This window comes from Trichosurus vulpecula, chromosome 8 (genome assembly GCF_011100635.1).
Source record: "Trichosurus vulpecula isolate mTriVul1 chromosome 8, mTriVul1.pri, whole genome shotgun sequence".
NCBI lineage: Eukaryota > Metazoa > Chordata > Mammalia > Diprotodontia > Phalangeridae > Trichosurus > Trichosurus vulpecula.
This window is the reverse complement of record NC_050580.1, coordinates 171,801,181-172,004,941: the sequence shown is the minus strand read 5'-3', so window position 1 is coordinate 172,004,941 and position 203,761 is coordinate 171,801,181. Positions and strand designations below refer to the sequence as shown.

General features: G+C 38.3%; 2 protein-coding genes across 4 annotated transcripts; both read left to right on the top strand.

The window, feature by feature from the left end:
- Nucleotides 1-41,756: 41,756 nt before the first annotated feature.
- CTXN2 (cortexin 2) lies at nt 41,757-42,015 on the top strand. The gene has a single exon (XM_036769541.1). It carries the CDS (start codon nt 41,757-41,759, stop codon nt 42,003-42,005), a length of 249 nt encoding a protein of 82 aa, XP_036625436.1. The 3' UTR covers nt 42,006-42,015.
- Nucleotides 42,016-54,684: 12,669 nt separating this feature from the next.
- SLC12A1 (solute carrier family 12 member 1) lies at nt 54,685-185,154 on the top strand. Of its 3 annotated transcripts, none has more exons than XM_036735330.1 (26): nt 54,685-55,104; nt 71,422-71,556; nt 71,718-71,793; nt 76,536-76,631; nt 80,745-80,884; nt 82,994-83,104; nt 86,017-86,128; nt 89,737-89,864; nt 94,764-94,848; nt 98,777-98,928; nt 103,911-104,018; nt 104,330-104,453; nt 109,192-109,293; nt 111,848-112,003; nt 113,486-113,585; nt 115,006-115,117; nt 132,054-132,194; nt 143,695-143,801; nt 147,153-147,235; nt 159,996-160,139; nt 167,901-168,032; nt 168,269-168,380; nt 169,686-169,772; nt 178,917-179,052; nt 183,609-183,676; nt 185,019-185,154. In XM_036735330.1, exons 1-26 carry the CDS (start codon nt 54,685-54,687, stop codon nt 185,152-185,154), a joined length of 3,303 nt encoding a protein of 1,100 aa, XP_036591225.1. The 3 variants fall into 3 exon arrangements, with proteins under 3 accessions (XP_036591225.1, XP_036591223.1, XP_036591226.1); XM_036735328.1 differs by lacking the exon at nt 76,536-76,631 and adding an exon at nt 75,951-76,046; XM_036735331.1 differs by lacking the exon at nt 76,536-76,631 and adding an exon at nt 75,373-75,468.
- Nucleotides 185,155-203,761: the final 18,607 nt, after the last annotated feature.

The window sequence follows — 203,761 nt, the reverse complement described above, 5'->3', positions numbered from 1 at the left end:
GACAGTGGCAGAGCTGAGGAGTCCAAATTCGGAGTCCAAATCCAGTCCCCTCTCCATTGTACCACCCAGAGGCTGAGACTCTAGTTCCTTGTCCTCCCCTCTGATCTCTGGAAAGGGATCTAAAGCCTAGTCAACACCAACAAAGCAAATTCAGATAGCTCACAGGGCTAAAGATTTAGAACTGAAAGGGGCCTCAGAGGTCCTCTGCTCCTAGAAATGTCAAACTCCAGGTCCCAAACCCAAGTGTAACTGAGAAATGTTTAACAAAGTAAATAGAAATACAGTACAGCCACAACAAAAAAAGTTAATTTGTGGTTTCCTAAGTCACTATGTTGCTGCAGGGATCTGTTTATGTTTGAGTTTGATACTCTCTAACCCCTTTATTTTACAGATGAGGGAACCGAGTCTGGATGAAGTAAGCCCAAGGTCATGCATGGAGCAAGGCGGGCAAGACATGAACCCAGGTCCTCTGACTCCAGAAACAGTGGTTTTTCCTCTATATCATGTTACCTCCCATTAGTTCTCTCATTCCCCTTTCCCCTCCCTACCCATATTTTGTAATATTTGATCAGTTCCCATACTCAGGACATGAGTATGGATAGAGAGCTGGCCTCAGAGTCAGGGATTCCTGGTGGGTTCACATCCTGCCTCTGACACACACTGACTTTGTGATCCTAGGAGAACCACTTCACATCTCAATGCCCCCCCCAATTAACTGTTTTAGGATCATTCATTTCAGAGAAGGTACTGATCTGCAGAGGTAGAGAACGTTCTTCAAACTAGCAAACTAGCAAAATCACATATTCAGGAAATTAAATAAATGATATACTATCCAAACCTGTTCCCAAAGCACATCATATTTATTGGGAAATGAGTGAAGGGACTTCACGTAACATCATAGAATCAAATCCACTTCTAATCATACACTTTTATTTATGCTACCTCAGCATACATTCTTCTTGCCCACTCTGCGCTTCCCAAGACAGAACAGAAAGCCAGATGTGGAGCCAGGAGAACCTGGGTTCAGATTCTTGCTCAGAGACTTACTAGATGTATGATCCTAGGCAAGTCACTTAACATCTCTCTACCTCGGTTTCCTCATCTGTAAAATGGGGATAATAAAAGATCTTATCTCTGAGAAAATACATAAATACATGCATACACACTATGCTGCGAATGTATACGTAAACATATATGTATGTACATAAATACACATCTACGTGTATTTATGTGGTTTTACCAACTTTAGAGTGCTACATAAATGTTAACTACACTTAGTGATTGCTCTGAGACAAACCAAGCAGGGAGCGTTCAGCCTGTCTCCCAAGTCACCTCTCCATCCTTCAACACACATTTCACGCTTGGGTGGATTTTATGGATATAGGTACTTCTTTTACCCCTCCAAACCTTCTCATCTTATCAGATTCTAATCTGCTTTTTTTCCCCTACATTTTACCCATAAAACTTTGATAGGTGACCTATAATATAATGAAGGCCTTTCTTTTTCTTCTTTTAGGATCTCTGCGGGCACCAATGTGCCGCTCATGGTGACCATCTTTCTGTTATTTTTCGTTCTCCATTTGTAATTAGACTGCCTACTGTACTGGCCATAGATGTCCTTATTATTGTCATTCAGACCATCTCTCCCTCACAAGTTGTGATTACTGGTAACAGGCTGAGGTCACACTCACCATTCTTCTTTCTTCCTTTAAGTTTTTTTTTTTTTTTGAGAAGTCCAGATCTTTTATTTCATAGGTGTAGGGAATTCCCAGGATGGAAACTCCCTCCACAGATACAAACTGGCAACTCATCTGTAAATCAGAGGAACTCAAGTCTTCCTGACTCCAAGCCCAGTCCCCTATCCATTACATTAAGGTACCCTTATGCTAACTTGCTATTTTAATCTTTTTGACCATGATTTTCAGTCATATTGTGCCTCCAGGAGATAATTAGTTTGTTTTTTTTTTAAAAAAAGAAGGCTTTTGCAGGGCACACAGTAGGTGCTTTAAAAAACAAACTAGTTGACAACTCAGCCCAGCAGTTGGCCCATTTGCAGTTTTACGCCAGACCCTCATTGCATCATAATTTGATTTTCTGAAGCTGTCTCCCACGCTTAATATTAAATTTAGTTTCAGCTATCCTGACAAATGACTACCTAAGGTCCCCCTGACACTTTTTTGCTTCTCTCCCATCTACTATCTCTAAGCCTAGTAATCTTCCCTTGCATGTCAAACTGCTTAGGCATTTGCAAAAATGTTCTAGCTGCTTACTACCCAATTTTCTTTCTTACTTGCTAAAATCTGTGAATATGACTAATACACCTAGAAGTTAAGAGCATAACCTACATCAGATCTTGAGATTTAAAGCTGAAAGAGATTTTATATAGTCCAGTCTCCCCATTTCAATCGATAATTGATTAATGGTAACAATATCCATCCTTTAAGAGAAAGAGTAGCTAAAAGGATGAAAATGACAAAAAAGAAATGTTGTGAAAGGGAGTACATACCATGATTATTATTTCAGAATTTATTGAAAACTTTGTTTATATTAAAGATTTTGTCTATATTAGGAGCCACTGAATTTTTTTTTTTACTTTTAAGAGTTTGTTAGAAGACTCAAAAGGAGTTGAATCATTTTCAGCAAGTTGTAAGTGGCCTTCATTTGATACCTGTAAACACTGAAAGTTGCTCTTTGTGCTATTTGAAGCTTTAATTTCTTATTGAGAAGCTGACTCTTTGAGGAAGAGCTAAAAGGACTGTGTTAGTCTGTGTGCTTAACTTTTCACTAGAAGCAAATGGTTAGTTTATGCTGATATCATCTTACTGCCTTTGGCATATTGGGCAGAAACAAATTTCGTCCAGTCTTCTTCTTGGTCATATGTCTGTCTGTCTGTCTGTCTGTCTATCTCTCTCTCTCTCTCTCTCTCCCTCTCTCTCTCTCTCTCTCTCTCTCTCTCTCTCTCTCTCTCTCCCCCCTCCTCCTTCTCTCACCTTCTCTTGCTCTTATTCTTTCTTTTTCTGTCTGTCTGAACTGCTGTGCCTTCTCTGCTGATTATTCCCTATTTTTCTCTTACAAATAAATCTTTGTTTTTGCACGTCATCTGATTTTCATCTGACAAGATAATTTTTAGGGATCCCTTTTTGCCAGAGAATATTTTCCAAAAATACATTCAGAGGAACAATCTCCACTTATAGCAGAGTGAATCATAGATTCAAGGCAATTATTATATGAATAATTCAAGCATAAATTCCACTTTTGCTTCAATCATCCAAATAATTTCAGTGGGAAAAATCTGAGTATTTTGCCTGAATTAGCTAGAGAAGTGCTTCATCTTGCTATTGCTCTGTATTGCTAGGCTCACTACCATTGCTTTTATTTTTTTACTTATTTAATTTTAATTTTAAATTTAATTTGAAATTTTAATTTGAAAATTTTTAAATTTAATTTTTATTTTTTTACTCATTTAATTTTAATTTTTGAGAATTCATTTCATTCAAGCCTGAACACTTTTGTAAAATTTTGAGATATTTCTTATTTTCTTCTCTTATTTCTAGATATTTGACCTGGCACCCTAAGGCTACTCATCAAAATGACTAGATTGTCAACTCCATGAAAGCAGGAGCCTAAACTTTGTATGGGGCAGCTAGGTGGCACAAAGTTCTGGGCCTGAAGTCAGGAAGATGAGCTTTCCTGAGTTCAAACCTGATCTTACACACTTACTGTGTGACCCTCAGCAATTCACCTAATCTGGTTTGCCTTAATTTCCTAATCTGTAAGATGAGCTGGAGGAAGAAATGGCAAACGACTCCAATATCTTGGCTGAGAAAACCCCACATGAGGTCATGAGAAGTTAGATGATTAAACAACAACAATTTGTTTATCTCCTCCAACAACTACCAGTTTCTTGCCTATGAAAACCTTAATAAATGTTTGTTGAACTTAGCTGAATCGTATCCCCACACCGACACCCAAAACTTCAATAGGAATTTTGAATAGGAGAACCACATTCCAAGAGCTCTACCCTAATTGTACTGCATCATCTTTCTCAATCCCAAACATCATTTGTTCCTTAATGCTTCCTCCCCTTAGTACTTTTGAAATTCTAAGTATCCATAGCAAGTACCGTCATAATGTCCTTGACTCAATTAGACAGCCATGACAAAGAATGACAACAACTGATATTTATATAGCACTTTTGGAGACATCATGCTATCATGGAAAGAGTATTGGATTTGGAATAGAGAGACATAGGTTCAAATACTAGCCCTGTCATTTATAATCTGTGTGATCTTGGGCAAGTCACTTAATTTTTGTGGGCTTCAGTTCCATTTTACAAAAAAAGGGTTTGGGTTAGTTGAGCTCTAATGTCCATTTAAACTCCCCTTCTATAACCCTACAATCCATCCATTTTAAGGCATTTTGGTTTTTGTGCATATGTGGTTTTTAAAAATAAATCATTAAATTATCTTTAACTTTTTTGTTTCAGATAAGTTATCTCTGGATAGATAACTTGTAGGTGTGAGTCTATAAAAATATTGAATATAAAACAATATCTAAGCTCCATACTAACTGCTTTCATTTGATCTTTCCCTTGGTCTTTGAACAGTATTTTCCTTGACTTTCTTATGCAGTTGTAATGTTCTATTTCATATTACACTTATTTAATACATGGGTTGTACCTAGTGCCCTCTTATTTATTTTCACATCTCCCATAAACTTACACAATAGTCTTCACCTAGAAGGCACTTAATAAATATTTGTTTAAGTGGAATGGGTCAATATCTTCGGGAAAACATACTATTAATGGAAATTTTTTAATTCAAACGAACTTTTTCTTTGAGGGAAACATCCTCCAATTCCAATCATACCATGCTAAAGAGAGAGGGAACCTGATACTCCGGTGATTATAGTCAAGTGTACACAGATTCATGTGTTAAAACAAACAGATGAATTAAAAAAAAAACAGCCTCTCTATGTTTCTTTTGTATTTTTTGACATCTCAGTATAGACATTATTTGTAAAACTGCTCCTCTGCTCATGGTCTGTTCAAAATCTTTGTGCAATAAGAATCACTCTATTCCTGATTTCTGCTCACCAGGCTGGTTTGTCCACAGCTGTAGCTTCCAAATAGTCTGTGGTTAGAACATGCTGTTTCACATCATACTTCCGTACATCTCTGAATGGTTTCTTTTGACCAATTGAAAAGAAATGATTTGGTATACTGCAGTTTTCTATTTTCTGTTTGACTCATTCAATAGGGAAAAGTTACCAAAATGCAGTAATGAAACCTTCATTCCTAATTCATCCTACAAACATACATGAAAAAAATAGTAAATGAATAGACAGAAAAATATTTACTAAGAGCCTAATGCCAGGCATTGTGTTAAATACTAGAGACACAAATACAAAAAAGAGACATTCCCTGCCATAAAGAGCCTTACATCCTAATGGGGGAGAGACAGCACATATAGGGGATGGTAGCCAAGAAAGGGAGGTATGGTCTGGGGAGACATTAGGATGCTGAGTGTAGCCATAGGGCAGCCTATTGACATGTCTTTTCCAGAAGGAATGGTAGTATTGATTTGATTACTGTGCCCAAAGCAATGGAAATTGGGATGCGGGGAGAAGGGGAGAAGAGCAGATGGAGATAAGTGGGATATGTGGGGGGACGGAAGGCAGGATGGCCAGGATGGATACCTGTATCGAATGTGAGGAGGCATGGTCTGGTTAGATGGAGTGGGCTGAGTGAATTTTCATTTACTCATTAACTGACCAATTCAACAGTTAACAGAGTTTAGCCTGAAGGCATAAGTTCCAAAGCTGAGTAATTGACCCCAGGTCCTGGAGATTTGAGGTCTAGTCTATAGCCTGCAGCTCTTGGTGGGGAGGAGTAGGAGCTGCAGTAAGGATGGCAAGAGGATTCTGTTGGACTTCCAGCTGGGATCCTCCCTAAATGCTGAGATTCTCAAGCAAGAAAGGGAGGATCTCCCTAAGTATTTATGGAAACTTTTTTTTCAACAGGATCACTTAAGGAAATTCCAGAAAATTTCAAGAGTGGCACACATCAGAAATTAATAAATTTAAATGGGACATCACACTTTGCTATCATCTTGCTGGCAAGATGATAGCCAGAAACTTTCTGAATTCTGGGTTATCATCTGTGTTCCCCTATCACAGCATGACTTTGGTCAATACTTCATTATAACAAACATGGTAAACACAAGAGAAGTTAGGGAACAGTACAAGAGCCTCTATATTACAAAAACATTTAACTGATTAAAAAAAATCAATTGAGCCAGTCCCATGATGAGATAATGAATAGGTAGCTCCCATGCTCCATTGGTTTCCTCTCAGTGTCAAGAAATCCCACAGCACATTGGCTGGACACCCTGGGGTGAAGTTGTGGGAGGATGTGGACAAGAGTCACACAGGGTAGATAAGCATGGATAGGTGGTGATCTGTAACATCTGCATCATTGGAAGGAATACCCACATAGATGAAGTCATAGTTCCATTGGAGAAGATTCATTGACAGAATTCAGATCTGATCTTGGCATCTCACCAAGATAACTGATAGTATGGTTGGTTGAACATTAAAGTTGATGTTCGATCCACTGGCCCTTATCACTAAATTTGGATTATAAAACACCATTTGAACCTATTATATGCATCTGTGCTTAGTGTGCTTGGAAACTAGTATCGGCCACCCAGAAACACAAACTATTTTCAACTGAATAAGCTACAAGAATCATTTAAAGTCCTGGAATCCTCTGGAAGCAATTGTGAAACATCAAAAATAAAATTAGTTATTTGGGATTTGTTGTGAAGATGTATGTTCAACAAAAATGACCCACAACAAATCAATTTTAAATTTATTCCTTAACATCTTCAGATTTTCAAATAACTGTTCAGAAAATAGCAACCAGCAAGTCTAGGTTTCATAATTTTAAGAGACTTCATAGTTGGAGAGTAAGAAAATTACCTTCCTCGAACTGTTCCCATTCCTCTGGTTAATTCTCCCAAAAGACTTAAGTATTAATTATTAAACTTTAGTTTAGCTTTTGATTTTGTGTTAATATGGAAGAGGTTCAAATTTCAATTGACTAGCTTACTTTTTAGAAATCTGTAATCTAGTGTATTTACTCCTATGTTAACTTGTTTCCAATAGAAGCATTTAACCACAAGTGCCATATCTTATAGCATGGCCATTGTTCATACATATTGTTCAGATAGAGCCCAAGGAATCTTACCAGATTCATTAGACAGAATTGTAAATACAATAATGTACTCAGTTTGCACTATAAAACAGAAAAAAAATTAGCTTTATGAGCTGTAATAATTGGTATGAGGTGGTCCAATTAAAGCCAGTTAAATGGATCTTCCTTTAAATGGTTCACTCTACACATTAAACAGTCTTTGTACTTTGCTTTTTAAAAACAGTTTATCACAGGACATGAAGTTTTATTTTCAGTTTTACCATACCAGTAATCGTCCCTCAAGGGACCATCACTGCCCAAAACTGTCACTATTTCCAGTTTATCTTTGGGCCCACCCATTTTGATATTTTCTTCACCAAATCTAATCACCCTATTACTCTCCTCTCTAATCCTATTTCAGCACATTTAGCACTGACTCATCCCAGGTTCTTAAGAGAGAGGAGAAAGGAAGATAACTTGGGAAAAGAGCACCTAGGGCAGAAAATGAAAAACTGGTGATAAAGGATTAGAGGATTTTGAGTAAATCAAAATCTGCTAGCAGCTGAACAGGACTATTGACCATCAAATGAAGGAAACAGGCCTAACCTGTCAAAAAATGAGGACATTAAAAATAGATGGGCAATGTTTTTATTTATAGAGTTGGGCACAATTACTTTAATATACAAAGGCCTTTTGAAGACATTATACTACCATGTATCTAGAATTGGACTGGACTCCATCTGCTCCAACCTCTTCATTTAGCCAATGAGGAAACTGAGTCACAGAAATGGATAGTGATTTGTCCAAAGTCACATAATTATTAAGGATCAGAGATGGAATTGGAATCTAAGTCCTTTGACTTCCAAACCAATGCTTCTTTCTATGCTTGCCTCTCTAAGCTAAGCAAAACAAATCATGGATTATACCCAAAGGAAATAATCCAAAAATCAGTTGTGTCTTATTTTGGATTGCATTTTTGTTCTTATGTATTTAAAAAACCAGCAGAATATCTGCTCTCCTAAGGATTCACATTTTTTTAAATGTAGTTATAATGAAAAGACCAAGCTCAGAAAAATATGCAAAGCTAACCAGCTTCTCTTAGAGCAGAGGTGTCAAACATGTGGCTTCTGGGCCACATGAGGATCATTCCTGAGTGGGACCCAAAGAAGATTATAATTGGGAAATATTTAACAAAATAAACAAAAACACAATAAAACATAGATAACATTACTGTATGGTTTTCTAAGTCAATATTCAGGCCAGAGGGATTCCCATGTATGGTTTGGTGGCCACTAGTTTCTATTTGAATTTGACACTGCTGTCCTAGAGGAGGCAATGATATTCCAGAGAAGATTTTTTCAAAATGATATTCCAAAGGAAAGCTTTTGTCCTGACATGTAAGTCCAAGAGGTGAATCTAACACCTGAAAGTTAAAAGCAAGACAATTGGAATAGGAGTATTAGCAGGAAATTTAAAGCAAAATATGTCCCTAGGACAAATACTGGGATTAGTTTTAAGGAATAGATCTGATTTTCTGCTTCTTAATGACACCCTAACTTAAGGTCCTGCTCATTGTTCTATAGTTACTAAAATATTGCTCCTATGCTCCCCAAATGTCTTTGAAGTTAGCATTCCACTTATCCAGTGCATTAACTTGACAAATTTGCTTTTTATGTTAGAAAAAGTCCTGGTCAAATGAAGGTAAAAAAAACTGAAAAGGAAGGAAAAAATGGCATGTTCAAGATAAACAAATGCATAATTTTAAAATTAAAGCTTCTTTCCTGCTAACAACATTTTATCATTTAGGAATAATAAGTCACAGCATTTTATGCTCCATCTAATTGGATGGTAAATTACTTTCTCCATTTTTTGCATCAAGTATAAAGTCATATTCTAATTCTATAATATTTCCTCACATAATAGCCACCAGGTTTTTTTTCCTCCCAGCACAGAGAATAGTAGGAGGTAGCTCAGGAGCAGAAAATCTCAAGGCACTATGAATAATCCAAGTTGGCTAGATGAAACATTAAGAGCAGTATGAGGCAAAGTTGAGAAGGTAGGATGGTCCTAGAGTGTGGTAGGCCTTGAATGTTAGGTTACTGGCTAAGCAATAGGGAGCCAATGAAGGCTGATGAAAAGAGGTGACACGATCAGATCTATACATAAGAAGGATTAATCTGTGAATAAAAGAAAAGATAAAGCAAATTCCTGCTACTGATAGAATGGAAAGGGAGAGAGTAAAAGTAGGATCATAGATTTAGAGTTGGAAGGGAAATTTATTTGCAGATGAAGAAACTGAGACCCGCGGAAGAGCAATGACTTAAGACTTTTGAGGTTATCGTAGTAGTTCAAGTGGCTATTAATGAGGGGATGTGGTAGAAGTGGAAATCAAGAAGGGAGACTGCTTTGGGGGTCTCTAAAATTGGGGACTATTTCTCTTTGTCTTATCTTCATAGGGGAGGGGGGGAAGAATGATGAATGAGTCAGGGATAATAGGTCATGGAAAGTGAGACAGGGACTAAGGAAAGGAAGCAGGAATGAAGGACTCAGGGGAGCACTGGGGAATTAGGATGATCTGCAGTGGGTTTTCTATTGTTGCATCTTTGGTAGTTATTTTTAGCCCAAAATACAGATATAAAGATTGTATTGAGATTACTTAGTTGAGGGGGCAGAGCCAAGATGGTGGCAGGAAAGCTTAAGCTGTCCCCCAAATCCCTCCAAACACTTGTAAAAAATGGCTCTGAACAAATTCTAGAGCTGTGGAACCCATTAAATAGCAGAGGGAAGCAGGTCTCCAGCCCAGGACAGTCAGGATGGTCACTGAGAAGGGTCTATTGCATGGTGCTAGTAGCGGAGTGCAGCCCAGTGTGGGCTGAGCCAGGACAGACCAGACTGGGAGTTGAGTGGAGCAGGCCTGAGGGCCATGAATCATTGAACTGTGGCAGTTACCAGACTTCTCAACCCACAAATGCCAAAGACCATGGAGCAGGTTAGTGGAAAAACTGCTGCTTAGGGGTGAGATCTGTCTGGCCCCAGCCCTGGGGGTGGCGGAGGTGGTGAGATGTCAGCAGCAGGAAGCTCCTGTGGCTGCATCCAGAGCTCCAGCATCAGCTGCCTCCAGAGTCCCTGGCTCACAAGGTGGGAGGAATCAAGCAGCAGATCAGAGCAGGGGTGCAAGGAGTGCTTTGCTGGTGCAGAGGCAGGTTCTTTTGCTGTGACCTGCTTTGGATCTGGGTCTCGGTCCTGGTTGGCTGTTCTTGGGGGAGGAAGAGCACTGCTGTGGCAGAGCTTGTGGTGACAGTGGAGTAGAAGTAGCTCTGAAAACAGCAGTGCAACCCCTAAAGCTTGGGACAAAGCACTCTCTACTCTACAAGCAGTCCTACCCTGACAAAAAAACTCAAAGGTCAGGTAGTTGGCTGGGAACATGGCCAGGCAGCGAAAAAGGATGCAGACTCAGACTCTAAAATCTTTTTTTGGTGACAAAGAAGATCAAAATATACAGCCAGAAGAAGTTAACAAAGTCAAAGAGCCTACATCAAAAGCTTCCAAGAAAAATATGAATTGGTCTCAGGCCATGGAAGAGCTCAAAAAGGATTTGGAAAAGCAAGTAAGAGAAGTAGAGGAGAAATTGGGAAGAGAAATGAGAGTGATGCAAGAAAACCACGAAAAACAAAGTCAACAACTTGCCAAAGGAGACCCAAAAAAATACTAAAGAAAACAACACCTTAAAAAATAGACTAACTCAACTGTCAAAGAGCTCCAAAAAGCCAATGAGGAGAAGAATGCCTTGAAAGGCAGAATTAGCCAAACGGAAAAGGAGGTCCAAAAGACCACTGAAGAAAATACCACCTTAAAAACTAGATTGGAGTAAGTAGAAGTTAGTGACTTTATGAGAAATCAAGATATTATAAAACAGAACCAAAGGAATGAAAAAATGGAAGATGATATGAAATAATTTGAAAAACCACTGACCTGGAGAATAGATCCAGGAGAGATAATTTAAAAATTATTGGAGTACCTGAAAGCCATGGTCAAAAAGAACGAGCCTAGACATCATCTTTCAAGAAATTGTCAAGGAAAACTGCCCTGATATCCTATAATCAGAGGGTAAAACAGAATTGAAAGAATCCACTGATTGTCTCCTCAAAAAGATTCCCAAAAGAAAACTCCTAGGAATATCAAAGCCAAATTCCAGAGTACCCAGGTCAAGGAGAAAATACTGCAAGCAGCCAGAAAGAAACAATTTGAGTATTGTGGAAACACAATCAGGATAATACAAGATCTAGCAGCTTCTACATTAAGGGATCAAAAGGCTTGGAATATGATACTCTGAAGGTCAAAGGAGCCAGGATTAAAACCAAGAATCACCTACCCAGCAAAACTGAGTATCATGTTGCAAGGCAAAATATGGATTTTCAATAAAATAGAGGGAAGCAGGGCTCCAGCCCTGGATGGTCTCTGGGTGAGGTCTATCCCACACGGAGCTGGGAGCTGGGAGCTGGGAGCTGGGAACGGAGTGGAGCAGAGCCCAGCCTGAGCGGCGTGGAACAACCAAACTTGGAGTCGGGTGGATGGGGCCCCTTGCACCCTGACTATGTGAGCTGCAGCAGTTACCAGACTCCTCAACCCACAAACACCAAACACTGCGGAGAAGGTTAGTGGGAAAAGCTGCAGGAGTGCAACTGGGAAATATAGGGAAAGAGGCATAGAAATCTATCCTACCCTACAAGAAAGTAAGGGAGAAGGGGATGGGGGAGCAGTGGGATGACAGAAGGGAGGGCTGACTGGGGAATGGGGCAATCAGAATATATGCCATCTTGGATTGGGTGGGAGGGTAGAAATGGCGAGAAAATTTGTAACTCAAAATCTTGTGGAAATCAATGTTGAAAACTAAAATATTAAATAATAAAATTAAAAAATAAAAATAAAACCTCATATCCAATTAATATCCATAAAAGATGATTTAGTTAATAAATCATATGATCATAATTCTATTCCTCACATATAACTATTATTATTTTGAAAGTCTTTACATGTAACTACGTGATTAATCACCTCTAAGAGGCAGATGGCATAGTAGATAGAATGTTGGCCCTGCAGTCAGGAAGATCTGAATTCAAATTTTGGCCCTGCACAAGACACTTAACCTTTTGTTGCCTCAGTTTCTTCATCTATAAATTAGGAATATTAATAGCATCTACTACTACTCAGGGTTTTATTAAGGATAAAGCAAGATATTTGTAAAGCATTTTGCAAATTTTAAAGTACCATATAAATGCTAGCTGTTATTATTATTATTATTATCATTATTATTATTAATAAATTATGGGTCTGGAAACCTACTATATGTTTTTTCTGAAGACTAGCCTAACTAAATCCAGAACATTTCATTACCAATTACATTGGTTGCAAGGTGACAATTTATTTTGGCCACTGCAATTGTTAAAGATATCTATTAAGTCACAAAAGGGTTGCAATTCATCTTGTAGAGAGAGCACTCACACTAACAAACATATTCTTTAGCACGTGAAATGAAAAGAGTACTGGATCTGTAATCTGAGGACTTAGTTTAAAATCATAGCACAGATACTACCTTAACCTTGAAAGGGGTTGTTAAAATGCAAAGTCATTTTAACCTCTTCAGGCCTCAGTTTTCTCACCTGTAAAATAAGGGAGTTGGATTGATTAACCACTAAGATCACTTTCAGAGCAAAAATTTATGCTTTTAAGTACATAGTACTTAAAGTACTTGAAAGACATAAATAGTGTCTAAAGTACTTAAAGAATAAGTACTCTCATAAGTACTTAAAATACTTAAAGGACATAAGTACTATCATAAGTACTTAAAGTACTTAAAAGATATAAGCACTGTCTAAGTACATAGAGTTCCTAATGGTAATTATAGATGGTAGAGATAGTAGCAACATTGCTATAGTCCTGGTCAGTGATTAAAAAAGACTGGTCCAATGATGCCCGTATTGAATCAGGGGTTAAACCCAGTTGCTGGCATTCGTGAAGCTCCTATATTTCTTGTGGCTTTTGGTAACATTGGCTCTTATAAACATAATCGTTAATATGGCTCTTGGAAACAGTTTATAAGCCAAATAAGGCCACTCACATATCATTTATCAATGTGCCATGCACTAGAATTTCTTTCCACTGCTGCAAATGGCCGTTTCCATGGTGTTTATATGCTACACACATCATTTACACTCCCATTAGAGACTAGCAGAGTATCAGGCACATCATGGGCATTCAGTAAGTACTGATCTAAAAGTAAATTTTCAGATAATACTATGATCTTAAGACTATATGATGATTTCTACAATTTGAAGCATTTCCATATCCACGAGCCCATTTAATGTCAACTTTACAAAGTTTTGAAAATCAATTTTGTTTATAAAAGATAATAATAAGATTAGGTGATTATATGTGCCAAATACAAAATTTGGGTTCAGAATTTTCTAATTTTTCAATTGTTATTTGATATTAGCTTAACAATGTAAATTGTCTGGTCTAGTGATATTCTTTAATTAGAGTTATCATATTTGAGCTAGCTCTCACTACCTGACCTGGTTATTGGCAAAACAAACTTGAAGGGACTATGCTAAATTGTTTTGAGATCTATTTTGTCAGAGATTTTTTTTTTAATTTTTATTTTTAGTTTACAACACACAGTTCTACATAATTTTGAGTTTCAGATTTTCTCCCCTCCCCAAGATGGCATGGAGTCTCATAAAACTACCATGAATAACTTCGCATTGAATTAATTTATACACTAGTTAAGTTGTGGAAAAGAATTATGATCAATGGAATGAATCATGAGAAAGAAGAAACAGAACCAAAAAAAACAAAAACAAAACAACAACCCAAAAACAAAAACAAAAGAGAAGAAAAAAAGGGGAGGAGAAAAAGGTGAGCATGAAGTGTGCCTCAATCTGCATTCATACTTCATAGTTCTTTCTCTGGATGTAGACAGTATTCTCCATCGTGAGTCCTTTGGAGTTGTCTTTGTACCTTGTGTTGCTAAGATGAGAAAAGTCTGTCAGGCTTGGTCCTCACAGAATCCATATATCTGTGGTTGTGTATAATGTTCTCCTGGCTCTGCTCCACTCACTCAGCATTATGTCGTGTAGGTTTTTCCAGTTTGTTATGAAGTCCGTATCATCCCCATTTCTTATGGCACAATAGTATTCCATCACCTTCATATACCACAGCTTGTTCAGCCATTCCCCAATTGATGGACATCCCTTTGATTTCCAATTCTTAGCTACCACAAAAAGAGCCCATATAAATGTTTTTGTACATATGGGTCCTTTTCCTGCTTGTGTGATTTCTTTGGGATACAACCCTAGAAGTGATATTGCTGGGTCAAAGGGTATGAACATTTTTATTGCCCTTTGGGCGTAGTTCCAAATTGCTCTCCAAAATGGCTGGATCAGCTCACAACTCCACCAGCAATGTAACAATGTTCCAATTTTCCCACATCCTCTCCAGCATTTATCATTTTCCTGTTTTGTTATTTTAGCCAATCTGACAGGAGAGATGTGGTTTCTAAGAGTTGTTTTGATTTGCATTTCTCTAATCAGTAGTGATTTAGAGCATTTTTTCATATGCCTATAGATACCTTTAATTTCTTCCTCTGAAAACTGCCTGTTCATATCCTTTGACCATTTCTCAATTGGGGAATGGCTTGTATTCCTATATATTTGGCTCAGTTCCCTGTATATTTTAGAAATGAGGCCTTTATCAGAGATAACTAGTTGCAAAGATTTTCTCCCAATTTTCTGCTTCCCTCCTAATTTTTGTTGCATTGGCTTTTTTTGTACAAAAACATTTCAATTTAACGTAATCAAAATTATCCATTTTGCATTTTGTAATGCTCTCTATCTCTTGTTGGGTCATGAATTCTTTTCTTTTGCATAAATCTGATAAGTAAACTATTCCTTGCTCTCCCAAATTACTTACAGTATCAACCTTTACTCCTAAATCATGAACCCATTTTGACTTTATTTTGGTATATGGTGTAAGATATTGGTCTATGCCCAGTTTCTGCCCTACCATTTTCCAATTTTCCCAACAGCTTTTGTGAAATAGTGAATTATTAGCCCAGAAGCTGGCCTCTTTGGGTTTATCAAAGAGTAGATTGCTATAGTTGTTGACTTCTCCATCTTGTGTTCCTATCCTATTCCACTGATCCACACCTCTGTTTCTTAGCCAGTACCAGGTAGTTTTGATGACTGCTGCTCTATAGTACAGTTTAATATCTGGTATGGCTAGGCCACCTTCTCTAGCATTTCTTTTCATTAATACCCTAGATATTCTAGACCTCTTGTTTTTCCAGATGAATTTTGTGATTATTTTGTCCAGCTCAGTAAAATAATTTTTTGGTAGTTCAATTGGTATGGCACTGAATAGATAGATTAATTTAGGTAAAATTGTCATTTTTATTATATTAGCTTGGTCTAACCATGAGCAACTGATATTTTTCCATTTATTTAGATCTGACTTTATTCGCGTGAAAAGTGTTTCATAGTTATGTTCATATAGGCCCTGGGTTTGTCTTGGCAGATAGACTCCCAAATATTTTATAGTGTCTACAGTAACTTTGAATGGAATTTCTCTTTCTATCTCTTGCTGTTAGGCTTTGTTAGTAATGTATAGGAATGCTGAGTATTTATGTGGGTTTATTTTATATCCTGCAACTTTGCTAAAGTTTTTTATTATTTCAAGTAGTTTTTTACTTGATTCTCTAGGATTCTCTAGGTAAATCATCATATCATCTGCAAAAAGTGATAATTTAGTTTCTTGTTTTCCTATTCTAATTCCTTAAATTTCTTTTTCTTCTCTTATTGCTACAGCTAACGTTTCTAGTACCAAATTGAATAGTAGGGGTGATGATGGACATCCTTGTTTCACCCCTGATCTTATTGGGAATGCATCTAGCTTATCCCCATTATAAATAATGCTTGTTGATGGTTTTAGGTAGATGCTATTTATAATTTTAAGGAAAGTTCCATTTATTCCTATGCTTTCTAGGGTTTTTTTAATAGGAATGGGTGTTGTATTTTGTCAAAGGCTTTTTATGCGTTACTGAGATGATCATATGGTTTCTGCTAGTTTGTTGTTGATATGGTCAATTATGCTAATAGTTTTCCTAATATTGAACCAGCCTTGCATTCCTGGAATAAATCCTACTTGGTCATAGTGTATTATTCTGGTGATAAGTTGCTGCAATCTTTTTGCTAATATTTTATTTAAAAATTTTGCATCAATATTCATTAGAGAAATTGGTCTATAATTTTCTTTCTCTGTTTTGACTCTACCTGGTTTGGGTATTAGTACCATATCTGTGTCATAAAAAGAATTTGGTAGGACTCCTTCTTCACCTATTTTCCCAAATAGTCTACAAAGTATAGGAATTAGTTGTTCTTTAAATGTTTGATAGAATTCACATGTGAAACCATCTGGCCCTAGAGATTTTTTCCTAGGGAGTTCATTGATGGCATGCTCAATTTCTTTTTCTGAGATGGGGTTATTTAGAAATTTTACTTCCTTTTCTATTAGCCTGGGCAATTTATGTTTTTGTAGATATTCATCCATATCTCTAAGGTTGTCAAATTTATGGGCATAAAATTGGGCAAAATAATTCCTAATTATTGTTTTGATTTCCTCTTCATTAGAGGTGACCTCACCCTTTTCATTTTTTATACTGGTAATTTGATTTTCTTCTTTCTTTTTTTTAATCAAATTGACCAAAGGTTTATCAATTTTATTGGTTTTTTAATAAAACCAGCTCTTTTATTTATTAAGTCAATAGTTTTCTTGGTTTCAATTTTATTAATCTCTCCTTTGATTTTCAGTATTTCTAATTTGGTATTTAATTGGGGATTTTCAATTTGCTCTTTTTCTAGCTTTTTCAGCTGTATGTCCAGATCATTGATCTCCTTTTTCCCTATTTTATTCATGTAAGCATTTAGGGATATAAAACTTCCCCTAAGAACTGCTTTTGCTGCATCCCATAAGTTTTGGTATGTTGTTTCATTATTGTCATTCTCTTGAATGAAGTTATTGTTTCTCTCATTTGTTCTTTGGCCCACTCATTCTTTAGAATTAGATTATTTAGTTTCCAATTAATTTTTAGCTTATTTTTCCATGGTTCTTTGTTACAAATAATTCTTATTGCATCATGATCTGAAAAGTGTGCTTTGACTACTTCTGCCTTTCTGCACTGGATTGGGAGGTTTTTATGCCCTAGTACATGGTCAATTTTTGAGTATGTGCCATGTACCGCTGAGAAGAAAGTATATTCCTTTTTATCTCCATTCAGTTTTCTCCAGAGGTCTATCATATCATATCTGCCTTTTCTAAAATTCTGTTCACCTCCTTAACTTCTTTCTTATTTATTTTGAGGTTAGATTTGTCAAGTTCAGAAAGGAGGAGGTTGAGGTCTCCCAATATTATAGTTTTGCTGTCTATTTCTTCCTGTAACTCCCTTAACCTCTCCTCTAAGAATTTGTATGCCTTACCACTTGGTGCATATATGTTAAACAATGATATTGCTTCATTGTTTATGGTTCCTTTTAGCAGGATATAATGTCCTTCCTTATCTCTTTGAATTAAATCTATCTTTACTTTTGCTTTGTCTGAGATTAGGATTGCTACACCTGCTTTTTTTACTTTAGCTGAGGCACAATATATTTTACTCCAGTCTTTTACCTTTACCCTGTGTGTATCCCCCTGTTTCAAATGTGTTTCTTGTAAACAGCATATTGTAGGATTGTGGTTTTTAATCCATCCTGCTATCTGCTTCCATTTTATGGGAGAGTTCATCCCATTCACGTTCACAGTTATGATTTCTATCTGTGTCTTTTTCTCCATCCTATTTCCCTCTGTTTATGCTTTTATTTCTCCCTTTCCCCTTTTCCTCCTCAACAAAGTTTTGCTTTTAACCACCACCTTCCTCAGTTTACCCTCCCTCTTTATTCCCCTCCCTTATCTTATTGTTTCCCACTTGTTACTTCTCCTCTCCCTTCTGATCACCCCCCTCCCTTTTTCCCCCCTTCCCCTCCTACTTCCTGTAGGACAAGGTAGGTTTCAATACTTATCGGAGTATGTTATTCCCTTCTTGAACCAGATCAGATGACAGTGAGGCTCAAATACTGCTCTTCTCCCTCCCTTCTTTCCCTCTACTATAATATGTTTTTGTGCTTCTTCATTTGGTGTAATTTACCCTTTTCTACTGTCTCTTTACCTCTTCTCTCATAGCCCTCCCTTTACATCTCTTACTTATGTTTTTTATCCTTATATCACTTATTTTATACAGGCATTCACAATCTATGTGTATCCCTTTCAATAGTCATAATAGCTGTACCATTCTCAAGACTGACATATATATATGTCTATATATAAAACATACATAAGATGATATAATCCTATACAAAGATGCAAATAATTTGCCCTTATTGATTAATAATATTTGTGGGAGTTTTCCCCCTTGTTACCTTTTTATGTCTCTCTTGAGTTTTGTATTTGGAGATCAAATTTTCCACTGAATTCTGGCCTTTTCATCAGGAAGGTCTGGAATTCTCTTATTTCGTTGAACATCCATCTCCTTGCCTGAAAAATTATGCTTAGTTTTGCTGGGTAGTTGATCCTTGGTTGCAGTCCCAGCTCCTTTGCCCTTCGGAATATCATATTCCAATTTCTCCTCTCTTTTAATGTGGAAGCTGAGAGATCCTGCGTGATCCTGACTGTAGTTCCACAATATTTGAATTGTTTCTTTTTGGCTGCTTGAAGTATTTTCTCCTTGACTTTGTAGTTCTGAAATTTGGCTGTGATATTTCTTAGTGTTTTCAGTTTGGGATCTCTTTCAGGGGGTGTTCGGTGAATTCTTTCAATGACTGTTTTGCCCTCTGGTTCTAGGACCTCTGGGCAGTTGTCTTTGATAATTTCTTCGAAGATACTGTCAAGGCTCTTTTTTTCATTGTGGATTTCCGGTAGACCAATAACTCTTAAATTGTCTCTCCTGGATCTATTTTCCAGGTCAGTTGTTTTCCCAATCAGATATTTCACATTTTTTTCTATTTTTTCATTCTTTACATTTTGTTTTACTACTTCTTGGTGCCTCATAGATTCATTAGCTTCCACTTGCTCAACCCTAATTTTTAATGAGTTAGTGTTTTCATTTTGCTTTTGAGTCTCCTTTTACAATTGGTTGATTTTGCCTCTCAGGGTATCATTTTCTCTCTCTAGATTCTGAATCTCCGTCCCCATTTCTCCAATCTTTTTTTCCATATTTTCTTTTAACTCCCTAATTTGGTTTTTAAAATCCTCCTTTAGCTCTTCCAGCAATGCTTTTTGGGCTGGAGACCAGTTCACATTACCTTTTGAGGTATCAGATGTATCTATAGTGTCATTGCTGTTCTCTTCCATATTGGTATTTTGATCCTGTCTGTCTCCATAAAAAGAATTGATGGTCCTCAGTTTTTTTTGTGTTCTTCTTCATGTTGGTTTGCCTTTTCCTGGCTTTACAACAAATTTCTCCCTTTGGGGCTCAGGGCTGTCTGTCCCAGCTGTCTTATTCTGGAGATTGTGAGTCTAGAATTATAGCGTTCAGTTTCCTGAGGCATGGGGGAGGGGTCTGGCTCCCTGATGTCTCTTTCCCTTGGGGTGCTCTCCAGCACTGTTGCTCTTCAGCAGTGGTTTCAGCTGTTTGTTGTTTGAGCTGATTTCTGTCCCTTCCCCTGCGGGAGCAAGATTATGTCTGGGCTCCTGGTGTTGACCCCTGCCAGCTCTGCCCCTCTGGGACTAATGAACTTATGCTATTTGACCACTGAAGCCCCACTTCTTTCTCCTCTGTTCCAGGGTTCTTTTTTTTCCCCCAGAGGAATTCTCTGGGTGGGGAGGGGAGGGATTAGAGCAGTTTACCTGGTCATTATGTCTCCCAGAACTTCAAGAAGCCGAGTTTCTGGGCTGCAAGCATCAGGAGTTGGTATTTCATGGCTAGTGGCATTGCGCTGCCTCTCGTCGCTTCAACAGACTGCCGTCCTGTGTTGGGAGGACTGGGGATCTCCATCGGTTTTGGGCACCCAGCTTTCTCCCAGCCTGTCTTCCACGTGGTTTTCCTGGCCAGCCGCTTCCACTTTGGTCTGGAGCAGCTCCCCACACCGAGCACTCTCCAAGCCTACAGATCCGTGCCCTCGGCCTTTCAGACTCTCCTGGCTCGGAAATTTGCCCTACTCAGATTGCTCGTGGTTTCTAACTCTCTCAAATCTGCTCAGATTCACTTCTTTATGGGAATCTGACTGACCTTGTGAGAGAGCTCCAGTAAGATGCTGTTTTCATGTGGCCATCTTGGCTCCGCCCCCCAATGGCACTTATAATGAAACCAAATTAAATTAATTACTGTAATTTGGTTTAATTTTAACCAAAAAGAGATCTCTGCAAGTGATCTGAAACAGAGAAGCAAATCTATCAGAAGTTGCTCCGAAGTCCCCCTCATTCCAGTATGTCTAACAGGAGAGGTTTCCAGGGGAGCAGAGGACTGTATCAGCTTCAGAAACCAGACGACTGTATGAGATGAGATGATTGAACCTTAAGATGTGATGAACTAATGAAATGGAGAATGGGAATGGGTTGTTAAAAAAAAACAAATAGATTATGCCATTATCCTCTCTCTGTAAGGCCTATTTGCCAAAGGGGACTGACCTAGTGTCTTTTGTCAATGCATCAGTCAATCTCTCTCCCTTTTCCCCCTCATACTGTTAACTACCTCCTCTGATTTTTGTGCTCATAGAGGACTATTCTCTGTGCATCTAGATTATGACAATCCATAGAAAGACTGGGGTCTTTCTTTGGACTGAAGGGGATAATGACAAATACGATTTAATTAGACCCCTGTTTTGCTCCAATCATTATTAATCAGTTCAGTGTGATTCCATAGGGGTAATGATTGTTAGCAATTATTAGTCATATACTCATCTAGTAGTATACATTTAGTTAGTCTAGTCAATTAACATGAGTATAGGAATTACATATGTTGATACATGTTTTACATATGTTAGATATGGGAATAATTAGATAAAGTTAGATAGATTCTTTCTTATATTAGGTCCCAAACTTTAAAACAGTAGTAATAAAGTTCACTTGCTTAACCACAAGAGTGCTGATGACCAAAACCAGTGTGGATGGGATGTCTTGATATGGTATGGAAAGTCCCCCAATTTGTTTTTGTATATCTAGACCAACATGAGGAAAGGACTATCTTATAACCCTTTAGTCAACAGAGATGACCTTTGCCTTGCCCATCCTGTGCCCACCCATGCTGATGCAACTCTATATTTTTACTTTGCCTCTTCAGGGTGTCAAGCCATATAAAAGTAAGGCTCTGGGGAAAGAGGGAAACTCAGATTGTGAGGAAGATCCAAGGTCCCATTCATTGAAGGGGGCCAATCCCGTTAATAAATAGTTAATGGCTCAGAGCTCTGCTTCAGTGGTTTTTCTTACAGACTGCATGATTTTGGACCCCACCTAAGTGTCTGCACTTAGGTCATTTGTGCCAGATGTATATATTATGGCTCAACATCCCATGTGACATGTCTGAATTTACTTTTTGACTTTATCATTGAAAACAATACTCAAATGTGGGAGCTACCCTTCCTTATTAGGGCACCTACATACCAAAACAATTCTAGTTTCCACCCTTGGGAAAAATAGTGTGGTTTTCTGTCAAGAGTAGGAAGACTCAAACTGACTATTAATAATACTTTACACTATATGACACAGAGAAGATGTCTGAAATTTTCAGATGCCATCAATAAGATTATTATATTTAATAGCCAAATTCAAAAGCCTGGCTAAAAGAACTATCACAGTATTTCAGAACTCTCCATCACTGGCATGATGTTGGGTAGATTTATGCAATAATATCTGTTTAACCCTGTGCTTCCCAAACCCCAAATAATTGGAACATAGAAATGTGTCAACAGAACCATCATAGAAATTGGAACATAGAAATGTGTCAACAGAACCATCATAGAAATGTTCTAGTTCTGAATTTCAGATAAATCAGCCATGATTTATTTATATTATAATATGGGCAGTGGAGAGTTTCTACAAATCACATTTCCAATAGAGAGTGGCCTGACCAAAAGCTAGAGTCATAGCAATTTTGGAACAGTTCTGCCATTATGTACACAGAAATACCCTTTTACTTGCAGTATGTCAGGTTTTTTAAATTGAGAAGCTAATATTGGGATTTCTATAATATGTTCCTGTACTTCATTTAAAAACTTACTGCTCTGGATTCTATCGGACATTATGAAACTATGGTTCTCCAAAGAATTTGACTGGGATCACCAAACTTTTGTGTGATGATATTAAATGATAAAATAGTTGTGTTAAGAATAGTATTTATTTTCTATTCTCCACTCCAGTGGAGTGAGTCAGAGTTGTTGTGCAATAGATCCATATTTTTATCAACTCATTTTACAGAGCCATGTTTGAGAAATCTATCAAGGAAACTAGGTTTCTATATCTGGTTAGACATGTTATATTGTTGTGTTTGTTCTTCATTTTTGAAGAGGACCATGGCATCAGGGAAATGATGACAGGACTTGCAGTTGACTTTGATTTGAGTGAGGGAAGGCTGTGCAAGGTCACCAGCCTCACTTTCTCCTCCAGAGCCATCTGGGTCTAGTGGTCAGATATCCATCAGGATGACTGGAGAGGGCCCAGGATGCATTGGGAGACCCTGGCCCTTTTAGGCTAAGGCCTAATAGGCCTCTTTAAGGAGTGAGTCAAAGGATGGCCCCTTCAATTAGAAAAAAAAAATCAAGCTGGAAGGGGAAGACCCTCAGGGTTGCTGTTCCAAAGAGAAACAATTACCATTGACATTCACTCTCGGATATGTTATGTAATGCTTTCACAGTAGTCCTATGGCAGTTTTTATATTGCTTGTGGATAATTATAAGTGCCATTGTTCAGTGGTTTTCAGTCATGTCTGACTCTTTATGACCCCATTTGGGGTTTTCTTAGCAAAGATACTGCAGCGGCTTGCCATTTTCTTCTCTGGCTTACAGATGAAGAAATCAAAGCAATCAGGGTTAAGTGACTTGCCCAGAGTCACAATTGGCTGAGGCCAGATTTGAACTCAGAAAGATAGTCTTCCTGATTCCAAGTCCAGTGCTCTATTCACTGTGCTACCTAGCTGCCAAGCTATAAGTACTATATATTTATAATAGTGATGATGATGTACCTATGTGGTGCTGAACATTTCAGAGCCTCCTAAATGAGATCCATAACTTCTCAAAATAATTCAGCCTAACACCACACATGAAAAACCAAATGGATGAAGAATGCCAATTGCTCGGATTACAATATACAGTTGAATAAGCAACGTAGAGAACTTTTCCCTACCATATTCATAAATATATTTATATCTATCTATAGCTATATTCATAATTAAACCTACATAACTAGTGAATATCATATACATAGTTTGCCTAGATTTTAGCAAAGCATCGGATAAAGTATTTTAATGGTTATTTATAATAACTTAATTATAATAACAAAATAACTTAATGGTTATTTTTTGGGCCCTCTTGGCTCAGAGTGAATGTAAATAGCAACGGTTTCTCTTTTGGCTAGCAACCCTGAGGGTTTTCCCTTCCCAGTTTGATTTTTTATTAAAGGAGCCATCCCTTGACTCATTTCTTAAAGAGGCCTATTCAAGGGCAACTAGGTGGTGCAGTGAGTAGAACACCGGCCCTGGAGTCAGGAGGACCTGAGTTCAAATCCGGCCTCAGACATTTGACACATGTACTAGCTGTGTGACCTTGGGCAAGTCACTTAACCTCAATTGCACTGACAAAAACAACCAAAAAAGAGGCCTGTTCACTGAATTGGCATTGCCTTGCTCAAAATGAGAACCTGAAAAGACCTCAGCTTAAAAGGGCCGAGGTCTCCCATTGCACCCTGGGCCACTTCCAGTCATCCTGATGGATATCTAGCCCCTAGACCCAGATGACTCTGGAGGAGAAAGTGAGGCTGGTGACTTTGCACAACCCTTCCTCACTCAAATCAATGTCAGTTACAAGTCATGTCATCATCTCCCTGATGTCATGGTCCTCTTTGAGGATGAAGGACAAACCACAACCTGTGAGTAGTCTGAGCTGCCTGAATGGGGACCCAGCTGGCCAGTCCCAGTTGGGCAACTCAGGATAAAGTATCTCAACTATTTTTATGGAAAAGATAGAAATATGTGGGACTAGGCAATAATATAGTTAGATGAATTTGGAACTGGCTGAATGATCTGACTGAATGAATTATTAATAGGGCAATGTCAAACTCTCAAGAAGTCTCCAGTAGCATGCCCCAGAGATCTGTGTTCAGCCCTGTGCTATTTAACATTTTTATCAAAGATCCGGCCAAAGGCAAAGATAGCACACTTACTCTCCTTGCAGCTGACACAAGCCTTGGAAGGACAATGAACACATTTGATGATAGAGCCAGGATCACAGACTACAACAATGAGTTGAATCTAATAAGATGAAAAAAATGGGGATAAATGTAAACTTATATATGGGCTCAAAAATCAATTTTGCAATTACAAGATGAAGGAGATATGTTTAGACAACAGTATGTTTGGAAAAGGTCAAGCTGCTTTAGTGGAATACAAGCTCATTGTAAGACCATAGTATTATATAGCAGCTCAAAAGGCTAATACAATCTTCAATTATATTAAGAAGCACTGAATTTGACAGATGGAAGGGACCTCAGAGGTCATCTAGTCTAATTCATACACAAAAAGAATCCCCCAGTCACATATTTGAAAACAGGCTACCTACTCTCTGTTTAAAGACCTTCAAGGGAAACATAACTTCTAACATACGGATGCAATAGTCGCTCTATTGTACTAGGTCTTAGTCGAACTACAGCCAAAATAGTGGGTTTAGTTCTGAGCACCACAGTTGAAGAAGGACATTGTTAAACTTAAGAGTATACAGAAGAAGTCAATGAAGATGGTGAGGCCTTGGGTTCATGTCATATGAGGATAGACTAAAAGAATTACAGGAGTTTAGACTGAAGAAGACTCAGGGATATGATAACTGTCTCCTAATGACAATAACTCTATACAAACATATTTAAAGCCCTGAGCACTCTGATCAATGCAATGACCCACCAAGATTCCAGAGGATTAGTGATGGGTTAAGCATGCCACTCACCTCCTGATGAAAAGGTGATGAAATAAGGGTACAGAATTAGACATCAGATGGTCTATGCTAGAATTTTTTTTTGTTTGCCTATATATATTTGCTAACAAATGTTTGTTTTTGTTTATCAATGGTGGCTGGGGTGGGAGGGGATGGGAGGAAGAGAAAATAAACTTTTGTTCATTGAAAATGATACAACTTAATTTTTGAAAATACAGTATCCCTAACAAGTAGGGTTAAAAGAGTGGCTTGGAGTCAGGAGAGAACTGGGTTTGGATCCCAGTTTTAATACGTGGCCCTGGACAAGCCATTTAAAATCTCTGGGCTTCCTCATATATAAAACAGAAATAATTATCTGCCTCATAGGGTGGTGAAGGAAGTGTTTTGTAAGCCTTAAAATGCTGAATAAATGTGGGTTGTTATTAGCATAGTGCTTTTTCCATTATGAGCCACTTTACAGATTTGGCAAAACAACAGCAACAGACAATAGGCCTGAAAAAAGGCCAAGGTCATGAACCTTACCCTAAGAAAAGCTATATTCAGTTAGAGCTTTCTTTTGGCATAGAGTCAAAAGCTATCAATGGGAGTGCTTTTTCAAATGAAGCAAGTATGGACCAAAAAAAGAAAAAAGAAAAAAAATCCTGTGCCACTTTTAAGAAGCAAGCTTCTAGTATATGGCACCTGATATATAATCAGTATGTAGGTAAATACTCTCTAGGTGTAGAATGGCAATATTATCCAACCTTCTGAATGCTGTGAAATTTGTACCATCCATTAACATAACAAAAAGATTCCTAAGTAGCTTCATTATATTAAGCTGAAGCAATACATCAGTACCTGAAGGATCTGTGATCTCATCAAAGTGGCTATTCTCTCCAATGGTACAGATTACTCCATCTATGACTACCCATCCTGCCCATTCTGTCACTCCCACCCTTGCCTGACCATAAATTCTCCACAGAGGCGTTCGCCCAATATCTCTAAATTGTCTTGACATTGGATGATACCAGGGAGCACATAGGCTGTCCATCAGGTGCTCCACACTCACTACATGACCAGCCTGCCTTTAGATTGCAGCATACTCACATCTACTATGCATTTTCTATTGCCTTTTGAGTATTTCTTAACTTCAGTTTTCCAGAGATTGTAGTATTCTATGACTTACAGCCATAAAATAAGAACAGAATACTCATATTAAAAAGATAAGCTTTTGTTTCAAGGGCAAGTTTGAGATCATTAAAAGTACAGTGAAATTTTACAAAGGCAATAGGCTCCACTCTTCTCTTCCCATTCAATTCTGTCCCAGATATATGTATATAGAGTCATAACTAAGATCAAAAGGCAAGACAAGGCCACCAACCATTTAGTAGACAAACACCAACTGACAATTAGCTTGTAAGAGGTCATAGAATCAGTACATACTTATTGAAGCAATATAACTCAGTTTATGGGCTAGGTTTGGCTTTTTTTTAAAGAATGATGGACAACAGGTTAGTCAGAATACCTTCTGTGTGTAGTACAGTCAAACTAAGACAGTACAGATAAGGTGAAAATTTACATAATGAGCAAACATGGCACTTAGCATTCAATATGGACATACATAAGCACCTAGTATTACCTTACCTTACTTTTTGTCTTCAAGTCTTAAAAGCCCATCTCAATTACTCAATTCTTGAAGTAATAGTGGGAGGTTTTTTTCAATTAAACTATAAACAGATTATTATGTGTCCCTTTTATGCATAATTATTAGACTTTGAAACATGAAAATATTGTGAAGCTATATCAACATATATTCCTAGCTATTAAACATCAATAACAGGTCAGAAAAAGAAAGCCAACACTTTGGGAAAATCTACAGATGTTTATAACTTACAGACTTACGTGATCAAAATAGATAGGAAGCCTTGAAGCTGAGTTTGAAGAAACCACCAGAACCCTAAGTATATTGAAGCATATTGGAGGGAGGGATGGAGGTATCAGTATTTTTTAAATATGCAAAGTATTTTAGGTAGCATGATATAGTGGATACAGTCAATTTTGAGTTGGGAAGACCTGGGTTCAAGTGCTTTTTCTGGGACTTCCTAGCTGTATTACTATAGACATGTCACATAACTTCTCATTGCCCTAGGCAACTTTCTAAGATTACAAATTAAAGAGAAGGGACTACATCATTATTAGTAGAGAGAGATTCCTTAGTAAGAATTCTCTATAAAAGTGAAATAGGTCTAGCCTGTGTATTTCAAAATAGAATCTGTATCTTTTCTTAAGAAAAACTTTCCCCACATTGTATGCTGAAAAACAATTTCATAGAAGTTCAATCTTCGAAATCCTCTCTAATGACTGTGTGGTTAATGAGAAAAACATTGGGGAATATTAAAATTAAATTTGTAAGGTAATAAATTCTGAAATGTCAGAAATGAGGATTTGGAAGTCAACATAAACCATTCCATGGAAATAATATCATAGCTATAACAGCAACAGTGTAAAGACCATTAGATTTGTAATTAAAAGACCTGGAATTGAATTCTAGCTTTGCTGCTTAGTGACATTAGGCAACCACTTTAACCTATTTGGGCCTCAGTTTCCTCATCTGTAAAAAAAAAAGAAAAAGGGAGATTGGACTAGATGATCACTGAATTCCCTTTTAGCTTTAAGCCTGTGATTCTATGCATGTCCTTTAGCTAAGTCCTTCAGCTTAATACTGTCCTTAGCTACAAAACTGTCTTCTACTTAGACACCATATAAATAGCTTCAGCACCACCAACAGCGCCCAGTCATATGCAGCTGGAAACGATTTTTTTTTTTTTGGTGAATGTGCATTTTTTTGTTGTTATTTATCCTTTCCTTCCTTCCTTCTTTTCCTCCTTTCTGTCATTCCTTTCCTTTCCTTCCTTCTTTCCTTCCTTCCTTCATTCCTTCCTTCCCATCATCCTTCCTTTTTTGTCCTTAGAGAGGACTGAGAGGAGGTCAAAATGACGCATCCTGTTCTCAGCTAACCTCTTCTTTGGCTGATAGGCTCAGGAGACACTAGCACAACTTGGACTGGAAGATACTGCCACGGCATACAGAATGATACCGGGGATATAGCTGGAAACCGAGAGAGGATTTTTAGCAATAAATTAATTAGACTCCTGCTGCTTCAGGAAGTCAATGTGGCGTTGAACCCTAATTGCTAACCTGAGGTGTTTGATATAAATGGAAATGAGCTCTTTTTTTTCAGAACTGAAGAATTGTTAAAAGACACATAAGCCTGTTGCTAATGTAGCCCAGACTTCCTTTCCCTTTTTAGTTCCCACCCCTTTCTTCCCTCCCATACACAGCCAGACAGAGACCCAGACATACGCATACCCACACACAAATACGTACACACATCCACACAGAGAAAAATACGCACACGTACACATTTCCACACAAATAGAGACGAGAACTCTCATCCACTCACTCCCACACACATATACACATACACAGATAAGTACATACACACGTAGGCCAGGGAAGATTCCACGCAGGTACGTAGGATAAGCCTTTTGCATTGCTCCTGAACAGATCATCTAATACAGAGAAACCTGCAAACACTTTAGTCAACTCGCTGGATTTCATCTCCATGGCAACAAGCATGGAAGGTGAGACATTGCTGCCTGTGAAGTAACTTTCTCCCCACCCCCTGCATGAACAAACAGGAAGGGCATGGGTCTAGCTCCACATCCTTAGGATCTTACGTTTCTGAAGCAAACAGGTCTGCAAGCCCAGGGAATCCAGGTTTTAAGGGAAAGAGTCCTAATGCTGGTGCTGCTGCTGCTGTTGCTGCTGGGTGTGTGCATGGTGTATGTTGTGTGTGCAGTCAGCTTGCTGATGCTTCTCACGTAATGTTTTGTAGGAAGTTTCCATGCTTCTTCAGAGGGACGAGAGAGGGAGAGAGACGGGAGAGAGAGGGGGAGAGAGGAGGAGGAGAGAGAAGAGTCGGGGGGAGAGAGAGGAGAGAGAGGAGAGAGGGAGAGGAGAGAGAGAGAGAGAGGGAGAGGAGAGAGAGAGAGCGGGAGGGGAGAGAGAGAGAGAGAGAGAGAGAGAGAGAGAGAGAGAGAGTGAGAGAGAGAGGGAGGGAGGGAGGGAGGGAGAGAGAGAGAGAGAGAGAGGGAGAGAGAGAGAGAGAGAGAGAGAGAGAGAGAGGGAGAGAGTGAGCGAGTGAGAGAGGGAGGGAGAGAGAGAGAGAAGAGAGAGAGAGAGAGAGAGAGAGAGAGAGAGAGCACTAAGGACAAGCAAGGCAGAATGATAATGAAGGTCTGGGTTTCTGTCCATAAGATACCTTGAGAATTTCCAAGTTTTCCACTGCCTTGAAAAGAATGAGGGTGAGAGCTCTCTAGGGACCACCTCAGACTCTCTCAAGAGGGAACTCTGGGGATCTAGTTTGGGGACTGTTATTGAGTGGATCCTACCAGATCTTGAGGTTTTAGGTCTCTGGGAAGCCCTGAAACTTTTACACTACATCAAGATGAAGACATCTGGGTTTGTACTTTCAGGTTTTCTTTTGATTCTAACGTACTCATACCCCATAATTGATAAATGAGCTCTGTGTAAAGATGGCTTGAATATAGCTTTGCCTCTGTACCTTCATAGAATTTAATAATCTTCACATTTGGTGTGGTGGTGGTGTTTATTTGCGTCTGAGTTGATGTATATGTCTCTTTATATGAAATGATTGCAGTGTCTGGTCTCTCATTTGCATGGTAAGAGTGTATCTCTCATTCAAAATATTAAATTACTCTACAAACACAAAAATCAGATTCTATCCTAATTTCCTTAGTTTCAGGAATAATATTTGAAAGCCACTTACAGATAACTAGGGAGGAAAAACCTGTTGATTAAAGTAATTTCTTATTTTAAAAAAACTAGGTATATGATTTTCAGTACTAATCCAGATGCCTTGCATTGTTGGTGATGCAGATGAAACAGTGAGTTGTATCAATTTATGAATATCAAATTAAAAATACAACCTAGTTAATAAGTTCTTCTCCATCAGAAAACTACTATCCACAAAATACCTGTGCATAAAAAATGCTATGTATAAAGGTGATTCTATCTTTGTTTGGAAGCTTTTTTCTGTAACTACGCTTGAAAGATGCATTGAAAACAGCAGGCTTAATAAATACTTACTGAATGACTATGATACATGTTACTTATCAGGAAAATACAATTTGCTTTTTTATTTGGTGCCTTAATTTTTTATATAATAGTTACTATTTAGCAACTGAATGAAATTATGGGACCCTGACAACCATTGGGCCACTGGGGCCCAATCCAGTGACTCATCAAAACTCTCAAGTTCCACGGAATGACAATTATGTTTGTTGCCAGTGGGGAACAATTGTTTTTGCTCTGATCACCAATCTAATCAATTAATGCTAGAATGTATATATATATATATACATATTTACATATAATATATACACACACATATATGTATACACATATAGGCATGTATTCCTGAGAATATGGCTTGACATGGGACTTTACTCTTCACTGGTATGTCAAAACACCATAATTAAAGCAAATTTTTAAAAGAAGTTTTTCAATTTTAATTTTAAAGATAATGAATGAAAGCTCCTGCTAATAAATACTGCAAAAATTATCATTTAATCTATTTGGGTAACAGCATAGCCTACAAATGTTTTAGAATATTTTTCCCTTCCCCCAGCTTATATTGTATTTGATTCTCTTTAAATCTAAGCTTTTGTTTCATTTTAGTCATTAAATATATCTCCAATTTCAGAGGCCCTTAGTAATTTTTTTTTGTATCATGGACTCCTTTGACCCCATAAATTTCTAGTGAAATCTATGCACCACTTCTAAGAATAATGTTTTTAAATGCATAAAATAAAATAGATGATATTACAAAGGAAACTAATTATATTGAAATATAATTTTATATGTATATATATTTAGAACCCTCAACTTAGATGGATTGATTTTTATTGTTTTATGTACTCATGAGTTATCTTGAAGACCACTGCCCTCAGAATATTCACGTTCTATTCCTCGGTTTCTAAGAGTTCAGGGTGTTTGCCATTTCTCAAGTATAAGTAAAATTTAAAAGCCTTTTGATTTAGGCCATATGTGCAGAACTTTCCCACTTCTACCACAGATTTAATAACTAGAAATGTCTTTCTTTCTTTTTTCTTTTTTTCTTTTTTGGAGGGGAGGAAGGCAGGGCAATTGGGGTTAAGTGACTTACCCAAGGTCACACAGCTAGTAAGTGTGTTTCAGGTCCTCCTGACTCCAGGGCCATTGCTCTACTCACTGCACCACCTAGCTGCCCCTAGAAATGTCTTTCATTAAAAGCTGACAGGTAATTTTTAGGCTTTCTACTGGCTTTCAGGAACTCTTGTCTGTTGTGATTCATATCAACTTGTCTTAATGTGAATGAGTTCATCATAAATTGCTTTTCAGTAGTCTTGAAGGATCGATCTGACAACATTCATCAGGAAATTCTCAAAAAAAAGTCAAATTGAATGTTGCCCTCTCTGGCTTCCCTTCTCATAGATCAAGTGAAATGGAAAACTGAGGCTGTTAGTGAGATATTCCAGGCCTGAAATAACCCCTAAAAAGGAATTGAATGTGTTGGCTATATTTTCTTTGCTGATATAAATAAGGCCTACAATAACAATCAGATTTTTTACAAACTTTTTATGCCATGGAGTTGTTATCTGTTGTCTTTTTTGTGTCACCTTTTTAATTTTTTTTAACATGACAAGAATATAGTTTCATTTTTTATCTCTAAGGAAATTTCTTATTAAAGAAAAATACTCCCCCCCAAAAAATTCTTTTTTTGTTGTTTGAAAATGTGATTTTGCACGGCCCTCCCTCACTTAAATTCAGTTCACTTGCAAGTCATGACATCACCTTCCTGATGTCAAGGTCCTATTCAAGAATGAAAGACAAACAACAACCTGTGAGTAGTCCAAGCTACCCCACTGGGGATCCAACTGGCAAGTTCCAGTTAGGCAGCACAGTTGCTGATAAGGGGCTGATTTGAACTGGATGAAGAAGTTTACCCAGTGGGAATGAAATCGTAAGTCTGGTCCCTCCCCTCCAAAAAATAAAATAAAATAAAATAACAACCACTAACCTTCTGAAATCTGTGATCCATTTGTTGACAATCCATCTACTCCTTAACGTCCTGAAATCTTGCTACTCTTTTTTCTATTTCTAATCATCTCTTAATTGCCAAATCTGGTGACTTTTCTCCCTCCCATTCTACTTGATGTACCATGATATTTGACCACCCCTTCTATCTGAAATTTTCTCTTTCCCTTGCCTCTGTGATATGAAACTATGCTGGGTCTCCTCCAGCCTCCTTATCTGAATGTACACAGGTACGGTGCAAAAAGAAGAACTCCTGTCCTTTTCTCTATGTTTTTTCCTCTAGAGAATTCACTCATAAGGCTCCAACTGTGACTTTTATCTAGATGCGTGATGTGACTCTAAAAATCTATATTCTTGTTATTTATTTCACATCTAGTCCTCTATAATTAACTGCCTAGTAAACTTCCTCATTTTGCTGCATTAAAGCTGCTAAATAATGAGCACATCTAAAACTGAGCTCATCCTTCTCACTTGCCAGTAATTGGGCCCTTGATTCTAATTTCTGTGTTTCTGTGAGTGGCACTGTTACCACTTGGTTGCTGAAGCTTGAAACCCTGGAGTCATCATTACCTTTTTCTTCCTTTTCCTCCATGTTGTGGTTGTTGTTGTTGTTGTGTCATTTCAGTCATGTCCAACCCTTTGTGACCCCATTTGGGGTTTTCTTGGCAAAGATATTAGAATGGTTTGCTATTTCTCCCTCCAGCTCATTCTGCAGGTGGGGAAACTGAAGCAAATAGGCTTAAGTAACTTGCCCAGGGTCACACAGCTAATAAGTGTCTGAGGCCAGATTTGAACTAAGGGTCTCCTGACTCCAGGGCCAGTGCTCTATCTACTGTGCCACCTAGCTGTTTCTGCCATCTAGATATCCCTTGTCTACATACCTAATCAGATCCTAGCAATATTTCTTTATATTATATTTTGCACCTTACTCCTTCATTTTATTCCTAGGAAAAATTCCTTTGTTCAGGCCATTATCATATCATGGATAAATTACCCTCAAAAAATAGTATCTTGTCTCTAGCTTCTCACACATCCAATCTGTTCTTCACATAATCACTATGGTAATTTTCCTAATACTTTATATTGTCCCTTTCCTACTCAAAGTCCTTCACTTGGTATGCAAGGCACTCCATGATTTTGGTAAATGTTTAACAACCAATTCTCTAAAAAACATGCACAACATACTTTTAAATTTAATCTGTATTGTTACTATTTTACTCATCACTGTCTTACTTCTGTGCAATCAACAAAACAATAAATCAAGCTCTGATGTGTAGCATTTGCCAATTTCCAAAGTATAAATGCTCATACTAAAAATTTAACAATCACAGACTGATTCAAACCTACCTTTTCAATTATATCTCTATTCTCCTACACAAACACTCTACTCCAGTCAAGCGAGTCAACTCACTATCCATGAACTTATGAATGCAATAACTTTTCTACCACTGCAAATCACAATATCTTCTCGACTTGTATGACTTTGTTTTATTCCTCTCATAAATCCTCATAGGAAGTTCATCCAGTATAGTAGGATCATTCCTTTAAATTTGAATCTTATTGCAGGACCTTACACTGTTTCTACTCTTACCCAACTCAATACATGACTCTCCTGCTCTTTTCTAATAAAATCTTCTGGACATTATCTTTTATGCCACTTCTTGTATTCACTATTGGTAATATGCAACATCCTTTTATTCCAACCCTTTTGGCAGAGACTGTGGTATTTCATAATTTTCTGTCATCTAGTATCAACTAAAAGAATATTGGTATTCAAAAGACGGTGTTTTGTTTCAAGCAGTAGCTTGGGATTATTGAGAGCATTATGGAGTTTTTCAATCCAATCCACTTTCTTCCACCCCCCCCCCCATTTAATTTTGGGACTAGCTCACTGACCACCTGCAACACCCATAAAATGAGGACTGTGTCATAATAAAATGAGAACAGGAGACTGTCCATAGAACCATATGTCATCATACTGACAAAAGTTCTTCAATTACCCAGACACACAGATATTATATTCTTCCCTAATTTTTCTTCTAGACTAAACATCTCCTCTCCCCTCCAACTGGTTACATTTGATCAGATCTAGAGGCTCTTCACTATCCTGGTCACCCTCCTCTGGATGCTTTCCAGGTTATAAATATCCCTCCAAATATAGACTACCTAGAACTAAACACAATATTCTAGATGTGATCTAAGTAGGTCAGAGTACAGAAGATTTTCCCTCGTCTTGAGTGCTATCCTTCTCCTAATGCAGCTATGATGCTATATAATAGTGTCACATATGACATCATTGAAGTCATAAAAAGTCTTAAAACCCTTAGATCTTTAAGATAAATGGCTGTCTGTTGTTGTTGTTCAGTCGTGTCCAATTCTTTGTGGCACAGTGGACCATAACACACCAATACTGTCCATGGGGTTTTCTTTTGGAGTGGTTTGCCATTTCTTTCTCCAGCTCATTTTGCAGATGAGGAAACTGAGGCAAACAGGGTTAAGTGACTTGCCCAGGGTTATACATCTAGTAAGTATCTTAGGCTAGATTTTAACTCAGGAAGATGAGTCTTCCTGACTCTAGACCCAGCAATCTATCCACTGAGCCATCTAGCTCCCCTGCCTGGCACACTGTAAGCCTTTAATAAATGCTCATTCCCTTCTCTTCCCCCAACCCCCTTATACTTTGCTGAACTACTCTCCAGCATTCCTATGATCAATCCACTCATGGATGACATAAGCATGTCAGAAAATACAATGAGATTAGCCTGGCATGACCTATCCTTGGATGAAGCTACTCTGGCTCATTGCAATCGCTGCTTCTTTTTTAGGTGTTCACTATCTCTTTAAGAGTCAACTCTAGAATTTTGACAGGAATTGAAGTCGAGTTCACTAATCTATAGTTGCAGACTTCACCCTTTTCCCTTTTTTTGGTAGATCAGGACAAGATCAACCCTTTTCCAGGACTTCAGAGACTCTTCATGGTCTTTCAAAGATCATTGAAAATGGCTTAGCAATCAAGTATGTCAAATTTTTTAATACCCTAATACTTAAAGTGCTTTGCAAACATTAAAGTACTAGGCAAATGTTAATTAGCAGCTTTATTACCCCAGAATATAGTTCATCTGGTCTGGCTTGGTAACTTAACCTCATCAAGGGTAGCTAAATGCTGTCTTAGTATCTCCCTACTTATCTTCATAAGACATTTCTTATTAGAATTCTTTTCAGTCCTTTCCATTCTAAAGATCATTCTTCCTGGCATAGAAAATGTAAGTAAAGTAAGATTTCAGTAGTTCTGACATTTCTCTTATTGTCTATTATCATTTTATCTACCTGAGCAATAGTCCCGTTCCTCTTTTGATTCTTCTCTTTTGTGGAATATAATTTTAAAAACTCTTATTATCTTTATCTTCAATCACCAATCTCAACTCATTCTTAGTTTTAGTACTCTTGACACTGTTCCTACATGTCCATTTTTCTGTTCATCCTCTTACTTCTTTTGCTTTATGCCATCTTCTGAACATTTAAAAAAAATCCAAGATGATTGATGAGTTTCAATGTAATCTGCATTAGTCTTTTTAGACAACTCCCCTTTTCTTTCTCATGGGGATTATTTCCCTTTATGTCTTCAGACATTCATTCTTGAAAGTTTCCCATCCTTCCTGGGCTAGCTTTCCCCTTAGAGTATCGGTCCACGGGTTCATACCTATTGGTTTTTTTGAAGCCTTTGAAATCTATTCTTCCAAAATCTAAGGTAGATGTCAGAACATACCCAAGTTTCCTTTCCTCTTTTACAGATGCTAAGATAATATAGTTCCCATTTTTTACCACCAAAACCAGTTACTACTTGTTATTGAGAGGTAAGAATAAAAGTTCCTCTCAATTATTCCACCTTTTGAAGGATGAAGCTATCATTAAGGCATATTAAGAAATTATTGCCTATTATGTAGGGCACCTAAGTGGTGCAGTGGATAGGGTGTTGGGTCTGAAATCACTCTGAATTCATATCTGGCCCCACATACTTACTATCTGTGTCCTGGGCAAGTCACTTACCCCTGTTTGCCTTAGTTCTTCATCTGTAAAATGAGCTGGAGGAGGAAATGGCAAATTACTCTAATATTTTTGCCCTACAAAAAACCCAAATGGGATCACAAGGAGCCAGACATAACTGAAATGACTGACCAGAAAAGATCAGATATTTAGATAATTGAAATCCACCATAATTACCATATCATGCCTCCGTTGCTAGGCTTAGGAACTCTTTCTTACATTTCTCATCTATTTTTCTCTCTATATCTAGTTACGATACTTCTTCCATTTCTTTCTCTGTTCATCTTCATCCAAATGCTCTTCTATTGTCCTTTCTTCACTTAGTTCCTGATTTCTTCATATAAGTAAATTTCTTGCTGCCTAAAGTTACACAGGATAAATTTATTTCCACTTCCACAACACAGACTTCCATATATTTGAAGACAATTCTCATGTCTTTTCTTATTCTTTCTAGGTCAAACATCCCAAGTTCTGTCATTTCCCCCCCTAAATCATGTGGTTTCCAAAACCCTCACCATTCTGGTTGCCCACTTCTGCATGCACTCAAGTCTGTCAATCTCACTCTTAAAATGTGGTACCCAGAAATGAGCATTATACTCTAGATATTGTCTAAGACATGAAACAGTGAAAATATTACTTCCTAAGAGTTAGATACTATATTTACATTAAAGCAAGCTAAGATTTTGTTAACTTTTAAAAAAGCCTATTGCAAGCTTAAACTGTCTTTTTTTTTCTCCAAATGAACTAAGGCTCATATTTAAGGTTTCATATTTCTTTCTGTTAAATTTTGTGTTCTTAGTTTGGGCTTATTATTCTAAGCTTATCAAGATAGCTTTGAATCTTGATTATGCTATTGTTGGTGTTAGCTTATCTTTGAAAATAATTTCCTTATGTCTTCATTAAATGATTAATAAAAATGCTGAGTAGCTCAGAACCAAAGATAGAGCCTTGTGGCACTCTACCGGAGATAGACAGTTGATGAGTAGTCATTAACATTCTTTTCTCAAAAATGTTCAATCAACCCATGTAATAGTGCTGCTATCTAGTTCATACTTCACCACCATGGACATTACAAAAGACTTTGTTAAATATTTTTGCTCAAATCAATATATGTCATATGATATTTAACTGATTTATCAAACTGTCAAAAAAGAAAACTTTGTTTTGTTAGAAGACTAGATAGGTTAGCTTGGTGTAATGTGGTCTGAGAGTCCTGGCACTTAGACTCATGGCACTTAGAGCCATGTTGGCTATTGGTACTCAGTGTACTCTTTTCTAAACTCTAGCAAACTATCCTTTCAAGAATATGTCATAGAATTTAGCCAGAGATCAATGTTAAGGTTATAAGATAACAATTTCTAAGATTTACCTTTTTCTTGCTCTTTGAATATTGGGATATCATTCATCTATTGCTATTTTTGGCCATTATCTAATTCTCCATTACTTTAAAATGAATAATAATGGTTCTGATGTTCTTTTGCAAGTATGACTGCACTTTGAGATGTATTTCCTTTGGAGGTGGAGAGCAGAGGGACGGTCCATGGTGATCCAGGGTAAGCTGCTAGATGGGTGATTCAGAGAAGGGAGGTATGACTTCAAGATGAGATAGCAGGAATTTTAGGAACTAAGAGAGGAGGGCCTAGGCACATGCAAGTTCAGGAAGGACATCATCAGAAGAGGTGATCGAATACCTGAACACCGAGGCCATTGCAAGCCAAGGAGATGGTCAGTCAATTGGTCAACAAAGTGTTAAGCACCTTTACATGCTAGGCATTGTGCTAAGGGCTTGGGATATAAAGAAAAGCAAAACCAAACCAAACCAGTCTTGCTCTCAAGGAGCTCACAATCTAGTGGAGGACAACAGGAAAACAGCTGCTTACAAAGGAGATAAAGCCAAGACAAAACAGAGATAAGCACAGAGGGAGGGTACTAGAGTTAAAGAGGATCAGAAAAGGCTCTTGTAGAAGATGAGATTTTAGCTGGGATTAGAAGGAGGATAGGAAGGCAAGGGCATGGAGATGAGGAGCAAGAGAATTCCAGGCAAGAGAGGAGTAGCCAGTGGAGATGTCCAGAGTTGGGTGATGGAGTCTCTCATTATGGAATAACTTTAAAAGCCATCTTTGTTGTCTTTGGGATTTTTTTCCTAGACTCAGCTCACTTAAACTTTAAGCAGTGAGGCCACTAATAATCTATGAAATTTATATAACATGTTACATAAATTATCTTATTTGAGCTTCCTAAAAATGTTATGGGATAGATACTGTCCATGATCCCCAATTTACAGATGAGAAAACTTGGTCTACAAGGATTAAGTGACTTGCCTGTAGCCACATCGTGTGTCAGGGATGGGATCTAAACTTGTGTTTTTCCTGACTGCACACCTCAAACTCTAGCTTCTATGCTATGCTGGCTCACCATTCTTAAGGATTCATATTACTCTTTTGTACTTGACCTTGTTTGTATGCCCCTCTTCTCATCCTTTGTACATTTGTTTAGAAGTAAAACTGTCAGTTTAAATGGTCATAAACAGTAATGAAATAGCCATTTGCCTGCTCACCCAAGGTGAGTAAAAATATACTCCAAGTTAGTGGAAAAGAATACTGCTTTACTTTCTTTACTAACAGCATATCTCTACAAAAACTAACAAGCTCATTAAAAATCTGGGTGGACTGGTATGCTTTTTGATACTTGATGCTTTTTTAAGGTTGGTTCTTAGTCTAAGATACAAATAAGTTTTCATGTTACTCATATTTGAACTGATTTTATTTTCCCTGTTTGCTAATTATTAAAAAAATGGCATTTTTAAAACCAAAACTTCCTTCATCACAAATTACATACTTGTAAGTTCAGTGTACTTTTCTTCCAAGGTACTGAGTAACTACTGTAATTTGTAGCTTCCTGAGGAGCTAAAGAAAAAACCACTCTACTTGGTTATATCATAGGCAAATTTGGAGCTTGCATTCTGATTCAGGGGAGAAATTGTTTCATTTTAACAAATGCCCTGTGGTTCACATCCTGCTGTCAATAAACAACTTGACTATTTCAGTGGTGTTGATTTTGTCTAAGGGAACACTGCAATCTAGTGGATTGGAACAATATTGAAACAACAGCAAGCAGACTTCAGTATCCCCCATGACAAACTGTAATCTAGGTAATTCACTTAACTTTCTGTGGTTCTGTCAGCATGAGGCCAAAACAACTGTTGTATTTAGTCAATTTAACCAAACAAGTCCAGTTAGGCTGTTCATCAGGACAGCGACACAGCTTATACAAAGTATAGAACATAGTTTTCTTTCTCTTTCTCTCTCCCTCTCTCTCTCCCTCTCTCTGTCCCTGTCTGTCCCTCTCTCTCTCTGTCTCTCTCTCTCTCTCTCTCTTCCTCTCTCTCTCTCTCTCTCTCCGTCTCTCTCTCCCTCTCCCTCTCTCTCCTCTCTCTCTCTCTCTCTCCCCTCCCTCCCTCCCTTCCCCCACCCTCCTTTCTAATCTCAATAGCTCCCATGGGCTCATGATATCTCTAAAGATGACTCCCAGATCTATAGAGCTATCCCTAGTCTCTCTCCTGAACCCCATTCCTGTATCACCAACTGTCTGTTGGACATTTAAAATCGGATGTCCCATAAGCATCTCAAAATCAATTCGGGGCGCCGCTATCCTTTCAGTCACCTCAAGGTCGCAGTCTCAGTGTCATCCTTGAGTTCCTCTCTCTTCCTCACCTCGCATAGCAATCAGTCCCCAAATTAATTCTACTTCCACATCTTTCATCTTTCCCCTTCTCTTCACACCCCCAGCCACCACTCCAGTTCAGGCTAATTGTTCTCTCAGCCTCAAATCTCTACCCTCTCCAATCCACCCTTCAGTCAATCAGTCAGCAAGTATTTATTAAGTACATGCTAAGTGTTAGGAAGTGTGCTAAATGATGGAATAAAAAGAAAGTCATATACAAAGCCTGTGCTGTCAGGAAGGTCACATTCAGATGAAGGAGCCCACACACAGCTGTCAAAGGGATATTTCTGACCATTGTCATTCCTATGCTCTGATAAATATACTCAGCTCTGCTGAATCCATAAGATAAAAAACAAACCCTACTGTTTGACATTTAAAACCCTTTACCACCTGGCTCCAATATACTTCTCTAGGCTTAATATACATTATTTCCTCACATACTCTACAATCCAATCAAATTGGCCTCCCTTCTCTTCTTCACATGGCTTTCTCTCTTCTGTCTCCATGTCTTGTGTTGGCTCTCCCCCTTATGCCTAGAACACATTCCTTCTTCACCTCTGACACTTAGAATTTCTAGTTGCCTTCTAAACTCAGCTCTTAAGCCACCTCCTCCATGAAGCCTTCCCAGATTCCCCAATGGCTTATACCTCTTCTCCCAAATCAATTTGCATTCTGTATATACCTAATTTATACATAATTATGCACGTAGATGAAATCTCACCCATTAGAATGTAATCTCCTCGAGGACAGACTTTCATTTTTTAAGTTTTTAGGACAGCACCTAGTATAGAATAGACATTTAATAAATGCTTGTTGATTAAGGCAAAAAAATTCATTTTAACACATGGGTATTTTAGTTTACCTAATGTCAAATAACTAGTTTAACAAGTTTAACCAGTTTCATAATTTTTCCACCTAGTTAATTAGTTGTTTTAGCTTCATATAGTTGTAGCTCCAGGGGCAATAAGCAAATGAATAAATGAATGAATGTATAAAAAAGCAAATAAACCAAGTAAACCTTGATTAAATTGACCACTTCAACAAAATTCAACCAAAATGACTGATCAGTCACTATATGTTACATTACATCATATTATAGTATTGGGTAGATAGTAATATCATACATTTTTTACATCACATCATATTGTATTATAGTGTGTTATAGTCTATTATGTCATTGGACAAAATAATCTCATTCTAACATGAAAATTTATTTGGTAAGATTTCTGATCATTATCGGTCTTTGTGTATAATGGCTTTTTATGTTTTATGCCAGAAGAGTTTAAAGATGGGAAGCTTTCTTCTTTTTTTTTCCTAACATTTTCCTATTTTGACACTGTTGAGTATATGATTGCAACTAAACTGCCTGTATTTTTTGCGTGTAGCCCAAGATATGACACAAGCAGAAATCCTGAAGAATTCCAACGATGTGGTAGCAAATGATGAGTAGCATCCACCATAGCAACGGACCAGCCAGCATGAGTGTCAACAAAGTTTCAGCTTTCTCATTGACAATGGAACAAAAAACAGGCTTTGCATTTGTGGGAATCCTGTGCATTTTCTTGGGCCTTCTTATTATCAGATGCTTCAAAATCCTGCTGGATCCCTACAGTAGTATGCCATCCTCCACTTGGGAAGATGAAGTGGAAGAGTTTGACAAAGGAACCTTTGAATATGCGCTTGCATGAAGACCCTGCTTTCATTTACATGTTTATTTAAGTTCAATGGAAAAAAATTAAAAAACAAAACAAAACCAATAACCTGTGGCTCATACATCTGTAACCATCACTGATGCAATGAAGGGAAGGTTGCAGCATCCATTTGATTAAATAAATGTCTAAAGTCAACTCAGTGTTGTATTCTCTGGCACATTAATTTAAGATTTTTGTGTTGGAAATTCATGTGCTCCTAGGTGGGGAATGAAGGGAGAGCTCTAAAATGGTGGAATCATAAAATCTCCAAGTAAGAAGGGTATTTACTTTGGACAAGGCTCTTACTCTCTCTGGGCTTCAGTTTTTTTCATTTGTAAAATAAAGTTTGCCTAGACCATCTCTAAAGTCCCACTTGGTGCTATAATCCATCTGGTTCTAGCTCAATACCTACCCAAAACATAAATTCCATCAACAACATATCGAACAAGTAGTTATTCATCACCTACTTGAAGACCTCTAGTGCCAGAGGACTCATTACTCCTCCTAGCCGACCATTCCACTTAATGAACATAATAGCTAAAAAATTTTTTCTTGTGTTGATCTAAAATATGTCTCCTTGTAACTTTCCACTCATAGGATCATAGCTAGATCTGGAAAAGATCTCAGAGCCTATCTAATCCAGCCCTCTCATTTTACAGATGAGGAAATTAAGACTCAGAGAATTTAAGTGATTGTCAAAGGCCAAACAGAACAAATCTGATCCCTCTTTTGTATGACAACCCTTCAAACATTTGAAAATATTGACCCTAGACTCCCCAAATCCTCTCTTCTCCAAGCTAAATGTCCTCAGTTAAATTCAACTAATGGGTAGCTAGGTGGCACAGTGGATAGAGCACTGGACCTGGAGTCAGGAATATCTGAGTTCAAATCCAGCCTCAGACACTTACTAGCTGTGGGACCCTGGGCAAGTCACTTAACCCTGTTTGCCTTGGTTTCCTCACCTGTAAAATGAGCTGGAGAAGGAAATGGCAAACCACTCCAGTATCTTTGCCAAGAAAATCCCAAAAGTGGTCACAAAGAGTTGGACATGGCTGAGATAATACAACAACAGCACAACAAAATCAATTAATTCTCAGTGGCATTTTACCATCAAAGGTCTATCTTAAAGGTACTGTCAGATCCTGAGCTACACAAAGAAATTAAAAAACAAACATTGAATCACAGTCCTATAAAGTACTTTAGAGATCATTGAGGCAAACCTCATTTTACAATTAAAAAATCTGAGGCCCAAAAAGAATAAGAGATTTTCCATAACACAGCTAATCAGTGGTAAAATCAGGGCTGGAACCCAGATATTCTGACACCCAGTATAATGAATTTTCTATGGAACTTGGTTGCCTCCCTCACTATAACTTGAAATTACAGCAGATTTATGCATTAAAACTATGAAAAATTGAGACCTCTGAGCAAAATTCAATAACCTTGCTTAATTTTTAAAGGAAATGTAAATATAAAATACTGTGTTAGAATGAACATCCTTATTAAAACCTTTATTTACAAAATACACAAATTACAAATTAATGGGTCCTTGGATATACAACAAATTATTCATTCAATGCACAAACATCTGGCCCCGTTGCATTATATTTTTGCTCCTTCTGAGGGGTGTTGGCAATCTCCAAAGATGTGGAATGAAGTTTGAAAAAGGAAATAATCATTGGATCATAGAATCATAAAAGCATAGATTTAGAACTGGAAAGTAATTTAGAGTCCATTTTTTCCAACCCTCCTCATTTTACACATGAGAAAACCGAGGTCCAGAGAAATTAAATAATTTGGCCAAAGTTCCCAGGTATAAAAAGATGTGTGCTAAAGATTCCTGGATCCAAATAACTCAGGAAAGTCTAGGCTACCAGCTCTCCCTGGGCATCCAGAATGTACTAAGTGTCCTAAAATATAGCAGATGCATGTTGGGGAGAGGGACAGGGCGGACAAAATCAAAGGGATTCTAAGACCTAAGAGAAGAACACAGAGAGGCAATTCAGTGCCAAAAATAAACTTTACCTATCTTGAAATTTCACTTCTTACCTGCTCTCCCAACAACATGGTGTAGCAGAAAGCATACTGTACTTAAATTCATGAGATTCCAGGGTTGAAATTGTGTCTCTGACGTTTACTAGTTTTGTGGCCATGGAAGTCACTTAACCTTTCTGAGCCCTAGCATCTTAATCTGTAAAAAGGGGATAATAATAATATTTTCTACCTCACAGCATTGTACCATCTTGTTATAATAATTATTTCATTTTAAGACTGGGGTACTCTAATGGCCTCTAAAGTCCATATGGTTTCCTCCTCTGCAGCTCTAGGGAGTTTATTTTAGATAAGAAGTTGTGAGTATAATCACAATCGGTCTGAGCACCCAGTTTGGAAAATTCCTAACATTTATACAGAAGTTTGACTCTCTGCTTTAATTTACATTTATATCTTTCCCTAATTATATCTAACCCCTGACCTCTTTGAGGCAAGATTTAAGTTGCCTAATATATTTGGATAATAAAGAAGTAGATTATCCATAGGCCCTGGGAGGGAATGCAGGGAAAAGAGCAGACCATTTTCTTAGAATTTCTCTTAGTTTTTTAGCAGGTGGGTACAATTGGTGATGTCAGCCTGCATCTTCTAAACCAATATGCCTGAAGGGCAAATGACCCTCCTCAATATCTCACCTCTGCCAAAGTTCGATTCTATTTTCTTTTTCTCCTTTTGTGGGTTGCTCCTGGGCTGCTAGTTCTTTCTGTTTCATTTCTGCATGACTCCACTCCTCCCTCTCCATTTCCAGACCATCAGACTCTCCTACACCTACAGGGTTGTTGTAAAGACCAAAGAAGTTAAAAAGGTAAAGGCCTTTGCAACCCTGAGGTACTTTATAAACATCAGCTATTATTATTCTTTCCAGAGATCAGAAAGGAATCAGGTCTTTCATTCAAAAAAGGGACCTAAGAAAGAAAGGAACACATGCCACCTTGCTCTACCACTCCAGCCTGAAAATGATGCAGTAGATGGTTCAAACAAACTCATTTCTGTAGTCTCAGTACGTGGATCTTCCACCCATTAAAGGATCCTATGTCTCCCTTCTTTCAGACAGAATGCCTAACTCTATTTTTAAAACTCCTCGTACCCTTCTCCTGCCATAGGGAACAGTCTCATAGGGAGGCTTTTTAAGAGATATGTGTGTGTATAATATTACATATCGTTTAGATCATCTACATTTCCCCCAATTCCATCCTACTTCCTCTGTGATTCAACCCCAGTTCTGCTGATCTTAAGTCCAATGCTGTTTACACCATGTTACCCAAGACCATAGACATTCCTTCAGTTAATCAGGAACTAAGTTGAAATCTGATCATTTCATTTATCATTATTATTATTGTTATTAAACCACTAACTCTCCAGTTACATCCAGACTATTGCCATCAATGCCAAGATGTCAGACCAGGCCAGTACGAAATGTTTGGATGGCACAAAAATTCTCTCATTCTTTTCCTTCTTGCCTTTGGTATTTATTTGGATCTGAGAAAGATTAGCAAGTGGGGAGATGATTAAGGCAAACTTTCATTAAGTGCCTACTATATGCCAGGTACTGTGCTAAAGCTGGGGATACGAATACAAATAAAAACAAAGACAGTTCCTGATGTCAAGGAACTTAAAATCTAGTGGGGTAAGACAGTAACCAAAAGGAAGCTGAAAAGAGGAGTGGGTTAGGGGACAGAAGAAGGTACCTGACACAGGAGCATGATGGAGAGTACCAGAAAGGTCCAGAAGCAGTGAAGCTGGTGGAAAATGTGGGGAGTGGCAGAGGCCAGGAATGTGCTGAATCTTCTCTTTAAAAAGAGACTCTAGATCCCATAGCCCCGCCCTCCAGTCAAAGGGTCCAATCAGAGGGGCAGAGATGTAGGTACCTTCAATCAGTTTGTCTGTTGATTTGGAGGAATATTTGAGGATAGCATACTTTTCCAATAGGAGCCCTGAGATTTTCATTTAGAACTTCATATTTACTATGGTGATTACTAGCAGTTACAACATTTTCCCCCTTTTTTTTCTCATTAAAGTAACTGCTTTGTAATGCCTCACTACCATTTATTGTGTGGGTGTAGGCCTAGTTGAATGAGTTTTAAAGATCTGGTTGATAAATTTATTAGAAACAGTAGCAGTGGTGGCAGTTATGTCTAGCTGGGGATAGAAAACAAAGAAAAGAATTTGTGGTTGGTTGGGAAAGAAGGAACTAATAGATCAAAGTGATTCAAGTAAATTATTTTATTTTCCCTCCAGTAGAATGTGAGTTCCCCCCGGGGCAGGGACAGTTTCATTTTTTTTCTTAGCATCCCTAAGACCTAATTCATTGAATGTAATTAACATATGTTAATCACCATTGTTATTTCAGTCTCACAAGCTGCCCAGACCCTGATGAAATTAGTAATCAATTAATAAGAATTTATTGAATGCCTCCTATAGATCAGGCACTGTGCTAAGCACTAGAAATACAAAGACAAAATCAAAATAGTCCTTACCTTCAAGGAGCTTACATTTTAATAAAAGAGACAACATGTACGTGTGTGTATATGTACATACAAGACATACAAATCAAATTTTGATTTGGGTAACCCAAGGAGACTAAGGATTTGGGCAGTTTATGGGTGAGATTGATTATTCATTGGGTCCTAGCACTTTCTCATGCAGTGATTCCAGTATTTTGAGGACAGTAACTAAAAAGTCCCTCATATATAATATATTTGAATGACAGACTTCTGAACCCCAAATTGATTTGTGGAAAAAAGAGGGTACTAAATGGGATTAGTGGGGATACAAATGGACCAAGCGTGAGCACAGGGCATGAGCAAAATTACAAGTTAAGAGCAAAGTAGGATCTAATTCTAGATTCTAGATGCAAGTTTGGCACTAAGTAACTTTGTGACCTGGGGGCAGGCATTTAACATCTCTAGACTTTAGTTGTCTCAAGCATAAAATTAGTGTGTTGGAGCATGAGATCTTTAAGATCCCTCCTAGCTCCAAAATTCTGTTTGTATTTATTTCAGCATATAGGAAAAATAGAATATATTTATATAAAAATATATGCATATATTAAAAATGTTATATGTGCATGTATATATTTGTTTCCTGTTCAGTTGTATCTGCCAGACCAAACAAACACTGGCACAAGTGGAAACCTCCTCCCTCATCCTCCACCATATAAGGAAGGCTCCCTGGGAATTCATCATTTCATTTCTCACACTACTGCTCTCCTAGAATTCGTGATATCCAGAAATTCACCATTCTACAAGATGAAATCAGTCCTGGAACTCACTCCTTCTTCTCACCTCTTGCTCCTGCTGCCACTTCCCTCCCTCTGATTGGAGAGGGTAGTGGGTAGACACTGAAGACTTCCTCCTTGATCCTCCCATAGATAAGGAGGGTTCTATAGGAATTCACCTTGTTTCTTACTCTGTTGAGAATCTCATCTCCTCAGATCAGCTCCTTCCCTCCCACCCCACCCCCAGGTTGCATAACTTCACAATTCCACTCTTCCGTCCCACCAGGTAGCCTTCCTTTTCAGCTTCTTTCTATATATTATCACCCCTAATAGCTAACATTTATAAAGCACCTACTATGCACTGCGCTAAGTGCTTCACAATGATTATCTCATTTGATCCTCATAATAACCCTGACAGGTAAAGGTTATCATTAGCCTCATTTTACAAATGAGAAAACTGAGGCATAAGTGACATACCCAGAGTCATACAGCTAGTAAGTGTCTGAGGCTGGATTTGAACTCAGGACTTCCTGACTCTAGGCCCAAAACTATTTAGTGTGCCACCTAGGTCAGCCTTTAGATTATATGACCTCCTCAAGGACAGAGACTGTTTTATGCTTTTGTTTGTATCCCTAAAGCACAGTTCTGGCACATAGTAGGTCTTAATAAATGTCTATTAACTCTGACTCTGTTTTAGAAATGATGGGTATCACTATTGGTAGAGCTGAGAATTGGATCCTCTGGAAAACAATTTGGAATTAAAAGAAAAGTTACTAAATTCTTCATACCTGCTGACCATTGTCCTAGTTCTGAAAATGTACTCCAAAGAAATCAAAGTAGAAAGAATGGCTCTGTATGTGCCAAAATATTCGTAGCAATATTTTTTATGGCAGTAAGAAAACTCTAGAAATATAAAGTCCATCAAGGGGAATGGCTACACAAATTGTGGTCTATGAGTGTAATGGAATATTATTGTGCCATAACAAACAATGAATATGAGGGATTCAGAAAAAAAATGGGAAGGCTTCTCTGACCTGATGCAAAGCAAAAGAGAAAGCAGAGCCAGAAGAACAACATACACAATCTGTAAACACAATGGTGTCTATGAAAACAGTTCTGAAAGAAAGCCAAACTAGCTAGGGACCAGTCTTGGACCCGGACAACCCTGGAGTTGATGAAAACATACCAGCTTCATTTCAGGAGAGAGAGAAGAGTACAAGCGTGGAAATGTTATGTACATCATCAGACCCAGTCATTGTATGGGTTGGTTTTATTTGTTTTTCTTTGCTGTAAGAGAGGACTCCTAAGATAGAGTTGGGAGGAGGTGTAGGGAATAGCATGGTCAGGATGGAGAAAGCAATATCTATTTAGAAAGCACTTTAATTTAAAAAATAAACAGTATTAATAAAACATTTTAAGAATTTTTAAAACAAGAAATAATTGGTTTTAAAAAAAATAAATTATAAATCAACAAGTAGTCAACTCTCACAGGATGTCTACTTTTCCCCCTTGGAATATATGGAAAAGAAGAGTATAAGAAAACTTTCATTAAAAACATCATGGAAATCGGAAGGGTAGTCACTGGTACTGTTCATAGCTTATACTAGAAACTTCCATGACATTCTTTCCTAGGAGAGAACAACTAAGATGAGGTGTGGGGTGATTGCATTAGTATTTTGTGGGTGGGGACTGGGGAATGCTTCAGTTAGCCAGGAGTTTTGGAGAAAGCAGAAGGAACACTGCTGTTTCACTGGTCAAACGCTCTCATAACTCCTAGAAAATAGAGAGGAGAGAGGGACAGGCATAGAAGTCAGAGGAGATGGTAGTAGCCACCCCTATTGTGAGTCTTTGGACTCTTCTGATTAGATTAATCTTGGAGACAGTCTCTGGCAAATTGTGGCATTTTTGCTCCCTGAAGTTCTGTATTTGTTTTCCTTTTTGAGAGCCAGTATATCTGCATTGAACATGTTGACTCCTTCAGAAAACTTTCTCTGAATTTTCTTCCTAAGGCCATGTTTATGCCAGAGCAAGACCTGTACCATTCAGGAGTTGGGCGCTGTGCCACAATCTATTGGGTACTCCATCCCAGTATGGTACCTATGCCTGTGAGAGCTCCAGTGGCAGAAACTCTGTCTCCTACTAAGCCTAAAATTAAAACACGTTGAGCTCTGTCTACATAGTAAGTTCAGATGGGGGGAAAGATATAAGGGATGTCTACTACTAACTAGAATTTACCTTTAATTTGAGTGACCTCAGGAAAGTTGGGAGAGATTCCAAAGCCCTGTAAGAGTTAGACCTGGAATGTTAGAGCATTACTAAAGGACCAACTTGCCCTAGTCAATTATCAAAAGAACTTGAGCTCTGGGGTCAGAGGATCTAGGTTCCAATTCTTCTTATGCTTACTACCTGTAAGCAGCTTGCTACCTTGGGCAAGTTGTTTAATTTCTCCAGGATTAAGTTTTCTTCTATATCTAATGAGAGAGTTGGAATGACCATGGACTCTGAAGTTGAGGACCTGTGTTCAGATCTCACTTCTGAAGGATGCCTATCTACCTGTGTGACCCTGGACAAGTTATTTAGCCTCCTGGGACCTCAGACAAAGATCTTGGGTTAAGTGGCTTTGAAGTGCCTTTCAGCTCTAGATCTGTGATCCTCTGCCTGCTCTGTTTCTCCCCCAATCCTCCTCCACATTTTTTTATCAGCCTAAAAGGACCCTAAAAGGACTAAACTATGTTTACCTTTCAAGGTCAGCATAGTATAATTTCCAGCCCTACCCCCAAGCCTTCTTACCTGTTTCTGTTTATTGATGCCTGACATTCTTTTAACTGGAGACAAAGTTTCTATTTCCATAATTATAGATGAAAAATTTATAATTGAAATGCCTTGATTTTAGCATACTGACCAAAAATCATCCACTCTAAAATATAAAAGAGTAGTATAGAACATTGGAAAAATCACTGAACTAGGGAGTCAGTAGACCTGGGTTCCATTCCTGGCTTTGTCACTGACTAATTTTTATGAAAGTGGCTTTCCCTTTCATTTTCTTCATCTGTGAAATGAGAGAGATCAAATGATCTTGCTGTTTCTTTCCAACTATAACAACACTGTTATAGTGGAAAAAAACACTGAACTTGGAACCAAAGAACCATGGATTCAACTTCAGGCTTTGTTATTTACTAACCATGTAGCCGGGGTGGGTCATTGAAACTTTATGAGCCTTAGTTTTCCCGCCTGCAAAATGGGGGTAACACATATTACCACCTTACAGGACTAGTATAAGGAAAATGCTTTGTCAGTCTCAAAGTGCTATAGAAATGTGAGCAATGTTCATTAATCAAGTAACAAACAAGTTTGAGTCTTTTCTATTTTGATGGTATAGCAAGGTGTGGGGTTTGAATTGGTTAATTTGATAGTAAAACTGTCTACGCTGTCTTAGTTGGCCTGACCTTTATATAATGGAGCTCTTCCACAACTCTTCCCTTCAGCCATACCAGGGGTATAGTTTACCCTTGGTCAATGTCTTTGCTTTGTTTCTTACTCAAGATCAGATGGCTGGTAACTCTACCAGGAAAGAACAATACAGGGCATAAATTTACTTGCAATGTATGCCACTGAGATAAGCACCTGCTTTCATTATTCATCAAATCTCCTTCCACCTTTTAAATCTACTTACTCATAATTCAGACTTCTGTCAAGAGAAGCCCCCTGACTCAGTTTTTGCTCTTTCTTGGAAAATTTATAAAATATGCTAATCCATAAAATTCTCATTCATTTAGCTTAGGGGCCCCCATTCACAGAGGGCGAAAAAGAATTTCTTCTGCTCTGACAAGGAGTGGTTCCACACAGGGAAGGTCTGTCTTCTCTGTTTCCTTCTCTCACCCTCTGCTAATTACTGACCCTCTTCTCTATAACTTCCTCTCACAAAAGCTAAAGCACTTAAGCCAGATCAGTTATGATACAGCATTTTAGTTAGCTAACATAAATGTTAATTAAACAGAAAACAAACAGTTTTAAAGAATAGAGCTAAATTTTTATATTTGCTTTTTCTTCTCCCTGTGGAATAAGCATGAGAGTTCAGTACAACCAGATCTATCTCTTGACTTAGCCCCAGACATATTCCATCTATTATAAGAGGAGACCTCAGCCACTTTTACAGCCTGTTCACACAGCATCCTGCTTTATCACTATCTCCACTCACCCACAGATTGACAAACAAAAATCCAAACCTTCTTTGAACTCCAAATGGCCACACTGCCACGCTGATACTCAGTTTAAAAAATTTCTGGTACATCATCTGTGACTCAAAACATCATCTGTCTGGTGATAATTATTCCTCTAGGTGAGGGGAAACAAGCATCTCCCAGAAACTTACACAGCTAGGTGCCTAAGACTTCTTTCTTCCTGCACAGAATTGCTGTATCCCCCAAAACCCCTGCTGCAATGGGGAGAAGAGGCTAAAGAGGACACAAAATACTTTAATCAAGGGAAGGGGAATATATGAAAGATGGAAAAGTCCTGAATCTTTGTAGCCATGGATGTTATTCCACTTAGTCTGACTGATACTTATGAGATCAAACATTTATTTACTTACTCATATTAAATTTTCAGGTCCATTTCATAAATGCTCATACTTTATAATGCAGCATGTCAACATCTGGAAATAATACAGATTATTCCTTCCCTGCTAAAACTATGCCATTTGGACTCTATACTAATACAGCAGAGAGAGCAAGGCAGATGAGTCATGGGAGTGGGAAAGAAACAGGTATCCTTGGGAGGCTGGGAGACTACACACAGACATACGTACGTACTACATGCAGCCAGTTACAGGCATGTATATAAAGTGCCAGGACACTTGGCTCTCCCTTTATGCTTGTGTGTGGAGCCAGTATATTTAAGTCAGAGAGGTAATGCAATCATGACATGTATTTGAGATTAGCCCTTGAACTGTTGTAGTTAAAAAGCAAGCAACTGAGAGGGGACAGAAAAAGGCTCAGACAGAGGAGGTAACATGGCCCTAGTTACCCACCAACTGTCTCTGTGACTACTCTGAACCTCAGTTTCCTCATCTGTAAAATGAGGGGAATGGTTGAATGATCTCTAAGTTTTCTTCCAACTCTGACATTCCATTAGTTCTATTATTCATATGGACAGTCTAAAGTATTTTGAATAAGCCTTAATCAGCTGGTGTGGGTGAAGGCTTCCTTCTGACAGAACAGGATGCATTAACTTTGGTGACACAAATTTGACAAAATGTTTTGTTGAATGAAGACAATTTGATCTTTTAGAAACGCCACTGGGAAATTATGCCCTGTTATACTCTTGCATGAAAAACTTTTCGCCCTTGGGCAGAGATGTTCTCTGTAAATCCCAGCTTCCATCCCCTACCTGCCCACTTCACATGCAGAAAGGAGCCAATAGCCACTGTGATCAAAGCAAAAAGCCTTGAAAACATGATTCTCTAAGTTACAAAGTATAGACATCATCTCTGGAAGCCTATATTTTAGTGCACATGCTGAACAAAGTGGGGTCACTGTATGTAATCACTCATCTGAAATAACCTCACTCAGGAAGATGGAACGCCATTCATCTACCTCCAAACAACTGAAGCGTCCCTGGTTGTTTTGTTGGAGAGTTATGGTTACACAACCCACTTCCTGTAATGAATTAAAGGCATTTTCATTTACTACTTTTCAGTAGGAATTAATGGTTTACTACTAGTCACTGGTTGACAGTATCTAAGGTCCTTTGGAGCTAATGAGTAGGAGGGGCTTATGATCTTATTCGCAGCCAATCCCGATATGGTCCTCCCACAAAAGTAAGACTCTAAACAATAAAAAGCAGTCTAGGATGAAGAGTGAAAACAAAGTGTTCTTCTTTGCCCCAGGGATGTAGAGGCAGTTTATTCTTCCCTTGAAGATTGGCCCTGTGTGGTAAGTTCACTTCTCTCGTACAGTAATGTACAGTTATGAATTAGCATTAGACCATTGGGTTGGACTTATTCCACTAAAGCTGGGAAGGAATTTCAGAAGCTACCTACCCAGAGTTCCCTCTAGGACAATGTGGAAATACCCTAGTGTTGTATGAAGAGCTGCTAAAGGTAGGCAACTGCTTTGTAAACCTTAAGCACTAGACATGTTTGCTATTATATACTCATTTATTTCTCTGGGAATGAATTATTCGAGAGTCAAAGTTGAGATTTTAAAATAAATTCACACAGAGAAAAGGTGATTTTTATCAGTTTGAATATGGTGATCTTCCTAGAAGTTTCTTTGAAAACCAAAATTTGAGCCATTATAAAATAACATTGTCCTAAAGAAAGAATCTAATGAGATATTGTTCTCATTATTTGGAACTATGAAAATTATTATGTACTCCTTTCATCTCCAAGTCAAATCTCTGCCTCATAATGGAGATTGATAATATTCCATTAAAAACAATCTGTAGAGTATGGCTATTATACATAGATATAACATAACCATTTTATTAATTTCTGGTGATTTATTTCCTCCCTAAACACCCATATCTTTAATAAAGCCTCCACACAGAATTTGCAAAACGAATAAACAGAAAAAAAGATCTTTCAAGACTGGCACAAGATCTAGGGATTTGTAATAACTCGTGACATACTGAGAATGTTTTAAAATCTTAATTTATATTTTTAAAGCATTTTTAAAAGCATAATCAATTTCTAATTGAATGCATTACCAAAACATAACTGGAACAACTTTAATTACTTGGAAACATCCATTTTAAACTATAATCTTCTAAGAAGACAAATCTTTAAGAAGATTTTGATTTTAATGTTTTTCTCATTTACTGGCATCATTTTTCTTCCAACTGTACTTTTAGAATAATTATTTTTGAAGTTTCGGTGATTTATTATTATCAAAGTTTTTTAAAGTACTGTAATGAACTATTAATATACCCAGCTAGTCAGGTTAAATGTTTTCTAGCCTCAACCTAATGCTCCCAGCACAAGTCAAACTTCTAATGAATCCAGTGGAAATTCTGTCTGCCAAAGCAGGTCTCCAGTTGTTTATTACATGATTTAATTACCCAGGTGATTAGATTCCATAGAAAGGTAGTTTTGAATAAAGAGAATGAATTTTAAATCCCGAATCCTAGGGTTCCTGGGATATTGTACTTAGAAAGAAAACTAAATTAACTAAATTAACCCCTACTCATTTCTGAAACTTGAAACAAACCTATTTTATGTTTTTGGTGTTAGAACTGAGAAGAAAGACATTCTGAAGGCTGTTTAGAAGAGAATACTTGTAGGAACCAGGCTTCTTCTAGACTGAAAGCCAAGCGTTACTTCATTAGTCGTTTACCTTGACAAGGTAAAGGAACAGATTTTTTGACAACTATAAAGGGGCACGGCTTAGTCAGACGAATCCATTTCAGAAGATGTCAATGAACAACTCTTCCAATGTATTCCTGGATGCAGCCCCCAATCATCCAAATCGTTTTCAAGTTAATGTAATTAATGAGAGCCATGAAAGTAGCGCAGCTGCTGATGACAATCATGACCCTCCGCATTATGAAGAAACATCCTTTGTTGATGGAGCCCAGAACAGACTGAGAATCAGCTTTAGGCCTGGGAATCAGGAGCTATATGACAATTTCCTCCAAAATGGAGAAACTGCTAAGACAGATGCAAGTTATCATGTCTACGATTCTCATACCAACACGTACTACCTACAAACCTTTGGTCACAACACCATGGATGCGGTTCCCAAGATTGATTACTACCGTAACACTGGGAGCATCAGTGGTGCCAAAATGAACAGACCTACTTTATATGAGATACATGAACGACTTGCCAAGGTAAGTTTCAGGAAAGGTATGTAAACATTCCCAGTCACTCTTCCATGGCCTTAAAATTGTACTTGCTTCAATTTCTAGAATGTCTGAACGACCGGGGTTTCAATTTTGTCTCTGAGGCTTACTATCCATTTGACCTTAGGTAAATCTGATCTTCAGTCCTTTAGTTTATAAAATGAAGAGGCTGGACTAGCTAATCTATGATTCTTTCCAACTCAAAAATGGATTCTACCATCCTATGGTGCTTATGAAAATGTCTAGCTAAAAATGTCCTCTCTGTTTCCTGATTTGAAAGACAATTGCTGCAGAAAAACTCCAAACTAGAGAATTCATTCATTTGTATTTATAATGTCATAGAAATTTGGCTCTTAGGGATCAGCCAGGCCAAACCCATTATTTTATGGATGAGAAAACAAGAGGTCTTAGAAAGTTTAAGTGACTTGCCTAAGGTCACCCAGAAAATTAATGGCAGGTCAGGGACTAGAACCAAAGTCTTCTCACCCTCAGTCTATTTTTCTTTCTCTTACCCAAGGTACAATTGAATAAGAGAACTTTAAAAACTACAAGGGGCCTCAGAGATCATTTAGTCTAATCTCCTCATTTCACAGATAAGGAAATGTACTCAGATGACAAAATACCATTTTCAAAGTCACATTGCTATGATCAATCGTGGCCTTAAAGCTGGAAGGGATCTTTGAAACCAACCCTTCCTTTTACAGAGAAGGAAGCAAATCCATAGAAGTTAGGAAGTGGTAAACATCCAAGGCAAGCTTTGAACTCAGAGCTTGTGACTTCAAGGGCAGGGCTCTATCAACAGGAACTAGCATCAAGATCTCCTGACTCCAGATCCAAGAATCTATACTGATTATCTTTCTCCAAAGTTGATGCCCCAAGGTGCCTTATCCTATTGACAATTATGGCAGATTCAATTTCTGTTTTCCTTGATGCATGGATTAACTGGATGGGTAAACAGGATGAGACAACAGTACCTTTGTTTCAGGGCACACAGATTTGGAGCAAGCTGACAGTACATGTAGTCTCTCAGTCATTTAGAAACAACTGAGCTTACTACCTAAATATCAAGAATAATTAGTTAAAATAGGAAGCTATCGATGGCATTCTCTTTTTCCCCTGTCATCAGATGAGATTCTACCAGGTCTGATCCTGGTCCAGTGTCTAGGATTTCTGACAACCCCCAAACTAGATCTCCTTGCCCCTGGCCTCCAATTAAAATAAAGTTTATATGAAGACACATTTACTAACCTGTGCCTGGCCACTTTTTGTCACTTGCCCTAGGTACAAGAATTTCTAGCATATGGCTATAGGGTTAACTCATGGGCAAATTAGCTTCTCCTCTCTCTCTCTCTCTCTCTCTCTCTCTCTCTCTCTCTCTCTCTCTCTCTCTCCACACCCTCACATTTATATACACCCATGCATATATAGTTATATATACTTTTATATGTAAAACAAACACTGTAAAACATATTTTTCATGTTGGTATATAGTTTTATATACATACACATACACACATACATATACATACATACATACACACACATATATAGTTTTATATGTTTTATAGTGTTTGTTGCAACTAGTACTGGTCTCCTTAAGGATTTAATCCATATGAATACTTTGGTTAGATTTAAGGAGAAAAGGGAGATTTGGGATTTTATTGTTTTTCTCTTTAAAGTACTGCCTGAGGTTTCTGAGTGTGCATACAGACTTAAATGTAGTCCACTGAAATTTCAACACAGAAGCAGCAGATGTGGCTCGACATTCTATTATTTTCCCCAATACAGCTAATATGCCAAAATCTATTAGAATTCTAAGGCAGAGATTTTTCTAATCCAGTAATAAATTATCTACAGGTCAAATAAATTTCTTCTTCTGTATCTTATACTCAAACATCCTGGTGAACTTTTAAACTTCCTGCAGTTCTTGAATATTACCTCGATTTGAATGAATGGAATTATTTATCAAAATGTTCTTTTGATAAAGTCTTATTTCAGCATGTTGTCCTCCATTTAGATACTCTCTGGCTGGTACCCAGAGCCCTCACGCTACCCTGATTCTCCTAATTTCAATTTTCACTAGAAATTAATTTCCTGAGTAAGCTCATTTTGATCCAGATCTTTCTTAATCAGAGCCCACCAGTCCTAACCAGCCCCTTAGGTACCTGATAGGTGACTGACTAGCTTGTTGGTTTTTTTTTAATTAACCATGGGTTAATGCATTATCACTTCAAATAATACTTAGATTTTAACCAAAACCTTCAATTTTGTAACCCAAAGAAATAAGAGAAATCCAGGCACAGGGCAGTAGGGAAAGGATTATTTCAAAAAGGAATGCCTTGGGGAGCATTTCAAATCTACCATGCAGCTAGCTGCTACCTGCAGTAGTGGTAGCCTCTACTTCCAGGAAGACAAGAGAGGAGTCAGGATAGAAAGGAAGGCAGAAAGAGCTGTGAAAGGCATTGTGGAGAAATTTGCAGCCACTCAGAAGTAGAGTAAGACTGCCACCCTCTTTTTAAAAAGAACCTGGAACTATATCCCACTTTACTCCAGCCTACCTTAAAGCCTGCTTTCCAACCCCCCACCCCCGGCCTTTTAAATTGCCTCTGCCACTGAAATTGTCATCAAAATGTCCCATTCATTTTGACCAAAAAAGAAAATCAATAAAGTTGCAATGCTCTAAAAATGAAAATGGCCAGGAAAAAATCTTACATGGTTGATCATTGTGCTGTCCCTGGGACTGCACGTGGCAGTGGCAGGTTTATAGGGAGCATAACTATTGTTAAATAAATCCTTCCCCCCCCAAAAAAATCAATTCTGAAGGAACAATTGTTTAGATTTCCATCTGAATGATAGGAGAAGAAGAGGGAAGCATCTGTGTTTGACAGGTCTGGGGCCCACATTGTTATTTCCTTTTAATACATTTCCAATTTTTAAAAAAATGAGTGGCACTTAGTATTTAGCTTTGACTTATAGTGAATAACTGAATTTTCCTCCTGCATAAAGGAATAGCAAATGTAAATGATTAGCAACTGGACTGGAGCCCAGTGTTCTGAATGTTAATGCTACATTTGGTAAGGTTCTCCAGGTAAGAAGCTGTTGATAGAAAATTCGTTCTCAGTCATCTTGATAGCTCACCATGATTAGATCTACAACTATCTATTTTTCATACCCATGTTGGAAGCAGGGAGGGATGGAATCCAAATGAAGCACATTGTTTAAAATGGCCACAGTTGCCATTGAGCTCACTTTAGGTATTGCTGGGAATCCTATGTCTCCATTATTCATTTCATTCTGCTTGTGAATCACTGCATACCACAACAATTCTTGATTCTTTTTTCAATTCAGTCTTTGGTGGAAAGATTAATTTGGCCTTTTTTTTTGGTCAGAGATGAAGACATACTAGCACAAATTTCATCCTAAGAGAGTACTTAGAGACTTTCTAATTCAACTCATTTGTTTTACGAATGAGGAAACAGAGGTCCCAAGACATTAAGTTACTTTTCTTCTCTGAGCTAGGGGAGAGAAACAAAGTTTCTTTTAAAAATATTTTACTCATATTCTTCTATTTTTTGTATCACTATTATTTCCTACTGACTTACCCTCTTCCTTCCCATGTAATAAGTAAGAATGAAGGGAAACAAAACAAAATTAACATTGGTCATGTCCGAAAAAAACATGCCTCATTATATATTTTCAGTTCACCACATTTCTGTCAAGAGATGAGAGGCACGGTCAAGTGATTTTCCTAAGGTTGCATGAGGAATAAGTAGCAGAATTTGAACCCAAGACCTTTGACTCTTTCTACTGAACTAAGCTACCTCAAGCTAGTTAGATATCTTCTCCCTCACAGATTTTGGCACTTAAATTCCAGAGTCACTTGCTAGATACCCTCTGTAAAATACGTATAACAATTCGTTGAAATTACAAAAGCTTTATACACAAATGATAATTCATGGTCAAAGGCTTTGAAAGGAGAAAGCCATAGGAATGACAAGAGCTAAATGAAACTTTTCTCTCAGTTATTCTTATTGTCATTAGTCTAGAGATTGGACCTGGAATTGTGACTTCATTTATATGAGGAGCTCCCAGATAAGGAAATTTACTCTACTAATACAGTTTGGCACCTTCTTCATGACTTATAGTCTTCAACAGTTGCTTGGAGCTGCTGTTCAGTCACTTTTCAGTCATGTCTGACACTTTGTGATCCCATTTGGGGTTTTGTTGGCAAAGATACTGGAGTGGTTTGCCATTTCCTTCTCCAACTCATTTTATGGATGGGGAAACTGAGGCAAACAGGGTTAAGTGACTTGCCCACAGTCATGCAGCTAGTAAGTGTCTGAAGTTGTATTTGAACTCCAGAAGATGAATCTACCTGACTCCAGGCCCAGCATTATATCCACTGCACCATCTAGCTGCCCATTGCCTGGATCATTGAAAAGTTAAATGAATGACTTGTCCAAGATCACATCTATTATATGTGAGAGGCGGGACTTGAACCCAAGTCTGTCTTGACTTGAAGGTTAGCACTCTATGTAGCACACCATGTTGCCTCTCATCACTAGAATGCTCTGCTAAATTCACAACTAAATAGTGCCCTTTACAACCTAAATGACAGAGAGGACTTAGGCTACTGGAATTTTGGAAAAACTGATCATTATAACTGCTGTATCTGAAGTTTTTACAAGATTAGGACATAAATTAGATTATCCTAAGTGTCTCAGTCACTAAAACCCTACTCCAATACCACAGGGTAGTGTAGAGATGACTTTGATTCTTGAAGGCTAGGCCAGAAGATAACCAAATGGAAAGGATCTTGTTAGGGCCCTGGTGTTTACCAGGTATGACCTGACTTAGTTTAGAACGTGTGCCAGAGTGATAGATTTTTTTTCTTTCATACAGTAACTTTCAAAGACTAAATCATAGAGAAGTTAGCTCTCTACTAGTGAGGGGAGTCCTCATACTGAGAAAAATCACAAATCCTTGAAGTGCAGATGAAATTTTAAGTCTCTAGCTTCAATGATCTCCTGTGGCTAAGTGGCCAGTCTGTGGTCCTAGGATTTTAATTTCATTAAAATTATCTTCTCTTTCAAAGTAGTGATTCATCAAAGGTCCATGCAGAGATGGAAATGAGAGTTCTGAAACCTCCCATGGGTAAAAGCAAAAATCAAGCAATTCAGATCCTAATTGCCCATTTAGGGGCTTAAACTGGAGGGACTGTCCTCAGTGAGCCTTTTCTCCACCTACCTTTTGAATTTCTTTTTTTTCCCTCCTTCATTCTCTTTTTTATTTGAAATAACATTTTGTAAATAATACTGAGTAGCAACAAAAAATTTGCTTTACAACTATTTATACTTGAGTAAATTATTTTCAATGGATGCAGTGTTCATAATTAGAGTCAATCATTCTTTTTGTCAAATTACAAGCATTTTTTGTTTTTTAATTTAAATTTATTTATTTAACATATTTAGTTTTCAGCATTGATTTTCACAAGAGTTTGAATTACAAATTTTCTCCCCATTTCTCCCCTCCCCCCCAACTCCTAGATGGCATATATTCTGGTTGCCCTGTTCCCCAGTCAGCCCTCCCTTCTATCACCCCACTCCCCTCCCATCCCCTTTTCCCTTCCTTTCTTGTAGGGCAAGATAAATTTCTATGCCCCATTGCCTGTGTATCTTATTTTCTAGTTGCATGCAAAACCTTTTGAATTTCTAATGAAAACAGAACTTCTAATACCTATCTGCTAAATTTTCTTCTCATTGTTCATTCATTTATTCATTTGGCAAACATTCTCTGGGCATACATACATATATACATACACATACATTCCATATAAGGCACTAAGTTATGATACCAGCGATAATGGTCATCTTTTGTTGTTGTTCAGTCATTTTTACTTGTATCTGACTTTTTATGACCCCATTTGGGGTTTTCCTGGTAAAAATTTGCCGTTCTTTCTCCAGCTCATTTCACAGATGAGGAAACTGAGGCAAATAGGGGTAAGTTACTTGCCAGGATAACATAGTGAGTACATATCTGAGGCTGGATTTAAACTCAGGAAGAGGAGTCTGGCATTCTAGCCACTATGCCATTTAACTGCCCTAAGGGTCATCTATTAAAACACAATTCCCTACTGCTAGGGCTCACCATGAAACATTAGCAGTAAAATGATCACCATTCCAGTTACCCTTTCGAAGTAAAATTATATTAAAAAGAAGCATTTGTTGTAGTAATTTCTTGAATACAGCTTATTTTTTTTATATAACATACGACTTTAGCACGAGGTGACAAGGAGTGATATAACATATGTGTTCAACAACTGCTAACTGGGGCCTGAATCAGATTAAAATAAAATTAGGAGATAATTGACGAAACAAAAATATAATAAAACAATAAAATACAATAAAATAATCCAATAAATAAAAATGCAATAGGATATAGATGACGTTAATATGTGGTTTTCTAAGTCAATATGCTGCCCTAAGGATCCTTATGTAACATTTAGTGACCTCATTTCTAAGTTTGACACCATTGGCTGTAGTGAATAGAGGGGCAGATGTGAAGCCAAGAAGGCCTGAGCTAGAATTCTTCCTCAGATTCACTTTAGATGTGTGATAATGAACAAGATGTTTATCCTCAGCTTCAGTTTTCTCATTTATAAAATGGGGATAATCATACTTCATGAAGTTGTTGTGAGGATCAAATGAAACAGTATTTGTGAAGGGCTTTGTAAACACTAAAGTGATATACAAATGGCAGCTATTATTATTTTCATCCCGATTCCATCAGCGTAGGGAGCTCCTACGGGGACACTTTTTTTTAATGTTTACAGATTGACAATTATTCTGTAACAGATATTTCTAGGGATTTCCCTGAGGCCACTGAGGGGTTAAATGATTTGTCCTGAGTCATATGACCAGGATGAATCAGAGATGGGACTTGAACCCTGGTCTTCTTGATTCTGAAGATAGATAGGTTTTCGTTACATCATGTTGTCTTTTACATTAACTCAATATACTACATTATAAAATGTAAATCATATTCAGAAAAATAAAATGTCATTCTGGTGAATATTTTGAAAAAATGAACATGAGTACTTCAAAAGTTATGAGATATATTCAAATTAAAGCATTAGTATTATTAAGATAATCAACAGGACCCAGAATGACATAAAAGGGACTGCTATGTGGTTTCATGGATTGGTTACATCTTTAGGTTCTTAGTTGTTGCAGAATGAAAATTATTTGCCACTAATAACTTCAAGAGTGATTTCCAGTGGCCCTGTGTCTTTCTCTTTTTTTTTGGAAGGGGGAAGGCAAGGCAATTGGGGTTAAGTGACTTGCCCAAGGTCACATAGCTAGTAACTGTGTCAAGTGCCTGAGGCCGGATTTGAATTCAGGTCCTCTTTACTCCCTGGCTGGTGCTCTACTTACTGCACCACCTAGCTGCCCCTAGTGGCCCTGTTTCTAAGCAGTACAATTATATATACTGGGGAGTCCAGATGCCAGGTTAGGGGATTCAATAATATCTGACTAAATAGGAGGCCTCACTTCCTTTCTCATCCTTTGGCCTACACAAGATTGTCATCCATCTTGTTAAATTAATTGTGGGTTTCAATCATTGCCACCAATCAGCATTTATTAAGCACTTACTGGTATATGATATAAGTGAGTTGAGTTCACGTAATCTACCCTGTAATATTTTACAATCTAAGGCAAATGAGATTGATCCGGACAAACGAAAAGTATATACCAAGCTGACACACACTGAACACATAACTCAGGGCATTTAAATATTTAAATTCTGTAGGAACAAAGGGTTATGTAATCCCACTTTGGGAAATATACTTTCCTCAAGTGCCCTAGAATTCAAATCTAGAAACTTTTTACTTGGATTGGGGATGGTTGGGAAAAAAGGCATAATCTGGAATCCAATAAAACATAAATTTACATCAATATTATAAATACCCTCCAAAGCCAGGGAAGATTAGAAAGCACAACTAAACTATACAATATAGCCAGGATTTGAATTTAAGTGGGCTCCACTTATAGAGAGCTGTACTAGTGCCAGCTAGAGTTTCCAAGTAATTTTCCAAGGTAGTCCCTTAAAGAACACATTGCAATTATAGAGCCTTTAGAAAGAGATGACTGTAATATGGACCTCCTATTAGTAATCGGTCAGTGCACAGCAAAGTGGAAAGAGCAGGGAGCTTCCACAAAGATGAATTAGAGCGTCATCAAATGATAGACTTGGAGGAAACCCTAGGACTCATTAAGTTTAACCTTATTCTCATTTTACAAATGAGGACTCTAAAGCTCAGAGGGATTAAGCTCCCATGGTCATATTGGTAATTAGTGGAAGAGCTGGTTCTAGAAGCCAAGTCTTTAGTCTATTATAATCTCAAATCAATTCTTATCACTCTGAACAAAACAATATTAACTTTGAGTCTAGAGAGCTGAAGACGAAGCATGCTGCCTCCTCCTACTGGAGAAGTGATGGCTTAAAATACAGAATGAGACATACATTTTTGGACACGGCTAATGTGGGAATTTGTCTGCATGTTTGTTTCAAGAGTTTTTCTTTCTTTTTTTATTATTCAATTCAATAAACATTTATTAAGTACCTACTAGAGGAAAAGATAAGTGCTTGTAAAAATAAATAAAAATTTTTAAAAAGAAAAAACCTAGTAGACCCTAATAAAAAATAATAAATTCTTATCAATTCAATACAAATTCACTACATATCTATTGAGCTCAAGGTACTGCAAGAGGCCTTTCTAACTTTAAAAGAGAGTAAAACCCATCTTCCTCAACCCTTTTTATCCTTCCCTATTGGACTGTACAAATGTTTTAATTATACTAAAGTCATTCTGAACATAGAAATTTGGTAATTAAACTATTCATTGACAGAATTGGATATCAGCAAATCAAACAATTTTCTTATCAGTCACTCAACAAACATTTATTAATCATTTATTATGTGTTGAGCACTATGTCAGGCTGTGGGGTCACCAATACAAGTAATAAAACAAGACTTACACTGAGCTTATATTCAAATGGTGGAGACAAGTATGTATGTGTGTCTGTGTATATATATATATATATATATATATATATATATATATATATATATATAGGCATAGATATAGATATATATGTGTGTATACAGTATAAATATGAAGTTAATATGTATATATAAGATAATTGAACACAAAGTAGTGTGGAAGGGAGGGAGGGCACTAGCAGTTGGGAGGCTCAGGAAATATTCTATGCAAAAGATGGTGCTTAAGCTGCATCTTAAAGGAAGAGAATCTTCAAGTCGGAGGTAAAAAAGAGAATGCATTCTAGGAATGCAGAAAGTCCAGAACAAAGACCCAGAAGTATCATTTGTAAGTGACAGAGAAAAGACCATTTGGCTACATCATAGAATGCTGGAGGGGGAGTGACATCCACTGATGCTGGAAAAAATAGATCTGGGCCAAGATGTTAAGGACTTAAAAAGCTAAACAGAGGAGCTTACATTTTATCTAAAGGCAAAAGGAAGCCACTAGTTGATTGAATAGGATAGCCACATGGGCATATCTACCCTTAAGGAAAATTACTCTGACAGCTATGTGTAGGACAAACTGCAGTAGTGAGAAACTCAGATTCAATCACTGTCTTTTATTAGATCAGGAAAATCTGTTTAATTTTTCTGCCTCAGTATCCCCATTTCTAGGTTTTAGATCATGCCAGAACTCTCCCTCTTTCTCATATGTGTTATAAAAATTTCATAGAAGCAAATGCCAAATCTCCAAAACTATTTTATTTTATTTTTGGACTGGACCTATGATTTCAAGACAAAAATTGTATTTGATAAATGTAAAATATCTTCTTTCAGAACTTAGGTATTTACCTTTGCCCTAATGAGATCTAGCAAGATAGAAAGTTATTTCCTTTGGATCTAGCAATCACAGCATGCACTAAATAAAATCAAATGATTATTTTACCTTTCTTCTTTTATTGATTCTTCACTATGATTACTCTCTCTTGGGGAAATCATTATGAACTGTGTGAAGTACATGCTTAACTATTCAGAAAACGTATAGAAAACCTTTTACCCCATACGATTTGGATTTTTACCCCCTGAGTGTCTTTAATGCACAGGTAAAACTCTTGGTAAATAAATAATAGTTCCCTAAAGCTAAACAATTTAAAATGCATTTATGGAAGGTTCCGAGCCATCATTTATGGTAATAGAGTGTGAACAAACAAATTAATTCAAAGTATTAGGAAATAACTGGTTTTAAGTGGCAGTGACAAAACTTTCTGAGTTCTTTCCTTTGAGACTTGAGTCATCTAAACCTACACTGGCCCAGAATCTTTAGGTGTACCGAGCATCTTCCTGGCTATGGCTCCCCTTATCCTATTTTGAAGGAAAATGGTCACAGTTTCTCTTTCGATTCTCAAGAAAAGTGAGAGAAACTTGATGTTGCTGTGTTCTCTGAGAAATATAGGTAGAGAATGATGAAATTACAAAAGAACAAGCCTCTACTTTTTATCACTCTGACACAGAACCAGTACAGTCCGGTAATACAAACCAACTCCATGGCCGGCCTTTCCTCCATTAAAACAATGATGTCCCTTTTGTTGCTTCACTACTTTAGGCTTTCCAAAGGTTATTTAAAAAAAAAATATATATATATATATATACATATATACATATATATATATATATATATATATGTATGTATGTATGATTTCATTCAATTCCCTCAACGACCCTGGCAGGTAGGTAGGGTAGTATTGTTTCCCCATTTGACAGATGAGAAAATTAGAACCTAGGAAGGTTAAGTGTCTGAAGAAAGACATACCTTGAGTTAGTAGCAAAGTCAAAACTATAGCACAAGTCTCCTAGTCCAGTGATCTTTTTGCTGAACCAAAAGTATGAGAAAATTCTGAATAGATCCTTATTCTATTTTGTAAAGTTTGCTGATATACTGGTATATTGAGTAAAATATATGTATTAAAGAAATTACAGTTCCTTTTTTTTAAACTGCAGAGTTAGTTAGGAGTTGAACATACTCATCCAATGGAGAAATGAACCAATGTTTACACTCTTGGGAATAATTGAGAAAGCCGATTATTTTATTAAGCTTTTTTGGCCATGTTTACAATATGCCATTCATATGATGTGCTAGTAATAAATTGAAGAATTTGTTAACTGTGACAAGGAAAAATATTCACTGGGACAAAATGCTCATTTTTAGGAAAATTTTGTTTAAGTTATACATTCCTTTTACTTGAATTTACTGTGGAGGGGAAAAATAGTTCACAATTGTTGGGATTCTTATTTATCAATATCTTGACACTGATCACCAGCTGAGTTCATTTCAGGGCAGATCACTTTCGTAGACTGAAGCCCCAAGTATAGATTTTCCATCTTGAAAACTTGGATTCCATTCATAATTCTGCCACAAATAGGTAAATGACCTAAGTTCTGGGCCCCCATATCCATCCAGGGGCAGAAAATGCCCTGTTCCTGAATGAACACAGCTGGTGAATACCTGGCAGGGTCTTGATCAATGGAAGCATCAAAAACACAACACTCTTTTCCTTCTCCAAATAAGTTGAAAGAATGGCAATGTCAGTTAAAAGTTCCCACGAATCAACACTTCAACACCATGGAGATTTTTCACAGTTACTGTTTAACAAATTCCTCAATTTCTTTCCTTTGTGGAATTCAAAGTTAAATCTGTAACCTGCAAGTTCCAATTACAGGATCATAGATTTAGAGCATTTTACAGGTGAGGAAACAACCCCCAAAAGGACCTAATCTCTGGAATCTGCTAAGACCCCTTTAAAAGAATATCAATGGTTCATAAATGATTCCAAACAATATTTATGCTTTAAACTACAAACTCAAAAGGCACACAGCCAGGCAGCTCTCATTTCTCAAGTTTTGTATCTACATATCTCAAACCTGAAGTTTGAGATGTAAATCTTGGAGTCAGAAAGTCCTGAGTTCAAATCCAGTTTCAAATACTTATTAGCTGTGTCATTCTGGACAAGGCATTTAAACTCTTTTTGTCTCAGTTTCCTCAGCTGTAAAAGAAAAAAAATAGCACCTTTCTCTCACAGTAATTTTGAGGATGAATGAGACAATATTTGTACACACACACACACACGCACGCACGCACACGTTCGCATAGTACTTGACACATAACAGGCACTATATGAAAGCTTATCCCCTCTTTCCCTCCCTCAAACTGCGACCCCATGAAGCCAAACAGCCAATGTGGCAAGATGGATAGAGGGATTGTCTTAGAGTCAAGAAGACCTGAGCTCAAGCTCTGCGTTTGACATACTGGCTATGTGACCTCAACTCCCAGGCAGCTCTCTAAGCCACCAAGCTACACAAGAAGTGATGATCTGTATGGGTCCACAGAGCTCCAGAATCATTCTCCCTCAAAAAATTATCAAGACAACTTTCAATAATCTGTGCTAGTAGGGAACAGAAAGTGTAGGCACAAGAGATATCCTAGGTAATCAATAAACTTAATTTCTTTTTTTTGGTGGGGAGAAGAGGAAAAGGCAAATCTGTTATTTTATTGGTGTAGGCAGCTCTCTCTACCAGTGCAGGTCCAAATGCATAATTATAACTATTTATTTCAGCACTACCCCCCTACCCACCCAAACCTTTTCATCAGTGTTGCCAAGTTGCAGAATGAATTATTTTGAATTTCACTTTCTCTCCCTTTTCCTATCTGCTCTTTAACAGAAGGGCCAATAAAGAATAGAGTGATACAAAAAGAACAGGAAAGGAAACAAGAGGCTAGAAAGAAGACTAAATCAGCCCTTAAATGCTAGACAATCATGTAGACTTGGAGTCCTTTAAATAATCATTAAAATATTCAATACCAAATATTTACTCAACTATTTGGTAAAAGACAAGGGGAAGAGGATGAGAGGAACAAAATAACAGGCATGCATAAAAAAAAGGAAAGAAAGTTTGGGAAAAGCGCTGGAATAAGAGGCAGGAAACTTGGTTTCAAGTCTCAATTGTGCCATTAACTCATTAACCACTTAATGTAGAGGTAGTATAAAGTAGAGAAGTGGTATAAAACTCAAATGAAATGGGGGTCATTATATCATACACATGGATCCTTGTGGACTGCATATTGACCTAGAAAACATTATATTTTATTGTGTTTTTATTTATTTTGTCAAATATTTGCCAATACACTTTTGTCTGGTTCATGCTGCAGTATGAGTATTGTGGGCCATGTTTTGAGACACCTTCACTCTAGACTATAGAGTAGAAACCATTCATCTGTAAAATGAAAGAGTTGAATTAGATGGTCTCTAAGAAACCAAATCTGTATCACTTGGAACAATCTCCACCTTTAAAGTTAGCCAGGATTAAATACGGTTAAGGGCTGTCTATTCCACATCAGAATGGCCAAAGATAGAATGTTACAATGGATATGACTGTAACAGCAGTAGCATACCTAAGCTTTCTCAGAATAAAGATTCACTAGAAACACTAACTTGCTATTTTGTAGCCTTATTCAGTGTGAATTGAGACAAACTAAGTTTGAAAATAATAAGATTAAGAAAAGGGACTGATGAGAAATTATCGAGAATGGAGAATTGTTTGGTCTGAAGACCAAAGACGGTGCCACTCGAAGCAAATATATATAACTTGTCCATAGAGCTTGTCTTATCTTTTTGAAACATGGAGTGATTACTTTTTAGGGAGGCGGTCCACTCTGTAGGGCTTATTCAAGCATTTGAAGTGCCTACATTCTTCAGGGGCCACTTAGGCCACTTATTTAATTCAAGGGCATTTATAATCACAAAATTTTGGAACTAAAAGAGACCAAAAAGAATAATGCTCAACATGAGGATAATTGAGATATTCTTTCTCACCAGATAAAGAAGGCAGATATTCACTACATCAATGACTAACTTGTTATTTTCTGCTACTTGGACAAATAAGAGCTCCAAACTATGAGAAAATCCCCTTTCCTGCTCAGCTAGTTTGCCCAGGAATCATGAGACTCTAAACAAACTTGTGTAGTATTATTTGCATATCCAACTACTCTCAGGCAAAAGTCTCAAGGTCAGATCTGAGAGGTGTTTCCCATGAAATAATATTAGCATTGGCATTTGCATGGTTTTGCAGGGCACTTTTACATGTTATTTCATTTTCACCTTAGAGACGCCATGAATTAAGTAGGGTAGGTGTTACCTTCATTTTGTAGCTGAAGAAAGCAAGCCCTAGAGAGGTTAAATAAATTGCCTAAGGCAAGGAGACCAGGTGTCCTACATTTGAGTGTACACTTTTGGATTTCAAATGCCTGTCACTCCTGATGTGCCCCCCAAAATGTCCCTTAATGACCCTCACTTGGTCATTCTCCTTCCTTCTCTTTTTCTTCTTTTGTCTCTCTTTTCCTTTCTTTCTCTCTAGACCGCCTTGCCCCATTCTCTTAAAAACAGAAGTCATGTTTATTTAATAAAGTATAGCTCAGTTTATACTTTCCGGAAAATCCACGGTAGCACTTGTTAATAGATTCTCCCTTCTCTGTTCTCATCCATTTTTACTCAGCAAGTCAGGAAACTAAGACACATAAGACTGTATAACCCCAAAGGGTAACTTTTCTCCCTTCAGTCTTCAAAGATGACAGATCTACCAGGGTTAATCCCCTGGGTCCTATATTGGTATATTTGAAATCATGTCACTTTAGAATAATACACATTTTTATAACAATATACATTTAATAAGGAAAAACAGAGTGGTATAAGAGAAAGTTCATTGGGTGAGCAGTCAGATAATCTTGGTTCTAATAATAATAATAATAGCTAATATTTATATAATAATTTAAGGTCTGCAAAATAGCTTGCATATATAAAATCCTCTGTTTAGCATTTAAAGTCCTTCGCAGACTGACCTCTACCTACCTTTCCAGTCTTCTTTTGCTTTCCTCCCCTCCATGCACTCTATGATCCTGCTACAGTGGCCTACAATAAGAATTTTGATTTCCTTCATTCTGTGCCTTTTTCTTGGCTGTTTTCGTTCTTGTAATGCTCTCCCTCCTCATCTTCCATGCTAAGCTATCCTGGATTCCTTCAAGACTCCATATAAATTCTACCATCTGCAGAAACCATTTTCTGGTCCTGTTCTACCCCCTACCCGCACTCCCACCCCACACTCAGTCCTTTCTAAGAAGAAAAATTTTTCATTTATACAGTCTGTTCCCAAAGTCTTAGTATAGTTTTAAGCTAATAGCTGCAGTAGCTTATTTTTTTTAAACCTAATAGCTTAAAACTACACTAAGACTTTTGGGACACCCTGTACAGGCAGGTAACTTCCATTTATACTAAACATCTCTTGTTTTCTCTCCCATTAGAAGGTGAGCAACTTGAGAACAGGGACTGTGCTTTTGCCTTTCTTTGTATCCTTGGAGTTTAGCACAGTACCTGGTAAATAATGAGTGCTTAATCCAATTGGTTGAATGACTGAATGACGTACAGCACCTCGTTTGATCCTTACAACCTATTATCATTTATCTACTATCATTTCCATTTAAGAGATGAGGAAAATGAGGCCGAGAAGTTATATCACTTGCAAAGTATCACACAGCTAGTGACTAACAGAGGCAGGGTTTGAACTCAGGTCTTTCGCACTGGACTTACTCACTATATGACCTTCCACCAATCACTTAACCTCTTGAGGCCTCAGTTTTCTTACCTTTAAAATGGGGTGGATAACACTAGTCCTACTTAAATTTGTAGAGTTGTGGAAAAAATGAAAAGAGATGACACACGTGAAAGCACTTCGAAAATTATAAAGAACTGTGTAAATAAATGTTGGTTATCATTATTTTTGTTTGTTTTTGGCAGGGCAATTGGGGTTAAGTGACTTGCCCAAGGTCACACAGCTAGTACGTGTCAAGTGTCTAAGGCCGCATTTGAACTCAGGTCCTCCTGACTCCAGGGCTGGTACACTGTGCCACCTAGCTGCCCCCCGTTGGTTATCATTATTACTTTTTTTGAGCGGCAGAGTTGGGAGTAGGGGTTAGAGTTCTGTCACTGCCAAGTCCAAGATAAATCACATGGCCTCTGTTCTATTCACTGAGAAGTCTAAAATCAAGCACTTAGCTTCTATGGGTAACAGACAATACATTATAAAAGTGGCAAGAACAAGAATTATTTTCCTTTCTTCTGAAAGGTATGTGTCATTGGTGTCATATGACTTTGATCTTCTTGTGGAGGCAGTTGTTCCTTGACTAAACAACATATTTTTGTCATGTGTAAAAATGTAGAACGTGGCTGTCACCCCGGGCTCTGTTGACAGAGTTGCCAATGGAGATGGGATGCCTGGTGAGGAACAATCCGAAAACAAAGAGGAAGACCCTAATGCAGGCACTGTGAAGTTTGGATGGGTGAAAGGTGTGCTGGTGAGAAAACTCTGTGTTCTATGAAAAGTCAGCGGGCTATGTTTAATATACTAAGTGTTAATACAGCTTGGAAAAGAAAGTCTTCCATTTTACCATAGTCACTTTGGACCTATCTCCTTTTAACACTATTGATGAGAGATCTTTATCCCTCTAATCCACAGGTGAGATGCATGCTGAACATCTGGGGAGTGATGCTTTTCATTCGCCTCTCCTGGATTGTAGGGGAAGCTGGAATTGGTAGGCATTTCCCTCCCCCCCCCCAGCATAATTTTCATCAGTGTCATTGATATACCCAATTTGCAATATTTTTTCACCATTAATGCTGAATGTGAAATGAGAGTTAGGGGAAATCATTTACACCTGGGACCCTTTTGTAAATGTCTTTGACAGTGTTTGTCAGAAGGGGGAAAAGGTGAAAAATTAACCCCTGTCAAACTGGAATTTTCCAGACTGCTAACCCAGTCAATGCTCAGGTAAACATATATTCATTGAGAGTTTTAAACCAGAATGAATGCATACATGTGCACACATGTATGCATATACAGACATATGGATACATTTATGGCTCTAAATTCATATATGCATATACTTATGGACACAAATATCACATTTCGGCTAAACATATGCCTATTCTCAAATAAATAAATGCCTATATTACTAATAGTTAACATTTATATATTGTTCTAAAGTTTGCAAAACACTACTAAAAATCTCTTGATCTTCACAACAACCCCAAGAAATAGGCACTATTCTTATCCTTACTTTACAGATGGGGAAACTGAGAGAGACAAAGGTTAAGTGATTTGCCCAGGGTCACACATATAGCATCTAAGGCTGGATATGAACTCAGGTCTTCCTAACTCCAACTCCAGCACTCTATCTACTGCACCATACTTGACTTTCCTTCATCATAGAACAAGCATACAAGACTATGCAGCAACATTTCATAAAATCAAAAAAATTGAAGGCTGAAGTTTGGGAAAAGAAGAGGAAGTCAGTGAAAAGTTGATCTGATTTTAGTGATAAGGTTGAATTATAGAATATTTTTAGAGAAATGTAACTTCACTCCTTTCAGGTACAGACAGCCACAGTAATCAAGGTTAACGAAGTACTGCCAGATAAAGGTTCTGGCTGAGTAACTTTAATGACCGGATCATAAGCATTTATAACTAGAGCATTGTTTGGACACTTCCAATGACACCAAAGAGATTTTAAGAGGGCTTGAAAAGTTTAGTTTGCTTTATTCAATTGACTATCTTGTGTACATTATTATATCACTCAACACACTCCCTTCCTATGAAGAGCAGATAGGCAACTTTAGTCAGGGAGCAGCTGGGTGGCAGTGGATAGAAGGGGCCTGGAGTTGGGAAGACCTGAGTTAAAATCTGATCTTAGACACTAGCTGTGTGACCCTGGGCAAGTCACTCAACCTCATTTGCCTTAGTTTCCTCATCTGTAAAATGAGCTGGAGAAGGAAATGGCAAACCACTCCAGTACTTTTGTCAAGAAAACCCTAAATGGGCTCGAGAAGAGTTGGACACAACTGAAAAGACTGAACAACAAAAACTTTAGTCCACAAACTCAGAATCTGTGGAATCCAAGGTGGTGGTTTTGTTGTACTTATATCTGTAAAATACAGGATGTATTCATCTTGTTAGAGGAGTTGGCAATTAGTGTTCAATGGTCTTCTAGGGGCTCCAGCTTAGAGCCTTCTCTCTCAGCATACCATTATCTAACCACTTTCCAATTCGGGATATAGTTGGTCATTACCTATTACCACCATTCCTCAACATACACACACATTCAGAACCACCCAAAGACTTACCCAAAAGAGCAAGAGGCAAGTTGTTGTCCAGAAATGGAGCCAAATCACATAGTTTTCCATGTTCCATGTTTGGCAATAGCCCAGTTCCTGACAAAGGGCTGCTTGCCGGTTTTATGATGCATATCAAATGAATGCTTACTGCCAGAGGGCCTAAGATAAGTAGATGCCGTTCCATGGAAAATCTGCATCTTAATATTGCCAAGTTTTTTGCTCTAGGGTTTCATGCAAAATTAGTTTTTTAAGGGCAGTTTAGTAACTTACTGAGATCATCAAGAAACATTACTTTGTTTGGAGGTGTGAGAGTAGCCAAGGGCAAGAGTAATTCTTTTTAATGTAACTTATTTAACATCCATATGTTTGGGTAATCATCTGAACTTTAATCAGATCTTACATTACTCTTCGAAGTCATTTCCCTTTACATGTCTAGCGTGAAACTGTGATTCTTTAAGAATCACTGCTTAACTGTTTATTACACAACTAGGTTTTTGTGTTATTTTACTATGAACCTTTTACTTAAGTAATTAAAGCAGACTTTGGGAGAGGGATAAAATTCTACTTGAATAGGTGTCCAGTGGGCTTTTCCTTTGAACATCCTTAGTCTGGACAGAAAGAAATTCTCAAAGAGAGCACTTTAGTGAGCAGTTAAAACTTATTATGGCATAAGCTACTGTGACTTTTTAGTAGGTATTTTCATGAACTGAAAGTTAAGTGAGTTGATTAAGTCATCCCCTGGGTCCCATTTGTATTCTTTTTATTGGGATAGACAAAAGGAAAGACAATTACTTTGATTCAGGGTCAGTCTTGGGCAGACCTGAATAAAATGCCCAGATACCTAGAAGAAGTAGAAATGGACCTGACCAACAGTAATGCTAGAAGCAGCATCTCTTTGGAAACCATGTGCAAGTAGCCAAGGGCAACTCTCTTGGCTCCTAAGAAAAATGATGGAATATTTCTGTTGGAAATTCTAGCTGTTGCTTGTCCCCTTTTCTGTCCTAGAGGCCTTAGATCATTGCATGACAGGGCAGTAAACAAGTTTGGCTCTGATGTCAGGAAATATCATCCTATTTTGCTTTTCCCAAAGGTCTAACTGAAGCTAGAATTGACAAGAGTTAACCTCTGACTTTGAAAGTCCATCCTGTTTCCATCTTTATGTCCCCTCTGTATACTCTTCAGAAAGGCCATGGCCAGAGATTCCACCATTGCCCTTCATTGCCTATCAGTTAAATAATCTCTCAACAATTAGGTCTGGCAACCATCTCTATTGAGACTTCCTTTGATGTAGGACAAGTGGGTTTGGCCTGGAACATGCTGGGAGACAGGTGAAATGGCTTTACCACCTAGTCACCATGTCCTTCCTCTGCTCAGTTCAGTTGGGCAAAGTCTTTCTCCTCTCTGCAAAACACCCTGCACAGGTGTCCTCTGATAGAGAGGTATTCATTTTTTATCACTTTTCACCCAGAAATAATTCTACTAAAAGGGAGAATTCTAAGGAAATGGGCTGGTACATATTCCTACAATAAGAATTATCTGTAATATTAAATATATTTCTCCTTATGTGACAAAATGGATATAGAGCCTTGCACATAGTAAATACTAAATAAATATTTATTACACAGAATCTGAAATGTGTGTATATCAGATAGGCAAACAAATCATATCTATGGCACACAAAATTAATCAGTCCATAACTTTCCAGTACTTTGTCGATTACAAGAATCACATTCCCATTTTGATCAGCCAGAGTTGCTGGCTTATCACGGGCATAGTGACATCATAGCACTGTATTTCCTGGTCTTCATCCCCATCCCTACTAGGAGTAGGAGAGTAAAGAGGGGAAAATATTTTGAGAACATTTCCCATCCAGTTTTTTAGACTTCAGTCTTAAAAAGTTCAGATCTCCCATGATCACTATAGACCTGTTGAAGTTTATACAAACGATCTATGGTTTGTTCCACCATTTAACTACCTTTATTTTTCCTTTTTCAACTGAGGTCTTGGTGTGATTATCATCGGTTTAGCCGTGACAGTGACTGCTATCACTGGCTTATCCACCTCTGCTATTGCCACAAATGGATTTGTCAGAGGAGGTAATCAAAATTGTAACATATATGCCCACTTGCAAAATAAAGGTAACATAAGCTCAACTAGACCTCCACTGACCTTTCTGGAGTGTTTTCAAAGGTAATCCCAGCTGATCATTTCTTTTCAGCCAAGATGGACACAGATAAAATGGGAACAACCATAATCATCATCAACCCTACAACCTTCTTATTCAGGTTCGCATTCAGGCAAGAAGGTCAAACATCATGTCTGGATATTTTCTCTCCCAGGACGTTTGCTTTAGTCAATTTTTCTTTTCAGGGCTGTACCATGAATTGTGTTCCCTTTTAAAAACTGTCCATCAGAATGAGTGGTTTCATGTCAGCCCCATCTGTTTCTTCCAAGCACAGAGAACCCGCCCCCCCCACCCAATATAGCCCTCAGGTTCTGGCTTGGGTATGAAAGCTTAAATCAAAGGTTATGGGAATACAAGTTAACTATAACATCTTCTATCTTTCATTGCTGACAGGTCTTGGAGTTCTCATAATTCTTCTTTCCACCATGGTAACCTCTATTACTGGGTTGTCAACTTCTGCGATAGCAACTAACGGGTTTGTACGTGGAGGTAAAATCTTTAAGGTTTCTAATGCCCTCAGTACTCACCATGGGTAGGCAAAAACTTTTCATTCACTATTTTCTGGGGGGTGAGAACAAGAAAGTGGCTCAGTGTCCTTGAGGAAGACTTCACCAGTCAGCTGGTTGAGACGACCAGTCACAAAAGGAACCATGAGGTAATATGTGTAAAGATCAAGCCAGTTATGCTTTTTATGCTTCAGTGCGTTTCAGGTGACATCTCCCCAATCCTTGACATCTACATGTTAACATTTCATTTTTCAGGTTAATACCCAAATGTCTTCTTGGAGAACAAATCTTGAAACTCAGTTCATTTCTAAAGTTTAGTGCATTTCAGGTACTACAAGGGCCCAGCATGGTAAGAGCATTCAGAACATTTCAGGTTCTCCAAACAGCAGGACTCTGCGGACGTCTTCCTTTGTTAAGTGCTGATCCCATCACTAGGTATTGGAGCCAAATGCCTTTTCTGGGAATTTTTCAGGTCTTGCAGTCATCGTCATTGGCCTAAGCGTGGTAGTGACAACGTTAACAGGTATCTCTATGTCTGCTATTTGCACAAATGGAGTAGTGAGAGGAGGTAAGCTAATTCATTTAAATCATGGGGTATATGTTTTAGTAATGTAGAAATATCTAAACCTGGTTTCTTTTGAAAGTTGAAAGTGATATTAGTAGCTCTATGGCAAATTACCAGTACTTTAAAAACTTCAAAAACATTTAAATTCTCAGTCAACTTTCTCCTCAACTAAGATGAACTATTCTCTTAGAATCAGTCTCTGATCCATTTCCTGTGATTAAACCTGATTGGGAAAATGGACACTGGCCAAGGTGTCTTAATAATAAAAATAACTGGCATTTATACGTATGGCTACATGAATTCATCTTATGAATTATTTCACGAACATCTCTCAACAACTGCGTAAGACTGGTACTGCAGGTATTACTATTGCCAGTTCATAGATAAGAAAACTGTGTCTCAGGGAGGTAATGATCGTCAAAAGGAGGAGTCAAATTCAGGCCTGCTTGACTTCCAGTCCAAAAGTCATTATGTCAAGGCTACCTTTCTTGGTAGAAAGGTCTAAAGTTGTGCAATGGAGAAAAGCAGGAGATTCCCCAGAGCCCGAGACAAACACACCTGGTTGTCTTCATTTTATACTTCCAGTCCTGAGAACCTCTCCCCAAATTTCTACAGGCTGTCTCCAGTATTCACCTACCGCTCCATACTACCAGTGGCAAAGAGGCATGGGAAATTAAATTCTAAAGCTTCAATACAAGGCTTTATGAATAGGCATGATTCTGAAATGAGTAAAGTTTGTCAAAACACTCTTTCATCCTCCTTTCCATGACCCTTTTCTCATTCAATACCCTCAATCTGTCCTCTAGCTGACTGAAGCTTGTGTCACTGTTTTTTTTCCTTTCTTTTCCAAGCACTTAGCACAGTGCCTGGCACGTAGTAGGTGTACCACCTGACTTCCTTTATTAAGCTTATGTTTTATGCATTTGCAACAGCTAAGTGGCATAGCAGCTACAATTCTGGACCTGGAGTTAGGGAGATTTGAGTTCAACTCCAACCTCAGGATGTTACAAGTTGTATGACCCTAGGGAAGTTACTTCTTAAAAAAACTGCCTCAGTTTCTTCATCTGAAAAACATGGGGATAACAAATAGCACCTACCTCCCTAAGTTGTTGTAAGGATAAAATGAGATAATATTTGTAAAGTACTTTACAAACCTCAAAGAGGTATATAAATGATACTTATTTTTCTTGTGATTTCCTCAGTGCCAAGGTGACTAGCTATTTAGGTACACTAATCAATACCAAGGTGTTAACGTGAGACAGTGGCTTAATGAATAACCCTGTAACTCAGTGCCTGCCCATGGTAAGGGCTTAATAAACGCTTGTTGATAGCACACTTGCCTTTTAATTGAGACTTTTAAAACATGTTGATTCCTTTTCCTTTGATATCACTTCATTTTCCAGTATATACCACTGTTCTCCCCAACACAGAGCTATCTATCCTTCCCTTATAGCAAAGGACAAGAAAGAGGGAAAAAAGCATTTCAGCAAAACTAACCAGCATAGTGGTCAGATCCAACAGATCGGCAGAGTGTTCCGTGTCTACAGCCATCCACCTCTTCAAAGAAGGGAGGGAGATTCGTTCTCATTTCTTCTTTGAGAGCTAGAGTTAACCACTCTAATTACCCAGCGTTCATTAACTTGCACTTTTGATTCCTTAACCTAAAAAATTCTTCCGACAATGGGAATTTCAAACCAGTAAAGGAAATATTTTGAAGAGGGAGGGACCTTTCAAAGGCCTTACTTAATTCATTCTGTACCTTCCCTCCCCCCACATTTAGTAATAATTGGCCTTTATATAGCACTTTATGATTTGTAAAATATAAATACACTCATACGCATATGCATATGGGGGCAGCTAGGTGGCGCAGAAGATAGAGGGCCAGGCTTGCAGTCAGGAAGACTCATCTTCCGGAGTTCAAATCTGGCCTCAGAATTGTTCCTAGCTGTGTGACTGTGGGCAAGTCACTTAACCCTGTTTGCCTCAGTTTCCTCAACTGTAAAATGGTGATCATAATAATACCTGAAGTCAGGAAGATGAGTCTTCCTGAGTTCAAATCCAGACTCAGACACTTTCTAGCTGTGTTACCCTGGGCAACTCACTTAGCCCTGTTTGCCTCCATTTCGTCATCTATAATATGAGCTAAAGAAGGAAATGGCAAACAACTCTAGTATCTTTGACAAAAAAAAACCCAAAACTCAAATGGGGTCATGAAGAGTCAGACATGACTGAAATGGCTGAACAACAAACATATGCATACATAAACACATATTATTTCATTTGATCCACACAAAAATCTTGTGTAGGAGGGGCTATTATTCACCCCATTTTGTAGATGAGCAAATGAAGGTTTATAAGAGACTTGGAAGACAACATAGGACAACAGTCTATTGAGTCAAGGGATCTAGAAGACCTGGGCTCAGATCCTACCTCAAATACCCTACCTATCTATTCTGGGGAAGCTCTTAAATCTCCTTGAGCCTCAGTTTCCATATCTGTAAAATGAAGGGTTTGGACTAAATGGTCTCTGAAGTCCTTTCCAGCTCTAGATCCCATGGCCCTATAATCAATGAACCTATTTCTTTCCCAGAGTTACACAACTAGTGTCCCATGTGGAAACTGAACCCAGGTCCCCCATCCCCCCATTCGAGCCATTATTCCGCGTCGCCCCTCCAAGTGTGGTCCTGGAGTAGAAGGCATTTCTTTATTATAGCTTGTAGTATTCAAACCTTTTTTTTTAAAAAAAAAAGAATTTTCATTGATTGATACTTCATAGTTACCTAATCAGTCCTTTTCTGAGCTCTTTATGCACCAAGAGGCATCATTACTATATGGAATTACTAGTCCTATGCCTGTAAGGGCACTAATAGCCATTAATTGCTTTCTATGCCTCAGGGGGCAGCTATTAATAAAATCATAGAATCATACAATCTCAGAGTTGAAAATGATCTTAGAGTTCAGAGGATGTCTAATTCAACTTCCTGCTAAGGCAAGGATCTGCTATAGAGAATTCCCAACTAGTAGCCCCCTCCCTTAAAGAGGTTACTCTGCTTATTTACTTCCGGTAATGGAAAACTCTCTACCTCTGAGCTTCTTTACCATTCCCCAATGCCAGCCTCCCCTACCATCCACATTTGGACACATACGTGTGCTATCTAAGTCCACAGCTTCCTGGACTAAAAAAAGGAAATTCAAACCAATGTTAAAGAGTGTGCACAGCATTGTGCTGGAATAGTTTGCTTTATATAATAGATATTTCTGAGATGATAAAAATTACATTGATTAAATTATATTTTGGGGAGCTCCTACACAAAGGAATTCTATAGTAAATTATTTTGTAAATCAAAGAATTATTTCATAGAATGACTAATGATTTCATAATTCACCTTTGTGTGAATCTAGATTTTCAGATATTGATTGAGTTTAAAAGAAGGTATGCCTGTGCTAGGGGTAGTTAAATGGCGCAGTGCATAGAGTGCCAGCCCCAGAGTCAGGAGGACCTGAGTTCAAATCCAGCCTCAACACTTACTAACTGTGTGACTCTGGGCAAGTCACTTAACCTTTGTTTGCCTCAGTTTCCTCATCTGTAAAATGAGCTAGAAAAGGAAATGGCAAACCACTCCAGTATTTTTCAAATGGGGTTACAAAGAGCCAAACATGATTAATCGACTAAATAAAAACATCGATGCTAGACTCCTTACAAAACACAGAGACAGATCGGGTCCTTCCTCAAATTCCCATCTAGGGATGGGGAATAGACCTGTGATTTTATCTGCATATAGGCCTCCCAGATGAAGAAACTCCCTTCACTAATGCAGGTTGGTAATTTCTTTGCATTTTATAGACTTCAAGAGTTACCCAGAGGACTCAGGGATTAAGTGACTCCCCCAGGGTCACACAAATCAACATATTTTAGAAGCAGTACTCAAACTCAGAGCTTCCTAGCTCCAAGGCCAATTCTCTATCCATTGTACTACACTGCCTCTAAGTCCCAGTGATTATTAGGAAGTTGCTACATTTTCACTGGAATATTTACAATTCCAAGTTCAATACAATTAGTCACCAAATAGACTCTTGGAGAAATCTCATATAAATAATGTTCTTTTTCTGTTACAGGTGGAGCCTACTATCTAATTTCTAGAAGCTTAGGGCCAGAATTTGGTGGCTCCATAGGCCTCATCTTTGCTTTTGCCAATGCAGTGGCTGTCGCTATGTATGTAGTAGGATTTGCTGAGACCGTGGTTGACCTTCTTGCGGTAAATTACAATTTGGGGTGTTCTTTCCTTTGGGCTAGAGAATTAGGTCTTTTAGTTTCTCTAGGGTACTAGATAGTACCTTGCACTGAGTAAGCATTTAACAAATACTTGTTGGATTGAACGGAATTTAGAATAAATTCTGCCCATGCAAAAACAAGGCAAAATGGGCTTAAACTGTAGCGTGAGAATTTCCAAACAGTAAGGTGTGTCAAATAAGGCAGAGATTCCTAATTTGCAGAATTTCCAGAAATTCCAGGAAATATTGGAAAAATAACTATATTATCCTATAGATATATTCCAAAGATCAAATCAGGTCAACAAGCATTTATTAAGCACCTACTATGTGCCAGGTACAATGCTAAGTGCACAGGATACAAAAAAGACCAACCCCCCTGCCAAAACCCCACATCTCCTACTTTCAAGTTCACAGTCTAATTGGGGGAGGGGGAAGAAGAAGACAACATGCAAACAGCTATGCACAACCAAGATATATACAGGATAAATTTGAGACAATCACACAGGAGAGGGATTAGCATTAAGGAGAAATGGAAAAGTCTTCTTGAAGAAGGTGGGACTTGAAGGAAATCAGGGTTAAAAAGTAATAGCGTTAGTGAAAAAAATTTGTGGACTGGGGACAGAACAATTTTATGATTCTTTAAAAATGTTGCTATGCAACTAACAAAGTTTTCTTTACAAAAAAAATCATATTTTATTTCTTATATGCAAATACATGATAAATTCTAGAATTTATTTCCTTTCATAGTGAATAGGGGACATGGGAAGGTTTACTGAAAGCTAAGGGAGATGGGGACTGACATAGGTTGGGAACCCCTCCCTGAATCATGAGTCGCTCCTTCAGAAGTTTGTAGAGTCCTCCAGATTAGATTCTCACCAGTCTGGCATGGTGAAAAAATAGGTTTCCTTTGAGTCCTGGGGACATATTAGTTGATGTCCAAGTCTCCCAATGAACACAGGATCCTTATGGGTACAGGTTGCTTTATTTTTGTCCTCACATCTCCAGTACCTAGCATAGTGCCTAACACATAGCAGGTAAGCACATAATAAATACTTGTTGAATTAAATTGAATAGGATCCCTAGGCCTTCACCCCTGTGTAAGGGCTGGAGAGCATTGTTCCACTCTCCACCTACAAAAACTATTCATTTTTCTCCTGGAATAGAATCCCTCATCCATCAGTGGTTGGTTTTTCATATTTAAATGTTTTCCTTGGGTTTCTATTGCCCCTCCCTGCTCCAAAGGATTCTTATTTGTCCAAAGCATGGATTATTAGATTTATTGGACCAAAGGATCATAAATCTAGAGAGGGGAGGGATGTCAGAGACAATCTGTTCTACTTCCTCATTTTACAGATGAGGAAACTGAGGACCAGGTAGGTTAAGTGACTCTAACTCATTTGTACAAAAGTACCTTTCTTTGAGAATCAAATGAATAGACAAGTGAAATATATGTATGTGTATATATATATATATATATGTGTGTGTGTGTGTGTGTGTGTGTGTGTGTGTGTGTGTGTATACACACATGCATATGCACACATATGTATATATATGTTTTTAATGTATATATGTATACACATGTATGTACGAATATGTATATGTATAGATAAATAAATAGATATATATCACAAGGTAGCATCTTTAATATATACAATTTCAGGAATATGACTTAATAAGTCTTTAAGCAAGTATTTATTTTTTTACTCCTTACATTTTAATTTAGCCATTTTCTCCCACTCGGGAGTTCAAAAAACCTCCAACAAAGTGGCATTCTTCCCAAACTGAGCAGGATGCCCCCTTTATGATGAATTCCCCTTGTCTGGTGTTATGATAGCTTCCCCCCAAAAGCAAAGAGGACAGACTCCTAAGATTCCAGCTCCTAACCTTATGTCCCAAGGGCACATATAATCACAGAAAACAAGACCTAATAAGATTTTCTTAAAATTCCCTGAAATTGATCAATCCATCACTTTCTTTAATTTCACATAGTCTGCAGACAGTGATTCATAGTATCTCTGCTTCCCTTTAATTGTATTAATAACCCCTATCTGCAAGAAATTGTGTTCACAATAATACCTATTATTCTCTTCTAGGAGAGCAACTCAATGATGGTGGATAAAACCAACGACATCAGAATAATAGGCACCATTACGGTGGTGATTCTTTTAGGTATTTCGCTGGCTGGAATGGAATGGGAAGCCAAGGTGAATTTTTCAAAATGATGTATCAATAGCTGCCAGTCCACTTCTGAACAAATTACAGCAGGCCAGGAGAGAAGCAAAGAGAACCATATGCTCAAAGAGAATTGCTCGGCTATTACTTGTCATGGCAACAAGAGCAGTTTAAAGCTGCGTGGAACATAAGATCGTCCAAAGTGCTGGGCTCAGGCCGAGTCAGAACACGATGTCCACGCGCTACATGCTCTTTCTGTTTCCCGGGGGGCACTTCCAGCAACATGTCACACACAGGGTCCACTTCCCCCTTCCCACCCTCCAGACCCCTAGAACCTGCGATCAGTCTAGCTACTTGTGCCTCTCACCATTCTCTTCCCCATCCCCTCCCCCACTCTGGCTATTTTGGTTCTGGCTCTCATTTTTTACTTTCACACTCTATCTTGTAATAAATAATTATTTCTGGACATGTCATCTCCCCTATTAAGCTGTTAGCTCTGTGAAGGTTGAGACTAGGTCATATTCTTCATTGAGACCCCCAAGTTCCCTTAACACAGTGCCTTGCACATAGTCAGTGCTTAATACGTGTTTGTTGAATGAATGAGTTATAATTGGTGGAGCCCACAAGAATTGTCAAGGGAGGTGAAAGGCTGTGGGGATGACAGCATATAACCACCTCCTTCCCTCACACAGCCCTATGGCACAGCATGGTTGATAACCATGGCAGAGGAGCCATATGCTTTTCAGAAGTATAACTTGAGGATGCCACAGGTTCTGGGCTAAATAGGAGCAATTCAGAATTCCTCCACCTCCACCCTGCCCTATAATTTCCAGTATGGAACCTCTCTCCGTGAATACATGTTGGCAATTCCTCTATAATTATAGTTTTAGAAAATTCTCAACCCCAAGTTACAGAATTTCAGAGCAGGAAGGGACCTCAGGGGCCAACTAGGCCAACCCATGTACAAAAGGAATTTCTTTTATAACATACCAGCCAAGTGATTGTCTAACCTCTGCTTGCAGAGCTCCATGGAGAGGGAACCTAAAACCTCTCAAGGCAGGAAATTCCACTTTGGGACAGTTTTTGTGGTTGGGAAGTTTTTTCCTGACATCCAACTTCAATTTGCTTCTTTGAGACTTCCACCCATTGTTCCTGGTTCTGTCCTCTGGGGCCAAATAGAACTCCTCTAATCCCTCGTCCTTTTGCCTGTGATAGTGCATCACATACTGAAGATGGTGCTTACTTTTCCCCTTGAGTGTTCTTTTCTCTACGCTAAAATGTTCAGTTCCTTCAAGTGATCCTCAAATGTCATGGACTTCACCATCTTCTTTGCTTTCCTAGAAACACTCTCTGGCATATCAACGTCCTTCTTAAACCTTGGCACCAAGAATCGAACACAATTTTCTAGATGAGGTCTGAAGAATGCATAGTACAATGGGACTATTGCCTTCCTATTTCTGGAAGCTCTGCCCCTCTTTCAAAATTCATTTAGCCTTTTTGGCTGCCATATCACACCACTGACTCACACTGAGCTTGTAATCGACTAAAGTCCCTACGTTCTTTCCAGAATAACTGCTATCTAACTATGCCTCCCTCCTCCTATTTCTGTAAAGTTGATCTTCGTGTACCCAGCTGCAAAATTTTACATTGATCCCTAATGAATTCCATTTTTAAAAAATTAAGCCCAATGCTTTAATCTGTCAAGATCTTTTTGTCTTCTAGTGTCTCCACATTTTGTTCATTTATAAATTTGATGAGTATACCATCTATGCCTTTGTTCAAGTCATTGTTAAAAATTTAAACTGCATAGGGCCAAGCAAAGATCTCTGGATGCTCCGCTGGTAACCTTCTGCCAAGTCGACGTTGAATAATTAACAACCTCTCCCCAAATCTGGTCATCCAGCAATTTCTGTATCTATCAGATTATATTATCATCTAACTACTATCTCTCTCTACCTTGTCCATGATAATATTATGAGATACTTTATCAAAAACTTTGCTAAAATCTAGGTAAATTATGTCCAAAGCATTCTTTTCATCTACTAATTTAGTAATCCTGTCAAAAACATAACAAGGTTATTCTGGCACAACCTACACTCGATGTCATGGTGGCTCTTTGTAATCACTGCATTTCTGACGATTAATAGTGACAATAAGAATGGTTATGGCTGTTATTTAGATAGTACTTTAAAGTTTGAAATTTTGATCACAAATGTCCTGCTAAAAAAACAAAAAACAAAAACAAACTCCAGTATTTCTCGATTGCCTCCAAAATCAAGTATAAACTCACTTTCCTTACATGCAAGTTCCACCGTAAACTGACCACCCTATCTTTCTAGTCTTATATTAGTTCATTTCCATAAATTCCAGTGAAATTGCTCTACTCTCTGTCCTTTACATGTACGATATACTCTTCTATCTCTGCTTTTGCTCACATGATTCCATATACCTGAAACACTATCCCTCACCCCCTTTGCCTATTACATTCCTAAAATTCCTTGAAGCCCAATTCAAATGTCACATCCTTCTTGAAGTCTCCCTTGAATTCCCCTTAAAGGTAATAACTTTTCCCTTTAATCTTCATAGAACATTTGATTACCTCTCTGATGCACCCATCACTCGGTTTTGTCTATTATCGTTTTCTATGTTTCCTTCTTATCATCCTGCTAGATGGTAAGCTTCATGAGGGAAAGGGATTTTGTCTTATCTGAACCTTATATCACACCTTGTATAATGCTCTGCACACACTTTTTTGTTTGTTGAATGAATGAATGAGTTCTGGTGTGTATATATTTTAAAAGTTGACCCAATACTTTGTAGTCCTACAGCATAGTCTTTGCATAAGAGGATAAGTACAAATCTTAGTTACTTAAGACCTGTCCTTCTCCTGATCATCCAAAGACCTGCTTAAATGCAATGGTCTAATTTGAATTTCTTTTTCCAGGCTCAAGTGATACTTCTTATCATCCTTCTCATTGCAATTGCAAATTTCTTCATTGGAACTGTCATTCCATCCAACCATGAGAAGAAATCGAGGGGCTTTTTTAATTACCAAGGTGAGTGCTGCTAAGACTTTCTGATTTTTCAGGAGCCTTCATCATACTGTTTTGGGAACTGAGAACAAACATGAGTGAAGGTCAAGTGCAAGTAAGTAGACTGCAACTACCATGAAACGGCAATACAATGCAAGCTTCTATGCGTCTTTCTTCCTGGAAAAAAACACCCAAACATTTCACTCAAAATAGCTATGATAGCAAGCATTTGGATATTGGTTTAAGGTTTGCAAAGCACTTTACAAATATATATTTTTTAATTTGACCCTCACAACAACTCCGAGAGGCAGGTACTATTATTATATACATTTTACAGATGAGGAAACTGAGGCATAGAGAAGTTAAGGGACCTGCTCAGGGTCACACAGCTAGCTAGTAAGTGTTTGAAGCTGGATTTGGATTACTGATTCCATCATTCCATCCACTGTGCCACCCTGCTATCATAACTTATTCCACTGTCCTCTAGGATCTTGAAACTATATTAAGGCACTAACTAGGTTTCCAAGCATAAAGGAATCACAAAATCTCTAAGTTGGATGAACCATCTAGAAGTCATCTTAGTTCAACTTCCCATTGCATGTAGGAATCTTTTTAACAACCTCTCTGACAGGTTATCTTCTGGGTTTTTCCTGAAAAGCTTCCTGTGACAGGGAACCTATAAAGCTGCAATCACAGGAGCCTGCTATGGTATAATCGCTGGTCATAAAGTTCATCCTTTCTCTTTATTAACTTCCAAATCTCTTTCACCAACTCCCAATTCACACATATCCATCCAATCTGTCCCACCTGCTCATTCTTGCTTACTCAGGAATCTCTCTGCTTGCTGTGTATGAACTGTGGGCTGGGGGAAGACACATCAGATTTGGAGTCAGAGAACTTAGATCATAATCCTGGTTCTTCTACTTCCTACCCAGGGAACCCTGGGCAAGTCTTCCTGTATCTGTATGAATTTCTTCAACTGTAATAAGGGTGTTGGACTAGACGATCTTTAAGACTCCTTCCAATCTAAAATCTCTGTTCCTATAATGCTGGGACTTCTGTTTTCTCACTTTCTTATAATTTTCTTCCCTTCTTTCCCTACTACATTTCCCCTTCTCCCTCCATCCATTTACAGTGTGTATGTGCATAGGTACATGTGTGTACATACGTATGCCTATGGGTACACGTGTGTGTGTGTGTGTGTGTGTGTGTGTGTGTGCATGTCGAGAGACAAGAGTACTGGACCTGGAGTCAGGAGACCTGATACTTGCCCTACGTATCTCAAAGGACTGTTGTTAGGATCAAATGAAAGGAAAAATCCACTATATAAATGAGTTGTTATTTTCTGTTTTAATGCTTCCTCCAACCCCCTTTTTTGTTTCTTGCACATAAGTTTTCCTTTCCTTATGTACTGTTATTCTTTCTGCCTTCAGGAATCTTCTGATTTCTTTTCCTTTTTATTTCTGCTTCTCCAGTTTCTTTTTTCTTTTTCTTTTTCAACCTCTTGTTCCTTTCCTCCCTTTTCTCCTCTACCATGCTCTATTTCCTTTCTTTTTTTTTTGGAGGGGGGAAGGCAGGGCAATTGGAGGTAAGTGACTTGCCCAAGGTCACACAGCTAATAAGTGTGTCAAGTATATGCGGTCAAATTTGAACTCAGGTCCTCCAGACTCTACTCACTGCACTTCTCCAGTGCTCTACTCACTGCGCCACCTAGCTACCCCTTTTCATTTTAATAATGAACTAAACTCCATCCATATTTAGGACAATTTGTGTAGGTACATATGCTAGTGATCATAATAAGATCATTTCTATAGTTCTTGGAAACTTTCAAATAATTTTCCTTGCAAAAATTCTGGGAGGTTCCAGTATTATTGTCCCTGTTTTATGGATGAGGAAACCAAAGTGCAGAAAGGATAACTGACTTGCCCAGGGTGACAAAATTAGCTGAGACTTAAGCTCCGCTGTTCTGACGCTAAAATGATTGCTGTTTTCCACCACACAATGGCAGGTTTTTATAATCTTACTCACTTTAGGGCAGAATACAATGTCAGGAAGCTTAAAGATTTGGGATTCTTCCCAAGGGGAGATTAGTCACTGAAGTAACAAGAAGATCTCATTAGAAGATAGTCTTCAGCTATAAGATCATCTGGAGTCATAGACCTCGAGGATATCATTCGAGTGAGGTTTCAGCACATTTACAAATGTGTGTGGTAGGTATATCTGTGCATATGTAAATGTACACATGAATAGGACCACTGTAGTTTAGTGGCTAGAGAATGGGGTCTTCTTAGGAAGAGTCCAGTTCAAGGCCTGCCTTTGCCAAATGTGGGATTTGACAATGGGCAAGTGATTTAAACTCTAAGTACCTCAGGCAACTCTCAGATAGTATAAATGGCAGTACAGGTGCCATTCATTTAATTTACTTTTAATTATTTAATTTATTAAATTATTTTAATTATATTTAAATAATTGTAGAAATATAAATTGTTCATGGATAAGCGGGGCCAACATAATAAAAATGACAATTTTACCTAAGCTAATTTATGTATTCAACACCATCCCAATTAAATTACCAAAAATTATTTTACTGAATTAGAAAAAAACAATAACAAAATTCATTTGGAAGAGCAGAAAGTCATGAATATCAAAGGAACTAATGAAAAAAATGTAAAGGAAGGAGCTTTAGTATTACCAGATTTTAAACTATACTATAAGATAGTGATTATCAGAACTATATGGCACTGGCTAAGAAATAGAAAGGTAGATACAATTTTCAGCAACAAACAAATATAGTAATCTTGTATTTGACAAGTATAAGGATTTAAGTTTAGGGGATAAGAGTTCATTATTTGGTAAAAATTGTTAGGGAAACTGGAAAACAAATCTGCATCAGAATGATTTTTCTCCTCAGGAGTTCCCTATACCTATAGTATGAATAGGTGAAGTATTAAAAACACATACACACACACGCGCGCGTGCGCACACACACACACACACACATACACACACACACATGCACACACACCCAGATATAAATGCACAGAGTATATATTAAACATTTACTATGGCCCAGGAAAGGTATAGGTGCTCTATCCCTTCCTAAGAGGCAGTATCATATGGCAGAAAGAGCCACAAATTTAGTCAGGTGTCCTGGATCCAAATCCTGGCTCTCTTAGTTACTATCTGTCTGACCTTAGGAAAGTCATGGCATCTCTGTGGGCCACATTCTCCTTATATGAAAAAGAGGGGCTTGGACTGTATCATTTCTAGGGACTCTTTCAGTTCTAAATTGCCTGATCTTTCTATTGCGTGGGGACAAAAAAGTTAGGAAGCTTTATGCATGGGGACAAAAAAGTTAGGAAGCTTTAACCCTGGTGAGACCCGGCATTGCTGAGGTATCGGAGGGGGAAGGGGTATTTTCTGAGGACATAAACTGAGCAGGGTCATAAACTAAGTTATGGTCTCATGGCAAATATGATGTTTAATAGGAAACTGACCAAGTCCACCAAGCTTATCTTATTTTGGAGCTAGGAAGTATATTAATTCAGGTTTATAGAAACAAAAGGCTTTTAAATTTTCCTAACGTATGAAGAGTATCCAAGTAATAAATTTGCCTGTCATCTGTGTTGCAGCATCTATCTTTGCTGAAAACTTTGGACCAAGCTTCACAGAAGGAGAAGGTTTCTTCTCTGTCTTTGCCATATTTTTCCCAGCTGCTACTGGCATTCTTGCTGGAGCTAACATCTCTGGAGATTTGGAGGTAGGTTACCTTCTCTGATTTGTAGTTCTAGGGTTGTGGGAGTAAGATAACAGATATTTAGTAACGAGAACACTATATTCCATTTCAAGATAGAAATGATTGTGCAAAGTCATCTGGTTATTTTTAAATGATCTGGAATTTAATTGTTAATTTTCTATGCTAGTTCTAACTCCCAGAATGACAAACCCTTTAGTCCTCTAGTGGGAAAACTAAGGCATACTGAAATTTTGAGGAATCTACATTAATACATTTTTAAAGTAAAAAAAATTATTAAATTCTGTTTCAATGCAGTTTTAAAAACTTATGCACTAATCATCAGCAAAGAAAAGAAAAAAAAGTCTTTTATTTAGAGATATCATTTTGGTATACTTAGAAAACCCCAGAGAATCAGCAATAAATCTAATTGAAAAACTAATAGTTTCAAGAAATGAATCCATTAAAATTTTCATCATTTCTATACAGTGCTAACAAAAACCAGGAAGAAACAATTAGAAAATAAATTCCAAAAAGAAGCTAGGTGGCACAGTAAGTAGAGTACTGGTCCAGGAGTCAAGAGGACCTGTGTTCAAATCCGGCCTTAGACACTTGACACACTTACTAGTTGTGTGACCTTGGGCAAGTCACTTAACCCCAACTGCCCTGCCTTCCCCCCTCTGAAAAAAAAGAAATGGAAAAGAAATTCCATTCGAAATAACCAAGAAATGTGCAAAATATCTGAAAGCTATCCTACCAACACACATAATATAAATAAAATTATAAAAGTTCCTTTCTCTGTAAAGATAATGGTCAACTCGAATAACTGGAGAAAGATTTGCCATTCATGGCAAGGCAAACGTCAATTTAAAATGACAATACTACATAAATTAATGTGGAAAAATACAAGTGAAGTGGCATAGCATGGCCAGCTTTCAAATTATATCTGATGCTGATTAAAACACAGTGGAACAGACTAGATAAGGAAGAAACAAAAACAATCAAAAATAGCATCCTAACATTTGGTAAATGCAAGAACATAAATTACTGGGAGAATGACTCCCTTTTTGACAAGAACCACTAGAACAACTGGAAAACACTTTGGCAAAAATTCAGTTTAGACCAACAGTTTACATCCTATACCAAAATGAACTCAAAATGAATATGTAACCTGAATATAAAAAGTAATACCATAAAATATTAGAAAGGAATGAGAATATTTACCTTACACATCTATGGTCAAGGGGAGAATTCTTAACTAAGTAAAGGATGGGAGAGATCATAATAATAAATACATAATTTTACCACCCAAATTTGAAAACTTTTGCACAAATATAATCAGTGGAGGTAGAACTAGAGGGGAAAAAGAATGAAAAAATATTTGCTTCAGGTATTACTGATAAAAGCCTGATACCCAAAATATACAGGGATTTTAAGGAAATACACAACACCAAGAGACATTTCCCAGTGTTTAAGTGGCCAAAGGGAATAAGAATTGCAGATTTAAAATGACTACATGAAACCATACCCCAGATTACTACTAGAAAGAGAAATTCAAACCAAGACAACTTCAAGGTTTCACTTCACGCCATGCAAATTGGCAAACATGGCAAAGGAAATGGAAACAATAAATATTGGAGAAATGTGGGAAGATGGGCATAGCGGTACACTATTGATGAGGATGTGAAAGGGTCCAACGATTCTGGATGTCAATTTATAATTATGCAATGAAAATGGTTAAACTGTCTATGTTCTTTGACCTAGTGATCCTACACCAAGGAAATAAAAAAACAAAATAGAAACCCAGAAGGTACCAGAATATTCATAGTAGTACTCTTTGAGGTGGCAAAGAACTCTAAACAAAATAGAAGACCATCGGTTGTGGAATTGCTGAAAAAATGATATATGAATATAGTGGAATATTAATATGCAGTAAAAAATAACAAGCATAAGGAATGAGAAAAACATGGGAAGAGATAAGTGAAGTGATTGAGAGTGAAATAAGCAGAACAAAGAGGATAATATACATAATATAAGTAAAAATATCATTGAACATTGAGTACTTAAAGGACCAATTATAATTGAAAGACCTATAATGAAGTATTCCTCCCTATTCATGGCATTGCATACAGGTGGTGTACTACTAGAGCAGAATATTATATACATTGTCTGATATGTTTATTTGTATCAGGTGGTTTTGCTTAACTGTTTTTGTTCTAAAGGAGTGTGAAGTTGGGAATGGTTGAAATGATAGTGATGTAGAGGCAGAAAGGACTAATAAAACATATCTTTAAAAAAGTAATACTCCAGCATAAGCTTATATTTACCTTCCCATCAACATTCTTTCTTGCAGTGATTCCTTAAAGCAGTCCTAGATTTAAATTTTGAGGAAATGAATTTTTTTTTTCAGTGCAGGCCTTCAACACTGTCACACTATGCCTTCAGGATGTAGAATAAGGGTCCTTCACCTTCTTTTGTGTCATGGATCCCTTTGGTCTGAAGCCTATGGGTTCCTTACGATAATGTTTTTAAATGCATAAAATAAAATTTGGTGTTACAAAGTAATAATTAAAAAAATACAAGATTTGTGTCTGTTTGTTTAAAAACCCCTGATCTTGAGGCTGCCATAGGCCAATGATCCTTTGTCTGAATATATTCCCCATGCCTGGTACAGTGCCCAGCGGATGGCAAACAGTGCCTAAATAGTGCTTGTTGATTGAATGCAGTGGCAGAATTATCCCATAAGACAAATTTGAATTCAATAAAGAGCAAATATTAATGATAGTAATGGTAGCAATAATTATATTTGCATAGCTCTTTATAGTTTTCAAAGGCCTGTCATTTACACTAATTCAATTGGTCCCCTAAAAGAATACTGTGGAGTAGCCCTTATTATCTTCAGGACCAAGAGGCATGCCATGAAGACATAGGCAGAAATAATAAGCTAAACTGTGGTTTTATGGCAAGTGTGACCTTCACTAGGAAATCAGACAAATTCAAATTAATAAAGATGAGGAAAATGGGGGTCTAAGAATTTAAGTGGTCTTGCTGAAGGTCATCCAGCTAAGAAGAAACTGAGCTAGAATCGAAATTTAGGTCATCCGATGCCAAGTCCAGTGTGCTTTCCATCGTCAAGTTACTGTTAATGACTGTGGTTTTACACAATAAAAGTAATATAAATAATAGGGGTGTCAATTATGAAAAGGACAGATAAGTAGGCTCCAGTTTATAGCCATTATACCTGTAAAACTCCCTTGAAGCAGGTAACTGATGGCAGAGTGGGAATATTCTGTGCCATACAAAATCAAAGACTATACATTCCCTTTACTCCAATTCAATTCAAGGAATATTTATAAGATGCTTATTATAGGCAAGGCACTATACTGGGCACTCAAATCAAAGCCCCTCCTCCCATAAAAAACAGTCCTTGACATCAAGGAACTTATACTCTTCCAGAGAATACAAGATATAAGGAAAAAAGGAAAATAACGAATAATTCGAAGAGAAAGAGAACACTAATGAGAGGAATGAAGAAAGGCATCCTGGGTAGGAGGTGGCACCAAAGATGAGCTGTGAAGGAAGCTGAGAATTATAAAAGGAGTTTCAGTCATGTCAGAAAGCCTGTATAAATGCACTGATCCAGGAGATGGAGGTTGGATTTAGGGTATGCCAGGTAGGACCATTTGGCTAAAATACTGTTTTTCAGTCATGTCTAACTCTTCATGACCCCACTTGGGGTTTTATTGCCAAGATACTAGAGTGATTTGCTATTTCCTTCTTCAGCTCATTTTACAGATGAGGAAACCGAGGCAAACAGAGTTGTGTGACTTGTTCAGGGTCATACAGCTAGTAAGTGCCTGAGGCTGGATTTAAACTCAGGAAAAGTATTCCTGATTTCAGGCCTGTCACTCTATCCACTGTGCCACCTAGCTGTCCTTGGCTAGGATATAGAGTAGATTCAATAAGTCAGGAAAAGCAACTGGAGTCAGATCGTAAAGGGCTTTAAATGGCAGGATGAAGAGCAAACCACCGGAAATTTTTGAGCAAGAGAGTGACATAGTCAGAAAATTGTTTTGGCATTCAATCAGGGGAGACAACACGTACCTATATAAGTACATTAAAAATGCAAAAAAAATAAGTAAAATATAATTTTTAAGGGGCAGGCATAGGCAGCTGGCTAGAAGAGGGAGAAGGAAATCAGGAAAGGCTTTATAAAGGAATGTACATAGACTTTAGTGCTTGGAAACTCTGACGAACAAAGCAGGACTCTTACTGCACAGTTATTGTAAGCCATCTTTAAAATTAAAGACAATTCATAGGGATCCAAGGTGGCATGTGGCTACTAAGGACTAGCTGAATGCCAGACACAAATGAGAGTTCAGTCTCATGTTCCAGGCAAAAGTAGGGTCAGCCAAAGATTACAATGACCCTGGCTCTGTAAAAAGTACATGCTGTTATATTCAGGCCCATCAAAATTTTCCAGGGATGTGCCCAGTGTCTTGGAGTAATGCCAACATGATTTTTATACCAGCTTAGTTTTGCCCCTTTATAGGCCTCTTTGCCACATGTATTGTGTAAGACACAGCTTCTTGTTCCAGCGTGGTGAGACTTCTGTCTTTTCCCACACAAACTGAACCAGCCTAGCTTATATTTTTTCAAAGCCTCACCACTGTTTTGTGTCTTAGGACTATGGGGTTTAATAAAAATCTTTGACATATGAAAAAAAAAATTTGTCATCTGAGTAGTGAATGAAAACGTCCCCCATCCTCACAGCTTGCTACTTTTGTCAGTTGGTAGATTTTTCTAGAATCAAGATACAGGGTTCTTTTTCTGCAGATTTACAAAGACAGAATAAACTCCAGATGATCTCATTTCCCCACTTTATGCCACTCTTCTTTCATCCTCCTACCTTTTTCCCCCTTCAAGGACCCACAAGACGCTATCCCCAGAGGAACGATGCTAGCCATTCTGATCACCACCATTGCCTACATAGCGGTTGCTATTTGTGTAGGTAAGTAACAGCAATAATAGCTGAAATTCATCTGGTGCTTTGAGATTTACAAAGAGTTTTACACACATTATCTCGATTGCTCTTCACAACAGCCTAGTAAAGTGTGTCATTATTAGCTCAATTTTTATAATTGAGGAAAATAAGGCTTATAGAGATTAAGTGAACTTAAGTCCCTCCCTGGTGACACAGTATCAGAGGTCAGATTCAAGACTTCCTGCCCCCAAGCCCAATGTTGTTTCCTTTATACCATTATGCACCAACCTTCAGATTATTCTCAGTGTTTATTGGAGTCTCCTACACTTTCTGTCATGCTTGGGCTACAGAGGATAAAGCTCTCAAAATCTGCAAATTATTGAAAGCTACTGAGTTTGTAAATTGTGAAATGTCTTCCTCCCATTATTATCATCCTGGCAGCTTAGTGTTTTGATTATAATTGTCATAGTTGGAGAGAAACAGACAGACAGATAGCTAGATAGCTAGTAAACAAGCAGGCATGCGGAAAGATGGATAGCTATAGATACTTATTAGTGCTAGTTCATATTATTATATATGTATTAAGTGCATGTATATATTTATATGTCTATATATAGATACATGTATCCATATTTTCCTATACAAATAGATGTGGATAGAGGTGTGTGTATCTATTTATCTATCTTATCAATATATACTAGAGAGCTTAGTTTTGCTACTTCAGATATTGACCCCACTACCACTAGGAGAGGCATAAAGGGATTTAGGTTGCTTCCACCACCGTCATCCACTCCTGCCTGTCAGGTGGGAATAGAGTTTATGTGAGGATATCTGGGAAAGGCCAGAGTAACTGGGGGTTGAGGGAACAGTGGGATTGTAGGGAGGGCATGGAATTGGAGCTAATGACTCTGCTTTCTTTAAAGGGAAAATTTCACTATTGCCAATTGTCTGAGCATTCTAAATTGACCCAGCCCCCCATCAGTGCAGGAGACCTGCTCACATGGCTCACAGGATTTTGTGACTTTTTCTGCTATGGTAGCACCTGTTGTTTTAATTCCATCATTCCCTGGCAGCACTTAATGTGAGGGAGACAGAAATCATATTTCCAAAGCTATAATCAAGAAAATCCATTCCTTCTCAGGAACAAATTAATGAGGAGGGATGGTTGTTGAGGGCCAAAAAAAAAATTCACCAAAAGCTAAGGATGCTATAGAACCTGACTGAGCAGCTCTCAAAAGCGGCCTGAATTTTATTCATTCCCTGCTTGCTTCAAGAGTGTTTATCCCCCTTAGTTTGACCTCAACATACAAAAGAGATGAAACAGGTCGACTTGCATACAGAGTCACAAATAGAAACTTTTGCACCACCAAACACATCCAGAGTAAGCTGAATGAATTTTGAATTCTGCCCTCGTGTAGGTGGGTGGCTAGGTGGGGATGGAATGGGGTAGAAACAGACCTTCAGATACTAGAGAAAAGTCATTGCTGGGCAAGCTGCCTTGTGATAGGTAGGGGAAGAGGGTGATAATGGGAGAAATAGAGATAAGAGACCTCCCAGCTGCCCATTTGGTAGCTTTCTATTTGAATCGTTCTTACCAACCGAGGTACAAAGCCCTATGGCTTCTGAGCTACTAAATGACTACAAGTACTGTCAGAGCTTTTCAAATTCAATAACCCAGGGCAAAGAGCCCATCATCCCACCCTAGTGGTGTCTGCTTGAAACTTTTCCTAAATAACTGTTTTAGGGATGGGGAGATTTCCTGAATATTCAGATATCTTCAAGCAGCTAATGGTGCAGTGGATGAGGCCTGGGGTCTGAAGTTAGGAGCCCCTGAGTTCAAATTCACTAGCTGGGTGACCCTGGGCAAGTCACTTAACCTCAGTTTGTTTCAGTTTCCTTGACTGTAAAATGAAGATAATAATAGCCCCTAGTTCACATCATAGTAGATACTGATTAAATGCTTTTTCCTGTTCCCTTCCCCATCTAGAAAAGACATTGTTTTGGTGATTTGGGGGCTTCTATGATTTTTTCTTCTTTTTAAAAAATAACATTGAAGCAAAAATATGTTTGAATTAGATTTTTCAGAAATGGGTTTCCTTTTTAACTTAGAAAAGTCAAGGCTGAGGTCCTACATCAAAGACACGGACCATGTCATAGATGTCTCAGGATCTCTGAATTAGAAAGAACTTCATAGGTCATTTAACCCAACCTATACTTGAACAAGAATCCTCTTACAACAAGAACTACAAGTCATCATTTGGCTTTTAATTGAAGGCATTTGGGGGAGTTGTGTGGGGCCCCTGAGGCAGACCGTCCCACTTTGGTAGAACTCCAAATACTCTTCACATCAAGACTAAATCTACTTCTCTCAAATTTCCATCTCTTGCTCCTAGTCCTACTCTTTGGAGTCAAAACTCGTATGTCCAATCCCTCTTCTACATGGCAGCCTTTAAATATTTGAAGAAAGGCATCATGTCCCCCACTAACTCTTCACCAGGCTAAGCATCTCCAGTTCCTTCAATGGATCCTTCAGTGGTCTAGCTTTAAAATCCTCCACCATCTGGATGTTTTCCAGTTTATCCCATGCCACTAGGAATGGCTCCAGCACCAGCCAGACTACCCTAAATGCCATATTTTCCCATGGGCCTCTGGGGTAATGTGTATTCCTTGCAATTTTTCTCATGGAGAAGAAAGAACAGTGTAGAGCAGTGGTGGACTACTCCTGGAAAATGCTTAATGATATAGAGCCATGGGAACTTTTCTGGACTGCTTTGCTAAAATTTCCTGCTTTCAGAGCACCGAAGAATCTTAGACACATATCCTAATCTTCCCATTTTGCAGGAAACCAATGCTCAGAGAGGTTAAGTGAATATTTCAGGTGACATGAGCTGCAGGTGAAAGAGGAAGAATTTGAACTCAGCACTGCTGACTCTGAATCCAATGTTCTTTTCTAGTGTGCCCACACTGCAAGGGGTGATTTTCAGCTGAAGTGGTTCCTAACAATTAGAAGGAAGGGTTCAACAATGGAATGAATACCACTTTAGCTGTGTTGCTGGTTAGGAACAGTGACATTACTGCATTTTTATCATTCATAACCAAATAACTTCAAACCAGTTAGAATAAAATCCTCCATATGGTTGACTTCTCTTCTCCAAATTCTCCCAACCCGGAGGACATGGCATTCTTTATCTAAGAATTGAGAGATCCCTACTGGGTCAAACAACTGAGTGAGTATCTGGCTGCTGGCCATTTCTCAGAAATGAGAAATCAAGGATGCTCAGTGAATAAGGGGTGGAACTTCTTTTTTGATGTTTATTTTCAAGAGCTCCTTTCTTTTAAAAGAGTTCGAAGAATTTTATAGCTATTATTTATTATGGAGGAGGAGAGGCAAAAAAAGAAGCAGCATAAGATATGGTCTCAGCCTTCCAGGAACACAAAATCTAGTTCAAGAAACAAGAAATAGACACATTAAAATTAAACTAATGATGCAATATGGTAAAGGATATAAATATGGATCAAATGAGTAGCACAGACTGAATGAATGAATGAACAAATGAATGAAAAGAATTTATGAATTGCTTACTCTGCAAAGAATACTGTATTAAGAATACAAATACAAACGTGAACTAGTCCTTGCCCTCAAACAGTTTACAATACATATAGTGGAGTGGAGGCCAGGGAAGGGATTTGGGGTCTGGAAAGCCCCATAGATGGTAAGTGGGACAATAGGGCAGTCAATTGGCACACTCTTTCCAGAGTTGATGGTGATGTGTTCTAGGGATTTAGAGGAAGGGGAAGTGAGAGCTGAGCGGGAATCTTCAGGAAGGTTTCATAGAAGATAAAGATCCGAACAGGCCTGGTCATAGCCTAGAAATAGAAAAGAATGCCTCTTCAGGGAACCCCAACTGGACAGGATGTTTATTTTTTAATTAATTATTCCCTTTCCTTTCCACAGGAGCCTGTGTTGTCCGGGATGCCACTGGAAATGTGAATGACACAATCATCTCTGGTATAAGCTGCAATGGCTCAGCAGCCTGTGGTCTGGGCTATGATTTTTCCAGATGTTTAGACCAAAAATGTCCATATGGGCTGATGAACAATTTCCAGGTTTGGATTTTTATTTTAAAACTTTTGTTGTCCTTGGCTGATTGGACTTGAGTTGCCTTAGTTCAATGTACTTGTTAAGAATTGTATTCAGAAACAGCTTATCTGTGATCAATTTTGTCTAAAAGACCTGTTCTTATCAACTCTGGGTTCTTGCCAGTCCTAGAGTTATAAAGAATCTCTGGGTAGGCAAATCATTTTAGATAACAGGAATTCAAACTGGAGGAAATCTGAGAGATCATCTAATCTAAGGCTTTTATATTTTGGATGAGGAATGTCACAGAACAAGTAGAAGTGTCAGGATTTTTACTCAATTCTTCTGACTCCAAACTTAATATTTGGAGCAACCCTCCAGCTTTAGTTCCAATTTGCGGGTGGTGGGAAACTCCCCAGGGAATCTGGGCTCCACTGGAGAAGACTGGGACCTTGGGACCAATATAACTTACCCAAAGCTTCTCTAGATTCAAAGCAGATCTCCCAGGGAAGGTCAAGAGTTGAGAGTGTGCCCTCCAACCCACCAATGGCCATATACTCACTCCTTGGCTTGCCTTAGAAGTTCTAAGGTAGGGTAGGGAGGAGCAGACCTAGAATCTGGGGAAATGCGGACTACGTAGGCACCACACAATAGTGACACTGAGTGGCATTTACTAAGAGAAGTGGAACTTGATGAATTCTTTCTATTGTTCTTTGTAATAAACTACAAGGTAAGGGAGAGGGGGAGGGAATGAGGGCAGTGTATGTATCCTTGCTTTTTAAAAAAATTATTTTTTATTTTAGACTTAAATACGCAATAGAGAAAAGAAAAATAAATAGTATTAACTTAAATATTGAAATTTAAATGCAAAATAAGAAAAGAAAAAATCATGTCATATACACAGCAGAATGTAAGAGAGGATTCAAAATATATAGCCATAAATTTCCATTTCAAGAAAGCCTATGTAATAAATACTACAGGTTGTGTCGAAAGCTATCCACCTTTGCTTCCTTGTAAGTTTTCTTTTGTTCTCTGCTGTGCACTTTTTACTTTGTTTCTCCCACCCCACCCCCACCCAGAAGGCTACAATTATGTGTATCCTTTCTAATAGACTTGATACAGCACGAACATAGATCACATAGTAGGTTGGCTATTTCCCCATGTTATTGTCTTAAGCAGAAAAGAGAAGATAGTAGTATACAACATAGAGAGACTTAGAGCACACCAAAGCAAAAATCGGGCTCAATCATAACATTTTTTATCTAAACACCTTAATGCAAATTCACAGACATTATTTACTTGCCTTCATATTTTAAAAAGTGCTTCAGCCAATGTCACCAAATATTTAAGAGTTGAAATTATTTACCAAATACCTATTTATAAAGTGTACTTACTATATGCAATACAAAGCACAAAGCAAGAAATAATGAAGTCAGTCCCTTGAGGAGTTTATAGTCTAAGACATCCCATAATGACAGTGAAAGTAAGGATGCACAAAGATTAATTGAATATATAAATTAAGTTGTTTGCATCTAAGCAAAATAATTTAAATTCATTTAATGTAGTGGTAAGAGAATTAGAAATAAGAGGAATTGGATAATGGGACAGATCACTCCATCCCCGCTACTTTCTTTTTAGTGGAGAGAACAGCCAAGTTCTATGATTTATTTCATTGATATGGGAAAGTCTCAGCATTGGAAAGTCCCTCCACCAATGCCACAAATCTTCAATTTAGAATCATAGATTTCAAGCTACAAGGGTCCTCAGAGTTCGTCCAATTCAGTGCACTAATTGAAACATAAGGACAATGATGCTCAGAGAAATTAAGTGACGTTGTTATACAGTTACTGAGTCAGGCGAAGGACTTGCACCAAATTCTGTGAAATTCTAAATTCAACCCTCCATCCAATGTGCCAGCTAACTTTTGATCTCAGAGAGTTCCTGGAGGCAGGGAGAGTGACTTTCCCAGTGGTCACAAAGCTAGTAGGTCTCAGCGGTGGGCCTTGAACCCAGATCTTCCTTATTCCCAATCTACTTCTCTACTATCTGCTAAGCCACTACTGCCTGTCTTCTAACTAATCAAAGAAGGCTTTGGGGATTGAGGGGGAAAGGCATGGTGTTTTACAGAGTGGAAGACATTCTGAGGATCAACTATAGCTTTGGAAAAACCTGTGAGATGACCGAGGAATTGACTAGAATAAGAAGGAATGTCTGAGAGTCGTCATGTTTACAGGCAAAAAGGCTTAGAAACATAAATAATTGTCCCAAGTGGCTGGCTTAAGGAGAATTTCTTATTAGTCAACTCTTAATGAATCTATTATCTATTAGAACTGTCCAACAAGGAAAAGTAAATTAGCTCAAAGTTATTTGCTATAAAACTGGACTTAACTGGGCAGATCTCATTTTGTGTCAGACTGTTCAGTAAACACAGAGAAAATAATGAGATATTGAGTAATTGAATAATGAAATAGAAAATATTCTTCCATGGGCACGAAGAAGAGAAACTGAAATATAAACATTATAACATTATAACTCTATTCCCAAAGCCTTATTCATATGTCATATTTTGTTAGAATGAACTTCCTATCATCTAAGAAAACTCAATTATACCAAACAGAGGAAAGAACTAGTAAAAAAATCCTGGAAGCTTTTGAAAGGAAAAGAGAAAAACTATTTAGAAGCCATTTGCTGAGAAAATGGAGCTCTAGGAAGTGGAAAGAGAAACATTTGTCTTAGGAGCTGATTTTTTTTTAATCAAGGATCTGAGTCCTGTTCTTTACATTTATTTGGTAAGCTTCCCTAGACACCCTTCTCTTACTGTTAATGGGAACTGAACACATGCAAATATATGTGTGTGTGTGTGTGTGTGTATATATATATATATATATATGTATATATATATATGTATGTATGTATATATAATGTTCTAAAAGTCTTAGTGTAGTTTTAAACTAAAATTTACACATTTATGCACAGTGTTGTAAAGGAAAACCTACCAGCATGATTCAAATTAGTTGTTATAATCATCACTATATGCTTAATATATCTGTAAAATAAAGCAGCTGAATGGAAAGTCAATAAGAAAAACTACTGGGAGTTGTGAGGAATGAAGGGGCAAACATAGAACTCTTATACCAAACTAACTATAATTTAGCCAAACATTGACCGTCCCAACTTCCAGAGGGATACCTTGCCCCACATCCATTTCTAATCTTGGTCTAGGGTCTCCATCTACCTTCTTTCTCCTACCTTTGAGTCATTTCTCTGTCAGTAGACTGAAAATTTACTACTCATTGGGTAAATTTTGGATTCACTTCTGGTTCTAATTAGGTCTATAATAGGGTCCTGTCCACATGACCATTAATGACTTCATCAAAAAGCCCTAAAGCCTCCCCTTCTTTCCCTGTTTCCAACCTTGTGTCTCCTGTCCTATCTCAAGCCAAACTGGTTTTCCCAGTGGAGGGCATCTTCCATCATCCAAGATAACAGATGTACTTTTCTGATATGGCGTTGTACGGCTTTTTTTATTCTTTTTAATTGATCTTACATTATTTATTCTAAGTGTTGCTGTTTTTAGCCTGGTGTCCCTCTCTCAACTAGGCTGGAAGTGCAGTGGCCACCTATAGGTCCAATTCCAATATTCGTTGGCATGAGAGTTTTAACTTGCTCCATTTTTTTAACCTGAGTCAGGTCAGAGGGACTCAACCATGATGCCAGACTTAGTACAGATATCCCAATCAGGTCTTCCCTTACTGCACCTCAGAACTCTTGAACACAAGTAATCCACCATTCTCAGCCTCTCCCAGCAGCAGGGATTACGGATGTCGATCACCATGCCTGTTCTATTTATTCCTCTTTGGGTTAGAGACCCCTTTCTTTCTCTCAGGTTGACATTGTTTCTCACTTGGTTCCTGAGATATTCAGATTTCTCTAGAATCTGCTGATGTAGATGTAGACATTTTTCTTTTCTTAAATTCATCCAAGACAGTAGTTAGTTTTTTCCTAACTCTAGGTCAAGAAAGGGTCAAATGTTTATTGAAGAATAATAGATAGGGTAGATTTGTTATCTTGAATGGCTGAAAGTACCTTCAACTGGGAAAACTAATATGACTGGAGATTGGGTAAGGGACACAAGGTTGAAAACAAGGAAATAAAGGGAAGTTTAAGGGCTTTTTTTGTTAGCATCATTAATGGTCAAGTGGATGGGCCCCTAGTATAAAACTATGAAGAACCAGAAATGAGGAAGCCAGGCTTCACCCACTGATTAGTGAATATACTCGGGCTACTAGTATAGACAAACAAATGAGTCAAAGACAAGAAAAGAACCTCTCAGATAGAAGAGAAGATAGAGGGAGACCCTAGGTCAAAATAAAAAACAGATATGGAACAAGGCATCCTATGCAAGTTGTACCAGCCACATCCAGTCTGTCTGGATTATGGTGATTTTCATGCAAGATTTTTCAGTAACTCGTTTCTTTGCTATTTTGTACTTTTACCTCCAATTATTTAATAAAGTCATTTTGGGGGGTGAGAATCCAGCCATCATCTTGGTCAAATTTAAGAGATAAAGAAGTTTTGTCCCCTCTAGGTCAGGAAATTCCAGAGAAAAATTAATATCCCAGAGACTAAGTGAGGGCTAGTGGTAGTAAAAAAGAGAAGGGACCCCTAACCCAATTAGATCAGGAGAGGGACCTTAGAAACAATCTAGTCTAACCCTCTCATTTTATATATGTGGAAATGAGGCTTAGAGAGATTAGGAAACTTGCCCAAGGCCACATGGATGGAAAAGAGTGGCATTGGAACCCAGGTCCTTTGAGCCCCCAATCCAGCATTCTTTCCACTATGCTAGGCTGCCTGCATCTGATGATCTGAACCACCCTACCCATAGTGCCCAAGACAGTGATGAAAGTATAATGAGGACAGTTTGGTGATCAACATCCATCTGCAAGTTCTGTACCCTTCTTCCAGGAGTATTAACCTTATCCTTACCTGAGCGTTTGTTCTCTCAAAGGTAATGAGCATGGTCTCAGGATTTGGACCCTTAATCACTGCTGGGATCTTCTCTGCCACCCTCTCCTCTGCTCTGGCCTCTCTTGTCAGTGCACCAAAAGTTTTCCAGGTACTGTATCCCCAGAAACATGATTTTCTTCTCATCGTTTTCTCTCTGCATGGATCTAGCTAAAATACTTATTCTCACTAGCAATCATTTTCAGAAACATTTTAATGTTTGCATCTGGCCCAAGTGCTCTATCTGCCACATATTCAAGATGGATGCAAATAATATAAAGAATGATAAACTACAGATGCTAACCAGTGCTACAGTATTGTATGTCACTTAATCTTTGAGAAAATCTCCTTGTTTAAGAGTCACTTCTGGGTAATGACTGTGTGCAGATATAAATGACTGATTTCTCTCCTTTTTTCCATCAGGCTCTTTGCAAGGACAACATCTACAAAGCTCTTCAATTTTTTGCAAAAGGATATGGGAAAAACAATGAGCCTCTAAGAGGATATATGCTCACATTCATTATTGCGATGGCCTTCATTTTGATTGGTTAGTAGGTTTCTTGGTAACACTAAAAGTCAAGAAACATTTTTGAGTATGAATTTGGCTTTATTTTCAGATTTGGAAAGTTAGTTTGTGGTAAAGTTGCATGGTTGAGTGGAAAGAACATTGACTTTGTAGCCAGAGAATCTGGGTTTATATCCTGCCTCTGAGGTCTATTACCTCTGTGACCTTGTGCAAGTCACTCAACCTGGGCCTTAGTATTCTTATCTATAAAATAAGAAGGTGGACTTGAAAGTTTTAAATCCATGCTTGTTTTCTACCCTACTTTGGGATATTAAGCTTGCTTAGGAAGGAAATGAGAAAGTATTGAATTTATACAGGACCAAGGAGACATCTGGCAACCCTTTGAGCCCAAGAGTATAATGACATTGGTCCTCTGACTCTATATAACTCCTAATTTTAAACTCATGCTCTGAATCAGAGTCTCAGAGTTGGAAGGATCTCGGAGAACATCTTATACAAACCATGCCTGAATAAGAATCCTCTATACCAGGGCTGGAGAACCTGTGGCCTCAAGGCCACATGTGGCCCTCTAGGTCCTCAAGTGTGGTCCTTTGACTGAAGTTTGGATTCAGTCAAAGGGCCACAGTCAAGGACCTAGAAGGCCACATGTGGCCTTGAGGCTGCAGGTTTCCCACCCCTGCTCTATACCATACTCAGAATGTGGTCATCCACATTTATGGTTTGAAGACTTCCAGAGAAGAGAAACCCACTCTAGCTTGAGATAGTCCATTCCACATTTGGATAGCTCATTGGGAAGGTTTTCCTCTCAATTTTGATTGGTTCTGTTGTCTTTTTTTTAATCCCAAAGAAAGGCCCAGATTATACCTACATTTGACAAAAAAAAGTAAGCTCATTGAAGGTAGGGACAGTGTTTTTTATACACTGGGTTACATGTAGGGATACGTATTAGGATATCCATTTATCTCAAATATAGCACATTTTCCACTTAATAAATGCTTAGTAGATGTTTGATGAATTAAATTTAATTGAATCTATGTAACCATGTCTTGGAAATGGGCAAATGAGTGTCAAAATCTAGGCTTGATTATCTCTCCTTCCTAAGCAAAAGATATCTGTAAAATCACCTTTGGGTCAAACCCACCAGCTTCAGCCTGCATTTTCCTTGCTCCACCATAAGCCATGTCCTCATTAGGGTCCCTGTGTCTGGGACAAAGCATTAACAGTATAGGCTGTAAAAAGCCCTGCCACCTGTACATGTGTACAACATGCAGAACAAACAATTCCTACCTATGACTGAATTTAATTAACAGACCCAGTCCCATCACTCTCCCACTGAAGAGAAATTTGACCATAATTCCTGAATCTTTACAAATTACCAAAGATAAAGCAAATATTGCTCTTTCAGATTTCTATATCAAAGAATAACCCCAAAGAAGAAAGTCTAACAATGTCTCACTTATCTGGCATCCTTGGGGATATTTTCCATGTGATTAATTTTTCCATATACTCGATTTAATTTTCATCATTTGATAGAAATCTTTCTAGAATGCATGACATACTCCTCTACCTTCTTAAGCAGCACCCACTGAACATCTTTGAACTTTTTTGATGACTAAGAGCCATCCTCATTACCATCGACTATTCTAATATGCTACAATACAGTACTTTGCCAGTTGTTCCTTTGGTTGTCAATGTATTCATCAGTGGACTGCTTTGTAAAGCACTGCCCTTTCTAATTTCCTCCTATTTTTCTATGGTCCTAGAAATGATAAGGCCAACATTATTGGAATTGTGCGTACATTGGGCTAATAAGCTCTAATGAAGCCCTTAGATCTTCCTGATTCCTACAAAGTATACCAACTTTGGTGCATGGACTTTGTGACAGTTATTACAGAGTCTTGGCAACATTTAAAATTCCATAACCTTCTGCTTCTTGCCTGTGTTCCAGATGGTAGCAGTTGCTGGAAGTCTTACTTCTAGATAAATGAGGAGTTACTGAATGACATTACCTATATCATATATACCACGAGCAGGGCTGAGATTAAGATCTATATATCCTCTCATTTCAAACTGGCTGAACTTTTTGGCCCTAAATATACAAGTAACCCAGAGGAATATATGCCACACAGGGCTCTATAGTGATATAGAATAAGATATGATCTGCATCTAAGTTTCCTTAAAGCCAGGACCAATAGAATTGAAGCTATGTTCAGGAGTACTGTAAATATTTAATAACTCTATTGGTGGAGGGGGAAATCTGACAAGACATTTTTGAGTTTAAGCTGCATTATTAACATTTTCTCCATCTCTTTCTTAAGTCTAGACAACAAAACAATCGATCAAGCCCCAATCTATAATATTTGCTGATTTCTGAGGTGTAAATGTTCACACTGAAAATTTAATAGTCTGTTCTGATGAGCTAGTTAGAGCTAGTTCCAGCACAGCCACGGATATGTGCAGAGATCTCTAGGACTGGGAGAGCCTGGTTCTCTAGTGTTTAAATCATTTATCAAAAAGTCTGCATGAAGGTTTTTAAGACCCATGCTTTACCTAGTGCATTATCAAATTGAACTGAAGAAAAGGTGGGCTTTTCTTAGTGTACTCACCTTTGAGATACACTGTGAAATAGGCAGTTTATCTGCAACTCCAGTCTTCTCCTTCTCTACTGTTTTCATCCCTTCACAATCCTGCCTCACCCACCTTTTCGTGCTTCTAATGACCTCTCCCTTTGTCAAAAATTAAACTTTTAAAATTAAAGCTTTAAAAACTTGAAGCTTTAAAAATTAAACTTTAAAAACTTGGATTAATTGGGATTGTTCTTATAGTAATCAGTTATACTTTAGTGCAAATTGAAAGCAATGAGTTGTATTTCCCAAGAGTATTTTTGTTTTAAGAGTTCTTCCTACCCCAACCCCAACTGTGAAACAAAAGGCTTTGTCGTTTGTTCAATTCAGTTCAACAAGAATTATTAGTCAAGTGCCTACTGTGTGTCAGGCACTGTAAGGATGGGGTACATAGATTAAAATGAAAATAGTCCTTGACCTGAAGGACCTTGTACTAAAAAAATAATCCTAAAGAATTCAATTAAAATTCTAAAATATTAGAAACGTTAGTGAGCAAGTAGTGAAAATATTCGAGGGAGGCAGTGAGACTTCCCAGGCTTCTGAAATCACACTCTGATTAATGTCAGCCCTGTGTTTATAGAAAGCCATAACCAAATCCATTAGATGGATTCATTAGATCAGGGATTCTTAACTTGAGGTCTATGAACTTTTCTACTAAAATTGATAACTATAATTCAATATAATTGGTTCCCTTTGTATTCTTATGTATTTTATTTTGTGCATTTAAAAACATCATTCTGAGAAGGTATCCATAGACTCTACCAGACTGTCACAGGTAGCCATGACACCCAAAAGGTGAAGACCCCCTGCATGAGACAGCTAATATATTATCAAAGGTCCTCTCTCACCAGTACTTGGGGCTTCATGATGAGCACTTTGGTATAGAAGAACAAACATTAGGCTGGGAATTAAGAGAACTGGGTTCTAGTACTTTGTATATGTGGATCCCAGTGGACTAATCCCTTCCACTCCTGGGATCTTACCTTTGTATGGCCAGCATTAAGCATAGTACCTGGAACATAGCAAGCATTTAATAATTTCTTTTTCATTGATTGATTAGAATAATAATAATAGCTAGCATTTATATGGGACTTTAAGGTTGCAAAGTGCTTTGCATGTGTTATCCCATTTGATCACTGGAAAGTTTAGATAGCTAGAATTTATATAGATATCTAAATAATAACAAACACGTATATAGCACTTTAAGATTTGCAAAGCACTTTATAAATCACATCTCATTTTTTTCTGCATGACAACCCTGGGAGGGAGGTGCTATTGGTAGCCTCATTTTCTAGATGGGGAAACAGAAGCAGAAAACATTTAAATGACTTGCCCAGAATCACACAGCTATTAAGGGTTTGAGGCCAGATTCGAACTCTGGTCTTCCTAACTCTAGGCCCAGCATTCTATGCACTGTGCCACCCATCTGACTCATAATTTAGACTAAGTAACATTTAAGGCCCCTTCTATATTTGATTTAACAAAGCATCTACTGTACGCAAGATACCATTCTTGACCCGAGGGATATAAAGATAAAAATCAATAATTTATTAAGCATTTACTTGGCCCCAAGGGACTTATATCTAATATTCTATGAACATTTAATTGACAGGAAAAGTGTACAAATTACTTGGGCCATTTTGGTAGTCTCTTTTATGCAATAGACATATAGAATCTACATGGTTTGAGTAGGAGCTTGCTCCAAGTAGTCTAGGAGAGAAAGGAGACAGGGGTGAGATGACACTTAAGTTTCCTTCAGAAACTTAAGGATTTAGGGAAATAGCAGGTGGTGAACCAGTACCATTACTGTATTTCAGGGCAAGGTTTTGGCTGTTTTCCCCTTCAGTCCTCTTCTCAATCTCACCCATGTTTGCATTGGGATAAAATGATCAACTGCCCCACCTGCCTGCTGGCTGCATTTTTTCTTGCCAGCTACTCTATAAAAGATCCAATTGATTATAGACTTCGAGTAAATAATGCAGCCCTGAAGAAAAATCTCCAACTCCTTAAATTTTGACAGAGGCCAGCTACGCCATTAGTAGCTAAATAAGGTCATGTTTCAAGGTTATAATAGTTGTTCACCCCTAGATTTCATCCTTCATATGTCAGCACCTGATTGTGTTTTTCTTCCACAGCGGAACTGAACACCATTGCTCCCATCATCTCCAACTTCTTCTTGGCTTCATATGCACTTATTAACTTCTCCTGTTTTCATGCATCTTATGCAAAATCTCCAGGTAAGCTGAGTTTGACGTTTCAGAATGAACCAAAGAACCAGTAAACTCTTTGTCTCCCACCTCTCTTTTTCCTGCCTCCTCACTCCTCCCTTCCAAAAAATCAGAAGGATAACCTGCTTGCACAACTGAATTTATAAGCATCTCTATACTTATATCTTGGTGGTGGGCAGTGTAATCCACTCTATTTTGGTGAGTTGGGGGATAGCTTCTGAAATTGAAGGGGAAATCATATGAGCAATGGCCTTCTTGACCAACCGTAAAGTCAATTTTCTCCTGCTGCAATAAATTATTCATTGCTAGAGAAACCACATTTATTTCAGCAGTAGAAAAACACCACTATTTATTTCCAGGGTGAAAGTGACCAAAGAAGTGGAATAAATGTATATATTTGAAACTTCCATACTATCAATTTGCTTCTTGCCAGTGGTACAGAGGAGAAGGATGAGTAGCTTCCATAATCACCTACTGAGGAGAGTAAAGGCAGATCCATGGTGGACAACCATCATTCAAATACAGATGACCTCTATATATTTCTTTACCTGGATTAATAGTGGCTCAAAATTGTAAACCAAAGAGTAATTCCTCACCATGCCACATTCTCCCCCCACTGTCAGTACTTCTACCACTTTCTTCCTTCCATTACCCAAATCTCTACAACATTAATGGGACAGGAGTCAAAAGACTTGAATTGGAATCCTATCTCTGCTACTTGCTTCTTCTTTAGTTTCACCTGTGTTTATGTGTTGGGGGTAACGGGACAGGTAGAAAGGGGAAAAGAAAGAAGCATTTATGAAGTGCCTACTACAAACCAGTCACTTGGCTAAGTGTTTTACAAATATTATCTCATTTTTATGTGAAATATTATCTCACGACAACCCTGGGAAGGAGGGGCTAAAATTACCCCCATTTTAGTTGAGGAAACTGAGGCAGACAGCTATTAAGTGACTTTACCAGAGTCATAGAGCTAGTCAGTATCTGAGGCCAGGTTGGACTTCAGGTCTTCCTGACTCCAGGCTTGGCATTCTATCTGCTTCACCTCCTGCTACGTCTAAGTGATTTTGGACAAGTTTTCACGTCTGTGAAATTAGAACGTTGGATTATAATGGATTTCTAAGGTTCTTTCCAACTTAGATGACCTCATGGTCCTAATTTTGACTTTCAGGATTGCAATTTCTTCAAAGCAGTGCTTTTTGACTATCAGGCAATTATCACTGAGAACCATTTGTGTGATGTTGAAGCTTCTCCCCCTTCTTTCTTGCCATCTCCTTTACTAGAAATCTGATTTGAAAGATGTCTAACCAAGACATATAGACCCTAGGGAAGGGCTGGGGAAACCCTTCTTACAAAAAAGTTACTGATCCATAAAATCAGTTTAGGATGATGTATATAAAAATAAAATTACATTTAAAAACATTATATTTAATGGGTAAGATATCTATAGTTCTGGTTTTTTTAATTCAACAGTAAATATGCATTAAATACCAACTATATAATAGCCAAGGCATTGTGTTAAGTGTTAGGGATGCAAAATTAAATAGGCTTCCCTGAAGTAATTTACAACCTACTAAGTAGTAGAAGACATGTACAAATAATCATAATGTAAGTCATAAGGTGATAATGAATAACAAAGCATTTATTAAGCACATAAAATGTACCAAGCACTGATAAAAGTATAAGCAATGTACTGCCAAAACATTGCCCTCCATTTATGGAGAGGGGGATGATCAAAGAAGGCTTCGTGGAGAAAGTGACACTTGACTTGGACCTTGAAGTAAGGGAGAGAAATGAGTGAATCTTATGCTAAGCTTGGTAGTTGTCATGAGCAATGCCATGGAGACCAGAGAAGCCAATATGAGGGAGTGTGGTGCAGGGGAAAGGGGCAGAGTATTTCCAGTATAAAATAAAATTGTAGAGACAGGTTGGAACCTGATTACATAAAGCCCTGAATGCCAGTATCAGGAATGCATGCTTCATGAGCAGCATGATCAAAGTGGCATATTAGGAAACGGAGATCCGAGAAGGCTACATGACTTCCCTTATTATCAACAAGGTAGTAAGTATAAGAAGCGAGATCTGAATGCAGGTGCTCTAACTCCAGAGACAGTGCTTGGAGATTATAACTGGCATCATAATGATGTACTTATCCCTCCTACCAGATGATGAGGCACCGTGGAGCAATGGGAAGAACATGAAATTTGGAGTCAGAGGACCTGGGTTTGAGTCCTTACTGTTGCTTACTAATAAGATAACTTTGAACAAGTCATGTAGCTTCTCTGAGCCTCAATTTCATCTGTAAAATGGGGATAACAATTCTTTCATGATCTACTATTCAGAGTTTGGTTATTAAGAAGATAAAGTTAGTTGATCCACGTAAAACTTTACATGAAATACGAACTATGCACTATTGTTTTAGGCTCCTTGAGGATGGGGATTATGTCTTATGTGTCTTTCCCAAAAGCAAGCACAGTCCTTCACATATAGTGGATACAATAAATACTGAACTGAATTGAGGTTGAACAGAATTGAATTAAATAAAATTACTCTGGATTTTCAGGCTGGAGACCTGCCTATGCAGTTTACAACATGTGGGTATCTCTTTTTGGAGCCATATTGTGCTGTGCAGTCATGTTTGTTATAAATTGGTGGGCAGCTGTCATCACCTACGTTATTGAGTTCTTCCTGTATATCTATGTGACATACAAAAAGCCAGGTAAGCTCAGAAAGTCCCTTTCATTATACAGCTGTCAAATCATATTTGATGAACCAACCACGGTTGTCAAGACCACTTTTCATTTAACCATAGAAAATAACCAATGGACAAGTTTGCATACTGGTTGCTTGACAATATTCTAGGGAAAGAGGAAGAGGGCTTGTTTGCTGTTCCAAGTATTGAAATATCTTGAAAATGGTCACTTAGCATCCACTGACTTTCCCCGACACTTACCAGCCACGATTTTCCCAATTTATCCAGAATAAGACTGACGGGAAAAAGTGTCGCCTTCATCCCAGAGATGACCTATAGAAGGCTGGGGGCTCCCCTTCCTCTCTCTGGGACTCTCTGGACTCATTAAAGTTGGAACATCTTTTTTTACCTTTAAGTTTCAGAAAACAGAAAAAGGAAGCAGACACATCTCCCCTGCGACCTAAAGTAGTCCTTGGAGGGCCAGACCTAGCAGAAATACTGAAAATCAGTAAAGCTCTTTAGGGACATCCATTTTGCATGAATTCTTGCCCACTTTGTTAGCTTACTTATTCAGAAAAACATTTGCTGAGCTCCATGTGCTTGCACATCCATCCCTTCTGTCTCTTTCTCTCATGCCCTTGAAAATGGCCCCTTAAACTCTCTGTGTTTGGCATACAGGTCTTATTCATGGGCTGACTCACTTCCTGAGTCTGCTTGCCCAGAATGTGATCTTCACACAACCCCCTCCCCAAAATGAGAACCCGGTAAAAAGGCTACATGACTTACAATTCCCTATACAAAATGATGTTTCCCACCCTTGGGTATTGTTTATGAAGACACAAGACATTCTTTCTCTCAGACATTTGAAAAACACAGTGTAGTATAATGGAAGGCACTCTGACCCTGGAATTAGAGGATGAAGGTTCAAATCCTGCCAAGGAAATTTATTATTACCTGTGGTACCATGGGCAAATCATTAACTCTCCTAGGGCCTTTAATTCCTAATCTGGAAAGAGAAGGGGTTGGACTAGATGCCCATTAAAGGTACCTTCTAACTCTAACCCTATGATCCTATAAATCCTACATTGTGATTCCTTCAGTTTTGACACTTTTTTTCTATTGATGAAGCTGAAGGAGGGACAAAGGAAGGAAGGAAGGAAGGAAGGAAGGAAGGAAGGAAGGAAGGAAGGAAGGAAGGAAGGATGGATGGAAGGAAGGAAACATTTGCTCATTAAGAAGGACTACATTCCAGTGCTAAGTGTTTTATAAATATTATCTCACTTAATCCTCACAACAACCAGGGAAGGTAGGTGACATTATCATTCCTATTTTATGGAGGAGGAAACTGAGACAGACAGGGGTGAAGTGACTTGCCCAGGGTCACACATCTAAGAATTGTTTGCGGCTGGATTTGAACTCAAATCTTCTTGACTTCGGGTTCAGTGCTCTCTCCTAATTCAGAGAAAAAAAATTAAACCTAGTTCTGTTATTATCTCTCTTCATCCGTAGATGTGAACTGGGGATCCTCTACTCAAGCTCTTTCCTATGTGAGTGCTTTAGACAATGCTCTGGAATTAACCGCTGTAGAAGATCATGTGAAAAATTTCAGGTAAAGTTAACCACAAAGCACCATAATGCTTTGGATTAGAGACAGGTACTCTTTAAGAACATTTTCTTGCCAAATCAGACAAAGAGCTGAGCGCAGACTCTAAAAAAATCAGATCTCTACCTACAAAAATACTACGTCTGGTACCACTTCCCTTCTTAGTCATGCCCATCCTCTCCTGTTGCTTCCTATATCACCAAGCATGATTAGCCTTACACACAGGTGAAGCAGGTAAAGACTGAAGACCATACTGTCTGTTGAGAGAACTTGAGTAGCATGACATGGGCCTTCAAGTATCTGAAGGGATAGTGTGTGGAAGAAGGTTTGATTTTCATTCTTCTTGTCCCCAGAAGGCAAAACTAAGGATACGAAAGGGACAGAAGATGTAGAAAGGCAGATTTAGGCTTGAGGTTGAGGAAAACTTTGCCCTGCTTCATTGTTTTCTTCCAGTTTCTTCACTATAAACCAAAAGTGTCTGGACAGAAGGCAGCTCAAAGAACTCCAAGAAGTGTTCCCCAAATACAACTCCCCATGAAAAATTTTAACAAAAAATATAATTAAGTACATTTTCAATCTTCGCCATAAGTTTTACAGTTGTCACCTTGGCTTCTTTGTGGTCCTGGTTATATGTTTACATGAATAAATGTAAAGTATTATACTTGAGTTCAAAAAATCAAGTACAGCATGGGGGAAAGCATGGTTAGAGTGCAGCTCATCTAAAAAAAAAGGTCTGGGGATTTTAGTGGGCCACAAGCTAACTATGAATCACTAAGGTGATGTGACAGCCAAAAAAGCCAATGTAAATTCAGGCTGTATTAAGAGAGGCTTTGTTTCTAGGAATAATGAGGTGATAGCCTCTCTGTACTCTGCTCTAATCAGACCATATCCATAGCATTCTGTTCAGTTCAAGGTGAACCCAGTTTAAGAAGAATATTGACAATCTGAAGAAAGTGTAGAGGAGGGGTAGAATGATGAAGGCCTTCAGTCCATGAGAATAGATTAGAGGAACTGGGAATGTTTAGCCTAGAAAAGACTCAGGGCAAGAGGAGACAAGATAACTAACTGTCTTCATATATTTGAAGGACCGACCTGTGGAGTAGGAAGGAGTTCATCTTGTTCTATCTGGCCCCAAAACAAACAGGAATAGGTGGACCTTGTGATGAGGCAAATTTAAACGATGTCAGAAAAAGAAAAAAAGTCTTACCAGCGATGAAGGTTCAAATGTGGAATCACCTGTCTTGGGAGGTGGTAGGTTCCTTCTCATTAGAGGTTTTCCATTGGAGTATGTATTAGTGAGGATTCTTTTTTAATATGGTTTGAACTGAATGACTGTTGAGGACCTCCCCAACTCCAAAATGCTGTGATTCTATGCATGTGATTCCATTCCCATGGCTAGTTCTTATCATTTATTTTCCATTTCTAGGCCCCAGTGTATTGTTTTAACTGGTGGACCCATGACAAGACCAGCTCTACTGGACATAACACATGCATTTACCAAGAACAGCGGTCTCTGCATCTGCTGTGAAGTCTATGTGGTAAGCACCTTGAGGGTAGAACTGCAGAGTTCAAGGAATGGATGCCAGGACCAATGGAAGGTCATGTTCATAGAAGACTCTTGTTGCCTCCTGCCCTTCCCTTTGTTGTTGTCAGGGAAGGGGAAGGATTGTTAGCAAGAGAGCTAGGAGCAGCCAGGACAGTTCTCTCCTCTGATTCATAGAGCAATGACCAGCAAGTACCTGTGATCCTGAATTTAAATGGGCAGATGAAATGTGTTTCAGATTTCATGGGAGACCAACTAAAAGTGATAAATATTTGCAAATTAAGGCCTCAGAATAAAAAGTAAGAGAACTGACTGTGTACAACTCAAAGAAAAAATTGGGGGTTTAGGGGGATAACTGTGAGTGGAAGCACAAAGGGATGTAATAGAGAGAATAGGGATCAATTTTTCTGAGTAATTGATGAGGACAGAAGCAAGCATAATGAGCTTCCATGACAGCACGTCACATTTAGGTTAAATATTTGGAAAAATCAGTTACATTAAGGTTACCCAGGGAATGAAGCAAATTTATCCAGGCCCCATAGAAACATTAAAGGCCGAAATTGGTCCGTGTGTGTTCTTCAGGAAGCCTGTTAATAGTTACTGATGCCATAATTTATTAGTATCTTTCCTCTGAAGGAAAGTGGATTACAAAATTTAACCACCACCACCATCATCACCAATCTGTGAAATAGGAAGGAACGACAATAAAGCAATCCACTCATCTTGCCCAAAACATACTCGATCCTTTCCGATGTTTTTGCATTAGTTTCCCCACCTGTAAAATGGAGATAATCATAGCACCTATCTCAGGGTTGTTGTGAGGATCAATTGAGATAATGTATGTAAAATGCTTTGCAAACCTTAAAGTATTATATAAATGCCAGCTATTATTATTATCATAATCCATATGTGCGCAGACATCTCTATCAAAGGCCCCAACTATTAATTTGTACAGGAAATTAGCAAAGTGCTTTATAAACCATAGCAGGGTATGTTTTATGAGAGCTATAATGATGAGCTATTATATCATGTTTTTCATTTTTTCGAATCATTTTCATATCAATTACCCAACTGGATTCTCTTAACTATCTCTCAAGGTAAGTAGAGCAGGTATTATCATTCTACTTTATAGATGAGGACATTGAGATCCAAAGAGGTTAAGGGCTAGAGACCCACACCTAGTCCATAAAAAAGCCTGAATTCAAACTCTTATCTCTCGTACTCCAAATCCAATGATCCTTCTGACACTATCCTAGGAATCATAACAGTCATTGATACCCACGTCCTTAGACCTATTGGGAAACAGCATGTCACAGTGGAAAGAACAGTTGTTCTGGTATCAGAGGACTTGGGTTCAAATTCTACCTCTGATGTTTACTATCTGTGTGACCTTGGGCAAGTCACTTAACTTTCACCAGCCTCAGTTTCCTCACCTGTAAAATGAGGAAGTTGGGGCTTAGATGACCTCTGAGGTCCCTTCTGGATTTAGGCACATGGTCCTAGGATCTAACATGAATGGCATTGCTCCCTCCAGAGACCTTTTATACCTTCTAGCAAACAAGCTCTTGAGAAGTGATATGGCCCTGAGGCCAGTCAGTCAGCAAGGCATAATTCAAGCTTACTTTTGCAGTTAGCAATATTCCAGGTGCTATGCAAAGCAAATTAGGCATATTCCTGACCTCTTGGAGTTTACACTCTGACATCAGAGAAGACACAACCTCAATCAATCCCCTAAAAGAAAAGATGGCGGCCTAGAAAGCACTGATGGGCTAAGTAATTGACAAACTATGACTTCAACCATTTTTAATCTTTTTAAGCACCTTTCTTTAATGTTATCAGCTTTGGCATCCTGGGTTAATAGATTTTCATTTTTTTGCCAATATGCGACAACGGCCTGTTTTGATGAAATAAGCAGTTTGGTGTGTTTTCCTTATCTAGCAATTTAGGCAAAATTGAGTTTAGTGGGCAATGAAAATAAGATTGAGTTTGAAACTCCCTGCTTTCTTTAGAAATGGAGAAATAAATTGGGGAAGGGGGGGTAAAACAGTTGTAGATTGGGAAGAATAAAAAGGGGCCCATAAGGTCGTAGGTTTTAACCCCTTCATTACCACAGCTAGGAAAAAAGATGCAATTGTTTCCAAAACTCAGTTTTATCACAAGAAATCTGACTGGCAGCTATACCACCACCTTTGGGAGAGTTCCTTGTCTGCATAACATGTGTCTTGGACCATATCATGTTTCCATGTTGATTGCCCAAGAGTTCTGATCCCAGGTGCTTTTGTTCTCTTGGGGGGCTCAAAGCACTTTCTGCAATTGTTATGATTTGTCATTTGCTTTCTGGGAGCCCTTGGGACTGGAGATGTTGTCAACATTATTATGCTCCAGGCTTAACTGTTCATCATCTTTTTGCAAAAGAACATAGGGAGGCAGGGAGAGAAGCTTTACCACAAGAAAATGATTTCTTAAAGCACTGGCCTAGGCTGGCCTTGGGTGCAAGCAGTGGGTGGGGAGATAAATGTTAATTGTAATAATGATGTAAGAAGGAGAAAAACAATTTTGGTTTTCACCCCAGGGAGCTGGTGTTACACTGTAGTTATCGTTTTCAGCCTTAGGAGTATTTCTACTTCACATATAAACCAACAACTTCCACCTTTGGAAATAACAAAATTTAGGTTCTTTTAGGGTCCTCAATAGTTAACCTAATGAGCAACCTGTCACCTGGGAGGTCATGGAGGTTGTAACCTTTGTCTACACATGCCTGACTACAAATGACTGACGGGCATGTGAGTCACTGGGAAGAAGGTAAGGCCCATGGCTCACTGGCCTTCCAAATACCTTGAGGCTGGAGGGAAGGATCACTGTCAGACACACCACAGGCTGCTGGCGCATCCCCTTCCTTGACACCTGGCCATGGCGGTGGAGGGCTAGGGCTGGAAGCCTCTAAGGTTGAAATGCTGGCAGCTTGCAACAGTAACATTAGTGTTTCCCCACCACCTAACGCTTGTGAGTCTTGAAATAAGGTGTAATAGGAATAACAGCTTTCTTTTAGATAGCATTTTATCCTTCACAAAGCACTTTAATCATAAATAGTCAAAGTATTTTTATTTCCATTATGGGATGAGGAAACAGAGTTAGAAAGAATGAATAATGTAATAATGATAGCTGCATTTACAATACATTATATATGTGTGCGTGTATATATATAAATATATATATAAATACATATATATGTATTATTGTATTTGATCCTCACAGCAATCCAGGAGTCAGGTGTTTTCATTATCCCCATTTTACAGATGAGAAAACTAAGGCTGAGTGACTTGCCCAAGGTCACACAGCTAGTAAGTGTCTGAAGGAGGATTTTGATTTAGGTCTTCCTGACTCTAGGTCTAGTACTCCATGCTCTGGAACCACTAGAAATCTACATATAAGTGACCCATGACCACACAGCTAGTGAGTATCAAAGCTGGGACAAGAACTCGGGTCTTGAGGCTCCAGATCCAAGGTTCTTTTCATGCTTGAGTTGAAGCCAGTTATTTCCATAATAATAAGGTAGTTTAATTTCTAATACAGATAGACATAATCTACATCAACAAAAGCTCTTGGGGAAGGGGTTCTTAATAATTTTTGAGAGTACAAAGGGGTCCTGAGGTCAAAAAGTTTGAGCATTTCTGTACAACACTATGCAACCTCATATATGTATATATACATATATAAATATAAATATATACATATTCGTGTATGTATGTGTATATGTATATGTACATACTACATAACGAGACAGGTCGACCAATGATTTTTGGGATCCAAAAGGCACATATAACAAAATCATCTTTTCCATTCTCGTTTTCTGAATTTTCCTTTACATATATATTTTTTCTAATTTTAAAGCTCATTTAGGATACTAAATACATAATTCTATTCAACTTGCCTGGTTTCTGAAAAAGGAACATTTATTTTTCTTACCTTTTAACTATCTTAAGCCTTGAACCTCCTCAAGAGGGTCTGAAAACGAGCTCTTTTCCCATTGTGTGACGATAGAGGGACAGCCACTTGAGATTTCTCTGCAATAGCACATTAGTCACCCTAAGTCCATTTCTGTAGCTACAGACTAGAAGTCTAACCTATGAACCTCTGGAATGTCTTCGTTTATTGTTTTGCCAAATAACATAATGCAATGTCTTTTTCGTACCTCCTGCTGGCCTCAAATTATGAAGCTATTTCTTGGTCCTGAGCTACTTGGCCCAGAAGCACTTTCTTTCACCTGTGGGACTCCAGACCTCCCTTTGTATCATAATCCTTTCTTTTACCTCTGTTCCTTCTGTTACATATAAAAAGGAACCCATGACCCCAACTTCTCCATCTTCTACCACTGCTGCCCCTCTGATACGCACACAACCTTTCCATAGGCTTTCTAACCATTGGAAAACAGATTTACAAACATCTAACAGAAGGCAAAAGTTATAAAGCTACAAGGAGTCTTAAAAGGGGATTTTGGTCTTTAAGGAAAGTCAAAATGGAGCTTGGGATTGTCTTTCTTAGCTCTCTCCTTTTCTGATGACTCATTCTTTTAGTATTTATCCCAAAAGCAAGCCCCACTCCGGCTTTTCTAGGCTGGGTAGTAGACCAAGCCCTTATACTCCTAACCTGGGATAAATCTGGGTTGTCAGCTGTCTAGTTCATTCAGTTGCTTCCAGAATCTACTTCCTAGTCTTATCTTCATAGTCCCTCCTTAGCCATGCTTCCTAGACTTATCTTCAAAGACACTGAGGTTAAATTACTTGCTCAGGGACACATGGAAAACACATATCAGATACATCAACAGGTATCCCCATGAGATGGGGAACTTGAACTCTACTCTTACTGACTCCAAAGCTAGCTGTCTGCCCACTACGCCTCACTGTGTCTCATAGGAAATTCATAGATGTTAGAGCCTGGTGACCCTTCCCTCTCATTGTATTTGAACTCCAGCAGCTCTGCCTGTATCTAGATACTTAGGCAGAATCAGTGCTGCAAAACAGCATCGATGTACAGATGTCCTACCAGTCAAGCCTTGGTGACGTTTAACAAGCATCACACAGTAAACTTGAAGTGAATGGCCAAGTAAGGATCTAGGGAGTGACACACCATCTTGATTGCTGTGATGTATTGTTCACTTATATTCCCCTCAATGTTTTCTGTTTTGGGACCATTTCCCCTCATGTATCCTTGGCTTCTAATTCTCTGAGGAAAGAGTCAGGAATTCAATATGTAGTCTTTGTTTACCAGGTGACTGTACATGTGTTTGCAGTCAGGTCCTGTACTGCTTCAAAGAGCTAAGACACAGAGCAGATCAAAAAAGGGATATGACTGATGACATGTGTCATGGATTCATCTTACATTTAATTTATAATGCTTTTTTATTCATTCATTCATTCATTCACTTGTCCCATGTATCCAGTCAGTTGCCAAATCTTGTGGAATCTATTTCTACAACATCTCTCCTATATGAGAAGGGGAAGGGAATAAGCATTTATTAAGCATTTACTATATTCCAGGCACTGTGCTGAACACTTTACAAACATGATCTCATTTGATCTCATATGGTCACTTCTCTCTACTCACACAGCCACCACCTAAATTCAGGCCCTCATCCCCTTTCTCCTGGACTATTGTAACAGCCTTCTAATTGGTCTCCCCATCTGAAGTCCTTCCCCAATCCAATCTGTCCTTCACCAAACTGTCAAAGTAATTTTTCTAAAGTACTCAACAGAATCAACTTTCAACAAACATTCCTTAACTACCTACACTGTCCTCTATAAAGATGAAACAAAACATAATACTTTCCCTCAAGATACTTAGATTCTAGTACAGAGGTAAAAAAGCTGCAAATAAATATAATGCAACGTGCTAAGTATGATAATTTTGAGAATGACAAGTCCCAGACTTGGTCTATCTTTCCCCTATTTTGGACCTTGGAAGTTTATTTGTTTTTTAATGTAAGTGAAGGATTTTATTTTTATCTCTATTAAATTTCATCTTATTTGATTTGGCTCATTTTTCTAGCCTATCCTTTTTCTGGATCTTTGGCAGCTTAGCCCTTTATTCCTCATTAGAACTGTTTCTATATGTTTTCAGAAGTTCATTCTTAAGACCTTCCCAATTGTCTTGGGGCAACTTCCCCTGCTCTTTCCTGCTCAAAAAACCTTCACTTAACCCCACGGCCAAAAGAATCAAGTCCAAACTCCTTAATCACATATATTGATCTGTCAAATACCCAAATGTTCCAGTTCTTCAGTCTGCTCAATTCCCATGACCTATGCCACCTCGACTGCAGAGATGGTCATACCCTTGATCTTGCCATCTTGCTATGGCTTTAGCCTATGGGTTCCTACCTATCCTTTCTCTGAGAAGAAATCTACTCTTCCCAAATCAAGGAAGCATGTCAGACTACATTATTTTCTTCTGAATCTCTGCCACAAATTCTATGATGGTAACTTTCCATTCATTTTTCTACCCAGGTTCTACCCAGGTCCTTTCTGCTTTAGCAACCAGTTCATCTTTATTGATCAGAATGAGATCTGGAACAAAACTTTCCTTCACTGCCCCCTCTACCTTTTAAAAAAAATGAAATTATTAAGACAAAGCAAGAACTTATTGTCTGTTTTGGTTTTGACAAGAAAGAGTTCCCGATGATATCCAGAAAACTGAATCTCCTCATTGCTACAGTGTCATACTGCAATATAGACTTGTGATCTGTTTTTACAGTCTCATGTCTATTTCCTTCTATCCAGGTGGTCAATAGTATACAATAGCACAACTATTTTTCCTTCCATTGATCCTCACCCAAAAACTCTCCACCATGTTTCCTTACTGAAGTTCCTGTGTCTCTTCACTAGAACATTTTCTTAATGCATAATATTTCATGATCCCTTTTATCTATTCTGTTCTTTCTGAATGGGATATGCACTATGGCTCAGGAGAATGAGAGCGGGCCTCAGAGCTGGTAAGACTTCTGACAAAAACTGGCTGCGTGACCCTGGGTAAACTCAGATAACCTCTCAGTGCTCTACAAAATTCTCTAAGCCTATAAGTTGTAGGGAAAGTGCTGACTTGCATTGTTAGAGGGAGCTTTTTTCATTCAATAGTTCCCTAAATCGGTGGTGTCAAACTCAAATAGAAATGAGAGGCCATGAAGCTGTACGGAAGGATCTCTGCACGTCATATATTGACTTGGCTTTAAAATGTAATATTATCTATGTTTTATTACATTTTACTTTAAGTTATTAAACATTTCCCATTTACATTTTAATCTGGTTCCCTTGGCACTTGGGAGTGTGACTGGTCAGGGTTTGGGGAGGGACATACTTTGACATCTCAGCCCTAAATCGTTGAAACCACAGGAGCAGCCTCTTTCCTTGTACCCTTCCATATACATCCTCCAGTCCTAAGTCCTATCCCACTACAACTCAGTCATTCCTAAATGAATTTGTCCCCCTCCTTTAGAATGTCTAATTACTTTGTTATACATACTTTGTATAATTGACTAGAGACATATAAGGTCTTGGCTTTTGCTGCTAGCTATTTCCTTGCATATTATTACCTACTTTCTTCTCTGCTGGTTTTCCTTCACATATTATACCTGTAAGGCCATGGAACCTGCCTTGACAAATATATCCAGTTTTCCTGGTTTCCCTTACTTTTCAGCTTAACCTGCCCCTATAAGATTTTCAAGTCTTTAGACAAATACATTTTTTACCAGCCCTCATCAGATATACTCCAATTCAATTCAATAAATATTTATTAAATATCTTTTTAATGCAAAGCAGTACATAAATTAGTGAGGATTCAAAAGGGAAAAAATATGTCTCTCCTTTGAAGATTAGATTGTGAGAAGGAATCAGGGTAGATAGAATAAGGAAGAGAGCGGCAAAAGCCAGAGGTATCATGAAAAGCTTCACATAGGGATTGGTGCTGGATCTAAGTCTTAAAGAAACCAGAGGGTTTTAAGAGGTAGAGGGAACACATTCCAGTCATGTAGGAAAACCTGTTTGAAGGGAAAGAGATGGGCAATGAAATGTCAAGTTTGGGGTCCACCTACGATATCAATTTGGCAGGAACATTGAGTGCATGTGATATGAAATAAGTCTGTAAAGACAGGTTGGAGTCAGATTGTGGAGAGCTTTAAATTCCAGGCATCAATAGTATTTTTTCCTAAAGGTTAAGTGAGAACCAGTGAAGGTTGTTGAGCCAGGGCATGACATGATCAAAATTATGCCACAGGGAGATTATTTTGGTAACCAAATAGAGGATGGACTGGAGAAGGCAATATTAGAAGCAGGCAAGTCGATTAGAAGGTTCTGAAATAGCACGGTTGAGAAAGGATTGGTGCTTGAACCAGTGGCAGCATGCATAGAGAAACAGGGATGGATGTGAGAGATATTGGGAGGTAGACTAACCACCATGAATGGATGTGAGGGTCATAGGAAGTTTCAGCCTGTATGACTAAGGGAATGGTGATACTTTTAAGAGAAATGGAGTAGTCAGGAAGGTCAGACTTTGAGGGGAAAGATTCCATTAAGCAATTATCTGTTTCAGTTTGAGTTATGCTGGTGGGACGGCATGCACATCCAGGTGGAGATATACAACAGAAAGCTGGAAATGCAAGGGTTGTATATGTAGATTTGGGAATCATTTGCACATAGGTGGTAATTGAAATCATTAGAGTGAATATTGTCACCATTGCAATGGTCTTCTATTTGGTCTCTCTGCCTCAAGTCTTTCCGGAATACAATCCATCCTCCATGCAGCTGCCAAAGTGATTTTCCTTAAGCACGGCTCTGACCATGTCACTACCCTACTCAACAAACTCACTATTGCTTTTAGGATAAGATATAAACTCTCCTGTTGAACTTTTAAAGCCCTTCACCACCTGGCCCCAACCTATCTTTCTAGCTTTTATCATTCATTCCTCCTATTTCTGAAAGCAATAATGTCTTCAAGACTTTGCAGGGGCTAGCCCCCATGACTAGAATGCACTCCTTCCCCAGCCACACCTCATAATCTTTCACTGCTTTCAAGATGCAGATCAAGAACCATCTTCTACACAAAGCCTGTCCTTATACTCCAGTTGCTCCCAACACCCTCACTAAGGACCTTGCATTTATTTTGTATGTATTCTTTATATATATATACTTATGATCCTGGTGAGTAGCTCTGTGGAAGGCATTTGATCCTTTCTGTTCCCTCTTCTCTTCCAGAAGGGGCAAAGCTAATTTCCCCCCAGATTTCACCTGTTTCCACCCTGACTTTCTTTCTTTCCCACATTAGAGAGCAGGGATTTAATTAGCTGTACACTGTTAGACCAGTGAGCTCGTATTTAGCATAGAGACAATATAATGGCCCTTTGGTCTGTGTGGTTCTTTTACGTGATGTAGTATATATCAGACAAAAAGCTTATTAATACAATAACAATAATTCAGATCTCCCAGTTAAAGAAAATCCCTAAAACTGAGAGAAAAGTTTGGCTCTCTGTCCTAATTTAAAATTTGCATATTTCTAGCTAACCTCTGGCTTATTCATATTTGAGGCAAAATCAGAATACAGGAAATGTTTAATTAAAAGAAGTGAGCAGAGTATGTTACAGTGACTGCTACTGGTCAGGCAAAGGGAGGAGAAACTGAGAAAGAGCTGACCTTTTGGAACTTCCCTCAGTCCTCAAAGAGGCCATCATAACTAGCAACTTCAATCTCACTTCTCTGTTCCAAGATGCCTGCCGGGCTCAAAGGACCACCTCCGTCTCTTCCTTCTCTGGCAAGTTCAGCTCTCCTTACCCTGCTGCCCCTATGGTGCCAACTCTCTCATCTTGGTGTAGGTCCTGGAGATACCAGGGATGTCATCTATTGCCATTGCTTGATTCATCCTCATACTCCTCAGGACTGCTTCCTCGAAGTCTCCTCTCTCACAGACTGAGTGTGTCTCCCAGGCCTCTAAGTCTGCCTCCTGGCATAAAGACAACAATCCAAAATCTTTCTCAGAACTAAGAGGAAATTCAGGACCTTCTAAGGATTCCAGGATTCTAGTGAGTCCTCAAACCTCTATCCACTGATTTATGTCCATGGTGCCTATGATTAGAGAAAGTAAGCTCTGTGAGAGCAGGGATTATTTCATTTTTTGTATCTTTTTATCCCTGGTGTCTAGCACAGTTCCTGGCATTTGCTATGTGCCTGATAAATACTTAATTGATTGGTCAAAATTGAAAAGAGGGCTATGGTCAGAGCTTTAGGGAATGTTCACCTTTGGGGTCAATAGAAGGAGTTGTAAAAGGGACATAAAAGGAGCAATCAGAGAGGTAGCAGGAAAACCAGGAAAACTATAATCAGTTTGGAAAGAAAAATTTCGGTAAAGTGTCAAAGTCAGACTGAAAAGAAAGAGAATATAATAAATGGAGACAATCTTTCTAGAAGGTTGGCAGTTAAGAGGAGGAGAAAGAAGAGACAATTTCTCAAGTGGGGCTATCTGCAGCAAAGGGAAGTGGGTTGTTTTGTGTTGTTTTTAAGACACACAAAACCTGAATATGTCTGTCTGCAAGCAAAAGGGAAGGAGCCAGTGGGGGCAGAGAGCGACCAAACAGAGGGCATAGGGGTGATTTAAAAATCAAGGTCCTGGAGGAAACAAGAGAGGATGAGATCGAGGATACCAGGTTAGAGCTAGCAAGGAAAAGGACTCTGTCATCCTCTTAGACAAAAAGGAAGAAGGAAAAGATGAGTAAGAGATAAGAGCTCTTTAAGTGTGGAGGAAGAGAATTGAATGAACTGAAGTCGAAAGGTCCTAATCTTTTCAGTAGAGTTGAAAAATCTGCAGAAAGTGAGACAAGTAACAGAATTAAGGAGCTTAAAGAAAGGAGAGAAAGTTTGGTATAGCTATTATGTGAGAAGGTTATTGGAATTCAATAAGAGAAGGAAAAGGGAGTTTCCATAAAGCATTAAAGGTCCACTTGAAGTTAGAAAACATAATTTTGAAGTAGATCCAAGAGCACTGATTTGTGGCTGCCCCCAGCAGTTCAGAAGTGATAGAGCAAGTGATACCACCCCCTTCTACATCTGCAATATGTTACCCCCTCACTACTACCCTCCTTGGCCCTGCCCCTGGCTCTCTGGCTCTTTCTGTCCATCTCTCTCTAACTCCCATACATATATCTTCAATCTTTCTTTATTTACTCATCCTCACCCATGTAGCCAAGTCCCCTTCATCTTTAAAGCCACGCTCAGTTGATGTTACCATTTCTGTTAGGTATCATCCTCTATGTCTCCTCCCCTCCTCAGCTAAACTTGAAGAAGATGTCTTCACTCAATCATTTCGCTCTCTTTTCTCTCTTTCTTCTAAATTGTTTCCCATCTGGCCTCCAACCTCCTCATTCAACTAAAGCTGCTCCCTCTAAAGTTACCAATGACCTCTTAATTGCCAGATTTAAGGTCTTTTTTCACAATTCTCATCCTCCTTGGTCTGTCTGTAGTTTTAGATATTGTTGAGCACATTCTTCTTAAGTGATCTCTCCTCTCTGGGTTTTCATGACATTATTCTTTCTTGGCTCTCTTCTTACCTATGTGACTGCTTCTCCTTGGTCTCCTGAGAGACTGAATGCACACACACACACACACACACACAGATACACATACACACATATACATGAGTGTATATGTATATGGACCCATGTATGTATGTATGTATATGCATATATACACATATGTTTCTGTATGGTGTTTATACATACGGATATGAAATATATATAGAATGAATAGACTGTGGGTGTATTATGTATACAAATACATATATAATACATATATTACACAGAACAAATTTCTTTATAAGCCAAATCCCCCTACTAAACTTCATGGATGATAGAAACTTATCATTTAAATATTTTATCTCCCTTTCTATGTTTTGTATACTTACATATACATGTATATATGTGTATATAAACATATAGGAATATGCTGTATATATATGTATGCATGTATATATGCGTATACGCACATATGAGTTCAAATCCCACCTCTGATACTTACTACCTTTGTGACTATGGGCAAGTCACTTATGCTCCCTGGGCCTCTGTTTCCTCATCTGTAAAATTAAGGGATTGGACTAGATAACCTCAGAGGTCCCTTCTAGTTCTAGACTTATGATTCTATGATCTTATATGGATACATACACAAATATAAATATACATATATATATGCTAGATGTATTTTACATACATATATACACATTCAACAACTTTAGCACTCAGTTTACAATCTTCCACTCCATCCAGACCCTATTTTTATTCTCAGCAACATCAATATTCACTTGTTCACACTTGTACTTTAGCAAAATCTTTGGCAGCTATGTAAAATGGGGAGATATTTGAGACAGAGAAATCAATTAGGAGACTATATACTTACACATATATGTGTGTGTATTGGGAGACTATTTATATATGTATATATATACTGTGCCTATGTAGAGATATAAATATATATATATGTGTGTGTGTGTGTGTATATACATATATATTAGATACAGAATGAATTTCTGTATATTTCAAATCCCTCTACTAGGCGTCATGGGGTAGGGAATCTGTCTTATCTAAATTTTGTATCTCCCCCAATGCTTGTCACAATGTTCTACACACTCTAGTCACTTAAAGATTTTTTTAATTGGATTGGATTAGATTAATATGACAAGTCTTTCTGTTTTTCGTTTTCCTCTTCCGATTCCAAAAGAAAAGAAAAGAAGAAGATTTGTTTTAATCTTCTGATTAAGAGCTATAATAAACATATCTATTTTGTAGATTTGTTCCTATGTATGTATGTATATGTATATGTATATGTATATGTGTATATATATATATATATATATGCGTGCGCGCACGCGCACACACACACACACACATATATAATTTGCTGTTGGAGGAACTTGAACAGAACACAGTATTTTCCACCATAGCATTGTATTTAGCCTTAACTCTTCCTGCTATAACGTAGGCCCATTTCTTTTCTTTTATCTTCAGTAGAAACAGAGAACATAACCTTTCCTCTATCCAAAGACAGTGATCCAGTCACCTCGTCACCACCTGTCTGTATTTAGTCTGTAGACTAAATAATTGCCAACTCTTCACACTTTGCTCAGACCTATGTTGTCGCATTTGATGTTTCTTTTAAAAAGAAAGGGAAAAAATCTGCCCAACAACCCATAGTTTTGTCTACTGGAATGCTGAGTTCATTTTAAAACTCATTTTTAGATGAAGTCAGCTATAGAAGTATTTTAATTGGACGATAAAATCCACTTCTGTGATTCCGACTCGTGGTGAGAAGTTAGAGGACACTGTCCCTGCATGTCTTTCTCTCTCTCTCTCTCTTTTTTTTATTATTTGCTTTTTTCCCATGGCAGCTGTATGGCAGCTTTGCTTCCACATTAATATGTGTACAACAATGATAGTGTAATAACTTTCAGCAAAGAGAGATTCTGCATGAAATATTTTTATGACTTCACAATATGGAAAACTCGGGCACTAAAGTAAATCTCATTGTCACAGTTAATGTTTAATTTGGATTTTTGTAATACTAATAGATATATGCTAGACTGTATTTATTTAAATAAGTGCCAGTTTCCCCAGGGGTTCACAGTCATGGTAGTTCAACTCGTAGGCTGATGCTAAGGCACATCCTTCCTAGACCTGGCAGCAATTTCTCTGTCCCATGCCTACTCTCTCTGTGGGGCACCCCTCATCAAATTTTCCTTCTTTGCTTTGTGCTACACAGTAGGGCAGAGAGACCCAAGATTGACCCAACTCATATCCCATATTAAATAGAATTTTGGAACTGAGAGGGAACTTAGAGATCATTTTAGTACAGAGGTTCTTAACCTGGGGTCTGTGAACTTGTTTTCTAAAAAGATAGTTTGATAACAATATTTTAATGCAACTGATTTCCTTTATAATCCTATGTATTTTATATTATGCATTTAAAAACATTATTCTGAGAAGAGGTCCACAGATTTCCATAAAAAGCAATACCACAAAAAAGATGAAGAACCCCTAGGTTAGTAGTCCATCTCCTTCCTTTTACAGCTGCTCAGAGAGACCAAGATACTTGCCCAAGGTCATGTGGCTAGCTAAGATTAGAACCAGGGCTATAATCCCAACCTCTTGATATTTACCACAGCTCTCTTTACTCTCAACCACACTGCCTTCTTAGTGGCTTCTAAAGTCTCCGATTCTATCATTTCTCAGAATGACTGAAAAATAAAATCCCTCCAAAGAAAGCTTCTTACCAAGTTTATAAGTAGGTCTAGTCTTCCAACTTCATTGAAGACTCTCTAAGAATAAGGGCCAACTCTCATACTTCTCTTACACCATACCAGCCACCATGACGTCATGGAAAGTGCATCAGAGGGCCCGAGTTTAAGTCTTCTTTCTCCCATTTGCTATCTGAGTGACTTGGTCAAGTTACTGAGCCTTCAAAGACCTCACTTTCCCATAATTACAAACAACAGGGTTGGACTAGATGACCACTAAGATTCCTTCCAAAAATGCTTGTTGAATTAAGCTGAAATGGAAGGAGAAAGGAGCTAACATATTGTCTAAGGAAGTGATAATAAGATGCCACATGTCAAACTGCACCAGAACCAAATTAAAATATAATTGGGAAATGTTTAAGATAATGTTAATGTTGTCATTTTTTAAATCAATATGTCTATGTAGGGATCCATTTCTATTTGAGTTAGACACCTCTGATATAATGAACAGAGAGGTGTCACTCGAGCAGCAAGCATTCATTAACTATTTGGAAAGAAAGAAATGGCAAACCACTCCAGTATCTTTGCCAAGAAAACCCCAAATGGGGTTGTGAAGAGTAAGACATGACTGGAACAACTGAGCAACCACAAAAACTATGTTCTAGGGTGGCACTGAATTTAACACTAAGGATACTAAGAAAGGCAAAAAAGTGCCTGCAGGAAGCTGATATTCTAATGAGACAAGATAGCATGTAAATAACTAGGTATATGCAAGACAAAGATAGACAGAAGTAATGGTAGAGGAGAAGACTAGGGCAACTGGAAAAGGCCTCCAGAAGAAGGTGAGATTTTTACTGAGTCCAGAAGGAAGGCAAGGAAATTAAGAGATGAAGCTGAAGAGGGAGATCATTCTTGTAATGGGGGACAAAGGTGTGGAGCGGGGGGATGGAGTGTCATGTGCCAGGAATAGCAGGTTGGCCAATGTACCTGGATTGTAGACTGTGTGGAGAGGACGAAAGAAAGGATTGGAAAGGTAGGAAGAGGCCAGGGTGTGACTAGCTCTAAATACCTAACAGAGGACTTTATATTTGATCCTGAAGGCTAAATGAGAGCCACTGGAGTTTACTGAATAGGAGGAGATAACGTGAGGAGACCTACTCTTTAGGAAAATTAATACAGGCAATTGAGTTTGAGGATGGGTTGGAATAAGAAGAGAATTGAGATAGGGAAATTAATGAGAAGGCTATTGCCTCAGTCCAGGTGAAAGGTGATGAGGGCCTGAACTAAAGTGATGGCTACATGAATAGAGAGATGTTATGCAAATAGGGAGAAGGGACCAATACCAGGGATATTGTGAAGGTGGTTTGGCCATGGATTAGAAATGTGGGGTGACTGAGATTTAGGAACTGAGATTGCAAGCCTGGGAATACAACAGCAGGAAAATGATGGTGCCATTGACCGAATAGAGAAGTTTGGATAAAGAGGAGGGTTTGTGGGAAAAAATAATGAGTTCTGTTTTGGACATGTAGAGTTCGAGTTGCCTATGGAACTCAACTATGGCTGCCTATGGAGTATGCCTCTGGAATGTCCTGTTCAAGATGCCCCAAAGGCAGGAAGACCCAGGCACAGAGCTTGCCTTTGACACTCTAGCTGTGAGGATATAAACAACCTAGTTAACCATTCAGTGTTCTAGAAAGCTCACTAAAACTATGCTCTGGGTGGCTAGTGGCCTATCTGCATTGGTGATGGGAGTTTCCACATTAGGAAACTGATGAAATCAAAGGTCTAGACCGCCTTTTTCAATGCTCCCCTCCCCCAGTTATCTGACTAGGGCAGATACATGTAAATGAAAGTATGGCATGCTGGAGAAAAGGACTGGTCTCAGACTTTAGAAGACCTGAGTTCAAGTCCTGACTCAGATATATTCTGGCTGTGTGACCCTAGGTAAGTCACTTAACTTCCCAGCACCGAGACAGCTCTCTAAGACTAGAAATTACAAAGGAGGTTCTGATCTGTACTAATAGAGAACTCCCTATACTAATAAAAATCTTAGGTATAGTTTTTTTTAAAGAAACCTAACAGTGGTAACCTAGTGCGGTACAGAGAAGTTAGAAGCTCCATTTCTGGCATTTACTTTGTGACCTTGGGCAAGTTACCTAACTTTCCTTGCCTCAGTTTGCCCATTTGCAAAATGAGAGAGTCACCTCGTCCAACCTCCTGAGGTCCCTTTCAATTCTTATGGTGTATGAACTATGCAGGGCTACAGTCCGCCACCAACTCTGCCCAATAAGTTCCATGTTTCTTTAAATTTCTGCCATGGCTATGATTGACTCACCATCCCTAAAAGTGACCCTAAAGGCTGAGCCAAGGGCTGTTGGCATCTTCCTCTGCCACGAGTCCAGGCTCATCACCACCTGCCCCTTCCCACTTCACTTAGAATCATTGCAGTTAATTAATCACATGCTAATAACCCCAGACTCCTTGGCTAGAATGTGAATATAAACAGTGGCAGCTTTGGGGAGGGAAGGCAGAATTAGTGTGGACTTTGGGGAGGTGTTCTCCCATCCCTTAGCCTAACAGGGCTCAGCTGCCTATTTTTGTCCTTTAAAAACAACCATGGCTTGATGTAGAATGCCACGGCTTTTGACCGACCAATATTTCATTATGTCATCCAGGGGCCGCGCAAGGAGTGTGTGAAGGAGATGAACAGCGGCATGGCGAAGAAGCAGGCCTGGCTTCTCAAGAACAAAATTAAGGCTTTCTATGCCGCAGTAGCAGCAGACTGCTTTAGGGACGGTGTCAGAAGTCTCCTTCAGGTAAGGCCAATGAGTGGAAAAGTGAAAGACAATTAACACCGAATGTTAATGAAGCTCTAAAGTGAAATGGTCCAGCCAGCCAACTGCCGAGATCAATACAGATGATTCGGGATTTGGAAGGAGTCTAGTCCTAGGCACCAGCCGTGATGAAAGGATGCCCAGGGTTTCGGTGTCTTTGAGTTGCGAATGAGAACAATGGAAAATGGGAAATGAGGTTGCCTTTGGCCACCATAACACAATCTGCGCCCACACATATTGAAATGCAAATTTTTTCCGATAGTTGGCAACATTCAATATCCTATTAAAACTTCAAATTATTTTTGCATTTCATACTATATACAGCATTAAGAGTTAGGCATTTTATTCCTTTTTTGTGCAAATGATGTGAAGGCAGCTGCTAGACTCGACTAAATAAATGAATGATGATCTGCTGTGTTAAATCTCACAGTCCGCCTAAATTATTTCCAGAATATTTAATGAAATTTAATATTCAGAGCTGCTCAAGACTGAAGCACGCTTATTTTAGTTCTCTGGATTCTCCCTAGAGCCTTGACCTTTTTTTGCCCTTAGTACAGAGTAAATTAGTAAGTCTTTGCCCCACACCTGTTATCATGAACTACAATTCAATCCATTTAATACAAAAAGCATTTATTATGCACCTACTGCATGTAAAGCAAAGTGATGGGTGCTAGGGATATAGGATGACTTAGGACAGAAGTCCTCCCTTCAAGAAATTTAGAGTTTAGAAAGAAGAAAAAGGCACACATTTAAGCACCTACAACATAAGTTAGAAGCTACAAAAAGATAAATTTAAGATTACTTCCTTAACGAGTACCTAAAAGTATCTGGGAGGTAGTAGATTCCTCATCCCTGGGGGCTTTCAAGGAAAAGCTAGATGACTACTTGTTAGATATGTTTTAGAGGGGATTCTTTTGCAAGTTTGGGTTGGGCTAGATGGCCACTGAAGTTCTTTCCAGTTCTGTGTATCTGTGACAATATACTAATTGTAAAGGAGAGATTCAAAGTGTGAAAAATTTAGAGAGGAACAGATCACTTCCACCTGTTGGGATCAAGTAAGACATAATCATGGAAGTAACATGTAAGTGATTCTTGAAGGAAGAAAAGGATTTTAATTGGCAGAGATGGGAACAGAATTGTTAGGAATTGGCAATGATATAAGCAAAGGCATGGGGATGGGAGAGAACAGGATGAGAATGGGAGGGGACTGCAAACGGTCTGGAATTAACTGGAATATGGAGTATGTGAAGGATATAACTGAGAAATTAGGATGGAAAGGTAGGTTAGTCAAGGAGGGTCATGAATGCTTATATAGGAAATTTATACTTTAAGATGTAGGCAATAGAGAGCTTGTTTTTTATGTGATCAGAGGAATGTGGGTAAACTTAAAGAGAGGGGAGCTAGGGACAGAAAGACCAGTTAGGAACTAGAAGTGGTTGCATTGTGGAAGTGGAAAGAGTAGAAAGCAGTGAAGAGAGTAGATCAATCAATAAAAGTCTTGATTAAGTACTTACTATGTGCCAGGAAGTATGCCAGGCACTGGGGATGCCAATACAAAGAATGAAACCATCCCAGTGTGTAAGGAGGTAATATTCCAATCAGGATAGAATTGATGTTGTAAAGAACTATTCAACAGAGCTTGGGAACTAACTGGATTGGGGAGGTGGGGGTAGGGCAAGCAAAGTAAATAGAGATGACTTGGACGTTTCAACTGGAAAACTAGGATGATAGTATGCCGTCAAACAGAAATAGAGAAAGCAAGAGGAGGGATAGATGTTGACAGAAAGATTATATGTTCATTTTTGGATCACAGAATTAGAGCCAGAAGGTAACTTAGATGTCACCTAGATCAACACCTTCATTTTACAGATTAAAAAAAACTGAGGCACCTAGAGGTTAACTGACTTGCCCTTGCTCAAACAGTTTATATTTAACAAAACCAAGATTCAAACCCTGATCCTTTGACTCTAGATCCAGCCCTTTGCCCTCTGTTCATACAGAGGTGCTGATGGAGCCTTCACGTGGAGATAGCCATCAGGCAGTTGGAAATATGAGACTGGAGCCCTATAGAGAGTTTGGGGATAGTGGCACAGATTTAAGAGTAATCTGCCTAAAGTTGATGACTAAAGCCCTAAGAGTGGATAAGGTTAAAAAAAGAGAGTGTAGAAGGAAAAGAGAAGATTGCAAAAGGGAACAATGTGGGGAAGACCCACATTGAAAGGACAGGAAAAGAAAGAGTAATCAATGAAAGAGACAATATAGAAATACTTAGGGAAATAGAAGGCAAATCATGGTATCACTATGTCATAAAAACTGGGGAAGGAGAGAATATCAAGAAGGTGGTCAGAGGGAAAGGGAAAAAAACATTTATTAAGCACTTAAGTGCTTTACAGGTATCATTTCATTAGATGATTCGACGAACCCTGTGAGGCAGGTGCTATTATTCCCATTTTACAATTGAGGAAACTGAGGCAGATAAAAGTTAAGTGACTTGTTCAAGGTCATAGCTAGTATCTGAGGTCAAATTCAAACTCAAATCTTCCTGACTCTGCTCCCTCTAGTAGCTTAATCAAGCTTCTCAAATGCTGAAAGTACTGGGGAAAAAAGCCATTAGATTTTGTGATAGTCATTGATAATCTCAGGAGGAAAAGTTTTAGTATAATTGGGATGGAAATACCATATGCTTGGCACTCTACCTCTTTTTCTCCATGTCTTTGCATTGGCTATCCCTCACATCTAGAATGCATTCCCTTCTCACTTCTGCCTCATAAAATGCTTAGTTCCTTAACTAGAACCGTTTCATTGAGAGGGGAAAAAAAGAAGGAAAGAAGCATAAGGGAACAAAAAGAATGAGACAGAGAGAGAGAGAGAGAGAGAGAGAGAGAGAGAGAGAGAAAGAGAATGAATTTAAATAAAATCTCCAAACTAGGGAAAGGGAAGGGAAATAGGCATCAGGGTTGGGGAAAGAGCCTATGAGAACAGAACTGCATCAAAGTCATTCAGGAAAATCTAATTGTGGGAACAAAGTACTAACCTAAAAGAAGAAAGGATTTTTTTTAAATCTTAGAAAAAAGAAAGTCTACACCTAACACACACTCCAAAAGAACTACCTAATAATGAGACATGACAAAAGCAGTGCAGATATAACATGATTTTTCAAAAGATTGAGCATACTTAGAATGGAATTATAAGTCCTTTTTGAGTTTGACAATATAAATACAATTAGCAGACAAATTCTACCAAAACAGGGGCATTCAAACTAGCCATCATGAAGCAATGCATTCTCCCACAATATTTCAGGTCTTGGAAACAACAGTATAGACTGTAGGTATTACAATGCCAAGGACCTTAGAAGGAAAGGTAGAACTATCTAGGAATGTTCCTAAGGACAATGTCTGGAAGCAGTTTAATAAAACTGTTGAAGACATATTAAAGATTATATAAATGTCCAGCTGGTACATGCAGCTGAAAAGTCATTAAACTAAATTACCCAATTAAAGGTAATGACAAAGAAATACACAGAATGGAATTTGGAAAACAAAAGGATATCAGAAATTCTTGATACTCTAAATCAACAATTGAAAGAGAAAGTCCAAAACCTGGGGCAATAGAAGGATTCAAAGCAATTCGAAGGTCAAAATAAAAATGGAACATCAATTTTAAAAATCAGTCACTAGAAGTTGGAAAAGCAAAAAAAAACTTAGAGGAGAGAGAGAAACCCAAAAGAGAATGTAAAAAATTAAATTTCTCGCCACTTTAATAACAACAGTAACAACAACTGCAGCTAGGATTTATATAGCACTTTAAGGTTTGCAAAGCACTTTACATGTTTATTCTTTTAACCCCCACTACAACTCCTCCATGTTTTTTGTTCAGTCGTTTTTCAGTCATGTCCAACTCTTTGTAACCCCACTTGGGGTTTTCTTGGCAAAGATGCCAGAGTGGCTGAGTGGTTTGCCATTTCCTTCTCTGGCTCATTTTACAGATGAGGAAATGGGATTAAGTGACTTGGCCAGAGCCACACAGCTAATAAGTATCCGAGGCTAGATTTGAACTCATGAAGACAAATCTTCCTAACCCTAGGCCCAGCACTCTATCCACTGGACCACTTAGCTGCTCCCAAATCCCTTGATGTAGGTGCTATTATTAGATGAAGAAATAAAGTACAGAGGGGTTAGTGACTTGCCAAGGGTCACAAAGCTGTTAGGGATCTGAGGCAAGATTTGAACACAGGTCTTCCTGGCCCCAAGTCCTGTGCTCTATTCGCTGCTTGTCCATCTATATAGTCAAAAGAAGTCCTACCCAAGAAAAAAAGCACAACTTGGATCAGATTTGAAACAATGAGTTTGTGTATCCAAGGGAAGAATGGTTATATCAAGGAAGTGATTAAAACACTTATTTCCCTTAAAAAAAAACTTGAAAGCAGACGATCTGAATAAGATGTATAACTATTGAATCAGATACTTCAGAGAGGTGCACAAAAAAACAGCAATGTACTTTACCAGTTTCTCTTCTGATGCAAGTCTGTACCAATCGTTCTTCACAGAAGATATCACATATTTATTACCAAAACATGAGAACACCAGTGGGCTATTCAAATACAGGCCAATTACATGGAAGGATGCTTTCTACACAGGGTGCACAGCTCGTTTCACTAAAATCTCTAAACATTTATAAGAAAATGATATACTGACTGATGAGAAAAGGAGTGTTTCAAAACATCCCTGGGGTATAAAGGGAAGCTCATTATCAATCCAATGATTAATGAATAAGATCCCCCACTTTTGCTGCCTTTCCTTGATTATCACAAAACCTTTTACTCAGTTCAACATGGCTCAACCATGGACAGCAAATACATAAACTAGGTTCTAGCATAATGAGAGTATGAGAATATTTAATATTTAATATCCAGATGGAAAATACTTCCCTTTTTCAAACATACCACCAATACAACATGTTCTATATTTAATAATTATATTATACATAACAATTATATAATACATAACTATATCTTTAATAATAATTTATATTATATATATTATATACATGTAATTTATATAATGCTTTATTATAAAGCATAGCATCTTCTGGGTAGAAAGAGATTAACCTGTCCATACCCTTGGATCCAGTAATTCCACTAGTGGTCACACACCCCAAGGAAGTCAAAGAAAGGAACAGAGATCCAACATATGTCAAACTATTGATCGACTAGCACTCTCTGCGGAAAGCAAAGAATCAGAAACAAAGTGGGCGCCTATCGATTGGAGGATGGCTAAGAATGTTATGATATGTAAATATAATATGTTATTCAGTAGGAAATGTTAAAAATAAGGAATTCAGAGATACATGGGAAGAGTTATATGGTCATATTCAGAGCAGAACAATGAAAAGGATCAAAAGAAAAATATACATAATGACTACAACAGTGTAAATGGAAAGATCACTAAAAGGAAGCCAAACTCTGAGTAAATGAAAAGTCAATGAAGCTCCTGGATGGTAGATAATGAAACACACCATCTTCTCCCACTCTGTAGCAGAGAAGTGGACAGAATGTTATATACATTGTCAGATGTAGTCACTCTATCACATATTGCTGTTTAAATAGCTTTCATTCGCATTAGGAAGCATTCGACCTGGAGGGGAGCTAGAAAATAATTGTGATATAAAGACAAAAGGCATCCAATAAACTATTTTTTAAAAAAAGGAAGGAAAGCTCTAGCTGAAAATATTCCTGGCACATCCCTATTCTTGACTTTCTGAATTTTTGTATTCAAGGGAGTCGGAAGTCAGGACCACATCCAGATACTGTAAATGTTAGTGCAGGCAGGATAGGAAGCATACAGGAGAATGCAGACTCAAATGACAGTCTTAGAGATGAGGAATAAAGTGTCCTTAAAAACTCCCTTTTTATTGCACCTAAAGAGAATGCACCAAGTCACTCACCCAAGGGGAATAATTTCTAAGGACCAGAAAAACTATTATCTCCTAGTGATCCTCTCATCTCTTTTTAATTTTCCTAACCATGGCAAAAATGTATCATTGCAATGGGTTACTTTTTAAGCAGCTCCTCTGTGCTGAGAAAGCCAACATCCAGCCTAAAGCTGTTCATAAAGGGAGTTTGATATAGAAAGTCAGCATTTCTGTCCCATTCATCATCATTGCTTACATATAGCATGCATATATTTTATTCAAACTTTGCTTTTTCAACAAGTAATCCTAACCCATAGAAGGAGCCTGCTACAGTGGCTAGAGGGCCAGCCTTCCTGGCAGAAAGATCTGGATTCAAATCCTACTTCAAACACCTATTAATTGTGGAACTGTGGATAATATCTCAGTGCTCTAGTCTAGAGGTGTCAAACCTGAGTGTGGCCCAAACCAGATTAAAATGTAAGTGGGAAATACTTAACAAAATAAATACATAAAAGAACATGGATTATCTTTGATCTATCTAGGATGGCTTTTATGAAGGTATTTCAGGAGCCACTTTACCTAAGACTAGAGGATGTTTATGGGGCAGCCATGTGGTGCAGTGGAGAGAATCCTGGGTCTGGAGTCAGGAAGACTCCTCTTCATGAGTTCAAATCTGGACTCAGACACTTATTAGTTGTGTGATCTTGGGCAAATCACTTAATGCTATTAGCCTTAGTTTCCTTATCTGTAAAATGAACTGGAGAAGGAAATGACAAACCACTCCAGTATCTTTGCCAAGAAAACCCCAAATGGGGTTATGAAGAGTCAGACATGACTGAAAAATGACTGGACCACAAAAAGGGGGAGCTTATCAAAGTAAGTGGAGATGGAAGATACTTAGTTATATGACAGTGCTGTGAGAAAGTTTATAAACAAGAATGGGACAATGAATTAAGAGGACTCTGAGTCAATGAACCAAGACAAGGTTAGGGGATATCCTGAGCATATGAGAACATCACCCATGTGAGATAATCCATGGAGTGAAGATCTGGTGCTCATGGATAGAAGCAATTTAAAGGCCCTGGTGAAAGGGATGCCAGGGTCAAATAATGTATATCGAAGAAGACAACTTCTGCAGCAGAAATAAAAATCAACCAGTGCTGAAAATTGGTAAGGAGGAGGTTGCAATTATTCAGATAAGAACCGCTATCACTGTCGACAAGGCTATGGGAAATAGGTATGGTTAGGACACTGAAGGATATTTATTTCAATGTTTCAGTAGATTTGGGATCTCACTGATATGGGGACAGATTGCAACCAATGCATGCCTTCTCATTCTATGGGATTCTTCTTCATGTCCTTTCATAAATCTAGAGAGGAACTCCTCAGTGCACAGGAGGCCTTCTTCTAGGCCTTTGTACTGTGAATTCCATTACATCATCTGGACCATCCATCTGTTATTCTTTGTTCTTCCTATGAGACCAATCGACCTCGCTTTCTGATCAGGCATGTAACAGGTATGCAGCCTAGTCCTTTCCTCTTATTCATGGGGATGTGTATGCACAAGAGGGAATATGCTTCTGGAGGAAATGTACAAGCTACAAGGACAGGAGACAGAGATGGAGAGCTATACATGGACCTGGCGAGAGGCTTGTATGGCTACATGACCCATGCAGGAAATTGTGTGTATCAAACACCTTACACGAGACAGATGCTGGGATTATAATTGAGTCATATCAAAGAAAAACTACCCCACAGACCACGTCCTTGGACTTGGAGACGTCAGCATAACAGGGAACAAAATGTACCAAGAGGCAACTTGGACCTATCTCAGGAGGCACCATAGCACAATGGAAAGACCACTGGCTCTGGAGTCAGTGGATTCAAATTCTGACTACCTTAGTTTCCTCATGTATAAAATGAGGACATTGGACTAGATGGCCTCTGAGGTCCTTCCCAGCTCCAGACTGATAATCCTTTATTGGTGATGTGATTCAAGTGGCCCAGTAGGTACTAGGGCCAGAGGGGTGGGCTGCTTGACAACCTCCAGAAAATTGTCTTGACAGTAAATGGACTCTAGAGCCTACTTAGCGAGTTTGGGGGAGTTAAACAAAACCTGCCCCATTGTCGATTTTTGTTACCCTCAATACATGTAGAAAATGGAGGGCCTTTCGGAAAAAGTAAAACAAGCAGATGCTGATGTTCCCACGTTTTCCATGAGTGGGGGCATTAGCCAGAGAGATTTTGTGATGGACTCTATCTACACATGGGTCTGTTGTGTCAATACTCATTCCTCTTTACTGAATGACTTTGTGAATGCTCTTCAGATGATAGGAAGATAGTGATGCTTTTCCGAATCCTTAATTCCCAGTCTCCAAGACTATCCATTTGGGTCTGCATTGCCCTTTTCATTTCCTGTCCTACGCAGACACACATTTCTATCATCTGTATACAGTCCCAACTTGTGACTTTCTTGAATATGGAAATTCAGACATCTAAGGATGAGGTACACCCTTAGGAGTAAATATTAGCAACTTTGCCTTTTTTCTTTTCAAAAATACATTTTATTTACATAGTTTGTCTTTAAATCACTGTTATGTCCCAGCCTTACTCCAGATTGAAATCTTTCTTTTGATAAAGAAAACCAATTAAACAAAATCAATTGCAGTGACTGAATCTAACAATGTATACAGCATTCTGTCCCAAGAGCCTCTTACTTCTCTGCTATAAGGGGGTAGGTGTGCTTCACTGTCTCTTCTATGGAAATCTCATAGACAAATAAGTTACACGCTGCATGAAGAAGAGGAAGTGGTGCTAAAGATGCAATCAAGAAGAAAAGTTGGAACAGATGCAGGAAAAAAAAATAAAGAGAATCATGCTGGATGTGACAGTCAATCAACAAGTACTTACTATGTGCCAGGCACTGTGCCAAGTTCTGGAGATAGAAAGAAAGCAGTGTCCTTGCCCTTTAGGGGATCACATTCTAATGGGGAAGACAATATGCAAACAAAATTACCTATGAGCATACACGATATATCCAAAGTGGAATGGGGTAATGAGGGCTGAGGGCAGTGAGATGGTCAGATTTGTGCTTCAGAAAAATCACTTTGGCAGTTCAGTGGAGAATGGATTGGAGTAGGGGGAGACAAGGCAGGGTGACCAACTACAAGGCTCTTGCAACAGTCCAGGCACAAGGGCTTGTACCAGGATGATGGCTGTGTAACAATTTTGTCATCACTGAAGGATCTATTCTCAAGATATTTGAAAGTAGAGAGCACACCAAATGATTCTGAAAATGAAATCATAAATAATATTATTACTGAGAACATGAGTAACTAAAAATTCATATGTGTACATGCTCATCTCTATAAAATTTGCATGAAAATGATCTGCCTCTATGTCAAGGGTACTCCAGATGAAAACAGGAAAAATAAACAGGTATACTTCTGCAAACGATTTACTTTTTTGAGGAAGGCTTCATCTTCAGAGTTCCACAACTAGCTGAAAAGGGTAGAGAATACAAGTGCTGGATTTATTATTGATTGCTGAGATCATATAAGGTTCTTTTATATAAGGAGATCATATAAGATATATATGAGACCATATAAGGTTCTACAGAAATGACTTTGTTCAATAGTCCTGATTATCATCATTAAGCATGGTATAAAACAGATATACACTTGCCAAAGGTATCCATCATTGTCATGGAGAATGTCCTGCACAGAGTCAAAACAATAGAGAGATTTCCTATAGATGGAGGGGTCCTCCAGATGTTCCTGTTTGCAGCCAAAGTTGTACCAGTTGCTTTATCTTCCAAAACATCTGTGCTCTCCTTCTTCATTTCACCTCAGTCATACACAGAAATGGTCATACCTCTGATCTGACCGTTATACCCTATAACTATACCAATGATCTAGAACTCTTAAGTTTACCTCTATGACCTTCACAGCCATCTATTGTCCAATCTCTTCTTTTATCTCACCACTCCCAGTCTCCATAGTGACTATAACCCCTAGTTCTCTATCCCTCCTTGTTTTCCAAGGTTCATTACCCTTATTATAGCTGCGCTTCCCATCTTTCACGGTCTTGACCATATTGTTGACCAATTCAACCATATGTCTCCAGTTTTCTTTGAATATTTTGTTCCTTTGTCCTGTCATCAGACACACCTTGGCAAACTTGATCCTGGGTCATGGCCATCATCTGCCTTCTCTATTCCTACTCATATGCTATTGAACACTCCTAGATAAAGTCACTCAACTCCACCAGATGGGTTTCCTACAAATTTGTGCTATCTAATCTCAGTTGAGCCTTTACTGATGTATAGCAATACTTTTATTTGCCCCCTTGTTAGCATTCTATCACACTCTCCTCTGTGACTATTCCAAACATTCTCTTCTCTTCTAAGATCTTCTTTGCTCCTCCTCCCAGAAGATATCTCCTACTTTACTGATGAAATAGAAGCTATGCTTTTCTGTCCCACTCTGTACCTCCAAACTCCTCTTAATTCTGTTATCTCCTCATTTTCTCTAGTCTTTGATGAAGAGGTAAACCTCTACTTGCCTAGGCTAACCCCTCCACTCATAGCTGTCAATTTCATAAATATTATATTGTTAATGGATGGTAATAATGAATTGAGTTTGGGACATGCTGTGTTGAAAATGTTAACAGGATATCCTGTTTGAGATGTCTAACAGGCAGATGTAGATGCAAGACTGAAAGTCGGGAAAGAGATTAGGGATGGTCAAGTAGATATGAGAGTCATATGCAAAGAAATTATAACTGAATCCATGGAAGATTGATTCCAAGTGAAACAGTAGAGAGGGAGAAGACAAGAGAGCCCAGATCAGGGTAGAGATGAACAAAGTTACTTCAAGTAGATCTACATTTAGACTAGAGAGATTCTAATTACTCTGATTAAGCTGGTGACAAATATATTTCCACATATTTCTATCACTCAAATCAACTTCAAAGTATTAACTGATGGAACTGGTATTCAGATTATGTAACCAAAAGGGAATTAAGTGTATGTATAGATACCAATTGGAAGATTTGGAATTGGTGTATATAGTGTACTCAGCAGAGTAGATTTGGTTCTGGAAACATGCCTCTGTTCCATTTCAACTGCTGCCACAGATTCATCCTTTAGTGGCCTTTGCATGTCAGAAATCTAAAGATGAACCTCATTACTAGCGACATTACAGATGTTACAATTGGAAACGAGCTTGGTACCACTCTGTTACAATAAGCATGCCAGCCACTAAACCAACCCTCTCTTGATTTTAAATTATTGAACCATTTTAATGAGTGTGTGTCAGAAGAAATGCAAATGAATGCTAATTTAGAAAAGCTACATTTCTGTCATCTAAAAACCATTTATGGCTGAGATGATTTAGAACTAATCTTTCTATTTTATGCTTGGGTACGGGCATGAAGGACACACACTAAAATGTAATCTAATCTTCGAAATCTCTAGAACATTACTTCAGTGATCTTTGGACCATTATTTCTCATTTGCTGCAGTGTTTTATATGTATGGTAAGGAGTGTCCATGTTTTTATGTACTGTTTAGGCCTCAGGCTTGGGCAGAATGAAACCAAACACTATGGTGATTGGATTTAAAAGAAACTGGAGGAAAGCTCCCCCTGCAGAGATCGAGAACTATGTGGGAATTATACAGTAAGTGATGACTTTTAAATATATTCCTCTAAAAAAAATAAAATCCAAATTAGAACAGTGATTAAGACATGCATGTGCCATGTTAAATTGCTTTTACCTCAAGGAAAACATAATCTGAAACTACTCTGGATTCTCAAAAAAAAAACAACCTAATGATAACATCATATGTTCCTAGGTCCTAGAGGAGGTGAAGGCTCTTCCATTCATGCCACCTTCACCTTTAGCTTCAAAACAGAAAAAGTTGGGGGTTTTACCCAATAAAACTTCTCTATAGAATTATTAAAGAGATAGCCGGGTCAAATGTCAGTCCTAGCTCAGCCTCCTGACTTCTTCTGGATCTTGAATGACTCACTTAATATTCCTTTGCCTCAAGATCCCCTATGTAATAAGAAAACACCTAAATGCTGTCTCCTTCTGAAGGGTGCAAGTATTAGTGGGATGTGAACTGATTTAGGCATAGGATTTTTTATGTGATTATTATAGTATTGGTGGAATATGTCTAATGTAGCTATTGCTTCTCCCTATTGACAAAGGAAGTATAGTAATCAGGGTAAGAGCTTCACAGGATCAAATCTTATCATCACAAGATGCTACGTGATAGTAATTTCCTACAACTTCTCACCTAAGTCAATACCACAACCCAAGAACAGACCAAATCGGCAGAGCTATCCAGAGACCCATTTCTCTACAAGGCAAACATATATAAAACAGTTCTCACTGCACTCCCATAGGCAGAACTTGACAGGAAGTCACATAACTCATAAAGGGCATAAACCCTGTCACCCACCACCACCATGAGCTGCAGCGCCAAATCCGAGTCTTAGATGAAGCCCCAAGTCACCACTCCTCCACAGGGTTAGAATTATGCTCTCCACATCCTGTGTCAGCAGAACTTCCATAGTCAGTTTACAATCACCAGTGTGAGTAAAATGTTCACGTTGTACTTTGTAGACTTCCTCTGACTCTTCTCTCAGATGCTGTCAGTTGCTGGTGGCCCCAACAGGCCACCAACAGGCACTTCCCCACACCTATAAATTTCTTCCTGATAGTGACAGTCCCTGCTCTTATTCAAGGGTTGCAGCAATCATAGTCCCCAAATTTCCCTGTAATTGCTGATACCTCAGTACTGACAGCCAATGGAGTGAAAGGCCCCCTTTAAAAACAAGAAACGCAAAGACCCTTTGGTTCAGTTGTCTGATTCACACCAAAGAGCACATACTCCAGAAGTTCAAAAGAGGGAAATTTTTTTTTCTTTTCTTCCCTCTCCCAAAAGTTTATGGGAAATTAACTGACTACTTCTTATAGCTACTGGCCTAATTTGTAATAGTCATAGTTCTGGGAGGGTGGGATTTGAGTTTTTTCCCCCTGGCTTGTATATCTAAGGAGGACTTTACCATAGGGTAACGGGAAGCTATAGTGCAGAGTACACTCCAGCATCCTTCCTGGTCTAAGCCACCAAGCTGAAAGGGTTCCTACCATTTTGTGTACTGTGTGTCAGTGGCTAGGCAAGTCCTGTCCTTCTACTCTGTGCTAGGGACTATGATAGAACCAGGCCATTTGTGTAAAGAAGAGAGCCTTCTGTACATACTGAATACTTCTTAAACTAGTCCAATTCCTCACCCCCTCTGCTGGATTAGAAATCAAGATGACAATTATATTTGTAGCCATACATCAGCACTCTGCACATGAAGTGACTTTAATAACATGCCTATGAATTTTTTAACTGAGAATTTTGTCCCTTGGTGAACTGAAAAATATAAGGTTAAGTTCTTCACCTTCTGAAATTAAATGTACCATTTACTTTGTCTGGACCTCATCCATTTTGGATACTAACTGTTATGAGACAGATCAGTGACTTCTCTATTAGCTGAAGTACCTGAGAACTGCCTAAGAGTCACAAGAGCATAAGTAATTTGCCCATGGTCACACAACTAATATGTATCAGAAGCAAGACTTGAACCCAGCTCTTTTTGACACCAAGACTGGACCACACTATCCTGCCTCTCAATCTCACCCAACAAATATTTATTCAACAGAATAAACTAAAATAGCTCATTAATCATTTCCTTGACTGAACCACACTCCCCAAACTTCAAATCTGGGTACCCCCTTCTGCTATTGTGTCCCTGCTGCTGCTTCTATTACCTGAGTACCTGGCTTGTCATAATATACTAAGATCCTTTGCTTTTTTTTTCCTACTGCCCAAAGGGAACAGACAGTGTGGGACGATTCTCTGAGCCATGTACTTGCCAGCAGAACCAGGGGTTGAATTTTCTCAGAGGTCAATTCCTACCCTGATTTTTCCTATCTGAATGCTACTTCCTCCTGCAAACTTGGGTAGGTGCACAGACAAGTAGAGATTCCCCAGAATTTTTCACTCCTCCCAGGGAGTAGTCGAATGTTCCCCCTTACGTAAGATTCCTGAAAGAGAAAACAGCACAGAATCTCACAAAACAGGGTCCCAATAACCTAGAGAAACTGTCCTGCAGTTTCATCAGTAGGCACATCTAACCTTACAATCAACACAGTTCTGTTTATTGGTGCTCACTGCCATCTGGCCGTCAGCTAATGTATGACAAGGCTGGGCTCAACAAACATCATTTTGTCATGTTTAGGGGCATCAACCCCCAGCTGACAATCTGAGACAGGGCAGAGCTTTGAAGTGTCTACTGAAGCCCTGCACAGTGGCAACTAGTAGGACGCAGGGACAGGTGGCCAGATAGATCGTTACACAATAGAGTCACAGAAACACAGAATCACAAAATGGCAGAGCTGGAAAGGATATTAAAGATCCTCAGAATGATGCTGTCCTTTTAGAAATGAGAAGACTGAGGTTCAGAAAAGATGCAAGATGATTTGCTCACTGTCACACAGAGGCTAAATGGTACAGCTGGTATCTGAATCTAGATCTCACAATTCCCCATGCATTCTCTTCCCACCATGCATTATCTCGAAAGTACTTTCCAGCCTGAACATTCTCTGATCTTAAATATGGGAATGCGTCCCCTTTTTTGGCTACCTTTTGAAGACCCAAGTTCCCATTTTTCCAAGATAGGAAAATGGACCTAATAATCCTATGATCAATCCAGTTTCTCATTGATTTTTATTGATTGACTAAACTGGCTCCTAACTGATCCATTTGTCTCTCATGCTTGACGTAAGTCAGGAAAATAAGGGATAAGGAGAAATTTGGAAAATGAATCATTCTTTCTTGCCCATCCTCTGTAGGGCTTTTACCATATCATTTTTAATCACTTGACAGTATTAGCATTTGTGAAGCCTATTCAATGATATCAGCTTAAAATGTCTCTTCTGGGATAAAACAATGATTTGATTTGATTTGATTTTCAGTGACGCCTTCGACTTTGAGATCGGCGTCGTTATTGTCAGAATTAGCCAAGGGTTTGACATCTCTCAGGTTCTACAGGTACAAGGTAGGTACTAACACATACTTGCTTCTTAGATGGAAAGTATATATTCAGACCTCCCCCAAATAGCAGTTTTTCTCTATTGACTTATAACTGTAGCCCTGGTCCAGCTAAATGCTAGAAATATAAGCAAAAGTTAAAAAGTTATCAATTAAGAGAAAATGCACCTCCGTTGGTGGTCTTACCCTGATTTCCTTATTCTTAAATGAGATCACTTATGTTAAATAGCCCACGTCATGGCTAGTTATTGTTATCAGTCATATACAAAAGCCGGGGTTCTTGACTTGGGGTCCAGAGGCATCCAAAGGATCCTAAGATAGATTTCAGCGACTCCATGAACTTAGACATGACAAATGTATAGATAACTGTATCTCAATATGATGTTTCCTTTGTAATCCTATATATTTTATTTTATGCATTTAAATACATTATTCTGAGGAGGGGTTCATAGGCTTCACCAGATTGCCAAAGGAGTCCATGACATAAGGTAGTGTTAGAGGCATCGTAGCACAGTGAATAAAAAGAGCCAGTCTCAGAATCAGGTTCTTGGTTCGAGTCTTAATTCTGACATGGACAGTTCTGTACTCTGGACAAGTTGCTAACTAACTTCTCAACTCTTCAAACAACTCTAAAAGACTATATGTTGCTTTGTAGTTGCTCATCTGCATTGGCAGAAGGGATTTCTTCACTGGGAGTTCTCCACTCCAGCAAAATTACTGGACCAGACCCCCCCCAAATAAATGCATAAATAAAGAATAACAAAGCTTCAATACTGCAAATCTATGATTTCAGCATGTGTGCTCCTCCTATTGGGGCGGCTAGATGGTGCTTCCTGAGTTCGAATCTGACCTCGACACTTACTAGCTATGTGACCCTAGACAAGTCACTTAACCCTGTTTGCCTCAGTTTCCTCATTTGTAAAATGAGCTGGAGAAGGAAATGGCAAATCACTCTAAAATCTTTGCCAAGAAAACTTCAAATGTGGTCAAAACATCTGAACAACAGCAATACTCCTTCCACTGATATAAGTGAAAACCCTTCTGTGCCTTAATTGATGTAATGTTCAAGAAGTTATTGCAAGTAAAAAAATCCGTTGCCCTGCAGCCATTGGGATGATAGCCTCTCTAAACTTAGGGGGGCTACTTGTCTAACAAGAGATATCTAACCTATCATCCACCCACACTCAGAGCCTTTCTAGGATAGTAGGACCTGACAGATCTTAAGCTCTATTGACATGGCTTTTGATAAGCTAGGATCTTCTTCGTATCATAACCAAGTACCAGAGGGGAATTTTAGCAGTAGAATTAAAATAATAACAATACTAGCAATAACCAAATTTTAAAGCAAGAATTATTAAAAAATAAACATCATCAGTTAAATAATCAACTAAAGTAATTTCTGAAGACTGTTTCATAAAATAGAGATTAATCCATCTCTTGCAAGAAAAAAAAAACAATTTTGTTTTATGAGTCCACAATTTGGTTTGCAGCTAATATGGAAATAGGCCAAGATTGATCACATAGTCAAACAGTAATCTAAAGGAGTAGACAGAAACACTAATTCTGATTTGTGACTTCTGCTTTCCACTGAAAATACACTTTCTTTTTTTATTCTTGAAGTACAAGCAAACCTTTAATGCACAATACAAAGGCTCTGACCTCTGTGACCTAATCATATGATCCAGGACTGCATGTCTTTTCTATTCAGCTGGGGAGGTGGGGAAAAATACATGCCATTTTGGGGTGCATGTCCAATTTGCCTGTGGCAAATTTGATCTGGACAAATTATTCCCATTATAATGGAAGGGATCATAGGATCACAGATTTAGACCTGAAAGGGGCCTTGAAAGCCATAAGATCCAACTTTCTTCTTTTATAGATGAAGACACTGAAGCTAAGAGAAGGTTAAGTAACTTGTCAAGGGACACACAGCTAATAAGCACCTGATGTAGGACCTGAACACAGATTTTCCTAATTCCAAATATAGCATTCTGCCCACTATACCACCTATTATTAAAAGAACTTGTAAATCTTCTGAATGAACCCTTGGGGAAAAATATTAGGAATTGGGTATTGAGAAGATAAGTTTGAAGTATATTGACTACATTATTTGCAACAATGGATCAAGGGCTTTACATACCAAACCTGGACTGAACAGTTAATTAGACATAATTTGTATGTGAGAGGAAGGGAATGGAATAAGCATTTCTGCAGTATTTACTATTTGCCAAGCACATTTTACAAATATTGTCTCATTTAATCCACACAATCCTAATAGGTAGGTGCTGTTACTATGCCATTTTACAGTTGAGGATACTGAGGCAAATAGAAATTAAGTGACTTGCTCAGAATCACACAGTATCTGCAGCTGGACTTGAACTCAGGTCTTCCTCACTCTAGGGTTAGTGCTCAATCCACTGTACCACCTGCTGTCTGTGGTGTCAGCCTCTATGTTTTCTTTTTCCCTTTCAGTACCTTGGACACAAGGACCTAAGGTGCATGCTCTCTCTCTCTCTCTCCCTTTTCCTCTCTCTCTCTCTCTCTCTCTCTCTCTCTCTCTCTCTCTCTCTCTCTTCTCTTCTCTTCTCTTTGTATTTCTCTGACTTCGTCTCTTTCTCTCTGTGTGTTTTTCTGACTGTCTCTGTATTTCCCTCCTCTGTATCTCTTTATGCTTTTGTGTCTCTGTCTGCCTTTCTGTCTCTATCTCTCTGTTTCTGTCTCTCCTCACTCTCCATCTTTCTCTGTCTCTCCTGTCACCAAAGGTAAGATATTCGATAAATTCATTAATTCATCCACATCAAGGTCTTGTAGGGTTAGTCCCCTGGAACATTTTCAAAGAGATCCTGGAGAGGATGATAATTAACACAAATAAAAAATAACTAATCACATAATTTCAGCTGTCAATGAGGGAAATGTTCCCTGCTGCCCCTCAAAGAAATAGAAGATTTGGAGTCAGAAGGCATGCCAGATTATCTAGCCCAAGCCTATCTTTTTATAGATAATAAAACTAAAGCCCCGGCAAGTAAAGGGACTTACCCGAGGCACAACGGTGCCACAACTGATGGCACAATGGATAAATTTCTAGGGCTCAAGTCAGGAAGACCTGATTTCGAATCCAGCCTCAGACACTAGAGTCTATTATTTGCCAAGCGTGTTTTACAACATAAAGAGTAGAAATGAGATCTGAACCCAGGTCCTTTGACTTCAAGTCTGAAGCCTTTTCATCATGACCAAAACAAAACAAAATAGAATAAAACAAAACCACATTGATGGTCACCTAGTATGCCTACAAAAGAAGCCAGTCTTGGCTCTGAAGATTAATGTTCATTAATTAAAGTAAAAAAAAAGTAGGCCAGTGAGAATGCACAGTCCTGACTCAACCAACTTAATTCAAATATTTATTATGGGCCTACAATGTACAGGGTACTGGGAAGTGATTTTTATTTTTGCTTTATTTTTAAAGTCCAGACTTCTGCTGATTTCTTTGGTATACGGACCTCCCAAGGAGGAAATTCCCTCTACCAGTGCAGATGAACATTTTCTCTGCAATTCAAAGTTTTTGAGAGATGTTCCAGGCACTGAGAGGTTAAGAGAACTCTTCAGAGACATGACCCCAGGCCTTTTTGATTCCCAGGCCAGTTTTCTATTAAGGATATATGCTGCCTCTCAAATGGGGACAAAAAGACAAAAATAAAAATAGCCTCTACTCTCAAAGAACTTACATTCTATTAGGAGATATAGCATGTAAAGTGACAAGTAAATTTAAGGTAATTTGAGGAAAGCTGAGGATTCCTAGAGGTATAAGTAAGGAGGAAGTGAATTCCAAGCATGGGAGACAGTCTCCAATGGCAAGGAGATGTACAATTCAATGGTGAGTTCAAGGAACAGCTAACAAGGAAGTTTGGCTTTGACATAAAGCATGTAAAGGAGCGTATCATGAAATAAACCAGGAAACGTTGGGTGCAATCAGATTATGGAGGGCTTTAAATGCTAGGCTGGGGAATTCATATTTTATCTGAAAGGCAATAGGGAGTCACTGGAGATTTTTAAGTAAGAGAGTGACATGGTTGAGCTTATGTTTTAGGAAGATTATTCTTGCAGTTGAGAGGAGGGTGGATTAGAAAGGGGACATACTAGAAGCAGTGAGATGAATTCTGAGACAACTGTAATAGGCCAGGTGAAAGGTGAGGAGGGTCTGCCATGTGAATGCAAAGGGGGGATGGGGAAGTAGAATTGTTAAGACTTGGCAGATGATTGGATATAGGACACAAGTAATAGGGAAAAGCCAATCAAGAATGGACTCAAGGTAGGAAATAAGTCCCCTTGCTCTTGTATCTGACCTAGCTTCTTCGGTACATCTGTGCTTGTATCTACCAATTAACTTCTATCTTAAAAATTAGACTGCCACTTCGATTCTATTTAAGAAATATTTAGTGAGTGGCTGCTATGTGCAGGGCACCATCCTAGGACTTGGAGATACAAAGATGAGTAAGGCACAGCTTCTGAATTCAGGGAGCTCATAAACAAATAGGGGCACAAGAAAAGGACGTCAGTAATTCAAACGAGAAGTAAAGACAAAGTGCTATGAGAGATACGAGAAAGGGACTGAATATTAAATTAAAATCTTAAAGTCTTCATGATAATAGTTTGCATTTCATAGCACTTTACAATTCAGAAAGCACTTGGTAAGCATTTGCTTTGTACACTTCAAGCTAAAAGAGAGAGAGGAATGAGAAAGCATGAACCCCCCTCTTCCCCCATGTCCCTGATTGCCACAGCATGAACCATCAGTTTAGTTTCTGTAAAGCAATACAGCGAAAAAATATCACAGCATTTTTTAAAAGAATTCCAGCACTGAACTACATCCCCTCTTAATTTCCCAAGGGATGTATATCCTATTTAAATCAACTTTGATATTTGAAATATTTCTGCTTCTTAGTTGAGAAAAAGAAAGTAGAGTCTGTTTCTAATGAAATAATTATAAGCGCCAACTATCTAGGGTAAACAAAGAACAATGAAATACAAATATACATGACGCACATGAACAACAGAAATGTAATGACAGAAATTAACTCTGAGTCACATTTCCGTGCATCGTTTTGAAGTTTATGTAACTTATGATGCAAATCTCATATTAGGTTCTGAATTGGGGAAAATAATCTTGGGTTCCACTAGGTTATACTCTAATATAGGATTTAATAAGAGCCAGATAAATCTTCAGTATTACATTACAGTATGTTAATGATCATCATAATATCTTATCCAATCCAGGCCACGTAGAGTCATCAGAGATTCTAATTTAAAGAAAATATTAGCCATTTCAGAATGCCCGTATACTGTAGTTAATAAAGTGGAGTCTCTGAATACAAATCTGCTTTATAGGTAATTTACCAGTTAATGAAGATTACTTCTATACCATGTCACAATCTAATATAATGGAAGCAACTCTTTTTTTTTCAAAGAAACAGATCGGTGTTCATAACCAGTCTCTTATCAGGGTTCATTCACCACTAATGGAGGCCACTTTCTCTTAATAAATTAATCCATTTTCCTAAAAGAAAAAAAAAGTATCTCTTTTTTGTTTTGTTTTCCATTTCCCCTGTGTGTTGGCAAAAATGTTCTACCTATGCAAACAGCCCAGATTGGACCAACAGTAAATAAATTGCTGAACTGTGATTCACCATCTATTTTGGTCAAGAATTGAGCAGAAGCATGGCAAGATTTATGAGCATGGCGGCAGCTCATTGATGCTGCTGTATGTGATCAAAGAGCTTAGCAAAATAAAGACAGATGGTGATGTAGTAAATAATTACTCGATTGTAAGGCAAGTACTGAAGGATGGCCAAGTGCACTTATCTTAACTAGACTTTATTCATATTAACATTTGCAGCTCAGGGTTGATTGACCACAGAAAGAATCCGAGTTTATGATTAATAAAGAAAAGAGATATCATTGAATAAGGATATGATTTCCCAAACAGGCTTTCCTGTCTGTCGTTCCTTCTGTAATCAGCCCAAGTAGTGATTGTTCCATGTTTTCAGGGTTTAACACATACAGGAATTCATGGAATAAACCTAAGAGATTTTAAAAACAAGAGTTGACCATACTAACGAGCAGGTGACGTGGCAGAGGGAGCAAAAATTAGCCACCATATTGAGCTACCACTTGGTCAGTCCTATTCATTGCAGCCTAATCCGGTTCTCGAAGTATTGAAATCAACTCTACCCATAGCTGCTTTGGCATTGCACTTCATCTACAACCTCAGATCCAGGGTCCTTTTGCATCCATTAAATCCTTTCAAGGAACTAACCTCTAAGACTATTTTGGGGGATATGTAAAAAAAAAAACAAGATGGGATGGGAGGAACCAAATCAGAGAAGGTTTCATGGAGAAGGTAGCGTATAAGATGGGCCTTTAAAAGGAAAAACAAGTAGGGAGGAGGGGAAAGGATTCAGTAAGCAGGGTCAATTCCAGGCATAAGAGATAGCCTCTGCAAATGTAAGAGGCAAAAAGAAGGTAAATAGCAAACAAAAGACAATTAATAGTCCATTTTAGCTGCATTGGATTTAGTCAGAGGTAATGGGTTTGAATCCTTATCTGCTTCTGTAAAATGAAGGGGTTGTACAAGATGTCCTTTGAGGTCCCTTCTAACTCCAAATTTTCTGCTCCTATGAAGATAGAGGGTTCGTGTCAAAGAAGGCTAGAAAGGTAAGTTGGAGTCAGTTCTGTCTCTTTGGCCTGGCATTTTGCAATCTGCTCTGTCCTGTGTGGCTGTTCCTACAAAGCACTCAGTCAAAGAGTTGGAACAGTGCCCAGTTCTTCAGTCAGCCTGCCGACTCCATCACAAAGGAGGATCTTTTCTCCCTTGCCCAGACTGCAGGAGAAAGTGTAAGACATTTAGTGGCTGAATCACAGGGTGCATTGGGGCTGGGCCAACAGAGAAACTCTCAGGGCAACCCCCCTCCCACTCCATTATTCAGAAGAAGCTGGCTCTATTCAAATCCCTGTAGCATCCTTGTTAACCCACAAGTGACCTGTCTAAAAAATCCAGTAAAGTAAGACAGCCAAAGAATGCTCTCTAGTTTCATTGTATGGACAGTGTGCCATTAGCCAGGACACTGCTGAAAATGTCTGTGCACAGCCCATTTGTATCCACATCTATCTGTGTGGTCTTAAAAATATAAAAGTCAGAGGCTGTGGCTTTGGAGGAATTAATTGTGTTATATCAGGTGCCCAAGGATATTTCTGCTTATTTAATAATGAAGAAATGGAAATCAATTGACCAAAATTAAAATAATCCCAGTGAGGACCTCATGGGACCACACTGTTCTGAAAATACTCCAATTTTTATTGTATAATAAAAACCAGTTCTAGAATTTGCATTAGTTTGCTGCTGATGGCCTGTATTAGAATGTCTTTCTTCAAGTTTCACTTTTCAGGATTGAAGGCACTCTAATTCTTCCTACAGTCCAGTATATTGGGTTACCACATGGTCAAGAAACCCTGTGGCATCTACCAAATGAGAGGGCATTGTTGTTGTTTTCAGCTGTGTTAGTTGTGTCTGACACCTTGTGACCCCAATTGGAGTTTTCAATTGGAGCAAGGATACTGGGGTGGTTTGACCTTTCCTTCTCCAGCTCTTTTTACAGAGGAGGAAACTGTGGCAAACAAGGTTAAATGGCTTGCTTAGGGTCACAAAGCTAGTAAGTGTCTAAGACCAGACTTGAATTCAGATCTTACTGACTCCAGACCCAATGCTCAATCCACCACACCACCTAGCTGCTCCAAAGAGAGGGCATGGACAAGTGCTAAAAGGATAGATTGTGATAGGCATTGATAGAGGAAGATAGAGGGAAGCAAGTATTATTTTACACAGAGCCAAAACTAGGCAGGGCAACTACTTAGGGGGTTTTCCCCAAGGTGCTGAATTTAGATTAGAGACTAGACACTTGATTTAACTAATATATTGATAGGATAGCCAAGATAAGAAAATGCCCTTCACCAAAAAAAAAGGGACCACTTTGCAACTTACAGTCTTAATGGATTGCCTAGAGCCCTGAGAGTTTAAGTGTCTTGACCAGAGTCACACAAGCCATCACATTTCAGAAGCAGAACTTGAACTCAGGCCTTCCTGACTCCAAGGCCAACTCTCTAGCCACCATGCCATCCTGCCTCTGAATTTAGAGTACTGGCTGCTCTTGAAGGCCATTAGAAGCATAGAAACAACAGAACTTACTTAGCACCTAGCTCCCAAATGGTACACTGTGGTAAGCTTGTTCTCTGGCCCCTGTCCCTCACTCCAAACCCCCACCGCTCAACTGAGAATACCTTTCATGTCATTTGCCATGAGTACAAAACTTACTAGGTCCAGCTCTGATTGTACAGAAATGGTGAAACTTGCCTATAGTTACATAGTCATCATTGAAGTTTAAGAATCATGACCCCTAATGTAATGCTATCTAGGTCTAGGACTGGTCCCTTACTAGGGAGTACTGAGAAGCTCACATCTGATCTTTGATGCCAACAATCTTGTTTCCCTGATTTTCTGTGGCTACTGATCTCAAGGACTTTCTGGGCATTGGGTAAATCATATGAATTATTTGACCTTAAATCTAACGCCATTGACAAAAGATTAATTGTTAAGTACTGGAAAAATGCCAGGAAATTCAGTGGAACTGTAGAATATACTCATCTGGGAGATCTGACCATTCTGAAAGTTAATTAGTACATAATTGATAAATCAAGAGAACATACAGCCTTGCTCTCTGGGAAAAAGGGTAACCACATCGGTGGAATTTTTGTCCATTCCCCCAAAACATTTCTGACTATGTTTATTGGTTATAGTCTTTCTATTTCTTTGAAACCTCTATGAAAGTTCCACAATAATATCTTGTCAGAGATGATGAACTATGTATCAACTTAAATTGAGTATCAGTGTCACTAAATTTGGAAAGGCTTATCATAAGACTGTTGGCCATGAGGTAATGATTTTTGGCCCCAGCAACTCATGAGGCATGAAGGAATTGTGTTCTACGTATGTGTAGGGAGGACCATATTGATGAAATCATGGTTCTCTGGTACTTTTGAAATAAGACATATTGAAGTACACATCTTTTCTTGGAAGAGAGTAAGAAACCAAAATCTGAAGAAAATAACCATATCTTTATACCTGACTATCAAGCAATAAGCATTTAGTAAATACCCTCTGTGTACCAGGTATCAGGCTAGGTGCTAAGGTTACAAAAAAAGAAAATGAAACAGTATCTGCCTTCAAGAATCTTACATGTTATCAGGGAGACAGTATGCATAAGTACATATAAAGATAAGTACTTACAAAAATATACAAGAGGCATACAAAGTACTTTTAGTTGGGAGGCTGTGTTGCAGTGGAGAGAATCCTGGGTCTGGAGTCAGGAAGACTCCTCTTCATGAGTTCAAATCTGGCCTCAGATACTTACTAGCTGTGTGACCCTAGACAAGTCACTTAACCCTGTTTGCCTCAGTTTCCCTGTTTGCAAAATGAGCTGGAGAAGGAAATGGCAAACCACTCTGGTATCTTTACCAAGAAAACCCCAAATAGGGTCTTAAAAAGTCGGATATGACTGAAATGATTGAACAATAACAGGGAGATAGGAATCTGGAGAGACACTTCTTACAGAAGGTGGCATTTGAGCCAAGATTCTAGGGATTCTCAGGGTCAGAAGTGATGAGTGACTGCCTCCTAGGTATAGAGCCTAAAGGCATTGAGATGGGAAATGGAATGTTGTGAGTGTGGAACATCTGGAGCGCCAGTTTAGCTATACCAGTGTGTTAAGAGAAGTAATGTATTCCATGCCTGGAAAGGTAGATTGGAGCCAAGTTGAAAGGGGTTCTAAATGACAAAAAGGGGAGTTTGTATTTGGTTCTAGGAAGTCTCTGAAGTTTATTGAGCTAAAGAGTGATATGCTCAGACCTGTCCTTTAGGAATGTCACATTGATAGTGAGATTGAAGAGGAGAGAGACTTGTGGCAAGGAGACCAATTATGATGATCCTAACTAGAGTGGGGGATGTGTGACTAAAGAGAAAGGGACAGAAACGTGGTTGAGACTAGATCTTACAACCAGTTGATTATGTGGGGTGAGGGAAAGTAAGGTCAAGAATGATTCTGAGTGAGTGAGTAGAAGAATGGTAGTACCCTAAACAAAAAGAGAGAATGAATTGTGTGGCTATATTGAGTTCGAGAGGCCTGCAGGGCATCTAGTTGGAAATATCCAATAGATGTTTGGTGATGCAAGACCAGAAGTCAGGAGGGAGGAAAGGGGAGAGAGGGAGAGGGAGAGAGAGAGGGAGAGCGAGAGAGAGAGAGAGAGAGAGAGAGAGAGAGAGAGAGAGAGAGAGAGAGAGAGAGAGAGAGGAAAAGAGAGAGAGAGAGGGAGAGAGAGGAAAAGAGGGAAAGGGACAGAGAGGGAGACAGGAGAGAAAGAAGAGAAAAGGTTATTGAATACGGCAATTAAGAGATCGTTGATAACTAGAGCAGGGGGTTTCAGTTGAGTGATGAGATAAAAGAACTTGCTGTTTCCCTTTCCCTTTTATTTCCAAAGAAAAAGGAGAATATGAGAATGTACTAGTTACCATCACAGAGTATTTGACTCTCACAAGGAGCAATTGATGGATGGTTTCCCCTAAGTGGTAAATTTTTGCCCAGGGCAGCTATAATTTATTATTTAGCTTGATGATCTTTAATTGCTGCATTTGGATTTCCATTTAATCCAGCAGTTAATGAGTATCTACTATATGCCTAGCACACTCCTGTAAGTTTATTGCTTTGTACCCTGTATTTTTGTCCAGATACCTTCATCAGGTACTTTAGTCACTCATAGGGAAAAAGATACCACATACCTCAGATTTGGAATGGGTTTTTTTCTGTGCAGATTAAAAAGAAGACTCAATATGTACTTCCACTCACCCCTCCAAAAAAAAATCTGTATTGTTCCTTACAATATGAACAACTATTACTCTAATCTCAATAAGACTTCCTTAATATAAGACTTAAATGATCAGCCTGATGTATTTTCACTGCATTATGTATGCACACACATACACACATTCAGAGAGATATTCTCTGTTTCTAGCCTACTCAGTACCAGTGATTGGCAAATTTAAATTCAAGACCCCCTAAACACCGGCCAAAATGTCCCCTTAGCCTCCCTTTCATTCTTTTGACATGCGTGATTACCAGTGTTGACTGTCCAATAGTAATCCCTCACCTTCGCTATGTTACTAACACATACATATATATATATATATATATATATATATATGTGTGTGTGTGTGTGTGTGTGTGTGTGTGTGTGTGTGTAATTGCATGTATGTATCTGTACATATATGTTTATATGAGACTTACATTATGTATAGATGTATATCTATGTAATTAGGCAGATATACTTCCTGGCAAGTGTGATACTACCCCTTCCTGGATGGCACTCACCCTTGGAATGAGGATATACCCACTCTTTCCCAGCCTTTGCCTTCAGCCAGCCCTATATACTTGATCTTCCCTCTAACTACTCTACCCTCCACTCAGGAGCTGAGAGATACTTAGAAAATGCTTAGGAAGGGATGATTCCCCTTAGGCCTTCTTAAGCCACCTAAGTCTACTTACTCATGACTCACAGCCTTGCCAAGGCTAATGGTCCTGAGTCATCTCAATTTTGGTTTTCTCTGTTATTGAGGAGCTGATAAGAGTTACCGATAAAGTCAGAACCCACAAGAACCTCTCTCATTTGACTCAAGCCAGGGGGTGGGAGAATCCTCTCCCTATTATTGCCTCCTCTCCTTACTGCCTCAACAACACAGACATAGAAAATCTACAATTAAGGGAATACATGAATCAAAAGTGGTTAAGGTCATCTAATTTTTATCTAGAGAAATCCAATTTTAAAACAGCATACATTTTACTTGAGTGTATAAATAACTTAAAAAAGCAAATGAACTATGGATTTAAGAAACATTCTTCTGATGGGAGAAAGTAGAGGAAGGGCAAGCAAATGGTACTGATGCCTGCTACCCACTTGAATTCCCTTTGTATCTCTTCATTTACTCCAGCTGTGTAATCCACTCTCTCTCTCACACATACATACATGTATGCAAATATATACAGATATACACACATATGTAAATATGCACACATATGTATGTGCATATGTATATATAGACATCATGTAGACATATGTACATGCACACATATATGAAAGTGTGAGCCAGTGAGCAGAGGCCTATAAGTCAGGAAGACTTGGATTCAATTTATGCCTCTGACATATAGTAGTTGTTTTGTTGGGTATTTTCAGTAATTTTTCAGTCATGTCCAATTCTTTTTCTTGGCAGAGATACTGGCGTGGTTTGCCATTTCCTTCTCTAGCTCATTTTATAGATGAGGAAACTGAGGCAAACAAGGTTAAGTGATTTGCCCAGGGTCACCCAACTAGAAGTATTTGAGGCCAGATTTGAACTAGGAAGATGAGTCTTCCTGATGCCAGGACTGGCACTCTAACCACTGTGCTACCTAGCTGATCACAGGTGTATATATATATAGACATATACACACACATACAACACACACACACATATATATACATGCATGCATACATACACGCATATATACAGAGAGTGAGAGAGAAACATAAATCTACCTCATTTGCATGGATTTGATAAAAGTATCATGGCAAACTCTTTCATTCTGAGCTAAACAAGTGAATAATTTGTTACTGGCTTTGTTTTCTTTTAACAGAAGAATTAGAAAAATTAGAACAAGAGAGATTGGCATTAGAAGCCACGATTAAAGATAATGAGAGTGAAGAAGGAAGTAAAGGTATCCGGGGACTGTTCAAAAAGGCTGGAAAGTTGAATATCACCAAGCAAATTCCCAAAAAAGGTAAGCTTTAAAATCCCCCCCTTCCCCTTACCCAAAAAAGGATAACATTTTCACTGTTAAACTATTCCATTCTTTTAGCTGAATTTCAAAAATCAGGCCATCTGCAATTTTTCACTGACCTCTATGTGCAGGGGGGATGACTGGAAGATGAGACAGGATCAGAAGGATCAGGGGCCAGCAGGAGGATCAAGGGTATAAAGAAGAAAATAGGTCTAAGTCTGGAGACTGATGGTCTCCACAGAGAATCTGGTGAGGATTTAGAGGTAAGTCCCTTGAGGGACTTTACATAATAAAGAGATGATTTGGTTTGAGAAGCAGACACCTGAGTTCACAGTGATTCATAGACTATTAGAACCGGACAGGGCTTGAGAGAGGTAACTGGAAGGTATGAAGGCCAAACCACCAGAGAGGTAAAGTGATTTGCCCAAGGTTAACATGGCTAGTTCTTAGCTGAGGTGGGATTAAAACGAGGTCTCCTGACTCCCAATCAAGACTCTTTCTCCCACACTGCACCACTGCCTGAATAGGCTTAGGGATGGGAAATGAAGGAGTATTGATTGTCAGAGAAAGACGAAGGTGGAAGGGGAAGAGAAATCTAAGAACATAAGAGAGAAGGGACACAGCATGTTGTGGTCCAAAAAGCACTGGGATTTTGAGTCAGAGAATCTGACCCATCTGCTTCCCATCTCTGAACAATTATGAGGGACTAGGAAGATGAAGACCCAACAATCCATAAAGCCCTGTCCTCCTCATTTTCAAAGAACTCCTTGGACACTAACCATGACTTCATAGGTATTTATTATTAAAGATATTAAATCACTTTTATGTATAATAAGGTTTTTACTAGACCTATGATTTTTATTGGTATATGGAACTCTCAGTGTAGAAACTCCCTTTCCCAGTGCTAAACTGGAACCAACCCTGAAACTTACTGTGTTAGAGCACTGACTTGTTCAATGACTTGTCCAATGACTTGTCCACAGTCATGCAGCTGGTATGTGTCACACTTGAACCCAGTTCTTCCTGACTAAGGGGCTATCTCTCTAGCTACTATACCACATTACCTCTCGTATGATAATAGAGCAATGAAATCACAGCTACAGAACCCTGGAAAAATTACATTGACATATACTTTTAAATTATTAAATACATTAAAATTAATCTTGGTAGTCTTGGATTAACAGCACATGACTCAATAAACCAGGGGTCATCTTATAAAAAAAAAGATTTGCATGGTTCATGCTTTGTACTCGTTCTCCATAAACAGACTTGAGAAGTTTAGAAAGGTTTGTAGTGGCCTCTGCTGGTACAAAAATACGAAAGCTTTAACATGTATTTCTAAGAAAATTAAGGAAACTTTTTGGATATACTTGGGGGTGAGGGTGGTGCTAAAGGTATACCTTAACCATTTACTGGTATTAATTAAATCAGGAAAAGATAATGTCTTTCGATATCTCCAGAATCAGACCAGAATTTTAAAATTGGGATTGCATCAGTATGTTATTTATTTCTACCTGAAATACTCAAAAGTTTAGAGTTGTAGGGTAATCATCTAATTGAACAGGATTTTAAAAGACACAGACAGACAGATATAGATAGATAGATAGATAGATAGATGGATTGATGGATAGATAGGTCTATATATGTAGATACAGATATATTTTACTACAGTTATGGTGCAAAGTCTCTGAACTTGGCATATGACTTTCTTACCCAATTACAGAAGATGCTAGGAGTTGCCAAACTAGCTCTTTTAACTACGAGAAACAGAAAGGATCCTTCAAGTGGTGGGTCTCTGAAAAACCAGCTAAGTTGTGTAGATACCCAACTATCTGCTGGTTTCTGTTCCTCCCCTACACCTAACATTTGGCTATCCAGAAAGACCTGTTCATTATTTTTAAGTTAGGTATTTATAAAGGTACCATAATTTGTTTCAAATGGTGAGATTATTATATGAAATTATCTTATATTATCTGATATATCAACTTATTGGGGTTTTTTTGGAGGGGGGAGGGCAGGGCAATTGGGGAAGGTCACATAACTAGCATGTCAAGTCTCTGAGGCCGCATTTGAACTCAGGTCTTCCTGACTCCAGGGCCAGTGCTCTACTCACTGTGCCACCTAGCTGCCCTTGATATATCAATTTCAATTCAATTCAACCAACATTTACTTAGCATTTACCATGTTGAAGACGCTGGTCTAGCCAACAGGGACACAAAGAAGAAAAAGCACAGTGTCTACCTTCAATGGTGGGGTTGGAGAGAAGGGTGGGAAATAAGACTTACATTTCCTGAAACTAAAGAAGAGATTTCCTTCATCTAGAAGGATAAGAGAAGGCTTTATTGAAAAAAGTGGCACCAAAAGATGGTAGATTAAAGGCACCAATGCAGCCAAACTCTCCCAACATTTCCCTCCAAACAACTTTAAAATAATACCCTTTCTGTCTTGGTCTTCCTTGTCACTATAGGAGGTTTTTATGGACAAGTTCTTTTTTCAATTGTTTGATCATTTTCCCAGCCCATTTATTAACTTTGAACTTTATGTTAAAGTTGGGCTCTGTTCACCTAGGGGTGGGGAGGCATTCTCCTAAGCTTCAGACCAAAACACAAACTCAGAAGAAGACAATGTGAAAGTAGCTACAACCAAAGCCTCAAAGAAAAATCCTAATTGGACACAAGCACAACAAGAATTCCTAGAAGAGTTAAAGAAAGACATAAGAATGCTAAAGGAAAAACTGGGAAAAGAAACTAGTGTGAGGGAACAGAAAAAGGGATGCACTGGGAAAAGGGGAAAGAAAGAGCTAGAACGGGGGAAATTATATAAAAGAGTCATGCAAGGAAGAGCTTTTACAATGGAGGAGAAAACGGGAGGGTTGGCAATACTTGAACCTCAGTCTCATCAGAATTGGTTCAAAGAGAGAAGAATGTGTGTGTGTGTGTGTGTGTGTGTGTGTGTGTGTGTATGTATAGATAGATAGATATAGTTCATGTAATATATATACATACATATGCACATATATGTGTATATATGCAAATATGTACACACATGCATAGATATAGAGATAGATACACACACACACACACACACACACACACACACACACACACCCTCAGTTGGCAGTTGGGTGTGGAAATCTGTCTTATCCAATAGGTTAATAGGAGGGGAAGGGGATAAAAGAAATGGGGAGGGAGAGTGATAAATGGGAAGGCAGATTAAGGGAAGCAGTGGTCAGAAGCAAAACAGACTTTTGAGGAAGAATAGCTTAAAAAGAAAGAGAGAAAATGGGATGAAGAGAAATACAGTTAATAACCATAACTGTGAATATGAATGGGATGAGCTCACCCATAAAACAGAAATAGATAGCAGAGAGAGTTAGAAACCAGAATCCAACAACATGTTGTTTAAAAGAGATACATGTGAAACAGAAAGACATATGCAAAGACTCCAAATAAGGAGATGGAGCAAAATCTATTATGCTTCCACCGACGTTAAAAAAGGCAGGGGTAGCCATCATGATATCAGACAGAGTAAAAGCAAAAATAGATTTAATTAAAAGAGATAGTCAGAGAGAGCACATTTTGATAAAAGGTGCCACAGATAACAAAAAAGAATATACAGCAAGTTTCTCTAATAAAGGCCTCTTTTCTTAAATATATAGGTAATTGAGTCAAATTTATAAAAAAAAATGGGAGCCATTCCCCAACTGATAAATTGTCAAGGCATACGAGCAAGCAGTTTTCAGAAGAAGATATTAAAGCTCTCTATAGTTGTATAAAAATGCTCTAAATCACTATCAATTGGAAAAATGCTAATTAAAAGAACTCTGAGGGACCACTCATACTTGTCAGAAATGACAGATTCTAGAAGGGATGAGAGAAAAAAATACACTAATGAACTGCTGGTGGAATTGTGAACTGATACAACCATTCTAGAGAACAATTTGGAATGATGCCTAAAGGGCTACGTATAACCTTTGACCCAGCAATGCCAATATTCCAGAACTGTGAAGTTCGGATTTAGTCAAAGGGCTGCAATTGAGGACCTAGAGGGCCACATGTGGCCTCAAGGCCCCTGACTAGAATCAAGAAGACCTGAGTTCAAATTTGAACTCAGACACTTACTAGCTATGCAACTCTGGGTAAGTCACTTAATCTTAATCCCTGTCTGATTCAGTTTCCTCATGAGAATCCTATGAGGATAATAATAGCACCTACCTCCTGGGTTGTTGGTAGGATAAAGTAAGACAATATTTATAAAGAATTTTTCAAACCTTAAAGTACTATATCAGTGCTTATTATTATTATTATATCTATGATCCTATCAGACTATTTGACTGGGTGGCTAGTATAAAGAAGGAAGGAAAGAAACGAGCACTTATTAAGTCCCTACCATGTGGATAATAACAGCAATTCACATTTGTCTAACATTGTCTGAAGCTTAGCTACCTCACAACCCTAGGTCAAGGAGCTGAGGTGCCAATAGAAAAAGAAACAGAGGTTCAGAGAATTGCCCAAAGTCACACTGGTAGCAAGAGGCAGACAGGAATGGAACCAAGTGTCCTTTCTACTACATCACACCGATTCTTCAAATACGAAATGGCTTCCTCTTTCTTTTACAAAGACTTCAGTTTCATCCAGAGAAATCCATTAATCAATCAATTAACAAGCTTTTATTAAGTACCCACTATGTGCCAGGTACTATGGTAGGCACTGGGGATATCAACAGTCCTTGCCCTCAGAGAGCTTCCATTGTAGTTAGTGAGGGGAATGCATTTATTCACAAAGCAAATCTGACCTTATGCATCCCTGTCTCCAAATGTGAAATTTAGAAAACTTGGCATTAGAATGATAGAGCTTTTAAAACTGGGCTCCCTATCTTTTAATGACCTCATTTTACAGATGAGGAAATTGAGATCCAAAGAGGCTTAACTTGGCTGAAGTCATACTAGTTAGTGGCCAGGTTAGACTAAGAATCCAGGGTTTGTGACTTTCAAATCGGACGTCCTTTCCGTTGTACCTCACTGATTTTTCCTGGGTACATTTCTCTCCTAGTAGGTAAATTATCTAATTCCCTTTCTTATCAATGAAAAGAAGCCATATTATCATGGGAGATTTTTTTCCTCTATGTACTGCTTTAGCAAATATGTATCCTTCTCTAAAACTCAGGCTGTCACATGACCCAGAAAAGCAAAAAAAAATTAAAATTAAAAAAGGGGCATGTGATGCAAATCATACTTAGCATCTCAAACACATTCTATTGTTTGTTTTAGTTGTTTGGTAGCTTTTCTGGACCATAACATCAGAACTAATTCTTCCCTCAGTTATTCATATGCACATTCCCTGTACTGCAACAGATCTGCATGTAAGTCAGGCCAGAGATTCACAAAATCATAGAATTTCAGAGTTAGAAGAGACTTTGACAACCATTTGATCCAGCGGTTCTTAATCTGGGGTCAGTGGATAGATTTCAAGGGATCTGTGAACTTGAGTGGGAAAAAAAGTTACATCTTTATTCTCACTAACCTCTAACTAAAATTTAGTATTTCCTTCTATTATTTAAAAACATTATCCTAAGAAGAAGTCTGCCCAAGGAGGCTGTGACACCAAAAAATGTTTATAAGCTCCTGAGCTAGCCAAACCCGGGATTCTGTAAGAGCAGTCTGAATACAAATCACTGTACAAGTGGCTGTCCAATCATTGTGTGAAAAATTCTCTATATAAACTGTATGTGTATGTATTTCATTTAGTAATTTAAACATTCAGTATTTTTCCTTGATTCTGGAGGCAACCCTCAGACCATTTTGTTTATAAATGTTCTTTCTCTCTCATGGGTCCAATCAAGACTAGGGAAGTTGAAACTGGATAGTAGTAGATAATTGCTTTAGAATTCTCAATCCCAAAATATGGCAATACTGAAAGATAGTACAAAGAATCCATGAAGCCTGTTAGATCAGAGAGAAACCGCAAAGAAGGTTGTCAGCTCTACTTTAAATATTGCCCTAACACTCTTTAAAAATATAATAATAAAGCTACAACATTCAAAGAAAACTAGAATCTGAAGTTATATATACATTAAGGCCCATTGTGGCCTATTTGCACATTGGCTGAAGAGTCCTAACCATATGCTACTGTCTCCCTGTTAGTAATTTTACTGTCAAAGTTAAGGTATAATTAGTTCTTAAAAATAACAAAGTTTGCCTACTTTTGTTAGGTTTTTTGAAAGATTTTTAAATTTAGCGAAAATTTGGCACTTTTATTTAAAAAAAAATATTTTACTGAGAAGTCAGTGGGAGGAAAGTCGTTAGAACATGAGAATAATTGCTTCAATAAACTGGTTTCAGTATCTATTTTTCTTTTATGTTCTTTGAGAGATATGAAAGAGTCATAATGATGAAGAAGGAAGGTGTGATGCAAAGCTAAAGAAACCTATTTAACAGGTGCCCCTAAAAGCTTAGGTGTTATAGCTTTAGAAATCAAAGGTTTCTAGTTTGGGGAAAGATTTAATTTTTTCAGATGCTTACAAATTGTAAACTAGAGTTCAATCAATCAGCAAATACTTATTAAAAGCATTTTCTATGTGTGAAAGGCTAGGAATACAAAGACAAAAATGAATTTGTCCTTGCCCTCAAGGACCTTACATTCTATTGAAGAAAGTAACTTGCATAAGGGAAAGGCCAATGGGAATGCTCTTCCAGAGTTTGTTTGCTGGCACATGCTCAATGCATGCCTAAGAAGTACTTCTATAAATACACACAAAATAAATACACGGTAATTTTTGAGGAAAGGAAGTCAATAGTAGCTGGGCAGGGGTCAGTCAAGGGTTTGTTGCAGAAGGTGAAGCTTGAGCTGAACTTCAAAGAAACCAGAGATCCTAAAAAGTAGATATAAAGAGAGAAATAACAATTTTAAAACACCCTCAAACATCCCACCCATAACTAATATTGGTCCAAATGGCTCTCGCTGTCCTCAATAGGGAGTTCTTTATATATACAAAAGTTGCTCTTATTTTGAAATTTTATATTGTGAATTCTGTTATATCCTTAAAACCTATGCAATTCTAATTTCTATATTTATTACTAGATTCCTTAAGGAAAGGGTGGGGAGGTGGAAACTACTCTTAGGGAATAGAGATAACAGAACCTTCAAAACCAGGGGAGGAGGCCTAGAGCCAAGATGGTAGACGAGCCCCGGAGAATTTTGTAAATCCAGATTTTCATGTGATATAGAAAACATTCACACATCCTGTAACTATAAAATTCTAAATATGTTGTCATATATTACATATTTAAGGACCTCTGTAACAATATTTTTATTTTTATGTAAATCAGAAATATTAGAATTATCAAGTAGATTTGCATCTGGAATTTGGAAATTGTCTTGGGGGTTTTGTGGTTGTTTGGGATTTCTAAACTACTAAATATAAACTGGTCATATTATTAGAATTGACACATGACTAAACAGCAATTCCCCTTTGAGGCAGAGGACCAAGGACTGAAAAACACACACAGATCTCCAATAATAAAATTTGTGATTCTTAGGCCAGTCCTAAATCTTTATTCAAAAGTAAAAAGTGATATTAATTATTATGCAAATAGAGAAAAAGAGAGAAAATGGAATCCATTATTTATCTACCCAATTTTTCAGAATTTAACCCTTCCTACCACAAGGGAAAAAATATCATTTGATGCCTTCTGTTTTAGTCAGCTGATTTATTGGAAAGTTACTTTATTACCATTTTCAAATTTTTCTTTTTTCATTTCAGATAGTGGCATTAATACAATCCAATCAATGCATGTGGGGGAGTTCAATCAGAGACTAGTGGAAGCCAGCACTCAGTTTAAAAAGAAGCAAGGCAAAGGCACCATTGATGTTTGGTGGTTGTTTGATGATGGAGGTAAGTGATGCTGAAAAGTACAGCAGGGAGCAGAATCTCTCTATTGACAAATTTAGTGTAAGGTATGGGAAACATATGATAAAGTTAGCTGATGAGGTACGAAATTTCCATATTTTCCAAAGAGTTTAAAAAAAAATAGGTGCTACAAATGTAAGGCTAAAGAAATTGAGATGTTCTCTTTCACTGACACACATTCATTCATCTTACAGAGTCATAATAAACTTTTTCCCCTCCAGGGTTAACACTCCTAATCCCCTATATCCTGACTCTCAGGAAAAAATGGAAAGACTGCAAATTAAGGATTTATGTTGGAGGCAAGATAAACCGTATTGAAGAAGAAAAAATAGCGTATGTATTGGCAATTTCTGTCATTTAAAATATGTGTGTGGCTTATAGTTAATACTATTTAACAGCTCCTATTAAAATCTCGAAGAATCTTTCAGGTACAATTGAAATAAAAAGAAAGCCATTCTGATAGAGTTGAGATTTTCTTTCTTTCCCATAATTCACTATTCTAGGCAACTGGTGAATACTTTAGCTTTGTTTTTTTGTTTGTTTGTTTGTTTTTTATCACCACATTTCCCCCACTGGAAGAGTTAAATGCTTTTAAAACATTACTCTCTCCAGTGTTGGCACAGAATCTTCATTTTCAGGCTTGAATGGGAATATCATTACTTTCTTTAATGTTTATTTGGCTTTATCTAATTAATTATTCAAAAGATAGAGACTCCTAAAGTTATGCCTACGTTTGCTTGATAGAAGAGAAAATACAAGTGATGATTTCAGTTTTATAGATGCAACTGACTAACCCAATAACTAACCTTCAGGTCTTGGCATTGCAACTGAGTAATTATATCCTTAAAAAGGTGGAGGTGTACACATTTATGATTATCACTATTATTCTCCAGTGGTGCTACATACCTGGTGATCATGAAGCACCATAATCTTAGAAGAACTGAGATTTTAGGTGACCCAAAGGACAACGGATAAAGGAATATTAGGCATAAGTACACTACAATACAATGCCAAAGTTGACTTGCATGCAAAAAATGACATAAAAGGCAGTATCAAGTCTAGAAAATGGAGTAATCCCCATTATATAGCAAAAGTGGTGAATAATAGATAGATAATCACAGCATTCCACTGGTATTCACTGGCTACCAAAAGCATCAAAGAAAGGCTTTAGTGTGTTGAGTAGATTTTCTCTAGGAGATTCGTGCAGATGTGGACGATAATTATTTTGCACAGAATGAAAAGTTATGGAGGGACGGCACTAGGTAGAAATGGAAGGAGTATGCACACTGATGAAATCAAAGATCTGTCAAAAAGTCCAAGAGGAAAAAAATGTGAACAAATTATCACTGTTCTTCCTTAAATGTACATTTCTAGTCTGGTTTCCTAGATCTGGTTTTTGTACCTATACAACTTTTTCTTGGGTCTTCAGTGTAGCGACTTTAGTCCAAACTTAATATATCCATCAAGTGTTGTAATGAAAATCAAATACTAACTAAAATCTTTTAGATAAATTAGCTTGCCTGAGAAGCGAAGTTGAAATGAAACATGATTGCTTTGATATCTTAACTCAAATACAAATATTGTTTGATTGAGAGTAGTTAAATATGTAGTGATGAAATGTTCTTTCTTATGTTTCAGGATGGCTTCACTTTTGAGCAAATTTAGGATAAAATTTGCAGACATCCATATCATTGGTGACATAAATATTAAACCGAACAAAGAAAGGTATGAAGCATTTATTGAAATCCATTATTTACCTCCACAGTAATCTCTTATTCTCTTTTATGCTCATTATCAAAGGATGAGAACGTTAGGCTTTTACTGCAGTCAGTTTCTGGTATCATGGAACTAAGAGGGACCTAAAAAATAATGAAACTATCCAATAAATTGTTGTGTGGGCTACTTTTAAATGGCCAATGAGATTTGCACAGTGAAGAAAATGCTTGAAAATTTCAAGGGAAATTCTGCCAACATTTCAGAGTTGTCTTTCATATTTCTTTCTGAGCTGTCTCTTCATGGGGAATGGCCATAGAGTCAGACAAATTCTCTGAATAGATGATGGTGATGATGATGATGATGATGATGATGATGGTGATGACAGTGGATAGAAATTTTTGTGCCCAGCCATGTACGATGTTCTGTAACTGGGGGGAGGGGCACTGATGAACAACTTGGGGAAACAGATCGTTGCATTGTACGGGGCATAAATGTACTTTGGAGTAGGTCGTTCAGGTGTAGCCCAGCACATTTACATTCCCGAGGGTTACTGCCATTCTATTTTCTGATCTCTATTTTCTTTCTACTTCTACTTTTCTTTGCTCTCTAAATCTCTGACTGTCCCTCTTCCCATCTATGACCTTTCTGCTTATAAATTCCCATTGTATATGTGACCAATAATAAATGCCACTTTATTCGAATGTCAAAATTCTATCTTATTACCAAAGCAACAACCACTAAATTCTTGGTGACTTGTGAGTCTGGTACAACTGGTTGGTTTGTTTGTTTTAAGAGGGATAGTAATGAACTAGACCTGTGGGTTCATCAGAATGGGGAATTCCCAGGGAGGAATTTCCCTCTGCCTGTGCATATAAGCACCTTCTCTGGCACTCATAGTCTCTGAGAGTTGCCTGAGGCACTGGGCATTAGCGACTTAGGATCACAGAGCCAGTATGTGTAGGAAGTAAGACTTGAAGCCCAGTCATCCTAACTCTGAGGCCAATTCTATCCAATATACCATGCTAGCTTTCTGTGACTGTACTATCAGCCAATTCAAATGGCTTTGTAACAGAACTTATGCCTTCATTTTATAAGAAAGCTACTTGAGATACAATTGTCTAAGTCACTCCGCTGTCATATTTGCATTTTATGCCAGGCAGATCTATAATGCTTTGCTTTAATAAATTCTACAATTACTACACATTCTTAATCAAAATGAGCCTTTTTGCAATTCTCTTCGGAAAATAGAATTAACATGCCTACATGAACTGGACTCTAGTATAATACTCTCTGGTGGCCTTCAGAATTTTCATTTAATTGAAGAATAGATGAATTTCAATTCACCTTAAGCCCTTTCTTCTTAGTATGTTTCTTTTATATAATCAAATAATCTTGAAGCTGCTGGGATAGGTGGGTCAGTTTCAAAGCTACCTTGAGGTGCCCATTCACTTAGAGGATCTGTATAATGGTGCAGGAGGCTAGACAGGAGTGAATTGTGGGAATATAACTCAATCCTAGCCTCCAAAATCCTTTTCCATGTGATTGGAATTCCTAAAAGAGATTTGGAACTAATCTACCACACAGGAGTTCTCTAGGATTTCAAAGACAAACTAGGCAAAAAAAATATCATTTATCAAGCATTCATTTCCCCAGGGTGAGTCCTCTGAAACTGTCTTATTGTGGAAACACACTTCCAAGGCTCACCAGAGGACCCAGAATAGCTACAGGATACGAAGGGTACAGAGAGATGTCAACAAGGCAGGCTAGGCCGCTTTCCACAGATCATTACTGCTCCTCCTTAAAAGCTGCAGAATCATAGACTCTCTGGATTAAAAGGGTTCATTTAGTCTAATACATGCCTGAAGCAGGAATTCTTGCCACAATGGCCCTTACAGGAGGCGTCCACTGAAAGGAACAAACTCTCTTGATACAGGCTGCATGTTTTACTGTTGTTGTCGTTCAGGCATTTCAGTCATGTCCAACTCTTCACGACCCCTTTGAGGTTTTCTTGGCAAAGACACCAGAGTTGTTTGCCATTTCCTTCTCTGACTCATTTTATATATGAGGAAACTGAGGCAAACAGGGTGAAGTGACTTACCCAGGGTCACACAGCTAGTAAATGTCTGAGGACGAATTTGAACTCAGGAAGATGGGTCTTCCTGACTCCAGGCCCGGCACTCCATCCACTGTGCCTCCTAGCGGCCCCACATGTTTTACTTTTAGACAACTCTAAATTTTAGGAATATGTTCCTTACTTCAAGCAACACCATTCAAAGATGAAACCAGCAAAAGGTCAATAAACAAACGAACAACGAAAAATATTTATTAGGATTTTTGTAACAAACTTTTATCGTCAAGGACAGCAGAGCCACCACATTTGGTCACAGATATGCTGTTGCGTGAGAAAGAAGACATGGCCCTGCAGAAATTATGTATGGCAAAAAGCCGGGTGAAAATAAAACCATGCATGAGGAGGTTAGATCAGAGGCAACACAATTTTAGGAGCACTAAAGGATTAATTCTCAAGGTCTCTGAAGGAGAAGATGCCAAAAGCATGATGGAGGAGGGGAAACAACTTGGACCTTGTGGAAAATATCAGTAATTACTGACCCGTCTGCCTGTTCCCATCTACACAAAGTTTTATATGAGAGTAAGGTACATACGTACATCGAGGGTATCCTTGAGAGTATGAGAATGTGTTATGGGCCAGCACACTGGTGGACTTGGAGAGGAATAAGATTTAACAAATGTGTGTATGTATGTATATATATATATATATATGCATATATATGTATAACTTATACTCTCATAACACTGGCTTAGACTATTTTGAGCAAGGAGGTTGTGGTGCATAACTGGGGAGATTTGGGTTAATTTTGCCCAAGATGGATTGATCTGAGACCTAGTTATAAGCCCTGTAGACATAAAAGCAGTTTTTTAGGACTTTGGAAAAGAGCTTCTGAAACCCCAGGGAACCTCTTTGCTGACTACTTTTAACCTTCTTGCTGGTAGCTTTTATCTGCTTTTATCCTCTGGACTTCTTTTAGTCACCTAGAGAACTGCTTTTTCCCAGAAATATTTGAATATATTGCGCCAGTTGCAGAGTAGTGACCCAGATAGAAGGCAATAGGCAGATTTTCTCAAATGGCATTCTACATCGGGTCATGTCTTTAATCACACAACTAAATGAAAGGTATAGAGAATATAAGGTTCCATTGCTTTTGTTCTTATGAAAAAAGCATTTTTTTCAATAGAACAAAATATTACCTTAAAGGCCCTCTTCCAACTAAGATGTTTCCCATGCATATGTAAATGTCATTCAAGATTGCTTGAATAAGGTAACAACAGAAATAACTTTGTTCATTGACCCTCTGGTTATGATTATCAGGCAAGACATATGCTTGCCAAAGGTATTTACCACTGTCACTGAGGATATGCACAACAGAGTTCGAATGGAGAGGGATTTTTCCTCCAGATGCTCTTGTTTGTGAATAGCATTGTGCTGATTACATCAAGCCTCTAATACTGCAGAGCCTCCTAAATGAGATCCAAGATTACTCAAAAGATAGCAGCCTAACTATTCACTCAGGAAAAATAAATATGTGAATAAAGAATGACTATTGTCCAAATTATGATATACAGTTGGACCAATTAGCCATAGAACTCACCCGTCAGTAAATATATCATGGACAGACGCTGCAAATGGATAATGCACCAACTACCAAATTGAACAGAAGAAAGGCAACAGGCCGAATTGCTTTTGGGAAATTGCATGGTTCTTTCAATGACTTCCAACTTCTCTCTGAAACAATGGCCCATGTCCTGAACACCAATATTTGGATAATATTACATGGCAACAAGCCATGGATACTACTGTCTCCAAAAAAGCAACACTGAGTATCACTCAAAGGGCAATGACGAGGTATATGTTGGACCTCTGCAGGCACAAACACCATACTTACAAGGACAAATGCAGGACTATGCAGGACAAATAGAATAAAGGAAGCCATCACAGAAATGCATGGCTGGAAAAAATGGCTAATCACACAGTGAGAATGAGGAAAAAGCAAGCAATAGGCAGCTCATGTGCTCCACTAGAATCTACATTATGTCAAAAGAACAAGAAAAAAAGCTCCAAGTACATCAGGTGGAATCCCTTTGGCAAATTGATGGAAGGATCCTGACAAGAGTCACAGAAGGGCAGGCATGGATGGGCTGCAATATGCATCATTGGAGGGAGTACTCACTTCCAAGAGATCCTTTGGTCCACACCATCTATATCCATATGTGTGTGTCTAGCTGAAATCTGTCTCTCCAGCCTCCATCCATTGGGCTTACTTTTCTCATCTGAGGATCAAGCAAAATAAATCTACTTTCTTTTCAATGAGACAATCCTTTAAACATTATAAGATAGTAATCATGTTTTCCCTAAGTCTGCTATCCTCCATGCAAAACAGCCACAGTTCCTTCAGCCAGTCTTTATATGTTCTCACCTTCCTGGCTTCATTGGCACTTGGCTTTGTCAATGTGCTTTCTAAAATATAAGGGAACACAACACACTAGCTACGGTCTCAGGATTGTCACTTCTCACATTGACAGACAAATGACCCTCACAACCAGAACTTTTGGGTTCATGATTATGAATCACAAGTTGTTTCCTCTACTATGGTGATTCCCAACTGTCTCTCAACTGTAACATCCTGTTATTGCTAATCTTTCTTGGCAACACTTCCCCAGAGACACACAAACATATTCTACCTATTTTTTTCATATTAAAGTGAATTTAAGTTAATTTTGTTTTGAGAACTTTCTGAGAATTCTACATCATCTCTGGATATAATAGAGATGCTCAGGGATCTCGCAGCAAAACACACACACACACACACACACACACACACACACTCAAACACAAAACAGACACTATTCTGCCTAGCATACTCCAGGGATTTTGATACCATTCAGTATATCTAAATGAAGAAGTATCTTTAAGTGAGAGAAACTGTCCTCTCTCTCTCTCTCTCTCTCTCTCTCTCTCTCTCTCTCTCTCTCTCTCTCTCTCTCTCTCTCTCTCCCCCTCCTCCAAGCACTACATTTTATTCATAGGTACAACGACATTGTGACAGATGACATCTATAGATGGCCTATGATGCTATAGAGATGAATGGGGCAAATCTGCTGCTAGCATTCCAATAAAGTCAGGCTTTGTGTCAGAGGTTAGCCACAGCTACCACCAGTTGCTATAATCCTGTACCATCATTCCTAGTCTTTAATAGTTTTAAGTTGACCATTTTTAATCTGAATCGTCCCCTCAGACCATTTTTCTTTGGGAAATACCAGCAGGCATACAAGATCCCCAACAATGTAATCTAAGGGTCACACTGAGCAAGACTTTCCTCCATACACAAGGTCACAAACCATCTGAAGAAACTGCAAAGTTTACAGGTCTTCAAGATCAGTAAAAACATGACTATCTGGGTGGCTTGATTTCAGAATCAGCACTTAGCACAGCTCTTCCAGTGCATAACACAGTGCCTGGCACATAGTAGGTGCTTCATGAATGGTTACTGACTGACAAGAGTGCCTGTCACAGAATATTCTCAAATACTTCTTCTAGAATACACATCAGGACCTTACTTCAAAAGCATCATTAATAATGGAAAATTTGCCCTGACACAAAATAAACTTTTCTTCATATCTACACAGGATGCCTTAACAATGATGGTCTCTGGCCCTCCCCCGTGAAATATGAGACCCCACTGAATCTTGTAGGTTCCAAAAGAGAATGTCTAAGCCACTTGGTAATCACCATCATAAAAAAATACATCTTTTATTCCTAAATATCACTTGATGTCCTTTTCATAAGCATGTGTTTAAAAAAGCACCAGAAGATGCACCATGTCATTTTGGCATAGAAAATTCTTACCTCTAGTTAGCATCTTCCAAGAATCAGGACTGTTTGGCAGCTACTGCCTTGGGAATGTGCCCCTTCTCCCTTACCTCCTTTATGCTTCCTTCCAACGGGCAAGTCAGTTATCTGTAACACAGTCTCACTCCAGTCTTTATGAGTGAAATTAAAAGTAAGTTACTATACATGATGAGGCTTTCTATAATGGCCAAACTATATACTCATAGCCAGTTATAGGAACAGACTCAGAGTACAATTTTGACTAGTTTAGGAAATTAAACCCTAATGAGTTTACTTGCTCTGTCGTTTAGACTAAAGTAGACAGTGTGCACAGTTCTGGCATTGGAGGGAACTGTATTTATGCTTGTCCTAGCAATGAGAATGATGGACGGACGGATGGATGGATGGATGGATGGATGGATGGACGGATGGATGGATGAGAAAATAATTGAGCCAGGAGAAACTGAGATATTCAAGTAGTTGAATTTCATTCTTTAACAATATGGAATGAATTAGGGGTCATAGGCCAGGAAGAAGACAAGAATCTTCAGATGAGAATCAGAGAAAATTAGACGCAATTAAGCAGAGAAATTTAGTTTAACAGTGATGACAGGGTAGTTAACAGCAGAATCTTGTGCATTACCTAAGAAGAAAAGAAATCTTGATGTGGGAACCTGAGAAGGAAAATTATGCAATTACAGTAAAAGTTTTGTTACTTGGCATAGTAGATGAATTACTTGAGCCAGGGGAGGGGAGAAAAGGAGTGGTTGTCGGATAATTCACCACCACCACCATCAAAAAAAAAACTGGGTTAAATAAGAATTATACTTAACGACGGAATATCACACTATACATAGATTACCATAAAGAGCTATTAGAAAGTTCTTTAATTAGGGTAATCAGGCTTAGAAAGGAACCCAGGGGAGCTGGGCTGAATAGAAAAATACAAGGATTGTTAAAGCTTTTACCTGTCATTTTCCAAAGAACATGGGAATTGTTCTGCTTTGTAGCTCTGAGAAAAAAACTTACCCTGTTCAATCTAAACTTATGTCAAGTTTTAGCAGAAAGCAATTCACCTGTTAACCAGTAGACACTATTAACTAATTAACAAGTTCCTATATAACAAAAAACAACAACGAAAACTAATTTAATTTAAAGAACACTTTGTATTTTCGAAGAACCATAGATTTATATCTGGATGTATCCTTACAGGCCCTCATTTTGCAGATGAGGAAACTGAGGCCCATAGAGGTTAAATGACTTGTCCAAGGTTTCGATGGTAGTAAAATTTCAGCACACATCCCACTTTACCATGTTGCCTCCATCATTCAACATAGTCTCGGTAAGATAGATAACAAATGAGAAAACTGAAGGCAAGATCCATTAAATGACTTACCCCCATAAGTCAATGGTAGGATGAGAACTAAAATATAGGTCTGTTGACTCCAGACCCACTTACGTGGAGGCAGCCAGGTGGTATCAGGAAGACCTGAGTTCAAATTCAGCCTCAGACACTTCCTAGTTGTGTGATCTTGAGCAAGTCACTTAACGTTAGTTTCCTCAGCTATAAGACGGGGATCGTTGCCTCCCAGAGTTGCTGTGAGGATTAAATAACACAATATTTGTGAAGAACTTGGGAAAGTAATTAACACAGAGTAGGTACATGCTTAGTTCCTTCCTTCCTTCCTAGTCTAATATTCTTTTCATTATACCAGGCTGTCTCTAAGAAGTCTTTTTAGGAAATGGTTGCAGGCAGGCATATAAAAGCCCCTACTAAGTGGCGTATAAAAGCCCCTACTAGGCGGCACTTGCTACTAGTTTCATAGCTGCCATGCTATCTGCTTACCTCTAAACGGCACTGTGTAAAAGAAATTGTGATGATGTATCATATCGGTCCTTAGCATTTCTAACAAAAGCTCACACGGGTGGGTTCATTTTTCTCTCTTTGCATGTTTTCCTATAATCTGTATCTTTCTCTGACCCACAGACTAAAGAATCGGACTTATTTTAGGTTTTTCGTTTATTGATTCATCAACCCAATGTTAATTATCATTTTCCTAGTTTATAAGTTTTACTGTTTCCTAAGGGTTTTGTCCAGCCCTCTGATATTACTTATAAACTTTAGAAAGTTGCTCAGGCCCTGAGGAGTTCAGTGCCTTGACTGTGCTCACACAGCGTCCCAGGTAGAACTTGAATCTGGGTCTTCCTGACTCCAATGATAGTCCTCCAGCTATTGTATCACACTGACTTTCATTTCCAAAAGTTACTAAATTTCATTACTGAAGTTATTAATTAAAATTAAATTATGTTATATATAAGACCAAAAAAAGGATTTTGTTTAAAGTTGAGAGTTGAGAGCAACGTGTTGAAAGTATTTAATGTTCTATATTACACATTTTAAAGTTTTGTTTTGCTATGATTGGGTGAATAAATTCATATTAATATTTTATGAAAGACAAGAATAAGATACGCAATACTTTAAAACATTATGAAGCTCCTATTAAGTAGGTATCTCTCCCGCTAATATGCTTTCCTTTTAATCATACATAAGTATCCCTAGATTTTCAGGTATTAAAATCTATCCCAACCACCCTACCACCCCCCAAAGTATACTCATGTACCAGTCAACTGAAAAGTTTTCTCTTACTACCAGAACACACAAAAATAAACAAGCAGCAGCATCTACAACTGTTACCAAAAAACACCCAAAGTGTTGTTATAGTCATGGAATTCACAAGATTATATACTTTCCTCATACAATATGCCCATACCATAGTAACATGATTAATAATTGCACAGTTGGTCTGAAAGCTAAAACAGGCCTTTTTCGACTCTTACTAAAGCCCAATTCATGCCCTACATTAGTTCATAGGATGTTTCCCAATTAGCATGTGCAGCAACCAAATGGAAAATTACTTTATGTTCTAATGTGTCTATATTAAAGTCATTTGCTTGAATGGAAATTCTATTACCAGAAGACCTGGTATTCCTGTATTTTTGTGTTTAAACTCAACATGAATACTTCATGGGCTGGCAACATACTAAACCAACTCTGGCCATCTTCTAAATAGCCAAAAGGATAGATACATCTTTGTTCACAGAACGTTGCCTGCATAAATAATTCTTAAAAGATTTGCATGACATTCAGCACTGATTCCAGAGTCAGCAGGACGAGTAATACCTAGAGTATCTGTGAAATGATGAGTTAGTTTCCTACTGTGAGGCATCCTTTATAATTCCAATTTCAGCTGGAAATTCTTTGAAGAGATGATTGAACCGTATCGTCTCCATGAAAGCTGCAAAGATTTAACAACTGCTGAGAAATTAAAAAGAGAAACTCCATGGAAAATTACAGATTCAGAACTGGAAGCGTTCAAGGAAAAGGTAAAGCCTTGTCTTCCCTTAATTCTTACATTGCTGTGTGAATAGCTGAAAAGAAAACAGTGGCTGGTTGAAAGAGCAACAATGGAAGCTCTATTATTTGCTTTCATCGTTTGGGCATTTAGAGGCTCTGCATTTTTAGGTGTTTTTCAATCATCTTATTAGGTATAACTACTTTAAAAATTGCTTGTTTCCACTTCTTTTGGTTTGACTTATAAAATCAATGTTGTTTGAAAAAAGAAGAAAAGTAGATTGGCCACAGGAATTGTGAAATTTTCTGTTATCTCAAAGAATAGTAGATATCCATGTATAGTCATTTAGGTGCAGACCTTTTAAAATGTAGGAATATAGGCTGAATGGCTGATGAGCATTACCAGGTAAGTCAAGCTTTAGGTACCATTTACATCTGTAAAAAATGTAGAGTCCATGGAAGTCTCAGCAAAGATTTAAGTTGAACAAATTCAATGAAGGGTTTAGGCAAAAGTCATTGCATTAAAAAATCATTTTAAAGATAGTTTCATAGTAGGGAGAAGATAGGTGGCCCAGTGGACAGTGTCAAGACTGGAGTCAGGAAGACTCATCTTCCTGAGTTCAAATCTGGCCTCAGACACTACTATCTGTCACTTAATCCTGTTTGCCTCAGTTTCCTCATCTATGAAAGGAGCTAGAGAAGGAGATGGCAAACACTCCAGTATCTTTGTCAAGAAAATCCCAAATGTGGTCATGAAAAGTTAGACATGACTGAAAAATGGCTGAACAACAATAGTAGTGACGCTCTTATTATAGGACTGTTATAAGTAGGAAATGGGGGTGGTGATAAATTTGGATATCAGATGCGGAGTATTGATTTTCTCCAGAAAATAGTCAGAATTAAATTTGACACTTAAGTACCCAATACATATAATGTAAGAGGTACTAGGTATAAAAGATGAAATATTATATCATCCTTGTCCTTCAGGAGTTTGCAAACTAAAATGTTATAGTACACAAATAAAGTATCCACAACATAGACTGTGATAGGGCAAGGGAGAAATCAAGACATAATGTTCCAGGAAAATCTAAAGAAGAATCAATGATCAAAAAACTACTTGGACTTTATAATAGGGTATGCATAACTAATTACACTTATCTGTATTTAGATCAAAGGGAATTGGTCACTGTTCTATCACAGGATTTCCAACAGTTGGTTCCTTTTCCAACTGAAGTGAATAGCAAAACCCAGGGAAACAACTGGAAATTATACCACGAAACAGAATTTGTGGTTGCTTTAATGTATAAATGAACTGTAATAATACAACAAACCACAATTTATTTATTTCATGTACAAATGAGCTTTTTTTCAAGGTTACCAAATGCTTGAGGCTTTTCTCTTCTCTTAGAGATTGTTATTTTATAAGGACAGATGGGTTGGTATTTGATTTGGTGTTTCTAATTAATTGACTACCCAATTTGAGATCAATCAAAGATGAGTTCTACTAGTTCCCTTACCACTGGAGCAGTATTCTCTTAAGGTCCATTTCTTTCTTTCTTATCAATTTACTTTTTATTCAGTTAATGCAGTTTTTGATATTATTCTTTGGCGTAAAAGCAAAGAACTTGAAAAAGTTATTATCCCTATCCCAAATAGATTTCAAAATCAAAGAAAATATTCAAATGGATGCAAGGCTATGCATTTATGTGTGTATACATATATATAATGTACATATGTATGTATACACATGTATATGCCATGAGGATATGATTTGGATCAAATATGAACCCATTATATCTTCCTTGTAAGTTTAGGAAGGATTTTTAGATGTGTTGAATTCTGGTTTTTGCATTAAAGGAAGGGATGTAATGTTGTTCTAGGTATGAGACTAAAAAAGTGAAAAAATCCAAGGCAAAATCAAGGAGGGGTAAATATAGATCATGGTGAAGAGGTTAGCTTACTAAAAACAGCAATGATCAAGCAATAAAAGGAAAAAAGTAGATGAAATGGATTGACTGAGAGTTTTAAAATGATACTCCATGATAAGGAGTTTAAGTCAGATTCGATATTAATGTAAGCATATCAATGAAAATTTGTTGAAGGGATCTGAGGTGGGTCACATGGTTCATTCATTCGTGTGGCTCAAAAATGGTTTTGGTAAATAGACTAATGCACAGAACAATTTGGAAAAGAACAGGTCTTATTCAGAAATTTCAGTAAACCAAGTATCATACCACCAAATATGAATGGAGGAGGTGGTAAGTAGAGACTGAGGGGGAAAAATCCATGAATGCAAGCATTTTATGATATGAAACTTAATACCTAATTTGAATGTTTACAATAGAAGACAGGGAGAGCATCCAAACATAGTACCAAAGTGAACTTGATTGGAAGCAGAGAATGGTATTCAATGACCAAAAAATACTAGTACTGTATTGGAAAACTAGTATAGGACATTTTGCTTTATAAACATTATTGTCTATTCTATTCAATTCAATTAAATAAACATTTAAGTGCCTACTATGTACCAGGTACTGTGCTGCTAGGGAATAAAAAGAGAGAGAGAACAAGAGACAGTGTGAGAGCAAGAGCAAGAGAGAGCGAGAGAGCGAGAGCGAGAGAGCGAGAGCGAGAGACATAGCGAGAGAGAGAGCGAGAGAGAGAGAGAGAGAGGGGCAAAATACAGCCCTGCCTTCAAGGAGCTTACAATCTAAGGAGGAAAAATGTCTTCTAGAGAACCTTGCTCTTCCATAGGTAGGAACCTGAGATTCAATTTTTTAAAAATGTTAACATAGGCAGCATTTTCCCTCTAAACTATGATATCTGAAAATATGTATGAAAATGTCTATCACTTATATACTTTTAAAATACAAATATAGCTTTATTTCCTCTGCTTTGGTCCAATTCTTCCAGCCCTCTGAACAAGCATTTATAATTCTATCAATGTATTTCAAGCCTAGCCATGTTCCACAGCCAAATTAGCTTGGGAATCACCGATCTAGCAAACAGAGAACCAAACCAAGCCAAGAAAGTTGTAGCTATGTCAGGTCTATCATTCTGTGACTGAGTAGTTCATTTTTTTTCTCCTGAACCAGTGAAATGATGATAATTGCCATCCCTTGCTTCTGTCACTGGATAAATTAGATTTGGCTTTTCATTCTTATGTAGCAAATGACTCACTTAGAGACATGCATTAACTGTTTTATCTCACTAAGTTGCCGATTCTTACTAGAAAACAGCACAGACCCTCCAACCTTTAAGTGGTTAGTGCAACTATTAAAAATGGGCCAGTTATTTGTTTTTCACTGATAGAAGTGAGTGCCTTATGACTGAAAAGTGCTCTGTGCTTCCTGGGAAGATGGAATGCAATTCAACTTCTGTTCTTGGAATATCCTATTGAAATTAAGAATAGGCATACTCACCCCACCTTATCAGTTTCCTAACTCCCTAAATATAGTCCTTTCTACCTTCTTTCACTCTGTTACCCACTTTTGAGGTTATTTTTAATGCATTTTTATTTATTTTAGAACACATTCTTTACAATAATACCTAGAGGGCACAGTGGATAAAGCTCTGGGCCTGGAGTCAGGAAGACCTGAGTTGAAATGCAACCTCAGACACTTATTAGCTATGTGATTCTGGGCAAGTCACTGAGCCTCTGTCTGCCTCAGTTTCCTTATCTGTATAATGGGTATAAGAATAGCACCTACCTCCCAGGTTCAAATGAGATAATATCTATAAAGCATTGAGCACAGTTCCTGGCACATAGTAAGCATTATATAAATGTTAGCTTATTATTATCATCATTATTCTAAAAGTTATGCAAAGGTTTCTTATAAGTTTTATATAAAATTTTTTGTAACTTGAACAGAAGAATTGCACTTATTAACAATTAAGGTTTTAACAATTAAAGGGGAAATTTTACTGTGAGATTGAGAGATTGGATGGAATAGGGAACTACAAATAAGAAGAGGTATTAACTAGGTGGGGAGGCAGGGCTTTGTCCCAGAGCTTCAAATTTAGAAGGTCCTTCAAGCAGTGTGGCAACAAAACAGAGTCAGCAAGAATTATTAAATAAAACAGGAAGCTACAATATAAAATAAAATAAAATGGAAAGCCACAGAAGTGGTGGGGTAGAATGAGCCACTCACCCACCCTACCGCAGTCCACATTTTTTCATCTCAGGATTCCTGACAGTAGCTTCATACCAGTATCCCAGGGTTTCTATCTGCTGTAGAGGGATGTTACTCTCTCTCAACTAAGGGCGCCTACCATTCCACTTACGTTAGGTTTTGGTGACTGCCCCCAGCACAAAAATTCCTAGTTATCACTCTGAAGTGAAAGGAACATTGTCTCTAGAGGCAAGAAACCTGAGTTCAAATCTTGCCTATGACACTTGATATCTGCCTAACCTGGGAAAGTCACTTAACATTTCTGAGCCTCAGTTTCCTCATCTATAAAATAAGGCATTGAACTAGATGAACTCTAAGGTCCCTTTCATGTCTAGATTTATTATGCCATGATGCTATGTACAGGTAACAGCCCAGGCCAAAGTGGTTTGCTGCAAAATGTGATTTATTTTCCACAGAGTTACCGTCAAGTTCGGTTGAATGAACTCTTACAGGAACACTCAAGAGCTGCTAATCTCATTGTTCTGTAAGTACCATTCTATATTTTTGTATATGTATATGTGTGTTCACATATATGTGTATGTAGGCATACCCATGTGTGCATACGTTTGCATGTACATGATGTGCATGTGATATATACATGTAATATTATTTATATGTCATATGCACTGTGTCATATATTGTACATGGTGTGTACACATGTGTTATGCACATACATGTGTGTGTTATCTGCATACATTGCCATGTTATAAGCATGTGTTATATATACATGTATTATACAACACATGTAAAATAGTGCATCTATATATTATGTTACAAAATATGAAATTTTATATGTATGTTTACACATGTGTGCATATGTGCACATATAACATGAACATACAATATCTAAATAGATACTTTACTTATTAATGTCACATAAGGAAAATGTGATAACAGCAAGTAACCATGCTGATCTAAGGTTTAAAAAAAAGCAAGTTGAACTGAACTAAAATTTTTTTTTAATGATACGTGATTTTATAGAGCAAGTAGAAATATAAATTGGCAAACTTTGATAGCTGAGCATGAAAGGTTTATCATCTGTATTGTTTTTACCTTCTTCGAGAACAAAGGACAAACAACAAGTTTCTACCCTCTAAGAGCTGACTCCTATGGAAATATAAGTATTCAAGCTAATGCTGGATTTTGTTGAAAGGATTTCAGCTTTGGTAGGAGCCTAAACTAGATGACCCTCTAAGGTCCCTAACAACTGAAAAGTGTTTTACCTAAAACTCTTATGATAACATAAACTTGAGAAAAAGCAAACCTTGGCTTTTCCAAAGATCAGTAAGGCAGTAGACTGGAATAATGAGAACAGAAAACTGGTCATCAGAACATTCCAATTCTAGTTATCTACCTACCACTCCCTCAATGTGTAATCTTCAGTAAACCAGTAAACCAATGTGTAATCTTGAATAAACCTCTAGGTCTATGAAAAGAGGAAGTTGAATTAAGATGATCATTAAGCTACCTTCTAACTCTGAAATGATATAATTCATTCATTTTTATTATTTACTTTTCTCTCCTTCCTGTAATACAGCACCCAGACCTGATTTGTCTGGTTTAAAAAACATTTGTGTTTTGTAAGAATGAACATTAGTTTAAGGTTTACTTTCAGACTCATTTAAGTGTTTTGGTTTTCCTTGATATAACAAGTCAGGATACTAGTTAACACATAGCTCAGAAATGCTATTGGTGTTAGCCTCTATCGTAATTTTTTTTAACTTTTTCTCTTTGTGTGTGTGTGTGTGTGTGTGTGTGCGCGCGCGCCTGTGTGTCTGCATGTATGTGTGTGTTTCTTTCTTTCTTCCCCAACCCAATTCCAACAGGAGTCTTCCAGTGGCTAGAAAAGCCACTATCTCAGATATCTTGTACATGGCCTGGCTAGAAATCCTCACAAAGAACCTCCCTCCTGTCCTGCTGGTTAGAGGAAATCACAAAAATGTCCTAACTTTCTATTCATAATATACAAAGCACAATTCATTTTAATGTGTGAAAGGCAAAATGTCTATCAGGTGTTTCATGTTCCAGATCTGATTTCAAGTAACTTCCAAGAACTATTCTATTGGTTCACAACCAACTCTGTCATCAATTAAAAAAAACCCTTACTCATAAAACCTGTCTGCTAAAAGTGGTACCAGCATCAGAAGAAGCAGAACCTGCTTCCCAACAAATGTCATCATTGCTGTCAACATAAGAATATGGACATGAAATAAAGCCATGTTTGCTTGTACTTATTTTTTAAAAAACCTCAATGAATGTAAACTCCTCTGGAGTAGGAATCAAATCTTCTCTTTTCATGGTATTTGCTTATGAAGTCTAAATACACTATTGCGAAAACACATGTTGACTAACTGATCTAGTAACCCAAGCTTATTAAATGGAAAAGGACAAATTTGGCAGAAAACATGATGATTTGTAGCCTCTTGAGAGATTTATTTAGCCAAGGAGGATTAAAAATCAGTAACTGAAAACTATTGAAAAATTCCTTGTCACTAAATGTTCAAAGCATTTGGTTAAAATCAGCAATTTAATGTAATTACAGATATACTAATAATATCCAGCTCGAATTTACTGCCTACTTGAAAATATCTATAGTAACTAGATTACATAAAACCATATATTTTAATTAAACAAATAATATATATGCTATCCTTTGAATATACATTTTAATTGACCTCTATTATATAGATTGAAATTGCCATTATACTGCTAATTGTGTGGGATTTTTTTCTGATTACATAGTTGGTACTAGGAAACCTTTAAAGCCTTTTAATTTGAAAAATAAATACCACAGATTTTCATATTATCATATATTTCAATGCAGATGCATATATATATAGAAAGAGAATCACACATTTAATTTTTTATATGGTGATGACATGTGTTTAAAAGAATAATTAATGAAGAGTCAAATTAAGAAACATTCAAGATCTGGAATATTCATAAATATTCATTTTTTCCTTTCATCTTGGAGGTTTATTTACCAGTAGAAACCAAGCACAAAATTAGAAATAAATTTTCTAGTTGTTTTTTCCCCAAATGAATGATTTGATCTTTGAGATGAATTTTGACTGTTCTTAATTACTATAATATATGAAGAAATGAACTTGAAATAAATAGATAAAATTTGACTGCCTTTGTTGTCATTTTTTTTTTACCTTTTCATATATGAAGGCTGAGTCAAAAGTAAGGCTTCTGAAACCTGGATCAATAACTATGACACATGAACCTAGAGGAAAGGAGGGGGAAAGGAAGGAAAGAAAGGAAGGAGAGAAGGATGAACAAGAAAACAAAATAACAGAAAAAAATACAAATTATGCTTGTAGGAGTATGCAATTGGGGGCAGGCTTGAGGGGTCCGGGAGAGAAGAGGAGAGAGAAATTTTGTAGACAAGTGTTAAGTGTACTCAGAAAGCCCAATTCGGGCATCAACAGTGATATCAATACTAATAACTATAATAGATATTACAATCATCTCATTTGATCTTCATAACCTTGGAAGGTAGGTGCTATTATTATCCCCATCTTACAGATGAGGACACCAAGGCAAGCAGAAGTTAAGTGACTTGCCCAGGTCATGAACGGATTTATAATAACCGAGGAGAGAAAGCCGAAGCAATGCAGTTTATTAGCAAAGCATGCAGTTGCATAACAGAGTCCAGGGATCCTCAGTAGGCACAAAGACCCTTAATATGGATTTTGTAGTCGAAGGGAGTCAGAAACAAGATGTAAGGCTTGGATAACCTGATTTTTTATCAGAGGAAAACTTTGGAACTTTTTGAGGTTCTTCAAAATCAGGTGATTTACAGGAAAATAAAACCCAAGTCTCAAAATGGAGGCTGTTCACAAAAGGGAGTCAGTTTGGTTGTCACAATTTCACAATTCCCCTCCTTTGATCCTTTGGAGACTTGCCCCTCACACTATTGTTTGCTATCTAAAAGCCAAATCAATAAAGTTTTTATGTGCCCATTATTGGCATTATGTATCAAGAAAAGACCACTAGGAAGTACCCTTTCACATAGTTTAGTACAACAGCTGATACAAAGAGAAGAACAATACTGAAGCCTAAAACAAGGAGAGCCATTTGCCTATGGCGGCTAAGAAGCCACTTCCCTGCAACCAAGTGAACCCGGAGGGATTCCGCCAGGGGGTCTGTTGGTTTAGGCAGCTGTGTGTCTGTTATAACTTGTTGGATTTTCTGAAGGCTCATTAGAACCTCTCCTGATTGATTAGTGTAGGAACAACAAGACATATTGATTATAGTCCAGGCCCCTGCTTGACAAGCTTTAAGGTCTAAGACCATGTGCTACAAAAAAACAAACAAAAAAAAAACCTACCTTGATTTGGAGGGAAACTTGTGGCCTGGGCAAGTTTCTCAATTTCAAGTGAGAGATTCCTAATAGCCTACTCTAATGCAGAGATCTAAATAAACAGAAATAAGAACCAGAGGAATGTCATCCCCTTTTCATGTTGTTTTATGGGATTTGGATTATAACTATGTCTCTTTTTTGTTCTTTGAACCACCATGCTCTCAGGCTTCTGGTAGATTTTTCCCCCTACGAGTGCTACAATGTGATTACAAACTGATATTGGTAGGGCCAAATGGGCAACCCCACATGTCTCCAACCAATTCAAGGGAAGAGAAGGATAAACTTTATTCTCATCCATAGATAAAGGACTTATCTTATCCAAAGAACTGTCCAGGAGTCACTAGTCCCCAAGGGCTTCAGATGGAGCAGATAGAGATTTTGCAAATGGTTTAAGTGGGCCTGACCAGCGTGGCAGGGTCTTAGCAGCATGATAGCCAGCACCCCAAGTGCCTTCACAAAAGGGTGCCAGCTATGAAGCTATTAAAGGTCAAGTTGCCAAAAAAAATCCCCACTATAATTAGGAATGGTGCTGTACATTGATACAGTGGCACACAGAAAAGGATTTGCTTTAGTGACATTGAGAAACTAGACTAGTTTCAAATGCAATTCACTATATCACCTAATGGATAGAGTTGCCAGGCCTGGAGTCAGGAAAACTTATCTTCTGAGTTCAAATGTGACCTTAAGACACTTACTAGCTGTGTAGCTGTGTGACCTTAGGTAAGTCACTTAACCCTCTATGCCTCAGTTCCTCACCTATAAAAATGAGCTGGAGAAGGAAATGGCAAACTACTCCAGTATCTTTGCCAAGAAAATTCCAAATGGGTTCATGAAGAGTTGGATACGACTGTAAAACAACTGATGAACAGTATCACCTGAGTCCAAAATGGCATTAATTTCTTCCTTTCACTTAACACATATTAGGGATCAATACAGGTAGAACAATATTCTGACTCTTATAAGCTGTTGTGGAATCATCAAGCTATAGAAGGAATCTACTCTTTTCTAATTTAGCAAAGGCACTAGCTTAGGGAGCTGTCCAGTTGAGTTTTTTCTCTGGGTGATGGAGAAGAAAAGGCCATATATGGAACAGCACAAATCAAACACAGCAAAAACATTAGGAAACAATATTTGGCGGGGGTAGGTTTCATGTAAGAATAATGCATCCAAGAGTCCCTTTCTTTGATACTGATCATGGTAGGGGTGGTCAGCAGCACTTGGAACAGACCCTCCCAAGCAGGTAGAGTTCACTGGTCCACTGGAAATTCTTGATGTAGACTTCATCTCCAGGGCGACAGTCATGTAGTGAAAAGTCCAAAGATCCAGTCTCTACTGCAGCACCTTCGTCATGAAGTCTCCTTAGCCTATTTTGTAGTTCCTGTATATAAGAAGCAAGATAAGTATCTCTTCCCAGTAATGATATATATATACTGGGGAGAAAGGTCTCAATCTTATAGAAGGGTGACCAAAAAGCCTTCCAAAGGAGAGATATAATTCCCTCCTTGGTCTCTACACGGATAGAACAAGGCTAGAAGGAGTACACCAGGCCACCTAAGGTGTGTTTCAATACAAAGTTGGCCAAACATGGACTTAAGTGCTTTGTTCATACATTCAACCGGACAAGAACTCTGAGGGTGATAAGGGGTGTGAATTGAGGAGTCACCCTGAAATAAGATTAAATCTGGGACAGTATTGTATCAGTGAAGTAAGACCCTCTGTCAGAATTACTACAAGACAGTGGGCCAAAACAGGATACAATCTCTTTCAGAATAATCTTAGCAAAGTACCCAGCAGTAGCTTTCACACTAGGGAAGGCTGCTACCCAGTGATTCAGTTGATCAATGATTACAAGGAAAACTTTGCAGTGACCAGACTTAGGCATGTTAATGAAATCAATTTGCAACTGCTCGAAAGGAGTGTAAGCTAGGGGGTGACTGGTGGAAGTGACAGCATGAAATACATATTGATCAAACGCCTACAAAGTAGGACAGGAAGCACAAATATGCATGGCAGAAAGGGTAATATTGGGAAAGATCCACATCCTTCTAATCGTATCTACAATCCCTTGTGTACCAAAATGCTCCTCCTTATGGACAGACATACCTAGTGGTAGAAACTCTAAGGGAGAAGTGTCTTGCCTTCTGAAATTACCTAGACATAAAAACGTTGTTTTTACTTTGTAATTTCAATCACTTCCAGAGAAGTGAACATTAGAAGCAGAAAGATGAAACACATACACAAGGCCTTCAGGCAGCAAGTTTTACGATAGCATCAACACTATCATAATTTTTTGAAATAGGATCAGTACCAATAGTGTAGGCAGGACAACAGACAATAGCCAGAGAACTAGGAAGCCATATTGCAGAAAAAAGTTCACCCATGCATTGTGTGTTCATAATGACCTTACCAGAAGAAGTCAAGAAACTTCTTTGCAACCATAGCATCCTGACAGCGTGGCAAATCCAAAGGCATAACAGGAATCAGTATAGATGGTTGTGCTTTGTCCAGCAGCTAACAGAGAGGCTGCCCAGTGTCATGGTCTGAAATCCTAGCAGCACCTGTGTACCAGACACCATCACTCATAAAAGAGAACCCACCAATGTATAGCATGTGGAAAGGGTTCTGCAAAGAGGTGTAAGAAAGGTCACCGAAAGGCTTCTTGGCCATGTCAACAACAGAGGAATTGTCATGGAGAGTCTTCCCTGAGGTAAGCATATCAGGGAGTAATATGGCTGGGTTGAGAGTCAAACAACACTTTAGAGTCATCCTTTCTTTGCCCAATAGTCACTTCATATCTAGCAAGTCTTTGATCAGAGAAAGCTTGAGTACAGTGTCTCAAAAAGAGGGCCTCAACTTCATGGGGGCACTGTACTACAAATGGGGCACCTAAAACAAAATTATAAACATACTAAATCATAGAGGAGACTTTGAAAGTAATGGAAGCCAAGTGTTGTATTAAGATTTGAGAGAACTGGGTGGAGCTTCCCTGAGGAAGACAAATCCACATCCATTATATGTTCTTCCAGGTGAAGGCAAACAGGCATTTAGTGTCTTGGTGAATGGGGATGCTGGGAAAAAAAATGCTGAGCAAAGATCTGTCACAGTGAAAACAAGTATCCCCATAGGAAACTGAGGAGTTGATGGTTGCTGGACTGGGAACAATTGGGTGTCTGGGTGTGACATAAGCATTAATAGCACATAAGTCTTGCACAAAGGAACAAACAGGTTTACCATCAGGGCCTGGCCTGGGGTTCTTAAAAGGGAGGAGCAGAGCATTACAAGGTAATTTACATAGAACAACAGTACCTGGATTCCTCAGAGAGTCAATAATGGGTGTGATGCCTTCAGTGGCCTCCCTGGACAAAGAATATTGAGGAATGGGTGGTGGGAGGTCCCCCTTAGCCTTGATGGTGACAGGGACAGCAGAATTTAACAATTCTACATCTACAGATGAAGTTGCCCATAGAGAATCAGGGATGTCGGATGGAATCCCCAGATTATCATCAAGGGTCTTTTGGGCATTCTGAACCAATACAAAGAACAAAGAGAACGAGTCCTCAGGGGGTTGCAAGGACAGAGATATATTGGAGAAGCAGGAAATAGTGGTCCTAGGTTTACAAAGGAAATCACAGCCCAAGAGGTTAACAGAAAGAGGGGAATAAGGAGAAAAGAATGCTCTCCTGAGAGAGGATGAACAGTTGGCATATGGGAAGACAATTTGGGGACACTTTGAGGCTTCCCCAAAATCTCAATAATATTTAGATATTCAGTAGAAATAGTCAGAATCTGGTTTGCTCATCAAAGCTGAATTAGAGGTGGAGTTGTATTTGGAACTATGCCCAAAGAGCTATAAAAATGTGCATACCCTTTGACCCAGCAATACCACTTCTAGGGCTATATCCCAAAGAGATCACAGGAGTGGGAAAAGGACCCATATGTACAAAAATATTTATAGCAGCTCTTTTTGTGGTGGCAAAGAATTGGAAATTCTTTGGATGCCCATCAATTGGGGAATGGCTAAACAAGTTGTGGTATATGAATGTAATGGAATACTATTGTGCTATAAGAAATGAGGAGCAGATAGACTTTATAATAACCTGGAAAGGCGGGGTGGAGCCAAGATAGCAGCTGGAAAGCAAGGACTTGCGTGAGCTCCCCACCAGGCCCCTCCAAAAACCTATAAAAATGGCTCTGAACAAATTCTAGAGCTGCAGAATCCACTGAATAGCAGAGGGAAGCAGGGCTCCAGCTCAGGACAGCCTGGATGGTTCCTGGGTAAGGTCTATTCCACGGAGCTGGGAGCAGAGGGGAGAAGAGCCCAGTGTGGGCTGCGCCAGGACCAACCAGACTGGGAGCCAGGTGGAACAGGCCCTAGCGCCCTGAATCAGTGAGCTGTGGCAGTTACCAGACTTCTCAACCCACAAACACAACCCACAAACAGAGAAGGTTACTGGGAAAAGCTGCAGGGAGTGAAAGGAGTTTGCAGTTCGGCCACCGCCCGAGGGCAGTGGAGGTGGTACAGCTCTGAGGACAGAACTGCAGCTGCAGTTGCTTCTGGCCCCAGGCCCACCTGGTAGGAGGAATTAAGTGGCAGATCAGAGCAGGAATGCACAGCCTACTTAGATCTGAGTCTTGTCCAGCGCTGGTGTGGCGGAGCTTGCTGTGTAGAAATAGCTCTGAAAGCAACAGTGCAACCCCTCAAGCTTGGGACAAAGTACTCTCCACTCTACAAGCAGTCATTCCCTATCAAAAAGCTCAAGGGTCAAGTAGGCGGCTGGGAACATGGCCAGGCAGTGAAAATGGACTCAGATTCAGACTCAGACTTTGGAATCTTTCTTTGGTGACAAAGAAGACCAAAACATATAGCCAGAAGAAGTCAACAAAGTCAAAGAGCCTACATCAAAAGCCTCCAAGAAAAACATGAACTGGTCTCAGGCCATGGAAGAGCTCAAAAAGGATTTGGAAAAGCAAGTTAGAAAAGTAGAGGAAAAATTGGGAAGAGAAATGAGAGTGATGCAAGAAAACCATGAAAAACAAGTCAAGGACTTGCTAAAGGAGACACAAAAAAATACTGAAGAAAGTAACACCTTAAAAAACAGATTAACTCAAATGGCAAAAGAACTCCAAAAAGCCAATGAGGAGAAGAATGCCTTGAAAGGCAGAATTAACCAAATGGAAAAGGAGGTCCAAAAGAACACTGAAGAAAATACTACCTTAAAAATTAGATTGGAGCAAGTGGAAGCTAGTGACTTTATGAGAAATCAAGATATTATAAAACAGAACCAAAGGAATGAAAAATGGAAGACAATGTCAAATATTAGAAAAACCACTGACCTAGAAAATAGATCCAGGAGAGATAATTTAAAAATTACTGGACTACCTGAAAGCCATGATCAAAAAAAGAGCCTAGATATCCTCTTTCAAGAAATTATCAAGGAGAACTGCCCTGATATTCCAGAGCCAGAGGGTAAAATAGAAATTGAAAGAATCCACTGATCACCTCCTCAAAAAGATCCTAAAAAGAAAGCTCCTACAAATATTGTCATCTAATTCCAGAGCTCCCAGGTCAAGGAGAAAATATTGCACGCAGCCAGAAAGAAACAATTTGAGTATTGTGGAAACACAATCAGAATAATACAAGATCTAGCAGCTTCCACATTAAGGGACTGAAGGGCTTGGAATATGATATTCCAGAGGTCAGTGGAGCTAGGATTAAAACCAAGAGTCACCTACCCAGAAAAACTGAGTATCATGCATTAAGGCAAAATAGGGATTTTCAATAAAATAGAGGACTTTCAAGCTTTCTCAGTGAAAAGACCAGAGCTGAATAGAAAATTTGACTTTCAAACACAAGAATCAAGAGAAGCATGAAAAGGTAATTAAGAAAGAGAAATCATAAGCGACTTACTAAAGTTGAACTGTTTTGTTTACATTCCTACATGGAAAGATGATGTGTATTATTCATGAGATCTCAGGATTAGGGTAGCTGAAGGGAATATATATATGTATGTATGTGTGTGTATATGTATATATACATACATATATATATTATATATGTATTTATATAGACAGAGGGCACAGGGTGAGTTGAATATAAAGGGATGATATCTAAAAAAATAAAATCAAATTAAGGGATGAGAGAGGAATATATTTATAGAAGGAGAAAGGGAGAGATAGAATGGGATAAATTATCTCACATGAAAGTGGCAAGGAAAAGCAATTCTGTTGGGAGGGAAGAGGGGGCAGTTGAGGGGGAATGAGTGAATCTTGCTCTCATCAGATTTGACCTGAGGAGGGAATAACATACACACTCAGCTGGGTATCTTACCCCATGGGAAAAAAGGAGGAAGGTGTTTAAAAGGGGAGGATGATAGAAGGGAGGGCAGATAAGGGGAGGAGATAATCAAAAGCAAACACTTTTGAAAAAGGACAGGGTCAAGGGAGAAAATTTGGTAAAGGGGGATAGACTAGGAAGGAGCAAAATATAATTAGTCTTTCACAACATGAGTATTGTGGAACGGTGGAACATGTGGCCTATGTTGAACTGCTTGCCTTGTTAGGGAGGGTGGGTGGGGAGGGAAGAGGGGAGAGAATTTGGAACTCAAAAGTTTTAAAAGCAGATGTTCAAAAAAAAAAGTTTTTGCATGCAACTAGGAAGTAAGATACACAGGCAATGGGGCATAGAAATCTATCTTGCCCTTCAAGAAAGTAAGGGAAAAGGGGATGGGGGGAGTGGGATGACAGAAGGGAGGGTTGACTGGGGAATGGGGCAATCAGAATATATGCCATCTTGGAGTGGGGGAGGGTAGAACTGGGGAGAAAATTTGTAATTCAAACTATTGTGAAAATTAATGCTGAAAACTAAAAATATTAAATAAATAAATAACGAAAAAAAATAACCTGGAAAGACTTAACATGATCTGATGCTGAGTGAGGAGAGCAGAACCAGGAGAATATTCTACATGATTACAGACACATGGTATCTGTGATGACTATCTTTGATAGACTTGGCTCTTCTCAGCCATACAAGGTTCTAAGACAGCTGCATAACACTCACAAGGGAAAAAGCTATCCACATCCAGAGAAAGAATTACGGAGCCTGAATGCAGATTGAAGCAAACTATTAGGCCTCTTTTTTTTCTTCTTTTTTGGTTTTGTTCCTTCTTTCTCATGGTCCATTCCATTGGTTATAACTCTTCTTTACAACTCGACTATTGTGTAAATAAATTTAACGTAAAGGTATATGTAGAACCGATATTGGATTATATGCCTTCTTTGGGGGGAGGAAGGAGAATAGGGAGAGGAAATAAATTTGGAACTCACAAACTTGTGGAACTGAGTGTTGTAAACTAAAAATAAATTTTTAAAAAACTGAATTAGAAGCTCCAGTATCTAATAAGCCATTATAAATTATGTTACCAACTTTAAGGGAGACATGAGTTTCACTGGTGTGGGGAGAGGTAGAGACTGGAATAGTTGGGGTAAAGATATCAAGATTGGAAAAAATTAAAAAGTCTCCATCAGAATCTACAATCCCTGCCCCTCTCCCACCTCCCTCATGCCAACCTCCTCCCCCATCCCTGGTTCTTCTATGGTACCCTTTATTCTTTCTACATTCTCTGATAAGATGGACTCACATAGTCTATGGTTTCCTGGTATAGTCTGAAAGGAAGATGAAGCTGCTTGGGCAGAGATCAAAATTCTCCGAGTTTTTTGCTCAGGGTTCTCTTCCACTTTATCTCTCCCTTCATAAACATATTAGGCAACGCTTTTAAACACACAAATGCCCCTATCATGCCAACCAGGGCAAATTTTATGAAAATATTTTCATATTTCTGGCATGGATTGGCTAACAAAGGTCAAATGAACAATTCTTGCATCTCTCAGATTGAATGGATCTAACCCTGTGCACTGCTTAGCAACCTTACATAGCCTGTCATAAAAATGGCTAGGGGTTTCATTTTATTCTTCAACAGTTTCTTGGAACTTACTCCAATTTTCTAAGTAAACAGCACACACCTCCATGCCCCTGATTAAGGACTTACTGACCTATTGTAATTTGGTAGAATTGGCCAGGACGTTGGGGTTCCAGTGTAGACATTGAAGAAGCCAATTAAGAAGACATGTAAAACCAGCAGGTACCCCTCCCCCACTCAGTGGGGCTTGTCTGTTTGTAGTCTATAATAATAGTTCTTCCCCTTGGGGATAGTAAAGTTTCCATTAAATCAATAATGTCTCCCTATGTAGAGTTATAATTCCTAAAATTGGCCTGAAATTGGGTTATTACAGCCCCAGAATCCTCACCAAATTTAAGAGTATCTCTCCTCCATATGGAGAGAGCAGAGGGAATAAAAGGTCGATGATTTCTTATGAGTAGTATAATTCCCCAGGTTAGTTGAAATGGGCACAAACCCTTCTTGGACAGGAAAGACACTGGTAGCAGGTCCCTCATGTTCAGAAGATATCAAATCTCTTGTTACAGTAGGAGGGGAGTAAGATGGAGAAGGAAGGAGGAGGGTGGGCCTGCATAGGAGGGTGCTTAGAGGCATGAAATAGAAAGCCAGAGTGGCAGAAAGGGTGGTGCTAGACAGAAGAAGCTGAAGGGGAACAGACAGGATATAAAGAAGAAAGCTGTTTAGCGGGTGTCGAGCACAGTCTACCAGATAAAGTGGCCCATCAAAGCAAGTATTATGTCTGATGTGAATGAGGATTTTCAATGGTTAGCCTTAATTTCTTTAATTTGTAAAAATGAAAAGTGCCATATTAGAGCCAAAACAGATTACCAGTTGAATCTCTTCTAGTTTTAACCCAGACTTCACATAATTCAATAACACACTTTTTAGTCATTCCTGGTTGAACCAGGAGCTTCCCCTGGTCCTAGAATATAAGAAATTTTTTTTTTCCAGGAGGATTTCTTTTGGCATGCTACTAGCAGATCTTATCATTCTCTTAAGGGTGCTCCCCCAACAATGTGGGGTTTACCTTAGCCTGGAAGAATTTGAGATTGATGGGAAGTCTGACCTCCAGGTCAGTCTTCCATGAAGAAGTGCCTCAGTAAAAAGGTCAACCATTTTGCTCTTGATGGTTCCTCTGAAAGGCTATCTCAGGGGCCAGGGTCCCCTTCTCGACCTCTTGACTGGCTCACCAGAAACTGTTGCAAGTGGATTTATTTTTTTTCTTTTTTCTTTTTTTCTTTTTTTTAATTTTTTTTTAAATTTAAATTTATTTATTTAACATATTTGGTTTTCAGCATTGATTTTCACAACAGTTTGAATTACAAATTTTCTCCCCATTTCTACCCTCCCTCCCACTCCAAGATGGCTTACATTCTGGTTGCCCTGTTCCCCAGTCAGCCCTCCCCTCTATCACCCCCCTCCCCTCTCATCCCCTTTTCCCTTCCTTTCTTGTAGGGCAAGATAAATTTTTACGCCCCATTGCCTGTGTATCTTATTTTTTAGTTGCATGCAAGTGGATTTATAATAACTAAGGAGACAAAAATCCAAGCCATGTGATTTATTTGCAAAACATATGGTTACATAACAAATTAAGTCCAGGGCCCCTCAGTAGGCATAGGGACCACAAATGCAGATTTTGCATTTATACAGTCAAAGAGAGTGAAAAACAGGGTGTAAAACAGGATATAAGGTTTGGGTAACCTGATTTCTTAATGGAGGAAAGCTCTGGGACTTTCTGAGATGGGAGGACGGGAACAATCTCCTAATTTCCCCAGGAAAACAAAACTAAAGTCTCAAAATGGAAGACTTCACAAAATGGGGTCAGTTTAGTTGTCACAATTTCACAAAGGGTCACACAGTTAAATATCTGAGGCCATATTTGAACTCAAGTCTTCTTGATTCCAGACTCAGCACTCTATCTACTATACCACCTAGCTTCCTCATGACAAAAAAAAACAAACAAACATAGTTCCTGAAAAATAATTCAAATAATTCTTGAAGGTAAAGGGACTACCAAATGAGAATTGGGCTAAAAATTCTGGGGTTCTTCTATGTGAAAAGACAAAAGCTGAAAGAGTATACCATTGGTTTACATAGTAATGCATGGTATCAATAAGATAAACACCAATCTGTACACCAAATCAAAGACTATTAGGGATCCTTTGAAGCCAAGGAGGAAAAAAGAAGTTTAAGGAAAATATAAAGAATAGCGTATAATTGAACCTTTCACAGGGTCAGGGTTTAAAATCAACACATAAAGTGAAAATCCATATAGTCTAAATTACCCTTCAAAATCTCTCAAGTTGCCAAATACATACATATATGTATATATATATATATATATATATATATATATATATATATATATACATATATATATATATAAATACATATATATACACACACATATATGTGTGTGTGTGTGTATGTAATAGCCTCTTTAAGCAGTTGTTGCTGGAAAGTGGGTAGTCTTTTCAAAGAAGGCAGTCTGTAGTAGCGAGGGCAGATGGTGGCTTTAGAAACAATTAAGGGCAGCTTGTTTTCACTGTGCTAGCTAAGCTATTGGCTATGAGAGAAATGGAAACCAGGATTTCTACTCTAATAAAAGGAAGCAAAAACAGGTAAAAACTTAGCTGACAGGAAAACTGATAATTAGAGGGGAAATATTTTTGAAAGGGCTTCAAACACAGGCGAGATTATTTCAGAAAGTGATCATATTAGAGTTTGGTGATTATATTAGAAGTTCCCAACCAATCTCGGCATTATCCTTGACTCTTCAATCTCCTTAACCTCATATAACCAATCAGCTGCAAAATCTTGTCTTTTATACTTCATACTTCTCACGTTTTAGCCCTTCTCACTACTCACATAGTCACCACCACCCTAGGTCATGTCTTCAATATATCTTTACCTTATTCAATAAACTCCAGTGGCTTCCTATCACCTTTAGGATAAAACATGAACTACCTTGCATAGCATTCAAAGCTTTTTCCAATATGACGTCAAACTACCTTTTTAGACCCATTACCATCTCATCTGTATCAGTCATTCTAAAATCTAGCCAAACTGTCCTTCTCACACATGACACTCCATCTCCAGTTGCTATGTTTTTGTACTGGCTGTTCCCCATGCCTAGAATGCATTCTCTCTCCAACCACACACCTCTTACAATTCATTATTTCCTTCAAGATTCAGCTCAAAATCATCTTCTACTTGCAGCCTTTCATGATTCTCCCAGTTGCTAGTGCCCTCTATCCAAAAACCATCCTTAATTTAGTTTGTGTGTGTTCATTTGCTCATTCATTCATTTATTCATTCATTCATTCTTTTATCTATTTTGCTGTCTATTTATCTGTTTATTTATCCAACATTTTGCAAAAGTTTCAGTGCAGAAAACATATTGTCTTGGTTATGGACATATTGTCTCCCTCAGTTGTATGTAATCTCTTTGAGGGCAGGAACTGTTTCATTTTTAACTTTGTATATACTAGGAATTAGCACAATGTGGTATATAACATAGTACCTACTTAATAAATTAATGAAGATTACCAGGGCTTACCATCTGCCCTATTTCAACACTCTGCAAACCACTGGTACTATCATCTTTTGACCTACTGTTGTAACCTAAGGACCTCTAGGTCCTGCTATCCACCCCTCTGATGCACCCTTAGGATTTCTAGGCCTTTCCATTTGCTCTGTAGCTGAAGTTTATTTTATATATTGTTAGAATGTCAGCTACATAAGAACAAAGACTACCTAGATTTTTCTGCTTGCGTCTCCTTGTTGTGTTTGTCCTTTGTTCTCGAAAAGGACCATGACATCAGGGAAACGATGACATGATTTGCAGTTGACTTTGATTTGAGTGAGGGAGGGCTGTACAACATCACCAGCCTCACTCTCTCTCCAGAGCCATCTGGGTCCAGTGGCCTGATATTCACCAGGATGACTGGAGGTGGCCCAGGCTGCATTGGGGGACCCTGGCCCTTTCAGGTTAAGGTCTTTTCAGGTTCTCACTTTGAGTGAGGTAATGTCCATTCAATGAATAAGCCTCTTTAAGAAGTTAATCAGGGATGGCCCCTTTAATCAAAAACTCAAAAAAAAAATCAAACTGGCAAGGGAAGATCCTCAAGGGTCCTGCCCAAAAAAGAAACAGTTACTATACAGTATTTACATTCGCTCTGTGCTAGGAGGGCAGGGACCTATTGTCCCTTCAGCCATCGAAATATACCTTCCTTTGGGGAGAGGAGAGGAGAGGAGAGGGTAAAGGAGGGGAGGGGTGAGGAGGCTTGTGTCTCCAGTACTTAGCACAATGCTTGTCATATGGTAAGCACTTAATAAATGCTTTTTCATTCTTTCATTCATTCATTCATGTTGATTGATTGACTGAAAGAAAATTTTTATATATAATTTGCTTTGCTTTTGGCAGAGAAAGTGCCAGCAGATTACCTGTATAATCTATGTCAGGCTTGTTATCTATTTTCCCAAGCTCCTCATCTATTTATTCATTTTGTCCAGGTGGTCTGTAATCTCCAATAACAGTATTCATTCTGTTTCCACTTCCTTTGAGATTTAAAAAAATTTATCCTGGATTTAACAAATGCCAAATAAAATTAACATGTCCCTATGCCAAGCAGAGTAGATAATAAGAATTGTACACAAAACCAGGAATCTCTATTACGTATAACTTGCTTTTCTATTAAGTATATAATAAATACTTTACTTTCAAAGCTATCCTGTTTATTTCTTTCTGAATTTCCTTTTGTTTGCTTTCATGCATTTTTAAAAATGCTTCAATGACTGCTTTTTCCTTCTTTTTTGGGGGGCAGGAGGATATTATTGTCAGTTCTCTCTTCCCCAAACACAAGACTGAATTCTAAAAAAAGGAAAAAGCAAAACCCTAGTAACAAACCTGCATATTGAACAACACAAATTCATACGTTTGCCACATCTGCAAATGTATATTTCATTCTGTACCTTGAGACCATCACCTCAGCTCTCATGGCTAGTCATTTTAGTGACCAAATGTCTTGAATCTTTCAGTTATTTGTGTTTATTGTATGAATAGTCTTCGTGGTTCTACTCAATTCACTCTGCATCAGGTCCTATGAGACTCGCCAGGTTTCCCTGAAGCATTCCCTTTCACAATGTCTTATATGCTAATAATATCCTATTACATTCATAAATAATTTGTCCAGGATTCCCCAACTGATGGGCATGTCTTTATTTTCCAGTTGTTTGCAACAACAAATAAACTTCCCAAAAGACTTTTGTATACATAGATCTCTTCCCTCTTTCATCTCTTTGGGGTAGAGGCCTTCCTATTGTTCAAAAAATATGTGCAGTTTAGTGACTTTGGGTGTAGAATTCCAAATTGCTTTCCAGAAAAGCTGGGCCAATTCACAACTTCACCAAAATGTTGTGCATTATTGTGCTTTTCTTCCGGTAACACCATTACCAATTATGATTTTCTTTTTTTTTGTTCTTTGTTAATCTGATGGACATGTTTAAAACTAAGAATTGTTGTAATTTGTATTTTTAATTAGTGATTATTCAATTATTTATATGTTTGTTAATAACTTGAATTTCTTCCTTTTGATAACTGCATATTCATCCCTTAGCCATCTATCCTTTGAGGGATGGTTCTGTTCTTATAAATTTAATCACAACTCCACATATATGAAGGATATCAGATTTTTATCAGAGAAATTATTTACCAAGTTCCCCCCCACACACACACCCCTCCCCCACCACCCTGCTGTGGATTGTTTCTCTTCCAATTTTAACCAAATTGGTTTTGTCTGGGCAAAAAACTTCTAAATTTTATATAATCAGAATTGATTGCTGTGCACAAAGGGTTGGCAGAGCCTAGTCTCACCTCTATCCTCCAAGTACAGAGAACTGAGGTCTTTAAGACTATCAGGGGCAACTCATGTCAGCTTTTTGCAAACTTTTAGAGTCCAAAAGAAGTGTAGACTAATCTCTGACCTCTTAGTAGAAGCCTTACCTCTGTGCCAACTCCCATCCTCACATCTGGGCCCAGAGCTCCTATACTACTTGACCACTCTGAAGCTTCCTGGTTGGAGCATTCTAAGGCTGTTGAAGATGGAAGGTCTGTGAGTGCTACACTTGCTTCCACTCCCAGCTCCTCTTGCTGGTTCCCCTCCTTAGTTCCTGAAAGTTTCTGGGCATTCCTTTCTGCAGAACAATGAAGGGTTGAAGGTACCATAGTTTCTTACTTTATTTCTTAATCACTATTCGGTATGATGATCTGTTTCTGGAGTAGATAGTGAGAACTGGGCTATTTTCCTTCTATTCACTCCACCATCTTGACCAGAAGTCTCTTCTGATCTTCATCCAAATGCTCTCCACTCTGGTCCCTAGATTTTTTAATAACATGTGTCTATCATCTGTATTACTCAGCTACCCTTCACCCTCCACTTTACTTATCCTGTTTCTTTCAACAAAGGCATATCCTTTCATGAGTCTGTAGAAGAATATATTCATGTGGAGAATGGATTTAAGACTGATTCTGATGTATTTTCTCTTCAAATTAAATGCCTTTACTGGTCCTATACTGGTCCCCTTAATTCTAGTGCCTTCTATTAATCGATTATTTCCCATTTATTCTGTATATAGCTTGTTCATAAATGTTATTTTTTTGCAAATTGTCTGTTCCATTAAACTGTGAGCTCCTTCAGAGCAGAAACTGTCTATCATCCTTTTTTTGTATCCCCAGCATTTAGCACAGTGCCTGGCATATAGTAGGTGCTCAATAAATGTGTATTGACTGACTATTGCCAGCCTGGATTTCTATTAGCATGTAATAACTGAGTATTTAGACCTAACATTCTATTGCCTATTTCACATGGTTGGGGACTTAAGCAATATGAGGTACTCTTACCACAAAAATAAACCCAAGTCTTTCAAATATTAGGGCTGGTAAACAGGCAATATTCCAATTATTCTGTTTCCCATTGCAGAAAGTGGATCCTGGAGAGAAAATTGTAAGTTCCCCATCCTTCTCCCTGTCTTTTCTACTATTAGCCAAGGAACCTAGCCACAGGAACCCTGACATTAGCCTCTGAAGTTTTACAAGCTAGTTGCTGATACAAATTGCTTTTGTGGAGGCCATGTTTTTCCCCCCCTAAATTTAAATTTCTATATTATATAACACATTTAAACAGAAGATAGCTAGGTATTTTAAATAGATAGATACACTGAGGTTTGTGGGTTTTTTTCACAATTATTCTGGCAATTCTTAATTCTCATGCTAATGTAGACAAGAATACTCCGAAAGATATACTATAACTGAGAACAAAATAAGTCAGTGGCAGCCATTCTCATAAATCAGGGATGTCTGGCAACTTTACCAGGGATTATATGCTATAACACCTGATATACATCACCACTATCTTTGTAAAAGTCATAATATAGTTCAATGACTCATACTCTCCCTCTCCTTAGCATTTTTTTTCATTTTAAGCAATGATTAAGTATGAATGAAGTAACTACCATCTCAAGATTTTTTTTAAATTTAGCCAATTTTATAGCTGAATTCTATGTAAGAATAAACTGACTATATATTATCTATTGCAAGGCTGCCTTCCAGTAACAGAACTAATTTTAATTAAAGTGCTCTCCTTCCTGATGATTGGCTAACATGAACCCTATCTACCTATGTTAAATGTCACATTGTGGTTAATTACTCATCAGGTATAGTTAATGAGTTTCTTGCGTACTTAGGGTATTAAAATAATTTTCTGCCCAAGTATGTGTTATTTTTGGCATATCCTTCTATATTACTTGAGACAGTCTCCTAAAAGGAATTTTCTGATCCATCAATTAATTGGAAGGGCAAACCAAAGCCTTACTCCTGAGAAACTGTAAGTAAAAAGGTATATAATCTCTCTCTTCTTAAAAAGTTTCAAAGGTTTTGTAGGAGCTATCTGCAGAGGTACCCTGAAAAAAAAAGGTGTTCCATCAGCCAGCACCACACCATCCATATGTGGAACCATTGGTTACAGCAAATGGAGAAGTTTTGAATGCTGTGGATAAGTTCACTAACCTTGGCAATATGCTTTTTAGGGATGTACATGTTGATAATAAGGTTGACACATGCATTGCCAGAACTAGCTCAGGGTTTGGGAGGCTCCAAAGGAAAGTATGGGAGAGAAGAGATATCAGATTGATTCAAACTGAAGGTCTACAGAGCTGTGGTGCTGACCTCATTGCTGTATGCCTGTGA

Coding starts and splice junctions, on each gene's coding strand:
- CTXN2 (XM_036769541.1), top strand. CDS start 41,757: ATGATGAGTAGCATCCACCATAGCAACGGACCAGCCAGCATGAGTGTC.
- SLC12A1 (XM_036735330.1), top strand. CDS start 54,685: ATGTCAATGAACAACTCTTCCAATGTATTCCTGGATGCAGCCCCCAAT. Junction 147,236..159,995: donor TCAGGTTCTACAGGTACAAG/GTAGGTACTAAC, acceptor TTCTTTTAACAG/AAGAATTAGAAAAATTAGAA. Junction 168,381..169,685: donor ATTGAAGAAGAAAAAATAGC/GTATGTATTGGC, acceptor CTTATGTTTCAG/GATGGCTTCACTTTTGAGCA.